The 288,358-nt window shown below is 43.4% G+C and overlaps 1 protein-coding gene across 1 annotated transcript; it reads right to left on the reverse strand.

Annotated features, from left to right (window-relative positions):
* Positions 1-72,920: 72,920 nt before the first annotated feature.
* On the reverse strand, positions 72,921-192,210 carry LOC146822020 (cysteine-rich secretory protein 2-like). The gene is made up of 8 exons (XM_085613121.1): positions 192,123-192,210; positions 187,212-187,273; positions 169,680-169,793; positions 149,272-149,362; positions 126,763-126,908; positions 95,670-95,755; positions 77,881-77,969; positions 72,921-73,954 (listed from the first exon to the last, which is right to left on the reverse strand). The coding sequence occupies exons 2-8, from the start codon at positions 187,269-187,271 to the stop codon at positions 73,944-73,946; spliced, it is 597 nt and encodes a 198-aa protein (XP_085469247.1). The 5' UTR covers positions 187,272-187,273; positions 192,123-192,210; the 3' UTR covers positions 72,921-73,943.
* Positions 192,211-288,358: the final 96,148 nt, after the last annotated feature.

A 288,358-nucleotide genomic window follows, 5' to 3' on the forward strand; every position in this document is an offset into this window, starting at 1 on the left:
CCAAGGACCGAACTCTGCAAACCAATATCAGGCACCAACGTAAAATCAGTCCTTCTGTATGGAGCAGAAACTTGGCAGACACCAGTGATGGCCACCAACAAAGTTCAGACCTTCACCAACACCTGTCTGAGGAAAACCCTCCAAATCCGCTGGCCAAACACCATCAGCTACAATGACCTTTGGCAACAGACTTTCCAATGCTGCTGTATTGGTCACACACTCCGCAAGCCCGCACCACAAATTATTATTATTATTATTTAAGGTTTTGTAGAGCGCGTAGTAACCCTAGAGCATCCCAGCGCTAGAACCTGAACTCAAGGGGGGTCAGCGGTGGAGGGGGTTAAGGGTCAGGGAAGAGAAGAGTCTTCAGTGCCTTCCTAAACTGAAGGAGATTGGGTTCAGTTCTCAGTCTCCGGGGGAGGTTGTTCCTGTGTTTGGCCGTGTGGACCGAGAAGCGGCGGCCTCCGGACGTGGCTTTATTAACTCTGGGGGCTGTGATGAGGTTCTCTCCGCTGGAATGGAGGGCCCTTTTCATTTTGTAGGGGATGATGAGTTCCTTGAGGAGGGGGGAGGGCCGTTGTTATAAAGAGTTTTGTGGGCCAGACAGAGGGCCTTGAAAGCAACCCTTTCTCTGACTGGGAGCCAATGGAAAAGCTTGAGGGCTGGCTTTGCCGATGATCTGGCTGGGGTGTCAGTGAGTAGGCGGGCCGCGGCGTTTTGAATTTTCTGCAGGGTGTTGAGAGTGGCTTCAGGAGCTCCCAGATAGATTGAGTTGCAGTAGTCAAGCCTTGCCAGGATAAGGCCCTGAATCAAAAGTTTCTTGGCAGTCGCGGGGAGCAGGGGGAAGATCTTTCTACAGGCCCTGAGAAGTCCGAAGCAGATTCCTGCCGTCTTTTTTGCCTGTGTTCTAAAGCTCAGATCGTTTTCGAGCCATACGCCCAGGCTCTTGACCTCTTCCTTGGGTGCAGGGGGGTCACCCAAGCAGTCAGGCCAGAGGTGAGGCGGCAGGGAGGGCCCTTTGTGTCCGAGCAGCAACATCTCGGTCTTGGAACCGTTTAATTTTAATGCTGAGGAGTTCATCCAGCTGTGGATTTCAGTGAGACAGCTGTGGAGGTCAGAGGGAGATTGGTGCGGGTGTGAGAGGGTTACCACCAGCTGGGTATCGTCGGCATAACTGATGATCGATACGCCGAACGGAATGACCAGTTTCTCCAGCGGGGACATATACACGTTGAATAACGTCGGGCTAAGAGATGAGCCCTGCGGTACTCCACAGCGGAGAGGGATTGCGGGTGAGTGGCTGCCGTTCTCCCAGACTTGAAAGGAGCGGTCATCAAGGAAAGATTTTAGCCACTTCAGGGCCGTGCCCCTTACTCCGATTTCTCCCAGTCGTTGGATTAGGGTATGATGGTTCACAGTGTCGAAGGCCGCACTGAGGTCCAGGAGGATCACTGCCACTGATCCTCCTGTATCCAGAATGCTTCTGGCCTTCTCCACAGCCGCCAGGAGGGCGATGTCGGTGCCCTGGCCTGGACGGAACCCTGTCTGGGAGACCCCGAGTAAGTTGTTGCTCTCCAGGAATAGTGAAAGTTGTTTGTTCACTAGCTTCTCCATGATCTTACTGTTTCCTGGGAGAAGGGAAATAGGTCTGTAGTTGGAAAGGTCCTGGGGGTCTAAAGAAGGTTTCTTTAGTAGGCCTTTGACCACTGCCGCTTTCCAGCTATGGGGGACTAGGCCCTGCGAGAGGGAGGAGTTGATAAGCGACGTGAGGGGGGGGATGATGGTGCTGGAAACTTTTTTCAGGAGACGGAGAGGGGCAGGATCGCGGGGGGACCCACTTTTGATTCAATTCAAATCAAGCTTTCACATGGAACACTCAAGGGAAAAGTAAAAGAGGAAGGCCAAAAAACACCTTGTGATGAGGCCTCAAGGCTGACTGCAAGGAGATGGGTTTTACCTCGAATCAGATTGAAAGCAAAGCCCAGGATGGAAATGGCTGGAGGGTCCTGGTTGATGGCCTATACCAGAGGAAGGGTAGTAGGCATAAGTAAGTAAGTAAGTGACACTAGCTCAGGACCTGATCCTAGTGCTAGGGGAGATGGTGTCACGGTTGTGCAGAGTTCTGCTACTATTGCAGTTGTACTGAGTGCACCGACAGAGAGTGTGAGGTCAGCCGTGCCTAGCATAAGTGGAAATACACCTTTGGGTGTATAGGTTCAGGTTTCGCAGCTGTAAGGACAGTGGTAGTTGAAGAAGCTCATAAAGAAATTTATATGAGCATTTTAAAAAAAAAATTCTGTGAAATGTTGCGGAGAAATGTTGATTTGAACAGGCTGTTGACTTATAATGCAGATGTAATGAGATATTTGATCAAAGAAGCAGCCTGAAAAAGCTTTGGCCAGCTATTTAGAGAAAAAAATATTTTGCACCCCTCCCTAAACTAGCATCAGAGCAGGAAACTGTACTGAAACAGCACTTCTTGCTGCCTCTGAAGACCTAAGAGTCTTCATAGATAATGGAGGATCTGGGGCATTAATTCTCCTGGATCCGAGTGCCGCCTTTAATACGTTTTCTCATCTTACACTTCTTAACAGAATGGCACAAGCAGGAATCTCTGGAAAAGTGCTAAATTTATTAGCAGTCTTTCTTCAAAAAAAACCTTTCAAGTTCAAACAGCCAGTCACTTTTAAACATTGACGTAAGTCCTTTGGCTGACATTATCAAAAAATATGGCTTTACTGCTATTTCTTATGCAGACAACACCCAAATCATTATAAGTCCTTTGCATCAAATGGACACTGCCTTTACTCTCCTTGAAAAATGTATGAATCATGTAGTGAACTGGATGGCTGCCAGCAGCCTCAAATTATATGGAGGTAAAACAGAGGTGCTGGTAGCAGAAAAAACTCCAGACCAGTGGTAAGACCTAAACTGGCCAATCTGTATGGGCAGCAAACCCACCCCTAAGGAAGAGGTGAAAAGACTTGGGGTCTGGATCGAAGAGGGACTCACTAGGGCAACCCAAGTGAAGAAATTAACAGCCACTTGTTTGGCCTTCTTCGCACTCTTGGGAGATTACTGAGTTTGCTGCCCGATTCCAGATGTAGAATCGTAGGTGAGTCCTTGCCGCAAACTCTGCTATGACCTGGAATAGGGAGCACCCATTGCTGCTGGGCCTTCAGAACAGCTACCGCCTTAACCGCCATAGCCGCCATTGAGACGCGGCTCCACCTCCTGTGACAAGGGGGCTCTGAGTGTGCTGGACCGTGTTGGACTTCACTTCCCAGCATTCTTTGGGGGCAAGCGCCCCGGAACCGGAAGCTGCAGTGCCAAGGAGGTGCATAAAACCCTGACAGCGCTCCCGCAGCATGAGACGCGCACTGACGCACCCGGGCACAGCCCGGGCCAAGGGTGGGCCTATCCGTGCCCGTCAGTCACCGTCAGAGGCCAGGCATGCCTGTATCGGAGGGTTACTGTTTGCGGGACAGGGGCCCTTACCGACACAGCTAATTAACTGGTCTGACTAGTAGACTACCCTCTGCCACAGGCTTTCACATCTTCTCATTTTGCAGAGCCACACCAACAAGATGAGCAAAACAAAATTCCTTACAGGAAAGGGAGTGGTGGGTACTCTTGATGCCTTCTTGCTTCGAGCCGAGTCAGCTCTCATCCACGAAATCGCCCTAACAGAGTTTAGACTGTCCCTGGAACCTAAACCATTCCAGAGCCAGCCTGACCTGATGGATGCCTCTAGCAATACCAATCACCAAGAATGTCCTCCCTCGGCGAGGACAGAGAGAAGCCTTACCACAGAAGCAAATGATAGAATTACACCGAGGGTTGATAATGCTAAATCCAGAATAAACACCAAGGGCCAGAAAAGCAAGACCAATCAGGGGAATATCCCCCACACAACCCAGAAAATGAAAGATGCAGGGTCCAAACAAGCTTGCACATCCAGTTTCAAAGAGAGGACGCAAAAACAAAACCACGAGGGAGGAGCTGGAGGAGGTTGTTGAGGGGCACTCGTCCGCACCCAAACCCATTACCATAGTGCCCCCCATAAACCCCCTAACTACTCCACAAGGCACTGACAATCCAGAGTTCTGGGCAAAAATCGGGGGGCTGATTACAACTCTCCTAGAACCCCTACTCCAAAAATGAAATCGTATTGAAGCGAGCATAGAAAAACTTGAGCGGCTGCAACAGCCCTTGCCGGGTCACTCAGGTCCGCACATAAACCAGCCCCCATTGATCAACCCTTCCAACTATCAGTGTCCCATCAAGAACATTCAAACACTACGAGACGATAGGCCCTGCCCCACACAAGCAGGATCTTTAAATCCCGGCCCGGCGGCAGTACCGCACACAGGTCAACTTGCTCCCCAAACCAGGAGTCAGAAGAAGGCAGGTGCGTCCACTGTACATGACAAGCTACATGCCCCAAGTTCCGTTCAGGACCGCCTATTAAGAATTCAAAATGAACCCCTATTAGGTAGAGCAGGACATAACATGCCAAGAAATCCATCAATGAGAAACACACATTATATAGCTCCCCACACACCCAGAAGAACATTCGATTCTAACACCCTACACCTTCCGCCGGAAGCAACACCTTATACAATAGTGGTGGCCAATGTTCCCCCGTTGCAGGATGGCACCAGAGAGCATTGATCCTCACTAAAAAACAAGGCACTGTCTCTGCTAAGCATGAGGTCTGGAATATCCCACCCACTCTTCTCAGAATTTAAAATGGTTAGACGGTTGGGTTGGATAGGCAGATCAAAAAAGCTATTTGGGGCTTTCCTTTGGGTCGCCCAAGCTAGTTCAAGCAATCCTCGATGGGGCAGGAAACTGGTCAGTTGAGCAAGTAGGGATTCACATTCTACCCTTGGGGTTTTTCTATAAGCTGCCTAGCCTCGAGTAGTCGTCAACTGGGATGGTTGATGGTGGGGGATGGACACAACAGAGATACTACATCCCAGTGAACAACCATTACGTAGTCCTCGGTAACATAGAGGATAATGATTGACTGGAGACACTCAATGTTGAGCTATTTGATAGAAGGGCAGTAGTAAGAGGCCCACGGCAACTCTAATCAAATCTGCCAATCCTAAATGTGCCCGCTTTGAATCCTAATGAATCAAAACAACCCTGCTCACAGCTATTAAATCCAACAGCAAGCTGGAAATTAAGGAAAGTAGGTTACTGTATAAACACGCAATTGGGCATGCCAAAAAGGAGTGGCAAATGGATAAATGGGACGTTTGAAAGATGCCCTAAATAGAAGAGACATGAGGACCTTTTGGAAACTGATAAGCACTGACTTAAAAGAGGACAAACGAGGTATTGAACCTAACCTGGGTGCTGAGGTCTGGAGGGTCCACTTCCAGTCACTTTACACCAGGCCAGAGGTCATTCATGAGCAATTTGAAAGTTACATTCCTCCTTTACACTCAGTCTGTCCGGAAACTCCCTCAATAACTTTAAAAGAGGTAATGGCTGCCATTGCTTGAGTAATTCCTGCAAAGGCACCAGGGCTAGACAAGATCCCCGGAGACCTCTATGGCACCGAACCTAATGCTTGGGCTCCTTACCTATGGTGTATTTTCAATGCTATTCTGCAGGGAATGGAGATCCCCACAGCATGGCTAGGAGCAGAAATCAACCCTATTTTTAAGAAAGGTTCACACCTCCATCCTGCTAACTGTCGGCCCATTAGCCTCATTGATGTTGCACTAAGCATCTTTGCCCGTGTGCTTCTGGACCGTTTACAGAACTGGATGGAGGAGTTCTCCATTCTTAGTCCCTATCAGGCCGGATTCCGAACAAAAACGTCCACAATTGATCAAATTTTCAGGCTGCAATTACTACACTGGAAAACTGTGATAGAGGGCAGTCTCTACATGATCTTTGTGGACCTAAAACCAGCCTTCAATCTAGTTCAAAGGGAAAAACTATGGGTTATCCTATCTGATTTGGGGGTGCCCGCGTATCTATGTGAGATCTTGAAAAGATTACATGCGAACAACTATGCCCAAGTCAGATACGGGAAGAACAGAGACCTCACTGACCACATACCCATAGAAAGAGGTGTGGGACAGGGGTGTGTTCTGGCCCCCACCCTCTTTTGCATTTTTATCAATAGCTTAATAGGACCTTTATCAGCGGTAGGGGACCTAGACGCTCCAAAGTTAGCGGGCAATAAGGTATCTGTCTTAATGTTCGCAGATGATACCCTACTGCTGTCGGAATCACCGATGGGAATTCAACGGGTCCTGGATATCTTCCATCTATTTTGTAAGGATAGGGGCCTGGTAATCAATACCCAGAAAACCAAATACATGGTGTTTAACGCAGGGCACTCCAAATTACCTAACCTGCATCTAGCAGGAGAATTCTTAGAGAGAGTCTCGTGGTGTGAGTATTTAGGCCTTTCAATTTATGAGAAAATGTAAATGTAAATGTAAATTTGATACTTGTATAGCGCACTACTCACCCGCAAGGGTCTCATGGCGCTTGTACGAACACCGCTGTGGAACCCATCCTGGCTTTCCCTTTGAGGCGTCCACTCCTGGGCACCCCCAAGGTGGAGGCCAGGCATCCTTAGCGTTGTGGGGATTAAGCAAGCTATTGCCCAGAGTTGCAGAGTGGGACTCCATGATTGGAATAGGCACCGAGGCAAGAATTATCAGGTCCGTGGAATTTTTGAGGCCAAGACCCGCCGAGGCAGGGAATTGAACCCTGGTCCCAGGCTAGACCTCTGCATCAGGGTCTGCTGCTCTAATCATTGAGCCACAGCTGGCCCCTTCTCCAAATGGACTGGGATGACCAAATAAAGAAGGCCGTACTAAAGCTGACGTAAATGTCTGGGGGCCTTGCTCAACAACAGAGGAAGTGTGCACACAAGATGCTGGGGCCGGTGCTAGAAATATACAAGGCGCAAGCCACAGGGGCGACCCTGTATGGAGCGGAGTTATGGGGCCACAGGCCGTCCAAACAACTTTCTATGATTGAAAATGTATTTCTCAGACAGCTGATGGGACTTCCTAGTAGTACCCCTCTAACCCCACTCTAAATGGATTTAGGTGTTAGCCCATTGTCCTTGGAAATCGCACTCAGGCCTCTTCTCTACTGACGTTGCCTATGGAGCACCCCAGAATTATCTTTGCACAGGGAGGAACTTAGGGAAGTGATAAACCTCAGAGGAGCCTGTAAAATACCTTGGCTCACCTTTATTAAGAAATCGTTTTCATCCATCGGAAAGGGTGATTTATGGGTTAGTCCGGAAGAGAGTTCCTTAGCTACACCAAGAAAAGCCTTGATAAAAATCTTCAAAGACCATCACCTTAACTTATTGCTAAGGTGCGCCAGGTCAGGCATACTCACTACATCTTTCCTAGAAGTCAAACTGCAATATACCATAGAACTAACATAGACGACATACAGCCTTTACTTGCTAAAAAACGTTATATGCAGTTTAGGCATGGTGTACTCCCCCTACGTGCTGCTACATATAAATGGAGGGGAATTCTACAAAAGACTGCCCGTCATGTAACAACTGCATGGAGACTGTGTTTTTGCCCCACCTACAAGGCAATAAGAATTTGTTGGATACGACAGCTTTGCAGGAATCTTGGAACCCCTCACTTCTCACATGCTTATAGGATCCTCAAATATGACACTAGTATGCCAATTGTTTACTCAGTTTCCCGCTACCTGTTCTCAATGTGGTGTGTTTGCTGTGCGGTCTTAAAGAAAGCTCAAGTTTAAATTACCCACCCTATGCATCTGACATGACCTGGACTTTGTATTTTTATTTTGATTCCAATATATATGAACTTTGTATCGTATGTTTGAGATACTATTGCCTATGAGCTTATTTAATAATTTTTTAACAAAATCAATGTTTTTACATTTTTAAGTGCCTATAAAAAAATGTTAACTGCTCATTTGTACTGAATTTTTTAAATGTTTATTTGTTCTTTTATGGCCTGTTTGGCTGAAATAAAGTATCACTTGACTTGAGAATCATAGTACAAGGCCTGTTTATGTCCTGCTTTAACTACAGAAATTCCTCATACCTGGGCAGCTCCAAATCAGTGATTAAAAGGCTGCACAAGATACAAAATGCAGCAGTATGTACATTGTGGAACATTCTTAAGTGTCAGCCAGTAACAGCTGCCAGAACATCCCTGCACTGTCTCCTTGTGCAAAAAAGAATTCACTTCAAAGTGATTTGTCTGGCACACAAATCAATACAGAACAAAGGATCACTCCTGATACTTCATCAGCCTTCAAGACATTTGCAATCTTTTACTGAGCAACTCCTTGTTGTTCCTAGATTTAATAAAGCCAGAGCTGGCGGCCACTCCTTTGCCATCATTGTTCCTAAGCTGTGGGATGCCCTCCATTTACAGATAAGTAAGACGGACTCCAAGCTTTCTTGTTTGAATAACATACATTTTTTCTCTTGCTCTCTGCTTAGCGTTGGGAAGCCCTGTTGGGCAGCCATGCGCTTTATAAATCCTGGAGACTAGACTAGACTAGATGGAAAAATGAAGTACTCAATTTAAAAGAGTTAGCCGATTAATTAAGGCTTGCCATGAGCAAGATGATAAATCCCAAACAAAATCACAAAATGGATTTGACTCATGATGAAATTAGAGAAATGGGTTGAATCAATTGAAAGCCCATAATAACGATTTGATTGAGAAAAACAGCGATTCAAAGAGATATCGAGAAAGATGGAAGAAAGGGACAGCAAATAAAAAAATGAAAGGGACTGCAGGTGGAACAAGAAATGTACACAGTGATTCATAAGCGGGGTCAGAGTCAGTTTTAGAGTTTCCCTTGAGAGAAGTTAATGTAGGGAATATTGTGGATGTGCCAAGGACCCTACCTGAACTAGAAGCATTTACTATTAACTTACAAAGTTGAGAGCAGATCCAGAAAAGTAGTTCCAAGAGGTACACAGGTTGATAAGTATTTTCTTCAGATGCTCTGGACTGATTTGAATTTGCTGTTTGAAATTGTAAATCCTAAATATTTGTGGACTTGGTGTAAGGATTTTGTTGGATGGCCTACATGAGTACTGGCTAGGATTACATCTAGTGGTGCTCCTTCTGAAGAGGTAGCTACAAAATACAAGAATGTGATTGAGTATTTACAAATATTAGATTGTGAAATGGCTATAAATCGATCTAATGAGATCGAACACCTTGAATTTACGGAGGGACTAACTCAGAACACTCCTGAGCTATCTGACATAATCGAGCATGATGCACTAAAATGCTATAACCGGATCAAAAATGTTACTGAGGAGCTGGCCCCCACCCTCGGGTACAGAGGATCATGAGACATTCCCTCTATACCCTGGTTCTCGGTCACTCTTGAATTGGAAAATGCTGTGACATTAGAACACAAGTTGAGGAGGGAATATAATTCAGTGGATAAAGATGCCTTCAAAAGAGAACAAAAGAACTATTATGTTGCCATACTAAAAGCGAAAAGTTTGTATTACGAGGAGAGTTTTACGATAGTCAAGAGTTTTAGGACCCCATCGGCATGTACTCACTCCAAGTAAGCCTCTAACGAATGGTGTGAATAATTGGCTGGTTTCTTTGCATCCAAGGTCCAATGTATTCAGGCAAGCCTAGGAGCTGGTAGAAGACCGGCTACTGAAGTTGAAACTCCAAAACTTAAGCTATCTGCAAGAAATCCTAAATTGAGCTCCTTCAAACCCATCTCTTGGAGGGTTTCCTAACTGCTCTCAAAACACTAAAATCAGGTTCCCCGATTGACCTTTGCCCCCCTAATCTGTTAGCTGCCGGGGCGGAGGTTATCAACCCAATGGTCAATAAGATTCTTAATTTATCCCTAGAAACAGACACGGTTCCTAGAGTTTGGAAACAGGCTTTAGGGCCCTGCACAGCACTGAAATGGCTCTAATATAGGTAGAAGAATCTATTAGGGATACCCTGGACACAGGAGGTATAGCGGCACTGGTAGTATTGGATCTGTCTGCAGCGTTCAACATGCTCTTCTTTTAGATTGTCTGCAGGAGATAGGACAGGAGACAGAGTTACATGGAGCTGGTTAAAATCCTTCATGGAAAACAGAAGCCAATAAATCTGGATCATCCCCTGCTCAGCAGGTCCTTAAATGGTGGACACTGCGGTCCCTCAGGGTTTGGCGTTGAGCCCTAGTCTTTTTAACATTATCTTATCCCTCTAATCAAGTTAGCAGATAAATTAGGGGTACAAATGATTTCCTATGAGGATGACACACACTTGCTCTTTTCCTGGAATAAGGGAAAAGAGCTGGAAATTTCTCATGTAAAAACCTGTCTTACCTCAGTCTTTCACTGGCTAGCAAAAGCACAATTGAAATGCAATGAGAATAAAACTGAAATACTCCTCATCTGGGAATTTTCGCCACAGTTCTGGCTAACCTTTTGGCAAGAAGATGGTCCCCCACCGGATCCCCATGGAGAGCCGGTAAAATATTTGGGGATTTGGTTTGATGACAGACTGTAATTTGGGCACCAAATCAAAGGCTGGTGGGAAATTGTTTCGAGATCATGAGATCTCTTAACCCCTTCCCTGGGGGGGTATTTCCCCCATGGTGCGGGGGGGGGGGGCCGCGGCGCCGCTGTGTTCGTGACAAGCTCAGCTCGTCATGACTCACAGTGGAGCTGTGCTCATGATGAGCTGAGCTCGTCACGGACCCGCACACTGATTAATTCTCCCGCACAGGCAGGGAATTTATTGCGCCTGGGCGGGCCGCGGCCGTTATGACGAGCTCAGCACCACTGTGACTCATGACGAGCTGAGCTCATCATGAGCATGGAAGGAGTTAAAGAAATTTCTGCCTGTCCTATGCTAAGAAAACAGTCATTCAAGCACTAATCACATCCTGTATCGACCATGGCAATGCTCTGTATGCATGCCTTCCAGAATAACTCCTGGACAAACTTTAGGTAATCCGTAATGCTGCAGTTTGACTCCTGCTTAATCTTCCAAGGACGGCGCGCATTAGGCTGCATCTTCGGGATCTCCATAGGCTGCCTATTAGGGAGAGAGTGAAATTCAAGTCTTTGGTGCTAGTTCATGCCGTCCTTTTTATGGCAAAGGTCCTACCTACTTGAGTCCCAGATTTAGCTTCTACAACCCGCCAAGACTACTTCAAACTTCTAATAAATTCCTGGTACTCACCGCCAGGAATCGTAGACAGAGAGCTGGAGATTCATCACTGACTTTGCTGGGGGTGGCAGCATGGAATCAGGTCCCCCTGGAATTATGCTCCTTAAGCGATCCAATGTTGTTTAAAATAAAAGCTGAAAACCAGTTTTTTCCTCTATAAACTGACCGTGCTCTCTTCCCGACCTTCCAGTTGTTACTGCGCCAGGACACTCCTTGGAGCAGCTGCGCGTACTGAATCATATCATATCATATAAAATTATGAGAACATGCCAAGAGACAAAACAGTCAATGCATGCTTTTTATGAGAGGCTTATGCAGATTTTCCAGAAGCATAGCGGAACCTACGCCCCCGAAAAAGATGGTATTTGTCTGTTTTCGTGTCTCCTTTTGTGATGGTTTTGAGGCTAGATATAAGCAATTACATTCAGCAGAATGATTTGTGTTAGCTGACAAAGAGTTTTGATGATATTTTGAAGCTGGCAAAATACATTTGTGAATATACTGATGCAAAGCAGAAAAGAATTAAGGAGAAGTTGGTGATTGCCCAGACAATACAATTGGAAAATGGGTCTTGAAATCAAATGGGTTCAAACATGAGATTCAGGCTGGTGTGAATGGAGTGAATCAACTGCAGATGCATGGTGGTGGTAGAGGTGATGGTATGAATGTGAATGTTGAAATGATGTAAAATAGTATAGCTTGTTGCTTCTGCGGGAAGAACAGTCACTGGAAGAGATTATTGTCAGAATCCCAACAGGGAAATGTGAAATAACTTCCACAGATGCAAAGAAATAACATGATGTCTATAAAATGCAGGAGTCTGAACAGGGTATAAAGAGTCAGAAATGAATTTCTACTGATGACGCCTTCAGACCTAGCGATAGAGCAAATTATGAGAAACATAATGACCCATAGTGTAGGTTAAAAGCAGAAACCATTGATTCTAAGTGATGGGTTGGCAAGGAGCAGTTCACAATGGCGGTGCCAGAGGGGGGAGGAGGATTGCTTACATGGAGAAGTCTCAGAGGTAGACCAAAATGAGCCTTATGATGATAGAGAAGTCAATGGTCATCCATTTTCATTTTTGATTGCTACAGGGGCTAGCTGTTCTACAGTTCATTCTGCGAAGTCCCAAACCTACCACTCTCGGGAAGAGAAGTCCAAGGTGAATGAATCAGTAATATATATAAATTGTTAATAGGACTACAGCAGAGGTTCCAATTAAAACTGGGCAGATTGAGAACAAGCAACAATTAATTTTGTATGATTCAAGTCCTGTGAACTAGCTGAAAAGGGGCTTGTTCTGCAGAATGAATTGAGCTATAAATTGCATACTGCATCTTGTTGTGATTGAAACACAAGATTATGATTAAATGTTCACAATAAATTTACAAGTTTCTAGAGTTCGACATAGGGCCTGATTACAATCTTGGCAGATGGGTACTCCGTCACAAACATGACAGATATTCCATCCACGCATATAAGTTCCATAGGATATAATGAAATTCTAATTAGTCAGACAGAATATCCGTCACTTTTGTGACAGAATGATCCTGTCCACCAAGATCGTAATCAGGTCCATACTTTCAAAGATGAGGTATGGGATTTTACTGGAAAAGAGTTTCGATTTATTAAAACAGCATAACAATATTTTCTAGAACTAGACAATGCAGACTCAAATAATAGGCAGAAGAAGGAATTAAGTCAATGATTGAAAAGATGATTGAGCGGGAATCCTCTTGGATGTGCTTGGTATTCCCTGTGGTGGGAATTAAAACAAGCATTTGTAATGCAATAGGTCTCACATTTGCAAGAGTTTGAGCTATTGGCACTGTAATGACAGTGCCTTTTATTTATGTTTTGAAAACCTACAAGCGGTGCCTAAACACGCACTTTGTACTTTTAGTTGTTGCTTACGAGAAGCAAGGCTGGCAGTAACTTCACCTCTTTCACTGCCAGCCTTACATCTTGTAAGCAACAATAATAAGTAACAAGTGTGTGTTTAGGCATCACTTGCAGGCTTTCAAAACATAAATAAAAGGCACTGTCATATACAATGCCAATAGCTCAAACTCTCGCAAATGTGAGACCTATTGCATTGCAAATGCTTGTTTGCACATACTGACAACTGCCCATAGTCAAAGGACTTGAAATTCTTAAGGCTTAAAGAATTCCCCGAATTGAGATATTTATATAAGAAGCAAGTCAACTTCCTCTGCAATCCTATTTAATAGGAGTGAAATACTGAAAACACACATTTATACCTGATTGATTAGGTCTATATATAAAATGATCAGTCTCACAGGTCCTATTAAAAGGGACAGAGATCCTGCATGTTAGTTTTTTTTTGTTTTGTTTTTTTACAACTCCATCTACCTTCTAAGAGACATGAACCACATTGGGAAAGTAATAATTCAACAAGAAGAGACACTGAAAAATGACATTGTTGCGCTCTATATATGATTTCTTATACGTTTATGATACGAATCAAGCACCATCATCGCATACACCCTCTCCACAACTACAAAATGCATTTCACTATATGCATATAAGAATAATTCTACAGATCACAATTAGGTTTCTGCACCAGAGAAATGGGACTGATATTATATTAACATTTGCTCTCAAACATTCAGATAAAAAAAAAAAGGTAACATATTAAGGTATAACTAATAATTTACATTAGGTAGCTGTGGCCAAGCAACAACAAACAGCACCTCCCATGATCACATCCCAAAAAGTAGATTAGGAATCGAGGAAAGAAGGGACAGGTGCACGAGTAAAAGGGAACAGCCATTACCCACCTACCCAATATCCGGGAGTGATTCCCTGATATTAATAGAATAGTGTTACTCAGCACTATGTTTTACTTTAGTCCATCAATGGTCGCTAAGTATTGAACGTATCTGTTGCAAAGAGCGGTTTTAAGCATAGTTCACATTAAACTCTTTGCTTGGGCCATTCTTCAAGTAAACTTGTATTGATTGCAGCCAAAGCTACAGGCCCATCTTAAGCAGTTACATTGGCTGCCTATTCAGGCGAGAGTAAAGTTCAAGGAACTGGTGCTGGCCCACAGTGCTTTCCATTGACGAGTTCCTACATATTATCCAAGTGACTTTCACATCCTGCCCTCCTGAACCCTGCGTTCGACTGACGCATTACTGGCTGTGGGGCCCAAGACTAGGAGGAAGAAATGGGGAGGATCCTTCCTTTTCTGCACTAGCCGCTGCTAGCTTGAATGCTCTCCCTGGCATCTGAGGGCTATTAAGGATGCAGGCTCTTTTAAACGTAGCCTGGAAACCTAGCTTTTTAAATGTAGTCTTTTAGTTTGAGTCTCCTCACATGTACTTTTAGATTCGAAGGTCCACACACCTGCAGCGTGAAGACACTCCTTGAAGTATCCGTGCGCTTTATAAGGTCGACTTTGATTTCACTAGTTTGAAAGCTAGCACCTATCAAAATAGTCAACGTTTTTATTGCTCTTTGAGCTTCCTCTGAGCTTATATATTAAAATCTTTCTCCATACTTAATCAATTGGTTTTCCTGCACCTACAACTACCCAGTGCTACATATAGGACTAGCCTATACCCATTCAGTACAAGAGGATGTACAACACTACATAAAAAGCACCGACAAAGCAAATAGGTCCGGATTTTGGCTGCCGGACATTTGGTTTTGTCGATGCTTTTGTTTTGTCATGGTTTTTAGGAAGCTGTTTGGGATCTGTGGGGCCCCACCAATATCAAACACTGGCTAAAAGCTACAAAAAAAGTGGGCCTCAAAAAGCAGTGTTGTAGTTCATGAAACTGTATGGAAGTTCTTTGTATGTGCATATGCTCCTTGTGAAAGAACAGAATGTCATCACTCACAGTGAAGTTATCTAACCTATTTCCCTATGATTTAGTGGATGGAAACAATGCTAATGACACCAACCACTGGATCTACAAGGTTTGCTAAAAGCCCCTATATGTAAGTAGATTTTACAAATAATTTGAGAAAAAATCCAAAAGACTTAGCTAACGACAGACCTGAAAACCAACTTCTGAAGGCGTCAGTCTGCACATTAACCATTCAGTCCTAGAAAAGAAAAAATATCAGACACATTCTGTAGGTTCTTGTTTAGGCGGTGTATGCCGAGAAGGTATTCATGCAAACAGTCCATCCTACATAAAGAAAGAGGAACCCGTACAGAGACCAAAATGAACTTATGCACGCAGCGCAAAAAAAATGAAAAACAGGCACGCCTAAAACAGGCTTTCAAAGAGCCCAGTCCAGTCAGAAACCCACACACAAAGGCCAGCAAGGCACGGACAACACATACAGATAACTAGGACAAAAGGATGGACAAGCACTGGGCGAGTTCATAGATTGGGCTAGTGTCCTGTAGACCAACTGATTGTGTCCTAGTAGTGTGTGTTTTGGCATGAGGTGTATATTTCGTTTTTTGATGGTCAGCAATAACTTGCTTGCTCTGCTCCCATTGAGATATGTTGATTATTTTTTGTTATTTGGAGTACTCAATGTGTGCCTCCAGACATGAAGTACATCAGCATTGCTTATGTTTGTGTGGGTCTGCATGCACATGTGTGCAATGGGTAGTGTGTGCTGTTCAGCTACTTTCAATTAATGTCTGACAGATGCTGTGCTTGTTATTTGTTTGGCTGCTTTGCACTTTTCAAAATCCTACACATATTCAGTTTATTTCTATGTAACCTTTCTAAAAACACATCTGACAATTCTTTGAGCCAGTCCTTCTCTGATTGTCAGTGCATGTGGTAGTTGTTTTGTTGCGCCACTGGCTTGGATTTTTTTGTTACACTGATGGTGTCATTTGTATCCTGTGTGTTACGTTTCGGTTGGTGCATATTTTTATATGTGATGGTATTGCGTATCAAGAAAAATGATGACATCACTTTCACTTTTGTGGTACTGACACGTGATCTAGTGTAGATCGTGTGCGTGTGTTGTTCAAATGTTGGTGGCGTTGAGTTGACATTATGGAATTTATAACACACATTTTAATGTGTGTTATGTGAAATGTGGACCTGTGACTTTGTTAAATACAGGTAAATGAAAACTACATTGTTTGTTTGCTGGCGATGCATTAATTCTGCATGGGTCACAATGGAGCCTTGGAGTGACGACACTCACCGGCAACGTCGTCTTCGATGGGCTCTTTTCTGGAGGTGATCAATGAGATAGAACAACGGCATTACAGGTAGAATGACCTTCATGTTGGCACAGGACCTGTTGATGTGTTTAGCGGTGAGTTCTGGCCTTATATCCCTCCCTTTCTGCCGCTTCTTGCCTGGAGTTGGGACCGCCGTACTTCCGTCGGTTGTGATGCAACTCATAATGGGGCAAGATGTTGGAGTGGCGTTCGGAGGCTCATTGGCCCTCACTGCCAGCCAGGAGGTCTGAGATAGGAGGTATTGCAAGTTGAGCTCATAATAGGGCGATCGGGACCAATGGCTAAATTGCCGTTGCCACGCCGCCACCCCCTGGGGGATCCACGGACCACCAACCTCGTAATCGGGCCCTGAGAGTAGAATATGCAACAAACAGTAACTTTGCATATCAAAATAGAAAATAATTAGCCCTTCTGCCTATCAAATTAAACAAAACTAACTCCCTTACAAGGCTATTTTGAAGATACATGGGTAAGGAGAATACACAGATCAGGACATAGAAGGCAACCCAAATTACAAACTCTCTGGAGGAATGTGACAGACAGTACTGCGCTCCAAAAAGTAAAAACCAACAATGAAGTGGAAGGATGGAATAATGCCTTCCAAGACACATTACGAAGAACCCAACCAAGTGGTCGATTACGAGTTTCCAGACAACATCGTAATCGACCACCAAACCACCCATCAAAAAAGAACAAAGCTACCAAGAACTAAGGGGCTCATTAGGCTGGCGGGTGGAGGCACAACCGCGGTGCTGGCAGTGACAGAAAATGTCCTTTTCCGCACTCCAGCATCGGTCCTCATCCCTTCCATATTACAATGGGCAAACATATTACAATGGGCAAACATGTCAGAAACTCACCCCTCTGCATTCGGGTCACCCATCAGCCGCGAAACAGTAGGGCAAATGTTAGATAGTGTAGGGGTAAAAATGTGGAAGTGTTGGATACTGTAGGTGCAAAAATAACTATTCCCACTCCATTGCGTGCAACAGTAGGGAAAGTGTTGGATAGTGTAGGGGCAAAAATTACTATTACCATCTACCCCAAAACTCATATCCACCCTAATACTAAAAAAATCTCCATTACTTACCTTATAATGCGTTGTAATGGCATGCGTTGTAATGGTATGCGTTGTAATGACATGCGTTGTTGTGACATGCGTAGTAATGGCATGCATTGTAATGGCATGTGATGTAAGGGCAGTTGCGTTGTAACAGTTGTGTTGTACAGGTAGGTTGTTGTAATTAATGTGTTGTAATTGATGTTTCCCCTCAGAAAGTACTACAAAATTGATGATGGGCAAGATGGCGACTGCATCAGATGGTCGAACAGCAGCTCCCTGACCTTTGGTGCAATGTAACAATGCAGGAAGGTGGCATGATGGAGTACATGCATAAGAACCCCTGGAAAAAGAATCTAAGTGTTGATGGGAACTGTATCGCCTTACTTACAGTTCTGTCCCGGATCCGGTTGGTGTGGGCCAGCCATCTACCACGCAGAGCTGGTATGGGTGTTACAGCATTGTGGAAGGCACTGGTAAGCAGCGAGGAGCATGGAGGCTGCATAGGCTGTCTGGGGTGACAGCAGCTCTATCTTCGTCAAGAGATGTGACCGAAGATCCTCGTCAGGGGAAACACAAAAGGGAAGTCAAGGAGTGGTGTGGCGGCGGCTCCATCTCAAAAACTGGGAATGCCGCTGGACCCTCACGGAAGCGCCGGAGCTGGAATGGGCACCACTAGCCAGGTGAAAGGAGAGGGCAGGAAGCATCCAGCAGGGAGCTCCTTGGCCCGGATGGAGACCAAGGAGGTGAGGAAGGGCAAAAGCGGGGCTCCACCCCAGCAACGTTCGATCGAGCCCTCCGTCTTGGAAATGCTGAGAGCTGCCACAGGATGGAGTCGAAATGCAGATCAGCAAGTGCAGCCACAAGATGAACAAGGATCACAGGAAAAAGGAAGCCAAGCGGAGAGCGGCAATATCAATGCAGGGGGCACTGCAATTGACCAGACGGAACCAGATACAAGGAAAGAGGTAACAGTACCCCTTCCTCATTCTATGGAAGCAATGTCTGGGGAAGACTGTGGGGAACAGGCTGATAGATCTGGGGACTATGTTCAAGGGCAGATAGGGGCAGTGGAGGAAGAAGCATCAAGAGGTATGGATATTGAGCGTAATGCCCTACATTCCCTGCAGGGAAGTGTGCAGTCAAAAAATCAGACTACTGCTTCAAACCATAGCGAACAGGACATAGTTGCCAATTACTGTTTCTTTTCCCTATCGGACGGGGTTTGGTCGGAGTCTTGATCGGACTCACTATGTGAATCTAGTGAGGATGGGAATATATCAGACACAGACAAAAATGACCCAATGGCCACGATGCGAAAATTTCTAAAGGGTCAGGTCGATCTAACCCACATAGAAAAGATTTAAAATGGGAGTATTCAGGGACAGAGTTGCTTTGTAGCATCACAACACCGCCCCCTCAAGACAATTCTGCCACCCCCGCAGTACCCTCAGCCCTAGATACTGTCCTACAATGTATTCTTTCCCACTGTGAGGAGACCCATCAGAACAGTAGGCAGGCACAGACAGCTATGCGGAAACGTCACTGGGCAGTAAGGAAAGTGGCAAAGACTTGCAGCATAATTGGAGAACACTTGACAATTCTTGAAACCAGACAGAGGCTCTGGAGAGTAACTTGGCTGATATGCGAATACGAACCACAGTGCATGAGGCACAACTGGTCGACATTCAATGGAATGTTGGAGAACCAGGAAAATCGGCAGCGCCGCAATAATCTGCGGGTTCTGGGAGTTCTGGAGGGCAAAGAAGGAGCGAATGTCCGGACATATATGGTAGAAATGCTGGCTAAAGAATTCCCTGACTTGGAAGGCTGGAACTGGTCACTGGAAGTACAGAGGGCATATCGGGTGCCATTTAACCTAAGGCAACCAGCTAGACCAGACACAAAACCCTGCGTCATTCTTGTTTACTTTGGCAATTTCCTTTTGTGGCGGACCATTTATGAGAAGGCTAGGTCAGAGCCAAAGCAGAAGGGGGAGATTTTTTCTTTTTTGTTAGACTGGATTTCTGCCATTTTGCGGTGGAGAGAGACGCTGATGTTTGCGCCAGATGATCAAACCTTTCCAAATTAAGGGGGGACAAGCTTGTTGTTAAATCCAACCCGCCTTAAAGTAATCAAGGATGACCAAACCCGGTTCTTTACCTCAGAGGTTAAGGCCAAGGAGTACCTAGAGGGATGGGGGACAAACCCTTAAACATGTTAAAGTAGTATAGGGGGCGAATGCAGATCACAAAACTACTAGGGAAGGGTAGGATATTTACTATTCACGCTTTGCAGGAAGTTAAACTTCTCCCATAGTTTCTCCTTGTCGTCTTTTTCTTGGCAGTACTATCTGGAGTGGGATTTCCTTTGTATTATGCTGCCACAAAATAATGTAGGGAGTATTGGTCAGGGAGCAGCATTCATCACTGACAACTGATTTTTATTATGTAAATGGGTACAATAAGTATATGTTCAATCAATGTGGGGGTCTAAATGATAAGATGAAACGTATTAGGGTCGCAGAAGCTTTAAGAATGTAGAGAACCGACATAGTATGCCAGCAAGAAACACATATTCCATGGCGGAGATGGGACACCTTAACGATTAAAGGGTACACTCTTGTAGCATGCTTTACACAAACTTTGACTGTAAGGGGGGTAACTATTCACATAAGGAAACAAATCGGCCCTGCTCATTGTGTGTTGGAGGATAAATGGGGAAAGTGGGCTATTGTGTAGCTACTCGTAGGACTGACAGTCTGTACTATATATGGGTCAACTCAAGATGATCTGAAAATATTTAAAAACCAAGAAATTGAGTTGGCATCATGGAAAGGCCCACCAGTAGTTTGCAGGGATATGAATATTAATTAGGAGGTGAGCAGAGACCAAACACAAAAATACTTGGGAAGAAAGCCACAAGTGTATAAGGCTCTGTCCGCCTTAATGGCTAGTCATGACCTGGCTGAGGTATGGGCCGCTAAATATCCTAGTGACCCAGGGTATACATATTTTTCATGCCCTCATAAAAAGAATGTAAGGTAGGACTACTCATGGAGGTAGGAATCCAGAAGCTACCTAAATTATTGTACGATCATAACCCGCTAATTATGGAGCTGGTGTCACAAGGGGGGGCTCAGGCCCAAAATAAATGGACATTTGACAGAAAACTACTTACTAATAAGTTATATGTGCAACATATTAGGCAATGGGTGGTACAATATTTTGAGTATAACTGGTATAGCTCATCACGTGGTATGGTTTGGGATAGCTTCAAGGCGGGACTGTGGGGAGAAACAATCAGTTTTGTAGGAAACGCCAGGAAACAAGAAAAAGAGGAACTCAATGGTCTGATTGAAATACGGGGGCGTTAGAAAGAGAGCACACCCTAGCCAGTAGGCAAAAACAATAAGCTGCTGAGTTAACTTTACTGCAGGGAAAAGTGGTCACAAAAGCTGAAATCAGCAGCTCTTATAGCAGAAAGGGGGCGGCAGGTTTTCAAACATATAAAAATGAGAGCTATGAATACGGGGAGTCGGTGGGCAAGCTGCTGGTGCTTCGTACTAAACAGAGGGCCACCAGGAATAATATCACTGGGGTCAAAGGACAGGATGGGCGGCAAGTCATAGATTTAAAAGATATCATCAAGGTTTTTGAGAGATTCTATCAGGACCTATATCGGCAGGACAACCTTGACCCTATAACTTCCGACGTCACTGAAAGAATTATGGGGATCAACGGAGGGTTGATGAGGAGACAAGGCAGGAGCTGGAAAAGGATGTAACAATCGAAGAGGCCCTACAGGCCCAACCCTCTCTGGCCTCAGAGAAAGCGTCAGGTCCTGATAGAATTCCTCTGGACCTCTACAAGGCAATTCAGGTAGAGATTGCACCCCTACTTTTGGATTTGTTTCTTGGAGTGCAATATAGAGGAGTCCCCCCAGAATCCTGGCAGGGAGCAGACATAGCTGTCTTTTAAAAAAAGGGGAAGCCTTCAGACAACCTTGCATCCTATCTGCCTATACCCCTCATGAATGTGGATGCCAAGCTTTATTCCAAAATCTTAGCCACTTGGTTAGGGAGGATCATAGCCCATCTTGTCTCACCATGGCAACATGGGTTTATAGGATGCAGAGGAGGCATTTAACTGAGTTTCTTGCCATTATTTATGGGGTATCCTGGCACAGAAAGAGTTTGTCCCAGGCTTCATACCGGCTATACGGGCAATGTATTGTAGAACTTATGCAAGATTACAAATTATGGGCCAGGAGTCAAGTCATATCGAGGTAGCCAGGGGGACAAGACAGGGCTGTCCCTGCTTTCCAATTTTATTTGTCCTATATATCGACCTATTCATCCAACTAATCCTCCAAGACCAGACAATTAAACCAATCTGCAGCAATGGCTTCTAATCCAAGATAATGGCCTATGCCAATGACATCGCTATAGTGACCACAGACCCCGAAACAGCGATAATACAAATACAAAAGTTGGCTGGGAAGTATGGCCGGAAATCAGGCTACCTATTGGATGCGGGGAAAACGCAGATAGTTTGTAATTTCAATGCCCCCGGTGAGGATCCCCGAACACAGGATGCAGCAGTTTACCTTGGGATCAAGGTTAGCAGTAGGGTTGGCTCCATTTGGAAAATAAATTTGGCCCCCATGATAAACAAGATTAGCAGGGACCTAAGGTACATGGATAGGCTCCATCTTTTAATAATTGGAAGGGGTAATGCACTTAAAATGGGAATCTTTTCCAAGATATTATATCTGTTTAGATCTATCCCTCTCGAAATCGAAGGCCAACTCCTAAAGAAACTGGGCTTGATTTTCAATAACTTCATCTGGAGATCTAAGAAAATTCAGTGATCCCTTAAATTTCTAACATTACCTCAAGAACGCAAAGGATTGGCGGCCCCTAATCTAGTACTTTATTATTACGCAGCTTTTTTGCAGCAGCTGACGGTACTAATTTATCACCAGGAAATGGCGATGCGACAACCAGGAATCAGTAGGTCAGCAGGGAAATCCCTCCATATATGGGCTGGCACGTGATATACTCCTTCTGCAAGTAGAGGCCAGTTATTACAAGAAGACACGGTTTATGGTGATAATAGTAATCTGAAAAATCTGGAGTAGAATGGTCGGACTGATGCAAATACACAAATATATTAGATACACACCCTTGTGGCGGTCCCCTTATTCCCCGAAACAATGTAAGACACTATGGGCAGGCAATGGGAGGAGGAAAGGGGTATTACAAAGGTATGGGATCTGTATTCAACCAATCAAAGGTCCTCAATTATAGATCTGCAACAGAAATATATAATAGTGCCAGGGACTCATTTCAATTAAAGGCAGAACACCAGTTTCTTAACCCGAATAGGGACTGAAAAGATTTCCACAAATAAAATTCCCCTAGTGGAAGTTATAACTTATCCTCAGACTAGAATCAAATATATATATGAAATATTAATGGATACAGTTCCTGACGACCTGGAAAAGGTAGAAACTAAATGGGCCAGGAAATTGGGATGCCCTGACGTGGATCTATATCAGTCAATTGCACTAGGGAAGGGAATATTTCTCCCAGCAAATTTAACAGCCCAACTTATCAAACTACTTTTGATCACTATTTTACTCTGTCCAAGCTTTTCTGCTGGGGCAAAAGAGGGGACGATAAATGTTCTTGGAGCGATCAAGGTAACCCTGGGTGTAGTTCGAGTAATAGCGCCACACGTAGCAACGCAAAGTGCACTTCGCACTACGCAAGCTACGCGCAGCTATGTGAACTGTGTAGTGCACTGTACAAAATGCTGTTCGCACTGATTGCACAGTGCCGGATGCTTATCCGCACTGTGCAATCATTGCAAACAGCATCTTGCACAGTGCAAGCGGTTGTTTTCTGCCGCTCAAGTAGATTTGTACTTGAGCGACAGCTTTCTCAACGCAGACTGGTAGTTTTGCGTGTAGTCGAAAGCATACGTGACCACTCGCAATGAGAAACCTGACCTCCCCGCGTTGAGAATGTCGCCGGGAGGTTTAATTACCACGCTCGCGATCGGCAACTTGATGTTGCTGATCGCGAACGAGGAAAATGTCTCACTGGGATGTTTTTTTGCTCATTCACGGTCGCCAACTTGACGTTGAGGGCCGTGAGCAAGCAAAAAATGCCCGCTACGCGTTGTTGCACTGTGCTACGTGCAATTCGCGTAGTACGAAGTTGCGCAAACTACGGAAACTAAGCAAGCGTAGTCCTACGCCCAGGGTTAGATCGGACCGACAGATATAATACATACGTTTTTCAGATGTGAGAAATTAGTGCTCCTAAAGGAGGGAATCGAGGAATTTTTGCTAGTGGCATTGGGTGACAGGGTTCGTATAACTCCATCACTGATACTATTGGGCTATGATGACGAGGAACAACGTGTTGCATGGCAGAACGACTTTGTTTTTATTGCGGTGGCCATAGCTCGGCTCCTTATTGCTAAACAATGGAGGGATGTTGAACCTCCCATGTATCACGCCTGGCTGGGTTGCTTGTTGGCCATATATAATGTTGAAAGATCCCTGTATAACTGTAAAGGCCCAGCACCAAAACAAGAGAACCCGTAAAATATGGGTGCCAATGAGCAAATGGGTTACAAGGCATAAAGATGGGAGGGATTGGCTGGCCTAAAATAGAGAAGGAAAGAACAGGTGGGATTATAGAATGATCCTCTAGGTATGTTGGCATAGGAGAAAATGGTATATGTATCGATCTCCCTCAATGGGGTAGCTAAGTGTTATGTATTATTATCTGTATTATGATCCCTTCCAATGTCTTTAAGTTATATTGTACCATTTTAGATTTTACCCATTTCTCTTCTTGTCTCTCATACCCCTCTCATTGTTCTTCATTGTCTTTTTCTGTTTATTTATGTGTTTTACGTGATGTATATATATGCAATCTTCTGAAAACTGATGGCCGAAAATGGCAATATTTGTATTTATGATTGTTTTTTTACTCTCTACAAATAAAATATATATATTTTTTTAAAAGGAAGTACTACAAAATTGAGTGCTGTGAGGATCATTTTTTTCTATTTTTTTACAAATGTATGCGAGTATTATGATAGATGTGCAATTTTGCACCCCTTTTCCAGCCTCCACGGACGTAACACAAAGGCTTTATAACAACCACCATGCATGCTAAACAGAAGAATACATGGTAGAGTTGTGCAGGAATCAATAAAATATTAAAGGATAAAGACATTTTTCACATTTCAGGCACAGATCAAGTGCATGAATTGAGTAAACATACTTACAGCAGCTGACATTGGTGAAATCTTGAATGTGAATACAGACCGGCAGTAAGATGAAAATAGGAACAGCAAAGTGTAACATATAGAGAGGTTTCCCAGTTTAGTCTCCTTTCCAGCAAATCCTTGATCAGAGATTGTCTTCGTGCCCAGAATTTTTTCTGCAGAGCAATCCCATGAGGGATTAGCTATCTTTCAATAAGACAGGTCAGTGTACACCTGACGCTTACAAAGAAAAATCACGCCTTGCACGATTCAATGTCCAGTTAAACGGCCGCGTGGCGAACTCTGAGTGCTGTGGAGCTGAGAGGAGGAGTCAGGAGTGGCAAGGACTGGTTGGTGGATCGTGCAGCCTGCTTCTGTTGCAGTCGTTCTTTAGGTTCCAGTGTATTACGGTGTAAAAGTGCAAAGGTTCAGAGCCCAGACGAGATGAAGAATTATAAAGATTCGTCTACAACGACTCATTGGAAGTTTATGGTCCAAGCTATTTTCTTTTTTTTGGTTTAACAGCAGTTTTAAAGGGGCAGATTCCCTATTAGTATATTACAAGTGCCAGTTCCGCTCTTTGCCTTTGGAGCCTACAAGCTCAATTACTACTATACCACCTACAGTCAGGGATGGTTCATGGTGCCCCCCTCCTTCACAGTCCTGAGGAAGACCCGGCCATAAGGGATTAAGCTACCTACATTTCTTCGGGGGTCGAAATGTCGACTTTGTAACTGTCACATGCCAGTTTGATCAACAGCAAATTCTCACTGTGATATAGAACTTTCTATCATGGCTATGCATTTTTCATCTTTTTAATTGTGAGGCTTAAGGATAAGCTGTTCTTCAATGTAAATAATTGTGTGATGAGTATAATGTCACTATCTTTTCTTTACACTTCTTCAACCCTCACTTGATGCACAATACCTCTCTTCCCCCAGTCTCCTTTTTCTCCCCATGTGGGACACTTGTTTTTGGCATATTCCTTGATTTCTTCGCTGACTTATAAGCAGTTGCAATGTTCAATGTGATTAAATAACATTGGCCTTAATATTTACAACGTATTGCTTTATTTATGCTTACTGTGTTCTCAACGGTGTGTTTTGTTGAGTATTGTTCTACTGGGACCAATTTTATATTGTACAGTTAAACATGCAGCACATGAAAACCTCCCGGCATTCTCCATGATTGCCGGGGCAAATACAAAAAATTGTGCTGTGAAGAAGCTGCCCAATGCATGGTGGTGTTATAAGCCTGGTGTGCTATTTTAAAATGTTTGCAACCATCTATTGTGTAATGTAAGTCCCTTTTAAGATATATTAAATACAATAGATTTCACAAGCACAGCACAAGCGCTGTGCAGGGGAAACATAATACGTCAAGAGTTGATGTATTTCAATATGTGGTTCACTTTTAATTTGATGCCCAGGGCCTGTTTTTGTGCCACAGTCCGAACCTGCTAACCTGTAAACTACATTCTTTAATCTCGGAGAGGAAATCAATGCATCCACGCATCTCTTGCTGATGTGTGCAGCCCCATAGGTCAATATAATAAGACAAGTTTTAATTTTTGATTCACAACATTTATACAGCCGTTCAGTTTTCAATGAGCACAGTATTGATTTTAAACTATTGGAAGAGCGCAGCCTGTCTTATACCAACACTTGTTGCTTAATGTTTAAAACTCGACCTGCGTAAACCAGATTTAAATAGATGAAAACCTTTATGGTTTTAGTCCCTGTACAATTGTTATCCTATAAGTGCTGCACTTGCAGCGCAACAGAGCCCTGTTCTAAACCGGAAAACAAACTGAAAGATTTATCCCTCAAGAACTTCCGACCCATCTCCCTGCTCCCGTTCCTGGTGAAAGTCATCGAGAAGGCCGTCAACAAATGACCAGCTTCCTCGAGGAGTACAGCATCCTAGACCCGTTCCAGTCATGGTTATGCAGCAACCACAGCACCAAAACTGCCCTCATCGCCGCCACCGACGACATCAGGACCCTGCTAGACAACGGAGAAACCGCGGCCCTCATCCTCTTGGACCTGTCAGCCGCCTTTGACACGGTCTGCCACCGCACACTACAAACACACCTCCACGATGCCGGGATCCAAGAGAAGACCCTGGACTGGACCACCTCCTTCGTCTCCGGCAGAACACAGAGCGTCCGCCTCCCCCCCTTGCGCTCCGAAGCCACCGAGATCATCTGTGTCGTCCCCCAGGGCTCATCCCTCAGCCCAACGCTGTTCAACATCTACATGGCACCGCTCGCCCACATTGCCCGACTGCACGAACTCAACATCATCTCTTACGCCGATGATGCCCAGCTGATCCTCTCCCTCACCAAGGACCCCCACACTGCCAAAACCAACCTCCACAAAGGAATGAAGGCCGTTGCCGACTGGATGAGAAACAGCCGACTGAAGCTGAACTCGGACAAGACGGAGGTCCTCATCCTCGGATCCACCCCCTCGGCCTGGGACGGCTCCTGGTGGCCGACCGCACTAGGAACAGCTCCAACGCCCACCGACCACACACGCAACCTAGGGTCACCCTCGACTCCACCCTCTCCATGATGAAGCAAGTCAACGCTCTTCCTCCCGCTTCAACACCCTCCGCATGCAAGTGGATCCCCATCGAAACACCCAAGCCCTCATCAGCAGCAGACTGGACTACGGAAACGCCATCTATGCAGGAGCCTCGGCCAAACTCCTGAAACGGCTCCAACGCATCCAGAACACCTCTGCACGCCTGATCCTCGACATCCCTCACCACAGCCACATCACACCCCAACTGAGAGACCTGCACTGGCTCCCCATCAACAAGAGGATAACCTTCAAGCTCCTCACCCACGCACACAAAGCACTCCACAACACCGGACCAGCATCCCTCAACAGCCAACTCAGCTTCTACACCCCCACCCACCAGCTCCACTGACCTCGCCCTCGCCACTGCCCCCAGCATCCGAAGAGTGACCGCCGGTGGCAGATCATTCTCCCACCTCGCCACCAAGACATGGAACACCCTCCCCATCCGCCTACGGCAGACCCAAGACCTACTGACCTTCAGAAGACTCCTCAAGACCTGAATTTTTGAACAGTAGCAGCATGCCCCATCCCTTAACGCCTTGAGACCCTCACGGGTAAGCAGTGAACTCTACAAATGCTTGATTGATTGATTGATCCCCATCCCCACCCTCCTTCCCACACACTCATCAGGCCTTGTTTTGATGTTGTTTATCGGGCAGTTTTCCTTAAAGCTGCAAATGGGGTTGGAGGAGGCAATGTGTATGGATAGGCATAGCGGGGAAGGGGATGACAGAATAGATACATAAGTAAATAATGTAAGAAGAGTACTAAGGGTGATAAAATGAAGAGGGTATGCAATAAAAGCCATAGATATAATGCAACAGCATTATGTGGAGAATAATTATGAGGGAAAGGGAACATAAGAGCGCAAGACAATGAGGAAAGGGAGATGGGGAGCAGAAAAGAAGAGGGTGGGTAACAGGGAGGGCATGGGAATGATAGGTATTAGGGCAGCATAGTAAAGCCGGCTTGGGAGGACAGCAAAGGCAAAGGGGCAGAAGAGGATGTGAACGTGCGACAGGGAACTCGGTTTGATACAATAAAGTTTGCAGCATGGAAATCTTTCAGAAAATGAACAGACAATCCTAAGGAAGTCTAAAAGGCTAACCCTTCCTTCCTCCAAATCTGGGTCAATCAGGGTCATTGAAAGTTTCCCGGTAGCCCCACCTCCACAGAATGCATAAGGTCACTGTTGTATTGGGTTGTAACATTTAGTGGATGGTTATGTTGCCATAGTGGAATAGTTAGAATGTTGTTTGGGCTATTTATATGGTGGGTTAGAATGTTAGTGTCAGATAGAAACCTGCACCAGAGGAGTATACAAATATATTTGTATTTGTTCCCCTTGTGGGCCTGATCACCTGAATTGTAATCTACAATGAATCAATCAATATAAATGAACTCTACTGCTCCTCTATTATGCGGTACACGACCTGAGGAAGAACCCGGAACCATCCAGGCCCACTGAAGAAGACTTGACTTGTGTTTCATTTGATGGAAACTAAAAACTGTATGTATGTTTATTTTTTAAATTTTTCCACTTTGTGTGGAGGCACAGGGAACACCGCTCAAGGATGTGGCGTAGGCATCAGTATAATTGGCTTTGGCACATTGACTGTAAAATTAACTTATTTAAAATTTCTATCTCTGTTATTTGGGAAACTGCTCATATGTACTTTCACCGTTTAAAGAGCTTGAGTTTCTGCTTCTGTGCAGTGGTTACAAAGTCGGATCCGACGTTACTGGGCATATCTTGATAAGTCTGTTGCTGCGTTTAAACGTAAAGTGCAATGCTTAAAAACTAAACGAAGAGTATCAGTATTAGCACGCAGCAAGCACGTGGCATTACCTTGACGGAGGGTGCATGTTTCCAGGCCATCATTGCTGAACGTGCTGTTCTCGAGCACACACGTCAGATCTTCATCCAACTGTGCTGGTGCACTAAAACTTCACTGACGGTGATCTCGTCATCGCGCATGTTTCACGTTGGGTTTACAAGATCCACTCTCCATAGAAAGCACACATGTTTGTGCGCTGGCGGCCCTCTTTTGTGATATTTTCCTTCTCTCTCTCTGGCGATAGGTACGCCGTCCGTGTCTCATTACATCGTGTGGGCTAGTTCCATGAATAAAGTTAAAATGGTGATTTGCACACCTATTCTCTATTTGCGGACACTGTTAATGAAAATATAACACAGTGATTGTCACACCATTGAAATTAACTTTATTTTATTCCTTTTCATTTATTCCAATAATATTTTGAAATAAATAGGTTTATGCTGCCATTTTATGGGTGGTAATTGTATTACATACTGGGTGCATTATCTCACTACATCATACATGTTTTGTAGGATCTCAACTAGCATACTGTTTAATTGTTTTATTATTTGTGCATTGTTCACTATGGCCAATACAAATATGTTTAATCTCTCACCACTTTTTTTTTTACAAACGCCAGGAAAACCAGTGATGAAATGGAAAAACTGGCACAAAGTTTTTGAAAGTTATTTAATTGCTATAGATGGTAAGCAATTTGATCCTGAAAGAAAGCTTGTATGAACGGTTTATTAGGTATTGCTGGTTAAGAAATCTTTGACAATTTACCTAAAGTTGAGGCAGCTCCAGGGCAATATGTACCTTTGATGAAGACCAGGAGGCTGCTAAAAGAATAGAAAAGCAATGTATTATTATTGATGCACCAAATGATGTAGTGGAAAGGCATGGCTTCAATATGAGAAAGCAACAGGAACATGAAAGCATTGAAGAGTATATTGCAAGTCTACAAATTTTGGAAGCTTCATGTGAATTTGGAGACATGATGGATATCTAGTTGCATGACCAATTTGTTTTTCATTGTCACTCCAAGAAAATACAAGATATCCTTTTGCCTTGTAGGAATCCTACTCTTAATGAAGTTACAGATATAGCCAAAGGAGTAGAAAGATCTTTAATGTGTGCAAAAATATTGTCTGCTGGAAACACTCAAAATCAATCAGTGTGCATGGTCCATGATAAGAAGTCAGATGTCAGAACTGGGATTAAAGCTTTGCATGGACAAGAAAACCATAAATTTGAAAGATATTTCCAGAGGAAAGTTTTATATTGTTACAGGTGTGGTTCAAAAAATCACCTGGGAATTCATTCAGGATATCCAGCGGTTGGGTGGAAATGTACTGAATGTAAAAAAATGGAATATTTTAGGGCTGTTTGTAGAAATACTAAAGCTCCTAGTAAACTAAAGCTTTTTTCTGTAGACAAATTAGATGAGGAAATGTGTGCTAACATTGTTCTTACCGTTGATACTAAACAAAGTAAATTTAAAGGACCATTAGGAATTGTACATATAGACACAGTGGAACTATCGGTAATGGCAGATTCAGGTTCTCCTGTAACAATTGTGGCGCATCACACCTTTAATCGGTTATGGAGGAATGTGCAATTAATAGACTCAGATGTCAACCTAAAAGCATTTGGGGAGTTCGACATTGAAATGTTAGACTATTTTAATGATGTTGAAGAGAATTTTGACCAGCTGCATCTTTACCGATGGTTGGAGGCTTTCCGACCACCATCGTAATTGGCCCCATAATGTTTTTATTCCACTTAAACGTTGAGAGAAAGGTAATTAAACTAGCACATGATAGACACCCAGGTGCTACAGCCACAAAATGGATGTATGATGTTACAACGCACACTTTTACAACGCATGCACTTACAACGCATTTTTTACAACGCATAATCCATTACAACGCATGACATTACAACGCATGACACTACAACGCATTTTTAAAAAATACCTTTACAACGCATTACCATTACAACGCATACTACCTTTACAACGCATACCATTACAACGCATAATATTAAATTACATTTAAGGTAAGTATTAGATAGTATAGGGGTAAAAATTACTATTCTAACTCCAGGGGGTGCAACAGTAGGGTAAGTGTTGGATAGTATAGGGGTAAAAATTACTATTCTAACTCCAGGGGGTGCAACAGTAGGGTAAGTGTTGGATAGTGTAGGGGTAAAAATTACTATTCTAACTCCAGGGGGTGCAACAGTAGGGTAAGTGTTGGATAGTGTAGGGGTAAAAATTACTATTCTAACTCCAGGGGGTGCAACAGTAGGGTAAGTGTTGGATAGTATAGGGGTAAAAATTACTATTCTAACTCCAGGGGGTGCAACAGTAGGGTAAGTGTTGGATAGTATAGGGGTAAAAATTACTATTCTAACTCCAGGGGGTGCAACAGTAGGGTAAGTGTTGGATAGTATAGGGGTAAAAATTACTATTCTAACTCCAGGGGGTGCAACAGTAGGGTAAGTTTTGGATAGTATAGGGGTAAAAATTACTATTCTAACTCCAGGGGGTGCATCAGTAGGGTAAGTGTTGGATAGTATAGGGGTAAAAATTACTATTCTAACTCCAGGGGGTGCATCAGTAGGGTAAGTGTTGGATAGTATAGGGGTAAAAATTACTATTCTAACTCCAGGGGGTGCATCAGTAGGGTAAGTGTTGGATAGTATAGGAGTAAAAATTACTATTCTAACTCCAGGGGGTGCATCAGTAGGGTAAGTGTTGGATAGTATAGGGGTTAAAAAATACTATTCTAACTGCAGGGGGTGCATCAGTAGGGTAAGTGTTGGATAGTATAGGGGTAAAAATTACTATTCTAACTCCAGGGGGTGCATCAGTAGGGTAAGTGTTGGATAGTATAGGGGTAAAAATTACTATTCTAACTCCAGGGGGTGCATCAGTAGGGTAAGTGTTGGATAGTATAGGGGTAAAAATTACTATTCTAACTCCAGGGGGTGCATCAGTAGGGTAAGTGTTGGATAGTATAGTGTAATATTATGCGTTGTAATGGTATGCGTTGTAATGGTAGTATGCGTTGTAATGGAATGCGTTGTAAAGGTAGTTTTTAAAAATGCGTTGTAGTGTCATGCGTTGTAATGTCATGCGTTGTAATGGATTATGCGTTGTAAAAAATGCGTTGTAATGGTAGTGTGTTGTAAAAGTTGCGTTGTAAAGGTTGTTCCCCCCACAAAATGATTACTGAGAAGATATTATTGGTGGGCAGGTATGGATACGGATGTTGAAGCACGCATTGACAAGTGTTTAGATGTGTGAGATCAGATAACCATTGGAGGACCTCTAAGTAGGAAATGCATTTGGTTGCCATTCCGAAAGGACCTTGGTTGAAATTAGGAATTGATTTTGCTGGCCCTTTTAATTCTTTAACTGAGGATATGCGTTTTTAAATAGTCTTAACAGACTATTATTCTAAGTGGGTGCATTATAATTTTAGCCCTAGTGTGACTACAGATATTGTCATTGCATTTTTACAAAGAGTCTTTGCCACAGAAGGCATTCCTGTTATTTTGGTATCAGATAAAGGCACTCAGTTAACTTCAAAGCATTTTTCAGACTTTCTTCATAAATATTGTCTTAAACAAGAAAAATACCCCAATATAGTCCTTCATCAAATGGTTTTGATCGAGGACGAGTTACCAGCTCTGGTCACACATACACCTAATGCTCACCTGGGCCCAACACACATTCATACAACCAGATAGTAAAACCCCACTGCCATCAATTTTGTGTAATAATACCTGTAATTTTATTATTCACCTTTACCAAGTCTTACCATTCAATAGATGTAATTTTCTTTTCCTCAATGAATCTAGTTGCTGAGTTAGTTTAAGGAAGAATGACATTAACTTTGTTTTTCTGAATAACCACAGACTCAAGAAGTTTTGAAAACCTTTATCTAAATTAAGTTTTGTGAGTCAAGAATCAATTACAGTAACCACCTTCAATTCAAGAGGCAGAATAAATCAATCATAACTATGTTATTAGAATGATCAATGAACCAGTACCTGGAAAGGAAGGAAAAGGTAAAGCAGGCGAAAAGACAGATTTGCATATTATATTCACCAATGGTCAAGGATGAACCCAACTCTGTAAATGGGGGTCAGATCGAAACCCAAGATGGGATACAGGTAGGAGATTAGGCAGATTCACATCTGAGAAGGAAACCTCTTCTAATGTGCAATGCCAGCATCGCACCCATCTCTGGTACTACTCTCCTCGGGTGTCCCTCTTCCGCAATCCCTCAGATGATCAGATTATCGATCGGTATCTCAACCTCTTGGGCCGAGTTTCCAGCAGCAGCAAAATCTGAGACAGCATCTCGGAAGGAATCTGGAGCAGCATACGCGTTGGGTCAGTGACGAGTCGGAATGACAGATCTGACAATTTCTCTCACTAACTTACCACTTTTATATTATTCTTTATTCATGTACCACCCCCATTGTATAAATCTTGTGTTTTCCCTTATTTTAATTGGTCAGGATGAGGAGATGAGTTCATCACACCATCTGAAAGTAATAATTTTCTCTATAGGCAATTGTCTACTTGCCCGCCCCTTTATCTCCTTTCCCATGGCTTTATTTCCCACCTGCATTTCACGTTATGCTCAATACAAAATAAATGTCCATGTCACAAATTGTTTCAAATCTTAGGTTAAAGAGTCAGCTTCCCATGCCATCATGCTCAAGGTGGCCTTGGATGAAGTTCATGTGATGTTGTCACAGAGTTCCAGCAGATTCTTGTACGCATGCGTTACTCGAATGAGCCGGGATTTCAGTCACCCTCCGAGGCCCAAATAAGAACTATTAATAAAGTCAGAAAAAGACACGATAGAACACGGAAACAAATGATTTCACTGTATACCACTTACTTCTACTCTATTCCCATGTATTTATTTAAATCTTTTGCATTAGTGTTTATTAGAACTTACAAGGTTTAGTTTAGCAGTAGCAGATGCATTAGCATGTGAATTCAAAGTGGCCATTTTTAATGCCATTGCGCAGCTGCAAAGTTTCCCACCAAAAGCGATAGTGTCATACTACGCAAATGCAGTAGACGCATGCGCAATAGAAATCCCGCGTATATATGTGAATGTGTTCCCCTTGTGGGCTTGATTACCTGGATAATAATCCACAATATGTCAATTAATATAAATGAACTCTACTGCTCCTCTATTATTCAGTACACTACAGTCACCCTATAAAACCTCTCTGCCCCAGGAGGCATCCCTAGCTCAGAGTTGTGGTGTGAAGTCTCTACCATCCCTAGATGGTTGCCTGCTTCCAGTGGACACATCGCAAAGTTGACCAGCAGCACGCAATCTTTCAGGTACACCCATGCAGGTTCCTAATTCTGTTACCAGCGGTGTCATGGCAACCAAAGCCAGAACTATGGCTGCTTCAAACACTAGACCACTCTCCTATGCAGCAGCCATGTTAGAAGCAGGAAAGCATGCCAGTACCAACGTTTGAGAGGTTTGAGCTGGTATCTGCCACCTACTCCCGCATTACTTTACACCTGCCCTGCAGCTTCGCTTGCACAGCAATAGAGTTCTATTGATGTGACCAAAAAATGTATAATTACTATGACAACTCCTTCAGCTGCTCGCAAGATAAGGAGTGCAGGTTCATGGAGCAGAATTTGAGGAGATGGTACTGCCCAGTGCACACAAAGATGCTGTATCAGAATTCATCGGCTTCGTCTATGTAATGAATATGTATGAATTCTATCAATGACTGTCTAGGAAAGGGAAGAGCTCCCTTACACATATTATGAGAGTGGAGAGGATGTGGCGCACAGGCCAGAGCTGCTAGCTCGGGATCCCTGTTCGAGTCTTGGTGGTGAAACATCCTGTAACTGTGGGCAAATCACTTAAGTTCTCCGGGTGACAAATTGTTCTATAAGTATGCTGCAAGAGTAAAAGGCAAAGCTTTATGAAAAAATAGTTCCACCAAGGCCGATGTTAACAGTATTTTAGCGACGGGAAACTGATAAGAGATGCAGAGGAGAAACAAGCATTGGTAATGTTAAAGTGGGAGATATGAATGCTCTCCCAAAACATATGATCAGGCACTTTTGAGGCGCGCTTGCCCACACATTTTGGGGTCTATTAGGTTGGCGGTCGGAAGGCCGCTGCTGGGCCAGCTGCGATCATTTGTCCGCGATCGCAAGTCCCTTTAGAATGGCGGTGATGACTGCGGCGGTGAGATTTTCTGCCCGCCACTTTTCCGCCGGTAGCAGTCCGCATGCTTGCCTGGTGGGCGGAGCTGGACTGCTGAAATGGGGCCGGTGCAGGGCCAGGCTCCGCTGGCATGATTATGATGCTGGCAGTAGCCAGCCTTTCCGCGTAGGTGGAACCGCCATGGAAAGACATGCAGAGAATGTCTCCGGGGGCCCATTGCGGACCCCCAATGTGTTGGGGGGTGTGGGTGCACTGGGGTGTACCATGTCCCTGTACCAGGTGGCAGGCACTGTGCAGTGCCTGCCACACAGTGCAGGGTTAGGCTGGACATGCTTTTTTGGACATTGCGGCGGTGCTGCTGGCAGCAGCAACCGCCGCAATGTTGAAAGCTGCCATCGTACCGGCGCAGTTGGATTTTGACTGTGGAGCATACTAATTGGACCGGTGGTTATGCCGTGGTCCTAGCGGGTGGTGTTTTCCCGCTACCATGGCGGTTGAAGTGATTTTCCGACCGTCATCCTAATACCCCCCTTAGTGTTCATTTTGATGGACCCATGGCAATATCTGATATAGCAATATCTCGACTGACTCTCTTTCAGCTCTAGCACACTTTCACAGCTATGCTTGACATGCCCTATTGGCCTCTCAGATGGCACCATCAAGTGGCTGACTATCGCGGCCAGTTGCTGACACAGTGCATTGTGTAAGAAGCGGCTGCTTTGGTGTGACAGGTGTGAGCTAACAGAAACTGTTTACATGGCTGCAGTGCTTTAAACTTGTCAACCTTCCCTGTCACCCCCCTCCACGAGCCCCAATGTCTGTGTAGCAGCACCAAGGATAATGTGCCGCATGGATAAATACTTATAAGTTCCCAAAATGCAAATGCTTGGTATTGAGCGCTGGTCTACATGCTATATGGCCCGCTAGTGAAGGTTACCTTATTAAAATAAAGCGTGCTAAGGACTGACTGTCTGTGGTTAAAGCAGTGGGACTTTAGCGCTTAATAGTGACCAGAATATCTCCAGCACGTGTTAAGGGAATAACGAGGAAGGTTATTCCACACGCTTTTCTCTTGGAAGGAGGCAATTGCCACAGAAGTGATTTCTTTCAGTTTTTTTAACAAACAGTGCTTCTTACTGTTCTGTTTTGTTCTGCATGCATCATTGTGTCAACCATAATAACAGCGATTGGCACTCTGACAGGCACAGCTTATCACCACTGAATCCACACAAAGAACGAGAAGCGTTATTCTCGGCTTCTGTGTCTTGCTCTACGAAGCCTGTCTTCGCTGACAGGCACTGCTGTTAATTTCCTGCTTCTTCTGAGTTCAAGTGGAGCATCCTCATACCTGCCAATTTAACAAGCAATCTCACAGTGTGAGGAGGAGGCGGGCTTTGAAGGGGGTGTGGCCTCATGCAGAGAGGTACCTACGAGGCACTTTTGAACTCCACCCTACCCAAAAATCTCTCCTCCCACAAAAAAAAGCTTGACACAGCTTGCTAGTTACAGTTCCCATATATATATATATATATTTTTGGTTCTGTGGTCTGTGCTGTTGCATCAAGAAGTTTTGTTTGCCTGTCACTCTGAAAGGCACAGCTGGCTAGTTATTATTGTTTCCACATTTTTGGTCTGTTTTGTTTTATCTGGCATAGAACATGGCAACAGCAAATATGGCTCTGTCCCACCATTATTGGAAGAGGCAGGTGACTCAATAATACCTTGGAAGGAATGGGAAAAAGTGTTCATTTCATATCTTATTGGAATTGGAGGGGAAAATTCTCTCCCTTAAGGAAACAGCATATATTCCTACACAATTTAGGCATTCAAGGGAAGAAAGTTTAGGAAACCTTACCAGATTCTGAGAGTGAAGAAGAAGGTGAAGAGAGCTGGTGTATGGATATCATAAAATGTTTCGCTAACTGGAGAAACATTTTTGGTCAAACAGTGAATATTGTGTTAGAAAGACAGAAGACTTTCTGTAGAGTACAAGGAAAGACTGAAAAGGTATCTAGCTATATTGCAGTATTGAGAGGGTTGGCTGGTTTTGTGATGTTGTATTGTTATATGATTTCCTGATTAGAGACCAATAAGTTTGTTGTACTAACAATCCCAAATTACAGAAAAAGCTATTGGATTGTAAATCAGACTTAAATGAGGCTGTGGAAACAGCTAAAAGTATATCACATACTGCAGAGTGCACTAGAGAAATGAAGGAAAGTGGCAATTAAGACAACATCAATGTAGTAAAAGACCGCTCCTGTGGGGAGGAGCAAGTGAAGGAAGCTGGGGATAAGGAAAAACATGTTGACCTTCAATTTAAGAAAAAAAGGGAGATAAAAAAAAGAGGCTAAAATGTTATCTCTGTGGAAACTATAACCATCTAGCTAATAATCCCAGGTGTCTTGCGCACTCTGTTGTATGTAGGAAATGTAACAAGAAGGTGCACTATGCAAGATTATGTAAAAGTTTAAAAGAAGAAAGAAAGAATGTGCTTGTGGTTGAAGAATTTGGAGAAGGTTTAAATAAATATGTCTTTCAAGTAGTATGCAAAATAACAGGTAATGGGTATAAATATCCTACATGTGTTATAACACTAGATGAAGAAACTTTTTAATGTTTCACTGATTCATGCTCCCTATACACTCTGATTGAGAAGAGAAATTCTAAGAAAAGAAGTATATTATCCTTCAAGCGGATATTGAACCTGGGGGATACAATGAAGATCCTATACCATTAGTAGGAATGGTGAACATGCAGATAATTTTTAAAGATCATTCTACTATGTGAAAAGTTTACTTAACAAAGAAGGGGGTCAGTTAATTAGGCTGGGCTCATCAAAAAGACTTGGGTATCAATATTGATACTAATAGTCACAAACGTTTATTAAACATAGATGAGGGAAAGGTGAATGGGAAACTGTGCGAAGAATTTCCAGAAGTGTTTACCAATGTGTTCCACCATTTTAAGAATTGTCAACCTAAAAATTGATTAAAAAACAATGCAGTACCAGTAATACACAGGGTGATACCAATTCTCCATTTAATGCGTGAACCTCTACAGGAGGAGTTAAATGATTTGGTAAATCAGGGAATCATCGAACCCATGGCAAGTTCCTTAAGGTTAGCCCCAATTGTGGTCCCCCGAAAATCAGAAGGTAGAGGACTTCGCCTTTGTGTTTACCTAAGAGTCTTTTTCCCAGAATAAATTAAATGATCAGTGTAATTGGAGAGGCCAAATGTCTCTTCAGAACACCACCAAATAGAGCTGCATCAAGATTCTAAATCCTTAACTTTATTTATAACTCCATTTGGAGCCTTCAGGTATTGCAGGATGCCATTTAACCTTGCTTCAGTGACAGCTGTATTTCAAAGAGTTATGTAACAAGTTTTAGAAAGGATAACAAATGTGTTATGCTGCCAAGATATAATACTCATTTATGGTGATTTGGCAGACAATCACGATAACTCTTTGAAGGAAGTTCTAACAGCACTCAAGAAAGCAGGATTAATCATAAAAAGAGTAGTGTTGCATCAGCGTGCAGGCAGTAGCTTATTTAGGTCATACTATCTCCAGGCGAGTGATTAAACCAAAACTAGACTTAATGAAGGCAGTAAAATTTGTAAGGAATTTCGCACACATCACTATACTATTGGAAGACTCTTAAAAAAGGGGGCTCACTTCATTTGGGATGTGGAATGGCAAGAATCATTTGAATCAGTCAAGAGAGCTATCACCAATGCCCCATTCTTGGGAAATTTTGACACCAGGCATAAAAGTATCCTAACCATTGATGCTAGTGGGAAGGGAATTGGAGCCTCTTTGACGCAATTGGTAGATGGTGAAGAGAAAATTATTGTGTTTGCTTGGAGGGCATTAAAAGATGCTGAATGCAACTATTCTACTATGGAGCGCAAAGCACTAATAATAATAATAATAAGACACTTATAAAGCGCATTGCTACCAAAGGCCTCGAAGCACTAGAAGACATACCTAAAACTGCAAGTGGAAAGGAGATCAGGAAAACAGAGGGTTTTAAGATGCTTGCGGAAAAGAAGATGATTGACCTCAAGACGAATAAAATCAGGCACCTGATTTCAGCTTTTAGCAGCAATGACAGAAAAGAGATGGCCCCCGCTCCGGACTCGATTGAATCTGTGGACAATAGCAAGATGTTTTGACTTAGAATGTAGAGGTCTTCTAGGGACATACAGAGAGATAATAGATTGAAGAATCGGAGGAGAACTAGCCACCAGTGATATATGGCAATACACAAGGCCTTAAATTGAATTCTTTTATCAACTGGCAGCCAGTGGAGTGCCTTAATGTGCGGTTTAGAGGATTCTCTATTGTGAGCCTGCATAAGAAGCTGTGCTGCACAATTTTTGACCGTTTGAAGTTTTTTTATTGTTGAAAAGGGGGAGCCAAAAGAGAGCACATTAGAGTAATCAAGTCTTGATAAAATCAGTGCTTGAGCCAGCAGTTTCCTAGCATTGAAAGGCAAGAGGGGCAAGATCCTTCTAATCATTTTAAGAATGGCGTAACAGGGGCCAGCAACCCTGGATGCCTGAGTCTTAAAACTTTGGGGGCAGGCATATCTCCCATACATTTCGGCCAGAGAGGACCAATCTCCAGGCTGGTAGTCTTTCCCAGAAACATCAATTCTGTTTTTGCTGCGTTCAGCTTAAGAAAAGAGGAGTCCATCCATGCCGAAACTTTTTCCAAACAATTAGCCAAGATGGACTTGTTATTGTCTAAAAGATTGAGGGACACAATAAGCTGAGTATCGTCAGCATACGTGATGATCTTAACCTCGAACAACTCGACAATCTCGGCCAATGGACGCATATAGACATTAAAAAGTGTGGGGCTAAGAGAAGAGCCCTGCGGCACCCCACACTGTAATGGCATTCAATTGGAGGCGGAATTGTTCTCAAATACTAAGAAGGAGTGATCCGAGAGGAAGGACTCAAGCCATTTGTATTAAATACCAGTCACCCCACTCTCTCTAAGTCTCACCAGTAGCAGTTGGTGATTTTCCGTGTCAAAGGCTGCACTGAGATCAAGTAGGATAATCACAGCGGAGCCTCTGGCATCTAAGATTATCCTGGACTCCTCAACAAACGCTAGCAAGGCAGTTTCAGTGCCCTGCTGGGGCCTGGCCTTAAGCCCGTTTGAGAGGGATGAAGGCATTGATTTCTTTCCAAAAAAGCAGAAAGAACAGAATTAACGTGCCTTTCGCATATTTTTGCCATCCCAGGAAGTAACGAAATAGGACGGTACACTAGCTTGTACTTAGGCCATTTTACATTTTAGATTTCTTCTTTGGGGTTTGCCTTTCACTGTGTGCACAGATCATAAGCCTTTGGTTTAGATATTGTCAACAAAAGCGAGGGAGAATACTACTCCTCACATAGCTAAATGGCTTATTGAACTGGAGGGATACAATTTCAAAATAGAGTATGTCCCAGGTACAAAGAACTCCTTAGCTGATTGCTTATCTTGGTTACCATTCAAGGGGGAAGAAATAGATGGAAACAAGACAGTAGAATATATACTTATGATTAATATTCCTTACATCCCAAAAGAGGAGTGGGATTCTTGCACGGAGAATAGTTTAACCCTCTTAAGTGTTAAGGAGAATATTTTTCACGGATGGCCTTTGAACCCAAGTAATTTAGATCAATTTCTCAAGGAGTATTGAGTTGTACGACATGAATTGAGCATCATTGATAGCAAAGTCATGCGAGGGGACAGGATGGTCCCACCCAAGGACTTGTGGGATAGGTTAGCCAATTAGCTCATGAAGGTCATTTGGGTAGGAGTCTAACTAAATCTAAAGTCAGAACCATGTACTGGTTTCCCAGTATGAAAAGGATTATAGAAAATAAAAAGCAGGAATGTCTTATTTGTGCTTTGAGCGATAAAAGCAAGATCACCAGATGTGCATGGTTATCTCCTGTGAGTGTGCCATCAAAGCCATGGAACAAACTTGGTCTTGATATCATTGGTCCATTAAAATTCTCAATGTGGGCTGGTAAATTTATGCTAGTACTAGTAGACTCTCATTTCCATTAAATTATCACCAAAGTGGTTAGTAGCATCAACACTCAAGCTCTCATGACATTTTTAACTGATGCTTTTATGACAGAGGGTGTACCAAATTCCATTGTAACACACAATGGCATTTACTTCAGAAGAAATACAAGAATTTGTTTAAAGATTTCCTATAGAATACCATAAAACAGCTTTGCATTGTCCGAGAGGAAATGGATTGGTGGAACGTGTTATTCAAATGATTAAAGGGTGCATTCAACTTGCACACATGTCAGGAAGTCCTGCAGACAAAGCACTTCCAAAAATGATTTGATCCTATCACACTATGCTGAATTCAGTCACTAATGTATCACCATTTGCAGCACTCAAGGATAGAATACCACGCACAAAGCTGACCCCAAACTGGCTAGGTGGTGCAAAACCTAGATGGGTACATAGAGACAAAATGATTGATAAAATCAAAAGGCATCAGGAAGGGTACAGGAAAAGGTCTGATCTTAAACAGGGACCCAAGACAGGTAATTGGAAAGTGGGGGGGGGTGGTAATAATCAAACTGCCTGATACTTGACAAAGATGTGGTATCAAGTTTGCTAAACCAGTGAAAATAGTAGACGTGATAAAAAATTTAGCAACTTTGGAGGATGGTAGAACATGGAGCATGGACAGATTAACACCTTATTATCAGTCTCAAGAAATTATGTGCAACGATGTAAGGTCCCAAGGTGGGCCAAGTGGTAATGGACATGGCCTCACTGTCAGAGCTTATGCAGTTCCTGTTTGACATAAGTGTTAGATTTTTCCCTAAAATTCTGAAAGGTGTAATATTATTAGTTACGCTACCAGAGTCATATCTTCTTTTATTTAATGGGCAGGAGAAGTGTTGTAATTTATTCACAGCTTACCTGCCTAACATATTAATATTATACAATTGTGTCAACATTCTTAGTTTGTATTTGAGATGTTATATCTATCTGTTTAGTTATATGCTAATGTACTATTCCTCCCCCCCACATTCCCCTTGTCCTCTTATGGCCCGATTTCAATATTTGACAGACCTGATCAATTCAGTACTGGGACCGATCCACCTCCTGTCTGCGGTCCCACCCGGCATTTAGAATGTGACCGAACACTGTTCAGTTGCACTCCTATTCTTTACAATAGGGGAATACATTCTGACCGGAATGCATGCTCTCATTGTAAAGAGAAGAGGTGCAGTTTATCCCTGCACCCCATGGCAGGCACCTCAAGTGCCTGCCATGAGGTGCAGGGATCAACAGGGGGGCACGTGGTGCCCCCTCGGCCTCCAACCAGAGGCTGTACACTGATGGGGGCCCCCAAAGTTGACTTGCGACAGCCTTTCTCTGTCAGAAAGGCCGGCACAGAAAAGCTGTGGGAATCCAACATCGTAATCCCTCGGGCTGAAAGAGCCACCCTTGGGATTACTGGAGGCTTTCCGAAAGGCGTGGAAGCCATTCTGAAATCCTGATCGGATTCCTTTCCTCCCGACTCCATCCAAATGGATAGGTTGGAAATAAATTCGAACTACAGATTACGATGTTGTAGGAACCGCTCCAACCGAGGGTCTAAGTCATTTACTACAGCATCGTAATCTGCCCCTTAGTTTGTACTTACAAACATTCCATCATCAGTTGATTGTGTCAGTAGACTTTGTTCTGCGGTAATGTCATCAAGAGCTGATGTGGCTGAGAGGCTACCATTGCTTTTGTCAATAAACACTCTTTTCAATACTTCATTGGAGTGTATCCAAATATTTTAAATAGTATTGATGCCGGCTGATGTCTTGGCTCGAGTAGCTCAACAGTTTTGGGAGTCTGGGGACCAGAGATACTTTTTAAGGTGCAAACGGTCACATTGGCAGATTTATAGTTCTTCTGTGCTGTTTAGAAGTTGTCAGATGACATTGGGATACCATGCTAGCACATGATTTTAGCATTATTCTCTCCACTCCGGCTTGTAGCCTATCCCAGGTGTCTGACTGTTCCGCGAGATTTATGTTAACCCCTTCGACGCGCATGACGGAGCGGTTCCGTCATGCACATCGGTTGCGCTGTGCTCATGACGGAACCGCTCCGTCATGGCCCCGCCCGCGCACAGAACCTTCAGCGTGGCGCGGAAATCCGCGCCGCGCTGCAGGGGTTAAAATCCAAGCCCCGGCTGAGCCTCAATGCACTCAATTGCTTGCAAAAATGGTATGTGGTAGTAGTGAACCCAACTGGGAGAATTATCACACCTCACACAAATACTTTATACAAATCAATATAGTTGATGAGAACCACTCACAGTGGAATTGTACACAGAGAGGTGCTATCGCAGTTCTGGCACCCTGCTACCAAAGGTGACTCCTGTACATTAGAAACTAATGTCAAACAAGTAAACATTCAATAGAACTGCATTCAGCACTCTCATAAACATTTGATATAGCCATAAGAGTCATGGAAATTTGTAAGCATGAATACAATTAGCGTTGTCGATCCTTGTAAAGGAACACACAAATACTTTTTTTTCCCTCTCTCATGAACGAAAGTAATGAAACCCAATTGTTTCTCCAAACTTTTCACTGTTGATTTATTCTGTACACTGACACTTCTATCAAAGATCAGTCAACACGTGTTTCGTCTTTTAGAGACTTTTTCAAGGCAGTTCAGTATTCCTGATCCTAATCATCTTCATGTGTTGTTGCAAATAGTCATGATTGCCCATATATAGCGGCTGGAACTATTCTGCTACTCCAAGTGTTCCCAAATAAATATAGTATGACAGTCTTGATTCCAAATTCAAATCCAGGTTTGAATCCAAGCAAAAAGTATGTACAGTGACAAGCTGTTATCCAATATATGAGTCGATTTTTAAATCATGGATGAATATAGAGAAAATCCATGATAAGCTCCCTTGCCGGTATCAACGCCAAGGTGTCCCAAACACAAATCTGTACACGGCAATGTGAAAACAGTGAAAAACTTGGAGGAACAATTGGATTTTGTTATTTTCATTCATGAGAAAGGGGAAAAAAAGGATGTGTGTGTTCCTTTACAAGGATCGACAACGCTGATTGAATATTGTATTCATGCTTACAAATATCGATGACTCTTATGGCTATATCAAATGTTTATCAGGGTGCTGAATGCAGTTCTGTTGAATGTGTACTCAAGTGCTTGTCTGGGTCATTTTTGTTCAAATTTGTTTCGGAATTTCATAGAGAGGCAGTTCAGAATAGGGTCATTGAGCTCCAAACCAGATATAATGCCTGCATGTGCCAAATCCCTTTATGTTTTAATAAAGGCTTGAGGAGGCACCTCCTCTCCACAGCCATCTTGGCGCATATGCAGGTTAAGTGCAAAAGGTCCACTTTATTTGAGCTGCATAAGCAACAACCTTTGTTGCTAGAGTACAGCCAAGCATGTTTTTCCACAAATATGGGTAGGCTTCCCAGGCGGCAGCACAGCAGCTTTAGTTTCAAGTGAAGCAGATATGTGTAGGCTAGATACAATGCCCACTCCAGCTTCACATAATTATTGATGACTATACAAGCCTGACCTCTTTTTGCCAGCTCCTCTTTGTCTTGTAGTAGAGAAATTGTGGCCATTGTGGAGTTAACTCGATTTTTGAAGGTTTTGTATCGCAGTGGTGGAGCCCAGAGGTTTCAAAGGTACAGGCTTACTAAAGATTGGTCCAAGTATTCTTTGAAACTGCTTCTGTCCTTACAAAAGTCCATGTTATTGATTGCAGACCACAGGATGTTGTTTAGAATGCTGGGCTCTGTGTGTATTAATTTAACGCAGAACTTGAAAAAGGGCCCAGGCCATCCAATTGATTGCCTCATTAGGCCAAGCTCTAGCCAAATTTTGAACTGGAGAAGAACTCTGGGCAAAGTTTAACACATAGCAATGACATTTTGTTCGGAGTTTGTACGGACGGGCAGAATCTCAAACAAACAGAGCCTCGCTACCATGTAAGGTTGGCAGGATTTTTGCTGCCATGACTTTCAGGAGAGGATCAAGTGTTGGGTCTTTCAATTTCTTGCTCAGGGTGTTGAAAGCGGAAATTAAGGTGTTATTCTTGTTTGTGATGGCTCGAAGCTGTTGTTTGGCTGTTCCCTTGTCAGTTAGCAGTACCCCATGGTAGTTTTATCCTTTTACTGCTTCTAGGCCATGTGTTCCGAGATGACAGGTTAAGTTTTTCTTGCATGCCCTGCTAACCATCATCACCTTGGTTTTGTTTCGACTGATGACCAAGTCATTTTGTGTAGCATGGAAATGCAGTGTGTTTATCAATCTCTACAAGCTTACTTTGATTAAACCGCACAGGGCCATGTCATCTGCATATATTAAATGGTTCAGTGCTACTGTGCTAAGACGCAGACCATGGTTGTTGGTTTTTATCAAGTACCTGTGGGAGGTTAGCAATAAAGAGGTTGAAAAGGCATGGGGCCAGCAAACACCCCTGCTGTTGGCCTAGTTGAGTGTAACTTTTCCGTGACGGTAGGGAGCCATTTCCAATTTTGATCTGCACTTTTATTTGAGTGTAAAGTGACTCGATGGCTCTAAGCATGTGTGAAGGGATGTTCCAGGCCCTAAGCTTCCTCCAGGGGGTTGCTTGATTTACACAGTCGAAAGCCAACCTATAATCAACAAAGCACAGGTAGATAGTGCAATTCTGCTTCCACATTTGGTCCAGTAAAATGGACAAGGCCAAAATGTTAGTGATTGTGCAGAAAGCCCTCGTGAAGCTAGATTGTGTTGTTGGCCCAGGCAGTCAGATCATCTAGGACAAGAGATGCAAAGTATTTTGCATCGTTTTCTAAGAGAGTGACTAGGCAGTAGTTTTCTGATGAGGTTTTATTTATTTATTTATGTTTTTTTATAGAGTGCGAACTTGAGGGGGGGGTCAGGATACATAAGAGCGAGACGGGCACGTATTTGCAGATTACATTTACAATTACTCAAGACGAGACAACATATTTACAGGTTACATTTACAATTACTCAAGACAAGTTCCCAAGGTTGATGGTGCGGTGAATAGGTAATCCGAAGGGAGGCAGTAGACAGCCATAGATCAGGGCCATAGTGGTGGTTGAGGCAGAGATTAAACAAGAAATTTACCCATAAGGAAGGTTTTGGCATCCCTTTTGAAGTGAGCCAGAGAGGGGATTCTTCTGATGACAGCTTGGAGAGAGTGCCATATTCTTGGAGCAGCCCCATAGAAGGCCAGATTGTAAGTTTATTTTCTCCGAAAGCATGCAGGTTGGAGCAAGAGGTCTCTAGCAGACCGGGAGTTTCTGATTCCTCCGGAAATCACAAGTTTCTGTGCAAGATATGCAGGGGAGTTATAATATAAAGCCTTGTGCATGATGCATGCTAGTTTGAGCTGTATTCTTGCCTCAAGGGGAAGCCAGTTCAGAGCTTTCAGGTGTGGGGAAATATGGTCGAATTTCCTTGTGCCGGTAAGTTGTCTGGGGGCCTCATTGAGGCAGGCTTTTAAAGGTGCAAGGGAGATCTTGGGTAAACCCGAGAGGGTAGAACAGCCGTGTTCCAGTCTAGAGATGACAAGTGCTTGGACTGCCGTTTTTAGGTCGGGAGCATCGAGGAAGCGTTTCAATTTCCTAAGGTAGCTCAGGTGGAATCTGACTGATTTGGCCATCAAATTGATGTGGTCCCGCATGTTCAGGTTGCAGTCAAGGGTAATTCCCAGGGATTTGGCCGAATCCACGATGGTCAGTGGGCAATTTAAGGCTGTGATAGCTTTACTCCATGATTGAATCTCAGGGTTGGTATTGGGAGGGGAGATAAGGAGAAATTCTGTTTTCTTTGCGTTGAGTTTGAGATGATTGGATGTGAGCCATTGGACAGTGAGTTTCAGAGCTTCATTCAGGGAGAGAATCTCTTTGAGAGATGAGGTTTTGATGTATATCTGAGTGTCATCAGCGTACATATGGTAGGAGATGTTAGCAGTGCGTAGTACTTCGGAAAGCAGTTCAAGGTAAAGGTTGAAGAGGGTGGGGGATAGGGTTGATCCTTGAGGGACTCCAACCGTGACTGGGGATGGTGCCGATAGGTTGCTGTTGATTAGGAATCTCTGTGATCAGTTTTAGAGGAAGGACCTAAACCATTCTAGAACAGTGCCCTCCAATCCCATCCTGAGTTTGAGGCATTCGAGTAGTTTTTCATGGTTGACCGTGTCGAAGGCCGAGGATAGGTCCAGGAGGATTAGGAGACAGGTTTTGCCTTGGTCAAAGGCTTGGAGGAGATCATCAATGATGTGGAGCATGGTGGTTTCAGTGCTGTTCCCAGGTCGAAATCCGGATTGGAAGTCATCGAGTAGGTGGAAGTTGTTGATGTGTTGCCTTAGCTGCTGTTGCACACACTGCTCCATAACTTTGGCTAAGAGGGGGATGTTGGATATGGGTCGGAAGTTGTCAGGGGAGGCTGGATCCAGCGACTGCTTTTTCAGAATGGGGAGAACATGGCCGGCTTTTAGAGAGTCAGGCATCATTCTCTGCCGGAGAGAGGCGTTAATTATTGCAGTCCATCTAGGAATAATGGATTGGGCAACTGCAGCAAGGCAGTTGGATGGGAGCTAGTCATTAAAATGGTTATTCGGGTTTAGGGTAGATAGGATTTTAGAGACTGAATCTTTGTCACAGACTTTGAAGTCAGTCCAGTGAGCAAGATTTTAGGGTGGAGCCTGTGGGGGCGTCGTGATAGGAGGAGGCGGGTCAGGAAGGGGTTGCGGGTATTTGATGGAGCCGAGTTTGTTTCCAAGGGCTGAGATTTTGGTTGCGAAGAAAGAGGAGAATTCCTCTGAGGATATAAGAGACTTGGGGGTTTCTTTCGATGTTTTGGCCAGTTTATTAGATTGGTGTTTGACCAGTTCGAAGAGCTTGTGGGGTCTGTTCTTGGCCTTCTCTAGTTCAGTTCTGAAGAATTCTTTTTTAGAATTGAGTATGTTCCTGTTGTAGACATTTCTGGCCTGGCGGAGGAGTTTTCGATGAGCGGCAGAGGGGTGCTGTCTCCAGGTTCTTTCAGCTTGCCGGAGGGCTCTCCTCTCATTGTTGAGGGATCCCGTGAACGAGGGGTTTCTGTCTTTGATTTGGGTTCTTTTCAGTTTTAGTGGGGCTAGATCATCCAGGATGTTCAATATAGTCGTAGAGTAGTGATCGTTGAGGCCACTGACTGCTGTGATATGTGAGGGGGAAGGTCGGATTTGCAGCGAGTCTCGAGTTCCCTGCGGTCCAGGTACTTGGTGTCTCTGATACAGCTTTTAAGAAACACTGGTTGTGGTGCCCTTGTCTTGTGGGTGCCGGGTAGAAGGAAGGTGATGGCATGGTGGTCAGACCAGTCGCATGGGTCTATGGAGATAAGCTTGACTGTTGATTCTTTGGAGATGATCCAGTCAAGATTGGCCCCTTTTGAATGAGTTGGGAGAGAGCAGGCTTAGGTCAGGGCTTGATCGGCCAAGAGGTCTTTGATGGCGTTGACATGTGGATCCTTGGGATCGTTCCAGTGCAAGTTAAAATCACCAAGGAAAATATCATTAGCGTTGGTGGAAATCTTAGCTGTGATGATTTCCATGAGGTGGTCGGTGAAGGAGTAGTTCATGCCTGGGGCGTGATAAAAGATGTGCAGGTTGCACAGTTGGGTGGAGTTGCTGCAGATAGCAAAGACGAGGTATTCGCAGGATTCAGAGGTATCCGCCAGAAGTTCAGTGACAAGAAGATTAGAGCGGTAAATGAGGCGATGCCTCCTCCTTTCTTGTTGGATTGCCTGTCCAGCCTTACGATGTTGTTGGGAGGGACTAGGAGGTCCAGGCATGGAGATGAGATTCATTGAGCAATATCAGCAGTGTGCTTAGCTGCCGATGGGAAGTTGATTAAGAGGCCAGACAGGGTAGATTAGGAGGGAGTTTCGGAAGTCTGGGCGGACAGGTGAACAGGAGCTAGATTACTTTTGACCACAATTCTGTTGCGAAGAGTAGCTGGTCTGTTGGGGTTGATAGTGACAGTGCGGATGGCATGTTCGGCATTCACGTCAAGAGGAAAAGGGGTAGCTGGGGCAGAGTTGTAGTCCCGGAGGATGGCAAGGATTTCCGTTTCAGTGAAGTCTAGTGGACTTGGAGTGGCAAGGGTAGAGTTGTAGGAGAGGACAAGAGCAAGGGTTTCTTCTTCTGAGAAGTGGCATGGTTGCTTGTGGGGGCGAAGATGTCTCAAGGATAGTGGAAGAGGTCGCTTTTTAGGGAACTCTGTGATAAGTGGGGGGTGGAGTTTGGCAGGGGCATAAGGTTGGCGAAGGAAAGTTCAGCGAGGTGAAGGAGGTTCATAAGATCCAGGATGGAAATATGAATGCTCTGGGTGCAGAGATTCGATGTCCATATGAGATGGAGGCGCTGGAGGGCAGGGAGGCAGTGGTTCAGGAGCAGTTCTAGCGGCATGTATATGTGAAAGGGTGGAAGGGCTAGTTTGACTGGTATTGTTGGTCATTGGAGGTGTATCATTCTCACAGTCAAGGTGGGGAGCTAGTGGGGGGGAGCCAAGGGTCTTGGGACGTTGCTGCTGGCCAGGCCGGGAGATGTGTTAGAGGGGTTAGGGTGATCTATGATGGTACCCCTTTGCGGGGTAGTCTTTGGGGACGTATCAGTGACAAAGTTGACTTGGGGAGCTAGTAGGGAGGAGAATAAAGGTCTAGGGGTGATTCTGTTGGCAAGGCCGGGAGATATGCTGGAGTGGTTAGGATGGTCTGTATTGGAAGATCATAGAGGGGTTACTGAGTGGTTAGACACGCTGGATGGGCTGGACAAAGGCTCATCGGGGTGGGAGTTAGTTATCCTGCTGTTCTGCTTGGGTTTTCGGATCAGATAGAACCCGCTCATCAGAGCCTCACTAACCCAGCCAGAATGTTACCCCCTCCCTAGAACCTATTTACAATCCTACACAACCACATATATCTATCACCTAAGGACAGGGGATTCCTACTATGCATACCAAGATCTCATAAGTCCCATACGAACCCAGACCTCTCTGCCCTATACGACAGTATCACAAGTGGCGGCCTCGCGGTCCCATACGAACCCAGACCTCTCTGCCCATACGACAGTATCAGCACAATCGGCGGCCTCGCGATCCCCTACGAATCCAGACCTCTCTGCCCTATACGACAGTATCACAAGTGGCGGCCTCGCGGTCCCATACGAACCCAGACCTCTCTGCCCATACGACAGTATCAGCACAATCGGCGGCCTCGCGATCCCCTACGAATCCAGACCTCTCTGCCCTATATGACAGTATCACAAGTGGCGGCCTCACAGTCCCATACGAACCCAGACCTCTCTGCCCATACGACAGTATCAGCACAATCGGCGGCCTCGCGATCCCCTACGAATCCAGACCTCTCTGCCCATACGACAGTATCACAAGTGGCGGCCTCGCGGTCCCATACGAACCCAGACCTCTCTGCCCATACGACAGTATCAGCACAATCGACGGCCTCGCGATCCCCTACGAATCCAGACCTCTCTGCCCATACGACAGTATCACAAGTGGCGGCCTCGCGGTCCCATACGAACCCAGACCTCTCTACCCAGACGGCAGTCTCAGCACAATTGGCGGCCTCGCGATCCCCTACGAATCCAGACCTCTCTACCTAGACGGCAGTCTCATACGACAGTTCATCCTATGATCACCATAACATACAAAAAGGGAATCAGTCTCACTATTCATCAGATCACACAAGGATTGCCAGTTCGGGCATAGCCTGTTCTCAGGTTTGAGGGGCTCCTCTTTCCCTTATTCAGTTACCACTTACCTGATCAGGGTTAACATCTGTTCATGTAGCCGCAGCTGACTAGAAGAATAGGCTACCCTCTTATACAAGAACACACAGCACATGTTGGTTCACTACAAACTGGATACTTTATTACTCATTGCACATACAATCACATAACATTACGATATAACACATAACCTGCAAAGAAAAGTGAAAGATTAAGTTGTACACTCTAATAAGAAAGGGTCGACATCACCTTAGTAGTATGTAGCCTGCACTCAGTGGTCATCTAGGCTCCCTTCTCGTCTGTGCCTCGGCTCGCCTGGAATCACCCTTCTCCGAGTCACTGGGACCTCTTCCTTATCGGCTACTCTCTCCTCTCTGGTTATTCTGTTAGGAAAGCATCTGTCTCTCAGTTCTTCTCCGCCTTCAAGATGGCGTCTGTCTTCCCTGGAATAAGTAGTAGCTTTACTGCTAACGGCTAGATGCCGCCTACGGACTGAACCTGTAACTGCCTCAGACTTTCACTAATATAGAGGTGCATTTCCTCATGGAAAATTCCGGCCCGTAACCTGCCGCCCACCAAATTCTTGTACCTCCCCGTACCAAGGACACGTTCCCAGCCGGCCGGCCTGATGTAGTGTCTTTGGCATGAAGAAAAATACAATCCTTCGATAAGGGCCGGCCTGAACCGGTTCTCTCCAAGCGAATAACACCTCATAACTAAAACACCACATTTGACCTAGAAGCATCCCAAGCTGCCGGAGCAGAAAGAAAGATGGAGTCTCTCCCGTTTGAGGCCTACCAGGCCTGCATTCAGCACGGCTCCATGAAATACCCTCACTACAGGACAGGTTATCCCTAATACTAACGAATCTATCCCCTAGGCTATATGTGCAAGCCCTGATCTATGGGGAAGAGCACAGAATCACGTCGAAGTGCCTAGTAAATAGGCTCCATCCACTACTCTAACCCTTAGGCTTGAATGGTAAGAGACTGAAGTCACATTCAATCACCTGTTAATACAAGAAGACCGGGAAAATCGAGCAGAACACCTGCCATTGTCGTGCACGTGGTTTCTGAGGAGGGTAAAGAGGTCTGCAAATGTATTCAGGTTATTTGTTGAGGCTTGGAATAAGACGATGCAGTTTTGTAAAGAGTGATGGTGAGGTCAGCTTGCAGGGTTGGGGAGGGTGCTATTGATAGCTTAGTGCTGTATGGAATGTTCTTTGTTGCACGAACATTGAGGAGGTGAGCAAAGGTTTTGTGCCAGTAAGAGGCTCTTCTAGAGTAGAAAATGAGGTCATTAATGACTGTGCCATTGTACGCACTGTAACGCAGGTCAGAGATCAGTGTCTCAGGGGGTCTTTTCAGGGTGAAGTGCTTGAAGGATTTTGCGGCGGTTTTGGAGAGGTTGGGGGGGTAAACCAGAGTGTAAGAATTTTCCCCAGTAGCAGCAGGCCAGGACTTGCCATGCTGGCTCGGGTGGGGTACTCAATGAACGATAGGGGACAGTTACGCAGCAGAATGGACTGCCCACCTTGTGAGAACCTGAATTGTAAAGTTGCCGTACCACAGGATAGTGCACTATTTGTGTAACAGCCTAGGTGGCAGTTCTCAAGAGGATAGCTGGTGGGGATGAGGATAATTGGTTGGCAGCTCTCGAGGAATAGCTAGTGAGGATGAGGGAAATCAGGTTGTCTTAGGAGCTCCGCCATTTTAAGGTCAGGCAATGAAAGGTGATCATAATGTCTTCATATCGTCGCCATTTTAGGGTCAAGCAATGAACAGTCTGCCATTTATATGGCTACTGTGAAAGATACCCACTGTATGGCACAATCTCAATCAGATAGAAATAGTATAGCTTTCCAAAAACACTAGCTAATCGTCTTGTAAGATGAATGCTCCCATAAACAATCAGGGAAGAACAAAGTTCTGCGTATTACCGAGGCGCTGCCATTTTAGGTCCAGGCAGCTGTCGCTGGCACGTTTCACACTCACAGAGGCGGCAGGGCAGGGCTCCCCGATCAGCTCCGAGGTGGTTCCTGACCAGATGGCAATGGCTTCTGCGAGTCACGATTTGCAGCCCCTCTGCGGGAGCAAGGCTGACAAGGCAGCAGAAGCCGATCTCCAGACCAGGTACAGGTCACAGGGCTCCAGCAGTTTACCCGGGACCAGGGACGGCTGCAGCAGGGGATCCACTTCTGAGCTCTTCAGGCCCGCAGGAGAGCTCCACCCAATGGCATCAGCACACAGGGCAAAACTCCCAGCGCCAGGGGATCTCAACTCACGAGAGGCAGGCACAGGGTTCCGCGGAGCCAACACTGTCCATCAAGAACTCACCGCCTTGGCATCCGTCCTCCCGCAGCAAACGAATCAGGGAGCTGGGCACCAGCCAAGCAGCATGCATATGAGCCTAGGAGCTGGACACCAGCTGAGCAGTGCTGGGGTCCGGGCAGCGTAGGCGCTGACCTGAGCTGCAGAGGTCGACAATCCGGGTAAGTTGGTTGCCGAAATCCGTTTTTGTGGGATGGTTAGAAGGGGACCACAGTCCGGTCCAGGGGGCAGGCGGGTGGAAGGCCGGTGAGGTGGTTTTTATGGGGATAATTACCAGCTGATAATCCCCAAACCAGGAGGTCTTCAGGAGGCTCCTACTAAGGTGGCCATTTTGCACCTCCTTTGTGAAGTAGGGTGATAACTGCACCTCGCCATGAATCAGATATGATGCCCATGTGTTCTATGTTGGAAAAGAGGGAAGTTAACTTTCAGGCCCAGTACTGTGGATCTTGTTTGTAAATCGTCTAAGGTTTTCAATTTAGCCCACGGAGCACCGTCCCCCTGCCTTTGATACTAACTTTAACTGTTTCTTGGTCAGACATTTGACCCCCTTCTGAATAGAGGAGAAAATGCGGATGTGTCTCTGGGAGCAGTTGAACTTGGGGGCGGTGGCCCCCGTGCCAAGTTTACCCGAGGTGTGCGCCTCCGTTAACATGATGATCTACTACCAAGCTGACCTCTTGAGAGGGATTTAGCGCTGATAAGAGGTCATTGCAGGGAGGGGCTGGGTTGTCAAATAGTTGTTGTGAGGGAAATACCTCTAAGAGGGCTGTGGGTGAGGAGTCACTTGCTGCCAAGAAGTGTTTTTTGAGGAAAGCAACCCAACACTCTTTCCTGATAGGAGTGTTCCCTAAGAGCTGCTGCTGTCAGTTTAGGTTAATCACAGTTGACCAGCAGTTTCTTGAGATAGATTACTTACTGTCATCGAACCGTTTGCCCAAAAGTCATCCGTGTCTTTTCTGATGTCAACCCAGACCGACTTGGAGTATTATTTCTTTGCTGCCCTTAGACTATCCATATTGATTGTTTTAGTACTACCCATTTGAGCCAACCTCAATGCCTGGTTTAGTTTTTTACTGAACAAACATGTAGGAACTGATGGTCTAAAGGAAAAAGGCTTGTAAGAAACTACACCACCTCTAGTGTATAAAGAGAAAAGTAACTATACATCTCCAAATAAACATTACCAAACAATGCCGAGAGTTGTCAGGATTTCCATCAACTGCCAAAGAGAGGCCAGTGTCATCATCTGGTCATCCTTCAATCATGGCCACTTTTCCTCAAAGCCTTGAGGGGAATCATGTGGCTACCAGATTGCAACTGATCCAACAAAGTATAGTCACAGAAGGAAAGAAACCAGAGGTAACTGTTGATTGTAATGTTGAGATATAGTATGTATTCTCTTATTTGGTGGAGATGATAATCGTGCAGTGCAAAAATAGTGAAAAATAAAAAGGAGTTGGAGAAGAGAGAAACAGCCTTTAATCACTATCTCTATACCACTCCTCTTAAAAACGTGCTAAAGCAACATGGAATAAATAAGTTGCTTCACAGTGGGTCAACTAGTTTCAGCCTAGATGGAACAGTGTCCGGCTTTCTTCAGGACCTATATAGCAAGGTGTGCTACTGCACCAGTGAATTTGTGATTTAAAATCCAAAAATTGTCAAAAAGTACAACCTTATATGATGAGATCTCAAAAAAGGACAGGGTGATCTTCACTCCTGGAACAATAAAATAGAGAAATCAGGATTGTCTTACATATAAGGGAATCAATACATCATTTACAAATCTCAGTAACACTTAAAGTGGTGCGGTGCTCATTTATACAAGCCAAAAAACCATTAGTGCACTCAAAAAATGAATAAATCATTGACCATGTGCACTCACCTGTACCTTTCTAGATACAGACCTCACCTCACCTGGTCACTAACTCAGGGATAGGGAGACCCCGCTCTATAATTATAAGAGAGTAGATCAATGTTAGTTTGGAAGATACTCATTATTCCTTCTAACATATATAAAAAACCTAGTGTAGTCCGTTTATCAACATTTTATCTACCAAAACAGTGTAGATACAGGGGGGAGGGGGGGGGGAAGAAGAAAAGAACTGTTTACCCTCACCATTGAGGTTATAACCTACTTGTATGTAGTCACCTAGATATCATGCTCGCTAGGTATTAAACCCGAGCGCCAGCAGATGCAGCAGTATCTGTCGGTGAATGTTACAACTAGGGCAACAGATACAAGTATACGCGGACGCCCGGCCTATCGAGGGTAATGGGGCGTGTCGTTTGTAGTGTCCTTTGTAAGTACTACGAAGGGTATTAAGAACAAACGCTATCTGATGAAAGTGTATCTAGCGTTAATATGACAACTATTGTTGTCGCTCACAAACTGGGTATGAAAGAAAAGAAAACGGGTGACGAGTGTTTTGCTACCCTGAAAGCGGGGCAACGCTAATGTTGCTAACGTTGATGCTGAAAGGCGGCTATTTCATACACATTGGACATTTTCAAAAAGACGATAAAGTTCGAAAAAGGCTCGAACAAAGCTCACCTGTCCGTCGGTGCCTCGGGCTCCCCTGTGTTTGTGGGAGGCGCCGAGGTTCCGATCAGGTGGTGTATTTACGTTTGCGCGTGACGTGCAACGCGTTGTCAATCAGAGCAAACTGTAAAGACTACAAGATGACCTCATCAACATAGGAAGTAGTAGTTTTGACGGTGTTCGTTGTGAACAATAAAGTTAACCAGACCTTCAGTGATTCCTCGACTGCATGAGTGTCAGCATGAGTGAGATGTAACAAAACTATTCATATTATAACAGCGCATAATGTTGGTATTGCATTCTAATGGTGCCGTATAGTTGGTGTACCTACGTGTGTGCGTTATAAACTGCGCATTGTCAAAAAAGTCTGTAAGAACTACATGATGACCTCATCTATGCAGGAGGTGGTAGTTTGAACAAGGTTAGTATTGGAATTACTGTGAATGATAAAGTTGAAGTTAAAGTTAACCAACAATCCAGTGATTCCTCGACTGCGTGAGTCTAAATATGAAACATAAAACATGTGGCCCTTGTAATTATGCACCAGGACTAGTTGTGACACAGAGTCTCTCAATAGGATATAGACATAACATCTCAAAGTCCTGACCAGTTAGACATTGGTATATAGGATATAGAATGTTAACAACGAGACACGCTGTTGTGAGTTGTTCTGATTAATGTTATAGTCCTCCCTTTAAAATAACTAGTACAAGTACTAGAGAGGAATAAACTCTAAAATCATACAACATTATTGTACTGGCTGTTCCCCAATGGACTATGATAAAGTGGTCCATGGTATCGCATCGTTGAGTCCGGTCTGGTCACTATGCAATTTAAAAACCCAACGCTGTTCTTTGTTGAACAAAAATTGGGTTTTGTTCGTGATGTGTGATGGTATGAATGGTTTTTCTAAAACCGTCCAAACAAAGTCTTCTGCTTTGTGGTTTTTTTCAACAAAATGTCGAGTCAACTTCGTGTTGGTCTTGATACATCTGAATGTACTTTTGTGTTCCTGCATTCGTATTTTAACTTTGCGAGTTGTCATGCCTACATACTGGTATTGACATGGGCACTTCAGAAGGTAAATGAGGTGGTCACTGTTACAGTTAGTAAATGATTTCTGTAACCAAGGTCTGTTCGTACCTATATCAATAGATTTGGAGTGTCTGGTTTGGGGACACACAGCGCACCCCCCACAAGGATAGTGACCTTGGATGGCTGGTAGGTTCCACAGAGTACCTTGTGTGGGTACTTCTCGTTCTCTTGGGCGGGTGTTGACCAATTTGTCTCGGAGATTCTGGCCCCGTTTAAATGCAAAAAGAGGCATGGGGATTTTTTGATTACTGGTATTCAAAATCTTCCAGTTCTTCCGGATACTTTTCTGAACGCCATTGGAAAGTGTGCTAAAGGTATGAACGAAAGTGAGGCGCTCGAGGGGTGGTTTTGTAGGTTGAGGTTCAAGTAATGCATCTCTGTGATTGTTCAATGCCCGTTTGCATGCATTTTTTATCAGTTTCTTAGGATACAGTTTCACTGATAGCTGATTTGAAAGGTCACTAGCATGCTGTTTGTACAAATCAACAGACGAACAATTCCGTCGGAGACGAAGAAATTGCCCGAACGGTAGATTATCCCTCAAAGATTTGGGGTGTTGGGAATCATATCTTAGAAGGGAGTTGCAGGCCATGGGTTTGCGATAGAGTTCGCTGGCTAAGCCGTTAGGTGTCACAAAAATAGACAGATCCAAGAAGGAGATTCTGTTTTTATGTGCTTCTAGCGTGAACTTCAAGAAAGCATTGCGGGTGTTCAGCCATTCTTGAAAGGATGTAACCGATTCTAGACTGCCTCTCCACACTACCAAGATATCGTCAATATACCTCTTCCATAGTCTAATAGACTGATGGAAGGGGTTAGTCTCATTGAGAACATGATCTTGTTCAAACCTATGAACGTACAGGTTCGCCAGACTAGGCGCAAAAACACTTCCCATGCTCGTACCCGAGACTTGGAGGTAGATCTTGTCTTCATACATGAAAAAATTCTCTTTCATAGCAAGCTGTGCTAGTGTCATGATAAAATTGACTGGTGTGATGGAATCCAAGTTCGCTGCATTGAGGATGGAAGCTATGGTATCCAATGTTTCATCTTGCGGAATGGATGTATAAAGCGATTCTACATCAAAAGAAACAAGCAGATCTTGTTCTAAATCAAAGTCCCACAGTAGACTTTGATTTAGAACAAGATCTGCTTGTTTCTTTTGATGTAGAATCGCTTTATACATCCATTCCGCAAGATGAAACATTGGATACCATAGCTTCCATCCTCAATGCAGCGAACTTGGATTCCATCACACCAGTCAATTTTATCATGACACTAGCACAGCTTGCTATGAAAGAGAATTTTTTCATGTATGAAGACAAGATCTACCTCCAAGTCTCGGGTACGAGCATGGGAAGTGTTTTTGCGCCTAGTCTGGCGAACCTGTACGTTCATAGGTTTGAACAAGATCATGTTCTCAATGAGACTAACCCCTTCCATCAGTCTATTAGACTATGGAAGAGGTATATTGACGATATCTTGGTAGTGTGGAGAGGCAGTCTAGAATCGGTTACATCCTTTCAAGAATGGCTGAACACCCGCAATGCTTTCTTGAAGTTCACGCTAGAAGCACATAAAAACAGAATCTCCTTCTTGGATCTGTCTATTTTTGTGACACCTAACGGCTTAGCCAGCGAACTCTATCGCAAACCCATGGCCTGCAACTCCCTTCTAAGATATGATTCCCAACACCCCAAATCTTTGAGGGATAATCTACCGTTCGGGCAATTTCTTCGTCTCCGACGGAATTGTTCGTCTGTTGATTTGTACAAACAGCATGCTAGTGACCTTTCAAATCAGCTATCAGTGAAACTGTATCCTAAGAAACTGATAAAAAATGCATGCAAACGGGCATTGAACAATCACAGAGATGCATTACTTGAACCTCAACCTACAAAACCACCCCTCGAGCGCCTCACTTTCGTTCATACCTTTAGCACACTTTCCAATGGCGTTCAGAAAAGTATCCGGAAGAACTGGAAGATTTTGAATACCAGTAATCAAAAAATCCCCATGCCTCTTTTTGCATTTAAACGGGGCCAGAATCTCCGAGACAAATTGGTCAACACCCGCCCAAGAGAACGAGAAGTACCCACACAAGGTACTCTGTGGAACCTACCAGCCATCCAAGGTCACTATCCTTGTGGGGGGTGCGCTGTGTGTCCCCAAACCAGACACTCCAAATCTATTGATATAGGTACGAACAGACCTTGGTTACAGAAATCATTTACTAACTGTAACAGTGACCACCTCATTTACCTTCTGAAGTGCCCATGTCAATACCAGTATGTAGGCATGACAACTCGCAAAGTTAAAATACGAATGCAGGAACACAAAAGTACATTCAGATGTATCAAGACCAACACGAAGTTGACTCGACATTTTGTTGAAAAAAACCACAAAGCAGAAGACTTTGTTTGGACGGTTTTAGAAAAACCATTCATACCATCACACATCACGAACAAAACCCAATTTTTGTTCAACAAAGAACAGCGTTGGGTTTTTAAATTGCATAGTGACCAGACCGGACTCAACGATGCGATACCATGGACCACTTTATCATAGTCCATTGGGGAACAGCCAGTACAATAATGTTGTATGATTTTAGAGTTTATTCCTCTCTAGTACTTGTACTAGTTATTTTAAAGGGAGGACTATAACATTAATCAGAACAACTCACAACAGCGTGTCTCGTTGTTAACATTCTATATCCTATATACCAATGTCTAACTGGTCAGGACTTTGAGATGTTATGTCTATATCCTATTGAGAGACTCTGTGTCACAACTAGTCCTGGTGCATAATTACAAGGGCCACATGTTTTATGTTTCATATTTAGACTCACGCAGTCGAGGAATCACTGGATTGTTGGTTAACTTTAACTTCAACTTTATCATTCACAGTAATTCCAATACTAACCTTGTTCAAACTACCACCTCCTGCATAGATGAGGTCATCATGTAGTTCTTACAGACTTTTTTGACAATGCGCAGTTTATAACGCACACACGTAGGTACACCAACTATACGGCACCATTAGAATGCAATACCAACATTATGCGCTGTTATAATATGAATAGTTTTGTTACATCTCACTCATGCTGACACTCATGCAGTCGAGGAATCACTGAAGGTCTGGTTAACTTTATTGTTCACAACGAACACCGTCAAAACTACTACTTCCTATGTTGATGAGGTCATCTTGTAGTCTTTACAGTTTGCTCTGATTGACAACGCGTTGCACGTCACGCGCAAACGTAAATACACCACCTGATCGGAACCTCGGCGCCTCCCACAAACACAGGGGAGCCCGAGGCACCGACGGACAGGTGAGCTTTGTTCGAGCCTTTTTCGAACTTTATCGTCTTTTTGAAAATGTCCAATGTGTATGAAATAGCCGCCTTTCAGCATCAACGTTAGCAACATTAGCGTTGCCCCGCTTTCAGGGTAGCAAAACACTCGTCACCCGTTTTCTTTTCTTTCATACCCAGTTTGTGAGCGACAACAATAGTTGTCATATTAACGCTAGATACACTTTCATCAGATAGCGTTTGTTCTTAATACCCTTCGTAGTACTTACAAAGGACACTACAAACGACACGCCCCATTACCCTCGATAGGCCGGGCGTCCGCGTATACTTGTATCTGTTGCCCTAGTTGTAACATTCACCGACAGATACTGCTGCATCTGCTGGCGCTCGGGTTTAATACCTAGCGAGCATGATATCTAGGTGACTACATACAAGTAGGTTATAACCTCAATGGTGAGGGTAAACAGTTCTTTTCTTCTTCCCCCCCCCCTCCCCCCTGTATCTACACTGTTTTGGTAGATAAAATGTTGATAAACGGACTACACTAGGTTTTTTATATATGTTAGAAGGAATAATGAGTATCTTCCAAACTAACATTGATCTACTCTCTTATAATTATAGAGCGGGGTCTCCCTATCCCTGAGTTAGTGACCAGGTGAGGTGAGGTCTGTATCTAGAAAGGTACAGGTGAGTGCACATGGTCAATGATTTATTCATTTTTTGAGTGCACTAATGGTTTTTTGGCTTGTATAAATGAGCACCGCACCACTTTAAGTGTTACTGAGATTTGTAAATGATGTATTGATTCCCTTATATGTAAGACAATCCTGATTTCTCTATTTTATTGTTCCAGGAGTGAAGATCACCCTGTCCTTTTTTGAGATCTCATCATATAAGGTTGTACTTTTTGACAATTTTTGGATTTTAAATCACAAATTCACTGGTGCAGTAGCACACCTTGCTATATAGGTCCTGAAGAAAGCCGGACACTGTTCCATCTAGGCTGAAACTAGTTGACCCACTGTGAAGCAACTTATTTATTCCATGTTGCTTTAGCACGTTTTTAAGAGGAGTGGTATAGAGATAGTGATTAAAGGCTGTTTCTCTCTTCTCCAACTCCTTTTTATTTTTCACTATTTTTGCACTGCACGATTATCATCTCCACCAAATAAGAGAATACATACTATATCTCAACATTACAATCAACAGTTACCTCTGGTTTCTTTCCTTCTGTGACTATACTTTGTTGGATCAGTTGCAATCTGGTAGCCACATGATTCCCCTCAAGGCTTTGAGGAAAAGTGGCCATGATTGAAGGATGACCAGATGATGACACTGGCCTCTCTTTGGCAGTTGATGGAAATCCTGACAACTCTCGGCATTGTTTGGTAATGTTTATTTGGAGATGTATAGTTACTTTTCTCTTTATACACTAGAGGTGGTGTAGTTTCTTACAAGCCTTTTTCCTTTAGACCATCAGTTCCTACATGTTTGTTTAGTATAAGTATTGGGGATTGGAACTAGATCAGGTCGGTAAATCTTCCCTCAGACCCTTTTGTCTCCTTCTCGGAGCAGTGTATAATGTTAGTTTTTTACTGGCCAGGCATCAGGCTCCTGATCTCTTTTTATATTTTTGGCAGGCACCTTGCAGTGCTGGACAGTGCATCCTGAGTGGGTCATTCCTATTGCATTTGCTATTTGCAAGTAAGTCAGTTACACATTTTTGCTGTGTTGCTAGTTGGGAAAGGTTTTGTCTTTCAATTTCCTCTAAGACTGTATTGGTTCTGTTGGTAATCTTCACTATTATTGAGTCTGACCTTTTAGGTTTCTTATAGTTGGTGGTAAATTGAGAGCCACATGCAACAGGTCCACCCTCACCAACCATTCGTCTTAGCCCTAAGGCCAATTTTGTCAGAGGTGGGCGCTCTCACAGTGCTCAACATACACCCATTGCATACATTTAACAGGCACACACTGTACAGCAGGACATCCGTCAGGTACTGTACCACTCAAAGGCACACATACACCCAGCATATGTATTCAACATGCATGCACCTCACAGTTCTGCATTATCCATGCACCCAGTGCAGATACTCCACTAATGCGCTGTCAGCACTACTCACAAAACCAATGTGGACCAAGGGGCTAGTTAAGCACATAGCAGCTCAACTTTAAAGTGAGTGAGCCTGTTTACCTCACTCCAGTGACTCATGCTAGAAAGTACCTGATCATTCCTACTGATCACTCTACAGTATGCTGCCACCACCACACTGGTGCTGTCTAACTTCAGTAAAAGTTCTAAGAAAGGGAGAGATAACATTCACAGTTGCATTCTCCAACATAATCTCTATCTCACATATGGGTAATTGGGAGGAGGAAAGGAGGAAAGGAGGAAAGGAGGAGGGGCGAGGTCCAAGAAAGACACCATCGGCTTTTCGATGGGGTTTCGAAAGATTTTGGAGTAGACTCTTCACTCACTTAATCATGACATGCTTCATCATCGGTGAATATCCACACCCTGGGAGGATGGTACCACAAGGGCGCACTCAATAAAAAGATTGGGAGTTATTAGATAATATGTTATTTGATAATGCAGGGATCCAGATGAAAAAGCAAGAAAGTTCATAAACACCTCACAGTAGACCCAAAAGGATTCTTTATTTGTAGGCTATTGGGGGTACGACTAAAATAAGTTACAGGGTTTAGATTGAGTTTCAATTACTCAAGTAACCTTAGTTTTAAAGTGCCCTTCTGGGTCTGGGGCCTTCATTAGGGCTTTGTGTGTATACCTGCTAAAAACTACACATGTGTTCCATGTGTATTCTTGAGATCTAATGCACTCACCTGGGCCAATGCTCCATCAGTAGAAGATACCCTATATCTGGGTTGTTCAAAGGTCATACGTATCTGGCGCCTTGTGCCATCCTATAGTCAAACTTGCATCAAGGTACTAACACTGCCTGCCCACCTACAGGTTGCTATTGCTCAAACCGCTGCCGAACCGAGGTTCCCAGATTTTTTCTAGTGCTTAAAAAAAAGCACCACCTTAAGACATCTGCTCGCACTTGAACAAGACAAAGTCAAATTTTGAGGCCGACCGTGATGGAGCGCAAGTTGGATACACTGAACTGTAGGCCTCGGTCAAGTTGTACCTTCGCACTAAGTCATTTTTCTTAAGCTTTTTCTCTCATCATCGAGCAAGGCACTTTGACAGGCTGGTTTTGCGTCGACATCGTGGGGTAAACCTGGGTATCACGCCAAATCACGGTTTGACATTGGTGGCTTGACTTGTTGACGGGTCGATCACCTTATGGAGCTTTTTCAAAATATTTCTCCAAACTTCTCCAAGCTTCTGGGACTTCTTCCAGAAGGTTCCTTTGTAGGTTTAAAGTATCCAAAATACCACTCCACGAGTCTAGAAGCTCTGAGATGGCCCTTGGGATGTTGGGACTACTTCCAGATTGGTCCTTCCGGGTGGAGATGATGCATGTGGACTCTTTTGATCTGTTTATTTCAGGGAGTCCACTCCTTCAGTTCTTGAAGTCAGGCAAAGTCCTTAGGGCTGTAGCTCCAGGTGTGCAGCAGGTACAGTCATTTAGAGTGCAATCCTTTTGGGTTGTAGGCCAGGGTTCCAGCAGGGCAGTCTTTCTTCTCCTTGTAGTATCAGGCAGGGATCTGAGTTTCTAGGCAGCTCTTCTATTTGTATCCAGTGTTCCCGGGCAACAAACAGGGGAGTACCCCTGAGCAATGGGGTACAGGGTGCCATCTGCAGGTATGACCACATCCTCCAAAGAGTGGCAAATTCGTGTCCCAGAGGTCAGATCCTCCTCAGGGTCAGATTCCTCCTGCACCTCTGGAGTTCTCTGGGCTGGCTTACCAGACCCAGGGCCCTTTCTCTTGTTATTGGCTGCTTGGCCCATTGATCCAGGGTCAGGATGTCCAACGTTTCCCTTCTGGGCAGCCTGTGACCTAGTCGCAGTACATACCAACTCAGGAAAAGCCTGCATTTTTGCATGGACAATTATCTCTACCCCTGATCACACAGATGCTTCAAGATCATTTCCCAGTGGACACTCTGAGGGATTTGAGTTGCTAGGCCACCTTCAGGTATGACCACTTCTTCCAGAGTGTGGCATATTCCTGTCCCAGAAAACACTATTCTTTCAAAATCCACAATGGAGAAACTTTGTCCTGGATGTTAAGATCTGGCTAAGCCATCTCACTGGTGTGGCTAAGTTTCCCTAACACTTCCCGTCCAGCCCCTGTTCTAATCTAATTACTGGGGCTCCTGGCTGGCTAGGGTGGCAGGATGTGGGGGTGAGCCTCTGGCCAGTCCCAACTTTCATTCCCCCTTTAAAGACCAGTTTGGCTACCCAGCCCCCTTCCAGTCTTTTGCTCTGCAGTTACAATATCCTCCCACCAGAAGCATCCTTTGTCTCAGGTCAGGCCACTTCACACCTCATTAAGACAGCTTGGCTCAGCCTAGCAGAGGCTGGCCAATCAGAGCTAGGCTGCTGGAAGGCTGAATTTTGGCTCATCAGAAAAGCAAGTTTAATAACTTCTTTTCTCTGATGATAAGTCTGATGGTGGCAAGTTGTTGGGCTTATTCTATCATTTTGATACTTTGAAGATTAATTTGAGCTTCTTTCTTTCAATAGTTATGATAGTTAAAGTATTCCAATGGTAGCATGTGGAGCCATTGTACTACAATGGGGAAAAGTTAAATTGACTTGTTTTCCCTCACCATGGCACATCAAACATCTTTTATAATGTCCCTGCTTATAGTTATAAGGCACCTTTCTCCCGAGACACCTAGGGGAGACCTTAGAGGTGAGTTATGTGTACAAATTAGGCAGTTAGATACTTTGGAAGTACCTTTAATTTCAAAGTCGAATTTGCATATCATTTGAATTCAAACATAGTCTGCAAGTCAAGGCTGGCTTTTAAAATGACAGCAGGCACCACAGTAGTGCACACACAAGTGCATTAAATCTACTGGGCCTCTAGACCTATATGCTCTACCATATACTAGGGCTTATGAGTAGGTTGTCATGCCAATTGTAGTCACACCTAATGACCACATACCTTTTAAACAGGGTACTAACCCTGGGTCTGGTTAGCAAAGCCAAGGGCACAATCAGAGTCAGAAACCATCAGTATCAGTCGAAAAATTGGGGTGATCAGAGCAAATAAGATGACTTCCTAACAATATATATATGAAAAGAAGGATTGTCAGGGTGGCATAATGTCTTGTGTAGTAAGAACAATGCAAGGACAAGGCAGTGGCCCTAGGAGGTAATCAGTAGACACCAATAATAATTTCCAAATGCAGTTTGACAAAAATCCAGTTTCCAGCTCATTATTTTCAAGAATAACACCTATGCAATCACTTGACTTCCACTGCGTGTAAATGTTCATTTAGAATTTCAATCAGGATTGCTAAAGAAACTGGACCCAGTTTGAATTTTTTTATAACACAGACCAATTTTGTTACTTAGAATTTTTGTAGTCCACTCGTTAGACATTTTCCAAAACAAAAAGCTATGAACTTCCAGGAGCATTCAGAAGCTATGCATCTGCGAAATTTAAAATTCAGCAGTAGTATGTAACTTGCATACATAGTAGACCATTTGTATTGTTTCCAATACCTGGCTGGACGAGAGGACCCTTCAGAGTGTTAATGGAATAGTCAACCTCCAACTAGGTTCTGAAGAGCTAGATAGCAAATAATTTCCATGAGCTAAACTGCTATTATGTCTGTGCACTCGTCAAAGCAATCAGATGTCATTGGCAGCTGCAACAAGGGGACGGCTGTGAATCACTGAGGGGCATATTTACAAGTCCCTATCGCCACCACAACGTCACTCAGTGACTTTGTAATGGCAATAGGGGCCTCGTCTTATTTACAAGGCAGCGTTAAGCCACTTAACGTGGCTTAATGCTGCCTTGTAAATAAGGCACCCTTTCACACCGCATTTAGCGTGAAATGGGAGGGCAATGGGTGTTGTAGTGGGCTTTCCACCGCAACACCCATTTATTTTGCCGCTGCCTCCTATTTACAATTGTAGCGTAAATAAGAGGCAGCGCCAAAACTAAGGCCAGGGAAAACCTGGTCTTAAACAGGCAAAAAGAGGAGAAATTTCGCCTAGTTTTTGCTGTTTCCTTGTATGCTGCCTTGTGCAGCACACAGAGAAAAAGCAAATTTGCCTATGATTGTTTATGTGCAGGAAGGTCCCCCTTCCTGCACATAAACAATCATTTAAAAAAGATGCAGTTTTGCAACTTCTATTTGTGCTGCATCTAACAGCACACATAGAAGTTACAATACAGCATTTAAATATTGTTCATGTGCAGGAAGGTGAACCTTCCTGCACATAAACAATCTTCCCCCTCAACAAAGGTACCCTTGCACTTTTGGTGTAAGGGTGCCTGTGTTGGCGCTAGGCAGGTAAATTTAGCGCCAGCGCAGGGGGAAACGCAAGGCTGCACCATATTCTATTAAATATGGACAGCCCTGCGTTTCTAAAGTGACGAAGCGTGTAGTTAGCCTTCTTGGCTTGACAGACTTTGCCACTTTATTGTAAATGTGCCCTTGAGTTTGCATCACATGGAGACATCTTACAGCTCTGGACCTGCATAATTCTCTGGAGCCGCGATTCTGACATGAAGTATACATTTCAAGTGTTTATGATAATTAATCCTAACTGGTAGCCATTAAACTGTTGTCCTTTCTTGTTTCATTGTCCAATCAGTGCTTTTTCTTTAGAAAATAAAAAGTTGATTTATTGCACACACTACTAAATACTACACATTAATTTACAAATATGTACAGATGGCAGATAGAAAAACCGTAGATTACATTATGAAATCAAATGTGAAAATTATTATATCAATAAAGCATTTTAAAATTACCATAATGTGTTTGTGTGCTTTTTATATACTTTCAGAACACATAAAATGCAACCATAAAAACAGCCCCTATTGGGCACTACACCTCCTAAAGAAGCTCTTCAAATGAAGTCAGAGCACTTCAGACACACCATTTATGGGAAGGGTGAAAGAAGGGAGCATGCTACTCCCAGCATTTACAGTGTTGTTCCTTGTTTGAATCTGTCAAAGGCACTCTCATTTATTTGACCAGTTTGCAATCATTTTAGTTCTGAACTACTGATACCTTTAGCTGTTTGTTAGCCAGACCTATTGTTTCCATTATGCACAGAGTAGGCTTTCATTCAGCCCTTTCACACAACTGGATGACCTCAAGTGACTGTCTCACTAGCCCCTCCTGATTCTCTGATGTTCTTTCCTCTTTTTTTGTCCCACCCAGAAACATTTAGGCCTCACATTGTTCTGATTGGTTATTCATATTATTCCACTTCTGATGTGGTGGGTATTCAATAAGAACATTTTGTTTACTTTAGCACTCCATGGAAGTGGATGTGTTTTATTTTTGCTTTATCTCTTCTACCTTCCCAGTCTGCTGCATCCCCCCGACGACTCGCACAAAGTGTTGCTTCCCTGCGCCTCACCTTGCTCTCCCTCATTGTCTTTGTTGCCTCTGCCCCCTAGCTCATCAATTGCTTTGCTCTCTCCATTCTTCTTGTTTTCAAAGATATATATTTATGGACCCCACCCCTGCTCTCCAGCCTCTACCTGCTTGTTGTTCCCTTCCCCTATGCAACATTGTACTTTTTACTTGCAGACCAGCATTGCAGCGCGTATGCGCTGCTAGCTATGCGAGGCATATTGAAGTAGTGTAGGTTTTAGAAGTGGGGTTGAAGCCCCGTCCATGTTTTTCATTGGCTGGTGTCATCGTTTATGGTAAAAGCCGGCCTCTGATTGAAAATGAGGCCTCTTAGTCCCTCCTTGTAACCTCCTTGTTAAGTAAAGGCGATCTCAGAGAAACCGGCGGGCAGCGATCATTTTCCTTTCCAAAAAGGAACAAGAGTTTGAACACTTACAGTAGAGATGATTAAAACACGCATTTCATTTATTTTTAAAAAAAGTATAGCGCCAGCAATACACTAATTAAGTTTCACGCTTTATTAAATGGAGAGTAGAATTAACGTTGGGACTTTTCAAATGAAAAAATACAGTAAAATAGAATTAGGGGGAAATGACAGGAGGTTCCATGGGACTACTGCTCCCCGCCCCCTTCCCCTCCCCCTTGCCTTCCCTGCACACAGTGATCCCTGTCTCGTGTTAGCTAAAGCCTTTTAACTAATCTAGCGAAGTATTTTTAGAAAAAGATCCTGGAAATTGTTGTTGTTCAGAGCGAGGGCTCTCTATCTGTACAGGGAGGTTTTGCACAACAAATGCAGTTCTGTTTTTATACGTATATTATTTTATTTCCCTCTGACCTCAGATATGAGCCAATTACCCAAGGGTGCTTCCTTGTTCAGTAACTGGAGGAGCTGCTTCTACATATCAGTCACGTAGGCATGGAAGGAGTGTTCGTGTTGGCGAAGGGGGGGGCACACATGACAGACCTGCCTTTATTGATGCCCTCGTTCATTGTTTGAACTGGGTGGCTGCAGAGGGAGCCGGTGTATGGATAATCAACATGCTACTCCCCAAGCAGTGCTTTCCCAGCCTGTGGTATTCTGGGGTCAACACAAGCCCTGTGTATTGTTTTACACTGTCTGTGGCACAACTCAGCATATAGTGCAGCGCAGGGCTCGCTGCTGCAGGCCTTCCACTCTAAAATGTGTTTATTTATAACAGTGGACGCCATGTATTGCTTGTGTGTTTGCTGCAGTTTCTGTTCTCTGTTTAAAATACACAAGACATGCCCTTGTATGTTTAACGTTATAAGGAGGCTTACAGGTAGTGCACATCTAATGACCAGGAACCATGCCTTTACGTGCCACGTTTATCGGTGTGCATTTAATAACGTGTGTATTACTGTTTGACAACTTGTGACGTCCTATTGTACGCTTCCTAGGCGAGCTGTTATAAAGTAGCATGTGCCAGATTAAGGAATTATGCTCTTAATATTTACAATGCACGCTTGGTAATTACCCTATTTTATACACAGTGCAATACCAGTATTTGGCCTTTCTCCAAAGGTGAGGAGAGGGGTAAAAAAGAGAGAGATTTAATATTGATCGCCCAAGATAACGACAGCATTGGTACCTGGGGGAGACTGTACCCAAGAGTATTACCAAGGGTGATGTATCTGCAGGTAGTTCTGAGAGCTACAGGCCCGGAATTGAAATCAGAATCAGCAATGGCAAAAATGTTGAAAGTAGCACAACACTGCAGGAGGCCGTGAATAGCACGAGTTTATGGGGCATTTTGTTTTTGAGTCATGGCGGCCCATCCTGCTCTGAATGCAACCCCCTAGCCTGCAGCCCACTAGGAAAATACCAGGAGTGGTAGAATGGCCAGTCCACTCTGTTAGTAGCTAATTGAGACATTCATACTTTTGAGATGCATGTAAAGATGAAGCAATAAACACTCAGGCCTATTTACGAAGTTGTCACACAGTGCAACGCATCAGGTCACTTTTCTGCGCTGCATGACAGAGAAACGGCAAGAATACGCTGTATTTTGCAATACGGTCATTCCTGCATTTTCCCAGCGCTGGTGCAGTTTTGGCAGCCTAGTGTCAACGCAGGCACCCTTGCACCATGGTGCAAGGATGCCTGCATTGCATGTTGGATTTTTTTTCTGCAAGAAGGAACACTTTCTTGCACAAAAACAATTCTGAGAGGCATTTTCCTCAATGTGTGCTGCAGAATATAAAAACACACAGAAAGACGAAGTAACAAGGAAAAATAAAGGTTCTTCTCCTTGTTACGCCTCACCTGAGAAGGCGTACTTTTTGCCACATTACCAGGTCTACCAGTTCTGATAAATCTGGGAATGAGTAAAAAACACATGGGAGTTGCGTGGGACCACCCACGCAACACCCATGGAAAGCCTTCCCAGGGCAGAGTAAGGCAATGCAGCAATTTGTGCTGCACTGCCTTATTCTAGATTTATGTAGCCATGAAGGACAATGTAAAGTGTTCTTGAATGGATAAACAAATCTGACTTAAGGTTTGTCACTCTTGCACCATGCCAGAGGGACGCAAAACCACCTCTTAAATAAGCCAATAAGTTTAAGGTGTTAAAATTCACTTAACTGGGGTACTCTGATGAATATCTGTGAGGAGTAAGAAAGCATTGGCTTACTACCAGGTAGTGCCAGGAGTAACAGAGAAAGAAACAAGGAAAAATATGAGATGTATGTTACCGTTTTTTGAACAGTAGATTAACCACTGAAAATGTAATCGAACAACCTGAATAAAACCCAACAAGACATGGGCACCAGGTCAATACAGCCCAAACACCTGCATTCTAAAAGATTGAATTATAGCTTCCACACCTGCATTCTAAAAGATTGAATTATAGCTCCCACACCCGCATTCTAAAAGATTGAATTATAGCTCCCACACCTGCATTCTAAAAGATTGAATTATAGCTCCCACACCTGCATTCTAAAAGATTGAATTATAGCTCCCACACCTGCATTCTAAAAGATTGAATTATAGCTCCCACACCTGCATTCTAAAAGATCGGATTGAACATGTAAAGAGCAGAGAACGTGGATGTCTTTCTTTGCATTCAACATTTCAATTACCATTGTAAGACATATGTAACACCGTGATTTTGAGAAACAGCTTGTCATATTTATTTTACTTCAGTTGTATAGCAGTACAAGCAGGTAGAGAAGTGATCTTGAATTGAAATTATTTTAATGGACAAATGTACAGTGTAATGTGCGTTTATTTTGACCCCTCGCCCTTTGTGCCCCTCATCACATCCTGGTTTCTGTAATAGGATTTCACAGAAACACAATTCAGTTCGGCATAGAACCTCATGATTTAAATGCTGTGAAGGTTTTTCCTTAAGCCTCCAGCTTATCCTTGGAGCTAGCTTCGAGCTACTTCAAATACCCAAAGGAAATTATTATGCCGCTTAAGGGCACTTGTTTTTAATTTCACTTTTATGCTTATTAAGACAGTTGTCTTTTACTGAACACAGAATAAACAAGCATTTGCAATGCAATATGTCTCGCATTTACACAAGTCTGAGCTATTGACATTGCAAATAACAATTTCTTTTTTTTTGTTTTCATTTTTAAAACATAAATAAAAGGCACTGTCATTTACAATGCCATTAGGTTAAACTTGCGTAAATGCGAGACCTATTGCATTGCAAATGCTTGTTTAATGTTTTTTCACCTGCTACAGTTTCAGCAGACGTCCCACTTAAAATGGATTATACATCTTTTAAGATGACCACCCACAAGTGTATGTGCACACACGTATGGTGGTCAAAGTAAAATGGGTATATAATATTTGAGCAAACTCTTTCAAAGATGGCTGCTGTAGATGCATGTGCATCCTCAATGGCGATGTTTGAATGGGTCTGGTCAAATATAAGGAACACATTCTAAGATGTTCTCCATAGATGTATTTCATCCACTGAAGAATGAACATATACCTTCTTTTTAATTCACTAGAATCTCACTAATACACCATAGCAGTAGACAAAATTCTATTAACTTGGGCTTGAAATAATTGATGCACTTCACTGTACACAATAGCCGTCCAGGAATTTTATATGACTTAAATATACATCTGAATATTCGCTCAACCTTAAGACCCCAGCCTTTATCAAATACTGTAAAGACTGTTGTTCATTACAACTGATTTCCAAGCACTCATCTGTTGATACTTTAGATGCACTTAGTTAGCTCTTTCCAACATGCTTCATACTCCACAGGCTATGCTTTTACTCTGGACAAATCATTTCTAAATCATCCTTGAGAGCACCATAATTGAATGAAAACTTCAAATTTGACGGTTATTTTATTATGAGGTGACATCCATTAGAGCTTGGAAAGTTGGAAAAGTTTGCTTGTGAATCTGTGTTCTTGGATCATGATAGTATTGCAAACATGGTCAAAGCCAGCCGGTCTGGGTTATAAATGAAAATGGAAACTGAACTATTGGCTTCGAAAAATACTTATTAAAACATAAAACTGAAACTCTGAGCACATGGTTTAATAAAGTTCTGTGTTTAAGCATTGATTGAGGAACAGGGAGGTACTGCAATTGGTACACCTACCAACATAAGAATGGTATAACTCAATTCTACCAAAATAAAAGACATAAAAGGGGAAGACAATGAATCTCTTAATACTGCCCTCACACACCCTACAGTATCATGCTTCATCATTGTTCGGTTTCCATTTTCATTTATAACCCACACCGGCTGGCTTTGACCATGTTTGCAATACTATCATGATCCAAGAACACAGATTCACAAGCAAACTTTTCCAACTTTCCAAGCTCTAATGGATGTCACCTCAAAATAAACTAACCGCAGATATTTTTAATGAATACACAAAATCAGGTGAAAATGCTGAACAATTTATTGGCTGAATCAGTGGAGAAACATTTTTAAACAGAACAATGAAATCAATAAGCTTCAGTTTATTAATTCATCGATGAAAAAGTAAAGTGGGGGACACAGATATGCCAATTAGTAAAAACCACAAAATTCTAATAATTTCGACTTTATCTCATTCTGATGGCAGATCAAGCACAAGTAGAAGAATGCTTAATTTGTTAAGCAGTGTATCAGCACAGTGAGCTTACATCAAACTTTGGTTGAAATACACAAAAACAAGAAGTGCCCTGAGTTTGGACACTTAATCTCAGTAGCTTGAGTCATTCTATATAATTAAATTTTCTTATAAGACAAGCATTGATTTATATTCAGACTAATAGCATAACATATCTGTGCAGTATGTAAAACATATTCCAGTGACAGAACTTAGTAACTTAAGCATGTATTGCAATGATCTCTGCTGGACCCAAAGACCACAGATTCAGTCTGAGACAACCACAGTTCTACCAAAGCTAACATGTTGAGTACTGTTAATTGTGTAGTAATAACAATACATATGTCATCTTCACCGTTAGGTGTGTATTTGCAACACATTTATATGCTTTTGCCACATTCACAGGTAACATTTTAAATAAGTGTTCACAATTCACTACGAATAAAATTTGACATAATAAATCACTACATATGCTTTACAGTGTAAAAGTACATTCTTCCAGGCCCTCTGAGGAAATTGTGATTCAAAGGCCTTTGACCTGAGACAACTACCAGGAAAATCAAATCTACAAATCAGGGTCCTGGCAACTAGGAGACTAATGTAGGAACAAATGCGTAATATTGAGGAACTAGATAATTCCCGTAACATATAACAGAACATCTCAAATGAGTGCAGGTTTGAAGAATTTAGGACATGACATCTGTGGTGAATATAAATAAATGCTGTAGCAGGTGGTTTCGCTCCATCAATCTGTTTGCCTTCATGCCCTGCCCATGAATGACATCCCCGCAGCTAGCAGCCTTGTTCTCCAGTGATCAGGAATTGGCTGCGGAAAGAACAAATCAAACATTTAGCAAGAGGAATGGGGGATGAACAGCACAATTATTTGTATACAGAAAAATATATGTCCATGTATTTGCAGCGTGTGAAGCAAATGATTATTGTGCACGTGAGCCTGCACCTAAATAGATGTTGGCGGTATTTGAGATTGCTGTCTGTAGATGCTGTCAGCAGCAGTGGCCTAGTAGTGTATCATGGGCTTTATGTATGCAACGGAAATGAGCCTCCACCCCCCGTTTGTTAGTAAAATGCAGTCATAACTGAGGTGCAGAGGGCCATTCACTGCACCTGCTGCACCAATGACAGATGCGCCTCTGGTCATCAGTAAAGTGGGTAATGATTGATGGTAACGCAATACTGCACCATTTATCTGTGTTTTTCCCTTCTGTTGGTATTTAAATAAACATTTAGGAGTTTTCGCATTAGACTTTAAAGCCCTGCTGACCATCTGTACTTCCAAGGATTAAAGCGATGAGCAGCGGTGGAGAGAGAGCCTTGCGTCAGGTGGTCCCTGGTTCGAGGAGCTTGTGACTGGAAGCATGGGGTGGCAACTTGTATTCTGTCCCTCTGGGCCTTTTCTGTTACTGTACACTCATCACTTTCTGTCCTGCAGAGGACAGCTCCGCTCTTTTTCTTTTCTCTGTCACTTAGCAGGAAATTCCCACACCATGGGCCTTGTTACATAATTTTGCCGTAGGGCAGTGCCCGAGGCCTACCTGCTGTGCTGCCCTATGGCTAAAAGAAAAGAACAGGAATGTGCTGTATCTATCAGATTCCTGACTTTTCCCAATGTGCTATTATGCGCCAATGCAGGCACTTTTTCATCATGGTGCAAGGGTACCAAAAGGCTCTTTTCTCTTTCTATGTGTGCTGCATTATGCAGCACACATAGAAATAGGAAACACAAGGATAAATAAAGGTATTTTTGGCACTGCCTCCGAGTTATGATTCCTTGTAAATCTGGGGCAGTGTCAAATCGCCATTGGTGTTGCCAGAAACACCCACAGCAACACCTAATGCACAGCCCTTTAAAGCAAAGTTTACTTTGGCCCAGGAGGCTGTGGTCCCAGCAATCCTGTACCAACTAAGGCAGACACGAGAAGACACTTACCCATTACCTAGGTAAAAGAGTACAACATGCTCCAATGGTAACACAAGAACTTGAAAGACAACTGCAGAAAGGAGTCGAAGCCAAGGCACTTCATTGGGTTCATGTGAACGAGTCCTGAGAAACCTACAGCTTGTACTCAGGATTTATTTTACATGTTTTCCTAAATTTGGATCTTGGAAATATTAGGACTCTGCCGTTGAGTTCGTTTTTGAGTCAAGCTGTGTCTGTTGAACTGGCATCAGGCCCATGCTTTAGAAAATTCTGCATTCAGTAAACAATTGCCATGCAGCATCACCTGAGCACCACGTCTGCAACTCTCTTTGTTTTTTCATTTCCCGCTGAGAAACTTGACACCCTCAAGTTGGCTGCAGGACTTTATAACCAAAACTCTAAGGCTCTAGTTGGTGTTTTTGAGCCATCATACCAATTAGCTGTGATTTGACATTGCTTCTTTTGGTGGCTCACCATGGCTTAGAGCAATACTTTAAGACCATTTAGTGACTTTGGATTATTTCTATTTCTATTTATTATTTTGCCGTTGTTTCTTTTTTGTTCATTAATATTCATCTTTCCTTCATGTTAGACTTATCGTATGTTGATAAATTGTTTACACTTTGACGTACCAGTACTGTTGTGTAACTAGCTGTTGTAGATATTTCGCGAGCTCTTTCTCTGAGGACACTGTGCTGCATAGGTCAAGCTACCGAGAATGAGCCAACATATTCCTTACAGAATCAGTTTAAGTGTGCAACAGAGTATTTGGACCTAATGATAGCTCATCAAGTTCGTTCTCTCTCTATCCAGGTTATCATGCCTATTTAGTTCAAGTTTAGCTTTAGCGCCAATAAATGTAATCATAGATCCTTTAACAGCAATTGTTACTTTTTATGGATATATTTCGCCAACATAGATTTAAACTTTGCAGTTATATGTAGTACAATTCAGGGCTATTCAATTCTCAACAAGCCTCGTTTTCTTTCTTTGTCACCTAAAATAAAGGTTACTCAAACTTTTGGGTATCAAGTTCTGCAATCCCACAGTGGCTGATAGATTGCAGCAGACATGTTTAAGAAATGATGGATAGTCCAAAATGAAGGATAGCATCCCATCACATCGGTTTGTGGGCTGAAAAAATGTAACTGGGATTATGAGGAGATGTCCCACAGACCGTTGTTAAAGACCTATAGCGCAATGATACCCTCCCAAGTATTGGACGGAGCAGAAGGTCTTTACCTAAGTGGTAAATATGGCTGGGACCTAGATGAAGAAAAGTGTTTCAAACACCTACTGTCGTTTCCAGGCTCAGCAATGATTCAGGCTATTAGGGCTAAGCTAGGAATAATATCATGGAGTATGCAAGCTCAAATGGCACTGATAAGGTTCTGGAAACCCCAGGATCCAGGAGCAGTACAAAAGGTCTCTCAATAGTGCAGAAATGAGATTCAGCTTAGTAGTTTAAAATGGGACACGGAGACAAGTAAGAAATTGCACACGGTGTGTGAGAACCTGAATGTGAGAATTTGTCCACACTCACTCCTGGTAGAAACTACTAAGTGTCTACTGAGATCCCAAGGGAAGGAATTGGCTAGGAGGTTAGATGTGGAATACCTGAGCAAGAACAAATCTGTACAATTTATGAGGATGACCTGGCAGAATGAAGCCTGGTGACCATATCTTGAAAAGTTACCTAATCATTGGCTAGGTGCGAAATTGTAAGATTAAGAATTGGCATTAACAAATGATAAAATAAGAGCAGTAATGATGCAGCCCGATGGTAATTATACATGTATGCTAGGAACAAAATGTGATATTTCGCACATATTAGTTGATTGTATTACAGTTTTAGCCCTTTGGATATTATTCTTGCGTCCCATTTTTTTAAAGTATGGTATTGAATCATGGGCCCACGCTATAGACCTCCTCACTGATATGCCTAAACTTGATATTGCCATTGCAATTGGAAGATATATGAAGGCTGTGAAACGCTTTTTTATGGAAAAAGAACTAGGGGCATAGGTGCTAATTGAACTGGGCTTATTGTGATTTTAAAGGTTGAAATCTACCATTTTGGACGTATTTATTAATATACATCTCTAAACCATTTTTTAACTTTTAATTTATTTTTAGTAGGGATGTGCTGATAATGTTTACATTATGAAATAATGCTACTGTGATATCCATTGTATGGACATTTGTGATGCTTCTACTTTTATTGTATAGAGGTACCTACTCAATGGAATTATTGATGGAATTGTGATGATTTTAGGCAATTTATAAAAGATGTTGATATGCTATTCATGCTGTTTGAAGGCCAACGGTCTAAATAAACGTTGCATTTTTACTTGACTTGGCTTGATAGATATTGCATTGCCTCCATAAAAAATTCATTAAAAAATCATTCAAGTAATACCTTGCTTTCTCTGGACTTTTTCTCTGTGCTAAAATAATTCTTAAGTTGTATTTTGGATAAAGCATGCATTTACACCATTTGACATAAATATACTCATGCCTAAAGATTCTTTCTGTTGAAAAACATTGGGATAAAAGCAATATCCTCAAATACCACATAGAGGGAATAGACACATTCTATACAAGTCTAAGGCTAATGAAGAGATAATAAACCAGATGTATTTTAAAATACAAAATAATGCAATTGGTAAAAAGATATATAAGCTTGACTTTATAATACAACATTCTGGTTACATCCTTGCTCGTATTTTGCGTTTATTGTGCGGATATGAAGCAGACTCATTGAAACTTAAAATCTTCAATGTAAATAAAAATACTTTTCATATACTTACTACAGAGTCCCTTTTCACAGTTGTCAGGGCATGTACTGCATGGGATACCTGTTGTGTATGGTGTATTAAGTCTATCTTCATAATTTCCCCTGCAACATTGAAAAGAAATATAAAAATTGAGGGGCATCTCCAGGTCAGGTTTCAGCATTGCCCATCCCATTTATAGAACTATTTCGGCTCGAGTCACAAAGTTGTTTTTAGAGCAGGTCTGACTTACCTGAAATATAGTTATCACATTTTGCAATTTTCTGTAAAACACATTTTTCTACTTGTGTCTGTACGCATTTGGCTCTGAGGTACTCTGGTTGATGGCATACTGGGTCGAAACTTTTCTTCTACAAGTGGTATGTGTATGGCTGGTGATGCTATATAAGTAGGGATTGAGCCTTGCAAATGAGGTGTGAGAATGGAGGGTTTATTCTCCATCAGTAGATGATGTAGAGGATGGGTGGTTGTATTAACGAGAGGAGGTGGACTTGATGGGGACATTTCAGGAGCTTATGCCTGGTGCGGGCAATACCATGGACATCTGAGTGGGAGAAAAGATGAAAAAGAAATGGGAGATAAAAGTTGGGTAAAAGTGGCGATGGAGTGATGGTGTCTTGCGTGGATTTAGGGAAGTAGGAAACTGCATGTGTGAGGATGGGAAAGTAAGCTGATAATGGAAAAGGTCTGTGTATGAGAGCCAGTGTCTTGAGGCCCCTTGTACTAATCTTTCCAAATAGTTATTAATGCTAGTTTTCCATGGGGCCTAATATTGCTATCAGATGACTGTAATGGTCTATATTGTGTCACGGATATTTCGGTAACGTCTCTTTGGTGCCTATTACTGTCTCTGTTTTACCTAAAACATTACTGTGCTGCATCCCATATTGAGGAATAAGTCCATAGCAATAACAACGAGTGTCATTTTCCTCCCTACTTGAATCACATAGACATGAAGAGGGGGAAGGATGCTCTAGCACTTATGGCCAAATAATGAGGACTTAGCCGAGAATCAATACTATGCCTCTTGGGCATCTTTTACAAGGGCCAATGACATACTCCAATCCATCAGTCCTAGTGGGACCCTCAAAGAAGAGAGCTTATGCACACACAAAGCATTCAATAGATTTGGACAATATTAACACCCGTATCCCCTATCTGTAAAGGACCACAACTTTAGTAAACAATGATATCATAATAGATCCGTGACCCAAACCAACTCAATAAATCAATAACTTTTAAAACCAAAGACAGAGCAGATGAAACACTTACAGGGACATGTATGACGGGTTTTAGCAGCCACTAACGGAGAATCAGGCCATTAGCGATTGCTAAAACTCCTTTTGGCATGCACCAATCCTATTTTGTGAGTCTGTAACCTATTACCAACTCGCAAAATAGGGTTTGTGAGTCTGTATTAGGAAGGGGCGTGCCAAGGGTGTCTCAGGGGGATGTAGGATTATTTTATGACCGGAATGCGGTCATAAAACAATCACTCTTTACCACCTACTTCAAGTAGGTGGTAAGTCAGTCGTAAACAGGAAGGGGTCCCCCGGGGATTGTGAATGGTAGCAAAATGTTTTTAAGGGCAGGCAGTGGTCACAAGGACCACTGCCTAATTTAAAAAAATGTAACAGAAGTGTTGATTTTTCTTTTTGAAATGCATCCCGTTTTCCGTTTAGGAAAACAGGCTGCATTTAACACAAAAAAAGCTTTATTTAAAAGGAAACAAAGACATGGTGGTCTGCTGTCCCCAGCAGGCCACCATCCCTGTGTTTTTAAGCAATTCTCAAAAGGTTGTAAATTGTGACCTACCTCATGAATATGAATGAGGTATTTCATTTAAGACCCTATTGTCTGAGACACATTAGTACATCGCATTTTGTGTCTTCCTAATTGTGAGTCACAAAAAGTTGCCAGAATGCTTCAGTTGTACATGTGGCCCTTAATTTCTCAACTGGTGAGAGTACATGTGTGATATAATCTATTTTAGTCACAGTCTTAGAACTGAAGCCCAACAACAATTGACCCCACAAATTCAAAATCTGAAACAAAACAGCAAAGACCCAAAACGGCAAAAGACCCTAACTCCATACACAATAGTAAGCAAATATCCGAGTTAGATAAATGAAGTTTGTTTATTTTTGTATTTTTTTGGGAGTTTCATAGAACACTGAGTTTCTTTCTTCAGTCACTTTAGGGCATTGAGACCTTTGATATATATATATATATATATATATATATATATATATATATATATATATATATATATATATATATATATTACCTACTGGCGGTCGCCAGTAGGTAGTTATAGTTAGGACCCTGTTTCCATAGGAAAACCGCAACATTCTATTTTGAATAACTTTGGCGCCGGTCGACGAATCCTCGCCAAATTTTCAAAATAGGTGGGGTGCTGCGCTCCGCTCCTACCCTGAAAGTCTTGGGGGGATTCGTCAAGCGGGAGCTGAGATAAAAGGGGGGTCCCAAAACGCGTTTTTCCCATGCATTTTTCCATAGGACCTTTAGACACAGCCACAGCCCGAACGGCTGAACAGAGTTCCTTGAAATTTGGCAGAGAGGTAGTCTACAGGTCAAGGAAGTGCCTTTTGTAGGTTTGGTGTAAATCTGTTCAGTAGATTCTGAGAAAATAGCCTTTAAATCAATATATATATCTGAGCCAGCTTACGGTGCGCTTACGGTGCGCTTACCGTATGCGTACGGTGACGTGCGCGAGCGCGATTCTGATTGGCTGTTTGATCTAAGTAAACATTCGAATCGGTCGAAACCAGGAAGCGGCGGCCGCCATTTTCTCTCTCGCACTCTGAGGGGGGCTGCAAAAACCAAGACAAAAAACATCTACAGGGGGAGTATATTCAGTTCTTAAACACCCAGCATCCATATATGTGTCCCCAAACAACCCCCAAGGCCAAAAAAACAAATTTTATTTTTTTCGAAAAATCGCCGATTACGCTTACCGTACGCGTACGATAAAAATATTTATAAAAAAAAAAATTTCCACACTTTCCCCACCCCGTGTGCAAATGGTGCCCGTAGGGCACCATTTGTGCATGACCTATATAATTAAATGGAAAGTACAAATGAATAACGTTCACAACGAAGTGCATAATATGTCCCCCATGTGCGCACGGTGCGCGAAGCGCATCGTGCGTACATGGCCCATCCCGCGTAACGTGGGCACGCGGTGCGCGCAGCGCACCGCGTGACCACCGTGCGTGCACGGCACTAACTGCGTAAAGTGGGCGCGCGGTGCGCGAAGCGCACCGCGTGCTCACTGTGCGCGCACGGTGCGCGAAGCGCACTGTGTGCGCACGGAACGAACTGCGTTAACTGGGCGCGCACGCCACGAATGGCGTAAAGTAACTTAGCATTTAAAAAAACGTACAAATTCACTGAAAAAAACATAGGTTTCACACACGTTATAGTTAGGAATTAGCATTTAAAAAACCTTGCAAATTCACTGAAAAAACCATAGGTTTCACACAAGTTATAGTTAGCTGTACATTTCACTCGTAAAAAACCAATGAAATTCCCCCGTTATAGTTAGTGCAGGCAACTATAACTCACGCGACCGCAATCCTCTGCTGATGACATATGTGTCTTTACGAAAAAAAAATATTTGTAATATATGTATAGCTAAAATTTAATGGAAGAAGACATGGGCAAATAAGTGTCTAAATACAGTATTAGCATCAGCAGAGGATTGCGGTCGCGTGAGTTATAGTTGCCTGCACTAACTATAACGGGGGAATTTCATTGGTTTTTTACGAGTGAAATGTACAGCTAACTATAACTTGTGTGAAACCTATGGTTTTTTCAGTGAATATATATATATATATATATATATATATATAAAGTTTCACAAGTTGCCTTTAGCAGAATGCACTCCCAACAAGTCTTTCAAAAGCGCAGGAACAACTTCAGAGAAAGACAGATAAAATAATCATTGCATGCCTTGCCTGACGCGTTTCAGAGTAAACCTCCTTCCTCAGAGGCAGCATGCCAAGCCATGTTCATTTCACGGTCACTCCAACTGAAATAACCCAATCAATTTGAAAACCTGCCCAGGTGGGTCTTGATAAGCATCATGGGAGTAGAAATCCCTGCTAAGAATCTTGGAAGTTGGAGTCCATATTAAACCCTCGTGGGTCCGGAAACAAAACAGGCTGAAATTTTAAACAGCATATTTTTCTTTTATTAGCATTACATGTGCAGTCTCTCAAAATTGTTCCCAAAAGTAAAGCGCAACTTGTTGCTCCCACATGGCACTTTGCATCTGCATGCCACAGGACTTGTACTGATTCCTACAATGGTGCAATCCCCGACCTGGCAGGCCGTATTAAACCTGGGCAGGTTTTCAAATTGAAGGGGTTATTTCAGTTGGAGTGACCGTGAAATGAACATGGCTTGGCATGCTGCCTCTGAGGAAGGAGGTTTACTCTGAAACGCGTCAGGCAAGGCATGCAATGATTATTTTATCCGTCTTTCTCTGAAGTTGTTCCTGCGCTTTTGAAAGACTTGTTGGGAGTGCATTCTGCTAAAGGCAACTTGTGAAACTTTATTAATACGGCCAGCCAGGTCGGGGATTGCACCATTGTAGGAATCAGTACAAGTCCTGTGGCATGCAGATGCAAAGTGCCATGTGGGAGCAACAAGTTGCGCTTTACTTTTGGGAACAATTTTGAGAGACTGCACATGTAATGCTAATAAAAGAAAAATATGCTGTTTAAAATTTCAGCCTGTTTTGTTTCCGGACCCACGAGGGTTTAATATGGACTCCAACTCCCAAGATTCTTAGCAGGGATTTCTACTCCAATGATGCTTATCAAGACCCACCTGGGCAGGTTTTCAAATTGATTGGGTTATTTCAGTTGGAGTGACCGTGAAATGAACATGGCTTGGCATGCTGCCTCTGAGGAAGGAGGTTTACTCTGAAACGCGTCAGGCAAGGCATGCAATGATTATTTTATCTGTCTTTCTCTGAAGTTGTTCCTGCGCTTTTGAAAGACTTGTTGGGAGTGCATTCTGCTAAAGGCAACTTGTGAAACTTTATTAATACGGCCAGCCAGGTCGGGGATTGCACCATTGTAGGAATCAGTACAAGTCCTGTGGCATGCAGATGCAAAGTGCCATGTGGGAGCAACAAGTTGCGCTTTACTTTTGGGAACAATTTTGAGAGACTGCACATGTAATGCTAATAAAAGAAAAATATGCTGTTTAAAATTTCAGCCTGTTTTGTTTCCGGACCCATGAGGGTTTAATATGGACTCCAACTCGCAAGATTCTTAGCAGGGATTTCTACTCCCATGATGCTTATCAAGACCCACCTGGGCAGGTTTTCAAATTGATTGGGTTATTTCAGTTGGAGTGACCGTGAAATGAACATGGCTTGGCATGCTGCCTCTGAGGAAGGAGGTTTACTCTGAAACGCGTCAGGCAAGGCATGCAATGATTATTTTATCTGTCTTTCTCTGAAGTTGTTCCTGCGCTTTTGAAAGACTTGTTGGGAGTGCATTCTGCTAAAGGCAACTTGTGAAACTTTATTAATACGGCCAGCCAGGTCGGGGATTGCACCATTGTAGGAATCAGTACAAGTCCTGTGGCATGCAGATGCAAAGTGCCATGTGGGAGCAACAAGTTGCGCTTTACTTTTGGGAACAATTTTGAGAGACTGCATATGTAATGCTAATAAAAGAAAAATATGCTGTTTAAAATTTCAGCCTGTTTTGTTTCCGGACCCACGAGGGTTTAATATGGACTCCAACTCCCAAGATTCTTAGCAGGGATTTCTACTCCCATGATGCTTATCAAGACCCACCTGGGCAGGTTTTCAAATTGATTGGGTTATTTCAGTTGGAGTGACCGTGAAATGAACATGGCTTGGCATGCTGCCTCTGAGGAAGGAGGTTTACTCTGAAACGCGTCAGGCAAGGCATGCAATGATTATTTTATCTGTCTTTCTCTGAAGTTGTTCCTGCGCTTTTGAAAGACTTGTTGGGAGTGCATTCTGCTAAAGGCAACTTGTGAAACTTTATTAATACGGCCAGCCAGGTCAGGGATTGCACCATTGTAGGAATCAGTACAAGTCCTGTTTCATGCAGATGCAAAGTGCCATGTGGGAGCAACAAGTTGCGCTTTACTTTTGGGAACAATTTTGAGAGACTGCACATGTAATGCTAATAAATGAAAAATATGCTGTTTAAAATTTCAGCCTGTTTTGTTTCCGGACCCATGAGGGTTTAATATGGACTCCAACTCCCAAGATTCTTAGCAGGGATTTCTACTCCCATGATGCTTATCAAGACCCACCTGGGCAGGTTTTCAAATTGATTGGGTTATTTCAGTTGGAGTGACCGTGAAATGAACATGGCTTGGCATGCTGCCTCTGAGGAAGGAGGTTTACTCTGAAACGTGTCAGGCAAGGCATGCAATGATTATTTTATCTGTCTTTCTCTGAAGTAGTTCCTGCGCTTTTGAAAGACTTGTTGGGAGTGCATTCTGCTAAAGGCAACTTGTGAAACTTTATTAATACGGCCAGCCAGGTCGGGGATTGCACCATTGTAGGAATCAGTACAAGTCCTGTGGCATGCAGATGCAAAGTGCCATGTGGGAGCAACAAGTTGCGCTTTACTTTTGGGAACAATTTTGAGAGACTGCACATGTAATGCTAATAAAAGAAAAATATGCTGTTTAAAATTTCAGCCTGTTTTGTTTCCGGACCCACGAGGGTTTAATATGGACTCCAACTCCCATGATTCTTAGCAGGGATTTCTACTCCCATGATGCTTATCAAGACCCACCTGGGCAGGTTTTCAAATTGATTGGGTTATTTCAGTTGGAGTGACCGTGAAATGAACATTGCTTGGCATGCTGCCTCTGAGGGAGGAGGTTTACTCTGAAACGCGTCAGGCAAGGCATGCAATGATTATTTTATCTGTCTTTCTCTGAAGTTGTTCCTGCGCTTTTGAAAGACTTGTTGGGAGTGCATTCTGCTAAAGGCAACTTGTGAAACCGCGCGCGCAAAAATTTAAAATAAATACGTAACTTAGCATTTAAAAAAACGTACAAATTTACTGAAAAAACAATAGGTTTCACACACGTTATAGTTAGGAATTAGCATTTAAAAAACCTTGCAAATTCACTGAAAAAACCATAGGTTTCACACATGTTATAGTTAGCTGTACATTTCACTCGTAAAAAACCAATGAAATTCCACGTTATAGTTAGTGCAGGCAACTATAACTCACGCGACCGCAATCCTCTGTTGATGCTAATACTGTATCTTTAGCTATACATATATTACAAATATTTATTTTTCATAAAGACACATATGTCATCAGTGATGTAATATCTGACATCATCAGCAGAGGATTGCGGTCGCGTGAGTTATAGTTGCCTGCACTAACTATAACGTGGAATTTCATTGGTTTTTTACAAGTGAAATGTACAGCTAACTATAACATGTGTGAAACCTATGGTTTTTTCAGTGAATATATATATATATATGGCTCATTAGAGTCTGACCATTAAAACATTGTCCTGTTGTGGGGGTTAAAGAAATACTACAAATATTTTTGCCCTTTCTACCAGTAACCTTAATGGAAAATTGAGATGAACGTCAACTCTTCTCAGCCACAATAAGTCAATGAAATCAGAGCTGGTTCCATGTGGCTTACAATGGTTCAGGACGTTCTGTAAAGATAGTTTCAGGGAGCCAGGGCTTCTAGCCACTGCAAATCTATTTAGTTATTGCCATAGGAATGTGGCAAGAAATTATATAGCTGTGAAGCATCAACAAATGGCGAATGCCAGCACAACACCCCTAGAACATAGGGGGCCTATTCCGATGCCACCACCGTACCGGGAAAACAGGACCTACCGCCATAGGTGTGGCGGTCCCGCCATGGAAATTAGGATGCCACCGCCATGGTGGCATCCCGCATATGTTGCATTGTGGCAGGCGGTGCTCTAAGCAGCACCCGCCACAATGCAAGTTATATGCATGTCGTGCATTTGCATGCACAATGTGGCAGGCACCGCGCGGTGCCTGCCACATTGTGCATGCAAATGGAGGGGAGTACCATGGGTGCACCCCAACTGCACCCCCAACCTCTGAGGGCCCTCAACGGGCCCCCGAAAGCAAACTCCGCCTGGCTTTCCATGGCGGATCTCCGCCATGGAAAGCCCTGCACTGCCGCCCATCCTAATATGGATGGTGGTGTCTTGCAGACAGCGCCACCATATTGATGCCCTTTTCTGCCATGTCGCCTGCCTGACCGGTGGAAAACCGGCGGACTGTCTTTCCGTCAGCTGGGGTCCCCACCGCCATCGTAATTTGGCAGGGGGAAATGGTAGGTGGGTGGTGGGAAATTGTGGACTGATCGTCACCACCAGACGGGCAGTGGTGATTCGCCCGTTATCATAATGGACTCCAGAGTTCTCCAATGAGTAGCTCTGCTGCTGCTGGTCCTTCTCTAACTAGCTGTGACTAGCTCCCCTAAGTGTAGTCACATGACGCGCTGGGCCTATCAGTGCATATATATGTAGTGTCAAAATTAAAGCACATGATACAAATATTCAAATTAGTTTAAGATAGAGTGAAAACATAGAAATAGGCCTGTTTTTTAAAATAAAGACCGAACCAATCATAATACATATTATGTGTTACTGATTGCGTTTTCTTGTTTGTTCTACTAACTGCAGAATGAAAGCATAGGGCTCAATTCATAGGCTCATAACTCACATACAGAAATCATCCAAATTTGTATACTTGGAATTAAAATATCTCGAAAATAAAACTTATAGCATAGTGCTAAATTTCGAGTTATACTAACTAATATGTATAAAATTCAGGCCTATTGACAACATTAGTTTTGCACTCCTAGAATTTGTCTGTTACATCACTAACTGATATGCGAAAATGTGCAAAATGTGCAAAAAAGTGCTAGCGTGAAAGTGCTTAGTTACATAAAAAATATATACAATTAAATACATAGCAGCTTCTAGCAGACGTCCCCTGTATCGTCTCATATTCCGATCTCTTGACATGCTTAGTAGTTGTATACAAACAAGTCCCAATATCCAGACTATACTATTTGTAGCATCTATTGAGAACAAATATGTGTTTTTGATATTAGCAGCCCATTAATTTTACATTTAGCAGAAAAAACTTGAGATATCATATATTTACAATTTAGAATTTTCATTGTGGACCAGTGTCCAAAATTCTTATGTAGAACTGGTGTTTATAATGTTTAAAAACCGGCAAGAGCCCCGTAAAACCCAGTAAAACCGAGGGAAACCCCAGATAAAACTAAGTAAAACCAAAACCCCGCCAGATAAAAACATCACCACACCAGTTCATATATATTGTTAAACCACAGTAAAAAACATAAATATAGCAGCCATTGGACTAAAGTCCATACAGTTCCATAAAATAAATAGATAAAATCCCAGAGCTTAAAAACCGGTAATATGCTCCACTAAAACCAGATAAAACCTAGGAAAACCCAGACTAAAACACGGCTGAAGCAGGAATAAAAACCAATTTAAAAGCAAACCTGAGATTCATCATTACATCCATTATTACTGTCCCCAACAACAACATTCATAAAAAATTGTGCAGATCATTACTATTGTTGAGGCCATTCGGCATTTGGTGTCAAGTAACACAATTAATTCTGATTCCACTTGTCTCAATCTTTTATCTCTATTACCCTCCCTGATGTTTTTGGGTACTGAGCTCATAACATATTATCTGAGGTCATTAAGATTGTTGTTATGTACTAGTTTGAGATGCCGAGTCACAGGATAATTGGGATCTGAATTAACCACCGCTCTAAGATGTTGCAGAATCCTTTTAAAAACTTGCAGTTTTGTGCTCTGTAGAAGCCCAGGTTAGATGTGCAGGACATCTAACCTGGGCTTCTATTGGAATTCTATAACGCATATTAGCAAGCCCATTATCGCCATTTTAGCGGCAGTTTCCTGCCGCTAAAACGGCGATAATGTTATCGCCGGTCTTTCTTATATGCCCCATAATGAGATTGTAAAGTGTCAATCTCAATATATTCATTATTAATGGAGTCGAAACTGGTAATGTAGCTTCCAATGTCTTTTTTCACACCTATGATTTCTTATTACCCTTCTGTTTTCGGAAAAGTAAAATATGTACTGATGTAGGCTACTGACTACCTTTATGCAAATTTCTTTCTTCTTGGGAATTTATCAAGAATTTTCTTGGAAATCCACAACTGCGACACATTCTCAGGAGGACACTGACATATGCACAGCTACATTTCTGCATGTAGAAATACAATGCCAAGGAGCTTTTTGATTTAGTTCCTCTTAGCCATATTGCTCCACCAACATTTTGCCAGGTGCTCCATTTCCATGCCCATTCTAAAGCAATATGTACTCCTTCCATCATCAGAATTAAAATTATGACAATTTTTAAACAAGCATTTGCAATGCAATAGGTCTCGCATTTACAAGAGTTTGAGCTATTGGCTTTGCAAATGCAAGGCCTGTTACATTGCAAATATGTTTTTTGTTGTCAAAGCCCCCATGCCGCACTTTCACGTGCATGAAGGCTGCGCCCCTTCTGTAACAAATCAGAATCTAACGAAAGGTGTGTGGAAGCTATTAAAGTGAAACCGCGGCATAGGGGGCTTTTCCAAAAAAAAACATCTGTTTGTCAAATCTTCTAAAGAAAGTGGCGCTGCCTTAATGCATGTGAAAGGGCGGCGTGGGGGGGTTTGACAACAAAAAAAATATTTGTTTCCACAACCTCTATGAAGCTGCCGATCAGTGTCAGCAAGCGCTATGAATAAGAAATAGGAGCAGATTTTTAAAGCAGCAATACTCCATGATGTACAGGGGACCCATCAGCAGAGATGTGTGTCCACAGCCTCCTTTAAACTACTGCAGCACTGCCATGGAGTCCTGATTCATTACAGTGCTGCAGTCCCTCTCTTATTACCTCTGACTGCGCATGATCTAGTGATTACATAAACCCTTGCACAGAGCTGCTCTATTAATCCAGGGCCCAAAACCCAAAGAAATTAGATAAAACATTGTCAGTTAGACCCTTGCCTACTAAAATAATCTGGGGAAATTTGTGCCAAACAATTCCTGACTACAGGCTGTAACTCAGTCTAAGGACAATACATCCAAAAGGGCCTACTGGCTTTAACATATGATTTTCACAATAAATAATTCAGATCAGAGCTATTGGATCTGGCATAACTCCCAATGAATCAATCAGTTTTACATTCTTAATGAATTTGCTTGTCACCATAACAGCCTCAGGCCTACTGTGACTTACAAGCACTCTTTCAGCGGGAAGCACATAAATCCAGCTCAATCAAATACAGTGAGAAGGAAGATTTACATGTGGGCAGAGCCAATGGCCCTCTGTGCAGTACTTTGTGAAGTTCTTTTTCTGTTGATTAAATCAAGTACAGCAACAGCCACACCGGTCAAGCGAGGCCTAAAAAGCATGTTGGGTGCAACTTCCCCTTTAAAGACAAGCACCACAAAACAGCCTCTGCTGCCCAGTAATGTGGCTGTTTATGAATCAAAGTTGACGGGTGGGTTGCTTTAATGGCCGCCTTAAGGTGTTTTCTCATCTTGGGCCCAAGGCAGACACTGTAGCTGCAGGGAGACAGAAGGGCTAGTCGCTTTGACCTCAGCCTTTTAACGTTCTGCAGTTCAGAGGTCACACAGCTGGTCCTTTTGGGAAAGCCGCTGAGCGGGCTTTTCTGCAGGTGCCACATACCTGTGCACCGTCTGACAAGTCCTGGCCCCAAGATACCTTAGCATTTCAATCCATGGCCATATAAACAACTGCAAGTGGCATCTCGCAGAATTCACAGCGGCTCTGCAAACTGCTTTATTGCTTTACCTATCTGCTAATAAAATCCAAAGCAAGTGCTCAAGTCCTGGAAAAAGCAGTAAGGAGAGATTAAGTAGTGTTCATTCAACAATAAGTAGAGTTAAATGGTTATATATGCTCTATTTAAAATGTAACCAGCCTATTTTACAAAAAACAACCATTGTGCACACTCACAAAGAAATGGGGAAAGGTCGTTTTTCGTTCACTTTTTTGTAAACCACATCCAGGTTTACCATTGATCAGTTTCAACGCAGCTCAGGAGTAGCGTAAAGGACACTGTTGTGAAAGAGACTTGAGAAACGTCTGGCATTAGATCTTCAAACTGCATCAAGAGAATAAACAAGACAAGCAGGGTGTTCATTAGGAAAAAAGGAGTTGCCCCCGCCCTCTTTCACTGGACCCCTCGCACATAAAGGGGGTTTTAAGACATGTATATTTGTACAGCGCATGTTCACCCAGAATGGTATCTTAGCGCTGAATAACAGATGTTTATTGTTTCCCACCTCTGTGGTACTCATGTTATTGACCTCAGAAGGATGAAAGACTGAGTGGACCTGCCAGGATTTGTACTTGTGACCATGAGGTCCAATACAGGCCCCTACATTGGACTCATTAGTCCACTAAGCCTCCAGACCCGGCGCCCTGTCCCGAGGCCACATTTCACAATATTAGTAAATGTAAACATCTGCAGTGCTGGGACCCGGGGTGATGCCTCTCAGTCTTGTATTTCATAAGCAATGGGGTGACCCTGTGTCCCTCAGAACCTGGGTATAAGTTATATAATAAACAGTGGTTCTGTCGGGTGAGATCAAACAATTACTTTGTTTGACAAATACTTTCAACAGAAAAAATACATATATAAATTTGACGAAAAAATAAATTACATTTGGACAGAACAAATACTAAACAAACAAAACCGCATAAACTTGTGTGGAGTCAAATATAACAGGTGGTGAAATATTCTTTATATATAAATTACATCATTTATATTCACACCCATATATTTCTTTTTTAGCAAAAGGAGGTTGCCAAAGTTGTGAACATAATAGTGAATTTGTGAAAAAGTGACATAGTGACATATGTGACAAGGATAGTGCGTAATATATACAGTGATTAAAGACATTATATATACATAGTAAAACCGTGGGCAGGATTCATTACTGTGCCCCCGTGCTGACCGTCATTCATTGCGGTTTCTATCCCTAAAAGACGCTGTCCAGAGGACCTAAACAAGATTCCTTAGAGTAAGCCTAACGCCGATGTATGGCGGCCATAATTCAAGACGTCCACAAGACGAGTCCCCGATAAATTCCGGATTGACGCTGACTCCACTTCTAACTGAGCTTTTTAGCCAGTCTTTGCCATTTACCTTCAAGATTTCGATTGGACGAGCGGTTTCCCCCGCACTGCACCACTCTAAAGTTGACCTAAACTGCCCGTTAGGTTGCCGTTGTGTATCGTTAGTCCTGATGAAGACCCGCATGATGATCTAGGATCGCTTTTATAGGGTTGAAACGTCGACACTCTTAAGGCCCAGTCTAAGACTTTGTTTCACAACGCCTTGAATTGATCTAAGGAAACACTGTCATTTGTTTATTCTTTTACTGGCCTGTTTTACTATGTATATATACTGTCTTTAATCACTGTATATATTATGCACTATCCTTGTCACATATGTCACTATGTCACTTTTTCACAAATTCACTATAATGTTCACAACTTTGGCAACCTCCTTTTGCTAAAAAAGAAATATATGGGTGTGAATATAAATGATGTAATTTATATATAAAGAATATTTCACCACCTGTTATATTTGACTCCACACAAGTTTATGTGGTTTTGTTTGCCTCTCAGTCTTGGGCAGAGAGAGTGGAGACCCCTCTGTAAAAGGGGTGGAGGTAGGGGGTGGAGACGGACTCAGTACACCCACATCCACACCTGACTTGTGTCCTACCCTAGGCACTGCAGTCAAATAAAACTCCTCTAGTTTTCTCATTGGCTTGCTGCAGCACTGCAGTGGTACAAATCTGAGCGATTTTGTCAGAATGTAGGAGAGAGAAAAAAGAGCTCTTTACGAGAGTTTTTTAATCTTGCAAGCAGTGGGTAAACATCCACTTTGTAGTTATAGTTGTTGCTTAGGAGAACAGAGCCTGTTTTACTGCCAGCTTTGCTTCTAGTAAGCAAGGAGTATACGTACAAAATGCGTGTTTACGCACTGCTTGCAGGTTTTCAAAACATATAATTAAAAGGTATTGTCATTTAGAATGACAATTGCTCAAACTGTCGCAAATGTGATACCTATTGCACTGTAAATGCTTGTTACCTTTGTCACTGATATCCTGTTTCAAATCCTTCCTTATTTTTCCCGTTTCTGTTTTTTTTGTCTTACTCCCAGGTAAATCTGTTGGTGAAACATAAGACCCGGTTCTCCCCAAAAAAGTGCTGGTGCCTGCCACCAGCAACCACTGGCACAAATTAAGTGCTGGTTATGTTTGAATTCAGAGTCAAAGCATTTGTAGTTGATGGAATGGAGCAGGGAGCAGGCTCTGTTTGATATGTTTTTCTTATGTGCAGATACTCCTGTTTCTGCAGCGTGTCAGGGGTGAGGATGGCTGCTTGTTGGGTCATTCACTGTCTTACATATTTTCACCAAACCAGCTGTTTAACATTAGTTTGTGTGGTACACTATGTCATGCAAGTGCAAGGTATTTTGTCCTAGTGTGCAGTGTGAAGGAGTCATGCTTGTGCATGTTTTTAATTGGTCTGTTTTTCTTAAGGGTGTAGTGGTTGGCGTGTCTTGCTGCCTGGATTACTTTTGATTCACTGAGTATACAGATGTGGTTCCTATAAGTGTGGTCAAGCTGCACAGACCAATTGCTCAATCGTGTTAGTATTCATTATAATGGAATTTGTACATGGTATGCTTTTATGGTGCTTTTCAGTGGGTTACTTCTTTCTTATTTGAGGACAACGGTTGTGAACACAAGGACACTCATCTCCTTGTTCAAGAACTAATGTCTTAATCAGGTGGACGCACCAGCATCTGCTGAGGTCTCCAATGTAAAGTTGTACCAGGTTTGAACAGTCACATGTTCATATTGCTACCATGATAATGAATTACAGCTCGGCATCTGTGCCTGTGCATTACTTTGATTTAGTTTGCCAGTTAGTAAGTTTATTCTCTTAATCGTGGACAAAAAAATAACAATGAAGCGGCTCAAACACGCCTAAAAAAGTACAGCTTGCAGTTAAAATGTATAATCTCTATATTGGCAGTTGTGCATGGCAATGACACCAGGAACAGACTGGAAGCCCCAAATACATCAAGAGCATTCTAGGGTAGGTGGGGTCCCAGAGTCGTACCAGCCGAACCCACGGAACGCGTGGTGAAGGGAGAATATTGACAACAAATGGAGTGTTTTATTTAGCCCTCTTGATGCCCACCTGAATGTCAATGTATATACAAAAGAAGTTTCAAACAAACACACAGAGTGTTTTATTTAGCGCTCTTGATGCCTACCTGGGTCTAGTCCGCTAGATACAAAAGAAGCCAATTAAAAGTGACACATGTTGAAATAATTGAGCACGCGGATTTGAGGTAAGGGGGCTACAGTAAGCGTTTTATTGACTGCACTGGCAGTGAGAGTGGTTCAGATGCGCTTATGTGAGGATGTCTAGGAGGGATGAAGAATATCCGGAGTTTTATCCTGTCATCGTGCATAGATATTTTCAAGGGGATGGGAAAGTTCAGCTCTAAAGCGAAAGGTTTTAGAAATTGGGAGTAGGAAGTAGGCAGTGGGCACAGACTGGGTGCGGCTCGCTCACCCTCCTCCCGCATGAGCAGGCGGGGGATATGAGTCCCGGAGGGCAGAGCAAGCAACGGTTCTGCTGCATGGCTGGTGTCTCAGTTCCCAGGCGACAAGCCAAGGCAGGATGGCCCCAGATAGCTGGCACCCCTCCTCCCTCCCCCGGGGGCTACCCACAGCTCTCACCTTCTCACACACGGAGATGGCATTTTTGAGTGAATTAAGAGACGCCGGCAACCAAGAAGATGGACTTTGTATGAGCTGGCGTGCTGGAACAAATTTACTGTGCTCTCATTAACCCTTCCAGTGCCTCACTAAACACGGCAGTTTCACGACGCATCGTTTACGGTATCATTTCAAACAGAGTCGCAATCTTCGAGTATCGGGGTTCGATGAAGGATAACACTTGTGTTAGGATGGTGGGGGGAGGCCTTATAACATGAAGCGGAAGGGAGAAGCAATAAAAACAAGTTGTGACATTCGGCAAGCACCAATAAAATAAACAAGCATTTGAAATGCAATTGGACTCGCATTTACGCAATACCTATTGCGTTGCAAACAGGAGTGCGTGTGGGTGGAGTACGAGAAGGCATGAACAACTGGAGTGGGGGGCAGGAGAGAAGGCACGAACAGCGGGAGGGGGACATGGGAAGAAAATAGTGCTCATGAATCACGAAGTAAAGGGGCCAGTAGCCATGGAAGGATACAAATGACGACATGGCCTTCATAAGGAGGGACTAGCAGCCTATTAAGCAATTGGAAGGCAGAATTTAGAAAGGACAAAGACACAAGCCAATAAAAAAGTGAGTGGGGGAGTGGGCGGGGTTTCCCTTACGTAGTCAACTGCCACAGATCAACCACAGAGCAGCGCTTGCGCACTGGCTCAGGGCTCGACCTGAAAATGAGAACTATCTGCAAAATACTTGTGAATCTTCACAAATTCTTCACCAGCTTTTCTAGGTGGACCTACCATGAATCATCTTCACACAGGCCTCTGTAAGCTAGTTTACTTGTGTGTTAAGTCCTCCACATAATTTCCTTGCGAGAAAGCGATATTTACACATTCAAAACTCCACCACGGCTGAATGGTTGAATCAGATTTTACCCTCACAAAAAGATGCATTTGCACAGCAAGGTTTAGTTTTATCTCAGTACATCAAGATCAGTACTATCCATCTACAATAATATTACATCCACTACATTAACCTAAGTACTTCATAGTAGGGTAGTAGCTTCACATCGACATAACTAGAAAAACCTTGGGATGTAGTGCTCATATTGATGTACTGAACATGACACTATTGTAAGGCAACATAACACATTTGATATACTGGTGACATGCTCTAGGTTTCACATAGGTGGGAATATCTGTTTGAGAACCAATCCTTAAGTGTTTATATATATCCAGTAACCAGAACAACCTATGTAATGGCTTTGATGACTGATGCTGAAAAATTCACTGTATGTTTAAATAGCTCAATTTAATATAATATAATTTATACTTGGTATGATAGTTTCTTAATCATTAGTCCTTATTTATTTAAATGTAATTAAAAATAGCTGCCCGTATGCTCACTATTAGGGAACTTGATTGGGTTATTGTTCATTTCTTGTAGATTATGCATTGAATTCTGTAATGAGTATCATTACATTTTGGAACTATTTGTTTTTCTTCTAATACAGTTTGTGATGCATGGTGTCTTTTTATTTCTTGACGTCTTCGGACACAAATGCATGTAAATCAATTAAAACAATTCAAATTGAAAACTGCAGGAATCGTTGTTAAGAATTATCAAAGTACTTAAAAAAAATACATAAGTGTATTAAAGATAGGTGTGTACCTCCAACATGGAGTTGGCACATTTGTGGCACAGTATAATACAAATATAAAAGCATACATCAGCAAAACAAAATAACAAAAAAAGATTCAGCCCTAGCTTTCAGGCTGATAAAACTGGTTATTCAGATTATCCTTATAAATTATAACATTCAATATCATGTTAAGATTCACTTATTACACTCATCAAAATGGCAATATTATAAAAACAAATCAATTTAGATTAAAAAAAAAAAATACTTACGCAGGGGCGTATTGGCAAACAGCCAGAAAAAAACCAGAACACTGCTGACTTGCGCATCCGACTTGGGAACTTTCATTCCAAACGACCTTTACAGTTAAATATAAATAATTATTATTGGAGCATTGGCATGTCCTCAAATGCAGGTTCATGTTTTAAAAATACAAATACTCAATACATGCATTTTAACATTTATATTTACTCTATGTTATGGATATACCTACTTGTTTTTTTCTTTCTAATCATTCCATCAGGTTTTATATTTATCCCAAAATGTAGTTAATTTTCTATTTATGACATTATTGTGCTAATAATTTCTTGTTTTTTAAGAGTGTTGGCATTTTTCCAGTTAATCTCTAATTTTTCACATCATAACACTACTTAGTCTTTCGAAATATTGTAAGTGACACTATTTTGTGGTCATCAAATTCCTCAAATTAAGCTCATCTTTAGCAGATTGTTTGTGACAATGCATTTTTTTCCCCGACTATCATGATATTTCACCGAATCAATTTACCACTGTTCAACAGAATACAGTCTTATGTGATGTATAAAGTAAAATCAGACGGATAGTGCCCTGTCAGAGCGACAGTGTAAATTTCTCCACCACCCTGAATGAGTAACAGTTTGCCAAAGTTAGAAATGTCTGGCAGTCCGATGGACATTTCTAAAATTCACAGGAACCACTGTCAAGTAGTACTACTAGTAAAATAAAGTTTATTAGGACAATTGTCAATAAATATTTGAAAACAATAGAATACCTGTACATTTTAATATCAACTAACACCCACAACCCCCCAAAACTGCACACCTTATTCAAATACATCCTCACAATTCTGGTTAGCAGTGAGAATAAAACGTGCAATTCCTACTGCCACATCCAAATAGTGTATTTCAGACAGCAGCTCCAGTGCCTCCAACCTTTGAAATGTTTGGTAATATAAAAATAAGGGTCTTAAACACTTAATACAAGCAGAAATATAAAAGACACAATCCATAAGTATATAAGACAAGGAGCATTTTGCATTCAGTGAGCATGTATCAAATCCATTACCATTCCAAATCACACAAGTGTTTTGTAGTCTAGGGTCAGGTATCTGGGGACTGTAGAGGAAAATCAGATCCTGGCCAACAGCTTTTAATGAGAAGCTGATGGAAAGCTTTTTCCTCAGATAGGCCACGTCCAGAGAGTTGTCAATCTTTCTCACAAGAGTCTTGCAAAGCCAGGTAACTGGGAAAGGGAGATCAGATTTCATTTGTACCCCAATGGGAATGCATTTTTTCAAGCTCCTTTATCATAATTCTTTCATCCCTGACCACCTTCTTTGGCTACCACAAATTTCTTCCCAGCACAATTTAGACACCTGTGGGACTTCGCTTTCCATAGTTAGCTTATTGGAAATTTTAAAAAAACAGGAGTTCGCCAATGAGTTCCAGGCAACAAGATTCAATTCTCTTCTTATAACGTGAACCATGCTTCCTAGTGGCAGTGCCAGACGTATCCTGAGAGCCACTATGACGGAGGTTCCTGTGAATGTATTGGAGCTTTGGTGAATAGCTCAGTCAAACATGAAGTCGAGTGGTAAAGTTTAAAAAGGTTTCTTTTTAAAAAAACAAATCTCCAAAGTGGGATTTTGTTTTTGAAAATAAAAAAAGCAATGCTCCTCTCATCAGTGTAGCCATCTCCCATTGTGAGGGGGTCATTTTTAGTTTTTTTCTTCCACTAACCACTAGGGTTTGCCTTGTGTCCCAGCCCCTTAGATCAGGGATCTGTTGCAACTCAGCTATTCTTCTACTGATCATTTTCTGCATTTTTGTTCATGAGGCACATTTCATTGGTAAAAACTTAGGTTGTTGACATTATAGGTTTTGCTCCTTTCTGACAATGAAGTCAATTGATTGGAGTGGTTTGATTATTTAGGACCGGCTCGATGCTGGACGTATCCATCACTGTCACCCATCTTATCCTCCTTTTCTTCCTTCTTGATGTTGTAATAAGTCACGGCATGGTATATGTCACAGCTAAACATGCCTTGGTTTCTTTCTGTTTCCTCAGTTGAGAAGATGTGTTTTTTGTACACCTCCTCTCTGTAGGGATGGAGTAGCGTCACGGACGCTTTATTCGTCCCCGACCCGGCCTTAACACAGAGGCTTCACTCCTCTGCCACGGCGACTGAAACCGTCTCCTGCCATCGCGCTACTCCGTCCCTGGATTACTTCCACACTTCAGCCCCAAATCCGTCATCCAAGACCAATTACCGGTGCGTCTAACTACATTGACACAGCTTTCCCTGGCTTCTCATGCATTGCTGACCACGCGCCTGGACCTTTCTCCTGGCACTTACGCGCTTCCCTGACGCTCCGCTGATCTTGACTAATCCTGGATCGCTCTTATCCTTACCATGGACTCTCTTTGCTAGAGCACTGCCCTTAAACTAAATGACCATTATCCTGATGATGACCTGCAATCATTCAGGTCGAAACGCCGTCGACTACCCAGTCTAGAACTCAGGCACTGTTGTGGTCAATCTATTTACCTGAATGTCTTGTACATAAACACTGTATAGAACTTGCAATTTTGACCACTTTATCCATACTTGTTATTGCCGTTCACGCTGTTCCCTGCACCTTTGTGTCACCGCGCTGCCCACTCTATCTAACACGCCCAGTGTCCACCCTGTGTGTTATGGTCACTATATAATCATGTACTGGAGTGCCTCTTAACTACTTACAAAATTATCAAGGCCTATGCAAGGAGAGGCGCCAGGGACTTGTGTGCTTGATTGGGCAGGGTGCTGCCTGGCGGCCCGTGCTCCTCTTACTCTAGACTGCACCATCGGATGATCGGGCAGCCTGACCCAGTGGGCGGAGGCCGTCTGACGCTCCCTGAATAAAGTCGACTGCTGCAGCGCTGCCTACCATCCGAGACAGTAACGTCTGTCCAGCCCGCTGCGGTGCAATAGTCTGGGATCAGGTGAGAGGACGAGATTGCGGTCAGTCGGCGTACGGACTGCTTAGGGCACGTGGCAGTGAGTCCCCAGAGCAGAGGGCTCTGTGAGTGCTACAGGGGAGCGAATTGAACCCCCGATAGGGGGGCCGATGCTGGACTGGGTTGCGGCCTGCGGTGGGATCCCCCCAGAGCCTGAGACAGTGTGGGAGGAGGCGGACCTCTGAGACAGTGTGGGAGGAGGCGGACCTCCTCTGGGGCCCGCACCTCTGAGCGTGCACAACAATAAGCGCTAGACAAACGGGACTGCATGCAGGCACAATGGCAATTAGAAACACCCGCACCCTGCCCTACCGCCATCAAAGAAGTATGCTGCATGAAGTCCTACCACCCGGCTCAGCCTGATCCCCAGTCCATGTGCAGGGGCAACCAGGGAGGCGGCAGGTGTGTGACTCCGCAGATAGGGGGGAGCCGGTGCCACACACAACGTGAGTACAACAGCACATCATACAAGACCCTTGGTGTGGACATCAAGCTTACTGCCTTCTGGTGGTGCATCCATCGTGGTGGGACTATCTGAGACCTCAAACGGTGTGGGGGTGCTGACCCCGTACTCCAGAGCGATCTACCCGTGGGCAAGACTGATACAGGAGGTCGTAGCATGATGGCGTTGTCACTGGGCAGCAAATCTGTGCAACAGAACAGACTGGACCGCTACACTCTCCCCAAAACTCCACTGCGTGCGCCTTGACCCATGGGCAAGAGTGGCGGAGCTATCGCTGGCATCAAGTCTTCACTGGAACACAAGATGGAGGCCCTCGCAGTGGAAGTCAACTTACTCCGAGCGGACCAAATCAAAAATAGCGAGAGAGTCAAGCAGATGGAGCTTACTACTGCAAGCCTTGTGGAAGATACCTCCCAGCTGCAGAGGGATGTGAAGGAACTCCAAACCTTTCGGACATTTGCAGAAACCAAGCTGGACGACTATGAAGGGCGTCTACAGTGCAACAACGTCCGTATCCTTGGGGTCCCGGAAAAATCAGAAGGGCAGGCCACTGATATTTTCTTAGAAGACCTCATCCTGAACCATCTACAACCTAAAGGACTCGGGAAATTCTTCATAATCAAAAGAGCCCACAGGGTCCCGGAAGGCCGTTCTTAACCGGGAGCCCCTCCGCGTCCAATCTTGTCTAGAGTCCTGAATTTCCGAGACCGAGATGTGATACTCCAACATACCAGGGCGGGTCCCCTGCTCAGATACGACAATGTAGAACTAACTTTCTTTCTGGACTTTACCCAGATGGTCCAGAGACAAAGACATTCATTCCTGGGGATAAAACGAACACTAAGAGACAAAGGATACAAATATGCCATGATGTTCCCAGCCAAGCTCCGTATGGAGGCGCATGGTCGTGCCTGGTTCTTCGAGCACCCGGAAGCTGCAGCAGACTGGTTGGAGAGCCGCTGAACACTGTGTTATTTCTTCATGGGGGTAATGTACGTAGTTGAGGTGAACTTGGGACAAGGACGCTATTAGACATGGATGTTGCTGGGTTGGTTGAAATGTTGTTGGTGGGGTCAAGGGCTTGGCATTGGGGCACCAATACTTCCTGGCCGACAAGATAACTCCTTCTTCATGCGGGTCCTGGACTGATAGGCACCTGAAGGCTCTCATCTTAGTATTAACAAGGGGGGGAGATACACTGCGCACCCTGCATCTTCATTTAGATAGTACATGTGGGCGACAGGCACTCTGCTAGTTGTATCATGGGCAGTTTAAAACCCAGAGGGCAGGGGTGCAGGGAGGGGGGGTAGTTGGGAAGGGGTGTTAATGGTTCAGAATTTTCAATTGTTTGAAGTCATTGTCTTGTCGACAGTGGAGTTATTTTTATGTTTTATGAATCACTGGGGCAACGTGGTCCAGCAGCACAGACATATAGGTGACACGTAAATGCCAATCAGTACGCAATGGGACAAAGGGTTTAAATTGATGAGCTGGAATGTTAACGGTCTGGGAGACAAAGTGAAGGGAACAGTAGTGCTGCAGTATATAAGGAGACATGCCCCTGACGTAGTGCTACTGCAGGAGACTCATTTGGTGGGGAACACTTGTAACGCCCTCAAAAGATGGGGATACACTCTCGCGGTGCATTCAGGCTTCACCTCGGGGTCGAGAGGAACTGGTATCTTACTGCGTAATTCCTTTCCCTTAACGGTCAAATCCACATGGGTGGACACGAGGGGGGAGATACGCGGGTATCACGGGACAGTGGGAGGGTGGTATGTTGACCCTCATGTCAGTCTATGTACCGCCGTGCCTCCAGGGACCCACCTTTAATGACCTGGGCTCCATTCTGCTGTTCGTACCAGAGGGAATCCTAGTAGTGGGAGGAGACTTCAATGCGGTGGTCAATGGCACCCAAGATATAAACCCTCCACGAGAGCTCCGATCTGCTAACCGCTGGTTACCAGACTTTCTGGAGGCACTGGGGTTGCAGGATACATGAAGATCATTTCACCATGACACCACCCAATACACCTACCACTCGGGCGCTCACAACAGCCAATCCAGAATAGACTACTTATTGGTTCCCCCAGACCAACTGTCACACATACGAGAAGTCAGACATATGGCGAGGGGTATATCCGATCAATCCCCGTTGTGGGTCCAACTAGTGGTTGGCCAACACAGAGTGGGAAGAGTAGGGCCCATCAACCCTTGGCATCTCCGCAATCCAGTAGTTTGAGAAGCGCTGAAAACAGTGATTGAACAATATTTCTAAGACAATGTAGGGTTGGTGGGCTCTCATCGCACACTGTGGGAAGCATTCAAGACAGTAGTCAGAGGCCAAGCCCTTTCCCTAATAGCGGGTGTGAGGAAAGAAAAGGTTAGGGAAGTGGAAGCTTTAGAGGCAGACATCTCCAGTTTGGAAGAGGAAACAGCTGAGTATTCCAAACCAGAGACCCTGCATGTCCTACAGTTGAAGAGGGATAGCTATACGGCATTAGTGACAGACAGGGCCAAGGAATTGGGTAGAGAGACGCTAGGTAGAATTTATGATCATAGGGATAAAGCCGGGAAATTTATAGCATGGTTGGACAAAAGACAGCTGGCAAGCAGATTGATGCCTGAATTAAAAGACAAGGCAGAATGCACAATTACAGACCCCCAAGAAATTATAAATACCTTTGCAGCCCACTTCGAACACATATATTGTTCACACAACCCTTAACCATTACATGACTCCCTGGACCTCCTATGCGATATAACACTACCAAGACTCTCAGAGTCGGAATTGGACTACTTGGAAGGGGCACTCACACCGGATGAGGTGGCACAGGCAATCAGGGGACTTAACTCTGGGAAGTCATCAGGACCTAACGGTTTGCTGATCGAACTATATCAACTTAAGCCGGAAATTCTTGCCCCTCATTTGTGTAAAATGTTTGAGGAGAGTAGAGAACGAGGGGTACTCCCTTGCGATCAAAGGATAGCGACGTTAGTGACAATTTACAAGGATGGGAAGATTCAGACAGATTGTTCCTCCTACAGGCCAATCTTCCTCCTGAATGCCGAGCCTAAGATCTTGGCTAAACTCCTCGCCACTCGACTGGTCAAGGTAATTAATAATTTAGCACATCCGGACCAATCCGGCTTTATACCCCAGCGTAACACCGGGTTGAATTTACGCAGAGTACACAGAGTAATAGGAAGGGCGACAACCATACAGGAGGGGACGATATTGGTATCACTGGAGGCTTCCATGGCATTTGACATGCTTGAATGGCCTTATCTATTTGCGGTTCTTGAGAAAATGGGATTTGGGCCCAGATTCATCCAGTGGGTGCAGTTCCTCTGTTCGAAACCACTAGCCCAGATAGCTGCAAACAACAAAAAGTCGGAGGTGTTCGGTCTTAGCAGAGGCACAAGGCAGGGGTGTGCTCTTTTTCCCCTCCTGTTTGCTTTGGCCTTAGAGCCCTTGGCCTCCTGGGTGAGGAGGGACCCGGGGATTCGAGGGCTTAAATGGGCAGACTCGTTGTATGCAGAAGACATACTACTCTTCCTGGCATCCCCGAAAGCCTCACTCGCAGCGGTATGGGACATCTTTGCCATCTTTGGCAGATACTCAGGCTATTCGATTAATTGGTAGGGGTGGGCGGATTTTGCGAAAGCGACTTTCACAAATTATCGCGAAAATGTTCAAAATTATCGCAAACAAGCGGAAATATTGCGAAAATGCGGAAGTTTTTTTCCTGCCTGTTCGGGGTATTTTCTGCGTGGTCGCGGCTCGCCAACTTACCCATGGGGTTGCTCGCGGGCGCGGCCATCTTGTTTTCACTCTTCACGTGGTGCATGATCGCGAGAAGAAAGACGTGATCGCGCGACTAATGACATTGCTGCGGGCGCGAACTGTCGCGAGACAGAGCAAATGGCTACCAAAATGGAGAACGCGACCGGATCGGCATTTTCGCGATATTTCCGCTTGTTTGCGATAATTTTGAACATTTTCGCGATAATGTTTTTTAAGTCGCTTTCGCAAATTTCGCCCACCCCTAGTTTGTTGAGAGATTCAACAAAACCCTCAAGGGCATGATAAAAGGTCTCCCTAAAAGGTTTAGGCGCAGCTGAGACATCCTTTTGCCCTGCCTTCTCTTTGCCTACAGAGAGGTTCCTCAGAAGGGGTTGGTTACAGCCCTTTTGAACTTCTGTTTGGGCATTCAGTTAGGGGTCCCTTATGTTTGGTTAAGGAGGGATAGGAGTTACCTCTCAAACCACCTAAACAGGACATAGTGGACTATGTACTTGGTCTCTGCTCCAGGATGGCTGAATACATGAAGAAGGCATACAAAAACCTTGAGGCTAGCCAGGAATTGCAAAAGGCCTGGCATGAGCAAAAGGCTGTTTTGACAGTATACCAGCCAGGACAGAAGGTATGGGTGTTGGAGCCTGTGCCCCCAGCAGCTCTCCAAGACAAGTGGGGTGTGCCCCATGCCATTCATGAGCAAAAGTGAGAGGTTACCTACCTGGTGGACATTGGAACTCCCAGGAGTCCCTACAGGGTGCTCCATGTGAACAGACTCAAGCCATATGTGGACAGGGCACTCATGGGCTTGCTCATGGCTACTGATGAGGAACAGGGGGAAGAGAGTGATCCACTCCCTGAGCTCCTCTCACAGAACCCTGATGATGACTCAGTTGATGAGTAGCCTAGGCAGGCAGCCTCACTGAACAGCAACAGACTGATTGTAGGAAAGTCCTCAATCAGTACAGACATATGTTTTCACTGACTCCAAGTCAGACTACCTGGTGTAAACATGAGGTGGACACAGGTGACAGTCTGCCTGTTAAAAATAAGATATACAGGCAACCTGATCATGTCAGGGACTGTATCGGGACTGAAGTCCAGAAAACGGTGGAAATGGGAGTGATTGAGCCCTCAGATAGCCCTTGGGTTAGTCCAGTAGTCTTAGTACCAAAACCTCACACCCAGGGTGGTAAGAGAGAGATGAGGTTCTGTGTTGACTACAGGGGACTCAATGCAGTCACTAGGATTGATGCTCATCCAATTCCAAGGGCAGCTAAACTAATTCATACTTTGACCTCAGCCACGTTCTTAAGTACATTTGACTTGACAGCTGGTTACTGGCAAATCAGATTAGCTGAGGATGCAAAACCAAAAACAGCATTTTCAACCCCTAGTGGGCACTACCAAGTTGTGTTGATGCCTTTTGGCTTGAAGAATGCACATACCACATGTCAAAGGCTGTTGAATAAGGTTCTCACTGGTGTGGGGGCCTATAGTGCAGCTTATCTAGATGCTATTGCTGTCTTTAGCTCCACCTGGGAGGATCACCTGGTCCACCTGAGTAATGTTTTGAAGGCCCTGCAGAAAAAAGGTCTCACTAGCAAGGCCACCAAGTGCCAGATAGGGCAGAGCAAGGTTGTATACCTAGGCCACCTAGTAGGTGGAGGACAGGTTCAACCATTGCAGAGCAAAATCCAAGCCATCATGGATTAGGCTGCTCCAACCACCCAGACTCAGGTCAGAGCTTTCTTGGGCCTGACTGTGTACTACAGGAGGTTTGTCAAAGGTTATGGCTCCATACTATAGTGACCCCTTTGAATGATCTAACTTCCAAAAGAATGCCTAAGAAAGTTCAGTGGAAAGTTAGCTGTTAAAAGGCATTTGATGACCTGAAGCAGGCAATGTGCACTGCTCCAAACAATTCATTGTTCAAACTGATGCATCTGAGTTAGGGGTAGGGTCTCTGTTATCACAACTGAATGAAGAGGGTCAGGATCAGCCCATAGCTTTTGTTAGCAGAAGGCTGACCGCCAGAGAGAAACATTGGTCAGCTATTGAGAGGGAAGCCTTTGCTGTGGTTTGGGCTCTGAAGAAGCTGAGGCCCTACTTGTTTGGCACTCACTTCATTGTTCAGACAGACCATAAGCCCCTCCTATGGATAAAACAGATGAAGGGTGAAAACTCCAAACGTTTGAGGTAGTCCATTTCCCTACAGGGGATGGACTATACAGTGGAACATAGACCTGGGAGTAACCATGCCAATGCAGATGGACTCTCCAGATAGTTCCACTTATAACATGACAACTCAACTGGTCAAGTTTAGTTTAATGTCCTTACATTTGGGGGGGTTGTGTAGGAAAGTAGTATCTGCTTCTTGTGTTTACTCCCACATTTTGTTGATGTCACACTGTTTTGGCCTGGTCTGACTGCTATCCAGGGCCCCAGTCTATCTGCTTTCTCCTGTAAATTGATATGCATGTACTTTGGATACACTCCAGATTGGATTCTGGTGTACCCTTATCAGTCCCTAGTATATGGTACACCATGTAGCCAGGGCATAGGTACCCAAGAGGCCTCCCATGGGCTGAAGCAGATATTATACCACCCGTGAGAGGCCATCCAGATTGACAAGACCAGCCTGCTACAGCAGACTTTGCAAGCTAGTGCTTGCACCACTTATTTAAGATATAGGTTCACTATATATATTTAAATCACTGCACTTAAATACCTATCAGTAACCCCTATGGCAGGCCTTAACAATCCTGAACGCAGGGTGGTAGGCTTTACGGGAGAGGGTGCCTATGCATGAGCAGAGCCCCTCTGCAGCCTTCAAAGACCATTCTCTGGGGTTGTCTGTGATGCAGCCAGACATATATGTTTAAGTGCATTTAAACCTTGCGGTACATGCTAACATTAAAATGGCTGCTTAGAAACATGTTGTCTTTAACCATGGGAGTAGTTTGAAAGTAGCGCTACACTTAGCTACGTGAAGTGAACTTCGCACTACGCGAGCTACACGTAGCTACACAAACTGCTTAGGGCACTGTGCAAAATGCTGTTCGCACTGATTGCACAGTATCGGATGCTTGTCCGCACTGTACAATCAGTGCAAACTGCATCTTGCACAGTGCAAGCGGTCGTTTTCTGCAGTTTTCTGCCACTTGAGTAGATTTCTACTCGGCAGCTTTCTCAATGAGGACTGGTAGTTTCTCATCGCGAGCGGACATGAGCATGAGCGACCACTCATTGAGAAACCTGACCTCCCCGCGTTGAGAAGCTCGCCAGGAGGTTTATTTTCCACGCTTACGATCGGCAACTTGATGTTGCTGATCGCGAACGAGGAAAAAGTCTCGCCGGGATGTCAATTTTCTTGCTCGCAGTCTCCAACTTGACGTTGAGGATAGCGAGCAAGCAAAAAATGACCACTACGCTAAGCGTGTTTGTACTATGCTACGTCCAATTCGCGTAGTGCGAAGTAGCGCAAACTTCACAAACTACGCGAGCGTAGCATAGTGCTTTGCCCAGGCTTAGTTGTGTTAGGTGTCAAACACCTTAGAATCATACCTCCAATAGTTCGCGAAGTAGCGCTACGTGTAGCTACGCAAAGTGCACTTCGCACTACGCGAGCTACGTGTAGCACTTCGCGAACTGCATAGTTCCCTGTTCGCACTGTGCAAGATGCCGTTTTCAATGATTGCACAGTGCGGACAAGCATCCGGCACTGTGCAATCATTGAAAACGGCATTTTCCACAGTGCGAGCTGTAGTTTTCTGCCGCTCGAGTAGATTTTTACTCGAGCACCAGCTTTCTCAACGCGGACTGGTAGTTTCTCATCGCGAGCGGTCGCGAGCGTACGCGACCACTCGCAATGAGAAACCTGACCTCTTGTAGATATCACTCAGACACATTTAGGAGGCGTTCCTGCGACGGAACGCCCCCCCTACACAGGAACGCCAACTTCTGGCGCAGGGTGCTGGTTTTGCGCCACCGCTGCGTCACAAAAGTGACGCAACGGCAGCGTAAAAGAGGCACAAGGGACTTGTAAATCTTCCCCAAGGTGTGTAAAAATATATTACATGAGGTCTTTAAGGTGAGTTAATAGGGTTTGGTAACCCACGTCAGCTAGACAAGAATGGAGGATCAAAATGTATGATCATTTCTCAAGTTCCTTAATTTGTTGTCAGTGGAGATTCTAGTTCCAGTGGGGTAGTGGGACCAACTTCCCCGGATGAGGGTTTCTGGTTTTTGAAGAGTTGAGCTTAAGCTGATTACACAACATCCATTGGTTCCCTGCTAAGAGTCAGGAGCCTAGGTCAGAGAAGTCCAGATTCATATTCTTTTCCAGTTTGAGGACACTCTAGATGTCGTGAGTGTGGTTGGAGCTGGTGAGATTGAAGGATTTGATGATGTCCTGTTGTGTGAGAGCAACTATCTATTATAATATTACTTGTCATAGCGCATGAAGAGCATGAACGGAGTGTGAAATGGTGAAACTAGCTACCTAAAGCAAATTTTATTTATAATCATTCCCATAGTGCACATGAGTCCATCATTGGAAAGTTATCCCACACAAACAAGAACATATGCAGACCTGCAAGCAGGACACAACTTGGTGCACAATGGTTCACTGAAGTATTGCACCAAGAAAAAACAATTGGTCTCAGTCACTGGTCAATCACAGATGTCCATGATTATTTCTGAATGTAGGAAAGGTCATATACTTTGGTTTATTTCAGTTACATTATAAATATAGATAAGTACATTTTAATAAATAGTGTCTGAAGTGTAAACTTGCGGATTGTCTAATAGATTGGAGTGATGCAAATTTTCAGGCAAGACTGGGGGACGTGTGAGCATGCTTTTCCTACATGTTTGATAATGTTACATGTGGACTTGATGCATGCCAACATAGTACAGTCCTGTGCTTCGAAAATGCTTGAATGCTTGACTTATGTTTCGGGCCAGGAATGGTCTCAAGTACTGTGAGTCTTGAGATCTGATTTTTAATTGAAGAAAATGTTTGTGTGTGCTTTGTTGTGTGAAGATTTAGATTCAGTACATAGTTTTCCCGATGTATGCCCTTATATAGGTACAATTCACATTGCCCTTATTTGGACATAGACTTCTGGCCCTTATTTAGACATTGTCCATACAAACCAAATACAGGCATGGCCACCTACATCCGTCCATCCACGTCACAACGAATTCTTGGGAAACTAGATCCTTAAGTCTTTCGGATTTTCCCTCAGCTTGAATATTGATTTCTCCAGGAACTCATTAAGTATGCATGAACATCTATTTCTTAGGGGTTCATTCATGACGTTCCTTTGCTCGACTTTTACGTCAATACTGGCATTCCTAGATACCTTCAAGGTATAAATATATCAGCACTTGCCCTAGAAAATTGCAGTTCCCGGAGGATTCGACTTAACCCAGACTACGCAGTTCACCACGGCAAGTTCAGAAGGAGATCGACTTCCAGCCTGATGCACTGACCTGACGCTGCCATCCTCCTCGCAGAGAATCCAGCTACAGTGCTCTCTGACTTCCCTTGTGGGGGGTTAGACTATCAAGTCCAGAAAAGAGATTCCAACCTCTCTCATTATAAGGTATGGAGCTGACTAGAACTTACAGAAACCTTTGACAACACTTGGCTAAACTAAACATATAGCTAGCTATACTTTAGAAATGGCACCTACTTCAAACCTGGTACTGCACTTAGGTTAGGTACACTGGGGTAGAACAAATTAGAAGCATCAGATGAGTATCACATTTTAGCTTATGTTATTTATGTATGTATTTTGATTAATAAATGTCATAGCTACAAACCATGCTATTCCAGTATTATTTTATCTTACTGCTAACCTCGTACATATTGTACTTCGTAGTCTGTCTTACGATTGTAGCAATTCATATCTCTTGCATGAGAAATAAGACTGTTCAATAAACTCTTTTATTGAAACGCTCGTCTCTCTATTTCTGTGCAACTCTGTAGAAACGAAGCATGCCCGAGTGAAACTGGTATCTATTGTTTCCACGATTCTGAGACTGTACCGATTCTAAAGGGAAACAAAGTTGGCATTTTTATGCGGTTGTCAGAGACTATTCCCTTCTTGTATATTCGAGAAGTTTCTAGTGACCTCTGAGTTAGCTGGCACACACAAGTAATTAAGATAAATATACTTGATAGAGACATACTGACCTTAGTCTTATGTCACATCTATAGTGTATGTTATTCCAATGCGCATAGCCTATCAGGGATATAGGAACTACACTACACTAATCGGTCACATATTTCATGTTACAGGTAATGAATATTTGTAGGAGGGTAGTGGTTATAATTAACATTAACTTCAGGCCATCCCAGATGGTGATCTAGGGTGGAGCATGGACCGTACCCAATCCTGGGACTGTCCAGATGCACAGCTTTGCCCACAGAAATGTTGTTCTACATATTAATCCTTAAATGTTGCTGGATATAATGGTCCTATACTGGTCCTGTACTGCTTCATCCTGGCTGAAACACATGAAACACATGATCCTTTTCCTCTTCTTTCAGTGTCTGTGATACAGTACACACTAGCTAGTGTTTCAAACATCTAGCACCCTTTTGAAAATAAATATGACCAATTAATAAAACTTATTTTTAGAACTTCAGTGCACCTTAGAAAAATGTATTCAGTTAATTGAAAATGATGCGACTATGTCTTTCCCATTAGATCAGAGGCCTGAGCAGAAATGGAATACACAACACGTGGTTCAGGCCACACACCTCTCCTAAGCCTAGGAGGTCCTTGCAGGTCACTCATCACCCAAATCCAGTCTGTTTTCCGTCTCCTTCTCCTATAATACCCCAACCTGTCCATTTCATTTAAACAACCAGAGTAGACAGACAATGGGTTTTATTATCCAGAGTAAAATTTGGATTAAAACAGATTAAGGTCGCAGCAAACATAAATGTTTTGGTGATCACTTATTCACTTTGATTTTTCTCTCCCTGATGAGCTATCAGTCTGAGTACCTAGAATTGTATGATAGTCTGGTAAGGCATGAACCAGCTGGGGAATCATTTTCTCCCAAACCCCAAATCCTGTTCTGCATGCACATCTATAAACACCAAACGTACACAATGCTCCTCTGTAACCTCCCATTTGTACGTATTTGCACACCAGGAGAGCAGTCTCTGTGATGCTGTCAAGAACCTGTGTATTGCCATCTGCCTTTTGGCTAATATTAATCCCGGGTGAGCATATCTATTTTAATTCAATGCCCTTTTGTCATGCTAGGTATTAATTAAAAAAAGGCAATGTTTAATCGCCTCCTCCACATGTACGGTTATCACTCCCCAATACACAATACCACTGTCGTTCAATATCCCTTTCATTTACCGGTCAAATGAGGAAAATACTTCAACCTGCACCACACCTTACACAAGCTGCTGACTTAGATGGGGATATTCTCTGTTGCCTCCATGATGTAAAGTATGTGTGATGTAAAACTGAGTCAGTTTAAGTTTGGAATTATTAGCCACATCTGCAACAAACTACACACATTGACCCATTCTCTATCAATCAGTGCCTTTTTTAAAGCTGCACATAGTTGCCAAATTATAGCTCCGCTGGACCATGCATCATGTATCAATTCCAAAGGATGTGTCGCTGGTGACTCCACAGCAAAGTCAGTCCAGATCTCTCATATTATACTAGAGAGCTTTGCAAGCTGGAGAAACTGCCTCAGCCCAAAAATGTGTGTCTCACATCTTCAAAAGTAATAAATGTGCCATCCAGGTCTCCCAGTGTCAGGCATCCCCCTCAGTTCATTGTCTCACACTCATCACATTCTGCATGTGAGGGATTGGTCATAGCCATGATATATTCAACAATCTGGCATAGGAAGAGTGCCACAGAACTGTTTAATAGCCACTTCCAAGGCTCACAAGACCTGTCACACCACAAATGGTCAGTCTTTCTTTATATAGGATCCACACAAAGGATACCTAGGGAGTAAACTCCCTTCTATCATTCCCTCTACTAGCTTTTGATCCCGCATGTGTCCCTCAGCACATCATTGTCTGTGTACTGCAGTAATCCAGCAATATAATGCTCTCTCAAGTCCGGTTGCCCAAAGCCTCCCTGCTCTCTATCCATTTGTAGGGTCTCCACACATGCCCTGTGTTTCCTGCCAGCCTACAACAAAGAGATAACGAGGTTGTTAAGCTCCGCAGCCGACAACAGTGGACTGTTACAGAATTTTAGGGATTCTCCCAGACCCTGAATTACCCTATTCATGTTGTATGCATACTGATATTCTGGGGTGTGCGCTACCTTAACGTCCAAGTATCCAAACACCCTTGACTCTCAGAATAAGCCTACATCAAGAAGTGGCAGGAGATCCCTGCCCACCAAACTGGCCAGTGGGAACAGCGCTGTTTTGTTTTTATTGGCATTGAGATCTGAGGCAGCAGAAAATGTGTCCAGTGCCTGCAGCAGGAGCATCGGTCACGTGGATGCTTCGAATACACTTGGGTGTCATTGGCATACATTGAAACAATGTGTATATTGTTTTCAATCTGTATTTCCCATTCTGTTAGCTGACTCTGAAAATATATTGCCAGTGACTCCATTGCCAAGGCAAAGAGCATAGGGGACAGGGGGCATCCCTGTCTTGGGCTTTTCATCTATCCCATTTCTCTAATACTAGTCCGCCAGTGTGAACTCTGGCCACAGGTTTAGTTTATAGTAGTCTCACCCGTACTAACAACTGTGGTCTAAATCCCAATCATCTCAGCACTGCCCAAAGATATTCGCAATTTAAAGTGTCAAATGCTTTCTCAATGTCCAGCTTGGCAACAGCACCTTCCATCTCTTCCTCCTGGGTCATGAGCAGGAAACAAGAAAGTCTCTGTAAATTCATCTGCATTCCCCTACCCAGTACAAACCCAAATTGATCATCACCAATCAACAGCATCATCACCCGTCTCAGGTGTGTTGCCAAGCCCTTTGACAAAACACTCACATCCATGGTCATCAATGACAGTGGTGTGTTAGAACCTTTGGGACCCACCTGGTTTGAGCACCATGGTAATTAGTGCTTTGCGCATGAATGGCGCAAATATGCCTACGCCCTTGACCTCAGTGAACCTTGCCAACAGTCTAGCAGTCTTGTAGGTCTGATACAATTCTGATGTTAAGCCATCAGTGTCCGGGGATATGCGTCAAGGCATACTTCTAATGGCCTCTGCCGATTCCTCTCCCTGCAGTTCAGACTCCAATTCAGCATTCTGCTCCCCACTGATCCTAGGAACATCTACAATGTCAAGAAAGTCATGCCACTCTTTACCAGTTTGAGTTGCTAGTTTCCTGCACAACACTGCCAGATGTTCATAGAGCATTATTTTGGTGCTCGACTCTTTGGACGTCACTGTGCCATCTGGCCACTTTAAGGCCACTATAGGGTACAAGGCTGCTCTTGCTTCAGGACCCGTGCTGTAAGTCAACCCGTCTTGTCTTCCTCCTTGTAAAGCTTAGGTGCATAATCACAGCAAGTGAATCATTTCAATCTCTCCTACAGGTCTCCCACCCTAGCCTAACAGCTAGTCTTTCCTCATCTACTGGTTAGGTGTTGGAATGCTGAAACAGAAAGCACACCAGATTCAGCCCAGTTTCCCGGCAACGTTTCCATGAATATAATGACATATCGTATATGATCTGTGTTTGTAACATCTTGCTGCAGCAAAGAAGGTTGAATTTCTGAATAAAAAGGTTGATTACTTGTATTTTCCTCTAGTTGACACCAGGCGCGGCCGGTACAGGTAGGAGCGGTGAGGTGGGGGCGGGGTGAAATCAACAGACAATGGAATATGGAAAATAAAATAAATAAATACATGAGTAAAAACCACTTAACTTGCGCTCGCCGCATAGCCGAGCTGGCAATGCTGCGAGGGCAAGGTAATTAGTTTATTTATTTATTTAGGTTTTTTTCCCTATTCTGTCATCTGTCGACTTCCCCACACCCCTGCCCCTCTCCAACTCTCTTACCTGTTTCAGCCGCGCCTGGTTGCCACTAGCGGAAGGTACAAGTCCTGACTGCTAATGGGAGTGGCTTATTATGGTCTGACTTCTTACACAGCTGCTAAAAGCTATCATGGTGACCCGATGTGTCTGTGTTTTGTGAAGTCATGTCAGAACCTTTGGCATGGCCCAGGAAAACAATCTGAGTTTCAGCCCTCACCAATGCAAAAAACTAAAAGCTAAAATCAACAATGTTTTATATATATATTTTGGGCTCTCAATTTTCTATAGTAGGCCATGGCTCACAAGGAAACTACTTTGTGTGTGGATGTGCTCTTTGGGAATGCCTTAATTCACAGTGAAGTTAGCCAATGGAAGAAGTGGATGCTGCTTCATGCTGTATGCTTTAGTAGGCGGAGGAAAATCTGAATGACACAGCAAAAGGCCAATGGATGAAGAGGGCAAGATGATAAGTTGTTACATTAGATATATAATGTTACTAAAATCAAAAGGTCTTGCCTAACGCCAGACCTAAATAAACAATAACTGGCAAAGTCAATAGGTCTGGTGTTAGGTGCCAGACTTTTGGCTTTGCAAATGTTTGTTTTGTTTTGCCATGGCTTTGCAAAACTTCATTTTTCAACTACCAGGCCCTTATGAAGCTAAAGAAAAAAAGACTAATCACAAAACAAATGGCTAAAGTACATTCCCTTGCACGTAAGGTAACTACTGTATGTGTGGATGTGCTGCTTGTGAAGGTCAGAATATTGCCACTCACAGTAAAGTTACCCCGTGGCTGAAGTGGGCTGAACCAGTGACCCATGATGTTTGCTCTAGTGGGTGGAAGAAAAATGAAAATGACATAATAGCTGATCAATGGATGAAGAGAGCTACCTGAAAGCCCCCGTAAGCATATTATACATATAAGTTTAGTAAAATCAAAGGGTCTTGGTTAAAGCCAGGCCTAAAATAAAACACGTATTGGCCAAGTCAATAGGTCTGGCATTGAATGCCACTCTTTTGGCTTTGTCAATGCATGCTTTGTTTTTTCATGGTTTTGCAAAATGTTATTGTTGGGGTAGCTGCTGGGACCTTATCAAGCTAAAAAAAAAACTGGCTGAAATAGAAATATGTTTTTATCTCGAAAAGCACATATGGCCAGAGTAGTCCCTGCACTGAAAGGAGCTTTTTTGTGAAAGAGAAGAATTCCGTCCTTCACTGTGAAGTTAGCCAATGGTTGAAGCGTGCTGACTCATTACCCCATGCTATATCCTGTAGCAGGCAGAAAAAAAATGTGAATGACCTAACAATAGACCAATGGATGAAGAAGGCTGACGGAAAGACCCTATAAGTAAGTACATTACACATGAAATGTTCGTAAAATCAAAAGGTATTTGCTAAAGACAAACCTATCAAGCATTGGCAAAGCTAATATATCTAGCCTATTCAAAATCTGTTGGCTTGTCAAAGTTTTTAGGCTATGTTGTACAGCATTGTGAATTCTGGCTACATGGCTGAAAGTAGAAACAAGCATTTGCAATGCAAAAGGTTTGAGCTATTGGCATTGTAAATGACAATTACTTTTATTTATGTGCTTTGAAAACCTGCAAGTGGTGCATAAACACGCACTTTGCACTTGTAGTACTTGCTTACAAGAAGCAAGGCTTCTCGGTTACAGCCTAGCTGTGCTTCCTGTTTCTCGAATTTGACGAGGAGAGCAGGAGCAGAGACGCGGGACCAGGCGGCAAGGGACATATATATATATATTTTTAAATATATTGCCCTCCGCACGACTCCCCCGTCTGACTCCTCCCCCGTACCCCCTTCATGCGCCCGCCCCGCCACCTGCGAGCCATGCCGACCACCACTGCACACCAGTAATGAAATGACATATTTGTCTATGCTAATTAGATCTCCTTATGGTTTGTAGGACATTGTGTAGCACCTTTGTGGCCCAAAAGAACTGGAGCACTTTACAACAGAAGCAGACTATGAGATATATGATGTTCCCCTTTTTTAGGCATAGGAGATGAAGTAAATTGCCTAGAATCACAAGATGTTGAGCCGAAGTCGCGATTCAAACGTGATTCCCAATGCCCAAACATGACATTTGTAGCCACTAGACCACTTCCCTGATAAAACACCACTTTCAATGACTTGTTTCCTACTTTCTGTGTTCAATGGGGTGCAGCTTAGGTGGTCAGAACTAGATGGTTGGTGCCATACAAAATTAATAAACAAGTGACGTATCCACAGTCTCGAAGTCTGCGTCATTCATTCAAAGGCTGGTTCCTAATCCAAAACGGACACAGGACTGAGGGCATCCCGTGGGTCACCTCGAAGGAACTGCCCATGTGACCCGGCTGGGCCCCACCAATAAGTCAGTGAATCCGTCTCCCATGAAATAGCTTTGAGAAGATTTCTGTCTTATGCCATCCTGTTGCTTGTTCTCATTTAAGACGGAACATAGAGAAAGGCTTAGAACGTTGTACCCTGTGGCACCAGCACGCAAAGCATAAGGATACGAGAAGTTCTTTGGGAAGGACATGACTTACACTTTTAAAATACACCCTTTTAGAGATAAAATTCTGCCCCTAATGACCCATGCGACAAGTTATAATCCTGGCTTACCCACTTGATCACAGGTTTGCTCCTCTTCAAGTTTACTTGTGCTAAGATTACTTTACCCTCTAAAACTGGGTGTGCTTGAAACAGGCTAAACACTATATAGAAACATGGACTGATATATTTACAAAGCATGTTTTCCCGTGCATTAAATAAAGCAGTTTTAGTTGCAAATTAAATAACTGTGTGGCTTACGAAATTCAGCCACGGAGCAGAGAAATCTGCAGCTATAGAACGTTCTAGGCGTATGCAAAAGGAAACAAGTTGTTGGTGCTATTCCAAATAGAATTACACAGTTGAATAATATAGATTTCGACATCTCCTGTCTGATGGTTCAGCACTCTGACATTCTGTGGGTTCCATAAGGGTCTGTGACAAAGAGGAAAAAATGTTGCTTTCATTTTTAGGTTGAACCTAGGCAGTGCATGCGCTGTCTGTAAGACCTGAAGTAAGCAGTATAGCGAGTGTAATCCCGCCTGCTGCTTGCCCATTGGTTAAGTCCTGAGCTACTCTTAATGCCTGGCTCCTTAATGGTTGTTGCTCCCAATGCATCCCTTCCGTTTTATCGGAAGCAGCACCGACCAACTACAGTCTAATTACGCTCTAAGCATTCATGGGTTATGTCAAGGGGCTACTTATTTTTTGTGTCACCATGGTGTCACCATTAATGTGCTTGGGCGCCGTGCTGCATAGCACGGCGCCCTGTTTAATATTTTTTTTATGTTTCCGTAACCTGGGACCCTCCTGCACCCTTAGATCCCCCGGGAAACCACATGACTCACCCTCTCCGGAGTGTGGACTGCACATGAGCAGGAGGGGTCTTTTTTCCCCTCAGAGTAGCTCCATTTCATCCTGCGCACAGTGATTTATTTATTTATGCAAAGTGGTCGAATGGGACGTGCTTTTGATTGCCTCGCTCCCTTCTCGAGCACACTGTTCCCGAAGCACCACTTATTGGCATCCCTCCTTTAATGTGACACTCGTCAGGGTTATTTATTGGAGCAGGAAACAATTGTAAACCCAGCAGTCGCACTCCTGTCCTGCAGGATGCTGTAAACTGACTAAGCAAACTATCGAGAAAAATTGACTGTAAACAGAAGCACCAAGTTGTGGGTCTGCAGTTTTCATTAGCAATAATTCAGTGGGAAGTTTCTAAGCAAAGTTTTGTTATTCATCACCAACTGCGTTTCCACGTCACAATACCCAGTTGGAGGGTATGCCCAGACGTGGGTCCCTTGCTCACTTTGCCACTGGATTCAAGCTAGCCTGGCTGATGAAGGTTGTTACCCAGAAACCGGTCCCAGGGAGCTTGTTTCCAGTTCAGGGAAGACCTGGCTTGGCAGTTCGGGCTGGACTGTTCCCATGAGGCACAGGGTCAAGACCGATTTGCATATAGCTGGGTCTGAACTCAGATCGTGACGTGAGCTAAAGAATGATGATGGAATCAACCCAGATCTGTGACTGGGGGTGAGTGTCTGAAAAGTTTCAGCGATCCGTTCATCATCCTCTTGTGTTTGCTTTGTTCGCCCTAAGTAGGCATGGTCTGCCCAGACGTGGGTCCCTTGCTCACTTTGACACTGGATTCAAGCTAGTCTGCCTGATGAAGGTTGTTACCCTGAAACTGGTCCCAGGATGCTTGTTTCCGGTTCAGTGAAGACCTTGCTTGGCAGTTCGGGCTGGACTGTTACCATGAGGCACAGGGTCAAGACTGATTTGCGTATAGCTGGGTCTGAACTGAGGTAGTGACGTGAGCTAAAGAATGATGATGAATTCAAGCCAGATCTGTGACTAGGGGTGAGTGTCTGAAAAGTTTCAGCAGTCGTTCATCATCCTCTTGTATTTGTTTTGTTCGCCCTAAGTTGGCACGGTATGCCCAGACGTGGGTCCCTTGCTCACTTTGCCACTGGATTCAAGTTAGCCTGGCTGATGAAGGGTGTTACCCAGAAACTGGTCCCAGGATGCTTGATTCCGGTCCAGGGAAGACGTGGCTTGGCAGTTCGGGCTGGACTGTTGCCATGAGGCACAGGGTCAAGACTGATTTGCATATGGCCATGTCTGAACTGGGATGGCGTGGTGAGCAAAATAACAATGTATTAAACCCAGATCTGTGACTGGGAGTGAATGTTTTGCCAATTTGCAACATTCCGTCCATCATCTTGTGTGTTTTGCTGTTCGCCCTATGTGGGAAGGGTATGCCCAGACGTGGGTCCCGTGCTCACTACGCCACTGGAGTCAAGCTATCCTGGCTGAAGAGGGGTGAAACCCCGAAACTGGTCCTAGGATGCTTGATTCCGGTCCAGGGAAGACATGGCTTGGCAGTTCGGGCTGGACTGTTCCCATGAGGCACAGGGTCAAGACTGATTTGCATATGGCCATGTCTGAACTGGGGTGGCGTGGTGAGCAAAATAACGATGGATTAAATCCAGATCTGTGACTGGGGTGAATGTTTTGCCAATGTGCAACATTCCGTCCATCATCTTGTGTGTTTTGCTGTTCGCCCTATGTGGGAAGGGTATCCCCAGACGTGGGTCCCGTGCTCACTACGCCACTGGAATCAAGCTACCCTGGCTGAAAAGGGGTGAAACCCCAAAACCGGTCCTAGGATGCTTGATTCCGGTCCAGGGAAGACATGGCTTGGCAGTTCGGGCTGGACTGTTCCCATGAGGCACAGGGTCAAGACTGATTTGCATATGGCCATGCCTGAACTGGGGTGGCGTGGTGAGCAAAATAACTATGGATTAAACCCAGATTTGTGGCTGGGGGTGAATGTTTTGCCAATGTGCAACATTCCGCCCATCATCTTGTGTGTTTTGCTTGTCATAGCCAAGACCTTAAGATGTCCGTCCTATAGGGAAAGAGAAAACATGGCAGATCAAGTAGCTAGTGGTATTAATGGTGTGAGCTGCCTTGTCGAAATCTCTAAATGAAAGTTGCAGAAGGAGCATAGGGCCCTTGTTGGACTTGGCCCTCTCTGCAGGGTCACCCTCAAACCTTTTCCCTTCACACTCCTGTTTTCTGATCCCATTTTGTTGGCTTTTAGGATTCTCTGCACTTTACCACTGCAAACCAGCGCTAAGGTGCTTGTGTTCTCTCCCTCAACCATGGAAACATTGGCTTCCACCCAGTTGGCACATTTAATTTACTTATAAGTCCCTAGGAAAGTGGTAGTACCTGTACCAGGGCCTGTTAATTAAATGCTGCAGGTAAGCCTGCAGCACTTATTGTGCCACCCGCTTAAGTAACCTTTTAAACATGTCTCAGGCTTGCCATGTGCATTTTTAAACTGCCATTTTGACCTGGCAAAATAAACCTTTTGCCAGGTCTAAACCTTCCTTTTAATACATATATGCCACCCTTAGGGCAGGACCTAAACAGCCCATAAGGCAGGCTGAAGTGTTTTAAAAAAGTCTAACTTTTACACAACGAGTAGTGAAAAATTCTTACGTTTTTTTTCCACTACTGCAATGCCTATCTCTCCCATAGGATAACATTGTTTTACCCTCTGTTATGTTATGAATGTTATGTTAAATAATCTTATAAGTCACTTGTTTACCCGGAGGTGTCTTGGTGCTATCTAAAAAAGCAACCTGATTTAGGCTCAATTAATGTAATGGCCATAGCTATAAGTTGTTAGATTCAAGCAGAGCTAAATAAATAGGTTATTTAGGCTTTCCTAAATGCCAAGATATTATTCATGTATTTTAGATGAGGTGGCAGAGCGTTCCAGGAACGTGATGTGCTGTTCACAAAACTTCTGCCTCCCCTAGAAAGAAGACTGAATTTGGGAGCAATTACATTGTTTGCTGCAGATGATCACAAGATTCTCGATGTCCTATACCAGGTAAATTTCTTCTTGAGGTAATGAGGTCCACTGACATGCAAGGCTTTAAAAACTATGTAGAGAACCTTAAACACCACTCTCTGTCTTATTGGCAGCCAATCTAGCTGCTTTAGTCCCCTGGCAACCAATTTGAATTTGGGAATGCCTAGGAGGAGGCATGCAGCTGGATTCTGCAAAATCTGTAGTTTGCTAAGATGTTGTTGTAGGTTAGAATATAGGCTGTTACAATAATCAAGTTTACAATATCATAGACGTGACAACAGTTTTTTGCAGGGAGTATGGAAGGAAAGGAAGTACCTTTTTTTTTGCATTTTTGTGGTAAAGAAGACGGATGAGGAGACGGCGTTTACATGATCACCTTCGGTAAGTTTCTAGTCCATGATCACTCCCAGATTGCTGGGGTGGGAAGGGTTCCAAGCTCAGGTGGCCACCGGGAATGGGACCAGAATGAAGATGATTTCACAAATATAATGACCTCACTTTTCCCTAAGTTTAGATTTAGGCAATTGTTGGCCATCCAGGTATTAATTGCCAGCATACCGTCCCAAAACCTAGAGTCAGCATCAACATCTTTTTCTGACAAGGAAACAACGATTTGAGTGTCATCAGTATAAGAAGTGAGTTGAAATTCGAACTGTCTGATCAGATCAGCCAGATTAGACACATAAACATTAAATAAAGTTGGGCTTAATGAAGAGCCCTACGGCATCCCACAAGGATGTGAGAAGGGATCCGAGTTGTTTTCATTTAGTGACACATATTGTTTACGCCTGACCAAGTAGGATTTTAACCATGTCAGAGCTTCCCCTTCAATTCCGATGTCAAATTGTCGACCGTCCAGCATCTCATGATTCACTGTATCAACATTGGCTGACAGGTCGTGTGGAATGAGGGCTGCTTTACCTCTCTGAACCAGAGTCTCTCTGATTTCTTCTGTCTCTTTGATCAAGCCATCTCCGTGCTATGCCCACTTCTGGATCCATATTGAGTGGGGTCCAACCAATTATTGTATGAATGTGGCAAGCGGAAAGTTCATTATTGTTTCCACAATTTTAGTGGGTAGAGGTATTCTTGAGATGGGCCGATAGTTGTAGGACTAAGCAAAGGTTTCTTTTGAACGGGCAATCTCGGCACCACCTTCCATTAGGAAGGAAACACACCACTGATAAACATATGGTGGAAGATAGTTGTGAGAGATTAGGCAATTATTTATGGTTCCTGCTTGGTCACCGAAGGTGGGTAGGGATCCAGGATAGAGCCGGATTTAGTGGATTCAAAATATAGGTAACCTGCTCTATGGTTGGATCATTGAATTTACAGAAGAAGGTGGTGTCAGCATGCTTAGGGAGAACTGGTAGTGCTGTCCGAGCAGGGACTTTGATGGAAGAAAACTTGTTGTATATTTCTTTAACTTTATTTTGAAAGAAGCCTGCCAAGTTGCTACAGAAGTCTTACTAAGATTGGCTGTCTCTGCTTCTATAGTTGCAAGTTTCTTTACCGTAAGCAAAGGTTCTTTAACTGAATTCTTGGCGGACTCGATTTTTGTGTAAAGTAGGAAGACTTCTCTCTCACTATCAATGCTTCGAAGGGCGCGTATTAATGCTTATATCTGATCTTTTCTAAATCAAGATACTCTTTCCTCTAGATACTTTCTTGCCTACTGCATTTTTGTTTTTGGTTTCTAAGGCCCTCGATAAACGAAGGAGCTAAGGGAAGGTGTCTCTTGCTAATGGAGGCCTTTGCTGGGGCTATAGACTTGACGGCTGAGGATAGCCACGAAACATAGTGGCCTATGTTGCATCGAGGTCCTCAGATATTAAGGGCAAGAAAGCTGTCAGTGCCTGATTCAATTGGTCGGGATGTATATTATGCCAAGGATGCCAAAGCAATTCCTTGGGAGTGTTCTACCATGTTGAAGGGGTTGCGCTAGAAACAGCTCAAATCTCACTGCTAGGTGGTCTGTCCAGAGTAATGGTAAAGTTGAGATAACTAATATAGAAGAATTGTTGATAAATATAGCATCAAGATAGTACCCAGCAGAAAGAGTGGATCTTAGAATTATCTGGGAAAGATCAAGACTGGCTGTCATTTCAAGAAAAATATTTGTGTCATTATCAGTAGGATCCACCAGAAAGAAATTAAAGTCTCCCAGCAAGGTAAGGTCTGATGTACTAGCAGAACATTCCAAGATAGTGCTGAGGTCCTGGAAAAAGATTTGCCTAGGGCCAGGTGACCCATTAAAGGAATTACAGTTAGTAAGCTCAATACTGAAGGAGTCTCACAATGTGTGAGTTGAACAGGAAGAAAAGCAGCTTTAATGTGGGATCGATAAATGATTGCTAGCTTGGGGGTGTCGTGGTGACAAAATCTGGGCCAGAAGACTGGTTGGCCCAGGTTACTGTTATGAACAAGATGTCTAGCGCTTGGGACTCAATCAAGGCAGCAACTTCGAGCTTATGCTTGATCAGGGATCCAGCATTAATTAAGGCCCAACACCATTTATTAGAACTAGAGGTCTGAGTAGTGCCAAGGGAGGAATTGTCCTGAAGGTACCTCTTCCTCCCACTCCCCTCCTTAGCTATAGGAAGCTTACAGTCCTTACAAGAGAACATGGAGCAAGCAGACCTAGAGTTTACGTCTAAGTGTATGCTGTCTGTGCCCTTACCTAAGACATTGTGGGCTAAAAGTTCATTTCTGGTATAAAAGAATCTGGGAGTACAATCTGAAACAGAACCAGCAGGGGGATGGACCTTAGGCACAATCCGGGCACGGATGGGCGAAGAAGGGCTTGCCTTTGGCGCTGTTTCTTTGTTAAAATATCCTGCCATGGAAGGGGGCGTAGCAGTAGTTCTGTATCGGCAAATAAACAGGTGGGTCAAAGGTATTACATTTAGTGATAACTTTCAATTTGGAGCAGGTAGTGGAGGGGAGTTGAATTTGGTCTATAGAAATTCTAATTTAAAACTCTCTTCAATGGTAAAGTTGGATTTTAAGTTGTAATTCTAAAAATTCCACTTTTAAAAAGTTGGCATTGTCATGTCCCAATCATTTGGTGCCTGCAGCCTGTATACTGGGTCACATGACTATGTGTAGCTGGCAGTTGGTCTTTGTGCATTACTCCCAGATAGCAAGAGAAAGGATGTTGTAAAGGTGGGCTATCTCTGTCAGGATGAGGGAAAGGATTGATATCCTACCACACTTGCACATCACAAAGACTCTGCCTTAGCACACCCACAAGGTATTTCACACTACTCTTCTGTGCCTCTAGACAAGCTGGGTCGAGGGTAGGGAGGATAGAAAATCCAGTCACCGGCGTAGGGGAGGACTCTAGAAGCGTCTCCACTTCAAAGTGGGCAACAGGTATAAGTAGTTGACCCTCAGACTCAATTCTTCAGTACACATCTGGAGCTGTGGAAGACTCAGGAGAAGGATAGCTGTGCTGTTCTGCTTCAAGAAGGATTGCCCTGATGCCCTGCAACTCAGTGGCCCTGCAGAAGGACTGGGCCAGTATTTTGAACCCAGGGCAACTAGCATGACTACAAGGGCTAGTTGGCTGGCCTCCTGATCAGAACCTCTGGTACAGAAAAGTCTCCATTCATCCAGACCCCTGCCCCTGGACCCAGCTGTGGTCTCTACCAGAATTGATGTAGTGTAACTCAAACCTGACGCAGCTCTTCGCAGCACCTCATCGGTACAGTTGCAGCTTGATGCAGCCATGATGCAAGCCTGTACTGCTGCTATCTGAGCTTATGGGAACTGCTGCTGCACTGTGCTTCCTCAACGTAGACCTCGCATTGCTCCTTTGGATTGCTGCTGTGCAGCACAATGCTCCATTACCAGAATTTAAGGTTCATTTCCCAGCTGGACTAACTTGGTCCCTGTATCTGGCCCGTGCTCCATTATGACCGGCCTGAATTTGCTTTGTGCTGCTAAGCACTATTTTTCCCTAAACCTCTAAAGTTGCATATCTCTGGTTCTTCTGATTGTATTTTTGTTCTGTTGCTGTCAAATTCTTTATTACATTTTAATCTATTTGTCTACATTAGTGTGAAATTAGTTTGTGTTGTGTTTTTACTTTATTACTGTTTGTGTGCTGCATAAATATTTTACACATTGCCTGTAAGTTAAGCCTGACTGCTTTTGTGCCAAGCTACGAGAGGATTAACACAGGTGAATTTACGGTTTGATTTAGGTGTGAAAGGTAAACTCCTCTCTGCAGCAGAGTTCATAGAGTTTTTGTTACTCTGCGCTGCGCTTGGAGTGTGAAGTGTGGCAAAAACTGTCCCACCGCTGCATAGCGGAGTTTACCGGCACAGGCTGGCCCTCACCCTTCACACTGACACAGACACCAGAAGTCCTGCTGTTCAGAAGAGCAAGACACACATGGCTGCAGGTGGCGTAGATCAACTTGACTTGGAGCTGTGCCACTACCATGAGCTGCACAGCCTCACACGTCACCCCAAGTACAAAATGGTGGAGGTGTGGCATTTTTTTGACACAGTGGGCTATGCCACTACAGGTCGTGCTGCCACTTCATCCACATTGCCGAGGAAAGGCACCAGGCCGAGCCAGCCTCTCCTTCTCGCGGAGACTTCAGCAGCACCCAGCAGAGGGGCTACGGCTAGCCTCTGTGCCTCCAGCCTCAGCTTCTACGGCTTCCCCACCATGGCCTGGGCTGGGTGCGAACCAGCCCAGCCTCACATGCTGCCGCCCCTGCTGTCGCAGCTCTATAGAAAGGAGCTGCAACTTCTCTCTGCCAACAATGCCTTCGGCTTCTTGGCAGGTCACCATGAGCTGGGCAACCTGATCACCCCGCTAGCCGTATTCCCAGCCTCAGCTTCTCCGGCTTCCCCACAGCAGCACAGGCAGGGCCCGAGCTGGCTTAGCCACACACACTGCTGCAGCTCTACTCAGAGGAGCTGCAGCTGCTCTCGGCAAACAATGCTTTTGGCTTCTCTGAGGTCCATCCAGAACCAGAAGCAGAACCTTTACAACCAGCAGTACCAGCACCAACAGGGCCCTGGGGGCATCCCTCCGCCGCAGGATGAACATAAATAAGTAAGTGCACCAGCTTTGAGTTCTACATTTTTCTAATTGCAATTATAACAGGAGAATGGCTACTCGTATTCCGCCCGCTGGCGGAACTCCGCTTAGCGTGGCGGAGATTTTGGGTCACTGGCAGAGTTCTGCATAGCAGAACTTCGCAAACTCCACCAAGGCCTAGTTTGCTCATGTTTCACCCTGAATAAAATCCCCCCCCCAACCAGTAACCCAATTTCCTAAGGCCCGTAAGGGCAGGCCGAGAGAACAATGAACCCCCCCGCCTCCCTTCCACATCACTATCTCCACAATAAATATGTATCAATTGAATAGATGTTTATTGGCAAATGTAATTGTCTTACCCAAGTTCAGATTGGAATTTATTATGCAGTGAGTCAACAAGATTTCTTGTTCTGATTATAAATCTAGTAATTCTTGTCAAAGAAGACTGCTTTTTACACGGGATTACAGTACTGGCTATCGGTTGCTCTATGATAATTTTCTTAGATTTAGAGGGGCAGATTTACAATGGAAGTGACTCAGTGCCAAACACAAGCCATTTGGCTGCACCGTCCTGAGTCACTTTCAAAACACAGGGATGCGACATATTTACTACAATCTCTGTGCTTCCCCCTGCGCTGGCGCACAAACTGCTGCCATGTGCCGGTGCAGGCATCCTTGCACATTGGGGCAAGGATGGCTGCGTCGTGGGGAGATTGCTTTTGTTCAGGAAGGGTTTCCTTCCTGCACAAAGACAATCTGAAATGCGGCTTTTCAACTTCTATGTGTGCTGCAATAGCACACATAAAAGTTGAAAAACGTCATTGTTTCAATGATTGTTTATGTGCAGGAAGGAAACCCTTCCTGAACAAAAAACAATCATTAGAGGCTCTGCAGCACACATAGAAAGAGGAAAAGAAAATGAGGAGAAATTACTACATTTCTCCTCATTGCGCCTCCCTAAGCCTCTCCTGCAGAGGCGTAGCATTCACACGCATTTCCAGATTTACGATTCCTCGTCATTCTGGAAATGTGTCTTGTTCCATGGGTGTTGCGTGGGAACATCCACAGCAACACCCATGGAACACCCCTTTCACGCAAAGTGCTGCGTGCAAAGGGGCCATATTTAGGACAAGAAAAGTCACGCAGGGTGGCTATTCCTGTCCTTGTAAATTTGGAGCAGGAAAATGCACCACCGGTACGACACAAAAGGTGACGTACCAGTGGCACAAGGGGCTTGTAAATCTGCACCAGAGTGCCAGTGGTGGAGCTCTTCTCTGCTCATAGGCCTGCAGCTGGTGCAATGAAACATCGGCAAACCTAATACCAAGTATGCAAGATTTCAATCCACTTCATGCCTCTTCAATCCACCACCAGACACTCCCTGTTCTTTTATCTCACTCTTGCAGAATCCTGCTTTCTACCTTTGCAAAGTTTTTTCCATCTTTCTCTTCTTGTGTCTTTCTGGCTTGCGTTTTTTTCCATCTACCGCTTTCAGTAAATGTTCGACACGGAAAAATAAGTGGCGGTGGCTCCCACCCCATCAACCTGCTCCAATTAAGCACTGGCACTGTCAAGCCAAATCTTGTGCACACTTTTTATTAGTCTGGTTCAACATACACCTCTTCCACAGACAACCCTCGAGTGGTTCTCTGTTAGGCTTTTAATGAATCAGAAACACCAATGATAAATGGTGTGCTGTTCCATAATAATATGCACTGACATACACAGAGTTCTCCCTGTGTTCTGAAACTGTGTGCCTTAAACACTATTATATGCAGTGCTTAATTTGAGCTAGTGGTTTCAGGTGCTCAGCACTGGCACTTAATTGTCAACATCTGCACTTATGACAGCCTGACACATGGTGGTGTTGTTTGTGTAATTTGGAGATGAGAACAACACCAGTAGTTTATTAATTCAAAATACAATAAAAAAGGACTAATACATGCTGCTCAAGCCCTTATTTTAGCTTTGGAGATCTGGAATAGTCTGAATTAGCACACCTGTAGGAGTGTGATGGTTAATAGTTGTGTTGTTACAGGCACTGGCGGCACTGGCGGGGACAGTGAGTGGTGCAAGCTGCAGTGGCATCTTGATGAGGTCCCTGGCAATTTTTTTTTAAAACAAATTAACTATATGTATTTTTGTATTGTATTATTGTGAGTTTTTAAAGCAATACAGAATATAGTGCCAATATTAACTGTTGAAAACATTGAAATACTAAGCACGCGTCCATAGTCAATCTGGCTTACATTTATTTCTGAGGAAAGAACAGATCAAAGTTACTCCAATAGAGAAGCAAATAAAGAGCACAAGGTCTGCATACCTGGGTGTAATGTCCAACCATCTTATCTGGGTTTATTGCACCAGTGCCATACTTGAAATTCTTGTTCTCGTTGAACCAGGCTTGAATAATATGCTCCCACGGCTGCGGTTTTGTTGACTTATATAAGTTCTCCCCACATGCGGTAGCTGAAACATGACACGTTAATAAAAACACGTACAGTTACCTCAACTACCACTACCAATGTACATTTTACATTCAAAATTTGATGTAATTGATGTAAACAATGCATTGCTCAATGTAGGTAGAAAAATAGATTTTCCAGCAAAATGGGGCCGGCCATATAGGGCTGAAACAGGAACCAGTAGGAATGGCATTCATACGTCACAGCCTGTGCCTTCTTACAATTACCTGAAAGCTTGGATTGTATTCATAGAATGGGTCTGAGTGGATTATACGATTTCTATCAACTTCAAAGGGTACTCGATAGGGCCTCTTTTAACAGTTTACAATTAATAAGTCAGGCCGTTACAGGGGCCCATGTTCACTGGTCACTTCGCTTTTTCAAGGCCCTGCTTTATTGCTGCAAGGTCTATTTATGGATACTGCCTCTTCCTAGCATTTAACATGGCTTAAAGCATTAGACACTGGCTTGTCAGCACAGAACGACATTTTTGACCCAGGCTCCACGGAGACATCTGACATACCTGTAATTAATGGAGTCAATTGAATTGCACATTTTCTCATCTTAGGTATTAAAATCCTCCAGTGCCTATATGCAGGCTGCTTCATCAGCCATTAGCATCTTTGGTGGGTGTGGTTCTTAGGGGACTTGTTACACATCAACACCCATGAGAATCAGCTGTGCAAAGGTTGCTTCTGCAACCATCTCTGTTTGTTGAAACCATTGACTTAGGTACAGAAGCAGAATTTGATGGAATACAGAGCAAAGTAGTTTCAAAAGTCAGCTCCGTGACCAATACAATATATTATTGCATCTTATTTTAAAGCTGACATTGCGCCATCTGGCTCAATAATACAGAAATATCCTCGTACCTCACGTGTGTATTTCCTCCTCAAATGTGGCGCTGTCTCTTTCTGCTGCAAATGAGCCTCCTCAGCCAGTGAAGTAATTATGGACCAGTGGACTTTTCTGATTTTGTGGGACCTACTTTGCCTAATAAAACAACTCCTCTTTATGATATCCAACATTTTCGGACTTCTTTGTCTTGCTACTTTTATGTTTCCCTGCTTTTTTGGGATCTCTCACTCGACATAAAAATATAAAAGATCCACCTATTTTCATTCGCTGTCCCCAGCATCCTGTGTGCACTTCACTGCAAGCATGAAGGGTCCGGTACATAAAACCACGGACATTTCCTAAAGGACAGTGTTAATATCAAGGAACTGTATATTTTCGATTTCTTGATTTCCCTGATTTAATTTTCTTTCTAACAGTGCATGAATGAAAACACCAGATGCTTGGTTTCTGGAGGATAGCAGGTCTCTCTCTCTCTCAACCAATTGTAGAGCCAGTAATTCAAGACAGTGTATCCATTCCTTAAATCTCTAGATGGATTTGACATAGCAGTGTTACAGGAATTCTCCATTTTAAGGATTTCTGATTCAGTTGTATATTTTAGCTCTTTTTTTCCCCAAGTGCCTAGGATATAGCTTGCCTTCCAACCACCTAGGCTTCCCACAGTGTTAACCCTTAATTAAATGTACCCAACTTTTCAGCAAAGTTCTGATCAGACCCCTTCTGTATTTTATTAAGTTATCCTCTTAATTTTGAGTTTATATGGATTTATAAAACACCTCTCCCTCAGGGCCCACCATAAACGGGGTGAAGTAAACCAGGCGGAGGTCAGAAGAGGAACTCAGGATGAAGGGGTTTGGCAAGTAATCAGGCCTACTCTCACCTGATGGAGCATGATTATTTGAGAATAATTCTTCTTGATCAAGTCTACTCATTAAGTGTGTTTTAATAAACATATCTAACAGTGTAGAAAATTATTAATGTGGGAGTTTCTAAAGTGCAACGTGAAAACGTGCAAGAAAAGACACGACACATTTAGTAATCAAACGCTGCAATGAAAAGCATGCAGAAGGGTTGAAAACTAGTGTTTTGAGAAATAATTATGAAACGAACGAGAAACTTAATGAATGTACTAAGTGTCTTACAAGTAGAATTGTTGAAAATCTGATAATGAAAAATGCTTAAAGTAAAAAGTTTTTGATTATGTTTTCTCTTGCATATTAAGAAAGTGAAAACCTATAATTCAAAAACTAGACTATACTTATGAGTTTAAATAAAATGATGATTTCAGTATATCGTTTTCTTGTGCATTTTCTCTATTTTCTTATACATTATTAATGAGAGTGTTTTTTATTCTTAGAAAAACTACGATATTATGATTTCTTTGCGAAGGTTAGTGTTATTTTCTTTTTGTAACGTAGGCCTCAGAAGGAATGTAGTTTGTCATTCATTATTTCCAAAAACTGTTGATTTATTAGCTTTAGTTGTGCACATCATATCCATAGAGTTTCCTTCCTATGGTTAGAGTATGTCTCTCTATGAATTAAAGCCAATGTGGAAGGGAGCGTGCGTATATTGAGACGTTTCAATTGTTTCCTACTTCCAAGGTGGCTTGACATCTTGCAGTTGAACAAAAGACTATTTTGTAGACGTTCAGGATGAATTAGGATGGGGGGCGTGGCTAGGCGCCCAGCGAACATGGCGGCGTTGGAGTGAAACTCCCCGGACTGGCGGGGCGGAAACACGCTCAGAAGGCATTACACGGGAAGCTGCTCAGAGAAATCCCTGTCAGAGAAGATACTTACAAGGATGTGAGCTTTTCTGCTGCTTTTTGGAACAATAGATGACCGCATTTCAAGGTATACGCCCAACTTCAAAACCGCGCTATTACGGCCGCCATTTTGTTTACCTGAAGTGCTTTGCGAGCGCTTACTTTTCATAACAAGTGGCGAAAATGGACTTCCTCTAAAGAGTGCCCCAGACATTATTGCACAGCATAGTATCAACACCTCCCTCCAGTAGGGATGCATAGCGATGCAGCAACCCAGTTTCACCTCCCCTTTTGACATGTTCTGAAGAGATGCGGTTGCGGTCGCCATTTTGTGGAATACCAATGCGCTTAATATGATGATCATCTGAGGACTTACAAAGAGCGCACCTGCTTCATGTGCTTTTCACTCTGCTTAAGGTTTCATTGAGGCACATCTTTTACATTCACTACTTCCCTGCCTCTGCGTCATGATTTAAGAGCTATATTACCTACTGGCGGTCGCCAGTAGGTAGTTATAGTTAGGACCTATTTTCCATAGGAAATCCGCAACATTCTATTCTATTCCCAATAAGTCTGGCGCCGGTTGACGAATCTTCTCGAAATTTTCCAAACTTTTGGCCAGCCCCAGTCCGCTCCTATCCTGAAAGTCTCAGGGTGATTCATCAAGCGGGGGCCGAGAAAAAAGGGGGGTCCCAAAACACATTTTCCCCATGCATTTTCCCATAGGACCTTTAGCCGCAGCTACAGCCCGAACTGCTGAACTGAATTACACCAAATTTGGCAGTTCAGACTCGTGCCTTTTGCTTAAATGGTGTCAATCTCTTGAGTAGTTCCTGAGAAAATTACAGTTAAAAGTACATATATCTCTATGGCCTCGGAGGATCCGCGCACCCTATGCGCACTGTGAGCGCACCCTCTGCGCACCCTGCATGCACCCTCCCGATCACGCGCTGAATGCTAATTGGCTGTCAAGTGGTTGTCAACATTTGAAACCAGGAACTGTTGGCAGCCATTTTGTGCCTCGGTTGAAGCGAGGCTGAAGAAGTCTGTGGAATAGGTGTTTAAAACATATAAAGGGGGCAGGGTAGAAATACTCTGACCGTCTAGACCTGCTTAGGGGGTCCCACGCTTGAGATGTTATCAGTGATGTCATGAGTGATGTCACTGACCATGTCATCAGTGATGTAATATGTGACGTCATCAGCAGTGGATTGCAGGCGCGCGAGTTTATAGTTAGCTGAACTAACTATAACGGGGGAATTTCAATGGTTGTGTATGAGGGAAATGTCCAGCTAACTATAACACCCCTGAAACCTATGGTTTTTTCAGTGAATATATATTTAATATGAGGATGAAGACGCACCAAGAAGTATAAAATTCCACTTTTCAAAAGCGGCTATTGTGGTTCTTGATGTAAAGAGTCTCCAATTACCTCCTGGACTGTAATATACCTAATAATTCATCTTGGAAACATTGTTTTGTCTTGTTGTGTTTACTTTTAAGCTGACCCTATTTCTTCAACTGCTAGCTCTTGCACCATTAAGTTTTGAACCCGCCTTCAAGTCTTTCTCTATTTCACTCACCCTATGAGTGGATGGACAGAACAAAGGGGTCTCTCTTTATTGCATCAAAGTCAAAATGCGTTTTTGTCAAGAACTCAACGGTTTTCTCAGAGCTCACCAAACTGGAAAATTCAGGATTTCTGGATATAGAAAGCAGCAACATAAGAATGGACTCCACACTACCAACACCAGGGAAGTCAAACGTTAAACGCTTGAAAAAGGATCCCCCTTCACCATCCAAACAGGCTTCTCCAGTTTCTTTGGAGCTCTTACTACAGGAAATAAGAGCCCTCAGACCCTTGGTTGAAGAAACCAACTCCAAACTGCAAATCCTTTCAGATAATTGGTCAAAGCTTGATACGAGACTCACAGTAGTAGAGCAAAATGTTTCCTCCTTTAATGACACCACCAAGAGTGTTACTTTCTTACACTCTCAAGTTTCCACACTCCATAAGCATGTCAAAGACCTTGAAAATTGTAATAGGAGATACAATATGCGCATTTCTGGCCTGGCAGAAGGGGCTGAAGGTACGGACTCCATTACTTTCTTCAAGTCCTTCCTTCCCAAGATTCTACATTTGCCGGAAGACACCACACTAAATATACAACGCGCCCACAGACTGGGTCGTGTTTCCACCAATGCTTCATTTCCACAATGACCAAGAGGAATCATCCTTTACTTTCTGGAGTGATTTGTTGAAAGTGCTGGCAGCCGCTAAAGCCATTCAACAAATATCTTGGTCTGATTCCACATTATTCTTTGCACAAGATTATTCAAAAGTTACTGCAGCCAGAAGTAAAGCCTTCCTCGACATGAGACCCGACCTCCGCTCCTGGGAGCCAGATACGGTCTTTTTCATCCATGTCTATTTAAAGTCACTTATAACAACAGAACAACAACATATGAAAGTCCAGTACGTTTGCAAAGTTTCATCAACTAGCAAAAGACGGATCAAATGGATTCTTTAAGATCTTCCTCTTCACACATTACTTGACTGTCCTAATCTTTATATATAAGATGCCATTTTGTCTTTGAATGCAGGTTTTATGCCGTTACTTACCTTTAATACATTTACAGTTCAGTGTTATCTTTGATAATCCTAGTTTATGTTACTTGGTGTTGTTCTTCTCATGTTCATCCCTTAATCTATAAACTAGTTTTAAATATTCTACTTTTTGCTTCCACAGTTTTGTTTACGTTATGGCATGATCCTCCCCCAGTTCAGTCCAGTCCTCATTAGACGTCTCGTCTGTTCCAAGTGGATCCACCCATCCCCACATCCATGTTCCCTTTTTGCAGGTATGTTATTCGTTTTGTCTTTTGTTTTTTTTTGCCTTGCATTTTCTTACTCTTCTCTATTTTGGTGTCTTCTTCATTTCTATCTCTTCTCACTCTCTCATTCTCACATCTCTACTTGTCACTCCAACTCTAAATATCATTATCTCTCTATCCTTTTACCAGTTCTCTACTTTACTTATCTTCTTTTGTACTGCTATACTCGACTTTCACTCCCGGCTTCAGCTATCTGATTTTTCCATTTTATTCTGTCATGGGATTGAATCAACCATTCACTTCCTTCTATTTTCCTTTTACATTATCTATTCTTGTGTTCATGAATTGGATTTTTGCTTGGTATTCCCAGATCAATTTGATTTTGATAATTTATGTCATTAAAACTGATTTCATGGAACGTTAGGGGATTAAACTCTCCCATCAAAAGACAGAGAGTTTTAACTCATTTAGGTAAATTACATGCGGAAATAGTATTTTTGCAAGAAACACATCTTACAGATGTCAAATCATTACAATTAAAGAGAGGTTGGGTAGGGGAAGTTTTCTTTTCTCAGGGAGATGGTAAATCACTTCCAATTACACTCATGTCGCAGGAGCCAGATGATGATGGTAGATGGCTCAATGTTAAATTGTCACTAAGGGGTGTTCCAGTCTCTTTCCTCAATGTCTATGCCCCTACGTGTGGCGAACCCTCTTTTTGGGTTACAATGGCCAAGCAAATTATCCATTGCATTGAAGATAATTTTATATTAGCTGGTGACTGTAATCAGATTTTTGACCCATTTATTGACAGGAATTCCAAATTTTCTTTTGTCCCCAATAAACCTCATAAATCTTTTGTTCATACTATAGTTCAGCATAAACTTCTTGATGTTTGGCGTCTATGCAATTCGTCCACTAGAGAGTACACTTTGGACTCCCCAGCCCACCAAACTCAGTCAAGAATTGATTATATTTTTGTCTCTCATAACATTTCGCAAACTCTCTCGTATGCAGAAATTGGTCCCATTTTACTTTCAGACCATTCCCCTGTCTCAATTCGCCTTGACATCTTACCTAAAATGACTGTTCCTAGAAAGTGGTGTTTTAATAATGCTCTCCTTTTAAATCCAGAATTTACAGCATCCTTCACCACTTTTTTTAATGAGTATTTTGAAATAAATCAAACAGAATCCATGCCGTTCTCAATTATATGGGATGTTTTTAAAGCCTCAGCAAGGGACTTCATTATTGGTTTTGTAGCCAAGAAATGAAAAAATGTGCGTAAACTTGCCAATGATCTTCTTCATGACATTAATAGACTGGAGCACTCTTATTACACCTCTCACTCGAAAGCTTGTTTAGCAGCTCTTATAAATGCCAAATTGCAATTCAACAAGAAATCGACAGATGATGCCTCATTATACTTGTTAAAACGTAGTGCAAAATTTTATGGGGGTAAAAATAAAGCAGAAAAAATACTGCCCAACTATTTAAAAGTTAGCCACAACAAATTAAAAATCTATCTATGATGAGAACTCCGATTTAAACTTTAAAGATACTGAAATTTTGAATGAATTCTCTCTCTTTTACAAATCATTATATAAATTCGAAACACAACCCACAGACCACTCCCTGTCGCATTTCTTTTCTAACATCCAAAAACCCCAACTTACTCCTCTGGATTTGTCTTCTTTGGAGTCAGACCTAACACAACAAGAACTCTTAAAGGCTCTTCAACACCTTAAAAAAGATAAAGCACCGGGCCCGAATGGTTTTACCGTCAAATTTTATCTCCATTTCTCCAAACTCTTATTGCCCAAAATACACTCCCTAATTGACTCCTTTTGCTCCTTAAATAGCTCCTCTGGCTCTTTTTCAGAAGCGCATCTTTGCCTTATTCCCAAGGAATGCAAAGATTCTAAATATTGTAAAAATTACAGGCCTATATCCCTGGTTAACATTGACTACAAAATCTTTTCCAATATGCTGGCTATACGATTAGATTCCTATTTTCCAAAATTGTTGGGAAAAGAACAATCTGGCTTTGTTAAGGGACGAGTCATAACAGATAATTCCCAACTTTTTTTAACGTTTTATCTAAATCTTCCCACCTAAAACAACCCCTTGCGGCAATACCATTAGACGCAGAAAAAGCATTTGATAGAGTTGAATGGACTTATTTGTTTCATACCCTCAGGTGGTTCAGTTTCGGCCCTAAATTTATATCCTTAATATCTCTCCTTTATTCTAACCCTCGCGCTGCAGTTTGCACCAATGGTTTGATCTCCGCACTATTCGATTTAGGCAGAGGTGTGCGTCAAGGATGCCCTTTTTCTTCCTTCCTATTCAATTTGGCTTTGGTACCTTTTCTTTCTAAATGATGTCAAAAACCAAATTTACATGGTTTCCAAACATTAAATTCCCATATTAAAATTACAGCATACGCCGATGATATTCTGCTTTTTATGCCAAAACCAGATGACTCAATTCCTGCCTTCTTAGCTGAAGTGAAGTCATACTCCCTTATTTCTGGCTACAAACTGAATAATGACAAATGTGAGATTTTGCCCTTACCCAAATACACTTTTAAATCCGATTTTAGCGCCTCCAATTTTACATGGAGTCCTAATCATATTAAATATCTAGGATTACACATCACTTCTTCAATCTCAGAAACAGTAGCATAATGCTTGAACAAATGCATTCAAAAGATCTCAGACCTAACCACTATATGGCATCCCCTTTACTTGTCCCGGTGGGGCCGTTTAGACACTATAAAAATGATGCTATCGCTCATAGTTTTATATACTATTTCTAATATTCTAGTCCCCATTCCCGCTAAATTATATAAGAAAGTTACCTCCATCCTTTCTTCTTTTCTATGGAACAATAAGAAGCCCCGAATGTCCATGCTAAAACTAACACGCCCTAAAACAGAAGGTGGAGTTAATTTTCCCAACTTTCAGGCATATCAGAAAGCATTTCTTTTGTGTCAGGCTTCTCTTTGGTTGCTTGATTCCAAAGTAGATTGCCCTTTATGGACCTCAATTGAGCATCTTTTTTTATCTCCCTTTTCCTTTCATGAGTATCTTTCCTTCTCACATAAACCACAGGCCCTCTCCATTCCCATAATTAAATTGACCTCCAAACTTCTTGAGTCAATTTATCCTTCTACTCACAATACTAAAAATTCCTTCCTTAATTCAACAATTTGGCACAATAAAAACTTGCTTATTCGGAATAAGCCCTTCTGCTGGAAGACCTGGAGACAAAAGGGAATACTATGGGTCCAGCAGTTATTCTCACAATCAGACTTTTTACCCTTTTCTTCACTCAGCCAATTATTTAATTTGCCCGCCTCATTTAATCATAAATATAATCTACTCAAGAAAGCTGTGATGGATACATACATCCAACTGCCTACTACACCTGATATTCCTATCACTTTGGACACCTCTTCACAACTTCACACTTTGTTAAAAAAACATATCCAAAGCTTCCACCATATACAGCTACTTACAAGGTAACGATATTGTCAGGCAGAAATCTAAAATAGAAGAGGCATGGGAACGTGATTTTATGACATCTTGGCCATTGTCTCAATGGAAGAACATATGGATCAAGATGCTTCCAGAGCAGCTAACATAACGCAAACATTGTTTTTCATATACAATAAACTTTTGCTAACACCGAGTGCTTTGAGTAAAAGGTTTACGACTGTACCAGATACTTGCTAGATGTGTTCATCCTCTAATGCTGATTTATTTCATATATTATTCTCCTGTCCATCTGTTCATAACTTCTGGAAACAAGTATGGTCCCAAATGAACCTGGTTTTTTAAACTAAATTTCCTCTTTGCTTTATTCTTATCTTCTTAGGAAGTCTCTCATCTATTTCGGAAAATGTTACGCTCAATGTCAAAATTATTGATTTGTTATTAGCGGTTGCTCTTCAGCAAATTACCATAAATTGGAAAGACTCCACAAAAATGTCTTATAAGGCCTGGTGGTATGCTGTTTGCCATAATCATAGGTTAGAAACCTCCTTTGTATACCCTATACACATGGCAACAAAATGTTTAGATTTGTGGTCGCCCGTTACAATATTTCTCGATGTAAGTGCCAAACGTTGTTCCCAGCTACAGCCATCTCAGCAAGAAGTTCTTAAACCTCCTTGACTCCCGCAAATGTTCCTAAGAATTTCTATAGTCTATTGATAATCATGTTTTACTTATATTGATTTGTTCTGTTTATTTTTGATTAGTAAGTCCGATTCATGTAAATTGATTGTAGCAGTCTTCTAATGTAATGATATGGGTTTAAGACTATGTACTATGTACAGACACCTTTACTCGTATCAATAAAAACATTCTTGAACTTAAGGATTATTTAGGCTGGAGAATGATCACTTCATGGATCCTAACCAATAGAATTGTGTAAACTGTGAAAAAAAAACTGTTGGAGATTGAAATTCTGAGCATCTTGGGGTGTAGATTATTCCGTGGGAAAAGCACAAGTGGGAGATCTTATTGCTGCTGCACTCTCAATGCTCCTCTGGCTGGCTATATCCTTGCAATCCTGTGCATGACATACTGTCAGTCCAAACTTTGAATTTCCCCTGAACTGAACTATCCTGATATGTTGCACTTCATTGGCTGGTGATGTTGCTCAAGCTATACCTTTTCGGCCGAAGGGTTGGCTTTTTCTGACTATTGCTCACTGTTCATTAGCTCATTGATCCTAGGTTCATATGAATCTTGAATTGCATATTGATAGTGCAATATATATATATTTTGTCTCTCTTTCTCTCCTCTCATGCTAGCTATTGATTTTATGATGTATTTACCAAGAACTGTATCTCTTATTGTGATTTTACCTGTAACATTTGAAATAACAAAAGAATTGACAATCTTACATTGTTTTGTGTATTGAGCATTCATATTTTGATGATTTAGATAAAAGTACCTAGATAAGTATACAGAGTTTGTCTTTATTTTGAAATGTACTATTGACATGATACATATTTTTGACTATTGTTGTTAGTTAGGCATTTTCTTCATTACAGGTACTCATGAAGGTAATAGCATCTGTCTCTAATTATCTGAGTCCCTATTACCTCATACAAGGATCTATCGGAGGACCTTATGTTTGTGAGTGGTTATAGACTTTCTATAGTCCCAAACTCTCTGGTATAGTAAATAATCTAAATTTAGTTTATGGTGTAATGAGGACATTGTGAATGAATGTAACATTTACACCACTTCTCCTGGATCACACCTAACAGCAGATTCAGTGTTGATATCAGTCTTTTCTTCATAAAAAGTGGGTTGGGCTGGACAGAGGCAACAGGTATCAAATAGGCAGCTTCCCTTTCCTGCATTTCCTTCTGCAGTTCTTTCTCCTGTGACCCCTCCCTGTATCAGCCATTGTATACCATTTTTGTGTCTGATAGGAACTCCCTTTCATTTCAGTAGATCAATATATAGACTCATGAACATAAAAATGTGGCAAAGGACAAGGCCACTGCAAAAAACGTTTTCAAAAAGGGTGTTCTGCCTGTTCACCTGCCTCTTCATATGTCCAGCTCTGACAAAAAAGGACACAGACTGCTTTGCAGATGTCCAGGCAGAAAAAGATTACAGGGGATAATATGGGATGCCTACGTTCACCAAGGACATCGGAGTGACTGCACATTTGAGGAAGCTGGCTTTGAATCTAGGGGGTTACTTGGTTGGTCCTTACCTGTCACTACTTCTAAACGTGAGCTGGCTGTCTGAAAACAGGCATAAGAATTCACCTTTTGACTTCAAGAAGTTATGTGCACCATCAAGAGGAAAGTACAGAAGCAGGCGCAGAAAGCTTGAATCTGTCCCCTGAAGGAGCAGGAAACATACTCCAAGACTGTAAACAAGATGTGGCCTGAATTTTTTTGTTATGACTTACAACTTCCTTTTATTTTAAATAGAGGTCTTATAATGCAAACCCTCCAAGGTGGAGCTAAGCAGTCACAATGGACTTAAATAAAGGAACAACAATCCCACCAACTTTGAAGATACTGTATCACAATGCTGATTATTCAGTTTGCGTTAGAAGCATAACTAGATTTGAGAAACTTCATTATTTTTTGTTATATCATTTGTCAAATGTTTTAACAAATTATCATCCAGATGTAGGTTGTTGTACTACCAGAATACTGAGTTATTCATATCACCCTACAAAAATGTCAACTACAGAATACCAGCTACCACTAAGTCGTTAATGCAATTAGTATTCTTAACTTCACATCTACATTCAATAAAGATATATGCATCTTTAAAGTAGATAGATGTGGAGTTAAGAATAGTAAATCTCTAATGATCTTTACATACCTACCTTAATGACAAAGTGGTAGTCAATATTCTACAGTTTGTAGGTCAGTATGTGTGACTATGAAATTCTGACATACAACCTCTTGTAGCACTGTTGAACCATCAGGCATATTTCCTGCAAAAGGCTTAGCTACATATTCAGCCCAGATACTTTCTGGGATATCAGAGTCAGGGGTGGGTAAAACATTCAAAGTACCTTGTGCAATCAGTAAACAAAAACCCTCAACAGGCTACTGAATCACATCCTCTATTAAATTCCAATGATATAATTAACATTATTTGTATTCCTACATTGAGGGATGCTTGTCAGAATGTTCTCTTTGCCAGTCATGAAGAGGTGTTTGCAGAAAGTGTTTACATTTCAGACAGTCTTCAACAAGCCTGGATGGATCAAAATGGCTTAGTTGACCAAAACATAATTCATCAATAATTAACACATTCAGAATTTAATCATCAGTTTTAAAATCAAAATTGTTATCAGGAGCAATCTGATGATTGTTGCTATAATTTTTGTCTGTACATTGTATCTTCCCTTCTTTGACAGCTGCTTATCTACAAAGCTGCTACTACTTAAGAGCAGTTTACTACCATCAAGCAATAAAGATGGTGAAATAGCCACTTGTGTCCATGGTAGGAGTTTACAATCCCTAAAGTTGATAAAGTCCTCATAGATATTAGCATGGAAATCAATTAGGCAGTAACTACTACATCTAAAAATATATGATCTGCTGGTCTATTAGATTCAAAGCAGCCATTAAAAACACAAAGATGAAACTCCTTCCACAACTGCATCAAAATGTATCCTATATAATATGATTTATATAAAAGCCAAAAAAGTGGAAGAAAAAAGGAATCCTTCATAGCCTCAACCCTAATATCTATTTCAGTTTACTCTATTAATCCTACATTCCAGTCCTTTCCTCCCCACCCCCAACAGCAACAGCATTGAAGGAAAAGAGAGCTTAATTTGTTGCCAGGTTGTCCTTCAAACTGTTTATTAAGCAATGCAGTTTTCCCCCTCAAAACAGGTGCGGGTAGATATTCATTCTAATCAACCCTCCACCCTTTTTTTTAATGTCTGGCAACCAGATAGCAACAGTGTTAGAGACCTTTATGTCAATCTCAGTCTGTTCAATTGCCATAATGAAACTAGGCTTTTCCAAGATTGCTGCCTCACCAAGGCGACATCCATTTTGATCTTTATGAGCACAATGTGTGTGCACCACTAATTAAATTGTTCATGTTATGGCAAAGCTTGCCCTATCACCAAACAAATACAATCTAAGTTTTAATCTTGTGCTAATGTGTGTGTGTGCGTGTGTGTGTGCGTGCGTGTATGTGTGTGTGTGTGTGTGTGTGTGTGTGTGTGTGAAGTGTGCTCTACTAACCTACGAAGAAGCGTGGTTAAAATAATAATGGAAGTGAATACTTAGAACAAGAAGTAGTTCAGAAATTAGAACCACACTTCATTGCTCCTCACACGCAGAAGTCAGATTAACTCAGCATGCATATGTCAAAGTCAAAGTCAAAGTCAAAGCTTTATTTCGATAAAAAGTCATTATCATAAAAGCAGCTCAGTGTATAAAAAGTTACAGTTAAGAACAACAGTAATAAATTAAAAAAGATTTTATATCTCTGTTCCAACATTTAGGAAGGGCAATAGTTTCAAAAAATGTTTGTTCAGTTAAACTAGCCAACTAGTTGATTAAATTTTAGAGGTTAAACAATTATGGCAGCATTTTCAGTATAAGAAATTTTTCTAACAAAGAATTAAACAGATTGTTTTAGCTTTTTGGCCCGGATAGCCCAAGCCCAGGATAGAAACTTGGCTAGGGCGCAAGCATAGGGTACGCTACTGTCCGAAATAAGTATCCTGATTGCCACATCATGACTCCTAGTCCCCAGCTGACGGCATAGGTTTTTGAGCCAGACCCTCCTTGGAGTAGCATATTCGCCGCACACAAACATAAAATGTGCTAATGTTTCCGGTTTAACAAGACACGATGGGCATAGCTCAGACATTTCCATACAGGATTTCCATCTTTTAGTAAAGGTATTAAGTGGTAAGGTTCCCATTCTAAATCCAAAATACAAGGCCCTATCAAAGGGTTTTCCAATTGCATCCAGGTACAGTTCCCGCCTGGGGCAGTCTTTGAACCTCAGAAAGTCCTCTGTTAGCCTGCCCAGGGAGGTGCTAGAGTTTCTTTGAGAACAAATCCAGTCCCAATAAAGCTTTTTAAGTGTTTGCTTTGGGGGTGAAGTTCTACTTAGCCATGATTCAAGTTGGCCCAACTTAATTAATAAGTTTTTCATGTCTTTTAGCCATTTGATTTTATACCAGCTTGGTGATGACATGATTTCCTTGAGGCCTCTGGCATATCCGCTTAGTTCTTCTACCCGCCAAATACGGGCCCATAATAATAAAGGGCGAAATTTCGCGATTTCGCCAATCTGGGTACAGCCAAGGTCCATGAATAAAGGAAGTGTCGGGGTGCCTTGTGGAAGGGACATTATTTCTCTGCAGAATTTGTTCTCAGATCTCTGCAGAGCGTCAGTGGACGAAAAGCCCCAGAGTTCCGCCCCATAAAGGGCAGAGCTAACTCCTTTAGCTGTGTAAATCTCAAGGACTGTTCCTATAGGCCTTGTTGTGCTGGAACGTTGCTCTCTTAATAGGGCACCTGTAATCCTTTTGTGGCTCAAAAGCATTTTATCTAGGTGTGGCGTCCAGTCCATTTTATCCGAAAGGCGTATCCCAAGGTAATCAAAGACCTTTACTCTTTCCAGAAGCTCAGCGTTTAGGGTGGGGGAACGCACATGTTGTTTCGGTGGATTGAGGACAAGGTACTTCGTTTTGTTAGTATTTATTACCAGACCTCGTTTGGTACAAAATGATTGGAAATTGTCCAAAAGTCTCTGGAGTCCCATTGGGGTTTTGGAGATTAAAAGCGTATCATCCGCGAAGAGGAGGGTCGGTATGCGTTCGCCAGCCAGGGATGGCTCATCAGATGGATGTTTGAGGAGATGCTCAACCACCCCATTGATGTAGAGAGAGAAAAGGGTGGGAGCCAGAACACATCCCTGGCGGACTCCTCTCTCGACCGGAATACTGCCCGTTTTCTCCCCTCCAGGGCCCCACCTGACCTGGGCAAAGCTGTCCTGGTGTAGTCTGACTAATAGGGATAGTAGATAATGTGGCAGCCCCATGTCAGCAAGTACTTTCCATAATAGGTCGCTAGGTACAAGGTCAAAGGCAGTCTTTAAATCGATAAACGCGAGATAAAGACTGCCCTTGCCTATAACCACAACCTTCCAATATACCATCATGAGCCTGAATGCCTGCTCAATCGTTCCAGTACCCACTCTAAAACCTGCCTGGAAGTCGGAAAGGATTTTATTTTCTTCTACCCAATTTAGGATTCTAAGTAACAGGACTTTGCCGACAACTTTTTGGCTGGTATCTAACAAGCTGATTGGCCTATAGTTAGATGGGTCATCCCTCGAACCTTTCTTATGGATGGGGACCACCTCCGCCCCTTTCCACGATGAGGGAATAGGGGCACCCCTACAGATGGCAACAAGAAGGGAGTGGATCAATTTGCCCCATTTGGTGCTATCGGATTTTAGCAGGTCCCCGGGAATCCCATCAGGTCCGGCCGCTTTTTGTGGAATGATAGAGCTTATTACATATTCCACTTCCTTTAGCGTAAAATCAAAGTCAGAGTGGCAGAGTGCATAGTTTGTGGTAGGCAGGGATATAGCAGACCCTCTCCCGTTGGAGCCGTCATGGCAGGAGTAAAGTTTGGAGAAGTGGTCCTCCCACACCTGGCTTGAGATGTTACAGGTTAGCAGATCACTGTCTGGTCTATTACGTGCCCTTATAGTGTCCCAAACATATTTAGAGTCTTTTTTCAGGCTGGCTTCTTTAAGGGTTAACCAGTAGGCATCTTCCCACTCCCTTTTGGCCAACCACAAGACCTTTTTATATTCCCTTCTAGCTATTTGAATTGATAAGGGGGACTTCCCTTTAACTGCCTCAATTAGACATGTCTTGGCCTTTCTGCATGATGCAGAATACCAGTCGTGTCTGCCTTTGGGTTTGGTTAGAGGTTTGGTTTTCCCTATAATCCCTTTTACCCAGAAAAGGTCCCCTATAGTTTTTATGGCTACTTCGTAGATAGTTGTTACCTTATCTGCTGCCATAAATAAATCTATGGAGCTGATTACATCTTGTGTGCCATTAATCACCTCTTCAATAGTGGACAATTTATTAGTATTACACAAGATCTTATTCCACTTAAGGCGTCTTCCACAAGAGGAGACAGTAATCTCCTGTGGACAGCTCGGTGGTGCTAGCGGCGCTCTGGTAGACCAAGAATTCATTAGGGTTAGGGAAAGTGAGTTATGATCACTCTCTATGGTAGGAATAACAACCATATCGATGACCGAACTCCAGAGCCCCCGGTCCAGCAGAATATAGTCTATCCTTGTGGAGTGACCAACTCTGTTGAACGTTGGGGCACCCATCTGATCAGAACATGTGCGGCCATTGGCTGCTCTTAATCCAAACTCTAATGTAAGTGCGTTAAGCTGTATTGCACTGCGAGTCCAGCGCTTAATGGGTGGGATAGAGAGGATGGGAATACCCCACCTACTATCCTCTTCTCCTAAATCGGGTATTCCTTCTAGGGGGAGTGGCTCGTATGTGCAGTTGAAATCTCCTGCTATTATGATATGGCCAGGTTCGTTATGGTCCCCTAATTGGGCCTCAAGTTCCGCTACTGTTGGTGAGATGCACCCATTTTTGGAGCCTCTAACGTAGACATCGTAGAGATCTACAAGTAGTCCCCCACGTTGGCCCGATAGAGAGATACCAAGGATGTCTGGGTTTCCTGCCTTTTTTATGGTTATCCGACAGTTAAGCGAAATGCTTACCCAGATGATAAGCCCCCCTGATGGCCGCCCCTTCCCTGCCTTAGGTTTTACAGCTGGTGTATAAAATGTGACAAACCCGACACGGTGCAGTGGCTCAGTGATCCAGGTCTCTTGGAATACACAAATCTTGTGGGCGTCAATCAGGACGTTCCACTCCGGGAGGCCTAATTTCCTAGAGATCCCCGCAAGGTTCCAACTAAGAATTTTTATCTCGCCATGTGTTGGATCACCGTCGGGGATGGTAATAATTTTAGAATTTGGTGGGTCTACACTGTCCCTAGTAAATATGTGGGCAAGTGGTATTAGGGGTGCCTCTGTTGGGGATTCGGAACATATAGGGAGAGATGTGGCTGGCGGAACATCCTCCATATCGTTATCGGTGATAGTGAGATTTATATCTGGACCTTCCATGAAGTTGAGTCAGTCTACCTCATCTAGCACACAGTATCTATTTGGATGAGCGAATTGTGAATACGAGGGGTCGAAAGAAGGGGGCAAGTCCTGCCATGGCTGTTGCAAATGATGGTTAGCGAATTGTGGAGGCTGAAGGGGTTGCTGCCACTGCTGAGCAGCCTGATATAGGGGTGGTAGATGTTGAAAAGGTTGTTGCCACTGAAGACTAGCATGATATGGGAATAAAGATGAGAATTGTGGTGATTGTTGCCAGTGTTTAGTGGTATGTTGCGGGGGATACACAGACCCTCTGTTAGTTGGAAAAGTAGGCCGATGGGGATTTAGTCTTGGCGGCATGGGAAGGAAATAAGACAAGGGGAGTGGATTGATTTGGGTAGCAGGACCACTATTGGGTGTATTGCATATGTAGCTGGCTGCCCCTATATCCCTAAAGTTAACTGTAATTACATCCCCTGCTACTGTTTTCTTACTCCTGCCCACCCAGTCCCCTCTACGCACTGTAAGAATTTCACCACTCATATTGCTAGGTAAAGGTTTGTGTAGTTGAAGCCACTGAGCACATTTGTTTTTTAGCTCTACAAAGGTTTCTTTTACTCCCTCCTTCAGTGGGGGAACGGCTGTCAGCACAACCACAAAAGGAGAGACTTCCGGTGGCAGGCTAATTGACTTGAAGCGCGCCTGCTTTGGCTTAGAGCCTTCGGGCTTGTTTGTAGAATGAGGAGCTGCAGGGTTAGTAGACTTTCCTGTGAGATCTTTTGCTTGTAAGTTGGTAGTTTTATTTCCACCAGCAGATTGTTGCAAAGCCGAAGTAGGACCCACCGCCTTCGGAGTAGATAGGGGTGGGGATTGAGCAGAAGTATTCCCTGTTTGGGACAGGTGTAATACAGCTGAATCCTTGGTAACTGATGGTATTTTTGCCTTGTTAGATGCATCTTTAGGGGGCTTGACGCAAGGTGAAGGTTTGGGAAGCGTTTCTTTAATCCCTTGTGACTGAATAGGCCCAGGCCCATTCATCTTATTAGGCCATTTCGAAGTTATTAGCGATGTGAGTCTGTCAAGTTTGGAGATTAAAGGCTTTATTTGCGCTGCTATTGTGGCCTCAAGGTCCAGTTTAAGATCTGTTACCATGTTTTCAACCCAGCAGGGTATGCCTGACGCCAGGTGCGGGGTAGGCGATATCAAGTTGTGATTCCTTGCTTTAGCTTTAGGTTTTTCCTTAGACTTGGTCTTGGACGCCACCTTTGTAGGAATAGTAACCCTGCCCCCAGTGTCGATAGGTACAGAAAGTGTTCCTTTGTCCATTTGCCCATCTAGGCTTGGCTTTGTCTTTTCAGATGTCTGGCAGACTTCTAGATCTGGGGTAGCCTCAAGATCAACATAAGACGGATCCGAGTCAGATTGGGTGACTGACAAATCGACAACGTTCGGAACTGTGAATTCGCCAGCGGTGGTCAAGGGTAGTGGTAAGGAACAATTAATCAAAGCTTGCTGGGAGGGTGAATTTGCGTTTGCAAGAGAGCCCAAGGAAGAGCGCTTAGCGTTCATGAGGTCCAAGGAAACTCTTTTTTCCAGCAATATAATACTTTTATCGATGGTCTCATTCACCCGTGAAATAAAAAGATCTATAGGTCCAGTCACTTGTGCTACCGCCATGGCTTTTTTAGTACAGCTTCTAGTTCTATTGCGCATGGTTGACATCTGTGGTGCTGGGTCAGATGCAAGAAGGGGCCTCTCAAAAGCGGTAGATGATAGGGCTAGGAGGCGGGCACTATGTGTTTATAGAAGAGATGGAAATCACAGTTCCGCCTACCTTGCCAACGGATGAAGGGCGAGGATACAGGGGTTCAGGGCCAGGGCCGTCCTCTGCCTTCCTTGAACGGCCTTAAACGGCCTTAAACGCCCCGGCCTTTGCCCCGCGCAAATAATAATATATTAACACCGTGCAATATTAAAACAATATTAAAACTAAAAATCAAATAAGATGGCCCAGCCCGGCCTGGGAACGTCCCGGTTCAGGTAGAGGTTAAGACGAGGGGATAGGGGCGGGAAGAGGACTAGCTGCAGTAAATCGAACACCGCACTGCACGCTGGTCCTCGCAGTCCCGCAAAGTCAGTCAGTCTCTCCCCCTTGCTCTACAGTGGCAGTCAGTTCTAGTGCTCAGTGAAGTGGGTTACAACCGCAGAGACTAGGAAAATGGACCGGGTGCAACAGGGGTTAAACTTCTGCACTAATGCGCCTTTACCATGCTCACAGTCAGGATACGGCAGCCAAAGGAGACAAACCGGCACCAGAATTAGTCCCGCTGTGTTTGAGCCAGAATGCAGCCGGGAAGGGAAGTCAAGGGAAGTCAAGTTCTTCTGGGCACACCCCCACTCCCTAGATGTTGCCCTATGCAGCCTCCGGCAGTCCCACCGAGGGTAGTCGGCCCAACAGCCTGCCCCACGCAACCCCTAGCTAGCCAGCTCAACCCACAGCGTTGGACTTTTTTACCTGGGGAGGAGGGCAAGGCGAGGGCGAGGTGAGCATCGGCCGAGAACACTCCAGTCCGGGGTGCTTCCTGCAGCGGTGCACGGAGGGCAGGCCAGCCCTTCCGGAGTTCTTCCACGGCCGGGCCTCAGGACGATAGGGATACTCTGTTCAAACGGGCTCTCCGTTACTAACAATCTCCAAACAAAGGTGCCCGGAGACAGCACGTGGACGGGATCCTGCAGCAGCAGAGGTGAACGAAGGAAGGCGTTCAACTCAGAGGCCCAGGAGCCGGCACGGTGTGGAGAACAAAGGGAAGCGGCTCCAACCGCAGCAGTGAAGTACTGGCAGCACCGCGCCAAAAAGGAAATGTTTTTGCGGCTCCAGCCGCAGCAGTGAGGCACTCGTGGCAGCGCCGTGCCAAAAGGAAATGTTTTGCGGCTCCGGCCACAGCAGTGAGGCACTCGTGACAACGCCGCGCCAAAACGAAATGTTTTGCGGCTCCGGCCACAGCAGTGAGGCACTCGCGGCAGCGCCGCGCCAAAAGGAGATGTTTTGCGGAGGATTAACTCAGCATGCATATGTTTCTTTCTGAGGTTTTACACTGGTACTTTGGCAACTGTTCAAGTTGCTTTGGCTGCTACTCAAGAAGCGTGGCTGCCTGCCAATCTGCATGAACAAGGACTTGTGCCTGAGGCATCTTCAGTATGAAAATATCCCAGCAGCCTCAGATATGTTGTAACGGTTGATACAACATAGCTGTGACTACGAGTTAAGGATATACACCAGGACTAAAGTTACATGCCAGTCCCTTTTCTATAATTTGAACTGCAATATGTCATACTGAGGTCTTTATCTGTCATTTAAGGTACTGAGTACACATGATCGCTCTGATATTCAAATTATATTATTGTAATTGGATCTGAACCAATCAGAGTTCCTGATCGGTGTTCGTCCATAACTGGAGAGAGTAGATAAATGCCTTATATAGACCTCTGTCTTTAGAGAATTAGGGTGCAAAAGTCTGGAGGTCAATGGAATGCTTCTTTATTGAAGCAATACATGTTGATAGAATGATGTCAGCAAGTTACACACAGCCTGGTGGTCCAACGTAAGACCACAGGGCTGTGTGTATACTAGCTCTCTTGTCGAATATGGAAAATTGGAGTGAAGACCTCTGCAGGGCATATTTGTACTGCTCCTCCTGTTGCTGATAGTTATGTCTGTGTGTGTCTATATGTATCCTGCCTTGCTTTAGCAAATTTACTAAACATTGATTAGGATAGCGTCTAGTTGGATCAGAATTTAGTGTCTGGGGACATGTTACCTCAGAGATAACCCGGCCAATGCAAATCAGCAGTCCAGCTGAACTTCCAAGCCAGGTACCCTCTGAATGTGACATAAGGAACCCCAGACCAGTTTTCACCTAATTTGGAGGAAAAAAGTAATGACTGGATTGTTCTTTAGGACATTACGGTTAAGGGACAGAACAACACCTTTCTATAATATGAGTTTAATTAACATCAACTTCAGTCTCAGAAGGCAGATACATCACCAAGCCGAAAATTCTTAGAGGAGCATGACCTTAGGATAACAGTTTTAGTCAGTTCTAGGTTAAAATGTACCTTTGTAGTTGAGGCGTTAACTGATTCCTTTATCTAAGGTAATAAAGCTATATCTAACAATTAGATAAATCATGTTGTGAATAATTCAAATAGATTATGTCTACTAAGGGGATATTTGCCTTTGCACATTTTTTATATAGCCGAAAACAGTTATGCAGTGAGAGATCCCCTTTTGAGGTCATCCAAACTGCAATTATCAAACTGTTACCCTTTTCTGGCACTTAATACAGAACATTAGTGAAAGAGAAACATTTCCTGGGAGTAGCTCATCGATTGAAACTCAAATTCATCCTTTTGAGATTGCTGTTACCATTTTTCATTTTCACAGATTTTATATAGTTTCTTTTTTTTGGTAAGCATAGGGAGTCTCCTTTTACATTCTTTACTTGTTCTATGAGTGGTGGATGAAACATATCAGTTATAGAGTGTAAAATAGGGTTCAGAATAACCCTTTCATCTGTCTCATTGAGGGATATTTTGAGTCTAGATCACCAGGTACTCCATCAAAACAGAGCTTCTTTATCAATTACTTTTCTTTAAAGTTTACAACTGGAACACTTCTTTCATGTACTATCCGAACTACACTGGCAATTTTTGAGGACTTTGAGAGTCTATACAATCCTTGCATAGGTAACTTTGAGACTTTCGGGATTTACTGTAGTCCCATTCACTATGTCACACCCCCATTTTCTACCGCCATTTTGGCTGATGACTCGTGTATTTTGAATCTGTAGGTGTAGCTGAACTGAGCCCAAAGGTACCTCCATCAAAGTTTGGTTAGGCCCATTGCATATCCACTCATTGTGTACATTGGGATCCCATACTATGGCCTTCTCTACTTTAACACTATATTTTCTGTGCTACTGGGCAGGTCAACATTGAAGAAAAACCTCAAAACAGAATCATCATCCCATAGGAAAATATATAACAACATGATTCTCTTTGTTTTCTCTTCTCTCCGGACCTCTTAGAAAACCTTGTGGCAGTAATTTTCCAAAGCGCTTAGAAGAAGCTACTATGGCGTGCAGAGTTCTGTTAAAATTTTAAGTGCAATAAAAATAAGAATATGCCGTACGGAGTAATAATTTAGGACTTACCGTCAATTATACGTTCCTCATCAGAACTGTGTTTGAAAATGCATTTCGCAGCAACATTTTTAGCATTCGCTGCAATTTCTTTGCTCCATACCTGCATTGAAATATAATGCACATTGTGTTTTATGCAGTTGGGTTATTGAAACTAAATGCCTCATAGTTTATAAATGATTAGCAAACAATTCATTTGAATCTCAAATATAGGTCACAATGGTGCTAAAACCAAAACTGAGTAATACCTTCCGTACAAACCACAAGAAGCTAAAGAAAGAAAGGGCAAGCACATATATGGCAGGAATCTTTATTCTGGTACAATTGTTATTCAACAGCAGTGCACATTTTTAGCTCTGCCTTAGACAGCTTAGCTATCAGGCTGACCTCATGTCATCACACAAAGCAGCACAGAACTAGGGTGACGAGACTTACAAAGCAGAGATCCATCCGGGACCGACAGATGTGGCGTATGCTATAAATGTACAGCATGTACTCTAATCATAACATATTACATAAATGTATTTTCAAAAGCTTTACTTCTATGGTAATTTATTCATGTTCTATTCAAAACACACAAAAGGTGAACGGAGGAATGCTGGCAAATTGTCTAACAATGGGCAATTGCTAGGGTAACTTTCCAACCAATCGTTCTTTTTCACACCAAACCATATGATCGCAGATAAAGAAATTGATCGACTTCTGACATAAACAGAACAGCATGGGATTTGGAATGTGGATTGAGTATTTGAGTAGTTAGTCTGGTGCAGTTTGCCTGAGATATAAAAGGCTTCCAGGCAGCCTGCTGATTCAGCCATCAAGGTAAACTTTATTCTGGGAACGCTCTCTGCCTAGAAAGGCTGGGCTAAACCTAGTAGGACACAAGGTCCTTCATGAGCTGCTGGAAGATGGTCACCTTATGTGACCTGATATGCTGATGCTCTTGTAGATTGATTCGGATCCTATTCCAGAATGGGGCATAACACATGTATTTGTAAAGCGCACATATCACCCAAGGGTATCAAGGCGCTGAATAACAGATGTTTATTGTTACCCAAAAGTACTCATTTTATCAACCTCACATGGACAATAGGCTGAGTGGATCCACTGGGATTTGAACCTGTGACCATGAGGTCGAACACAGGTCCCTACAGTGGATGCATCAGTCCACTGAGCCACCAGACCCAGTAGGAGAGCAAGACCTCTGGGTCATCAAGCAGAAATGCCAATGCTATGAGTGTGTGTGAGAACCTGGACAGTCCCCTACCTTTCTTGCATTTATAGATGTACCATTAGACCCTTTTTATAGACACAGCCAGAGTGGTAAGAGTTGCAGAGAAGAGGTCACAGCAGTCTGTTAAAAGTGTCTTATTCTAAAACATTAGAAGGGAAGACAGGGCATTCTCACAAAAGATTCATCAACACTGCAGTGAACTACAAAACACTGATCCATACGCTTCTACAGCCAGGAGAATCCACTTGTGATTCTCTAACTAGGGTATGAGTCACCTAGGTAAGTAGTGTGATCAAAAGTAGGATAGGGAAGCATGTATTGGCCCTCACTATGTTGATGCACTAATGGAAGGATGCTACAGGCCAGTGAGGCTGCTTCCCTCTGCGAGAGCAGACACATATTGGATAATAGAAGAAGAATGTTTATTGTACGGATAATAAAAACCTTAACAAGCAGACATTGAGATTAAACGCATTTTTCATGCTGAGTTAAAATGTCACTGTATCGAGCACAAAAAAGTACAATTGGACTGAACAGGTTCAACGAATTAATGACTATGTGAGACATACCTAAGTTAATTCATACCAGGACAAACCCCTGCTAAAAGAAACCAGCATATATTCAGATAATAATTTTCATGTTCATGTCACAGAAAAAGAACTTTCAAACAAATTCCCCCACCGTCTATGGAGATTCTATTATCCTCTAATGTCCAATAAAAGCTGCGGAAAGAGCCCAAATGGCTGCTCTGAAAATTTCAGTCAAGGATGTCCCCTCACCACTCGCCAGATATGCTGACATACCCAGGTTAATCTCTCCTGGGCTCCAAGTGGTAATGGAACACCTGATTCCTTGTATGCTAAGGAAATTAGAGGACAAATACACCAGCTGAAAGATAGAACAGAAGACTTTAACTGTCTTTCGGCTGGGCCAAAATTGATAAACAAATGATGAAGATAGCCTAAACTCTTCTACACTTTTGAGATAGGCAAGAACTGCTCTTTTTATGTGCAAGGAGTGAAGGCTAATTTCCTTTGGTGTTTCTGGAATGGGATATAACAGCAGGAGAATAAACTCCTGCTGAAGATGGAAAGAAGAGTTAATTTTAGGGATCAGTGACTGTCCAGGACAATGCAAAATATTGTTCTCGAATTTCCTAAAGGAGAAGGTTGATAAAAGAGTTAGCCTAGCTCACCTAATCTCTTTGCTTATATGATGACTACTCAAAAGAGCACCTTTAGGGTTGGGATTCTGATGTTGATAGACTGAAGGGGCACAACAGAAGGGCCTCTCAGGGGTGTAGAATAATTGAGAGCTTGCAAGTTGGAAAGAGAAGGGGTACTCAGAGACAGATGTTAAAAAAACCTTGAATAGCCTCTACATCAACCCCTGGTCATCCTTCAGATTACCCTGGGAAGCTCTGAAGGCCATTACTGCTTCCATATGTATATTTAAGATTGAAACTCTTTGCCCAAGTGAGACTCCACTCTGAAGAATGTTCAGAGTCTGTGCTACACCCATGGAGTGTGGAAGTAGCTGCCTAGCAGAGCACCGCTTCCTAAAAGTTGACCAGTGCTTAGAATAGAAGCACAAAGTTGAAGGTCTCCTCGAAGCCTGAACAGAACTATCTTCTGAATCAGACATCCTCTTTATGCTCGACCCTGCCATTTTATTCTCTTAGGCAATCACCCTGAAACTTTTTAATACTTCGGTCTGGAGAAGAGGGAGAACTAAAGGGGACAGCACAATCAGTGGAAGCCATTCTTGTTCTGTCTTCATTGTTATTGGTATATGAAACTAAGAAGAGTATGCCAAACTGAAGCAATCAAGATCACCCGAGCACCCTCTCTCCTCATTCTGACAAGATATCGGAGGATCAAAGGAAACAGAGGGAAGGTATAGAGGAGACTGGCTATGGGTGTAAGGGGGCATCAATGGTCAAAGACTTGGTCTCTTTTGCTTTTGAACAAAATCGATGAAGAAGAGAGTTTCAAACTGATGCAAACAAATCTATTGCTGGGAGACCTCATATCTGACAAATCTGAACAATTATTTGGGGAAAGAGACAGAACTTCCAAGAAGACGGAATCTCCATGCTCAATTTGTATGTCACTACATTGATGTATACAAACAATCCTTAGCACACGTCAATAATAAATAAAGTCCAGTTCAATCAGTAGAGTTCACAAGATAGAGTAAAGCCTGGCTTTCTCGCACTCAAGATTACCGGTCGTGCTGTGGCAGACTTTTGAATAGAAGAAAGGACTTACTTATCATGCTGAATACTTATTTTTGATCTGTACACGGACCCAGTGGCTACTTTTGAATTACTGTTCTGCTGCATTGCACACCTTGCTACCATTTTGGAACGTATTACTCTTGCCAACTTCATGACTTTGTATCTTTTCAGCCTTGAAAAAGTCACAAGTACTAAAAAGTAAAATCGACAAAACACGTGTTGGCTTTGGGCTTTGTACGTTGGAATTTTGGACCAGCTACGTGAAATAGTTACCAAAAATAATGAATCATCATATGGATTAAAGAGTGAAGAATATCAAGAAGAACCTGCTGTCTATTGTTGATTATGGACTTGTACTCTATCTTGTGAACTCTACTGATTGAACTGGACTTTATGTATTATTGACGTGTGCTAAGGATTGTTTGTATTGTTTCTGGTTGCAGCCTTGGCTGCAGATTAGGAGTAGTTGGTGGTTCTCTCCTCCTTATAGCACCGTCCCCAAATAGTGTGACTACTCTAACTGCTAGTGAATATTTTCTTTGCGCCTTTACTATGCCCAATACCACCTCCTTATCTCCTTATCACTATATTGATGTAACCTGTTGCTTGAGAGCTGATCTTGCCTTGGGCCCAGGCAGAAATCTGCTCTGTAATCTTTTATAATGAAAGTGCTTTTCTTTCCTACTTATGGTTGATATGTGATTTGGTCTTCATATTGTCTGTTCTGATTACCACCAGTTTCTCCCACAGCCGAAGACTGAATGCCAGGTGAGGCAGCCAGATCACGTCTGGCTCCTTCCTGTTGGATCACTGGCCTTACTGGGCATAGGCCATGCAGCACAGCCTCTTTCACTGGAATCAGTGGACATACAGAAATACTTTTTAATATGTGTTCTCGGAATTCATCCACCACAGAAGTTGCCGATTGACAAGTCCTGGGAAATAGGAGACCAGTGCTGAAGGATGTGTCTGATCGATTTGTTCAGATGGCATCTTGCCCACAGACTAATAACTCTCTTGTAGCTAAGTTCCCTTGAATTTATACCCAAGCTGCCACCTTTGGGTAGTCCATTGTCAACAGCTTCGAGAACTGGTCTTAATGTTCACTTTTTTCCTGTCTGATAGAGTCACTATTCCAGGATCTGTCAGAAATCTTGCTCCAATGAAGATCTGATCCCAAAAGGGGATCAATTGAGAGTTCATGAGATTTATTACACTCTGGGCACGGGTCGAGGTGGGGGAGCCACACAGGTGAAGGATAGCCCCTATAAACCTTTGGTACCTTAAAATCCACACAATCCACGAAAAGATTGTTAACAACTCGGAACACTACTTCCTTGAAAACAAACACTCAATAGATTAGTTACGGGTGCTATGGGAGGCCTATAAGGCGGTTATGAGAGGGACGGCTCTCCCAGATTGCCAACACTAAGAGAGAGAAAAAAAAGAGCTGCTGAGACTCAAAACCAACATCTTAGACCTGGAAGGGAAACTACAAGGGGCTAGCTCCGATGAGACAAGGCATGAACTTCGACTCGAAACAAAGGTTTATTTAATGGTAGCCATGGATGCTGCCAAGGCTCAACACAGGGCGACACTCAGCAGAGTGTACAAAGTGGGCGACAAAGCAGAGAAGCTGCTTGCCTGGCTCGATCGCAGAGAGCAGGCAAACAGAGTAGTGGTGGAACTCACAACGGGGTCTGGCCAAACTATTTCAGATCTGCAAGACATTGTGAATGAGTTCCATGATCACTACTGCAGGGTATAGATGTCGCAAACGACATACATTGAAACAGAAGCACTCTCGATGTTGCAAGATATCCCCTTGTCGAAGCTCTCTGATGACGTGCGCTTAGACCTAGAAAAAGACCTTGAAATCTTGGAATTAGAGAAAGCTATCCAAGACCTTCTTTCGGGCAAGGCATCAGGCCCGAATGGCCTGCCTATTGAACTGGGTAAGCTCACCCCCAGTAAACTTGCACCACATCTGATAAACATGTTCCACGGAAGTTGTGAGGCAGGATCGCACCCAGTAGATCTGAATCTGGCCACAATTGTGGTCATCCACAAGAGTAGTAAACCTAAACATCCCTGCCCCTCCTACAGACCGATCTCAGTGCTAAATGCAGAAGCCAAGATACTGGCCAAATTACTTGCCACCCGTTTGCTGCCTTTGATCACTAAGCTAGTATACCCCGATCAATCTGGCTTCATGCCAGCCAGGAATACCTCTCTTAACTTGCAAAGATTGCACGGGGTGCTCGCTCGGGCTGACACGATATGAGAAGATGCCGTTTTGGTGTCTCTTGACGCAGCCATTGTGTTCGACACAAACGAATGGCAGTACATGTTTGCTGTACTGAGGAAGATAGGGGTTGGTCCTGGCTTTCTACGCTGGATACACCTCCTGTACACGGCCTGGAGGCTCAAATTGTGGTTAACAACTGTGTATCCTCAACGTTCATGCTTGGAAGAGGCACTCAGCAGGGTTGTCCACTCTCCCCACTGCTTTTCGCCCTCATGTTAGAACCCCTGGAAATGTGGATACGGAAAGACCCGATTATTAGAGGGCTAAGATGGGCTGAGAATTGGGAGGACCACATATCGCAATATGTGGATGATATTTTATTATACCTGGCTTCGCCGGCGACCTCCCTAAAGAGAGTACTGCACATATTCATAGTCTTTGCAGAATTTTCCAGCTACACTATCAATCGGTCTAAATCGGTTCTCTATGTCCTTAGTGGCCAGTCAGCAATCTTACCCAAGGGGTTTACTATTTCCGAAGCCATAACGGGCTTCAAATACCTGGGGATCCACATGTCCAAAGACTCAACACTTTTTCACAATCAAAATATTCTCCCCCTCTGCAAAGACTCAGAAGCGACGTCACTCATTGGAAGAAGCTTCCACTGTCCCTGTTGGGGCATGCAGCCTTATTCAAAATGATGTCCCTTCCTTTTTTCTTTACGCCTTGCAGAATATGCCAGACTGGTGAAAGCGGATTATTTCAAATCTATTGACAATGCCCTGAGAGAGCTCCTATGGAAGGGAAAGCCACCTCGAATATCAATGGTATGATGGGGGTATAGCCCTCCCAGACATAAAAAAATATTACTGGGCAGCACAACTCACCGCAGTAAATCACTGTACATATGGCCCACAGACTGATATGGCATTCAACATGGATAGGTGGTTACTCCCTGGTGGGGGTTTTAAGGGTGTGCTGTACGCCAACCCCTCTAAATTGAAGCTGACGGTCCCACTTGACATACCGCATGGGGTGTGGCAGACTACCACGACTAGTATGGGTTGGAATGACAAAATTACATTGGCCACCTCACTCTGGGACACAGTGCAACTAGGTAGTCTCAGATTTACCAAAGGATTTGACCAGTGGGACGTATTAGGCTTATCAACATGCGCTACAGACGACAATACCTAGGGGAGAAACCCCACCAGAGTCATCCCCTCTAGAGGATAGGATTCTGGATGGACACCTTCCCGAAAAGGCAATATCACTAATCTACAAGAAGCTTCTTAACAACATGCCTGACTCCCTCCTCCGTCTCAGAACCAAGTGGGACCATGATGTAGAGGGCTGGATGATGGGGAATGGCTAGAGGCTCTTGCCTCTCTTAGAGAAACAGCTATTTCTTCCAGGCTCAGGCTCATTCAACTTCATAGAATATACCTCTCTGGCCGACCCTAGTGAAGATGGGCTATAGGACTGATGCAGACTGTACCAGGGGATGTGGGCAGAATGGCACATTCACACACATGCTCTGGGAATGTCAAGCAATCCAGAAATACTGGGCGAGGATGAAAAGGTGTATGACAGAAGTGATGGGCGTTACGACTGATTGCAATATAAAGCTGTGTCTTTTAAATAAATGGAACCCCACTGACTTAAATACCAAAGAGAAAATATGGGTGTCTTTGGGGATGATGATTGCAAAGAGTAATATCACAACAATGTGGGGGGCGCAGGAACTGCAGTTCTTGAGACTGTGGGAAAATGATATGGGTCAATGTATGTTCACTGAAAAAACAGTATATCTCAAGAGGCTGCCCCAACAAGTGAACTCAAGTGTGGAATAAGTGGAACAGCTACAGGGGAGAGATCTGTGACCGCCACTGTTTAGACATTGTCACGAGTCAGAATAGCATGCTACTAGCTTGTCAGGAGGTGCACTGTGGTCATCTTGTTAGCAAACTGTGTACTTAGTGGGAACACTGTTGATGGGTGAAATACAGATAGAAATGCTTGTGGAATGTATTTTGCCTGTGATACCTTGTCTTTAATAAATAAGAAATGTAAAAAAAAAAGTACTCCCCAAAATGAAAAAGACGTTGGGACAAATCCTCCCTCACAATATACTTCCCAGATCAGAAAGTACTCATCATGGGGCATATCAGCAACAACCGGCGATAATTATCGCTAAGCGCACTTAGTGCTAGGATAATTATCGCCGGCTAGCGTGGATTTTTATCGCTAAGATAGCGTGCTATTAGCAACGCTTATCTCAAAAGCGATTAAAATCCTAGCGCTAACTGCCAAAGTTTGGCGTTAGCTTGATGATAGGGCCTCACATACTTAGCCATGATATCCACCTTCCATAGGATATCATGGCTAAGTCAGTCCTGAAGCAGGCGTAAGGAAAGTAGAGATAACAGGGGTTATCACTACTTTTCCTGCCGCTATGCTTCATATTGTGGGGCTTGATGATAGGAGTTTCTCCAGTCATGTCTGGTCAGGAACGCCCACTTTGCATTTCATTAGAGATGCAAAGCTGGGTGTTAAGAATTTGTGCGCTAATGCAAGATTTCACGCGATAGCGTGACCTTGCTGATTAGGCGATAAAATTATCGTTGCTTTTCGGCTGAAAACGGCCGCAAAAGCGGTGATAATTTTCTATCGCCGCCTTGTAGATATGCCCCCATGTCTGTAGCAGATTCACTAGAAAAGTATGAGGATACTGACTTGTCTTTTTGTTTATAGGATTTTTCCTGCTTATTACGCTTGTAGTCAAAACCTTAGCTACCGCCTCTTCAATCATGGTTTAGACCTTTGCCGTAGACAGTCTTGCAGGACTAGTGCAGAATGGTATCTCAAATGCCTTGGTCCACATTCACAACATATCATAGCAGATACAAAGAAACAGGATATGTGTGGGGGTTCTTTTTACCTACTACATTAATGGGTGTGGCTAGCAGGCAATACGGCATCATATAGTAAATAATCCAAGCCAGAGGGATGAGAGGGCAATGGTTGAGGCTAGAGAAAGGAAGAGAGCATGGAGCCTAGAGACAGAAAGCATTACAGGGCTGCAGGGTAGAGTGCCTCACAAAAAAGTGGGGAAGGGCACTTTATTGAGCCAGGTAGGAAGCAGGGACTACTACAGGAGCAAACAACAAGGTGATGCTACAGGAGTCAGTCGGGATAGGGCCATATATGAGCTAGGACCAGGAGTGAGGGATGATCCTAATGACACTTATACTACAAGCAGCTGAACAGAGTAAGTAGAACGTAATAAAAGCCTAGGGTGGGTGGTTTTAGCAGAAGGCTGAGGGGAGGAAAAAGATGGAAAGTGTTACATGAGCCTGGAGCAAAAAAACACCTCATCCATCATAAGAACAGGGTTTTCAGCACTTTCATAGCAATGAGAAAGGCTGCACTGTGGCCAAGGGCATAATGCTGGTTCCTGCACCCTCTGCGGTGAACGGGACCACAACTCTTCAGATGAACTTGCTTCAAACAAATGTCTTGTATAACCGTAAGATATGGGAGTCTCAGGATGCCTTCACCACTTTCTGCATGGGAGCCCCATCATGCTTTGTAACATCACTGACTGTGGGTTATTGCTACTGGCACAATGCCTACTAGGCAGGTTATCAGCTGAGGCAACACCATCTATTTTTGGGGTCAGTTCTGCTTTGCATTGAAAGGCTACATTTGTTTAGCATAAGCTTGTTTCTTGTGGATTTATTGATTATACTGATGGGGCATTTGTTTTTAATATGGAAGGCAATTCCATTGCTGGGGCAATTTTGTGCCACTCAAGACTTCATATAAAAGAAAGGAAGCGTCAAACCTAGGCACACTGCAAACAAGGAGCACTCTGAAAACTTGCCAACCTGGTGCATTAATGTGGTAATTTCAGGGCAGGTCATATGTGAGCTGGTTTAAGCTCAGCTACAGTGAGCATGCTCATTTGGTCATGCATTTGTCCTGTCCTCTCTAATGAAATAACATTGCTGCAATAGCCCTTTAATCAATGGAATATCAGGGCATGCAGCAGGCCATTATTCGTTTTTCTAAATCCCAATGATCCTATTTGTAATAATTGAACAATTTTAACACATGCAGAAAAAAGACTGAACCCAATCACTGAAAGGCCCTGTTTATTCAGATATTAAAATCACAGAATAAAATATGTCATACATAGCATTCCACGATTTTTAAACCTTGTGAGTTTTATAAATTGAGTGAAAATGTGTTAACATATCATTTTTTAGAATTAGTATGGACTGTCATGCAAAGATTTTAATTATTTGTGCATGAATAAATACATTTCAAATTTGAATCATGCATGTGTGTTGATGTGCGTGAGTGCATGAGTAAGGTTCTAGGGTGAGCCTCTGTGAGTGGGAGGTTATTGAGAGTGAGTGAGTGCATGAGTGTCTTGCTGCAAGTGAGCATACTGAGTGAGCTGGTGTGAGACAGTGAGTGAATGTATGAGTTAGCCTTAGTGCAGGGCCTGAGTGAGCTATTGTGAGACGTTAGTTAGTGTGACAGTGAGTCAATGAGTGTGTGGTAATGGGTTAAAATGACTGGCAGCACAAACGCTAAGGAGGAACCAAATCCTTACATATATTAGTGGCAATGTGATTGTTTATTGGGCTGGTGTAATATTGGCAATAAAATTGCAATAGGATTATAGCACATGTATCCTGTGCTAGTTTGACAAATGCATTTCTAACAAGCATTGGATTGGCAGATCCAAAACATATGGCTTATACCTAGCTTTGCCAATGTTTTTCTCTTTGCAAAAAAGCTTTGAGACCGTCCATTTTCTCTATTTAGAAGTGTTGCAAGCATTCCGATTTTAAGCTTGTCTGTGCCATTATTTTCTGTGCCTTGCTAGGTAATTTCTATGATAGTCGCTATGGAGAATGTATGCATAATTTGTATCTGTAGGTTTACTTTTGCAGAGTTTCTTATATACAATGCAACATGAATACAGAATTGTCTGTGCTGGTTCTCCTTCTGCAACATCAGTTGTATAAAAAGTTTGTTTTTCATACAATTCTTGGTAAATCATAAAAGATTCTACCTTTTCAAAGTTGAAAAGTTTCCAGTAGAACTTAACAAAGCTTAACAAAGCTTGCAAGAAAAAGACATGGCAAAAGCCACAGAGTGCTATTTTATTGTTTGTGCTGCCAGTCATGGCCTATGATGAACAGTGGACTCAAATACATCTATGATGCATGGCAAGTCTCTGCTTTCAAACAGCTACTTGTTTTTCTATAGAGTCCTTGTCTTGCTGGCTACATTTCCTGTTGTCACACTTGGACTATTCAAATCAAATCAAAAATCAAAAGAAGGCTTTATTCGATTGTTATATCAGACAATCATAAAAGCAAGTTAAAAATAAAACATTTTTCACTACATACAATAATAGTTCAGTTAAGATATTAGTTAAAACACTATTAAACTAACATAGCCCTCTTTCATATAAAACAATTAGGCGGGAATATATTTCCTTTATCTCATCACTTTCCTCATACCTAACAGTCTTAAAAACACATTGCGGAAAGACAAAATGCATTTCTTCGTTACACTCAATTCAATAAGAATATTAATTAGGACGGGGTAAGCTAGCATAGGCCTCTTTCATATGGCATTAAATGAGCATACATTTCATTTGACTCAGCACTTTCCCACGAAAATTGCTATCCTAAAAACACTATGCTCGTTGTCCAAGTGTTGTGATGCCAAAAAAGCTTGTCGACACTGTCGAAGGCCGAACCACTTTAAGACAGGTTCTAAATAAATACTCCTCACGTAGGAATAAAATTTACAAAAAAGAACAACATGAATCGTGGATTGGACAGAAGTGTTATCGCAGGGACATGGTTGGAGGTCTTGAGCCCAATTGTTCATCTTAGGATAGGTGACTAATCTGTCAAAAAACCATCCTGAATCAGGTTAAAAGGAACCTGTCATGCGCTCCTGGTACAAAGGTTAAATAGGGTTGGATGTTAAAAGAAGTTAAAATCATTTGGTTGTGCAGGACTGTGGGTTTTAATATCTCAGCTGACATTCTAATGGGGTCCAACAGCAAAATACCCTCTTTTCTTAATTTCTTCCTGGTTATTGACCGAATGGTACTAGGGTTAGTAAAATACTGTAGATAGCCCAGATCTTAAAAAGAATTACGGACATATCTTATCCATGGGATCCTTGAAGCCCTTTCTAGTTTCAGGGTATCCAAAACGATATCTCTGTTCAGTTTTGCCTCTTCTTTGCTCCAGAGCCTATGCCATAATAGCACGGGCTCAAGTTTTATTAAATCAGAGATGAAGGGGAGCCCCAACTCCGCATGGCATATACACGCTGAAGTACCATTAGGGATGGTTAGAATGTATCGTAGGAAAGAATTTTCTGCGCGTTGGATAGAGAGCATGTCAGTAAACCCCCAGACTCCTGCCCCATAAACTACAGCTGAAACACACTTTGCCTCATACATAGCGATAAGCTCCACTGGTGGTCTTTTGCCCAGTTTCCTAGCAAGGGTAGTGAGGGCGGATGTTGTTCGTAGGAGTACTAATTTTTTAGCTGCAAATGTATGAGCCCAGTTATCGTTTGGGCAAACAAAATACCCAGATATGAAAAACTCTTGGCTACCCCAATCTTCTGTCCTGACACAAACATGTCTCTAGGTTTCTTGATGCCAGGGCCACAACGCATAATGAAAGTCTTGGAAGAATTTATGCTTAGACCAAGATCATTCATAAATATAGAAAAACTATCAAGCACTCTCTGGAGACCTACTTGTGTGCGGGACATCAGCACCGCGTCGTCCGCAAACAAGAGTGCAGGTATTGGGCATCTGGCCACTTGAGGGGAGCAGCGGTTATCTTTAAGAAGGGCCTCCCTGAATGCATTGATATAAAGGTTAAAAGGAACGGGGCCAGGACACAGCCTTGCCTGACTCCGCTCCTGATCGGGAAAGCAGCCGAGCACTCGCCCTTCAAACCACAATGCACGCGTGCCTTGGCATCGCAATAAAAACATTTAAAAAAATAAATAATCTGAACATCAACTCCAATATCTTCTAAAATTGACCAGAGCTTACTGTGAACCATGCAGTCAAACGCGGCTGTGAGGTCAACAAATGCTAAAAACAGGTTCACCTTCTTAGCCCTCGTGTATTTCCCCACCAGGATGGACACATTTAAACCCTGCTCCACCGTCCTCAATCCGGAACAAAAGCCGTATTGCAGGTCAGATAAAACAGAGTTCTCCTTGGCCTAATCCTGGACGCCTTCTAAAATTATTCTGCCCGCTACTTTGGTTATTGCATCTAGTAGGGATATTGGCCTGTAGCACCCTGGATCCTGTCTATCCCCCTTTTTAAAAATGGGCACAATCGTGGATTCAACCCAGGTAGGTAAAAAAGCAATGCTGCAGCTAGCAGTAAGCACCTGAACTATAGCAGAAAAGTATTTGCTTTAAACAAGTTTACAGGGATTCCATCTGGTCCAGGAGCCTTACCACTCTTTCTAACAGAAAGTGCCTGCCCCACCTCATCCAGAGAAAATAGTAGGTCGTGATGCTGGGGTAAGGCCTCCAAAATGTAATCCTCCCATACATATTTATCCATCTCAACCGAGTTTACCTCACTATTATATACTTGTGAGAAATGGTTAATCCATTGTTCCTCACTAATTGCAATTTCGAGGGAAGGGCCATTCTCACCATGCAGGAATGGTGCCTTGACTGCTCTCCCAAATGCTGCACTGTCTTTAGCCAAAGAGGCTGTGTGTAATGCCTCCCACGCCTCCTTTTTCAGAGTGCTTTATCTGTCCCTGATTTCTGTGGCCAACCTTATCATAGTCAGATTTCTCGGGATCTAATGCAGCTCTTTTTTTAGGTGCGAATAGGCTTGAGTACACCTAGAGTCAAACCATCCCTTTGGATTCCTATTATTACTTTTCCGTCTGAGGGGGGACTCTCTTACTGCATTGGAAATCATGGAGAACGAGGCTAAGATGTGGACTGGAGCGGCTGTTTCACTCAGGCATGTCTCTATAGCAAGCTTACACTTATTCACCACTGTCGTAATTAGTGATTCTTGATCTATCATATTCCAGCAAAGGGAAAACCCATTAACACTCCCAATGGCTAGATTTTCTAACAACTGATCCTTATTTTTAGACACGTTAATTTTGCTAGAAGGTAGTTTGATAGCCAAGCATAGAGGGAAATGGTCACGAAGAGAATTGTCTGAGACATAGAAGGAGTGTAACCAGTGTGCGTGACAACTAGATAGTAAAACATAATCAATAGTAGAAAAAAAAACCTCTACCATTAAATGTCCAGGGTATGGGGATGGGGGCTGGGCATAGTTCATTAACAAAGTTTAAGTCAAGGCTAAAGATTAATTCATTAAAATTCTCCACTAAAGTTGAATGCCGGAAGTGTGAAATGCATGCCCCTTCTTCACTTAGGGCTCCGCATAAATTCTTCCCAGCATTGGCACATAGCGCGCGATTAAAATCCCCTACTAATATTAACGTCATGTCTCTTACCAAATTCCTACACACAGATTTTAACAATTGCAACATGTTATGAACAACAGTTCCTATTTGCTCTGTAGGCATGTTAATATAAAAGTTAGTCAAGACAATAGAGTGTTTAGCGTCGATGTCCAAATTAACTAGTTGGAAATAATGTTCACTAGCAAGCATTGTTATGTTTTTTACATTCATAGTGCACGATATGTATGTGCTTAATCCAACCTTACCCTTACCAAACAGACCAACAAATGCTGGGGTGTGAAACATCCTGAACCCATTTAGATGAGTGGCCTCCTTGGTCAATGTTTCTTGGCAGCACATAACCTCATACCTTGAAAGAAAATCCCACCATTGGTGGCTGCCTAATTTGGAGGAGATACCCGCAATATTCCATGAAACGATATTACAAAGGGCGGGCTTACCAGCATTCAAGAGGTTAGTAGAAGATACGATCCCGGGTGGGTCCTCAATTACATTGCTACGTGGGGAGAAGCAATTAAAGGACCATCCCCAATTACATTACTATGTAAAGAAGCAGATTCAAACTGTGGGGCTAAGTCACAAACACATTTGGACACCTAAATTTAACTTAGGGGCACAAGTTCCTTGATTTACAACTTTAAAAGAACACACCCAAAAATGGGCTGGAAGTACGGAAAGAGGTTACTCCACATGGAAATATATTTTCAACATGAAGAAAAAAGACAAAGCTGTAAAGTTCAATTGAACTACAGTGTTGCATTTACGTATCAGTGCATGTAAAATATTTGCTTTTACATTGGCCTACATAGAATACACAAAACTATTTCCAAACAGCTACTGTGAATCAGTGACTGTCTGTTGCAGATTTAATGGCGTAGTCCTGAACTCCCCTTTTTTGGTAAATGGAGTCCAATGTTTACCTAGGCCTACCAACATTTCTGATCAAAGATTGGAAAGATTGACGCATGTGTTCTCAGATGTCTCCTTCCTGTCCAGCTACAGTGAATTCATGGAGTCATTGCTACAGTACCTCAATGAGTCATAACACAACTTCAGGTACATAATATACCATAAATCTTTTAGAACTCAGAGAGAAACAATTATGATGGTGCAATACATTACAAGGATCATTTTTCTACTAGACCTATAGATGGATTTAAATCTTGCTGCTCAAAACACTTGGGTACAGGGAAAGAGATATCTCCTTCTGCGACCATTTTAACATGCAGAGCTTACCATTCAATTGAGGGGTCTCTTCCAAAATATCCAAGTGAATCTCTAATGCCTTTCTCTTCCACTTAAAGAATGTCAGCCAGTGCTCTAGCTTCACTGACTTCTTAACATGATTATTGGAAATGTTTTAATAAATCTGAATTGCTGGCATTTTCTCGGATTGCATCCCACACATCCATGTTTCAGCTCATTGTTGCAGCTGCAGACAGGACTGGGGCTAAACGTATTAGTCCTGGACCCCCCCCAAAAGGAACAGTCGAGCCCAAAATGCAAGGTCTACAGGGACTTCTTGACATTGCACCAATGCCACCAGCACTGTTTCTTGTTGGGCTGTGGTAGAGCAGACAACTTGCTTATATATTTTGGTCTTTATTACTTTTGTGATCTGGCAGAGCAGACAACTATGACCTGGAATCACCTACCATGTCTCTAAGCTCAAAAAGGTGGAGAAATCACTCTGATTGTCATTAGCCATGCATCCGGCTCAGCAATTTCTGTCCTCAGGTCGAGGGTTGATGTATACAGAAAACTGATTGCTGCCTAGTGGGGATTTCCTGTGTGGAGAAGCTGCAAAACATTGCCCCACTGCCTACTAGATTGATGTCCAGAGATGAGCTTAGGCCTGTCAATGTGTGTTCCTCAAGAAGGGCCATATTGAAAGGGCCAGAGCTCAGAGAGTGATGCTCCCATAACTAAAACAATGTATTTTGAGTATTTTTGAATATTCCTTCACATTACATGTGCCACTTAAATCAGTGCTCATACCTACCCGCACCATACCAGCGTGTAGCATCTGACACCGTTTGATTCTCTCAAGTTGGATTACCCAATTCCCGACACCTGGCCAGCCTCAGAGCACAGAATTTGGCGTTTTGTTCCTTCTATTCCTTGTTGCGTCATAAGCCTCGAACTCGTGGTTTTATGGCCCGGATGTTGTAGAGGGTAATTTCAGTGCTCATGGAGCCTCCTATCCTACTACTTCTAGTAGCACGGTCTCCATTTAGCCTGCAGGAGGAAGGGACATCTGTGGACTATACTACAGCCACTGCCAAATTAATTAAGGATTCCTACACTTTCTGTTGAACCTAGTTGGACCTAGTATCACTCCCCTGAGCCTTAGTTACAACTTGGTCGCCACAGAGTCTGTCCTCCACTGGGAGCCTGGGGTGGGGAGGATGCATGGCATGACAACTGTGGTAGTAATATGGTTGTACAGGGGATTGAACTGAAGAAGTGCCCTAAAATGAGTAGATTGACTAGAGCGACTAAAGGAGCCCCCTTTTTGCCAATAAAGTAGACTTTCCTTGAGAAAAAGGCTTGAAAGCGTGATCACTGCTCTCGCAATGAGTGAGACAAGGAGTCTGCTTTGGCAGACTACATGGTCTAGTTTCCCACTCTGCCCCTAAGGAGTAGGGGCAAATGTCCTTGTAAAGTGTGGTCATCACTCCCAGATGCACGTGGGACATGCCAGTCTGAGGCTGAAAGAATCTGTTTTGGGCCCTCCCTCAGTACCGATCCTTAATATTCATAGAAAGCATGTGGGATTTTTGACATGGCACAAGAATGGGAAGAGGTAATCTACAAACATCCAAGGGGAAAGGAAAACCTACTAAGGCTTCAGCATCCATCAGCAGCTACCGCAGAAGCACCATGGGGGCAATTATTAGGGAGATTAGTGTGGCAGAAGAAAGGATGAACATGGTTTATCACCAGCAAAGGAAAGATGAAGGGGCAGAAATAAATTGCATACCGAACAAACGTTGGAGTAAAATAGCACTAACTCATCTACCTCTGGACCTGTTTCATTCAAATTCTAAAGCCTATGTTTCTTTTGTACACATCAGGGAAGAACCTGAAGGATTTTAAACTCGTTTGCATCCATATACACCTCCCTAACAAATTTGATGACATATAAGTACCGCACTTGGCCCAAAAACACCTCAGTGGTTTGATAGCTCATGTTTATCAGCTTACAAAACTGTAAAGGTAGCCCTAGAAAAGCTATGTGTGAGCAATGAAGCACGAGGTTTCAGGAGATTGCATAAGGAGGTACTGGATCGTAGAAAGAGTGATATCAACGAAAAAGCTTGCAATTATTTAATGACCGCAAGCAAAAGCAGGGATAGTGGGCATTCTGGAAGATTGTCAATCCCCTCCTTTTAAAGGACTGCAGTCATTAAATGTAGATGCTTAAAGTTATCTGGATGGACCATTTTATCAAGGTCTACGCTGCATCTCATGAAGATGGGTTTAAGGGTGCCCTGGAAGATACATCTTACAACCATTTTAAACCCTCTCATTGAGGTTTCTGTGATTGTTCTTACCGTAAAAAAAACCCCATTGGAATAGCTCCTGGAACAAATGCCTTCCCAAACATAACATTCCTTTGTGAGCCCTGATGTTAACAATTTTTGTTAGGGCTGCCATGGCAAATGGAATCCCCTCATTGTAGTCCAAGACCACAATTATCCCAATTTGTAAATAGAAAAGGTAACAGGGGCGCTCACACCTACTATTGGTCAATCTGCTAGCTTAAATGGACTATAATGAGTTTAGAGAGAGTATTCATAGCCAGACTGGAATCTTGAGACACAGACAATTTAATTCCTCCAGAGGTCCAGCTTGACTTTTGCCAGGGGATGCAGACTTTTGAACATTATCTCAATTTATAATTATACTCTGATTAGAAAATACACAAAAGCAGAGGGAGGTGGGGTATACTTGGCATTTATAGGTCTGAACTGCACCTTTGATACAGTCAGCAGATCAAAGATCTGATTCATCATGGAGGTGAAGGAGTATGACATTTTCCAACTTTGAGCCATGCACACTGATGTCACAGCATGGGACCTGTTAAATCTGAAAAAGGGGTGCGCTAAGGCTGTGTGCTGGCAGAACTTCTATTCACACTGTGAATTAACCAGCTTGAGAAATATCTGGTGAGCATTGGGAAAGTTGTACTCCAATCTCCCAATTCCTGTCCTAAAATATGTGGATGCTTCAGTCCTATTGACTAGAACTGCCAATGGTCTCCAGAGCTTTCAGGATGGTTTACAGGTTTTCCGAGGGACCAGGATTTAACCACTAATCTAACTAAGTCATGCACAATGATATGTGGAACAAAAAACGCAAGAAAGCGTGCCTGTTATATTGACAAGACTCATGTTAGGCAGGTGCAAATCTTCACTAATCTGGTAGTCCCATTCCATTCTTCTCTTAAATGGGGTAACTTTTACACCTTATGGCATCAGCAGTTTTGTAGATCGATTGCGTCCCTTTTTAGATTTGCTTTCAAAGTGAGGAACAAGCTGATAAAAGAAAAGCTACCCACTCATATTAGTAAATGTGAATCTCTGGTATTGTAAGGAGCAGGGTTCTGGGGCACTCAGGGATTGAGCTCCTGCAGAGAGCGGAAAACAATTTTTGGAAATGGTTGCTCTCGGTTCCTGGTGGGTGGTCCACCTTTGTCTACTACAGTGAGCAGGGTCTTCCTCATCTCATGGATTAAATTAAAATCCAATCTCTTTTATTGGAGATCTCTATATGTGCTATTCAGGGGACAAACTTTTCACAAGCTATGCTAATAGAATGTTTGTCCCTGTTGTTGGGTTGCATAAAATATTTTTTTTAGATCTTGGGAGTTCCAGTGCTCTTTTCAGACCCGGAATCTATGGGGCCTAAACCAAAGAGAAGGTTAAACAGCTGTATCTCAATCATAGTGAAAATGTTAGCCCGGGGCTGTGAAAAACATCTGAGCTCTCTAACAGTGATTTACTGACATTTAAGGGACGAGAAACCTATCTCCTTTTTGTAAAAAATCCTCAGCATAGGTTTTACATGACACGTCTCAGACTGAACAACATACACCACCTTGTTTTGTTTTCTTGTACTGTCCACACCTCTAGAAACCGCACTCTATGGCAATTCAATGACCCTTCAAAGCAAAGGACATTGCTCTGTTTTTTATTTTGGCACATTATTTTCTGCTGCTTGGAAACATAATCTATTTCTGACTTTGAAGATCATTTAACATTAAACAATGCCGGTCAGAGCTGAAGGCACTAAAGCAACTTCTATCAGAAAAGTGCTGTCTAGCTGCAATTAGTGTTATTCAAAGTGCTTTGGAGACAAGGAAGTTTCATGGCAAAGCAGACCACTAACAACAGGATGAACTATATTGAAACCTTAAGTTTTTTTCCAATTGTAATATATGGTGACAAGGTTTCTACTTGAAAAGGTTTATGAATTTTTTCCTTTTTTGCATACAATATGTCAAATGATACATATTCTAATGATGAATGTATTTAATTTTGAATCTGTACTTTTATAACTTTTTAGGTCAATTAAAATTAAGAGGAGTATTTTGGGGCATTCAGTGTCTGGCGTGGGGTCTGACGACACAGGGGTAAGTTGAAGTTTGGCTTATCTACCGACATATGTTTAACCCCTGGGAACTACTTTAATTGGATAAGAAGGGCCTGGATAAGAGAAGATTTTCATTTGATAGACAATATGCTAGAGCAAAGGTTTGGCATATTTAATTCCATGTGGTGGATTTTTCACTCAATGGGAATCTTCAGACATAGAATTTGTCACTTCCACCAAATTAAATGATTTTCCATTACCCAACCAGAAATCTTTCTCTACTGGTTATGGTGTAGCTAGAACAGGTTTTGGTGTTCTCAGAATATTAGATGAACAGGCATGCATGGGTATCCACGTTCAATGTGGGATTGTATAAATGTCTAACGCTTACAATAAATATATCAAACAGCCTCCTTTAGAGATATGCACTAGGGACATTAAGAATTTCATTTGCTATAAGGTTAGAAATACTGAAGGTGAATATATTTTCCTTTACATCCATGAAATTAACATTTCATCCCTATTTGTTAATTTAAATATTGAATGTAAAATGTATCTCACCATTTTTTGCATGTCGCTGGCAGGTGGGTCAACGCTTTGCCTCAATTCATTGTGTTTGTCGCAAATCGCCTTTTGAATGCCAGCATTATCAGTTTCCAGTCCAGGAACAAAGCTCTGAAAATATAATCAATGTAAATAATTGATCTTATGCTTCCAAATAGCATGCACTGTTGAAACATGCAGTGAGAACAGCATGCATACAGTTTAGAATGCTGAGATGAGGTTTTGTCAACCACATAAAGTGTACAGAAGAAATACAGTTCCCCTTATCCAGTCCTGCATTTGTGGATATCACCAACAATAGGCATTGCAGAATGTTCCTTTGTTTGATGATGTCTGTTTGGGCTTTGACATCTTTCACAGGTAAGCCCCTTTAAAGTTCACTCACAGGTTGTGAAGACATGAGGCTCAAAATCTGGTCCAATCAAAACAAGACAATGGTGGCTTTGTGGGCATCCACTCTGTCAGTGCTACAAATCCCTTATCACGGGCAGTATTTTTTACAAAGCCTTACGTACCACATAATATGAACAGTGGTTTGCAAGCCAGTTTATAATTGGCCATAGTCCCTCATGTGAAAGATGTCTATCGATGTATATATTCACTTAAAAAACCATAGGTTTCACACATGTTATAGTTAGCTGGACATTTCACTCGTGAAAAACCATTGAAATTCCCCCGTTATAGTTAGTGCAGGCAACTATAACTCACGCGACCGCAATCCTCTGCTGATGACGTCAGATATTACATCACTGATGACATATGTGTCTTTCTGAAAAAAAATATTTGTAATATATGTATAGCTAAAAATTAATGGAAGAAGACATGAGTAAATAAGTGTCTAAATACAGTGATGTAATATCTGACGTCATCAGCAGAGGATTGCGGTCGCGTGAGTTATAGTTGCCTGCACTAACTATAACGGGGGAATTTCAATGGTTTTTCACGAGTGAAATGTCCAGCTAACTATAACATGTGTGAAACCTATGGTTTTTTCAGTGAATATATATATATATATATATATATATATATATATATATATATATATTCACTGAAAAAACCATAGGTTTCAGGGGTGTTATAGTTAGCTGGACTTTTCACTTGTACAAAACCATTGAAATTCCCCCGTTATAGTTAGTTCAGCTAACTATAACTCGCGCGCCCGCAATGCACTGCTGATGACGTCACATATTACATCACTCATGACATGGTCAGTGACATCACTCATGACATCACTGATGACATCTCAAATGACATCACTGATGACATCATCCAGTGAATGTGTGTTTTTCTGAAAATTAAATATGTTTTATATATGTATATCTCAAGGTCCATGGAAGAATAAATGGGTATATAAGTGTCTAAATGGATGATTTGTTTTTGAAAAATTGATTGTGTAACTGACTGATTAAGTGTATCATAGTGAATACATGGCTTAGTGAGTAATGTTTAAATATGTAAATATCTGTATCAGTCTCTCACTTTGTGTATAAGTGGCTGCATGGGTTGGTGAGTAGCTACATGGGTGTCTATATAGGTTATTAGTTGGTTTTTTGAGTATCAGTCTGAGTGTCTGCATGGTTCGGTGGGGGGTATTACGTAGTGCATAGTTGCATGAATGAGTGACTCACTGTTTGTATGTGTTGAAGACAGCATGTGTGCAGGACTGTATGGGTGGATGAGTGTGTGTATGGGTGTGTTAGTGAGTGAATGACTGTCTCAATAGTGTGTTTATGAGTAACTACATATGTTTTAAACTAGTATATGTGACTATTGGTGTATATAAGTGAGTATATGTGAGAGTGAGAGATTGAAAGAGTTCCTTCATGAATAAGTATGTGTTTCTATAAGTGTTTGTTTAAAAGACTAAGTATGTGTAAGTTTCCGTAGAAGTAAGTGTGGTGGTGTGTGTATAACTGTATATGCAAATAAATGTATGTTTGATTCTTTATTAGCATGAGTGACTATGTGTGTGAGTAACTCTATGGATGAGTGACATTGTGTAACAGGATGTATAGGTGTATGAGTACATATGATGAGTGAATACATGTATGAGTTACTGTATAGGACTGTTGGTGAATGAGTGGATGTGTATGCGGATCTTAGAATTACTGAAGAGGTTGTTGTAACTGGTATTGGTATGTCCATTGTTTTGAAAAGTTTAGTCTCTATTTTTGAATGTGTGTATCAAAGGTTATATTAGGGTGAGAGGAGGTCTGCCACTCTATCACAAGGATGATGTCATCAGTGATGTCATCAGTGATGTCATTTGAGATGTCATCAGTGATGTCATGAGTGATGTTACTGACCATGTCATGAGTGATGTAATAAGTGACGTCATCAGCAGTGCATTGCGGGCGCGCGAGTTATAGTTAGCTGAACTAACTATAACGGGGGAATTTCAATGGTTTTGTACAAGTGAAAAGTCCAGCTAACTATAACACCCCTGAAACCTATGGTTTTTTCTGTGAATTTCAAAGGTTTTTTAAATGCTAATTTCTAACTATGCCTACAGAGATAGGACATGTGAAGAAAGAAGAAAAAATGCACAGAAAGAAAAAAAAGAAGTGCAGAAAGAAGCAACAGAAGTCCTCAAAGACGAAGAAAAGTGCAGGAAGAAAGATAACGTGCAGAAAGAACAAAAATAAGAGCAGAAAGAAGCCTTGTTGCAAAATCATCCTGTACCCTCAACTTTTTCAGATGGATACTGGTGGCTGGTAACTGAGTCTGACTAACCAGTCCTTGAGCCAGTGCTATGTTAAAAGACACTTAGAATACAGTGAAAACACCTACATACACTAGGGAACATTATGCATTGGGGTCCCCCTGTTATTACCTCCTCTGTAAGCCCCTAGTATATAATAGGGCAGGGGGATAAAACTACCTCTTAAAACAGGCCACAGGGCGTTTTTGCACACGTTAACTCAGGCCCCGTCCCCTCCCTTCACCACTGTGTAAACACGCCCTGTGTCCGTTTTTAGTTGGGAGATTAAGTTCATTTGAATCCTGAGGGTCCCTAGGGTCCAACCAGCCCACTAGGTACCTCCAGTAAGTGCCACAGAGCTGCGTTGCAGAGAGGTGTAAAAAGTGGCACGGCCTGGACCACCTCTCTGCAATGCAGCTCAGTGGCGCTTACTGGAAGCACTTGGTGGGCTAGTTAGCCCCCAGGGGCCCTCAGTATTGAAGAAAAATTATATCCCCAATTTAAAACGTGCCATAGTGCGTGTTTGCACACGTCACCTCAGGCCCCGTCCCCTCCCTTCACCACTGTGTAAACGCACCCTGTGGCTGTTCTAATTTGAGAGATTAAGTCCCCTTGAATCCTAAGGGTCCCTAGGGTCAAACTAGACCACTAGGTACCTCCAGTAAGCGCCACAGAGCTGCGTTGCAGAGAGGTGTAAAAAGGGGCTTGGCCTCAGAACACCTATCTGCAGCGCAGCTCCCTGGTGCATACTGGAGATGCCTGTTGGGCTAGTTGGCCCTCAGGGACCCTCAATATTGAAGAGGAATTAATTCCCCAACTTACAACTCGCCAGGGGGCGCGTTTGCAGAGTGCTGCAAGGAGGGGGCGTGGCCTCCGGCACGATGCCAGTCTTTTATTTATTTTTATTTTTTAAGAAGGGGGGCTGTGTGGTTCCCCTTCTTATTCTAATTTATTGGCCCTGATGACCCCATCCCCCAGGGCCTGTCTCCTAATTATATTTTTTTGACCCCAATCCCCAGGGCCGGCCACTGTTTTTTATTATTTTAAAAAAATATATATTTATAGACACACCTAGGACATGCTGGACAAACCGTACATACCTATCACCATGAAGATTTTCATGATATTCATTAAAAGGCGACTATGCATACAATGAATCCACGTGGAATGTATTTACACCACTAGTGAAGCTCTGACATGTCTGATGCCCTACCGTGCCTAATCCCGGTAGACACCCTTGTCGTTTATTTATACAAGCATGGGTAGCTATTGACGGGCACATTTAATACACATGCACACCAAGCCATTCAAAGGGGATTCGACAAAAATTCGACCAAAACTATGCAAGAAACCCCCCTCACGGTTAATAAAACACACATCCACTGCCGGATGTGTAATACTTTTTATTTTACTCTCTGGAAAGGGGACAAACATCACTTGAGAGTCACAGCGCGCTCCTGGCAGAGCCCAATGCTGTGTTACACCCACCATTGCCTGCTGAGTGCCACACACCTCTGTGTTGTATTCCACTAGCTAGTGCATATGCTATGACACTCTCTAGCCCATGTGCACTGTAACACCACCCCGTGAATATGTCATGCCACACTTGTCTTCGCACGGGTTATATTGCCCCATCTAACGTGCCTTCCTCGATGCCTATGTTATAACGCACAGTGCTATGCCATACATATTACAATCTGGGATCCATATCTTTGTCACAGTGCATATGCAACGTTACACTCCCCAGCACATATCTTATATTACAACTTTAGAGACTAGTTAGGTTACACAACACTGCCCTGTGCCTATTACACTCCAAGGCGCATATCGCATAGCACGCGCTAGTGCCTGTGCTATCTTGCGCTCTCCAATGAATCTGTCATTGCGCACAATGTATTGCATATTATATTTCACGCCCGGTTCATCTTATATCACACTTTTTGGTGCATAGTTTATACCATACACTATATCTAGTTTTCATTTTCAATCGTGCTCTCAGGACTATGTTCTATATAACACTGTGTTCACCTACCCTTTTCACGGGCATTACATTTTGCGATAGGGGGTGGAGGGTCAGGGGGTGTTTCTGCCAAGTGAGCCCGGAGTCACAGTCACAAACGTCCTCTTCTTTCTGAATAAAAGTGAGATTATGCTGCATACTTGTTCATATTTTAAGTAGTTCGCACAGACACACGTTTTAAAAACAATAAAGTTCCTAATGCCCGCCTTCTCTGAACAGTTAGCTTGCTGCCCCATCCCCCTCCTCCCTATCCTCTGTTGTGTGAATCCATGGACTAGCCTCCTCCCGCCTGCCATGCATGGTCTGATGTGCTGCCACTGCCCTCAATTTAGTATGATGTACCAGTCTACTCCTCCTGCCCTCCATTGCCCAATTCTATGCCCCATCATTGACCTCCTGCTTAAACTCTGTGCTTAGCTTGCTGCCCCTATTCTCCTTCCCCCTGCCCTCCGATGTCTTTGTGTATGCCCCTGCTCCATCCTTTTTGCCCACCATGTTCCATGGATCTGTTGAGCTGCCACTCCCCTCCCACCTGCCTAGCATTGTCAGATGACTGTAACCTGTCCCTGCCACCTCCACCCTGCCTGTCCACATGCCATACCCCTATCCTCTTCCTCCTGTCCTACATGGTCCATTGTACTGCCACACCCTTCTGCCCTCCCTGGTCTGTTGTGCTGCAACTGCTCCTCCTGCCTGCCCCGTGCGGTCTGTTGTGAGGCCCCTTCCCCTGAACTTTCTTGTCTGTGCACAGGTCCTGACCCTCCCCTCTATCCTCCATCGTCCTTTGTGCATGCCCCTGCACCCTCCTTCTTGCCGATCATAGCCATTGTGCTACCACTAACCCTCCCACTTGCCATGCATGGTCTTCTGTGCTGCCATGGCCCCTCCCACCTTCCCTGTGTGGTCAGTTAGCTGCCCCTGAACCCCTCCCACCTTCCCTCCATGGTCTGTGTGTATGCCATCACAGTCTCACTGTTGCTCTTCATGGTGTGTCTTGCTTCTAGTGCCCATCCTGCCTGACCTCCATGGCTATCTTGCTGCTCCAGCCCTGCCCCCTTGCCCCCAGCCCTCTGTTTACATGTGCAGACCCCTACTCCCTCCCTCCTGGCTTGTCTGTTCCAATGTAATGCCCCTGATCCATCCCTCCTGCCCTTTATGGTCTGTTATGCTGCAGCTTTCTCCCCTGTCTGTCCATTATGGTCCTGCCTCTTGCCCCTCTGTTCTCTGTTGTCCATGTGCATGGTCCTGTCCCCTCCCTCTTGCTTTCTATGGATTGTTGTGCTGCACTCCCGTCCCGCATGCCCTGTGTGGTGTATTGTGCTGCTGCAAACCCTGATGCCTGCCCTGCAAGGTCAGTTTGGTGCACCTCTCCATGTCCCTCCTGTCCTCTGTTATCCAAGTCCATGTCCCTACCCCATTTCCTTCCATGATCCAATGTACCATACTTGCGAACATTTTGAACTTGGTAAGAGGGAGATTTTGAAAAAAAACTGGGGTTTTGATTTTCCCCTTTGAGTTACATTGAAAAAGAGGAAATTGTAGACAGGAGACAGATAACATAAAGCCCATTTGAGCTTAAAAACATTGGACGTTTCCTGGCTGAATCGGGTCTGTTGGCATGTATGGTTGTACTACCATTGCCTCTTCCTTCTGCCCACAATGGTCTATTACATTGCCACAGCCTCTCTTGCAAGTCCTGTATTGTTGGTTTGTTACCCCTGCCCCCCTTTCCACTGCCCTCCATAGTCTGTTGTGCTGCCACGGCCCTTCCTGCCTGCTCAGTGTGGTTAAATTGTTGCCTTTGCACCCTCCTACCTGCCTTCAATTTTCAGAGTCCGTGCCCCTGGCCTCTGCCTCTCAACAGTATCCTAATGAACAACTAGATTGCTAACATTCTATATTTATTACAAAAGTGTGGAACGCCTGACGTCATCTTGATGTAATCAAAACTGTAATACCTAGAGCATTTCCTTTAGAAATTACATATATGAGAGGGTCTTATTGGCATCAAAATTATGGTTAGTGCTCTAAAAGACTAAAATAAGGACATATTTTCTGAGTTTTCAAATAGCAAGAAAGCACTTTTAAATTATTTGTTACCTTTATGTTTTTTTATCCAGTTGACCACTTGATTAAATGTTGCACTTAGGGGATAGGATGTGGTGTTACTTCCAGAACTGCAGACTTTGCAACTGGGGAACCAGGTTGGAGTTTCGGCTTCAGCTCGACATTCTGTGATTCTGGTCAAATCACTTAGTCTCCCCATGTCTACAACCAAAATGAATTTGTTCTTGTGTGATGTAACCAATGCTCATGTAAAGCACTCCAATACCTGACAAGTCTGCACGATATAACACTGCAAAAACACAAAATAATAAGTGTTTTGCACACTTCTGTCATTGGGCTATATTTGGGCTACATCTGGGTGATTTTGGGCTACATTTGGGCTCTTTTGTCTCCGGTGGCCATCTTGGGAGATTTATTTGTTATGAAGTTTCCTAATTTCCTCATGGACTGCAGTCTCGTCAGTAGGAAATGCTTTCAGTTTTTTACTTTGATTCCATCATGAAGGTATTCAGATATGTCACACATTTGCCATAAATTCTGAATGTTAGCACTCTAGTTGCTCATTAGATCACTGTAGTTAAACTACTGTTCACCATGGAAGTCTGCTCCTGGTAATAAAAGTGCATGTTTCAGTCTGCATGTCAGAATTTTTTAATGAAATAGAAGAGAATTTGAGAAGTCACTCAAAATGTGCCCTCATTTTCTTTCTTCAGCATTAACCATAATTTCTATGGCAAAATGAACCCCCTCATTGTGTTCCTTTTTAAATTAAATGTTTTAAGTGTTACCAGTTTATTCCAATCAAGATGGCTTCAGGTGTGCCATACTTTTGTCATAATGAAGACTGTATGCGCTCTAGTTGTTTTTAAGAACACTCTGGGACATTCTGTCATTGGGCTATACTTGGGCTACATCTGGGTGATATTTGGGCTACATTTGGGCTCTTTTGTCTCTGGTGGCCATCTTGGCAGACTTATTTGTTATGAAGTTTCCTAATTTCCTCATTTACTGCAGTCTCCTCAGTAGGAAATACTTTCAGTTTTTTACTTTGATTCCAAAGGCATTCAGATGTGTCACACATTTGCCATAAATTCAGAATGTTAGCACTCTTTTTGCTCATTAGATCACTGTAGTAAAGCTACTGCTCACCAGGGAAAACTGCTGCTGGTATTGAAAGTGCATGTTTCAGTCTGCATGTCAGAATTTTTTAATGAAATAGAAGAGGATTTGAGAAGTCACTCAAAATGTGCCCTAATTTTTCTTTCTGCAGCACTAATCATACTTTTTCTGGAAAAATGAACCCCCTCATTTTGTTCCTTTTTAATTTAAATGTTTTAAGAGTTACCACTTTAATCCAAGCAAGATGGCTTCAGGTGTGCCATACGTTTATCATAAGTAGGACTGTTAGCGCTCTAGTTGTTCTTTGGAACACTCTGGGAAGCTGCAGTAGAACACAAAGGAATCAACCGACAGTCTCTGCCCTTGTTGGATGTACATGTTTTACTGAGAATGTCAGACTTCATTCTCACATGACTGAGGAAGATAATGTGAATTTACAGAAAATAAGCTCTCAGTTTAGCTTATAGATCACCTTCCAAACCTCTGTGGGAAAAGCATGAGAAAATATTTTTCTCTCAATCATGATATCCCAGCAGAAGGCTTTTTCACATGGTGAAATCACCTTAGAACATACCACAATTCCTAAAATGAGTATGGTACCATCAACAAATGATTTATAATGTAACTAAAGTCTTAAAACCTTCTATTAACTGCAATGCTTTTTAATGAGGTGCTATCATGTATATTGGTCCCAAGATGGCTGCCAACACTTCTTGGATGAAGTGCTGACAGCCAATCAGATCTCAGGATGAGATGTGTGGTTAGGCTCCGCCCACATATATATATGATTTTACTTTTGTTTTTCTCAGGAACTACTGAACAGATTGACACCAGACCTGCAAAAGGCACATCCCTGACCTGAGGACTACCTCTCTGCCAAATTTCAAGTAATTCTGTTCAGCCGTTCGGGCTGTACCTTGGACTAAAGGTCCCTATGGAAAATTGCATGGGGAAAATGCGTTTTGGGACCCCCCTTTTTTCTCAGCCCCTGCTTGACGAATCACCCGAGACTCTCAGGGTAGGAGCGGAGCGGAGCGCCCCACCTATTTTGAAAATTTCGCGAGGATTCGTCAACCGGCGCCAAAGTTATTCTAAATAGAATGTTGCGGATTTCCTATGGAAACACGGTCCTAACTATAACTATCTACGGGCGACCGCCAGTAGATAATTTGGCTATTTGTACGTTTATTTCTTTATCTGGCAATGTTCTGTGGGTTTCCAAATGAAACATGACTAGCTGCATTGAGAAGCACGAGTGCAACTATCAAGCCGTTCTTGACTGTGCAGTTAATGGTAACAGGAGAATTTTAAGGTGGGGTTATCATTTGTAATTTATTGTACTGATGCTGTAAATATTGTGTTTACGCCAAGGACAGAGAGGTGTGTACTGCTTTCATTTTTGAGTGCTTAGCAGAGAGTGAGTAGGTATTGGTTTGTCTAAGTTACTCCCGGGGTCTTCACAGTATGCTTGCCTTGCCCACCTATTTCCTTTTCTCTATTCGTCCTGTTTGTCCATTCATCTAGGTTCCTGCCTACATTAGAACATTGGAATGTTGATCGCTTCTTCGAAGACAATGGAGTGCTCTGGGCTTCAAATGGCTCATAGAAGCCCGGAGCATCAACATTCCAATGTTGCTGCGAACAAAGGCCTCATGGAGCCTGAGGGGATTTCAACCCCCAAGGACTCTATGAGGCCTTTGTTTTACAAATTAAAACATTCTGCCCTCTAGGGGCAGAATGTTCTCATAGTTTTGGAGGCCTCCGTAGCGGGCTCTATCGGCCATTCAAGGCCCACTCCCTTGATAACGCTGGAGCACTCCTTCAATGGCAGGTAGAGACTGCTACATCAGCTTTAAGGTTATAATATGTTTTTGCTCATTTATTGCAGGTTGTTTTTAAATAGACGCAAACCGCCGAGTCCTGATTGTGCCTCTGAGGAAGAGGTCTCTCGTCTGCTCCATCATCAAGTGGCCTAAAAAGTGAGATGGACACACAATATTCAGGAAGGGGCAAGCTATATCTTTAACAGGTTTAATATAAAGAGGGAAAGGGGATTAATGCTGCAGCAATGAAATTAAGTACTGCCTGCAGGATACTCCAGGGTTGAACTTCATGCTACTACCGAAGTCTAGCACAGGGCTAGCGGTTAGGGTTCTAGGAATTGAATAGCTGATACCTCGGAGGGACCATACCCTAATGGCTATTGACCAGGATCCTTAAAAAGAAACCCTGGTAGCGTAATATTTAAAATATTGTTGCAAGGAATCCTTGGGTGTAGAGATGTTTGTTTACTTTGCCATGATCAGTTGGAACATTCCTTAAATAGATTCTGACTGTGACCACTTAATGAGGTTAAAGTCTGCATAACAATAGTAACCCTGACACAAGCACGCCTGTTTCTGTGTATGCGACTCCTAATTTGAGCTAGGCTTGATACATTTTACAGAGGCTCAGAGAATGCCAAGAGCAAGAAAGAAAACAACAAGGCAGAGAGGCCCAAAAAAGTATTACAGTTCAGCAGGATACATAGAGCCCACTTGCAGAAGCTGTAAAACTGTGTTGCTAGCATGTATGAGGCAGGCTAAGACCTACGGTTATTGCACCATTGGGAAAAGTGACTCAATGAACATAAAAACGACAAATCTAACATAAATTCATCTGCACAAATCCATCAAACAGAGAAAGTGCTGAGGGCTACAACTCACATTGGCACCCTCATTTTGTGCCTCAGATACTTTTGCATTATAGGAGGTTCCACAGACACTTGTTTTGCCCCTTCTATAATATGAATCACACTGGCACACATATTGAAAAAGAGTTACTACAATGGGGTGTTCCCCCATTTACTTTTTGCACCACAATTCAGACACGGAACCAGAGGCAAAGAAGGTGTTGGAAGGTGTGCTGACTGAGCGGCACTTAGGGTTGGCACACGATCAGTGGGCACCCGATGGACATCCTAAGGAAGGGATGGGCTGCCACCAGAGAGATTTTCAAATACCCTTCTAGATAGGTGGATACCGACCCCCTCTTCAAACAGGAGCTCATCTGTCTCCACTGAAAGTCAGAGTTCTGGTTTCAAACCAGACTCTGCCTCCCAAGAACAAGCTCACCTTAGCACAGGCACAAACTGTCAATGGTTGCACTAGCCCTGAGAACAATTTATTTTTTAGCGCAACAGAGCAAGCTGTTCTGGACTGCTCCAAGTGCATTGAGTTAGAGAGGCAATCCAATGCATACAGAGACAGTGCTCTGAATATGTAATCCGTGCCTGATCTTTTTTTATATGTATATCATCATCATGCCCTTGCAGGCACCACAATAGCAACCCTTAAAGACATTCTACAGAGCACAGAATGTCTCATCCAAGGCCTGGACAAATATAATCACGTCCTTCCCCATCCTGATGGAGCTCCAACTGCTTCCTATGTTGGCCTGCACCATCTTCAAAACTAGCTACATCATTTAAAAGGCCATCACGACTGGCACCACTGCTTATCTTGCAGACACGCTCACCATCTTTAGTGACTCTAGGCACAGGCACACCCACATCCAAGACACCATGAGATTGCAAATTATGAAGTGTAAAAAGAGAAAAAACAATCCAGAAGGCCTTTTCCATCTATGTACCCAGGATCAGTAACAACATCCCCATATCCAACTGGTCTGCCCCTAAGCTGCTCCAATTTTTGAAAGATTTGAAAGCTCAATTTTTTAAAGAACACTAAGGGCCTGATTACGAGTTTGGAGTGCGGGTTGCTCCATCACAAATGTGACAGATATTCTGTCCGCCGTATTACGAGTTCCATCATATCCAATGAAATATATTGGAACTCGTAATACGGCGGATGGGATATCTGTAATGTTTGTGATGGAGTAACCAGGCTGCCAAACTCGTAATCAGGCCCTTAATCACAATGCATTAACCATCCCCATGCTAGCTACTGATCCTGTAACTCGATTACTTTATACTTTTCTTTGATTCTGTACAGTGCTTCGTTGGCTTTTAGCCCAGTTTCTGGTAAAGAAATACTATATATATATTCATTGAAAAACCATGGGTTTCAGGCACGTTATAGTTAGAAATTAGCATTTAAAAAACCTTAGAAATTCACTGAAAAAACCATAGGTTTTAGGGAAAGTTATAGTTAGTTGCATATTTCACTCGTACAAAACCATAGAAATCCCCCCGTTATAGTTAGTTCAGGTAACTATAACTCGTGCCCCCGCAATGCACTGCTGATGACATCACATATTACATCACTCATGACATGGTCAGTGACATCACTGATGACATCTCAAATGACATCACTGATGACATCATCCAGTGATTGTGTCTTTCTGTAAAGTTTAGATATGTTTAATATATATAGGGAAAGGCGTATTGAAGAATGAGTGGGTGTATAAGTGTCTGAATGGATGATTTAGTAGGTGCGTGACTGACTCTATAAGTGAGTGATTAAACTTATCTTACTGAATGCATGGGTTAGTGAGTAAACTGTGTGAATGTCTGTATCCATCTGTCTGTTGGTGTGTAAGCGGCTGCATGGCTTTGCGAATAGCTACTTGAGTGTCGATATGGGTTATTGATTGGTTGTCTGAGTATCTCTATGGGTGCCTGAGTGTTTGTGTGGGTGGGGTGTGTGTGACTCTGTACATAGATGTGTGAGTGGGTGATTCACTGGGTGCATGGTTTCAAGAGTTTATCAGTGATGGACTGTATGGGTGGGTGAGTGTGTGTACGGGTGTGTTACTGAGTGAATGTATATCTCAGTTGTATATGTGTTAGTAACTACATATGTGAAAGTCAGTATATATGTGTGTTGGAGTATATAAATGGCTATAAGTGAGAGTGTGTGATTGTGAGAGTGGCTGTATGGATGAGTCTGTGCTTGTACCAGTGATTGTATAAGAGCGTAAGTATGTGCTAGTATTTGTATGAGTAAGTGAGCTGGTGTGTGTATACTGTATACGTGAGTAAATGGCAGTGTGATTAATTATTTGCATGACTGACTAGGTGTGTGAGTACCTCCATGGATGAATGGTGGTGTGTGAGTTTCTATATAGGTGTATTAGTGCATATGATAGTCGTGTACTGAGTGACCATAAGTATGAGTGATTGTATGGGTGAGTGAGTGGATGTGTGTGTAAACCTAAGAATCAGTGAGTGAGTATGTAGTTATTGGTGTTGGAGTGTCTATGGTTTTGAGAATGACAGTCTGTAATTTAGAGTGAGTATATCAAAGGTTATATTAGGGTGTGAGACGATGCATCAATTTATCACATGGATGATGTCATCAGTGCTGTTGTCAGTGAAGTCATTTGAGATGTCATCTGTGATGTCATCAGTGATGTAATATGTGATGTCATCAGCAGTGCATTGCGGGGGCGCGAGTTATAGTTAGCTGAACTAACTATAACTATAAGGCGGGAATTTCTATAGTTTTGTACAAGTGAAATGTCCAACTAACTATAACTTTCCCTAAAACCTATGTTTTTTTTAGTGAATTTCGACGTTTTTTTAAATGCTAATTTCTAACTATAACGTGCCTGAAACCTATGGTTTTTTCAGTGAATTTCATAGGTTTTCTAAATGCTAGTTTCTAACTATGCCTACAGAGGTAGGACATGTGAAGAAAGAAGAAAAAACGCATAGAAAGAAGCAAAAGAAATGCAGAAAGAGGCAACAGAAGTCCACAAAGACAAAGAAAATTGCAGGAAGAAGCAAGACGTGCAGAAAGAACCAACAGAGGAGCAGAGAGAGGCCTTGTTGCAAAATCATCCTGTGCCCACAACTTTTTCAAACGGGTACTGGTGGTAACTGACTGACTAGCCAGGCCTAGAGCCAGGGCTATGACACTTAGAATACAGTGAAAACACCTACATACTCTAGGGAACACTATGCGTTGGGGTACCCCTGTGATTAGCATGACCTCCTCTGTAAGACCCTAGTACATATTAGGGCAGGGGGATTAAAACTACCTATTAAAATGTGCCACAAGGTGGGTTTGCACAGTCGTGAAGGGGGGGCCTGAGGGGACATGTATGCAAACAAGCCGTGTGGCACGTTTTAAGTTGGGGGATGAAGTCCCCTTGAATCCTGAGGGTCCCTGAGGTCCAACTAGCCCACCAGGGGCCCTGAGGATTGAAGAGGAATTCATTCCCCATCTTAAAATGTGCCACATGGTGTCTTTACACACGTCAACTCAGGCCCCGCCCCTTCTCTTCACCACTGTGTAAACACACGCCATGGCACATTTTAAGTTGGGGGATTAAGTCCCCACGAATCCTGAGTGTCTTTGGGGTCCAACTAGCCCACCGGGTACCTCCAGTAAGCGCCACAGAGCTGCGTTGCAGAGAGGTGTAAAAAGGGGCCTTGCCTGGACCACCTCTCTGCAACGCAGGTCTGTGGCGCTTACTGGAGATACCTGGTGGGCTAGTTGGACCCAGGGACTCTCGGGATCAGAGGGGACTTAATTCCCCAACTTAAAACGCGCCACAGGGTGTGTTTGCACACGTCACCTCAGGCCCAGCCCCCTCCCTTCACCATTGTGTAAACACGCCCTGTGGCCATTTTAAGTTGGGAGATTAAGTCCCCTTGAATCCTGAGGGTCCCTAGGGTCCAACTAGCCCAGTAGGTACTTCCAGTAAGCGCCACAGAGCTGCGTTGCAGAGAGGTGTAAAAAGAGGCATGGCCTGGACCACCTCTCTACAACGCAGCGCAGTGGCGCTTACTGGAAGCACCTGATGGGCTAGTTGGCACCCAGGGACCCTCATGATTGAAGGGGAATTATTTCCCCAACTTAAAATGCGCCACAGGGCGTGTTTGCACACGTCACCTCAGGCCCGGTCCCCTCCCTTCGCCACTGTGTAAACAAGGCCTGTGGCCGTTTTAAGTTGGGAGATTAAGTCCCCTTGAATCCTGAGGGTCCCTAGGGTCCAACTAGCCCACAAGGAACCTCCAGTGAGCGCCACAGAGATGCATTGCAGAGAGGTGTAAAAAGGGGCACTGCCTGGACCACCTCTTTGCAACGCTTACTGGAAGCACATGGTGGGCTAGTTGGCCCCCAGGGGCCCTCAGGATTGAAGTGGAATTAATTCTCCGACTTACAACTCGCCAGGGGGCGGGTTTGCACAATGGTGAAGGAAGGGGGTGGGGCCTGAGGTGACATGTCTGCAAACACGCCCTGTGGCGCGTTTTAAGTTGGGGAATTAATTCCTCTTCAATGCTGAGGCTCCCTGGGAGCCAACTAGCCCACCAGGTACCTCCAGTATGTGCCAGGGAACTGCGTTGCAGAGAAGTGTTCAGAGGTAACGCCCCTTTTTACAACACTCTGCAACGCAGCTCCATGGCGCTTACTGGAAGTACCTGGTGGGCTTGTTGGCCCCCGCAACTCTGTAATCAAGCCCCGGGGGGTCACGGTCCCTGGGACTGCGGGGGCCCCCGCTAGCCCCTGCATAAATTTTTAGCAAATGCCCCTGGGACCTGTCCCACCCGGGGGCCTCAAATAAATGATGCTCCACGTATTTCCCCGAAATAAAAAAAAATGCTTTTTTGGGGGCTGGGTCCTTGTGGGACCCCCTGAGCAGGCCTAGGGGGTCAGGGTGTTTCTACTCTGTACCCTTTTTGTGTTTTGCGCATTTGTTTTTCTCTTTTCTTGTACCTTGGTTCTACCGAGGCACAAGATGGCTGCCAACACTTTCTGGTTTGGACTGTTTATAGCCAATTAGCATTAAGATCGTGATCGGGAGGGTGCGGGGATCCTCCGTGTCTCTAGATATCACTATATTTATTTCTTAATTTCTCAAAAACTGCTGAACGGATTTACACCATTTTTAAGAAGGTCGCTTTCTGAGCCAAGCAGTACCCTTTTGCCAAATTTGGTGTAATTCCGTTCAGCAGTTTTTGCTATAACATTGTCTAAAGTTTACTATGGGAAAATGATTTTTCACCACTCTTTTTTGAATTTCTCAGGAACTACTGAACAGGTTTACACCATTTAAAAAAAGGGCGCTTTCTGAACCAAGGGCTACCTTTTTGTAAAATTTGGTGTAATTCCATTCAGCAGTTCGGGCTGTAGCCGTGTCTAAACTTTCCTATGAGAAATAACATGGGGAAAATGTGTTTTGGGACCCCCTTTTTTCTCGTCCCCCGCTTGATGAATCACCCCCAAACTTTCTGGATAGGAGCTGACCGGAACGGGCCATTAGTTTTGAACATTTTTAAATAGATTTTTTCAGTGTTTATAAAGGATTTTGCCTCTATTTAATTTCTTCCCTCATTTATTCCTTTTGTCACTTCCTTTCAGCTTCTAACTCTGGTAACCTTTCATTATTTATTTCACCTCCCTGCCTGTCTCATTTCTCTTTTATTCAAGCTCATTTTCCCAGCTCCAACCCAATGTCAAGGATGTGCATGGATTGAGAAGTATTTGCACCTCATTAACATGTTATTGCTGCAGATACAATGTTATTGGTGGATATTTAACCATCTTCCTGCTGCTCTATTTTTCAGAAAAAAGGCAAAGTTTCTATCTTAAATATATATTGTGGGTGCTTAGTATTTTGTTATTGCAAGTCAGTGTCACACTGCCTTGTTTTTTATCTTGAGACACCAAGAAATGACAGTGGTAATAAATGTACTGTTCCTGCCGAATTCACCCTATTTCATTATTACAAACAGTTCTGGTGTATACAAAAGCAGTCAAGATGGAAACTTCATGGCGCTGCATAAGCTCAGAAGGTGCCTGTGCCATTGCTCTGGTTGAAATTATGGGGTCAGCAGCATGTACTCTAACTTGTGGATTTTCTGAGTAAATGTATTCACCAAATGCAGTGCATACATTTCAGTTAACTGGCATACAGAACCCTTTGAGGCATCCGCATGGGACACAGGAGATATTTTTGATAAGGTGCTTGACCCTCCAGTATGAAGCAAAGCATTGGCATGTGTTTAACACTAAAACAGTGTCAAACTAAGAACAGGTGTCTTTGGTGCAGCTCTTTATTGAAGGACATTGATTCTGAAGGCATCAATAAGCACAATGATGTTTGTTTTCCACAATCCTGATATCTGAGTTTCAGAAAGTAAAACTCTATGATAATGATAGTGCCCCTTGACTTAGATTGAGGGTTTGCTCTGAGTTCAGCTGTGAACAACTATCCAGAAACATGAAGTGAACAGCGAACTAAAGCCATATGAGGTGACCAAGACTTACAATTTGGAGAGGAAGTAGGGCATGGAGGTCCAGACACCTTGTGGATGGTCACAATGGCATTCTAAGTGATTTGCGATGGCCAAAGTAGATCATTGGAGCAGCATCCATCACAGAAAGATGCTTAGAAAAAGGCCTGCACTAATACTGTTTTGAAAACAGATAGTACCAAAGATTACAAATACAGTGAATGTCAGTGCTTTTCAGTTGTTCCTAAAAAGCTAAAAGAATCCTTTGGGGTTGTTTTATCTGAAATACCAGGTCTGAAAACTAGAAACACCAGATATATCCCTAAACAACGCAGGACTCTGCTTAGTTGTAGCTTTGTGATTAGTTCAGTGAGTTTATGTGCTCTGAAGTGTTTCCTTTTCTTTGATCACACCTTAAATAATATTTATTTTTCTTACCTCTGCAGTAGAGCAATGAAGTCCCAAAGCCAGAATCACTGCTAGCAGTAGCGTATTCATTTCTGAAAAGGAGATCAACAGTTTGTTTACTATTTGAAAATCATCAAGTTAAATTTTTTTATGTTTCTTCTGTTGGGCCATTAATGTGCATGGTTTCACCATTCTTTGAACTGGAATCACTAGCAATACCATAGACCTCCCCAAGGTGCAAACTCCTGACTGTGCACCTTAAGACATAAAACACATCCTAGTTGTGGCCATATAGACACACTATTTAAGTGAGCATGGGTGCTCCTGAGAATGCCCATAGGAAATTGTGGTTCAAATGCCACAACCTGACAGTGTGATGGAGCTCTTCCCTACATTCCGGCTGTGTATTGTGTCCGGGAGAACCAAGCAAGAGTGGGTTTATTCGTTGACTGCATTCAAACTGGTGAGGTCCTTCTTGCCCCTTGAGTGACTGGTATATTGCCATGCAGATCAAGGTGAAACCCCTAGGGGCATTACAATCTGAATCTGTGCTGGAGGCTCTAAGCCTGCTTATTTAAGGGCCAGTGTTTCCAACTAATAAAACAAATTTTGCAACTCTTTCAGAATTGCAAATAGTGTCAAGGAGGCATCTACCTCATATTTGAGAGTCACATAGGCCCCAGATATCTTTCCTGTCTGAAGTAATTGTTTTATTGAAAGCAGCTCATGTTCCTTGAAAGAGCAAAGGCTAATTTTCAAACAAAACAATGTGTTTCCAGACAGAGAATGTGAAGTCAGGGACAGAGGTATGCTGTCCCTTGCAAGACAACAGTTCTGCATTTGCAGCCACTCAGAGAGGACACAAGATGCATCTTGTCGATTCAATTTTCACAAGGCTTAAGGTTTTGCAAACGTCTACCCATATAGACTTTAGTGCTCCTGATTACTATATCAGCCCTGTTTGCAATTTAAATCTTCTGGTTTATAAACAGAGTTTCATATATCAGAGCGACAGTATCCTTAGGGCTCAGTGGCAGGAGGTGAAATCTTAAGTTTCCCCTCACAGACCCATTCTAAAGCCACTTCTAGGGAGACAAATTATGTCCAACCCAAAGTATTTTTTTCTTTCCTGGATAAATGTCACATGGTGAGGTTTGTGTCCGAGGAAGTGCATGTTTTGCATGAAGCTTGCCATCTTGTAAAACAGGAAACTCCCTTCAGTGAGTGAACCCCCATAGGATCCCCAGCGGTGAGCAGTGTTCCAGCAAATGCAAAGATACTTTTGTAACGTCAAAGTGTAAAGTTTATATGACAGTCCTGCAATACTTCTGTTGTGATGCCACATTCTGGGTACTAGACAGTATGTAATAGGGCCAACAATGTCATGTGTTGTAAGAGACTTTCAGGAACGTTTACAACTTATTTCAGGCTTGCATTTCTTTTACTACATGAGCAAAGCATTTATAGAACTGTTTGCTGTCACTGAGCCATGCAAAACCAGGTCTCGAATTATGGGCACTTTAAAAAGGACTAGGTTTCCAATCCACTAAGCAGCCCATTTTACCTATATTTTATCTGGGAGAATCCAGTTTACCTTGAAAGTGTAGGATGCACACAAATATTTACATTTATGTTCATTCTCAAACCCCAAACGGACTCCTTTCCATCTCAGTAATGGTTAAAGATTTACTCCTCTTATCACACAAAGTACGCCGGGCTATGCGTGAAAAAGAGAAGAAGAAGATAGAGGTAGTGTATTGTTTATGGAAAAGATGGAAGGAGAAATTTCCTTCAGGACAGGAACCTTCACTCACCGTTGGGTGACATGCTTCATCATATGGATTCCCTCCTCACAGCGTGGTGTGGGCTACGGCTCCCCGAGGGAAGGAGCTGAGGTGTTTTCTCAAAGTTGAGCGTATAAAAGTATAGGTGAACGAGGGGCAGAGTGCAAAGTAAAATTAGTGAGTGATTTAAAAGTGCCTCTCTGGATCAACAGAATTTTATTGGGTGGTCACAAGGACACGATAAAAAGGAAGAGTGCTAGGGATTAAACCGATAAATCCCTAGATCACATAAACATTACACTACCTCTATTTTCTTCTTCTCTTTTTCACGTATAGCCGGGAGTACTTTGTGTGATAAGAATTGTTCTTTTTGAGGGATTAGTACCCTCTGGCTTCCTCAGATCCCCTCTAATCCTAAATGTGTTTATGATCAAAGATTTACTCCAGAATAGGTTTGACATGATTCCCCTTCCAGGAAGGTATGGAGCACAGCTTATATCCGAATTTAGTGGAAGTGAAGGGAAAGAGCATTCTCCAAAGGGGAACTTTTTCCCTGCAGAGGACAACATGTGTGAGTTGTCCCACATGGCTGCATTCACTATTTGCATACTCCACTTCAATGGAGAATTCTACATAGGGGTAGCAGTCACTTGACATTCCTGGAATACATCTAGAAACATGCACATAGATCAGCTTTTGAGGACTACTTCTGTGAATATTTATAAAAAGGTAAAACATTGAAAAATACATTCAAACAGAGACCTGACTCTCCGTCCTTACTTTTCTATCTTTGCCTGTGAATAGGGCCCTATGCGTGCCCTTGGACTAATTATGCACTTGATTCAAATCACCCCCTAGGGTATAAATCACAATATTTCATAAACAAGTTAGCACCCTCTCGAAAATGTTTCCCAAAAGTTATTTTCATACCTTGCTGCAAAATTCACAATTCTTTTTAGTTTAGATAGTATCACTGAAGTATCTATAAAAGCTTAAGGACTTCAGTGCCTTTCATGGATTTGCCTTGAGTTCTGCTCCTGTTATAAAATGTTGTTTTTCAAAAGTCTCTTTATTATTGTTGTTATTAATATAATTAGTAAAAGTAGCAGTAGTAGTAATAGTATTAGGATCAATATTATTAGCATTATAGACATTGGAATTACTTTTACTATTATTGTTATTATTTATATGTTATGTATGACTTGGTTCTATGTGGTCTGTAATCACTTTACAGATCTCAACAAATACTGCTACACTTCAAGCCACAAGTAGGACATTTCTTAAAGTTCCAGTGACAAGCAACCATTTACCACTGTCTGAGTTGGTAAAATACCACTGTTCCAGGTCTCCAGCTATTAAAGATACCAGTCATCCCAAAACTGTGGCAGAAACATTTCTTAAATAATACTGCTGTGCCTGCTTCACTTTCACTATTTGACATCCCTTGTGGTAAGGTAAGGCAATGCTTGGTGTAAGCACCTTTTACCACTGTATTATGGAAGCAGATTTCCAGAGGTGATTGTGTGTGATAAGAATGTGGGTGCATACTCGTTGTGTGGTATTTTGCTGTGGTGGTTATGTGTAGTGTAGGTTTTTGTACTTTACCACCGTCCAAATTGGTAAAATAGCTCTGTTCCAGCTCCTCAAATATTTAAGACATCAGAAACCCTCAAACTGTTGGGGAGACTATGTCTTACATTAGAAGTTTGAGTGCTCACTCTGAGGACTACAGTCCTTGATAAATTAACGCTTGGCGATGCTAATGTTATGCCATAAATTGTTTTCTTTTACGGAGAAAAGGACTTTGTGAAGCGTACAACTACATTTGTAAATAGATGATTCTTTGAACAAATGCTCCTGCATTTGGCTCCTGCATTTGGCTAACGTGGTACATTTGACCTAAGCTTTGCAGGAAATTTCTAGCTTCTCTAAGTGACTAAGTTAAGCATTACATATACGTATCCCTTGAAACGTAATAACCTATAGGTTCTTACATTTATACTTAAGTGTTGATTTATGTTTTTGAATTAGATAGAGTGCAACCATCCAGAACATGTCTATGAGCCTGATTTTGATCCTGGGGGATGGGTTACTCCGTCACAACCGTGACGGATATCCCATCAGACAAAATAAAAATACCACACGATATAATGGGAGTTATATTTCGGCGGACGGGATATCCGTCACCGTTGTGACGAAGTAACCCGCACGCCAAGATCTAAATCAGGCCCTAAGTTCATGGAACTGATGTATTTAATCATGAGAGTGTTGATAAAAGCTTACATTGAGTAATAATTGCATGTACTGTATGTCCCCAGGCTCAAACATGGGAAATGGAGTAAAAAAGTATGTGCGCCATATGGTGCATTAATTAAAGGCAATTTAAAAAATAAAGAGAAATTAAACATTTTAAATGATGGATGGAATGCTTGAATTAATTTGTAATTAATTTGGGCAATATGCCAAGCCATCATTATTCTGCACACCATGCCACCTCAGTTTGGACTTGGTAATATGCAAATCAGTATTGACTCTGCTCCAGTGGGAACAGTCAAGCTTGAAAAGCCAGACCGGTCCTTCTTGAAATGGAACACAAGCAGCCCAGGACCGGTTTTGCCCTGATTAGGAATCATCATCTAGGTATAGCTTGGTTCCAGTGATACAGTGTGCACAGGAACCACGTCTGAGTATAGCCGTCCCACTTAGACTGACAAACTAAAGAATACAAATAAGTGATGAAATTCTTGAATTAATCTTAGCGACTATTGATCACTGGTACTAATTGGGTTGCTTGTGTTGCATTTCAGGGAGGACCTGACAGGGAGGACCTGGCAAAGGGTGTGCAAAATCAACGATGGACTGGGATACGGCTGAGTAATTACCAGGGGCTGAGATTAATTCAAGCATTCTATTCATCACTTTTATGTATACTTCATATTAAATCTGAGTATTGTTAAAAGTTTTAACACAATCTAAGAAATCTCCTATTTGGGCTATACATATTTTATTTAAAAAAACATTGAGCCCATCCACTTTCTCAAATGTTCTGAGTACTGAGCAGCATTAAAAAAATTCTGCCGAAAATCCAATTCATATATAATCCACAACATCCACACACCAGTATTTCACAAATAACTTTTTAAACGTTACTACTCACTGTTTGATAGCCGGGTTAGTGGTGAGATGTCTTGTTCCTTCAGAAAGATTCTGTTCTGATGGTTTGGTGCTTTTGGGTTACTGAAGGTTATATAGTTACCATAGATCCTGTTTGGTAATTTCCTGATTGTGCAAAGAAACCTTAAAACTTGCCCCAGGGATAGATCACAGGATGCCATTGAACAATATCATCAAATCCAGTTCTTAGAAGGAGTGTTGTTTTTGCATGAATTATGTTAACAGACTAGAGGGCTCTCAAAACAATATTTTGGCACCATTCTGAGAGCACCTGTTCATTCCAGGATGTGGCAGCTAAGGGTGGATTCAGATATTTCCATCTCAGTGATTCTAAAAGAAAACGTAGGAACAGGGTTTCCAGCTTTTCAATCAAAATAGAAGTTTCCTGTTGGAGCATGTATTCCGCTTACACTTAAAATAATATTTTTCAGTAATTTTGGAGTAACTTCTCATTGCCACCAGGTGGTGTCCTAAATTTGCTTGATGTCTTATCTGCAAAATGAATGTGTGTCATCTAATACAGTGGTTCTTAACATTTTGACTTCTGAGGACCCCACTTAATCATTACTGATACTCAGGCACCCCACTGTACCATTATAGGAATCCGGGAATCTCCACTAAGTTATTAAGTTATTACTGGAAGCCAGGGACTCCAGTCTAAGCGTTTTCTCTGATTTGAACCACAAAACAACGCACAAAAAATACAGAAATAAGCTTTTGTCACACAACATATTAATTATAATGCAATGATGGAATGTTTCTTAAATTCAATTAAAGCCACTCATTGTCCCCAATATATTCTGTTTGATATACTTGCACTGCTCCCAAAAATCAATCCTTCATTTTAAAATTCTTTCACCTTACAGAACATTTAAAAAATGTACTTTTCACATTATGCTTCTTTCTTTATCAATCTCTTAACCCCTTCACTGCTAGGACACCCCCCTTTTTGACCAGATATGGTATCCACGCCCAATGTGCGTCCTTTCCTTCCAACATCACAGGGATTCGGAAGGTACCCAGGGTTTGTGGATTCCCCTGGGGGGGACCCAGAAATTAGCCAAAATACAGCAAAAAAGTGCTACAGATGAAAGCGTCTGTTTTTTCCCTGCAAATGGTATCAACAAAGGGGTAGTGGTGCTGAGATCACAATCATCCTAGCTTTCAGGGACAAGCAGACATTTGTCAGAAAAACAACATTTGTTACACAGTTTTGCCATTTTTCTAGGACATAGCCTATTTTTTCAATTTTTTAACCTCCTTCTAGTTAATGGTAAAAATGGGTATGAAAGCAATGATGGATCCTGGAAAGCTATACATTTCTGAAAGGTAGACAACATTTTGAATTCAGCAAGGGGTCATTTGTGTATATCCTTCAAGGTTTTTGTATAGAAACTAACAGTTGATAGTAGAAAAAAATTGAAAATTAGTTACAAAAAACAGCCATTTGTGCCAACGTTTTCACCTGTCACTTCTACTAAGTATGACAGATGTTTAAAATCAATACACTGTTACATTTGTTGGGCCCTTCTGGTTGTGGGGATATATTGGACTTGTAGGTTCACCAAGAACCCGAGGAACCCAGAGCGAATAACTGAGCAGCGTCTTGCAATGTTTTTTCATTGTGTACCGGGTATATAGCAATTGATTTGGAAAAATATAAACAAAGAAAAATTGGTATGAAAGTCACCTATGTATTTCTGAAGTGAGAACAAAATATAAAGTTTAGAAACAGTAGCTATTTGCACATTTACAAATTTGTGGGTACCCATACCAGCATGTGAATTATAGGTAATTTTTCAAAGTGACTTCTTTTTTACACATTGTCTACCATTTTGAAGGCAGACATGCATTGAAAGTCAATAGGTAATAACAGCTGCTCCACAATTTTGTGTTCCCCTAAGTCTCCTGATAAAAATGATACCTCACTTGTGTGGTTAGGTGTAGTGGCCGCGACAGGAAAAAGCCCAAAACGCAAAGAGGACACACCACATTTTCACAGTGAAAACAGACCCTATTTTTGCAAAGTGCCTAGCTGTTGATTTTGAACCCTAGCTCGGCACCTTGGGAAACCTAGCAAACCTATACATTTTTGAAAACTAGACACAGGGGAATCCAGGATGGGGTGACTCACCAGGTTCTGTTATCCAGAATCCCTTGCAAACCTCAAACTTTGTCCAAAAAAACAAATTTTCCTCACATTTCTTTGGTGGAAAGTTCTGGAATCTGTGTGGATCCACAAAATTCCACCAACTCCTCATTCCCCAAAGTCTTCCAAGAGAAATGGAGCTCACTTATGTGGGTAGGCCTAGTGCCCGCGAAACGGAAACAGCCCAAAATGTAACGTGGACACACCACATTTCCACAGTGAAAACGGACCATTTTTTTTGCAAAGTGGCTAGCTTTAGATTTTGAACCCTAGCTCTATTGGCACCTAGGGAAACCTAGCAAACCTATACATTTTTAAAAACTAGACAACCAGGGAAATCTAGGATGGGGTGACTTGTCTGGCTCTCATCAGGTTCTGTTACCCAGAATCCCTTGCAAACCTCAGCATTTGTAAAAAAAAACACATTTCCCTCACATTTCTGTGGTGTAAAGTTCTGGAATCTGCGTGGATCCACAACATTCCACCCACCCAGCATTCCCCAAAGTCTTTCGAGAAAAATGGTACCTCACTTGTGTGGGTAGGCCTAGTGCACGCGACTGGAAACGGCCCAAAACGCAACATCGATACACCACATTTTCACAGTGAAAACTGACCCCTTTTTAGCAGAGTGCCTAGCTGTAGCTTGTGAACCCTAGCTCTGCCGCCACCTAGGCAAACTTAGCAAACCTATACATTTTTCAAAACTACACACCCAGGGGAATCCAGGATAGGGTGTCTTGTCTGCCTCTCGACAGGTTCTGTTACCCAGAATATCTTGCAAACCTCAAAATTGGTCAAAAAAGCACATTTTCCTCACATTTCTGTGGTGGAAAGTTCCGGAATCTGTGTGGATCCACAAAATTCCACCAACCTCGCATTCCTATAGCATTTAAAAAAAAATAGTACCTCACTTATGTGGGTAGGCCTAGTGCCCGGGACAGGAAATGGCCTTAACGCAATGTGGACACACCACATTTTCACATTGAAAATGGACCCTTTTTTGCAAGGTGCCTAGCTGTAAATTTTGAACCCTAGCTCTGCCGGCACCCAGGGAAACATAGCAAACCTATACATTTTTTAAAACTAGACACCAAGGGAAATCCAGGATGGGGTCACTTGTCTGGCTCTCACCAGGTTCTGTTACCCAGAATCCCTTGTGAACCTCAAAATCTGTAAAAAAAAAAAACACATTTGTCTCACATTTCATACGTCTCAAGCTCCAGGCCTGAGTCCCGCGACCTTTGCAACCTCCTCAGACCATCACGGCCTCCATGACACGGGCCCGCTTGAGTACATTTTCATTGACGTACACTACTGCCGCCTCAGGCCTACTCCTTGGCCCAGTAGGTCCCATGTGTGAAACTGTGTCCTGAGTCATGAATGGCAGTGACCCCAAATCCGGGCCACCAGTCTCCCTTTGATCAGTGAGGCATAGTTCCATATTGGCTTCTTGTGACACGTGGTGCCACTAACCCTATTCAACGCCAGCCAGCGACACATGGTGCCATTAACCCTGTTCAACGCCAGTCGGCGACACCTGGTGTCACTGAACCTGAACTACGCAGTCCGTGGGGCCATCCAAACTATGCTGGCGACACTCGGTGAATGGGCCGTGCTGACCGCTGCCTCAGGCCTACACCACGGTTGATGAGTACAGGCCCCAGCTAGGCCCGCAAAATACAAGGGTTCGCTCTCCTGTAACGAAAGCTAGAAGGAAGTTGGCACGGAAACTGCAAATACAAAGACAGAGTTTATTAACCCTTAAGGGTGGTCCTACAACCTACACAACACTCTTCAGTATTGCATAGAGTAGCACAAAGAACTTGCGTACGTGGTCCCCTTTTATACACAACAGAGGGGCTCATAAGTGGGTGGATACAACATAGAGCAAAATTAATTACAATTTATGGACATTTTCGATACAGGATCAATATATGGGCGGAGTCAACAATTTCCTGAGCCCGCGAAAACATGGTCAAACAAGGACTAACTGATAACAGATGTGGTCAAGTCTGGGCATGCGCCAGACGGACAAAGGAGCTATTTATAGACTGTTACTAGGCAGATTACAAGAGCAACTAGCGAAAAGGTAGGACTCTTCTCGTGCAAAGCACGTGGAGACATGACAATACAAAATGGAGTCCGGACATTAGTCAACATAAGACAAGAAACACGTGTTGACTAAAGAGAACTCATGTCTTCAGTGAATGCTTAATCATATCGCTGTTTTAGTTTTCAACAGACGACCCTTTCAGCATTTACTGAAGACATTCGGCTTATTAGGAAATCATCTTATATGTCAATTTTCATCATCTCTTCCACCTCCTTGTTTAAGTGTTTCTGATAGGTGACATTGGCAATAGCTTTCTTATCAGGAATACAAAATGACACACATAAAGAACAGAGTAAAGGACCACACTGAACACAGATGCAACAGGAAAACAGAACTGCTACAATAATACAGAGACCAGTTAAAACTTTCCATCCCCATGCAGTGATCAATGCCCAAAACCATCCAGAAAGGTTCCAAGTGCCATTTTCTGTATGAATCTCAGCTGCGATTTTATGCAACTTATTAATAGCGTTATAGACTGATGGCGTGTGGTCAGGAATAAATACACAACAACTACTTCCGATAATTCTACATGCTCCACCTCTGTCTGCTAACATAACATCTAATACCATACGATTCTGTAACGCAACAATTCTAGTGATTTGTAATTCTTCCGTAAGATTCCCAAGAGCAGCAGCAGCTTGATTTATTACAGCCTCTACAACTCTCGTTAATCGTCGAACTTTCCTACTATTTAGAGCAGCTCCAACAAAGAAAAACAATCCTAAATTAAAATCAACATACTGCTGTAAGCTAGTGTCAGTTTGGTCAACATCATCAATAGATAGAGTACGTTTATACCTATTTACAGTTACATTGTTCAATAACTTCAAGTCTTTATGATAGGATGCAGGCGCTAAGAATACAGGGGGTAATAAAAACGCTACATAACATACTCCGGACCAGCCGGCTGGTAAGCGATAATAACCCTTATTCCCACATACGAAGTACGTATTATGGGAAGCTAAGAAAGTACTATTATTTAATCCATCTATATTCAAAACAATAATACAGTCACTAACACCAACAGGAATATGACCCACACTCTGAACACACAGGTCCGCTTGAGCTTGTGCCACTTGAATTACAAATTTTTCATTTCCGACAATGTCTCTAGTGTTCGTGAAGATGTAGGGGATTGATTCATTATCTGGTCAATAATCTTCCCACTCCCATATTGTCCCATTCGCTTGTGGATAGCCTTCTTTATCTTGATGACATTCCCTATTAAGTCTAAAAAGTAGTCGTCCGACTGTAGGTTTCCATGTGGCAAAAAGCAAAGTGTACCATGCTCTACAAGAGCCATTATGAGAGAAAGGAAGAGGTATAAACGGCGTTCCTCCTTTCTTCTGATGAGCTGGCATCATACCACATATCCAACAGTTCGTAGCATTTGTAGCAACATGGGTATGATGCAACATCTGGATAAAAGTATTATTCAAATAAGACTGACGATGCTTCAATTCTTGATACGGAAGGGTGTAAAAGTAGTGCTCCTCAGGCACTGGAGTAGTCAAAACAAGCAACTCACGGGCAGGTGTCACATCCTCAACAAACCACGTGGTTATACCAACAATAGCTACAATGATAATAAAACTTGTCACACAAAGAATCTTCTTCTTCTCCATTTTGTAGTAAAAGTCAATATCTTCTTGAAACTAAAAGGTTGTCAGAACTCTTCCCCTTAGGCAGCCGTTGATTTCTTCACCAGCGGGCCAAGACGGGTGTCACTACACTAATGCAGGGCTGATCCCCCCCCTTGCCTCATTGGCTCTCCATTTCACTAACCTAAGGGCCGTTCTGACAATGTGTCCTGATACAAAAAGAAATCACTTCCTCGGTCTGAGATGATATCTTCTTCCTCCAGGAATCGCTTGGTCCGGAAAGAGCTCCTCAGTATCATTCGGGTCCACAGCACGGCCTTTCTCTGCAGTCAGGATTTCTCGATGGTCGGTCAATACAGCAGGCTCCACTAATCCAGGTGGCACTTTACGACAGTGCAAGGAGTGGATCCAGTTCTTCCGATTGGAGACTTGCACAGCTGTCCTCGTTGCGAGCAAGACTTGCTCAGGACCAACCCATCTCGGCTCCAGACTGTTCGTCCTTTCAAACACCTTGATCATAACATGGTCTCCAGGCCGGAGGTTATGTCCTTCACCTGTGGATCGATCAGGGAGCGCTTCTCGAACCTGTTGATGAATAGAAACCAAATTATCTGTTAACTGTGCCAGATAATCATTCATCATTACACAAGGTACATCATACACTGACTTCGGTTTCGGTGGACCCCAAATATTCATTGGGCGTCCAAACACGATCTCATATGGCGTGAGACCGGTCCGGGAATGCGGTATCGATCTAATTGACAATAATGCCAGCGGTAAAGCGTCTGGCCAAGTCAAAGAAGTCGAAGCTTGGATCTTAGTGATCTTAAGCTTCAAAGTACCGTTATATTACTCAACCAATCCCGCAGACTGAGGGTGAAACACTGCATGAAATTTCTGGGTAATTCCCAGTCCTTTCAGGACATACTTGATAACGTCTGCTATAAAATGAGGTCCGTTATCACTCCACAACAATCTACAAACACCATATCGAGGGAAGAACTCCTTCAATAGCATCTTGGCTGTAGTCATTGCAGTATTGTCTTTCGTAGGGTATGCCTCAACCCATTTACTGAAGGCACAAACCACTACTAGAACATACTTGAAATTGTTACAGCGCTCAAGCTGAATGTAATCCATCTGCAAAACCTCAAAGGGTGCAGTAGGTGTTGCAAACCCTCCTGCTGGAGTTCGTGTACCCTTTCCTGGGTTATACCTCAGGCAAATCATGCAAGTCTGCACTACCCTCTTTGCCGTACTAGCGATCTCCGGATGCTCCCAAACTCGTGTGAGTAATTTTACAATTGCGGAAGCTCCAACATGCGCTAGTCCATGTGCCATCTGAACCATAGGTTGTACGAAAGTTGTGGGTAACTTCCATGTATCCATCTGCTTATTTCTCCAACACCCTTCATCATCTAATTCTCCATCGTTGGACCATTGCTCCCGTTCCTTATCGGAAGCGGTCCTCTGTATCTCCAGCACTTCTCTCCTAGCATCGTGCCATCTTTCTGCCTGTGACTTCACAACATACATTGCAGTAGAGTCAGGCTGCATCGCAGTCTCTCATGCCACTAGGGTCTGCCAAAGCATTCCCTTCCCCAACTTTATCAACCACCTTTTTATGGGCACTACATTTAACTATAGCAATCTTCTTTGGATATGTTAATGCAGTCAAAAGGTTCTGAACTAACTCTTCATACATTATCTGTGCTCCATGTGACGTTAGAAACCCTCTCTCCTTCCAGAGTAGGCCAAAGTCGTGCGCTACTCCGAAGGCATAGCGGCTATCTGTATAAACATGCTCGTGTTAATGCTATCAGTTCCGCTGCTTGAGCTGATTTCTGCGGTATGCGTGCTGTCTCCACTATGGTTTGTAATGTGGTAATTGCATACGCTGCTGAAGTCGTACCATCTGGTAGCTTCAGGCATGATCCGTCCACCCATAGTTCTCCATCTACATCTGTAAAGGGCGTATCCTGGAGATCAATACGACCCTTTGTCTGTTCCTCAGTCACAAGAATACAGTCATGTGCTTTTTGTGCTTCAGACTGAGTTTCCGGGAATGGCAACAATGTGGCTGGATTTAACGTTGCACACCTCTTTAACGTAATATGAGGAGCCAAAAGCGTCAATTCATATCCCGTTAAACGAGCACTGGTCAAATGCTGCGTCTTTGTCTGATTAAGCAGGGCATCAACAGCATGGGGAACTAATACCAACAGCTTATGAGATAACACAATTCCCTCGCTTTGGCGTATTTACACAGCTGTCGCCGCAACCGAGCGAAAACAACCAGGCAATGCTCGGGCAACAGGATCAAGTTCGGCCGAAAAATATGCACAAGGGCGCTGCTTGTCGCCGTGCATCTGCACTAAAACTGATAATGCACATCCATCTTTCTCATGTACATACAATGTAAAAGGCTTCGTATAATCAGGGGTACCTAACACTGGTGCTGAGCAAAGGGCTTGTCGCAATTTCTGAAAGGCAATTTCACAACTATTTGACCAGGGAAGAGGAATTGGGGTATCGTTTGTCAAAAGTGCTAACAATGGCTTAGCTATGTGTGAAAACCCCAATATCCATTGCCTACAAAAAGAAGCAAGACCCAAAAATGCACGCACGTCCTTCTGTGTGGAAGGTACTGGCGTGTCCAAAATTGTTTGAATACGATCTGGTGTGAGTGCACGCCCCTCCTTAGACAAAAGGTGACCCAAGTAAGTCACCTTTGGTCTACAGAATTGCAACTTCTTCCTCAACACTTTGTGATTGTGCGATGCCAAAAAGGAAAGCAAGGATAACGTGCACTTTTCACATAGCTCAGGAGTGTCGGCCGCCAACAAGATGTCGTTGACATATTGTATAAGGGCTACACCATCAGGCAGAACAAAGGAATCCAATTGTCTTTTCAATGCTTGACTGTAAATACTAGGACTCTCTGTGTAACCCTGAGGGACTCTACAAAATCTATAAGACCGATTATTCAAAGTGAAGCCGAAGAGGTACCGGCTATCAGGATGAATAGGAATCGAAAAGAAAACATTTTTCAAATCGATAACCGGGAATGTGGTCGCCGTTGGCGGGACCAGAGTAAGCAACGTCGTGATATCTGAAACCACTGGATACTGAGGTATCACTATCTTATTCACCTCCCTTAAGTCAATAATAAAACGATAAACCCTAGTATCGGTATCTTTCTTCAAAATGGGTAAAATAGGACTGTTGCAGACGTTGTATGGAACTTCTTCCACTACTCCCACCTTGATCAAATCCTGCACAATCTGTATGAGTGCCTCCTCCCCCTCCTGGGAAATACGATACTGATACAGCACCCTCCTGGACACTAATGTGGACAGGCGGAATCACCATCTGTCCCACATCAGTATCCGAAGTGGCCCACAAAGTACGAGGGAGAGAAGCTAATACAGTATCCTCTGCAACCACACACATCCGTTCTGTCATAGGGTGATTATCGTTTAATATCACACGTACTCCAGCAGGGGAGCAGCGGATCGTAGCTCTGAAGTGCTTAAGCATATCAAGACCCATAATGTTGTCAGGCGTGTTCGGAGCAAGCAAAAACGGACAGGGTGCAGAAAATTGGTCAACATGAAATGCAAGGGGTTGGGATAGAGGGCTTCGAGAGAGTGTACCATCAAACCCTACCGATGTAACCATTAAGCCAGATGGGGGAGCCCTCGGAACCAATTGTTTGGACAGCGCACTGCGAGTAGCTCCTGTATCAACTAGGAACCGATCAGGAGAACCCAGAACATTTGCTGTAACATAAGGACCCTTCTGATCAACTGGCACTTCAACTGATTCCAACCCCCACCCAACGCAATCCTACGCATGCTGCGCATCATGGTACCCAGAGCGGTCATTCCCAGACATTTGATACTGATTTTGCCGATCAAACACATTAGGTCTATCTCGTTGCTGCACGTTAGGCTCAAAGCGAGCACGATCATTGAAATTCCCTCTGAAGTTCGAAAAGCCCCCTCTACCTCTCGGCGGTCCCTGACCATGTCCCTGGCGGGGTGCATATAATACCGGACAATCCCTGGCCCAATGACCCAACTGTTTGCAATACGCACATTGATTTCTATTAACATCCGACCGACCCGAAGGGGGACCATAAAATCCTCCTCTACCTCTCTCAACACCCCGACGAGGCGGACCATACACTTGTGCTAACATCACCTTAGTTTTCAAATCTTTCGATTTCTTCTCCTTATGCCCCTTCGCTTCTTGTTCCTGACGCTCATAATACTGAGCCATAGTCAGGAGGGATGCCGGAGACGAGGTGGACCAAGCACTTTCACTCGCTTTTAAACGAGCTGCTATTCCCGGTAATAAATTCGCCACATATTTATCAACAAAAAGATGTCGACCCGTATCATCCGTAAGTGACTGACCACTGAAATCATGAAATGTTTCCTCAAAACGCGTAAAGAAGTCTGAAACTGATTCATCAACCTTCTGTTTGCATGAGGCTAACATATTCCAGTCAATCTTTTTAGGGGGAATAATCATTTTCAACTTAGTCAAGATAGCAGCAGGAAGATCTAAAATAAGCTGGGGCGGTTTTTGGGCGGGCTTTCTTTCCCTATCCTCATCCTCAATCTCAGACCATTTGGCCTTAAAAACGGCTTGATCATCCACCTTCCGCACAGATCGCCACATATCCGGTGGTAGAATAAGCCCAAAGAACAAATCTATATCTGCTAAAGTCATAGTACAAGAATTCAAGGCCCCTTCGACCTCTTCATAAAAGGCCGCTGGATTCTTGCGGGGGTCAGGCAATGCATTCTTCAATGCCATAACATCAGTCCTTTGCCAGGGAGTATAAACCCAATTATACACAAAATATCCCCTAGCATCAGGGGAAGACATGTCTGAACTAGTTCCTGCTCCTTTAGGAGGAACATACAAAGGTGCCGCCTCTCGCATCGGTTTAGCATGCACTAGTTCACTCTTATCTGAATGGGAGGTAGACGACTGTTTCCCGCCGACATGTGGATTCGATTGCTCCTTCTCCCCTGTCTTTTGGCGTGCTTTCTCTTTGAGTTCAAACGCCGCGTCCCGCAATGCAAACAGCCGTCGGACCGCATCGGGTACCTTAGAGGGAGAAAAGACACCGTTACGTAATGCTTTAGAATCTAATACTATATCATCAGGCTCAAAAACATCAGAATATTTCCGAAAGGCAGTAACCACTTCATCAGAAAAAGTTTCAACAAAATATAACTTTTCTCTATCCTGCCAACTTTCCAAAAAGTCCAATAATTCAGGAAGAGATAGCTTGCCCTTAAGCGCACAAAGAGAAATTTTCCGGAGCTCACCCATTCGATCAGTTGATAACATGGACCGCGTGTCTACCTTATCCGAAACCGATCCAGAATCCTGTGACCTCGGGGAAGACGCGCCAACATAAGGGGGCGGAGAGCGATCTAATAAATGAAAATCATCTTCAAGATTAGTAAGGACAGGATAAAGTGGCTGGCGGACAGCATATTGACCCGATACTTGCAGCCTACGCTCTTTCTCTTGTCTCTCCGCCAGTTCTCTTTCCTCCCGACGCTTCGCTTCCTGCTCTCTCACATGATCATTTTTCCGTTGCTCTTTATCAATCAGCGCTTTCTCACGTTTCTCCCGCTCACGCACTTCCTTCACCCATAACCGTACACATTCAAACATCTCTTGCCGAGCACGCCGTTTACACATACACTGTTCCACATACTCAATCTTACGCATTTCAAACGATCCATACAAAGGCCATCGTAACTCAGGATCCTTTTTGGTGTATTTCCTCCACACTGTGCTGTACATTATAGAGGAAAGACCATGCTTCACATACATATCCCTATTAGGAGTCCCCTCTGGGGGGGCTGGAGCGGATTCCTCAAGATTTAACCGGTTTCCAAAGCAGCAGCACCACTTACGGAGTGCGCTAAAAGCAGGCATGCTCAAAAATAATGCAAAATATGCAGTATTATCAAAAATGGCACTTAAACGTTGCGCCGTTCAAATTGAAACAACTCCGGAGAAATATCTCCACATTACCTGCCTATATGTGTTGCAACGCATATATTCTCACGGTAATCAATACAAAATATGACCGGTCATCACAAATCAAACTCAAATAGCCAACCCAGGCTTCAAAACTCAGAGCAAGTACCGTACAACGGTTCTTACCAATCAAGAGCGTCCAGATTCCAACTGCCAAGTTCCAAAATTCGCCCAAACGGCTATCACATGGCAAACCGACAGAAGAGGTCTCAGTCGAGGACCGGCGCCACCCAGATGGTCAGCTCGGAAGGGAGGGAAGAAACCTTGGGATGCCAGGACTAAAAGACGCCGCTGGCAGTGATCACATCCCCGGCCAAAGTCCTCACCTTCGTCACGACCAGTCCTTCGAGCATCCGAGTCGCCGATGAGCCCCACGTGACGGGCGCCAATTGATGAGTACAGGCCCCAGCTAGGCCCGCAAAATACAAGGGTTCGCTCTCCTTTAACGAAAGCTAGAAGGAAGTTGGCACGGAAACTGCAAATACAAAGACAGAGTTTATTAACCCTTAAGGGTGGTCCTACAACCTACACAACACTCTTCAGTATTGCATAGAGTAGCACAAAGAACTTGCGTACGTGGTCCCCTTTTATACACAACAGAGGGGCTCATAAGTGGGTGGATACAACATAGAGCAAAATTCATTACCATTTATGGACATTTTCGATACAGGATCAATATATGGGCGGAGTCAACAATTTCCTGAGCCCGCGAAAACATGGTCAAACAAGGACTAACTGATAACAGATGTGGTCAAGTCTGGGCATGCTCCAGACGGACAAAGGAGCTATTTATAGACTGTTACTAAGCAGATTACAAGAGCAACTAGCGAAAAGGTAGGACTCTTCTCGTGCAAAGCACGTGGAGACATGACAATACAAAATGGAGTCCGGACATTAGTCAACATAAGACAAGAAACACGTGTTGACTAAAGAGAACTCATGTCTTCAGTGAATGCTTAATCATATCGCTGTTTTAGTTTTCAACACGGTCAGGTAGGTCACACACTTGAACTAAACATCGGTCACTTAAAAGGCAGAATACATGTCATCACACGCACGGAGAGGCGTAATAGGATGACGCATTGCAGTGCGGAGGGAACAAGATCATCGTTACAGAGGTGTTCGAACACTACCGACAACTGCCCTTGTGTCACTAACTCTGTGCCACGCCAGGCAACGACATGTGGCTGTGTGCCACTGCTGACAGCAACCTCGGGCCTACACTGCGGTTCAATCGTTCACAGAGTCTTCATTTTGCAATGGCTGAGTTTGTATCAGCATACTGGCATCATCACAGACAGCATCCCCTCTCAGCCCCGGTGCCACTAAGTCTGTTCCCCGACAATCATGGACACTCTCTGGTCGAACTTTGGTGGCATCTGAGCCTATGGACTAGGGGGCAGTTTTCATCCTCATGTAGCTGATACCTAATTGGTGGTGGCAACAAGGCTGTCGTATTCCACTCCTCCATTTGCTGCTTCTGGATAAAATCAAACCTTTCGGCGTCATGCCCTGGAGGACACCTTCCACTGTCCCCCGATACCCTCCACAACATACACCATGGACATTGATGGTGACCCGCTTAGGTCGCATGGCCCATCTGACTGCACCGCAAGTCACCGTCCTGTGGCTGGGTGCCTGTGCCGGCCACTGTGCATCCGGTGCCCCTAACTCTGTGCTAGTCAGGTCCGGGACCCTTTCTACTGAGATATTGGATGGTCCCTGAAACGTTAGCCTTGGGGTAATCAACACCATGTCTCTGTGGCCCTGTGCTATACACAGCCTCCTGGCCCAACAGCGACCCACCGGGGCTCACACACCAAATTGAGTCCTGACCAGCCCGGACGTGGCATCACCGCAGGAGGCACATGCCACCACCGCAAGGACCACCTCCAAAAGCCATCTGCCAGAGTCGAAACGGTGGTCCTGACAGACTTGCAGAGTTGCTCACACCGGTCGTGGATGCCGTCATCGGCCTGATACCCTGTTCAGCAGCACTGCAGGTGCCCGTGACTCAGTGTACCGCAAGTCATTGTCTGTTACTGATTGAGTAATGAGCTGTGGAGAGGTTGTGCAGCTATGTCACCTCAAACAGTGTGGGGGCCCTGAGATGTTGATGGAGAAGATGATGCAGGTATGACACACCCCACTGCATCTGCATCAGGTGTCTGTCTGGGGGACACCATCCAAAACATTTTCTTCACATGGGTGTGCTCATCTCTAGTGTCCCATCCCCAGTGCACTGCAACTCATGGACACTTCTGTTTGCATGTTGGCTGTCCTCTGGACTTTCTCCGGCTTCCACCATGTTGCTCAGCAGTTGACTCTTTTATGCATGTGTTTTCTGTTTCCACTGCACTGGTGTCTAATGTTCAAGTGGCTGACAGCACCACCCACCCCGCACACATCCAGCACAGGCGTCACTGTACATGTGGTCCTGCCAATAAAGGGGCCGGGGGCATGTGCCCGTAGCCAGTTCAACATGGTATCTGCATGTGTTCCTTTGGTCTTGTTGTATGCCTGACGGCCCTGGGCCTGACGCCATTACATTGTGCTGTGTACATCGGATGTAAACGTGTCACCGCAGGCAGCGGGTTGGAGCTTGGACATGTAGCTTTGTCGTCACCCACTCAATTTGTAATGTAAGTGGCCATGGCCTTCTTATGCAGAGCCAAAATGGGTGTGTGACTAGAATTTGAGAGCCCCTGCCCATGGTTCTGTACTGTGAATGTGCAAATGCATGTGTCTCTATGGCAGTTTGTGTCTCCTTAGTGGGGTGTTGGTGGCCCCTGAAGGGTGATGGACACCTACGTATGTGTCCTGGTTTGTATTGCATGGGTTCGGCCCCCACCCACACCTGTTGGGCCACCTCCTTTTGGCATGTAGGAACATGGCATTGGGGTGCGATGTGTGGGTGGGTGAAGTGTCGTGAGCCAGCTGTGCTTGCGGGTGCCATCGGTGTCGACGGTGTTGTGGTCCTCTCCGGCATTACTGATGTGTTGTATTCTGTTCTCTGCTGAAGGTGTTTTGTGCCCCTCTGCGAACTGAAGGGGAGGTGCGTATTGTCTTTGCGTTGACATATATGTTGGCGCATTGTACAGGTTTGCATGCAGACTGTATGGCAATGTACATTGTGACTGTTTGGGGGTTGCTGGATTCTTCTGTGGGACAGTGTACATTTAGTCTACATGACAAATGTGATTTTGTCTGCGTACATTTCCATTTCACAGTTTCCGGCTCCGTCGAATGTAGTATGCATGTTTCTGTGCATGTGCAGAGCCAGTTGTGTCCTCTGTTCTACAGTGTTGGCTAGGTGCATTGTTCCTCGTTGTCATCAATGTGGGTGTGCTGTTCGTGCTATGTGTGTGTGCTGCAGTGTGCCAAGGGGATCGGGCACATGGACCTGGGTGATTGTGGGTGTGCAGTGTGCTACACCTCATTGTGACTGTATGCCATTGTGCCCACTCCCCTGTCCCCCCATTCACTGTTGCTGTTGTGTCAGATCCTCTCGAGCTGTGTCCCTACTCCCTACTCCTTGCACCATTTCTACACTGATGACTGTGGCCTGGGGTCCTTCAGCTCCTCCGGTGGCGCTGGACTGCCACGTCCTGTCGCCATTGCTGCCTTCCTGTTGGCAGCTGGTTTGTGCCTGGTTTAGGTAATCACGTCATGCTGGTGCCTATTGGCCTCCTGGATTGGCCTCCTGGGCACTCCGACTGCAATCCAGGTGGTCTGCTAGTCGGTCAGTTGCAGGTAGTGTTCTGTTACCTCAGTGGCGCTGGTCTACTTTTCCTGTGGTCTACACCCCGTCTTCCTCTCCCTTTTCTCCTTGGTCTTCCCCGACCCCGTTGTTCCTTGCTGGTAGTCTGTGGGGGTTGTGGGGTTTGGGTTGGCCCCTGAGCTGTGTCAGGGTGCATCCATGTTGCTATGCACTTTGGATTGTTTTTGGTGTATTTTTCTGTGGTTTTTATAGGGCATAGATCCACCAGACGCGTGGGATTTGCAGACCTGTGGCTGGTTTTCGCTACTTTTTGTACCGCGGTTGGCCTCATCGCATGTTTTTTTGCGTTAGAGTATCGCATTTATGCTGCGTGTCATTGATTTTGACGCAGACATTTGGAGCGTTTTCTGGTGACTATCGCATGCTACCACCTTGTTTTGAATTCCACGTTGGCACAGGGTTATTTTCCCGTGATAGGCTGCAATATTGAAAGTTACTTTATACTACTCTTGTGGTAGTTGAATGCAAAAACAACAGTTGATGGACAGAATGCAGAACAATGTCATACATTCACCCCAGTACAGACATCTGAGCCTAAAACCATAGTTTTTTTGCTCACCATGTCATTCCAGTTTGAACCCAGCCATATGTAAATCCGTCTTGACCCTGTGCCTCATGGGAACAGTCCAGCACAAACTGCCAAGCCAGGTCCTGGTGTAGTGGGCAAAAGAAGGATGGATTTAACCCAGATCTTTCGACCGGGGGAGAATGTTTGCATTGTCAGCATTCCGTCCATCATTTGTTTGCTGTAACACTTTTCGCCCTAAGTGGGATGGGTATGCCCAAACGTGGGTCCCTTGCTCACTGCCCCACTGGATTCAAGCTAGCCTAGCTGAAGAAGGGTGATATATCCTGAAACCGGTCCCAGGATGCTTGTTTCCAGTCCAGGGAGGACATGGCCTGGCAGTTCGGTCTGGACTCTTCCCATGGGGCACAGGGTCAAGACTAATCTGCATATGTCTGGGTCCAAACTGGGGTATGGCGGGCCATCCCACTCTGGTCACGCTTTGGAGAGGCGTAACAGGGAAGATTTCCTTGAGGTCCCGCACTGGCTGCAGTGACATGGTTGCGTCCACTGTCCACTACAGTCCATACACCAGACGTGTATGTCGCCATAGATATGGGTGTGTGCTGCATACTACAGTCTGTCCAGCACATCTACGCCACTCTTGGCATTGTGTACTTTCCCAATCATGGTACTACTGCATCCTTTACCCATGCCTGTTTGCCACCTCTCCCCACATTCAGCTGTTGTGAGTTGTTCTGTCGTGTCTGGTAGGTGGGCATGTTGTTGTGCATGTTGGTTGTGATTTTGTGACATGTGCATTGCCCGAGTTGTGATTTGCATAGTTGTGGAGTAGAGGTGAGTTGGGTGTTCATTTGGAACTTGCCAAGGGGCTGTGCCTTTCCCTTTGTGCCATCCTGGGGACGCTGGTTGCTGATGTACTGTCAGAGGGTGGAGGAATCATGCACACTGGCTGTGTATTTGAAGGCGACATTATTGGAGGTTCCACGGTGTTCTGTTGTTGCCTGCACATTGGGTTGAGACGTGTGCTTTCTGTAGCGGTGATTGTGTGCTGTGTCACTAGGGGGCACAGGTGGGACATGTGTGCTGTGGATTGCTCCCAGCATGTGCGTGCATCTTGCTATGGCGTTTGATCCTTGCTTGGTCTCCAGCGTGACCTGCGCATTGTGTTTTACGTATGGGGACCGAGGTACCAGGGTGATGGTGATGTCCAGGACAGGTGTGAAGGACTTGAATGTGGCTGGCAGTGAGACTCCTCCGACTCTGGCTGGTGTTGGTTGGGGTGCCAGGGGCTAACAGGTGCAGCCAAGCCCGCAGCTTGGTGTGGGGTGGGATGTTGGTTGTCCACTGTGTTGGTGCTGTAGGCCTGTTGGGAGATGATTGTCGGGATGCATGGGATAGTTGTCCCTTTCAGCCTGCGGTGGACGGTGACATTGTCAGAGGTTGGGTCTGGGCAGCTGGTATGCTTCCTGGGGTTCTGCTGTCTTGGTCTGCGCTGCCTCTGTGGTTGTCCGGGGGTTGGGGGGTGTTCCGGGTGTGCGGTGGGGTCCTGGTGTGGTGTTGGTGGGTATTGTGGCCCTCTTGGGTGTCCGAGCCGCATGATGGGTGGCTCCTTGACATCTGTTGCACTTCTGATGTGGCCCTGGGATGGTCTCCCTTTTGTGGTGCTGGCTGCCGTCCGACTTAACACCAGGTCAGAGCAGGTGTAGACCTCCTGCAGCTAACGCCTCTTATTGCCTATTTTGTGTTTTTATCACCGATCTGTCTGGTCGTTGAGAATGGTGAGGAGTGGTGTGGTCGCGGCTTTTGGCACGGGAATGCCCACTCTTTACTCATTAGCGATAGATGCGAGGGTCCTCAGTGGTGATGTTTTTTGCGGCTGCTATCGCGGCGCTGCTGCTGTGGGCTGTTAGCACAAGCTTGTGAATGGGGAAACAAGCATTCTAGCACTGGTTTTTCGGATTCACCCCTCTTCAGCCATGATAGCTTGATTCCAGTGGCATGTAGAGCACGGGATCCACGTCTGGGTATACCCATCCAACTCGGGGTGACAAATGCAAAAACAACAGTTGATGGACAGAATGCAGAACAATGCCATACATTCTCCCCAGTACAGAGATCTGGGCCTAAAGCCATCGTTCTTTTGCTCACAATGCCATTCCAGTTTGAACCCAGCCATATGTATATCCGTCTTGACCCTGTGCCTCATGGGAACAGTCCAGCCCAAACTGCCAAGCCAGGTCCTGGTGTAGTGGGCAAAAGAAGGATGGATTTAACCCAGATCTTTTGACTGGGGGAGAATGTTTGCATTGTCATCATTCCGCCCATCATTTGTTTGCTGTAACACTTTTAGCCCTAAGTGGGATGGGTATGCCCAAACGTGGGTCCCTTGCTCACTGCCCCACTGGATTCAAGCTAGCCTGGCTGAAGAAGGGTGACATATCCTGAAACCGGTCCCAGGATGCTTGTTTCCAGTCCAGGGAGGACATGGCCTGGCAGTTCGGTCTGGACTCTTCCCATGGGGCACAGGGTCAAGACTAATCTGCATATGTCTGGGTCCAAACTGGGGTATGGGGTATTATCACAACTTTGGCTGCGATAAAGTGCAGTTAATTCGGCGATAGCTCCTTTTGAATATGGCACACATTTTCTTCACATTTCTGTGATGGAAAATTCTGGAATCTGCATGGATCCACAAAATTCCACCCACTCCACATTCCCCAAAGTATTCCAAGAAGAATGATACCTCACTTGTGTGAGTAGGCCTAGTGCTAGGGACAAGAAATGGCCCAAAATGTAACATGGACACACCACATTTTCACAGTGAGAACGAACCCTTTTTTTGCAAAGTACCTAGCTGTAGATTTTGAACCCTAGCTTTGCCGGCACCTAGGGAAACCTAGCAACCCTATACATTTTTGAAAACTAGACACCCAGGGAAATCCAGAATGGGGTGACTTGTCTGGCTCTCACCAGGTTCTGTTAGCCAGAATCACTTGCAAACCTCAAAGCTTGTCAAAAGAATCTCATTTTTCTCACATTTCTGTGGTGGAAAGTTCTGGAATCTGTGTGGATCCACAGAATTCCACCCACCCAGCATTCCCCAAAGTCTTCTGAGAAAAATGGTACCTCACTTGTGTGGGTAGGCCTGCGAGAGACTTTGGGGAATGTGTGGTGGGTGGAATTTTGTGGATCCTAAGTTTGAGGTTTGCAAGGGATTCTTGGTAACAGAACATGAAGAGAGGCACACAAGTCACCCCATCCTGTATTCCTCTTGCTATCTAGTTTTAAAAAATGTACAGGTTTGCTAGGTTGGCTAAAAACAAGGCTGTGCCAAATGGGCCTTCGGCCGCCTTGGGGGTGAAAACGGGGGCTGACGAGTGTGCCCCGATATGCCCCCAAAGGGGGCAGAAAGACTGTGGCTATTAGTTTGGGAATTGGGGGCATCCCACACCCCTAAATTAAAAAAATATATATTCCCTGATGCCTAATGGTCTTTCTGCCCCCCCCCTGGGACGCAGATAAGGAGTTTTTGCCCTTATCTGCCTCCTGGGGGGCAGAAAGACTGTGACAATTGTTTGGGGGGGGGGCAGGGACATTGGCATAACCATTCTGGGCAGCCCCTACCCCAACATATATGAAAAGAAAATCCCTGATGCCTTGTGGGCTTTCTGCATCCCTGTGGGCAGATAATGGGCTACTGCCCCCATCTGCCTCCTGGGGAGCGGAAAGACTGTGGCATATTTGGGGGGTTGTGGGTGCATTGGAATGCCCATTCTGGGCAGCCCCCACCCCAAACTTTGAGAAAAATAATCCCTGGTGCCTAGTGGGCTTTCTGCCCCCCAGGGGGGCAGATAAGGGGCTATTGCCCCATCTGCCTCCCAGGGCTGGTAGAAAGACTGTACTATTTTTATTGGGTGGGGGCATTGGTATGCTCATTCTGGGCAGCCCCCATCCCTCCATACAAAAATACCCCCAAAAACCCTAGTGCCTAGTGGGCTTTCGGCCCCCCTGGGAGACAGATCAGGGGCTATTGCCCCATCTGCCCCCTGAGAGGGGCAGAGAGTCTATTACCTTCTTGGGGGGGGGTAGGGTGGGGGCATTGGGATGCCCATTCTGGGCAGCCCCCACCCCTGGTCTATAGAAGAAAATCCCTGGTCTAGGGTGCTTTTTGCCCCCCGGGAGGCAAATTGGGGGCTACAGCCCCCATCTGCTCCCCGGGGGAAAAGAAAGACTGCTTGTGTCCAAAATGTATGGGGGGAGCAAAGGCCTCGCCCAAGGGGCCGCTCCCCCCTCCCTGGTGCTAGCGGGTAGATCTCTGCTTGGGGGTCGCCCTCCTGGGAGGATCGCCAAGCAGGATCCACTATGGAAGAAAACCATTGGAAAGGGGAGATTCTTTCCTTTCCAACGATATCTCGCCCATCTGTTTTGGTAATCGGGAGGCTGAGATAGCCCCACAAGCACCGAAACTGTGAAACTCAAACTAAGTTTCAGTTTTGTTTTTGTTGCAATGATGATAGCGCACCATGTGCGCGATCATCATTGCAAGAAAATTACAAAATAGGCCTGGGGAGTTTGGGAAAGCTCTTCCCCACCTCCCTAGGCAAAAACAAAAAGGGAAATCCCTCTGCTGTCTGCAGCAGAGGGATTTTTTGAGCATGTGCTCATGACGGAATGGTTTCACCATGAGCACAGGAGCAAGGGTTAATATTATTTAATTTGCTAAGCAGCCGCGTGTAGAGTCTTGTGAGTTAGCAATGAGGGGACCCTTTTGGTTCCTGATGGACTCCGTGGAACTGTGGTCCTGTTTGGTGATATGAGTTAATGTTTAGAATGTTGGGTTCACAGTTACACACAAAGCAATAAAGACGTGCACAACTAAGCTCCATTTGTGGCATATTCCTTTATGAGTACCCAGGATGGCTAGGATGCTACAACTGGTGACTTTAACCTGAGGATAAACAGTGCTTTTCCAGAGAGTTTGCCATGGTTCAGCAAACTGATCATGCGTGCCACACATACCTCGGTCTTAATGAAGATTGACTTTGGCATATGTGGAGTCAAAGCGCCACTCCAACCAGCTTGTAGCTTTTGAAGATATTGAAAGCCTCACTGAGAAGTTTCCTCATTGCTGGCCAGATACCTGCTCGTCGTAAGGCCATGAAGAAAGTACTGCGCTACAATTCAACACTGAGCTATAAGTCATACAAAATGATAACAATAAAGGCAAAAACAATCAGGTACAGGGAATCCCTAAAGGCAACAATAACCAAATACGGAAAGTGCAACGAGTGGCGATAGCCAGGTGCAAGAGAACGTTTTGGTTAGAAGGAGAAAAACGCAAAAAAAAAGGTCCAGTACTAAAACGTGAGAGTGGTGAAGACTCTGTGCAAGAAACAAAGCCGCCACTCACTGCCAAAGAGAAAGACAGTGCCACACAAACAGAGAGTGGGCAAAATGACCCAAATGTTAGCACATGGTTAGTGCTCAACGAAGGTGCAGATCCAAGTTGGTAGCCAACAATGCTGGAGTGGGCTCCACTCTCGTCATTAAGTAACACAGCTGGTTATGACACTGCTGCCATCATGAAACCACCACTTCCATTCTATACTGCCAAGATTGGTGACAGATGGATTGCCTAGATAGAAACATTCAATGATTCATTGATGCACTGGAAGAAACAGAAAACAAAATATTTGTCAAATACCTCAAAATTCTTGCCAGTGAAGGAGTAAAAGAGGTAATAAAGAAACTGCTGCAAACTGATGAAGTCACATACTGTCAAGTTCAAGAAGCATTCGATTTCAAGTTCAATCCAATACTGAATGTCGATCACGAACACTATATTTTCAGTCAGGAATAACAGAAAACTTGTGAAAAAATTGACACATTTATTGAGAGACTTGATAGCTCATCAAACACTGTGTGTTCAAAGAATTCAATAATAAAGAAGGTATACATCTCTGAGTTATCGACAGATATCTGTCAAGTTAATTGAAATGACGAATGCTGAGAGAAACCCTCAGTTTGGAGTGAGCTCTCATGGCTGCCAAAGCTGAGGAACGTGCTGCTCAACAAGCCGCTGACATGGAGTCCAGAGGTGCACTGAGTGAGTAAGCAGAAATACAAATCTATAGGATACAAAGTGACGTCTTTGAGGATAAAGAAGCTGTGCTTTAGATGTGAATTTTCGTTTCCACAAGAGGGTACCTGCCCTGCGTTTGGACAAGTATGCAAAAGCTGTGGGAAAGAGAACCATTTTGGTTTGCAAGGTGAAGGAAAAGCTAAGTGCGCCACAACGAGAAAACAAAATGGACACCAAAACGTTCCAGAAGTGATGTTCTGTGCATGCCCACAAGGCCACGAGGCAACATCAGTTGAGGCAAATCGACACTAAAAGAAGTTGATAGTCATCTAAATCTTTGTCCAAGAGTTCTTCAGTTTCATTGTCAAGAGACAGTGAGGAACACAGATGAATGATGTCTACCTCAGAAAAATGTGTGCATGCCGGACTCACCTCATGCAAAGAAGAATACGAGTCAAAGAAAAGGTGACAAGTAAAATCGCAAACATTTTTCAAATACTGTCTGAAAATTACTCTAAAAGTAAATGGTTGCTCTATACCTTTTAGTATTGACAGTGGTGCATCGATAAACATTATGCCGGAGGAGAAATACAAGGAATTTGTCTCCATTTCCTCGTCTCGCTCCACTAAAGTTTGTGCATGGGCTGCATCAACGCCATTAAAGATTCAAGGTTCATTTGTAGCAACCATGAGACACAAAAAGACAAAAGTACAGCACCCTTTCACTTACTTCAAGGTACTGCGTCAAGTGCCTGTTTGCCCCAGGGATAGATCACAGGATGCCACGGAAAATATTCATGAAATCCAGTTCTTAGAAGGAGTGTTGTTTTTGCATGAATTATGTTAACAGACTGGAGGGCTCTCAAAACAATATTTTGGCACCAATCTGAGAGCACCTGTTCATTCCTAAAAGATGTGGCAGCTAAGGGTGGATTCAGATCTTTCCATCTCAGTGATTCTAAAAGAATACGTAGGAACAGGGTTTTGAGCTTTTCATTCAAAATAGAAGCTTCCTGTTGGACCATTCATACTGCTTACACCTAAAATAATATTTTTCAGTTAATTTGGAGAAAACGTCTCATTGCCACCAGATGGTGTCCTAAATTTGCTTGAAGTTTTATCTCCAAAATGAATGTGTGTCATCTAATACAGTGGCTCTTAACCTTTTGACTTCTGAGGACCCCCACTTAATCATTACTGATACTCAGACACACCCACTGTATCATTATAGGAATCCGGGAACCCCCACTAAGTTATTACTGGAAGCCAGGGACTCCAGTCCAAACATATTCTCTGATTTGAACCACATATCAACACATAAAAAATACAGAAACAAGCATTTGTCACACAACATATTAATTATAATGCAACGATGGAATGTTTCCAAATTCAATTTAAGCGACTCATTGTCTCTACTATAATCTGTTTGATGTACTTGCACTGCTCTCACAAATCAATCTGAAGATACAGATTTTTTTTCCTTCAATTTAACATTCTTTCACCTTACAGAACATTTAAAAAATGTATTTTCTACATTTAGTTTTTTTATTTATATGCACTTTATCAATCTCTTAATATTGTTTAATTTTCTAAGCTGCCGCGTCTAGTGTCTAGTGAGTTAGCGCTGACGGGACCTTTTTGGTTCCTGATGGACTCCGTGAAACTCTGTTCTTGTTTGGTGAATAGAGTTAATGTTTAGAATGTTGGGTTCACAGTTACACACAAAGCAATAAAGACTTGCACAACTAAGCTCCATTTGTGGCATATTCATTTATGAGAACCCTGACTGGCTAGGATGCTACAACAGGTGACTTTAACCCGAAGATCGACAGTGCTCTTCCAGAGAGTTTGCCGTGGTTCAGCAAACTGATCATGCGTGCCACACATATCTCAGTCGTAATGAAGATTGACGTTTGGCGTACATGGAGTCAAAGTGCCACTCTATCCAGCTTGAAGCTTTTGAAGATAACGAAAGCCTCATTGAGAGGTTCACTCATTGCTGGCCAGATACCTGCTCGTAAGGCCGTGAAGAAAGTACTGCACCACAATTCAACACTGAGCTATAAGTCATACAAAATGATAACCCTAAAGTTGAAAACAATCAGGTACAGGGAAACCCTAAAGGCAGCGACAAGCAAGTACGGAAAGTGCAACGAGTGGCGACAGCCAGGTGCAAGAGAACGCTGTGGTCAGAAGCAGAAAAATGCAAAAAAACAGGTACAGTACTAAAAGGTGAGAGTGGTGAAGACTCTGTGCAAGAAACAAAGCCGCCACTCACAGCCAAAGGGAAAGACAGTGCCACACAAACAGAGAGCGGGTGAAATGACACAAATGTTAGCACGCGGCTAGTGCTCAACAAAGGTGCAGATCCAAGTGGGTAGCCAACAATGCTGGAGTGGGCTCCACTCTCATCATTAAGTAACACAGCTGGTTATAACACTGCTGCCATCATGAAATCACCTCTTCCATTATATACGGCCAAGATTGGTGAAAGATGGACTGCCTGGATAGAAACATTCAATGATTTCATTGATGCACTGGAAGAAACAGATAACAAAAACTTTGTCAAATACCTCTAAATTTTGGCCGGTGAAGGAGTAAAAGAGGTAATAAAGAAACTACTGCAAACTGATGAAGTCACATTCTGTCAAGTTAAAGAAGCATTACATTTCAAGTTCAATCCAATACTGAATGTTGATTACAAAATATACATTTTCAGTCAGGAATAACAGAAAGCGGGTGAAACAATTGACAGATGTATTGAGAGACTTGATACGCTCATTAAACACTGTAAGTTCAATGAATTCAATGATGGAGAAGCTATAGGTCTCCAGGGTTTTGACAAATGTCTGTCAAGTTAATTAAGATGACGAATGCTGAGAGAAAACCTTAGACTGGAGTGAGTTCTCATGGCTGCCAGAGCTGAGGAACGTGCTGCTTGACAAGCCACTGACATGGAAGCCAGAGGTGCCCTGAGTGAGTAAGCAGAAATACAAGTATAAAGGATACAAAGTGATGTCTTTGAGGAAAAAGAAGCAGCACTTTAGATGTGAATTTTCGTTTCCACAAGAAGGTAAATGCCCTGCTTTTGGACAAGTATGCAAAGGGTGTAGGAAAGAGAACCATTTCGGTTTGCAAGGTGAAGGAAAAGCTAAGTGCGCCACAACGAGAAAACAAAATGGACACCCAAATGTTCCTGAAGCGACGTTCTATGCATGCCCACAAGGCCAAGAGGCAACATCAGTTGAGGCAAATCGACACTAAAAGAAATTGATCATCATCTAAATCTTTGTCCAAGAGTTCTTCACTTTGATTGTCAAGTGACTGTGAGGAAGACGGATGAATGATGTCTACCTCAGAAAAATGTGTGTATGCCAGACTGACCTCATGCAAAGAAGAATATGAGTCAAAGAAAAGGCGACATGGAGAATCACAGACATTTTTTAAACACTGTCCGAAAATTACACTAAAAGTAGATGGTTGCTCCATACCTTTAAACAATATGCCTGAGGAGAAATACAATGAATTTGTCTCCATTGCCTCGTCTCACTCCACTAAAGTGTATGCATGGGCTGCATCAACGCTATTAAATGTTCAAGGTTCATTTGTAGCAACCATGAGACACAAAAATACAAAAGTACAAGCACCCATTCACTTACTTCAAGGTACTGCGTTAAGTGCCTGTTTGTTCTGTTTCAATAGTGCTGAGGATATGGGCCTGAAATCTGAAAACTAAATGTTAAGGCTCATCAAGAAATAGTGATTCAGTTCCTGTCGTTTCATGGATTAGTAAAACTCAAGACCATGAAAGTACAACAATATATCGATGAGGAAGCTCGTCCTGTTGCTCAAAGAGATAGACGTTTAGCATGTCATCTACAAGAAGCTGTTAAGAAAGAGATTAAGACATCACTAAAGCATGATATCATTGAACGATCTACTGGTCCAACTCCATGGGTTTCACCCATAGTGGTAGTGCCCAAAAAGGAACGTGAGGTACCATCTGTGTTAATATGTGTCAAGTTAACAACGCAGTTGAAAGAGATAAACATCCTGCTTCGTACATTGCCGACATGATCATACACTTAAATGGCCCTAACGTCTTTTATCGCCTTGATCTGAACAAAGAATAGCATCAATTGCAATTCAAAGAAAATTGCAGGTACATTGCCACCTTTTTTACACATATTGGTTTGTTCAGATATAAATGATTAGGTGTCTTTGTGTCATCAGTTGCAGAACCTTTTCAAGATGACATTTGACGCACAATACAACCTGTCGTGAATGCTTTCAATTACATTGATGAGATATTGGTTTTTGGAGCTTCCCAAAAGGAACACGATAACGCTCTTACACAAGTGTGTCATTTCAACGCTGATGCATGTTTAACTTTGAATGCTGGGAAATGTGATTTTCACAAAACAAAACTCAAATTCTTTGGCAATATCTTTTCTGACAGGGCATGGCGCCAGATCCAGGTAAAGTGCAAGTTTTGTTAGCCACCGATCCCCCAAAAGATGTTACCATGTTATGTTCATTCCTTAGCATGGACAATTACTGTTCCGGATAAATGGGTAGTGACCTTTATTTCGCGGTCATCACACCGCGATGCCATTACAACGCAGTTGTCACAAAGACTGCGTTGTTACCATGCAATGCCATTACTACACAAGTCATTACATCGACTTGCAGTAGATGGCGCGCTAACATTAGGAATAGTATAGTTTACTATTCCAACACCTTCCCTACTGTTGCGTAGGCTGGAGTTGGAACAGTAAATTATAAATTTCTAATGTCAGCGCGCCTTCTACTGCAAGTCGATGTAATGACTTGAGTAGTAATGGCATTGCATGGTAACAACGTGGTCGTTGTAACAACCGCATTGTAATGCCACGCGATGTAATGACTCGCGCCGTAACCAGTCACATTCCAGATCCATATGTGACTTTGCCACTGTAACTGCTTCCTTAAGAGACTTAACAAAAATAAATGCTTCATCTTACTGGTCACACGAATATGAGCAAAGATTTAAGAAAATCAAGCATGTAACTGCAAATGCCACTCAAATGGCCTACTTTTATCAAAAGCGTCATACAGAGGTTGTTGTTGACTCAAGCCCGGTCGAGATGGGCGCAATCCTTGCCCAACACAGTGGACACCCAAATGCTTGATGGCATATTGTGACATATTCAAGGAGACGTGTGTCACAATGTGAACGTGCCTGTTTGCAACCTGAGAAAGAAAGTTAAGCAGTGGTGTAGGCTTGTGAACATTTCCACGGATTCCTATAGGGAAAACCTTTCACTATTGTAACCGAACATCAAGCATTGATTACTATCTTTGGCAATTCAAAAAGCCAAGACGCCTCCTAGAATTGAACGTTGGGGTTTGAAACTACAGGAATATGACTACACTATAGTGGGAAAAAGGGAAAGATCAAAGCCCGGTTAAGTACATTTGCACGAGTGTCAGTACAGTGACATGATACCCCTTCCAAAGTGGCTGAAGCGTACATTATCTTCATCGGAATGTCCAGTACATATGCCACTTATTCATTGGAACAAATAACTACTGCAAAAGACATTATTGCACTTCAATCCTGGAAACTGCATTCTTGACCTCTCACACGTGGCAGCGAATATCCGAAGTTTAAAAATTTGAAAGATGAACTGTCTGTTACTAAACGAGCTCTTCTAGACCGAGCTTGGTTTCCTCGTCGTGATGACAGAGCTGAAAGAGAGTGGAAAGCATGTTATTTATGCAATGGCTTATCCAAAATCACTCAACGTACCTTAAACATGTCAGATTTATCAAAACATGAATGGGAGAGAATCGCTGTTGATTTCTTCGGTCCTCTTGACTCCTGTTGGTGGTTATCGATGAATACTCCCATTTTCCATTAGTAGAAGATCTCTCATCAATTACTCAAGATAGACTCATTGAGAGGTTAAATGCCATTTTTACAACATGGGGTGTTATTTCAAGTTTCAAGTTTTTATTATTATGATTTGAAACTCAAAGCGGTCCATTTAAATATAAAAAAGATTTTAAAAATGCAATTCATACAACAAAATATACAGAACTATAAAAAGCCAGAAGAAGCAATTCAGCGTACAGCCATACTCAATTTTAGATGAAAGGCCCCTCAAACAAAAAAGTGCAAATGTGCAATCAAATCATTTAAGCATTATAATACAATTCCTAGAGAATGTGGGAAACTATGCATGCTTTATATAATACAACACATGAATGGTGCAAAATTATGCTATACAGAATCTTTAAGGCCTAGAATGCCGAATATCACAAGGCGAAGCCATATACAATAAATATGGCAATACAACGTACAAGCATATCTAAAAAAAAAAAAAAAATTGAAAAATTTAAAAACGTTTGAGCAAACTATTTCTGATGGAGGTGCAAAGAAGAATTATCGAGCCTCCGATACCAAAGTTATGTTGTACTTTATGAACAGTGGTCTAAACAATTGATGTTGCAATTAGTGCAGGAGAAGACAAACAAATAGCACATGATTTAAATCTTGAACATAATTCCAACAAAGATCACAACGCCTCACTTCCCTGGCTAATCCTTCCCAGGATCCAGTGATAATTCCCAACAGAAGCAAGTTCAACCTTAATACAAAATAGTTCTACACACACCATGGAGTAGATTCCATAGAACATACAGTTGTGCTTTTTTTTACAAATGCTACTCTCCGCTTCTATTTCATTCTAAGAGTACTGAACACAAAGTACAATGTCCTTTTTCCAACTCACTTCATAGATTGATTTTTTTATCACATTTTTCAGAATAAACTTTTGTGAAGGGGTGTCACCACACTCAGACCAATTTCAAATATATCCAGAGCTTTCACATAATTTGAAAAGACAGCACTTTAATCTATAAAAAATTTCAGATTTTAATGCAGCCCGAATAGAATGCTGGTCACTATTCAGTATATTATTCTCCCACCTTAGGACAGCTGACAAGGCAAACACATTTATAGAAAGGAGCCCAAACTCAAGTCCGAAGGCCAAAGGTACAGCTGAGCAATTCAAATTACAGATCTGGTGCCAAATACGCCACTCAACCTTCTCGAAAAAGGACCAATACCGCTCTTCCATTACTTCACAGGCATTGCTCAGTGAAAGCGCAATTCTAACTTATAAATCCGCCAAACCATGGGCAAAATACCTTTGACCACAACACTTGTATAGTCTGCAAATGGCTGAAGCTTAAGATAATTACTTAGTTCTACACTGACTGATCCTCATATAAGCAATTACTAGAGAAGATTCTACCAAGATATGGGTACAACTTCACCACTTCCAACTTATCATTCTTGAGGAACCAGTGCAAATTGTTCCTAACTCTGCACCTTTAGAACCTAAAAACCATACCTTTACTCTTGGAAATGTTTATTTCTAAAAGGTGTTCATCAACATAGTTTACAAGCTCAGAAAGGTACCTCTGTAGTCCAATCCAACAGAACGGCATGATCTGCAAAGAGTAAAAAACCAACACTCATTGATCCTAGTTTAGGTGGGTCCCCCTTAGCCTATCTGACTCTGCATGTTAAATCATGGATGTAAAGGGAGAAAAGAAGGGGTGCAAGTAAGCACCTTTAATTGAAACCATTATGTGTTTCCACTCTGCTGGATAGACCCTGGTTCCCTCCCATCAGAACCTGAGTTCAAGTTAAACAGTGCAGAGCAATGATCAATCTTAGCAGGTGAGCAGGTATCCTCAGTGCAACCAATTTCCCCCACAAGGTCCCACGGTCAACCCCATCGAACGCTGTTGAGAAATCGATAAAGGCAGAATATAAAGCCATGCCCTTACCCACAGCATAGTTCTCAATCAGTGTTTGAAAGGCAGGTATATTATCTAAGGTTGCACAGTTCTTACGGAAACCAGCCTGCTGAACAGGAATAAAGTTATTACAAAATGCCCAACCCTGCAGGTGAAGAAGAATGCTCTTGGCAAACAATTTCCCAATTGCATGAAAAAAGCAATCTGACTGAAGCTAGAAGGAGAGGTTTTAGGACCCTTTTTATAAAGAGTCACAACAACACTTTCTTTCCAGGATGAAGGTATGACCCCATACAGACGACAGTGTTGAAACACCGGACACAAAAAAGAGAGCCCATGCAGAAATTCCTTGTTTGATAGATATCGGGCGTTTCCCGGGCCCAGCACCCCAGAGTACCTTACACCCTTAATAAAACTCTCTATCTCCTAACCAGAAGGTGGGCTGAATATGCTCAATACGGGGGGCTCATCATTCAACTCCAATAGAATCCTACAACTGGAATTGGTGGCATATACCTTTGATATAGATAGTGCCCACTCTGTTTCGGATATTGGAATGGCCTCAGCCTAAATTCTTGAATCACAGTATTCGGCTATTAAAGTCCAATATTTTCACGAGTCACCAAAAAGAGTGACTTCTCTCAACTCAATCCAACTTAATCCATTTCTGGTCCTCCTCACTCCTTCGTTCAGACACCTTCAGTATAGTTTGCACCTGCTTCAGCCGATTGATATCCCTGTGCCTCAAATACAACAGGTCTTTCAATTGTTTCTTATCTAGGGAATACATCACAGTTTCCCATGTTTACCTCCCAATAAATAACCATGAATGATTTAACACTAGTTATTCTATTTTTACTCTCACATGATTGAAACAGAGACAGCTGCTTTTGAAACCAGGCAATAGGGTTCTCTAGTGCAGTAGCAGAAGAGCGTAAACTCGCTGGTTACAAATGAGTGTCCAAATTCATCATGTTATTATTTGACCAAAAAGTATGTTCATTTGTTTTATTGTAAACAATGGTGTCATTTCTGGAGTTCCAGGACTCAAGCGCCTTGAACTCTAAATCAGCTGCCACCAAGTGAATACTGTGATCACTTAAATCCATCCTCAGTACTTCAAATTGGGAACAGGCAACAAACATTTAGTAAGATACTCCCAATGTTGTAGGTACTCATTGTACGACTGTACGCAATAAAAAGAATCACACACGATTAATGTGGGGAATTCGAGATCCGTATTTTTTAGTGCAAGTATCAGTGCTTTTAATTCTGCCAACTGAGCCGGGCAGTCTCTTAGAGATTGCGTTTGTGTGCAACTAGGATGGAACTTGCCATCATGCATGCGACCTTTTACAATTGCACACGCTGAAAAATATTGTTGTTTACTGCCTATGGCCGGTTGCGCAGATCCGTCAGTGTATATAATATATTCATATTGATCAAGAGGCAAGATTTCATTTGGTAGAGGATATTCTTGTTCATATTGCAGGAATGCCTGAGTTTTTAAACTGGGATCAAATCTGTATTCAACGTCTTTTGCAGTTAGAGAATTTGCCCATTGTATCCACCTGGGATGTAACGCTTTCACATTTGGGACACTGGCCTTAGTAACAACTTCTAAAGCTGGTACTGGAGTTACGACAATAATGCGTTTCCCCTGAGCCAGTGCTTTCTCTTGCTACGGCAATCTGAACGACTCTCAGTTTTTTTTCTGTTGAAGTAAAACTCATTTCTGCATTTGTGTACAGGTGTGATTTGTAAGCGATTGGTACAGTTTCTCCCTCATTAAAGGTCAAATATGTGTACCCACATTGACCCGCAATTATTTGGATCACTAAATGGCGTACGTTTACGCGTGTTTGTAAGTGTTTTGAAGTAATCATGTCTTCCTGGATTAAACTAAGAATATTAATATGTTCTTGTGTACAATCTTTTGCTGAAAAGTCAGGTTTAATTAATTCATAGAAAGGTTTTACCCTTTGTACGTAATCTAAAATGTGTGTTCTACCGAAATTTAGGAACCCCAGTATTGATTGTTAATGTTGTAATGATTTTGGAGGCTGGAGCAGCGCACACTTTTCTAAAAAGTTAGCTGCCAGACTTTTGCCTTCATTTGACAGCTCATATCCCAAAAATAGGACATTGAGTTGGGCTATTTGCGACTTTTAAAGGGGAACATATAAAGCTCTGCGGCAAATCCCATAATTATGGTACTTACCCTGGTCAAGTGCCTCATCAAGTCGTCATCAGTCAGATAAATATCATCCACATATGACAACGCTTCTTCATCAAATTTGTGAAGTAATTCTGTTACTCTTGCTGAAAATACACCTGGGCTGTTTTTATACCCTTGTGCCAAACGACAAAATTGTCGCTGGGACCCTAATGCACTGAAGGCGGTCAGATACCTGCTTTCAGGCTCTATATTTTGGCAGAAAAATCCATTTGAGATATCAAGTGTGGTTTTGTATTTTTTGCGCACAATGTTATTCATTAATGCGGCACTGTGTGCATTTTGGACAGCAAATGTACATGAGTTTAAATGTCTGTAATCTAAAACTAGATGATATGTATTGTCAGGTCTAGAGATGGGAAACAAAGGATTGGTGATTTGAGAGGTTCCTTTTTTCAATGACCCCCTGGTATTCAAGTTGATCTAAGATCTCCCTGACCTGTTTTTTAGCTTCTTGCTTTATTGGGTATTGTCTATGAGCAGTAGGTGAAATTTTTAACGGAATCACATGGTAGGTTGAGTTCTCATCCCACCCTGCGTCATTTTTGTACAGTGCTGGAGCTTGGGCTACTGCCCACTCCTGTGCATAAGCATGTTTAAGTGAGCGGGAACGTAGTTGGAAAATGCAGGAAAATTGAACTTTCTCCCCTGTGGCACTCCATAACGAATGCAGGCCGCCAATCTTGTTCTGCTAACAGGATGTCATATCCAGATGAAAAGTTCTTCCAAAAAAGAGCTTTCACTTTCCTGGGCTTGTCCCCCTCCAGCCAGAGTGTTACTTCATATAACCTATGTGGGACGCTCACCCTGGTGTCTGGTGTTTCTACCGTGATGTAATCATTCAACTCAGCTGTCACCAGAAATTCCTTCAGGTTCAGGCGAGCTATTGTTACTTCTGCCGCGCTGTCTAGCATCGCCGGAGCCCATTCCTCGTTCAGAAGTTGTGTCCTCAGAATTCTGGGCATGTCTGATTTTCTCACCAGCAACTTTCTTTTTCTTGAATTGAGGTTTTGGATTTTGCTTCTCTTCTTATTTAGAAGTAAAGTCTTGAGCGCACTGCTTGTCTCTGGACTGTGTGCGCTCCTCTCTGTGTTCTGACCATCCTTCTCTTTCTGAGCCTTTCTTCGAGCCCTGAAAGGAACAAGAGGAACGTGTATCAGTATCCTGATACCTGTCAGGTTTTCTAATATTATCCCTGTTTCTAAGGTAGTACCTCTTTTCAGAGGGCTCCTGTTGAAGAGACCTACCTCGGGACTGAGATCTTTTCTCTTTAGAGTTGTCTTTTTTGTTATCCCACTTCTTTTTAGAAGATGTAGGTGTCTGTTTAAAAGTGTCCTTTTCAGGACTGCTCTGTAGTTGAGGTTTTAAAGCTTTTCCCCCCAAACTCTCCCTGCCTAATTCTGCGTATGCAGTTTCAATTATTTTGCGTAGTTTATTCTCCTGTTCTCCCTTAGGTGTTGGCGGATTGCCACGGATGCTGCTTCCCCTTTAATATTAGCTAGTAATATGGCTGATACCTGGGTGTAGTTATTTAATAACTTCACCCCTAAGTTCAGGGCAGGTTCTGCTCCATAGTCGTTTTGTATTTGTCTTAATACATCTGTCACTACTGCTAGTGAAGGAATAGCATGAGTTCTGGTATATATGGTAGCAAAGACTGTACCCCAAGAGGGGCAATCCTCTAACTGTAGTGTAATCCCCATGGGCAAACAGATTGTTAACATTCTGTGTTTTTCAAATGGTGTTGTAATTGGAAAAAACTGCTTCTAACTGGGTTATTTTTTGAGCTACCCAGAAATGAATTTGTTCACGTTTTGTGGGCACTTTGCCCATTACCGCGTGTAATGTTTGTGGAGTAACTTTTGTACCTGAGCTCTGTGTAGGAGCTGCAGCCGGTGTAATTACTGTAGGTTGGACCGTCAGTGTCCTCAAGCCAACGTGTCTCATGTTTCTGTAGAGTTTTATCAACTCTTTGTGTTGAACAAGTAGTTCATCGTGTGGCATTGTGTAAATGTCTGGATGTGGTGATTAGGTCGCTAATATCGGCCATGTTGCTCCTAGAATCCCTAAAGGACCAAGCCTTTCTCTTGTTCTTATGTGGGGTAGGACGCCATTAAACCAGAAAATATGTTCCTGGAAAGTAAGCGGAATTTCAGTCTCCTCAAAAGGAGTGTAGACCGCTGGAATGTCATCATGTAAGTAATAATGAAAAGTTTTTGTTATAGCATTTGCTGCTTGAAATATAACCCATGAGTAGAATACCTTTGTTTTGAAATCTTTGTGTGCCTCTATCACGAATATTACTGCACCTCCTCTGGGTGGTAACCCATGTTTGAGTAGTTTAACTGTTAAGGTTTGTCTTACTTTGGGTGCAATTTGTATTGCTTTTGCATCTTCCTCACCAGACTGATTGAGTCCTTGGGCTAGAAATCTCCTTCTTCAACCATTGTGTTTTGAACACAGGCCAATTATCTAAGGAAGCTATGGAAAAGGTTCTACACAAAGGCTTTATGCACAATTTTGGGACATTTTCCTTTCAAGCTTGATTTAACCTACAGCCAATACATAGGATATCTCGCCTACTCAGCTGTGACAGAGTTTTTCCCACTTGTTTAAGACGTCTCTGGGTTTTGTAAGTAGGGTCTCTGAGAATAAGAAGAAGCACGACCGGGCTACTCAGATTCTACTGTTGAGTAAGTGCGCCTTCAATATACCTCGTTGGGCGCCATGTAGGGTAGTTGCAAAAGTACCCTGTCATGCAGGACCTAAGACGTTTACGGATAACATATACTGTGGGTCTGGTGGCAGGCTGACTCTGTACACCCCCGCTCCATATATTAGCCTATGGTTTGCATTAGCTAGCTCACAGTGCCACTAGAATCTCCTGCTCTCAGAGAGATTCGTTTTTGGCAACCTTAGAACACAATAATCTCAGACTCGTGGAAACATTATATTACTTTTCACCTAGTCACTCGTGCTTGCTTGTTTTTGCTCTCAGAGAGATACAGAGAAGAAACAGTTGAACGTGCTTACAATAAGAATTTATTGTACAGTAGTTCTTCTCATGTAGAATATGTGCGCTGTTACAACTGTAACACAGTAGCAAAGAAACAGAACCAGCAGTACAGGGAATAAAAAGAAATAGTATTGTTCTACCATTTTTCAATAGTCATGAACATATACATGAATAAGAAAATGCATTTATAAAATGAAGTATGTACTCCTAAGATGCCTGACTAGATGTACCTAAGTGTACCTAGCATGTAAGTAAGTGCTATATAGCCTAAGCCTAAGAGCCTATGAGCCAAGAATCCAACTAGGCTTTAGTCAAACCCCCATACCTGAATAGTGAGAGTGTGGGAGTTTGTCCTGGACTTGAGCTCGACAACCCGCAAGGGATTGTCAGACCACTGTCAGCTGGAGAGATGGCATGACGGAGCTACAGCGTCTCTGGTCAGTGTGTCGGCCATGATATCTCCGGTCCCTCCTGCCTTTTGATAGCAAAAGGTGCTGTATTTATATAGTCTTTGTACGTGTGTTACCCATTGTTCAGTATGAGGATGACGTTGGGGATTAAATCTTTTTCGTTGATTGGAGAGGTGAAGTATACCCCCTGGAGCGTGTACTCATCAATTATTCATATGTGCTAAGGATGACGCTTTAGCAAGCAACATCAATTGGGAAAAACCCACCCTCGGCATGGAACTAGGTTAAAGGTTTAGTCCATAAAAGGCTGCAGCCCTTATAAGATGTGATGTCCGTATAAGGCATTCTGTCCTTATTTGGCATTATGTCTGTGTTATAATCTTCCTTCAGTTTCCTTTTTCTCCCAAGATGGTACCTCCCGTTTCCCCCCCCCCTTTTTCTTCCTCCCTTGGTATATTCGGATAAGGCAGAGAGTGCACATTAGAATGTTGGCGAGAGAACCTGAGGAGCGCCAGGCTAGGCACTTTGAGATTTGAATAAACCTATCTTTACTTAAGGTTTATGTATTTTCTTTATAACAATTTTGGCGACGAGTTTTAAACGTGCTGTGCAGGGGACAGCTTCAAATCTCACCTCTGATTTGCTTGCCAGCCATCCTTTTTGGCGTCCTATTTGAGATCTTCCACTAGTCCGCGATATTTCAGCTGTGGAAGCTCCCACTTTTCAGTGACTGTGCACTCCATAACAGTCAATAGCTGTTGGTACCGGCTTTCATCTCCACCGGCTGCTGCATGCTCTGCACTGCCTGGGGGTAGTGTCTGCCTTCGGAGCGTTTGCACTGTTCTCCGAACATCGTGACCAGCGTCTTTTTGGTGGTGCAGCGTCTCCTGTCATCGCGGGAAGAAGGATCGGCTGTTTCTCACGTCGCACTTCCTGAGGCAGTGTCTTTCTTCTGAGCGGTCGCATTTTTTTTCCTTGGTGGATCAGCGTCGGATGGTGTTGTTTCTCCCTGTCATCGCGATTGGGAGAAGTGTTTCCAGTCATCGACGGAACGTTGTCCTCACGCAACCACCCATGAAGGTGTTGTTCCTGGCCATCGCGTGATTTTTTCTTCTTCATAGTCCTTTGGAGCTGAGTTTAATCTTTCTTCACCATCTTCCACTCTGCTAAAGCTCCGTGTTCAGTCATCAGAATACCAGTAGCACCTCCATTTGCTGCTGTCATAATACTGGGTGAGCAGTGTTGTATGATTTTTTTTTTTAGGAGCGCCTTGTCACATTTTGCTTGCAAGTATGTTCACACCGTTTTCCAAAAGATAGTGTGTATATTGGAAGATTTTGTTTATTCACGCTGATATACACAGCTTGCTTGCAGTAACTTTTCAATAGAAGGAAAAAAAAACAAAAAAACAACAAAAAAAAACTAAAACTCCTTTTGGACTATTTTTCTCTGATGCATTTTTCCTCATGTTTTTGACTTTAATGTTCAGTAAGATTTAATAGCATTTTTCTATATTTTTTTTTAATTTATTTATTGAACTTGTTGTTCTAAGGGCTCCCTATTTTTTCCTTTCGGTCCTATATTTTCCTAGGTGTGCAAATGTCTATTACTAATATGAATCAAACGCCTCCTTTCCTGAACGATGAAGGGGAACCAGAAATCCCATGGGATAGGTGGGTTAAAATGCTTCATTCATATTTAATTGCAATAGGAGGTGAAATATTTTCCCCAGTCAGGAAACAACACATATTATTGCATAATTTGGGCAAGCAAGGAAGAAAAGTTTATGGGGACCCGGCTGATACTGATGATAATGGAGATGGTGATGTGGATGTGTTTACTACTACTCTAAGGAGATTAGGTGCGCATTTCAAAGATAAAGTAAATGTTGTTCTAGAACGTCACGAAGAGCACAAGGTTAGGTAAGGTAACATCATACATTGCCACTTTGAGGGGACTTTCAGCCACTTTTGAATTTGGCGCACTAACCCACTCACTCATTAGAGATCAGTTGGTTCGGTGTACCAACGACAACAAGGTGCAAGAAAGGTTGTTAACCCTTAGTCCAGAGTTAGATGAAGCTGTGACCATAGCGAAAAGTATTGAGCATACTGCCTATTGCGTCAAAGAGATGAAGAGTAGTAAAGAGTTAGCACCTGGAGAGAAACAAATTAATGAGGTTAAAGAGGAAGGCGAAATTTTAAAAGTTGAGTATAAAACTAATGTGGCTAACACTAAAATTAAGAAAGAAAACTTCAAATGCTACAGATGTGGCAATACTAATCATCTTGCCAACTCTCCAAGGTGTCCTGCAAGAGGAGTTCAGTGCAGGAAATGTAACAGAGTGGGACATTTTTCTAAAGTCTGCAACTCCAAAGAAGTAGGAAGAAGTGTACATGTTGTTTACGATCAGGTCCAAGAACAAGGAGAAAACAAGTATATTTTTCAGGTACATAGTGATGATGAGACTATAAGTTATCCTATGTGTGAGATACAACTGGATGGTAAAGTGGTTAAGGCTTTTGCTGATTCTTGTTCTCCGTATACCCTTATAGAGGAAAAAATGTTTCATAGTATGTTCAAGGATGGTGAATTTATTTTAGAAGACCCTGATGTACATCCAGGAGGGTACAACAAAGACCCCATTCCCTTGGTAGGAATGGTGAAAATGCGTATATCTTTTAAAGACAGACATACTTGTGGAAAAATTTACATTACCAAAAAAGGCAGTAACCTATTGGGGTGGAAACATCAGAAAGAGTTAGGAATCAGGCTCGATCCCAACAATCCAGAACAAGTAATGTTGATTGATAGGTCCTTAACAGGAAAAGAAGTATGTAATGAATTTCCAGAAGTGTTTACAGAAAGAGTGGGATTGTTAAAAAATTATATGCATAGAATCCAACTCAAGAAAAATGCCGTCCCTGTTACACACGAAACCAGGTCTATTCCTTTGATAATGCGGGAACCATTAAAAAAAGAGTTGGAGAAATTAGAAGGTTTGGGCATTATTCAGGCAGTTGAATGTTCAGAATGGTTGGCCCCCATTGTCATCATTTCAAAAAAAGAGAGTAATGAGATTTGCATGTGTGTGGATCTTAGGAGTCTCAATGCCAATATTTGGGTAGACAGGTACCCACTTCCCAAAATAAACGAAATGTTGGCTGTGATAAATAATGCCAAGTTTTTTTCGGTGCTAGACCTCACATCGGCATACCAGCAGGTAGCTTTACATCCAGAATCCCAAATTCTCACAGCATTCACCACACCTTTTGGTACTTACAAATTTTTAAGAATGCCCTTTGGGTTAGCTTCAGCCGCAGCTACCTTCCAGAGAATAATGCAGCATATTCTTAAAGATTTAGAGAAGTCCATCTGCTTCCAAGATGACATCTTAGTGTATGGAGCAAACGAAGAAGAACATAACCACAATCTAAGGAGGGTATGCACCAAACTTAGTGAGGCAGGGTTCACCATTAAAAAAGACAAGTGCAAGATTGGAGTTGCTTCAGTCGATTTCCTAGGGCATACTTTATCCAATGAAGGCATGAAGCCCAAAATGAATCTCATAGAAGCTGTAATTGACGCTCCAGTTCTTGTCAAGAAGGAAGAGATAAAATCCTTCTTAGGGTTGGCAGAGTAATTGTCCAAATTTATAAAAAATTTCTCCCAACTAGTACAACCCATCAGAGACCTTTTGAAAAAAGAAATTAAATTTGAATGGATGCCATGTCACAATAATGCATTCATGGAAGTAAAAAAAGCTATTGTCACAGCACCTTGCATAGGAAATTTTGATTCCTCCAAAGATACTTTTCTCACTACTGATGCCAGCAACAGAGGTATTGGTGCCACTCTTTCCCAAATGCAAGCTGGGAGGGAGAAAATAATAGCTTTTGCTTCTAGAACGCTTAAAGATGCAGAAGTTAATTATTCTACAATAGAGAAAGAGGCTTTAGCTTGTTTTTGGGCCACAAATCACTTCAAATACTTTCTTTGGGGTATACCGTTTGTGCTCAGAACGGATCACAAACCCCTGGTGTCAATATTTTCTTCTAAAGACATTGAAAAAACCACACCTCGCATTGGTAAATGGTTAATGTCTGTACAAAATTTCAATTTCAAAATTGAATACGTTCCAGGCGACAAGAATCAAGTTGCTGACTGTCTTTCACGGTTACCTTTAGATAAACATTTTGGAGACAGTGCAGAAGATTTTGACATTTTACAAGCAAACATTCCAGCCATCTTAGAAGAAGATTGGAACATGCTCATGTCGGAAGATGTCACCCTAAAAAGGGTAAAAGAAAAGATCATTAAGGGTTGGCCCAAGAGATGCGGTGAGCTTCCCATGGAGCTACAACCATTCTGGAACGTAAGGGATGAGCTTTCAATTTCTGGCATCAATGTTTACAAAGCAGACAAAATAGTTCCACCAGGACAACTCAGAGAACGAATTAGTAAGATAGCTCAAAGGGCCACCTGGGCAGAAGCCTTACCAAAAGCAAACTTCGTTCAGGATATTGGTTTCCTGGTATGGACAACTGCGTTCAGAGTTTGGTCAAGGGGTGCCATGCTTGTGGTCTCAGTGATAAAACCAAGAGCACAAGGAAAACTCCCCTGGAACCAGTTCAGGTACCCATAAAAGCATGGGAAAAAGTAGGAATGGACATTATTGGCCCTCTTCAAATTCAAGGGTTGCAAGAAAGATTCATTATTGTGTTAGTGGACTACTTCTCAAAATGGATCAGTCTTAAATTTGTAAACAAAGTAGACACTAAATCTATCATTTGTTTTATGACGGATGTATTTGCTAATGAAGGAATACCCCATACTCTCATCACGGATAATGGGGTACAGTTGGTTTCAGAAGATATGAAACAATTTATTTCCAGTCTGGCGATAAAACACATTTGCACACCATTATACTGCCCTCGTGCTAATGGGTTGGTGGAACGATGCAATAGAATGATCAAAGAGTCCATACAATTAGCCATGACTGCGTGTAAACCCATTGTTCAGTCAGTCAAAGATACTATCTGGTCATACCACATCACTCCCAATAGTGTGACAGGGTACTCTCCTTTTTGCCTTCTAAGGGGACGGAAACCAGTATCAAAACTTACTCCCAACTGGTTATTTGAAGACAACTCGTTTGTAAAAGATGACATATCAACCAAAGAAAAAATTGTGTGTAACCAAGATAAGTATAAAAGTGCTTATGATCGTAGATGGAGAACCAAGTCACGTGATTGGGAAAAAGTACAATTGGTTTATGTTAAAAGACCACCAGTAGGTGACTACAGGTACAATAAATGTTATGGGCCGACCAGTATAAGGGATGTCAAGAAAAATGTTGTCACCATGTCTGATGGTAAATTGTGGAGTAAGGACAGATTAGTTCCATATTCAGAGCAGAGTAATGACTACAAGACAGAGGTAAAGAACAATATACAGGACAGAAATCCTGTAGTTAAACACAGTGACAGGAACGTGAGACCGCCCAGATGGCATGGAGACTATGGGCCTCATGTAGGTAGCCAAATACCGGTCGGTAACGGCCGATTTTCGGTAAATATGCCGTTACCGACCGGTATTCAGACAAGTGAGATGTAGGAGTCCAAAAACCACTTTTCGGTAAATATGAGGCGGTAAATACCGATTCATATTTACCGAATTCCAAAATACCGAATCAGATTTACCGAATACATAATTAACGATTCGGTAAACATGAAGTGGTAAATATGAAGTGGTAAAATTTAAAATGACATGTAGGAGCACTCGGTAATTAAGAAATCCAGGAAAATCGGTAAATAAGAGTCGGTAATTAACACGGATTGAAAGCAGGTGGTAACCATCAACAATGCATATAGGCAAACCCAAAATGCAACAGCGTGGACAACATGGCCGCCATGTACGTCATTGCAAGGCGCCTACGTCTACAGGCAGCAGGACTGAGGGTGTGGCGACGGGAGGAACAAATCTACAGACAGCGCATCACACTATTCCAGCTGACTGATGCAGAGATACATGAGAGGTACAGGCTACACCCCGAAACCATCATGGACTTAATCAGGGACCTTCACCCACTCCTGGACCAGCCAATAAGAAGGGCGCACGCCATACCCCCACATGTGCAGGTGCTCTGCAGCCTACATCTGTTGGCATCCGGCAGTTATCAGGTGGTGATAGCTGCGGTGGGTGGGGTATCCCAGAGTTGCCTGTCACGTTTCTTCAGGAAGTTCCTGGATGCCATGATGCAGAGAATGCACCACTACATAAGCTTCCCAAACACACAGGCTGCACTGCAGAAAACAAAAACAGACTTTTATCACATGGCACAGTTCCCCCATGTCATCGGCTGTATTGATGGTACACACATCCCAATCTGTCCACCAGCTGATACAGAGCACATCTACAGGAACAGGAAGTCCACCCACTCCATCAATGTGCAGGTGATCTGTGATGCAGGGAACATCATCACAGATATTGTTGCAAAGTTTCCTGGGAGCACCCACGACTCTTACATCTTCCAGAATAGTGGGATCTACACACGACTGAGTGCCGGAGAATTCGGAGAGGGATACCTGCTGGGTAAGTAACAGTGACGCCCCTTGAAACCTGCAAATCATAGTGTATAGAGGCATGTTACTGATGGTTCCCTTTTACTCATCCAGGCGACAGTGCATATGCATGCCGGTCATTCATCCTCACTCCCTACCTACACCCAGCAACCCAGAGTGAGAGACGATACAACGTGGCACATAAAACAACACGCAATGTGGTGGAGCGCACGTTTGGACTACTGAAGAGCAGGTTCCGCTGCCTGCACAAGAGCGGAGGCGCACGCCAGTACAAACCCATCACCTGCTGCAAGATTATTGCCACTTGTGCAATGCTGCACAACCTTGCCACGAAAAAAGGTACAGATGTGGAACTAACATATTTTGAGGACAACGAGGATGAGTCAGGCCAGCCAGAGGGCAACGCAGCTAGAGTGCCAACTGCAATCGATGGGAGAGAGAGACGGGCAGAGATCACATGCAACTATTTCTGAGTAAGTGAGGGGACACAGCGAGTTGTGAGAAGTCCTGACGTAGTTTTAATGTGGCACCACACCATGAACACATGAACAGGCCAATCAGGCAATATACCATCTATACAAGGAGTATGTCCAGGGTTACGTCACCCAATGGGAAGTGGCTTAGCAGGGCTACATCAATGTTTGCGCATACGCGCTGCAGTGGTGGATTGCACGGCCTGTGCATCCTCACTAGAGCCAACCCCAAGCCGCCTGCTGCTCCTGCGTGCTTCTGGGACGGGGGGTGTGATGCTGCTGCTGGTGTCGATGCTCTCCGCAGCATCCCCTGCAGCAGTTGTCGACGCCTGACTAGTCAATAGCACCCCTAGTGCACTTGTCACCTGCACCATCCCCCGAGACAGGTCGCTGCAGCACTGTGTTAGGCCCTCCTGCATCGTCACAGAGCGCCGGCACAGTAGAGAAGTCGCAGTTGCCAGACGGTTGAGTGCCCTGCTGGTAGTGTCCCTTCTCTGGCGTTCCCGGCGCCGTGCTTCGATGTCAGCATCTAATTTGCTGCACAACTGCTGGATTGACTGGGACATGTCCCGAATGCCCGCAGCCATGCCGCTAATGTTACTGTCCATGTTGACTAATGTTGTCCTCATCACCCGCATGTGCCTCTGGACTGACATGACTGCCTTTGATTGCAGGCGCTGTTGCTTCAACATTTGGCCCTCGAGACCCAAGAAGACACCATGGCCGTCAGTGGGTGCTGGTGGACTCTGGACACGCGACCTGCGGCGCCCTCTTGCTCCCGTCTGTGCTGCCTGTGAGGTGTGGGGCACAGTGGCATGGCTCCCTTCCTGGGGCCCGGTGCGGTCTTCTGGGCCCATGCTGTCGTCTGACGAGGTGTCTAAGGCTCGTAGCCTGGCTGCTGGACGCCTCCTCATTCTCACACCTGCAAGCGGAGATGTGGCCGGTGATTCGAACATGAGTGGCGATGCTGGCTCTGGTTGTGGTGATGCTGGCTCTGGTTGTGGTGATGCTGGCTCTCGGTGAGGTGATGCTGGCTCTGGGTGCGGCGAGGCTGGCTGTGTTGGTGGTGCGGCTGCCAGTGGGCCTGCTCCCTGGTCTGAACTTGTGCTGGCTAGAGGTGATACTTGTGGCCGGTGTGCCGTCTCTCCTGCAGCATGCCCTGTCCTGCATGATGTCACATCTGTGGACAGAAATACAACATTGGCTCAGTGTCCCCGAAGGGCTGCATTGCAAGCGTCACAATAAAACATTTCACATTCCAATATGTCCTCTGTCTCCTTGTGCCTCGAGTGCGTGACATGCCTTGTTGCCCTGTAACATTTACGTCATGGTTAGTGTTGCCCTGACTACATCTCCCGGAATGCATTGCCTGTCTGCACTGACACGTGTGGACTGCAGTGTGATTCTCGTTTCACAATGGGGGATGTGGGATAGGGGTAGGGGGGGCTACATTGCTGTGCTTTCGTCTTACCTTGGTGTGTTGCGGCTCTGGCAGAGCTGTCGGCGTCCCCAAGACCCACGACGCTCTCCTGCTGGATTGTGGCCGCCACCAGCTCCTCCAGTTCGGTGAGGGCAGGTGCCCTGTTGGTTCCACCTCCGGTCTGGCTGGCCTCCTTCTGGATGTCGCCCATCTTCCTCTTGGTTACAATCCTCAGGTCATACCAGCGCTTTTTGAGGACCTCAATGTCCCTGTGGGTCACTCCCACAGCATTGACCTGCGCCTGGATGGCCAGCCATATGTTGCGCTTTTCCGCCTCAGGCACTTGCAGGGATTGCCTTCCAAACAGCTTCTGGTGCTGCTTCACCACCTCCTCCACCAGCACCTGGAGTTCCTTGGGGCTAAATTTCAGCTTCCTCCTCCTTTCCCCTCCGTCTTTCTGTGTTCTCTGGCTGGACATGCTGTTCGTTTACCCGCTCGCACATGCAACGGCTCCCTGCCTCTCCTCTGCACTCCAAGCCTCTCCAGGGTCGGCTAATTATGTACACCTGCCTGGGTGTGGCCACTTCGGCTAATTATGTACACCTGCCTGGGTGTGGGCACTTCCTGGTTGGGTGGGCTGTCGTTGCACAGGATTAGCTGTTTCGTCAAGTCATGTGATTTTATTTACCGAATCCGTACATACCGATTCGGTATTTTCCGATTCGGTAAATACCACCTCGGTATTTTCCGATTCGGTAAATACCGCCTCGGTATTTTCCGATTCGGTAAATACCACCTCGGTATTTACCGATTCGGTGAATTCCGATTCGTGATTACCGAATGTTACCGAATCGGTAACTGTTACCGAATTTTTACCTACATATAACTTACCGATTCTAATTTACCGATTCGGTACGGCTCGGTATTTAAGAACCGGTAAAATTTATTTACCTACATGAGGCCCTATGTCATGAAATAATCCTAAGAACCTGTGCGGGGCTTTCTAAGTCTGGTTCTCCAATGTAATGTATAAATCCACTGTGAGCGTTTAAAGTATTTGATTTCAAATGCATTGCAAAATATGTTGGAATTTGTCATGTACCCCTTCCATCCCTGTGTTAGCATTACATAGTCGGGTTATATTTTGTAATATCTATGCGGTCTATTGCATCTTCTTTTTCCTCTTTTGTCTTTCCTTGGGAAGGGAGGTGTGTTATAATCTTCCTTCAGTTTACTTTTTCTCCCAAGATGGTACCTCCCGTTTCCCCCCCCCCCTTTTTCTTCCTCCCTTGGTATATGTATATTCGGATAAGGCAGAGAGTGCACATTAGAATGTTGGCGAGAGAACCTGAGGAGCGCCAGGCTAGGCACTTTGAGATTTGAATAAACCTATCTTTACTTAAGGTTTATGTATTTTATTTATAACAGTCCTTATAAGGCTCGTTCATATGAAATAACGGGAGCTGATGTAGGGACAGTGTATGATGTTCCCTGGACCTATATTAGAGTACCGATATGACATATAACAGGAAAAACAGGAAGAGGTTTCTCAATTACAGTCATATTTGCACTATGGGCTACATAACATCGTTCTTCAGATAAATGATTTAAAAAGGAAGAATAGGACTTGGTATCAGTCTCCTTAGTGGCCTCAGGATTACCATTAGACTGTCCATGAAGAGTGGACCCAAGTTCACAATAGTCTCCTAACTGAATTCTAATTTTTGCCACCCCATTTCCTGTCTCTAAGTTAGTCTGGGAGGCCTGAGATTTCCTTTCAGTACCCCTATCCTAATTCCTTGACCACAAGCCAGAGGCGATGAGGTGCTGCATGCCCGTTAGAATTGGGGACAACACACCCAGCACAAGATCAGAATTTCCAACTGAACTATCAGCAAAGCCAAAATTGAGGATAGGGGGCCTTCATCACACATAATAAAATATTAGAGTGGGTCCTTTCCCCACTAGACCACTCCCCTTCCAGATTAAATTGCTATGCAAGTACTTGAGCAATTGTGGACACAGATAAATCACAATTCAAAGAGTCCATTGAGCCCAATAAAGAAACCCTCAAAGATGGCGAACTACTATATAACACCTGTAATGATGAACAGCTAAGTAAGCAATCCAGAGGCAGGCTCACAACCAGGTCCGGGTCAATGACTGATTTTACGTTAGCCTTCCTAGTCTGATTCTTCTCTGGTAGAGCGGCGATATCTGCCGGGGAATAGTCCTCCACTACACCAGGGTCACCATTACATGAATCAACGAGTCCACCATGAGCCTCTCGGGAAGTCTCTTCAGAGGGCATCATTTACGTCTCAGAGGCAGCATCTTGACCACCAAATGGAGGAATGGAACTCGTAGGACTGGACTCGGACTCTAATTTGTTGCCAACAGTATTCATCTTAAGAGCGGCCTCTCTGTCCATTTCTTCCACTATTTCGTCTCGACAACAACATGTATTGGGCTGACACAGAAGATCAGCCAGAACTGGGCTGTGAACAAATCGACTGGCCTTATTTAAGGCAGTTCCCTGGAACAAAATAGTAACTAAACTTACATCATCTTCTTTATTTGTGCCTAACATCATCTTCAGTTCCTGAATTCCTGCCCCGCTCCCCCTCTTTGAGAACAGGGACAGCACAGAGGGATGAGACTTCAGTAGAGACAAATGGGACTGAGGCTTCTTTCGCCTAATAATTGTTTTAGTTTTTAAAAGTTTGGGGTAACTAATAGCGGATGGACCAGAAGTAGAGATTGAAAGACCTGAGCACAAACACCGAGATGTCATCTTGTAAAAGTACCCAACCTCAGATGCTTCAGTTGCCCCAGATGCCTGTTCTTCAACTCCTTCCCATTCTCCTGCAACTCTGCAACTGGCGTCAACTCCCTTCTAGTTTTCTAGTTAGCCTGGTGATTCCCAATGTGCCCAAATATGCCCAATATGCCTTGTATTACCTTAAAAATGTCTTAAAATGGTATTCAGACAAAATATCGAAACCAAAATATTGTCATACCAAAATATCATGTCTAAAATATTGTGATATGAAAATATCATACGTAAGAATTTCATAGTCAAAAATATCGGTTTTAAGGTAAGTAATATCATTTTTGAAAATATCGAAATCATTAATATCATTTAAAAAATACAGCTTTTGAAAATGATTTGCTATGTATTTTAGTTTATATTTTAAATGTATATGTAATAAATGTTTTGAATAATTATAGTTTATGTCAATTAATATAGTTGTTACATTTTTAGATAATATTACATTTAGTTGAATTCATTTTTGAGATTTTTAGTACCTTAGCAGGTTGTGGGGTTTATAGGGGTACAGGATTGGAATTGATAATTAATTATGTTAATTGTGCAATTCATTTTTTTAATGTTACATTTCATGTGCAGGGTGTGGGTTTTGTAGGGGTAGAGGGTGGGGATATTATAATTAACATTTAAAATTAGTTTTAATTAATAAAAATTATTTAATAGATAATTAACTATGTTGATTGTGTAATGATTTTTTTTTACTTTAAATTTTAGTTGTGTGTTTTGGGTTTGTAGGGGTATAGGGTGGGAAGTAAATCAATTATAATTAATCAATATTTTTTTATTATACATTTTTTAATTGATAATTAATCATGTTAATTGAGCAATACATTTTTTCACATTAAATTTGAGGTGCAGGTTGTGGGTTTTGTAAGGGTATATGGTGGGAAGGGAATCAATTGTAATTGATTAACCCCTTCGCTGCTAGGCCTTTTCTCCCCTGTGCTAAGCCTTTTTTGGGCTATTTGGGGTAGTGCGCGCTTAGGCCCCTGTAACTTTTTGACCACATAAGGTATCAACGCCAAATTTGCATCCTTTACCTCCAACATTATGGGGATTCTAAAGGTACCTAGGGTTTGTGGATTCCCCTCTTGGGGTCCCAGAAATTAGCCAAAATACAGCAATTTGTTTTTTCTTTGTGGGAAAAATGGGAAAACCGGCTGCAAATGAAAGTGTCTGGGTTTTTATCTGCAAATGGTATCAAAAAAGGGTTTGTGGGGCTGAAATCACCGTTTTCTCAGGTTTTAGGGAATACCAGACTTTTGTCAGAAAACCAACATTTTTTACACAGTTTTGGCATTTTTCTGGGACATAGCCTTTTTTGCTATTTTTTGTGCTTTCAACCTCCTTCCAGTTAATGGTAGAAATGGGTATGAAAGCAATAATGGATCCTGGAAAGCTATACATTTTAGAAAAGTAGATACAATTCTGAATTCAACAAGAGGTCATTTGTGCAGATCCATCAAGGTTTCTTTATAGAAACTAACAGTTAAATATAGTAAAAATTGAAAATTAGTTGAAAAAAACAGCCTTTTGTGTCAATGTTTTTACCTGTAACTTCTTCTAATTATGACAGCTCTTTGAAAGCAATATACCGTTACATTTGCTGGACTTTCCTGGTTGTGGGGATATATAGGACTTGTAGGTTCACCAAGAACCCGACAAACTCAAAAACTGAGCAGCAATTTGCAATGGTTTTTTATTATATATATAAGGTATATAGCAATTATTGTGGGAAAATGTATACATGGAAAAATCGGTATGTATTTCTGAAATGAGAAAGTATTATAGAGTTTAGAAAAAGTACATATTTGTACATTTTCGAATTTGGAAATACTCATACTAGCATGAGAATGATCGGTCATTTTTCAAAATGACTTCTTTTTTACACAATGTCTTTCATTTGGAAGGCAGAAATGCATCAACAATCAATAGGTAATAACAGTTGCTTTACAATCTGAATTACCCTAAGTCTCCCGATCAAAAAAATAGTGCCCAAGACAGGAAATGGCTCAAAACCCAACGTGAACACACCACATTTTCACAATGAAAATGTACCCTTTTTTTGCGAAGTGTCTAGCTGTAGTTTTTGAAAACTAGCTCTGCCGGCACCTAGGGAAACATAGCAAACCTAAACATTTTTTAAAACTAGACACCCAGGGGAATCCAGGATGGGGTGACTTAGCTGCCTCCCACCAGGTTCTGTTACCCAGAATCCCTTGCGAACCAAAACAACTGTAAAAAAAAACTCATTTTCCCCATATTTCTGTGCTGGAAAGTTCTGGAATCTGCGTGGATCCACAATTTTCCACCCACCCAGCGTTCTCCAAAGTCTTACAAGAAAAATGGTACCTCACTAGTGCGGGTCAACCTAGTGCCGGCGACAGGAAACGGCGCAAAACACAACGTAGTCACAACTCAATTTCGCATTGAAAAATGACCCTTTTTTGGCAAAGTGCCTAGATGTAGTTTTTTAACCCTAGCTCTGCGGGCACCTTGGGAAACCTAGCAAACCTGTACATTTTTTAAAACTAGATACCCAGGGGAATCCAGGATGGGGTGACTTGACTGTCTCCCACCAGGGTCTGTTTCCCAGAATCCCTTACAAACCTAAAAAATTGTCAAAAAAAACACATTTTCCCCACATTTCTGTGGTGGAAAGTTCTGGAATCTGCGTGGATCCACAATTTTCCACCCACCCCGCGTTCCCCAAAGTCTAACAAAAAAAATGGTACCTCACTTGTGCGGGTCGGCCTATTGCCCGCGACAGGAAACGGCGCAAAACTCAACATGGTCACACCTCAATTTCGCAGTGAAAAATGACCCTTTTTTGGCAAAGTGCCTAGCTGTAGTTTTTGAACCCTAGCTCTGCGAGCACCTTGGGAAACCTAGCAAACCTATACATTTTTGAAAACTAGACACCCAGGGGAATCCAGGATGTGGTGACTTGACTGCCTCCCAACAGGGTCTGTAACCTAGAATCCCTTGCAAACCTACAAAATTGTCAAATAAAACACATTTTCCCCACATTTCTGTGGAGGAAAGTTCTGGAATCTGCGTGGATCCACAAATTTCTACCCCCCCACGTTCCCCAAAGGCTTAAAAAAAAATGGTACGTCACTTGTGCAGGTCCGCCTAGTGCCCGCGACAGGAAACGGCGCAAAACGCAACGTGGTCACACCTCAATTTTACAGTGAAAAATTACCCTTTATTGGCAAAGTGCCTAGCCGTAGTCTTTGAACCCTAGCTCTGCGGGCACCTTGGGAAACCTAGTAAACCTATACATTTTTGAAAGCTAGACACCCAGGGGAATCCAGGATGGGGTGACTTGACTGCCTCTCACCAGGTTCTGTTACCCAGAATCCCTTGCACACCTAAAACTAAAAAATTGTCCAAAAAAACTAATTTTCCCCACATTTCTGTGGTTGAAAGTTCTGGAATCTGCCTGGATCCACAATTTTCCACACACCCCGCGTTCCCCAAAGTCTTAAAAAAAAAACTGGTACCTCACTTGTGCGGGTCGGCTTAGTGCCCACGACAGAAAACGGCGCAAAACACAACGTCGTCACACCTCAACTTTGCATTGAAAAATGACCCTTTTTTGGCAAAGTGCTTAGCTGTAGTTTTTGAACACTAGCTCTGCGGGCACTTTGGGAAACCTAGCAAACCTGTACATTTTTGAAAACTAGACACCCAGGGGAATCCAAGATGGGGTGACTTGACTGTCTCCCACCAGGGTCTGTTTCCCAGAATCCCTCGCAAACCTAAAAAATTGTAAAAAAAACAAATTTTTGACACATTTCTGTGTTGGAAAGTTCTGGAATCTGCGTGGATCCACAATTTTCCACCCACCCCGCGTTCCCCAAAGTCTTATCAAAAAAATGATACCTCACTTGTGCGGGTCGGCCTAGTGCCCGTGACAGGACCCGGCGCAAAACACAACGTGGTCACACCTCAATTTCGCATTGAAAAATGACCCTTTTTTGGCAAAGTGCCTAGCTGTAGTTTTTGAACCCTAGCTCTGCGGGCACCTTGGGAAACATAGCAAACCTATACATTTTTGAAAACTAGACACCCAGGGAAATCCAGGATGGGGTGACTTGACTGCCTCCCACCAGGGTCTGTTACCCAGAATCCCTTGCAAAACAAAAAAATTGTAAAAAAAACCTAATTTCCCCCATATTTCTGTGGTGTAAAGTTCTGGAATCTGCGTGGATCCCCAATTTTTCACCCACCCCGCGTTCTCCAAAGTCTTTCAAGAAAAATGGTACCTCACTTGTGCAGGTCAGCCTAGTGCCCGCGACAGGAAACGGAGCAAAACACAACGTGGTCACACCTCAATTTCGCAGTGAAAAATGATCCTTTTTTGGCAACGTTCCTAGCTGTAGTTTTTTAACCCTAGCTCTGCGGGCACCTTGGGAAACCTAGCAAACCAATAAATCTTTTACAACTAGACACCCAGGGGAATCCAGGATGGGGTGACTTGACTGTCTCCCACCAGGGTCTGTTTCCCATAATCCCTTGCAAACCTAAAAAATTGTCAAATAAAACACCTTTTCCCCACATTTCTGTGGAGGAAAGTTCTGTGATCTGCGTGGATCCACAATTTTCTACCCCCCCCACGTTCCCCAAAGTCTTACTAGAAAAATGGTACCTCACTTGTGCAGGTCCGATTAGTGCCCGCGACAGGAAACGGCGCAAAACGCAACGTGGTCACACCTCAATTTCACAGTGACAAATGCCCCTTTTTTGGCAAAGTGCCTAGCTGTAGTTTTTGAACCCTAGCTCTGCGGGCACCTTGGGAAACCTAGCAAACCTATACATTTTTTAAAACTAGACACCCAGGGAAATCCAGGATGGGGTGTCACGACTGCCTTCCACCAGGGTCTGTCACCCAGAATCCCTTGCAAACCTAAAAAACTGTAAAAAAAAACACATTTTCCCCACATTTCTGTGGTGGAAAGTTCTGGAGTCTGCGTGGATCCACAATTTTCCACTCACCCCGCGTTCCCCAGAGTCTTACAAAAAAAATGGTACCTCATTTGTGCGGGTCGGCTTAGTGTCCGCGACAGGAAACGGCACAAAACGCAACATGGTCACATCTCAAATTCGCAGTGAAAAATGACCCTTTATTGGCAAAGTGCCTAGCCGTAGTCTTTGAGCCCTAGCTCTGCGGGCACCTTGGGAAACCTAGCAAACCTATACATTTTTGAAAACTAGACACGGGAATCCAGGATGGGGTGACTTAACTGCCTCCCACTAGGGTGTGTTACCCAGACTCCCTTGCAAAACTAAAGAATTGTCAAAAAAAACAAATTTTCCCCACATTTCTGTGGTGTAAAGTTCTGGAATCTGCGTGGATCCACAATTTTCCACCCACCCCGCGTTCCCCAAAGTCGTACAAAAAAAGGTACGTCACTTGTGCGGGTCGGCCTAGTGCCCGCGACAGGAAATGGCGCAAAATGCAACATGGTCACACCTCAATTTCGCAGTGAAAAATGACCCTTTTTTGACAAAGTGCCTAGCTGTAGTTTTTGAACCCTAGCTCTGCGGGCACTTTTGGAAACCTAGCAAACCTGTACATTTTTGAAAACTAGACACCCAGGGGAATCCAGGATGGGGTGACTTGACTGTCTCCCACCAGGGTCTGTTTCCCAGAATCCCTTGCAAACCTAAAAAATTGTCAAAAAAAACAAATTTTTGACACATTTCTGTGTTGGAAAATTTTCCACCCACCCCGCGTTCCCCAAAGTCTTATCAAAAAAATGGTACCTCACTTGTGCGGGTCGGCCTAGTGCCCGTGAGAGGACCCGGCGCAAAACACAACGTGGTCACACCTCAATTTCGCATTGAAAAATGACCCTTTTTTGGCAAAGTGCCTAGCTGTAGTTTTTGAACCCTAGCTCTGCGGGCACCTTGGGAAACATAGCAAACCTATACATTTTTGAAAACTAGACACCCAGGGGAATCCAGGATGGGGTGACTTGACTGCCTCCCACCAGGGTCTGTTACCCAGAATCCCTTGCAAAACTAAAAAATTGTAAAAAAAAACTAATTTTCCCCATATTTCTGTGGTGTAAAGTTCTGGAATCTGCGTGGATCCCCAATTTTTCACCCACCCCGCGTTCTCCAAAGTCTTACAAGAAAAATGGTACCTCACTTGTGCAGGTCAGCCTAGTGCCCGCGACAGGAAACGGAGCAAAACACAACGTGGTCACACCTCAATTTCGCAGTGAAAAATGATCCTTTTTTGGCAACGTGCCTAGCTGTAGTTTTTTAACCCTAGCTCTGTGGGCACCTTGGGAAACCTAGCAAACCAATAAATTTTTTACAACTAGACACCCAGGGGAATCCAGGATGGGGTGACTTGACTGTCTCCCACCAGGGTCTGTTTCCCATAATCCCTTGCAAACCTAAAAAATTGTCAAATAAAACACCTTTTCCCCACATTTCTGTGGAGGAAAGTTCTGTAATCTGCGTGGATCCACAATTTTCTACCCCCCCACGTTCCCCAAAGTCTTACTAGAAAAATGGTACCTCACTTGTGCAGGTCCGGTTAGTTCCCGCGACAGGAAACGGCGCAAAACGCAACGTGGTCACACCTCAATTTCACAGTGACAAATGACCCTTTTTTGGCAAAGTGCCTAGCTGTAGTTTTTGAACCCTAGCTCTGCGGGCACCTTGGGAAACCTAGCAAACCTATACATTTTTTAAAACTAGACACCCAGGGAAATCCAGGATGGGGTGTCACGACTGCCTAACACCAGGGTCTGTCACCCAGAATCCCTTGCAAACCTAAAAAACTGTCAAAAAAAACACATTTTCCCCACATTTCTGTGGTGGAAAGTTCTGGAGTCTGCGTGGATCCACAATTTTCCACTCACCCCGCGTTCCCCAGAGTCTTACAAAAAAAATGGTACCTCATTTGTGCGGGTCGGCTTAGTGCCCGCGACAGGAAACGGCACAAAACGCAACGTGGTCACATCTCAAATTCGCAGTGAAAAATGACCCTTTATTGGCAAAGTGCCTAGCCGTAGTCTTTGAGCCCTAGCTCTGCGGGCACCTTGGGAAACCTAGCAAACCTATACATTTTTGAAAACTAGACACGGGAATCCAGGATGGGGTGACTTAACTGCCTCCCACTAGGGTCTGTCACCCAGAATCCCTTGCAAACCTAAAAAACTGTCAAAAAAAACACATTTTCCCCACATTTCTGTGGTGTAAAGTTCTGGAATCTGCGTGGATCCACAATTTTCCACCCACCCCGCGTTCCCCAAAGTCGTACAAAATAAATGGTACGTCACTTGTGCGGGTCGGCCTAGTGCCCGCGACAGGAAATGGCGCAAAATGCAACGTGGTCACACCTCAATTTCGCAGTGAAAAATGACCCTTTTTTGACAAAGTGCCTAGCTGTAGTTTTTGAACCCTAGCTCTGCGGGCTCCATGGGAAACCTAGTAAACCTATACATTTTTGAAAACTAGACACACAGGGGAATACAGGATGGGGTGACTTGACTGCCTCTCACCAGGGTCTGTTATCCAGAATCCCTTGTAAAGCTTAAAAATTGTCAAAAAACCACATTTTCCCCACATTTCTGTGGTGGAAAGTTCTGGAATCTGCATGGATCCTCAATTTTCCACCCACCCCGCATTCCCAAAAGTCTTACAAAAAAAATGGTACCTCACTTGTGTGGGTCGGCCTAATGCCTGCGACTGGAAACTGAGCAAAACGCAACGTGGTCACACCTCAATTTTGCAGTGAAAAATGACCCTTTTTTGGCAAAGTGCCTAGCCATAGTTTTTGAACGCTAGCTCAGCGGGCACCTTGGGGAGCCTACCAAACCTGTACATTTTTGAAAACTAGACACCCAGGGGAATCCAGGATGGGGTGACCTGACTGCCTCCCACCAGGGTCTGTCACCCAGAATCCCTTGCAAATCTAAAAAATTGTCAAAAAAAACAAATTTTCGCCACATTTCTGTGGTGGAAAGTTCTGGAATCTGCGTGGATCCACAATTTCCCCCCCCCCCCCCCCCCCCGCATTCCCCGAAGTGCCTAGCTGCAGTTTTTGAACCCTAGCTCTGCCGGCACCTAGGGAAACCTACCAAACCCACACATTTCTGAAAACTACATACCCGGGGGCTTCCAGGGAGATATGGCTTGCGTGGATCCCCCAACATTTCCTTACCCAGAATCCCCTGCAAACCTCAATTTTAGCTTCAAAAAATCACTTTTTTCACACATTTTTGAGTGGGAAAGTTGTGGCATCACCGGGCTCACTCACATTTCCCACCACCCAGAGTTCCCCCAGGTCTCCCGGTAAAAATGGTGCCTCACTTGTGTGGGAGGCCCAAGTACCCGTGACAGACAAGGGCCCAAAATGTGGTGAGGCGACATCAAAATTGCCTATCTCAAAACCACCTGGTTTTGCAAGGGGGGTCACCTGGGTTTTTGGCCCCGTGCTCGGTGGCCATCTAGGGAAACCTACCAAACCCACACATTTCTGAAAACTAGATACCCGGGGGCTTCCAGGGAGATATGGCTTGCGTGGATCCCCCAACATTTCCTTACCCAGAATCCCCTGCAAACCTCAATTTTAGCTTAAAAAAATAACCTTTTTCACTCATTTTTGAGTGGGAAAGTTGTGGCATCACCGGGCTCATTCAAATTTACCACCACCCAGCGTTCCCCCAGGTCTCCCGGTGAAAATGGTGCCTCACTTGTGTGGGAGGCCCAGGTACACTGTGACAGGCAATGCCCCCATCTGCCCCCCAGTGGGGGCAGAAAGCCCACTAGATGCCAGGGATTTTTTTTAGGAAATTTTCATTTAAGTGGGGGTTGCCAAAAACGGGCATCCCAATGGCCCTACCCTAATAAATATTTTCTCCATAAAATCCCTGGTCTCTAGTGGAGTTTTTGCCCCCCCGTGGGGGCAGATTGGTCGCTACTGCCCCATCTGTCCCGTGGGGGGGCAGGAAGGCTGTAATCTTTGCAGGGGAGGGGGTGGGGGCATGGGCATGCCCATTTTGGGCTGCCCCACTCTAATTAAAAATTGCCCAAAATACCCTGGCGTCTACTGGGCTTTTTGCCCCCCAGGGGGCATATTGGGGGCTAATGCCCCAATCTGCCCCCCAGGGGGGCAGGAAGGCTGTAATTTTTGTGGGGGAGGGGGTGGGGGCATCGGCATGCCTGTTTTGGGCAGCACCCACCCTAATAAAATTTTGCCTAAAAAAAATCCCCAACTAGTGGGCTTTTTGACCCCCCCGGGGGTGCAGATTGGGGCAAATGCCGCCATGTGCCCCCCGGGGGGGGCAGAAAATCTACTAGGCACCAGGGATTTTTTGGGCAAATTTTACTTAGGGTGGAGGTTGCCAAAAACGGGCATGTCAATGCCCCCACCCTAATAAAAATTTAACCAGATCATCAGGGAATTTCTTTTGTTTCCCAATAACCTTTGTATGTGTGTAAACAGACAAGGCACACCTCAATGTGGAGCACAGGTTTATACTACTGATACAACCTTTCACCTTAACCTGAACCCAAACTCAAAACACATCACACAGTAACAAAATGCCCACAAGTAAAAATAAATGACCATCAGTTCTGAATGAAGTGTGTTCCAGGGATTTCCACAAATGTTCAGTTTGAGTATGGCACAGTATCATGGGTGTTTTGAGGTCACAACTCTGCAGTCCACATGGCAAAGTACCCTGGTTAGGAGAAACATAGAATAGAGTCAGGAACCAAGGAATGATGCTGCTCAGTGTTGCTAACAGTCTCAGCTAAAGCATACAAATGTCACTGTGAACACAAGCTAGTATTGTGTGTATCATTGTAAATGTCACCTGTAAAATTTGTTTTTAGAAAACCAGTACAATCCTCATTTTAATTGAGATACACTCAGCAGCATACATACACATTGGACAAAAGCAACACACAAACAAAGATTTTGGAGTTGACACCTCTCATTTGAAACTTACAGTCAGGTGAAGAAGTTGAGGATAAGTTCTTGCCAAAAATCCCCAACATCATCTTCATCATCACTGCCATCATGTCCCAAGCCGGGATCCTCCTGTGTTGGTGGCTGCTGGTCTCCGTCATTAAGTATCAGTGACATTTCCTGCCGGATTGCAAGCTTGTGGAGCACGCATGTGGCTGTGACACTTTTTCACATCTTTAAGAGCCATATTGTAGTGCTCCTCCTGTCCGATCCTGACACCGGAGACCAAGTGTCTTTTCAGGAGACCAAATATACGCTCAACCACTCACCTGGTATGACCCTGTGCCTCATTGAACCGCACTTCTGCAGGGATGACTGGGTTGCGAAGAGGGGTCAGCAACCATGGAAGATTGGGGTATCCAGAGTCACCTATATAGAACACAGAAAAATGTTCAGTTGTCTGATAACAGAGCACAATCTGACATGCAATCAACACACACTACAGCATACACATGAAACATCACCTACTGACAATCCAGGCACGGTCACGTTGCAGCTGAGACATCAACTGGGGGACGATGCTGTTCCTCAGGATGTGTGCATCATGTGCAGAGCCAGAGAAACGTGCACAGATGTGGGAGATCAACATTTCCGCCAAACACACCACCTGGAAATGCTTTCTGTTACAGTAAACCTGTTCATTAGCCTGTGGTGCTACCAAAGCAACATGGGTTCCATCAATTGCTCGTGGTGTATACATCCCAAGGCGTAGAATATGCCCTTGATGTCAGATAAGTATCCTGGTGTGGGGAACTTGATGTACTGGTCGAGGCGATGTAGCAATGCCTCTAATACGTCACGCAGAACATGGCTGAACATCGTCTGTGACATTCCACCAGATGTTGCCACAGTATACCGGAAAGAACCAGTGGCAAAGAAATGAAGGACAGCCATAACCTTCACCTTGTGGGTCAGTGCAGTCAGATTTGTGCGACCAGGCTTCAAATCTGGTGTCAACTGATCAGCCAACTGTTCAATTATTGTCCTGGTGAAACGGAATTTACAAATCTGGTCAGGTTCCTCCATGGTCTGCAGGTCTGGGAAGGGTGTGTAGACTGGTGGTCGTCTGCGATACCTATGTGTAGAGTGAAAACACAATTGTCAAATATAAATATACATGATAACTTGCATCACATCAAACAGAACAAGAAAAATGAGCACTAAATATAGTATGGAGCATTTGTAACACATGCATAAATTAGTATGGTTCATCTTAGATACATATCACAGCATTATGACCCTTGCCAGGTCTGTTACCACGGTATGGTCAAACAGCAATTTGAGTGCCATCATGACAAATTCACTACTGTCTGCCACCATTCATGTTAATCAAGCATCAAATACTAAACAAATCAACACAAAATAAGCTGAGATATAGGTGTGTGAGAACAATTACATGCTTGAAATGTACCCACTTAAGGATCAAGATTTGACAGATATGGGGGACACGCCATACATACAGCATCCAACCCCGGAAATTAGGCACACTACTGTCCAGGATGGACACTGTCATGTTGTTAGCTCAGCATCACACATACAAGTACATACAAAAACCTTTAAGTATGTTGGAGTTGCATATATGATGCTTTCGTACACATGAGTCTGGAACAAATAAGATACACTGGTGAAACATACTACAAATACATCATTTGTGTGGGTGCATATTGTCAAGGTCTGATCATTCAAATGTAAATGCTTGAACCATGAAGCACACACAAATTCTTTATATTCAGACATCACACTGATTGCACACTGGATCACAGACTCACCTAATGCCATGATAATGTAAAAAAATGGACAAGTACATCCTAATGAAGTCATTCGCACTGTGACCAACCCTAGAAGGGTAATTGGAAAACTTATGAAAATTGTTGGTATTAGCCACAATTTCAGTGTATCATGTGCCCCTCAAAGTTAGTTACTTATGGGTGTGTGAGCTATGCACATAAAGGTGCATTTCAGCTTCAAAAATCTAATCACACACATGTAATGCTCAAAATATACATTAATCACAGAAGTGTCTGCCCTGCAGAATGATCATTCAAAGGACGTGGTAGCTGCATCTGAAACGACTCGCCACAGCCATTGGCTGAAAGCTATTATGGTGACAGACCCGGGTAAGTATTCAAAAGACGCAGAAACACCATGCGAACCGAATTGTTCACAGACGATGGCTCAAAGTTATTATGGTGACCGATGTGGGTGAGTATTCAAAAGACGCAGTAGCCATACCGAACCGAATAGGTCACAGACATTGGATGTTGGTTGTTATGGTGACTGCCGCGGGAGAATATTCAAAAGACACGGTAGCCGCATCCAAACTGTTTCAGACACAGACATTGGATGTTGGTTGTTATGGTGACCGACGCGGGTGTGTATTCAAAAGACAAGGTAGCTGCATCGGAACCTATTCGGTCACAGACATTGAACGTTGGTTGTTATGGTGACCAACGCGTGTTTCGATTCCTATCGTCATCGAATGGTAACCGACTCAGTAACCTCCGATCAACAATGTATCAAGGTCCCTTGTAGTCCGATGAAGAGTTTTTGAGCGTCGTGGTAGGCGTGTCGTTTGCTAGCAATGTAATGCATTGGACTGATTCGGATAATGCAACCAACGCGAACCTATCACTTTGGCAGCATGGCATTTAGATCGCCTCTGCTGTTTAGATATAAGTCGGTCTGTTCCCCTGAGACTTCACTTGCCTGCACTATCTGCATCATTCCTGCACCTCCCCATCTCTTTGCTGCTGTTATCACATCCTCTGAGAGCTACTATTGCAGGTACAGTGGACATGGCCCCAGGATTCAGCAAGTAGGAGAACCAGGCACTGTTGGACACCCTCCTGCCACTGTACAGCCAGCTGTATGGAAATCCAGAGGAGCAGGTGAGTGATTATCACAGAGCATTTTCATTGGACTTTATACTACCATTAGGAATCTCATTGGCATGCATGTAAAATGTTATCTGTAACTTTGATAGTGTTTGGATACATGTTCTTCTGGGCAGGTACACTGCTTTAGGAGAATGTGTTCTGGGGTGAACATCTTATCCCTGTTCTCATGGGATGGAGTCATCATTGAACCCAGGACAATTGCACAGAATGCTAGATGCTTAGCCCTTAGTCGTTTTTGCCAAACTGAGCATTAACAGTGTGTACAAGGTGGGACTCAGAAACATGTTGCATAGGCACTAAGGTTCTGTCACCATGTCATCCTGACAGATTAAAACCCATGAAAAGGCCAAGATTTGGAGGACCATCGCCAAGAAGGTGTGCTCCATGGGATTGGAGCTTTGGCGTGTCCGTCATTGCCGCAAGAGGTGGCAGGACCTTTGCGGATGGGCAAAGAGGATTGCTGAAGTCCAGCTGAACCTGTATCATCCTGGCAAGAGGGGGGCAGTGAACACTGGCCCCCCACATGCTCCGCATCCTAGCAGTGGTCTTCCCTGATCTGGATGGGCAGTTGAAAGTCAGACAGCAGCAAGGAGGGGGGGTATGTGCCTTGTCGCACAGCTTTGTTAGACATGCATGTTACAGTACCTTAGCCTGCTGCCCCTTTTCCATGTTGTAAGTCAGCCAAACCCACTAATCAGTTTTGTAAGATGCATATGCTCGTGGATAATCTGATGCCCAGTTATGTCCCTATCATCTGGGAAATGTGAGTCAGTTATGTTCAGGGACGTGACCATAGTGCCATGATCATGTGATCACCACAAATTACAGAAACATTTGCATGGAGGTAAATTCTGGAGTAATGCAAATGCCCAATATGTGCCAGAACATTGACTGATGTATGACCTTTTCTCATTTTAGTTTCCATAAATGTGTGAGGCATGTTGTCATTGGATCAAAAAAATTTGAATAGGCTATGCTATACATCTCTGCAGCAGGTGACATCAAGATTGAGACATTGGTGAGTTTTGCGTGCTCATTGCGCCACTATTAGGTACCAGCTGTGCTGCTCAGTGTTATGAAAAGTATCCCATGGGCCAATTACAGGTATGTTAACTCTGGTCACCTGTCACAATGGCCTGTCAAATGATTGTGTGGAAGATTCCATTCTCTTCATTCAAAGGAGTGATTCCATGTGTCTGACTCTGTAACAGTGACAACATATGTCATTCACTGACAAACACAGCTGGTTGAAAAATGGCTGAAAATGTGAGGTCTGATGGTAGATACACATTCACAACAGTTACCATGTGTGTAAATGCCATTGACTATACATACTTGGGGCTTTGTAAACCATGTACATTATGCATCACTGTCAGCCTGAGAGGTGTCAAATATGCATCATCTCGAAGTGAATCAACAAACTGAGATGGGAAAGAAGAGCAATCTAAGCTGTCAGAAGTGTGCAATACGGGTAATGGAAGTGAGGGACATTCCGACTTGGGCCCGACAAATGGGGACCTCTGCCATATGGACAGGTTTGGTACACAGTGTTGACTGGACCCATGAAGAATGGAGGTTCTGTACTGATAGTCTGTACAGACAGTGCACCCAGACGGGCCATTGGCATGGTGTTCCACCAGAAGCATTGTGAAGATGCAGTCATTGGACTTGGAAGTGTGTTGACCATTGTTCACATCTGAAAATGGTGAACTATTTACAATGTGCACAACATTCTGATTCATCCTCATGACACTGTGCATAGATGACACAAAACAGTGGGCCACATGCCTCTCACCCTAGCTATGCCTACTGCCTTGCTGACTTCTCAATCTGACTCAGATGTGTGACCTGACAGTAGAGAACCTAAGTTACAGGAAAAATTAGCACAATCAATGTTATCTGTGTGACAAGACGCATGCAAATAGTATGCAAGCTTTAAGTTGAACAAGGATGTAATTTGACCTGTGACATTAGAACCAATTTTTCCCAATTTGATTACAAGGGATTGCAGTATGTATACCATGTCTCAATTCAATTGTGTGAATCCTCTTCCCATTGTGAGCTCTATACTCCTTTGCAGGAGATAAGACATAGTATTTCAGGACACAAGACCGTCGGGTGCAAAACACGATACATCAACTACTACATAGTGAAGTAGTCAACATTGTGGTTTGGGTGATTGAAGTTGATACACCTAATCTTGCAGATAACCACATGTGTGAGGGAGCAATGGTTAACTTGCAGAATGACAAGTGCCATGTATGTAAATGTATGTAAAGGCAATAGCATTAATAAAAATGATGTAGATGTTTGAACTGTGAGGATTTGTGATGTCACCTATGTGTCAAGTACATACATTTGACTTATGTGAATCTTTTAAATTTCATTCACAGTATCATCACTGGCCACCGGCGGAGACAGTGCCACAGAAGTAGGGGGAGCAGTTTGCCAGTCTGGGCCCAGTGCTGAATCTGACGTGGGGGCATCCAATGGTGGTGAGGATGAGAGGAGCGACACTGAGGGCAGGTCTACAACTCCAACAGCAACATCTGAGGACCAGTCAAGCTCCAGTGATGACTCCCTGGTGGTGGTTGAGGAGACAGGAAATGATTCCTCAGCATTGGAGTCCACCACCACCACTCCCATCTCCATCCTCCCAGCTGGCCCCCGCCCATTGTCTGTGACCACTCCCGTGGCAGTGGAACCGTCTCCTTTGGGCCAGGCACCTCACACCCTGCACCTGTCTCCCCTGCTACCCTCAGTGTGGAGGCGCTAGACATCCTGAAGCAGATCTCTGTGGGGCACACATCAGTGCTGAATGTCCTTCATGCACGTACAATTCTTTTGACACAAATGTTGTCATTCATGGAGGGCATTCACTCTGAGATGTCTGCCCTACACAGATCCAATCAGGCACTGGCCTCCACACTGACCGCAGCAGTGTCACAGCTTCAGCAGTCCCTCCCACTCCTAACTCTTCTATATTTACAGTCCCAACTACCCTACCCTACCTGACCCAAGCACATGCAAACATACACATGCACACACCTCAAAAGCCACCCGCAGCACACAAACACACAGACACGAAGGCAAACCAACACCCACGCACAATCAGGAGACAGACAGCACACTCACCACCAGGGACATACCACCAGACAACACACATGCATCCACAGACACTCTGCAGACTTCAGAACACTCTGCCTCCACAACACCTGCCCTTGACTCTCCTGTTCCCCCCCTCTGCCCAGAAAGTCTTTCTCTTTGACCTTGGCCTCTTCCCTGCCGACCCACCCACACCCCATTCCAAAAAGAAGAAGCAACCCGCCCCAGACATCTAAATCTGCCCCCCCCCCCCCCTTTGGAGAAGATGAGGGAACCCCCCGCAGATCCCACCGGTCTTCCAAGCCCAGCAGACTCACCACTAGGGACATACCACCAGACAACACACATACATCCACAGACACCCCGCAGACTTCAGAACCCTCTGCCTCCACAACACCTGCCCTTGACTCTCCTGTTCCTCCCCTATGCCCATAAAGTCTTTCTCTTTGACCTTGGCCTCTTCCCTACTGAACCATCCACATTCCATACCAAAAAAGAAGAAGCAACCCACCCCCCAGCCCAGACATCTAAATCTACCCCCGTTGGAGAAGAAAAGGGACCCCCCTGCAGATACCACCGGTCTTCTAAACTCAAAACCCATCCACCAACCCGGACTGCTTCTCCCAAGCCCTCTATCTCCCACCAAAAAAAAGAAGTCCCTCCCCATCCATGTATATACAATCCGTGATTATACCATCCCCAAGATGATTAAACCAAGCCCCCTCCCACCTCCATCGAGCACTCCCACTAAAGCTGCCCTCACCTCACTCTGAGCCTACCACGGCAGTGGACCCAACGCCCCCTCAATATGACACACCTCCTAATCTCATTAATTCCAAAACCCAACCAAGTCCTCCCTAGTTTTGTCCCTTTGATGCCTGGCATGCCGCCTAGATGCCCCCCCAAGGGAGGTGACCCCTTGCAGTATTTGTGCAGGCAAGACTCGATGGGAAAGATGTGTGGGCCCCTAAAGCCTATGGACATATTTGGACTGTCCATTGGCCTTGTGTTATTCATCTGCTTATTCATACAGAATAAATCATGTTCACAGTTTTTTATTTCAGATTTCTGTGTCCCCCAAATAGTTTTTTAGTTAACTGTAAATCATGTACAATTAGTAGAGTAAGTATACAATGTTAGTATGGCACGGATTGCATTTGGTTCATGGAGTAGGTTCCCTTTGACAGTTTGTTGTCGAGATTTTGGTTTCTACATTTGCTGGGTGTCATCATCCACATCAGTTTGGGCTATGAGTGTGAAATGAAGTCCCAAACCTTTTTCTTTTTTACATCACAATTGCACGTAGGTCATACATTCATATGTCAACATAGAGCAAGTGTCTCAAAATGCAACAGTTTAGGAGAAGCATGCTGCATATGCTTGTGATGTGCAGCAAGACACCTGTCTCATCAATACTCCTGGTTACATCTGGAGTTTGACTACATGCTGGAGACTTTGAACACACATATGCCCAAAAGTAATGGTACAATACTTGTATGTGACTTGATAGTGGTTAACCCATGTCTGTGTATTGTTTAGATCTGGTAGACTAGTGGAAATGGCTACCTTGCCACAGGTGGCATGCCCCTGTGGGCAGTTCCCCTTCATGGATGTGTACACATCTTATACATTGCCTGAGCCCATGGTGAGTGTAAGGTGAGGAGTATTCTCACAGTCTTCAAAACCTGTTGCCTCCTAGGACTTAACTTTCAATTCCAGTTATGCAAGGTTTCTGTGGTCTTAATAGTCCAGTGGTTTCTTATTCATATGTGAGTCAGGCCATCCTACTTTGGTCTGGCTACATCATGTTGATGTTGTGTTTTGTCTATCAAAAATTGACTTTCCTATTTACTGCCACATATCCTTCTTAGTTGAGTATATGATTTGGGTGTAGGTTGTCATTTGCACATGGCTGACAATGGTGTCCTTTTGAGGTATGCTTCATGCTGTTCCAGATCACACAGAGCTGAACAAGGGGTGCGGTGATGTCTGTTGCATTGCGCTGTGCTACATGTGATAAGCCGAGTGGACAGTAAGTGCACAGGAGTTTTGTGGGTGCGTCTGCCGTGCAGATGCCACTGGAGCCAGTGTCCCATCCATGCTCTAAGTTACCACACAGGGGAGGAGGTGGAATTTAGGTTGTGTGGCATAGCTGCAGGTGTGTTTAGCAAGGTTAATGTTGCATGTGCTTAGCTGGATCAAACAAATATAGAGGTGAGAGTGACTGGTGTTTCCAACTTTGATGTGGAGTGGAGAATCCTACAAAATGGAGTGTCATGAGATGCCACCTTGACCGAATGGAAAAAGGAGGAGAGGAAAATGAACCAATAACTCCTTTCGTTTCTCCCTTGCAGCCTATGAGTCCTCTGCCACATGCTGATACCAATGAGAGTTACACTCCCCGAGGCGAGACCGCCGTGTCGTGGACCAGAACGGATGACGTAGATCCTCCAACAGAACCTAGTGGAGAGAACACGGGCCCTTTAAGAAGAGACCCAGAAGTGGAAACGCCGCCACGTAACCTGACTGTCGAAAGAGGTCCTGAGTTAAGACACCGAGGAGGAGAAGAAGAACGAAAAGGACCTGGTAGCTGAGGCACTGCCATCGGGAGATCATCTGCTGCAGTGACCCCCAGAGCGAGAAGCTGAAGAGAAGAGGAAACAAGAGCGAGCAGCAACCCGCCACGCCCCAGGAGGGACGCGGCTATCCCACGGTTACGATCTTACTTGAATTAAAGGCAAACTAAAGAAGAGTCTGGGAGGGTGGGAGATTGGCGGGGCAAGAGAGCCGTTAAAGAAGGATTTTTGTTTATTTAATCACTTTGTGTGACTTCAGTGAGCACTGGTGGCGGTCGGGTGTGGAAATTGCTCAATCCTCTCACTTCCAGATCCTAATAATCGCTGACTGAGAGAAAAGAAAAGGGGGTGATATACTTACCATAGTCCCATCCTCTTTCCGAGGGGCAACATCGGGAAGCCAGTCCTATGAAGGAGAACCTGAAGAGTCTGAGAAAGAAAAGACAACAAAAGCAAGCTCATTCATCCTGGCATCATATAGGCATGTAAAGAAGGAATAAGAAAAGCAATTGTGAAAAGAAACTGCTGAGTTTAGACTCTTTACCTACCTAGCCAAAAGCCGCAATTTCATATGGAGCCAGGACACATTTAGATATGGTCAGAGAGTCTTCGGTATGGGTTAAGTTCATGGGATGTTCTTGTGTAGGAGAGTGGTGGTACATGGGGGGTGTGAATCAGAGTATGCAAGCTTGTTACACTGGTTTAATCCTGCACAAGGTATTGTAGGAATAAGTAGAGGTGAGAGGGGTATATCCAGCTAGACATGGTTGGATTATGGCAGGTGATGAGAGCTGTAGTCTGTTGCACTATTGTGAGATATGACTGGAACAGTGCATTGATAATGTGTGAGGTTAGTTGTTAATGTGCATAAGTCAATGGGGTTATTGCGCATGGAAGTCATATATGGATGTGACAGTGTAGTGAGGGCTGCAATTTACATACATACATTGCTAAGTTAGCATAACCGCGTTAGATGCTAGAACGCCATTGTGCCACTTTTACTGCATTTGCACACGACACTGCAGTTACATGTTATTATTTGAAAACTGCTTGCTCGCCTTTTCTTCACATGAGCACTGTCCGTTGTTCACATCCCTAGCCGTGAGCTGCGACCTTGGTCTGAACATTGTGTAAGGAAACAGTCTGGGTCGCTAGACAATGCATGTTTTTGAGTTCAGGTTGATCGGCCCACTATTTAGCCATAACATGCATGCAGCTGTGAATACCTGAAGGTCGAGTGCTTTCAATATTGCAGGCTGCATGCATTACACACATTCTGAAGAAGAGCTTTCCCAGGAGAAGAGCACACCTGATCCTGCGATGTGATCCAACTAAGCTGATCTTTACGGTATGGGGTTCCCCATTTAAGCCTAGAGACCTTCTATTAGTCTAATAATACTAGTTTACTAGTGAAGGGAAGGTGGTTGTAATCCACTGTCATTTATATTATGATTTCTCCCTTTATTTTCTATGGTATTGTAACAATGCTGATGGTTTTGATTTTAATCGTTTGCCTGCTTATGTTAGCCAAAGTACTGCATCTTAGGACACAAGGTTTATAAAATAAACTCTTTAAACTTTACCGTGTCTCTGTTGTGGACTGATATGAGAATAATAACGAACAGGTATTTCTGATTCCCACCATTCCTGAGAGTACTCTAAGTCGCTTGTTCTGGGTTGTCTATACATTGGGACCGCCGTGATAATACGGATAACGAATGGGACACTGATGCTGGTCGGATAAGGGGTTCTGGGTTCTGAGGTGAGGTTTTGGTACACCACAATTCACTGAGGTCCTGGTTTCCTGCGCATAGTTCTGTGCAAGAGCAGAATCCCTGCAACAACAGGGCCACAGTGAAACAAGGTTAAACTAGTCATATGTGACAAAGTGGATAAGTGTATGTAAAGGGTATACACCAGTTGTGTAATTTAGTATGCTGAACAGTTAAATGTGAGGTGTTGTATAGTTGATGTATTTTGTTTTTGCATCTGTGAATGCATGTGTTTTAGAAATGACAATCTGTAGAACGTAAGCAGAGTAGGGTGGGTGTGTGGCGATATGTGAAAGACTGGGGACATATCCATTGAGCAATGTGTCTTGTTGTGAGATGTGGTGATTTGTAAAGTGTGTATGTCAGAGTGGGCGCTGATGCTGCACGTTGTGATATGAGTGCAGCCCAAGACATGACTGAGGGTGCAACTGGTGATGAGCGTGGTCCTTTTGACATGTTACGTTTGATGTCTGCTGAAGAGGTGCTGAATACAGAACATTGTGTGAATGTCATGTATGTGAGAGTTGTGGTGTACATAGTGACGAAGAGTGGTGCTGTGCATGTAGGTGTGAATGTGAGAAGGGCAGCACCTGTGTGAGATTGTTGGAAGAGTTTGAGTACAAGGCTGTAGCTTGCGTGGCAGACGTTTTTAAGTCTAGCTGCACCAGAGGGGGTTTATGACGTGCTTGTGTGTATGCTAGTTTGGAAAGTTGAGCATTTCCTTTGATGTGGATGTGAGAGGGGTCATATCTGCGCAAGTAGAGTTCAGGCAAGCCATGAGGTAATGTTGCTTTGTCCATATGTGTAGATTTTGTGTATGTAAGTGTTAGATTTAAAATTCCCTTTCCCATGATGCCTCTGCCATGCTGTTTTAGGTTAGCAGTGTGTGTCTAAACTACATGCATTGATGCTTGCATCCTGTAACCTGCTAAGTTATCCCTGCAGTATGAAGGCCTTGTTAGCTAGTGCGACTCCACTTTGTATTTCCCAATCACTAGAACTGCTTTGGCTGTGTTTGCCTCGGGTCTATTTCCTAACCTGCTTGCCTCAGCAGAACACTGTACTTTGTGATTATTTTCCTTCTGTCGCAGGCTGCAACTCGACCTGCTAACAGGACAGTTATTCTGTTTTGCATTCCATTGTATACATGTAGCTCTGCTCCCAAATTTGGAGATGCTGAGACTCGGAGCAGTGGCCATTGGGTCACTGATATTGCACCCATCTGGCAGGGGTTAGCTAATCTTTCTGTGCCTCCATTGTTCGTGCCCGGCTCTGGCCTGTAACTTTCCATGGGAGGCATGAGGGGGAAGTCTCCCAGTATTGTAGAAAGCTGGGGAGTCAGTCCCCCTCAGCAGACATCTTCTGGTGCTATCCTGGCTAGGCTCCTCCACAGAGTATATGCATTGAATAAAGTGTAAGTTTCATTCTCTTCTGTCTGACCGACTCTTCATTCTTGGGAAGGCATAGCAGGTGGTTGTACATAACCCGCGTGGCCCTAGAGGGACACGTCCTTCAGATGACGCACAAACAGGAACCCCGCGAAAGGGTCCCCTCACCTGTAATCAGGTCGAAGGGGCCGGGGTAGTATCTGCTTGGTCGAGAGGATGTGGCCTCTCACATACAAGACTGAGCTTGGTTCTCGCATCTGCTCCGCCCTCCCGATTAGACGGATCCTCGGCTAGTGGTCCTTGGCTGGGGTCCTGAAGGCGAAACCTTGGAGCTGACCATTTGGTCTGGAGAGTCGGCAGTGGAGAATAACTTGCTTGACCTGTGTGCACCAGGTGAGTGATTTGGTTCTTGGGAAAATGGTGCCATTCTTGGTTGGCACGAGCCTGTGGGCTGTGTCTGGTACAGTCTCTGGACTGTCTTGGGTGCAGTTTCTGAACTGCCTTGCTTGAACGACATAAGTCAATGGGCTATGTCTTGGTACGGTGTGAATACCGTCTTGGTTTGTACTTTGCGGGTTTGTGGACCCTTGGAAAAGACACAGAGTGTTCGTGAACAGCCCGCCAAGCCAAGTGGCAATTTGGCCCGCACTCGAAAAGGTCTGGGACTGTTTGCAAACAATCTGCCAGGCCAAATAGAAATTTGGACTGTGCTTGAAGAGGTCTGGGGCTAGTGCCTATCTTATTGAACTTGGTACAGTCTCTGGACTGTAGGGAGCGCTTTTCGGATTGCTTTTGTTCCTTGGAAAGCTTTTTATTCTTATTGTTTATTATTTTCTTTTCCTACTGCTGGTGGTGTTATATTTGTTAGTTAGGGACAGTTCCTGTGTCTCACATTGAGATGCCCTGTCTAAGTAAACTGGAGTGTTTTGGATGCCGGTGTTGCTCTGTTTGTTTGATGTACACCAATTGAATTTCTTGCAAGACAAATTGTTCTTCAAAATGAGCAGGCAGTCGATGATTGACTCTTTAAGAGTATGGCCTATAGAAGAAAAAATAGGTAGTTGGATGCAGTCTCCTGGCTGACTTGTGGTTTGATTGTGGTGTTTGAGTGCTATGAGGTGTGTGGACCTCGTGGAGGGTTGTTAGGGAGGCATCGCCCCCCATAGATATAGAATCTGGAAGGTTGGGAATGTAGCACATAGCAATGTACTTGACAGATGTCCTCCAAGCTATCTTATGTCAGACTCTGGGTGTATTGACGACTATGCTGCACCAGTGACAAGATTACACAAGTTGCCTGAATTATATCCTATGACTTATTTATATTAAATGTGATTAATGCAGTATGCAACTCATTGCTCCTTCCCATGTCAAAATTGAATAAAATTTTGTTAAAAAAAAAAAAATGAGGTGTGTGGACCGACGTCGGTGGTGGTGCTTGTGAAATGCTTGTTTGGGTGAGTAGCAACTGTGCTCTTCGTGTGGAGGTAAGGATGCCGTGCCTCAGCAAGCTGTTTTGTGTGGGTTTTTGTTTTACACCATGTAAGGACCGACCGTCTTTGGGAATGTACTTGCAAATTCCTTTGCCAGGCAAAATGATGTGTGGTCGCTTCTTGACAATGTCTGTAATGAGCTTAATTTGGTCTCTTGTTGTCATTGTGTTCTGCAGATGCCCATTGGAAGGATGACACTTTAAATTTGGAAGAATAAATAATAATACATAAATAGAAATATGATATGATCAGAAATACTAGCAAGAATGTACATTTGTTTTGACATAGGAAAAGTACATCATGAGAAAAATGTAATTGAGGGTTGAGCATTGTGCTCAACAGACACGTATTCTAAAGGTGCAGTAAGGAGAGGCGAAATACACGGTCGTAGTTCAGCAGTGCTGAATGTGCTCTGTATTCTCTCTCTGAAAAAAAGGGGGGAGGCAGGAGTTCTGGAAAGGGAGCTGTGGGTTTGTATTTAGAGCTTTCCAGCTTCAGACATGGATTGCTAAGTGAGTGTGTTGCCCACAATGGAATGTGCATTTAATTTAGAAAAAGGTGTTTCAAGCTCTTTGGGCTGTGAGTGTTTAGCTGAATAAAAAGGATTTTCAAAGTTGAAAGACATAGCATGTGAATTCAGTTTGTGACCGGCTTGCCATGACCTTCGGTGTGATAAGGGAGGCATTCCCAAGCAGGAGGCTCATCGGGCTCATCGGGCAGGAGGACTGAAAGCAGCAGACAGGACAGCAGAGATGCTGAGAAGAGTGTTCTTGTGAAGGGAGGGCTCATTCAAGGAGCAGCTTCTATGTCAGACACAGACAGGCTGAGCTGCATACCGCAGAGCCAGGTTTGTTTGTTTGTTTGAAAGGCAGAATGCCAGGAACAGATGTTAATTGGGAACGGACTAAAAGAATAGCACAGGAGCTGAAATAATAGGTTCATGAGTTTTGGGACTGTGTATCTAGAATTCTACAACACTGTGGGATAGAATGCCCTGGAGCTGGTGACATGAGATTTTGGGACCCAGTTGGTAATGTTCTCTGTTCAGACTAGTGTGCACGTACAGTAAATATTGGTTTGTTTTCAAGGAAAGGTGATAGATTGTATTCTGAAGGCTGAAGGGTACTATAGTGCTGAACAAGGAATGAAGAAGAAAAGGTTTGAGGAAAAAGATATGATGGTACAGAGAAGGTTTGCACAGAAAGGTTTTCAGAATCAGTTGTTTGCCGAGAAAGAAAGTGAGTTACAAGGTGCTGTTTCACAGGATGGAAGTAAAGGTGTTTTGGTTTGTGTAAATTCAGGTATGGTTGTTGCACTGCTGGAAAAAGTGTCCTTTTTACAATCTTTATAGCAGATTTGAGCATTGGAAGAAGAAATGTAAATTTAAAAGTGATGCAGCAAATGGAAATGCTCAAACACAGCGAGAATGCAGGTACAAAATGTGCCAGTTCAGCAAATGCAAATGCCATTTCAGAAAAAGGTACAATTGACAGGAGTCTTTCAAGAGCAGATGCTCCCACAACATTTAGAAAATACTAAAATTAATTGAAATTAGTTGTCCGGAGCAAATGTGGATTATTTCCAGAAAGAAAATGAGAACACATTTCAACAGGTTACTGTATTTGAAAATGGGAGTTTTAACACTAACAATTCTGTATTTACCAAGTCCATTGTGAAAAGAGTGAAAGGTCCAGACTCAGTTGTAGGAGTTTTAAAAAGAGAAATTAGAAACACATTTTCAGAGAAGGTAACAGCAGAAATAGGCCCATTTGAGAAAAGTTGCTAACTTGTTGTTTGTGATACAGGCCTAGCAGCAAAATAATTGTGTTGCAAAGTAAAAAGAACAGATTACTGTACACCTGATGATGTTAATTATCAGATTTCTGATTAAGATACACATTTTAAAATGGCCCAGCCGGAGACAGCTGTAGCATTGTTATCAGAAAAGTCGATTTTACTTTTGACTGACTCACTGACAGGGGAGGTTTTTTCTAGGGGTGGGCGGAATTTGCGGAATTGCGTTACGCAAATCTCCGCGAAACGGTAAAAAATCTCCGCGAACACGCAGAAATTCCGCGAACACGCGGAATTGCTTGTTCGCGATGCTTTTTTCCTGTTCGCAATTGCTGTTTGTGTGCTCGAGGAGAAATATCTCGCGAACATGCATTTTAAGAACGCGAACAAGCAAAAATTTCGCGAAATCGCGGAAAGCAGACTTTTGAGCATTTTCGCGTTCTCCGCGGAACGCGAAATTACGCAAATTACGCAAATTCCGTGAGCGGAACGGAATTTGCCGCCCAGGCCTAGTTTTTTCCCATACATGGGGTAAGTATTTTCAACAGGAGGACACTTACTTAGGTCACCTGCTGTCGAAAGTGGGTGGGAGAATAGCACCTGGGCAAATTAAGCGTAAGCAAATTAACAATGCATGAGGTGCATGAAACTACCACACTGCGTTTTTCTTTGTCTTCTGTGCTTGGTACATGTATTGTTGTGTCCTGTTTTGTGTTGTGTTTACACAAGACGGCTGTGCGTTTTATGTTTTTCTTGGCTTATGTGCTTACTATGTGTATTGTTGTGTGCTGTTTTGCGTGGTAAGTACGCAAGACAGTTTGTTGCTGTGCGCTTTCTCTCTCTTTTTGAGCCTACCTAAGCTGTCTAGGAACGGCCATGAGACAATCAGTCGGGCTCGCTTTAGCCATTCATTTCACAGGATGCTGTGAATATGCTTTTGAATAGACAGAGAGACACGTCTAATTGGCTATAAAATAACACTGTTTGAAAAAATTGTCAGGATCAAAAAAATAAATAAATAAGTACGCCATGTTACTGCTCCTCCTTTCTGTAAATTGATGGAATCTGAATTGGATGAAGATGAAAGGATGGGTAGAATAGACTGATGCTCCCTTATTCAATCCTTAAGGGGAGCTATATGTCGGTGGTTTTTCTTTAAAATCCCCAGGTGGCAACACCATTATTGTTCATGTTATTGCAACACTACATATGATCGCAGAGGCATCACGAGCCCCTTATCAGTAGCCTGTGTAATTGAGCTGACAGCCCTTACTAGAGCTGGTAAAAAGGTTGCTGAAGAATTCATGTACTTACTACGTTATGCCTAATTTGTCGGTTATTCATCCAATAAGGATCTCTGTTAAATTCACAGTTTTAGAGTTTCCTGCTACGCCTATAACATGAGAGTATGGTCATAAGCGCAAAATATAGTTGTTCTTACTCGAGAAAAAAAATTCTAGAAGTGTCTGCAGTCTTGCACAGTAACGAAGGTTCACAAGTAGAAGTGCTGTGAACTCTATGACTTATTGAACACAAGCTTGCTAAGATAAGAAAGACAAAGGAGCCATTGCTTTGAAATTTTCCCTTTTTGAGGTTCTTTAAATGAATAATATTGGAATGCACAGACGCAATGATTCAAAACATGTCTGAATTATTCTTTCAGAGTTTAGTAACTGAATTTAGGCTTACCCTACTGCTTGGCATTGGGAGTAAAAAATTAAAATGTATAACGTTTTACCCTTGTCAGTTCACTAAAAGTTTGTTTTATACTCGCTAATAGGTCCGGGATGCCCTTCAGTCATTGGGGGAGAGAGGGGTCCGACGGGATGCACAGCCTGGCTGCTCGTTATGGAACACCTATGATCATGACTAAGCCGAAGCTGCAGAGCAAAGACATGCTGAATGAGGCGCTACCACCATTAAAATAAAAAGGAGAAGGGCTATTCAGGAGCCCCAGCCTGTTGGTCTACTTGTGCCTGAGTCCCATCTCATCGAGCCTAGTCGGTAGGCTCATCTGTGTTTGAGTCTCTGCCCCTTGGTCTATCTTGAGTCTGACCCCCCTTCTTCATTTGACCCCCTTTTGCGTAGGGTGTAATATCTGCTCAATGGAGGAACAGTGCACAAGGTAGAATAGGGTTAGTAGGGATGGACTTCATGGATGAAGAATAGGGTGTGGGTATCCTGCCTAAGGTGCATACGATAGAGTAGAGGAAGAGAGTTTGGTGCATTGTTTGGACAGTCAATGCACGGGCCAAAGGGACTGTGATTCCAGAGAGATAAATACCTTGTCTTTCAACGTGGGATCTGGATCCGAGCTAGACACACAGCTCCACCGCCGGTGCTCAATAGCGCCTACGCTAGATGAACAATAGGAGCCTACCAGTGATGGCTCTCTGAAAAAGACAATGGAAAGAAGAGTTTTGCCCATCCTCTCGTTCCCTTGCCACCAATCCCCTTGTGTCGTATTTTTCTCCCAATCACCATGTATTCGTTTTGCCCCCAATTGACAAGGAAACAGCTTTCCTTTGCATCTCCCTGTTCAGAGCAAAGTTAGTACATAGAAATATCAGTTGCATCCATAGTTGTTATTGTGTTAATCATACCGCAGGAATATCCTACCCCATGGACGAAAAGTATCCTGTGTATTCCAAGGATTATACAAAGCCAGTTGCCCTTGTGAACATGCCTATTACTTTGGCCCCTCACACAGGAGAGCATCGGAGGACACAATATGATAATATAGTTGCTCAGATTGGTGTACCTTCGATTCAGTTCTCCAGTCTGCAATAATGTATTTAGTGATTCTTATCCCACAAAAGAATATGTATATTAGGCTGAGACCTTCCATGATAGTGAATATGATAAGTAGTTTTGTATCCCCACTGTATTTGCTGCCTCATCTACAAATTTTGCCCATCCTCAGTTATAATATGTGGTACGACAAATAGACCCTTGAATACACTATCTCTCAGTTTGTTGCATTTACTGCTTAGGTACATTAACTGCTAAGGAAAGGACATATATACAGTACAAGTGCGGAGGTTATGTTTCTGAAGGAGATAGAAGAGTTGTTGAGTGTTGATGTAGATCTATTTTAGGTCAATATGTCTTTGATAGTTTCCCTGCCCCATAATAATGAACATTTGTGTATTTTGATATAGTCTGACTATGACACAGTTGAAGAACACAGTGACACCCCAAGGGTATATGTCTAGACCAGCTGAAAAAAATGTGTGCCTTTCATCCAGAAGATCATATGCACGTTGATATACTTGTACTGTCTCGTTTCCCTTTGCGATTTGAGTGACCATGCATTCCCTTTCTCCCCACTTAGAATTATAAAGACCCTACCGAATAGCAATTAAGGCTTTTTTTAGCCACAACTGCTAAAAGGAGGGTCTGTTAGATATAAATTCCCTTTCCCATGATGCCTCTGCCATGCTGTCTTAGGTTAGCAGTGTGTGGGTAAACTACATGCATTGCTGTTCGCATCCTGTCCCCTGTTAAGTTATCCCTGCAGTATGAAGGCCTTGTTAGCTAGTGCGATTCCATTTTCTATTTCGGAATCACTAGAACTGCTTTGGCTGTGTTTACCTTAGGCCTATTTCCTAACCTACTTGTCTCAGTAGAACACTGTACTTCATGATTATTTTCCTTTGGTCCAAGGCTGCAACTCGACCTGCTAATAGGACAGTTATTCTGTTTTGCATGCCATTGTATACATGTAGCTCTGCTCCCATGTTAGGAGATGCTGAGACTCTGCCCAGTGACCTTGGGTCACTGATAGTGCACCCATCTGGCAGGGGTTAGCTCATCTTTCTGTGCCTTCTTTGTTTGTGCCTGGCTCTGGCCGGTAACTTTCCATGGGAGGCGTGGTCGAAGTCTCCCAGTAGGGTTTATCTTGTTTTGTAGAAAGCTGGGGAGTCAGTCCCCCTCAGCAGACATCTTCTGGTGCTGGCCTGACTGGGCTCCTCTGCAGAGTATATGCATAGAATAAAGTGTAAATTTTATTCTCTACTGTGTGACCGACTCTTCATTCTTGGGAAGGCATAGACAGCGGTTGTATATAACCCGCGTGGCCCTAGAGGGCCACGTCCTTCATAAGTAGTCAAAAACAGTTGCCTGAGTAAATATGAAGATTTGGAATGCGTTGTCTGGATGTTCATGACTGATTGTTTTAATGGCCACTTTGAGTGCACTGTCATATGCAAGACCTATTGACATCATCATAAAAGATGGCTCCACCTAGCCTTAACTTGTCTGAGTTGCGTGTTGGCATATGTGGCATTTCACCCTTAGTGGGTAGTTGTACTCAGTTATTGGTTATTCTTGCCCTTGGAAACTTCCCTGTGATGGATGTAGTGATTGCTAAATTTGAAATGTCATGATTCCTGAAGATTGTATGGCAGTCCATTCCTTAGAGTGGTACGGCCCCATCAATGTTCAAGTCATGTATGTGTGTTGTTGTGTCACATGGGGTCAGACTACTCCAAAACACATCGCCACACTTCCCAGTACACTACACATGCATGGGTATTGCTGGCATTTTGACTTTGAATGTCCGAGGTATGGGGACACCAAGGGAGATGGAGTGATTGTGATGATATCTCTGATTGTCTTGAGGAAAACATATTGCACTGTAAGCAAACACATGTAACATTGGAACAGTACACACAGTTCCATAAGTGTTTGCATTCTCTACATTTTGGTACCTCTGATCTTGTTTTGTAATGGTAGCTCTTGTATCTATCGATGATGGCTCCGATTGTGCCAATTAAATACTGCAGTAGGAACTGATGGTAATATGTGTTTGTTGAAGGTCTCCTTCATCTTTCCATAGATTTTTGGACAGTGCATCAGTGCCAAATGTGGACAGAGTAGACTTCATTCTGCGCATGTCTTTCATCCTCACAAGATGTACCCATATACCCTGGCTTGAGGATGACTATGTCAAAAGTGATGGTGATCCACAGATTGAGCCCCAACCCAGCATCCTTACCCATGCTGGCAGCCTATTTTACACAATGAGCATTTTGTGATTCCGACATCCTGAGACTCCTGCATACTCCTACTGCTGTGCAGGACACAATCTGCACAATCAAAATGGGATTATTGTTTTGCAGCACACACTACAGTCTGACGAGCTAGATGATGACTTGCTGCAAATGACATTCTACAAAGATGACCGTAGATGCATACAGATTGGGAATTGTGTGCAGTGGCACCAGTCCTCACATGGTGACTGTATCCTACATTGTTGTTGGCCCATGCTTCTTCCAAAACTAGATGGATTTGGTCTACAAATATTTCCCTGACGACTGTGACACAACCCCTTCTGTGTTGTATTTGGAGACACTGAAATCAGCACTGAGTGGCTGAGTCTGTGGGCATGTGTGTTGTCTAGGCCAATATCCTCTGTTCTTTACTGTACACAGATGCATCTCAATGCCATACTATTGTTAGTACATTATAGTTCTGTTGCCCTGCGATGTTTCAGTGTGTGTTGTTGTGGAGTCATACATTCACTTAGTGATACATACATATGTGTGGTTATGCCAATTCCTGTTCCACTGTAAAATGTGAGTTTCCCCTAGTATTTAGCATGCTGAGTGTACCTACCTGATGATGACATTCCCTCATTGTACATACAGAACATGCTATGGACCCATGTTCTGATTGGGATTACAACGATGCTCAGGCCCTCAGAAAGTAATTGGCACACAATCTGTGATCATCTCTTTAATTCTGCCTTCTGTGCTTTTACTTATCAAGTGTTTTTTTTTTAAATAAGGCACACTGCTGCTGATCAAGGGGGTATTGTGTAGGTCATACTGTCCAGATGTGATTTGCCTCCCTGCAAGGCCCCTACATACAACGCAAACTCCCTGCCATGACCTGAAAGTGATGGTTGTCTGGGGGAGATTACACTACCTCTGTCAAGGCATGTAAGGCAGTGCACCAAGGTGAGTATGCTCCAAAGGCAGAACCCCTGCCTCAATATACAGCACAGCTGGTGACCAGAGAAAATCCTGGCACCACATTGCAGTGTTGTGGTGGGAACTGTGTAAGTGAGTCAGTCTCATGGTGTGGTTCACGAAGGACCCAATAACGTGGCCCACAGGTGACCTAGGTGCACCAGCCCATCAACCAATGCCCAATTGCCAGCATGGCCAATCCAAGGGTATGCTGAACTCTTTCTGGTTGGACTCAATGCACAGAGACCTCTATGGTCTTCGGCCCCCCATCTTGTGGGTCAGCCCAGGCTGAGACAGCTTCTCCACACACACATACTGTCCTTGAGCTGTAGGTGGCTGGTCTGTCTTGTTTGCGCATCAGCCCCCCAGAATTTCGCAGCTTTTTAAGGGACCATGTAGTAGATGATGAGGCCTTGTTTGTTTTCTAATGACTTCTAGAGCACTTGCATCTCCACTCTGCTCATTCATCAAAGTTACCAGTTGCTTTTGCTGCAACAGTATGGGAATGCATTTCGTGGGAAATTACTTTAGTGTTTGTTTATTTAGACATTCCTGTGGCATGTACTTCACCTGTAGGTATTGAGGCACTTTGCATGTGCACCAGTTACATTGTTCATGTACACATTGCTAGGGGTATTTTCTCCCAAACCCAAGATTCGCATCTACATTACTGGGGGTTTTGCCCCCCCAACCCCAGATTAGCATCTACATTACTGGTGGTTTTGCCCCCAAACCCCAGTTTTGCATCTACATTACTGGAGGTTTCCCCCCAACCCCAGATTTGCATCTATGTTACTGGGGGGTTTTCCCCCAATCCCCAGATCTGCATCTACATTACTGGGGGTTTTGCCCCCAAACCTCAGATTAGCATCTATATTACTGGGGGTTTGGCCCCAAAACCCCAGATTTGCATATACATTACTGGGGGTATTTGCCGCCCCCCAAGCCCCAGATTTGCATCTACATTATTGGGGGGTTTGCGCCAAACCTCAGATTACCATCTACAATACTGGGGGTTTTGCCCCCCCCAAACCCAAGATTTGCATATACATTACTCGGGGTATTTGCCCTCCAATCCTGATTTTTCCTACGTATTGCTGGGGGTATTTGCCCTCCAAAGCCCAGATTACCTCCACATTGCTGGGGGTATTTGCCCCCCATTCGGAATTTGACTTAAATTGCTGGGTGTATTTGCCACCCAAACCCCAGGTTGGCTCTACATTGCTGGGGGTATTTGCCCTCAATCCAGATTGTGCCTAAACATTGCTGGGGTAATTTGCCACCCAAACCCTAGATTGGCTCAACATTGCTGGGGGTATTTGCCACCCAAACCCCAGATTGGCTCCACATTGCAAGGGTATTTGCCCCACAATCTAGATTTTACCTAGACATTGCTGGGGGTATTTGCCCCCACCCCACTTTTAACTCTGCATTGCTGGGAGTGTTAGAACTCTACCTCCCAATTTTGGCTGGACATTGGTGGGAGTATTAGCCCCCTGCTCCCCATCTGTGTGTTGAATTGCTGGTACTATTGCCCCCACCCCAATTGCCTCTGCGTTGCTGCAAGTATCCCCCTCAGCAAAAAATGAACAGTAGTTTTGCACCTGCTTTCTCTTCTGTTGTCATTTACTGAGTAGTTACGTTTTTCTGTATGGATAGCTGGCGGACTTACCTTCTGTGACGACCGTGTCGGTTGGGGTTGTAGTAGTGCTCAAAGAAGTAGAGTATAGGGATGACATGCGCAATGGGATATATGCTGCACTGTCTCCTCCGTAGGATTCGTGTTGTGGTGCGTTTCGGAGTCAGACTGGGAAATGCCTCCGGACAACTTGATTCAGGGACTACGGAGGCTTTTCGTTCAGAAAATGAAGACGGATTTGGAGCGACCGAGTTGGTGGGTAAATAAGGTATTTTAGGCATCGTGCTTTGCTGTTTGTAGGAACCGGATCCGTGTACAAGTCGGTAGGAAGGTCCGACTCTGAAAGGCTCTTGGATGCTCCTCCGACAGACATCGTAATTGACCCCAAAGTTGTGACTAGTAAAGGGCTCATGGTGTCTGATCACTGTCCTTGAAAGTCCATTACGCAAGATTATTTGCACATCAGGCATCTGCCTCATTATTCGCCATTTCCTGATGTCAGAAATTAGAATGCTTCTGTCCCTAGAGCACCAGTGCTAGTCATGGACACTTCAATTCATTCTTCCCAGCCTTAGAGGACACGATCTTGGCAATTGTTCAGAGCTCCACAATGACTTATAAAGGAGTTGTATTGTGTGTATATGCATACAAATATATATATATATATATATATATATATATATATATATATATATATATATATATATATATATATACGCAAACAAAGTTATCCCCCAGGCGAGGCTGCACTTGAGAAAACAGGCGGATCCTGCGCTTTTAAACAGTTTCCTTTATTTCATTAAAACCGGACCTCACTGTGCTCAATCCAATTTGAAAAGCCCTACGCGTTTCGGAGCTCCTGCTCCTTGCTCACGGGCACCATGTGATGTCAAATAGGCAGAAACACAGGTATGAAACGAGCCACGCCTTTTAATCCTTCTGGTAGGTTACGCCCTCTGGTGTGGCTTTAATGATGACAGCATTCTGGGACTCGTAGTTTTCACACTTGTTAAATAAATATCCTCCGGTGGATTCCGCTGATTTCAACATCTGATTTGCATAAATCACGCTCTCCAGTGAGCGTCAAGCATAGGATTCCGGTTTGCTTTTTCGAACCTGTTTTAGCCTGCAAGTTCAGTCATAGTCAATCCATGTGAAGCAGCCCATCCTTTCAATTTGGTGGTAGTGCAAAGCCTCCCGGCCGGGACAGGCCGGATTAATTGTGCAAACAAAGTTATCCCCCAGGCGAGGCTGCACTTGAGAAAACAGGCGGATCCTGCGCTTTTAAACAGTTTCCTTTATTTCATTAAAACCGGACCTCACTGTGCTCAATCCAATTTGAAAAGCCCTACGCGTTTCGGAGCTCCTGCTCCTTGCTCATGGGCACCATGCGATGTCAAATAGGCAGAAACACAGGTATGAAACGAGCCACGCCTTTTAATCCTTCTGGTAGGTTGCGCCCTCTGGTGTGGCTTTAATGATGACAGCATTCTGGGACTCGTAGTTTTCACACTTGTTGTTGAGCGAATGCCTTTTGCGAGTGCTGGTCCACTTAGGGGCAACCTTTTCTTCCATATTAAGTGGCCTGCCCGGTCACGGACTAGCACCGCCGCGGAACTGCTGTGGGGCCGGTGCTGTTTGTAATGGACAGCATGTCCGGCGCAAGAGGTGCTTTGTGTGAAATTGCAGGGGTCTCTATGCGGCACTGAAAACTCCTTTGAAGTCGTGATGGTCCAATAATGGCAGCAACCCACAGGGGTAATGATGTTAACTACCAGTCCCATAATGCTAAGGGCGTTGTTATGCCGTGAAATGGAAATAAAGAGGGGACTTACTGGCAGTGTTGTGCTGTTCGTTACTGGACTCTGAAATGCTCATGAGGAAGGGCGACCAAGCCCGAAACGCGTCGAGCAGCGAAATATGAGGGGCTGTGAGCTGCGTGGACACTGCCTGCGTTGTTGAGCGAATGCCTTTTGCGAGTGCTGGTCCACCTAGGGGCAACCTTTTCTTCCATATTAAGTGGCCTGCCCGGTCACGGACTAGCACCACTGCGGAACTGCTGTGGGGCCGGTGCTGTTTGTAATGGACAGCATGTCCGGCGCAAGAGGTGCTTTGTGTGAAATTGCAGGGGTCTCTATGCGGCACTGAAAACTCCTTTGAAGTCGTGATGGTCCAATAATGGCAGCAACCCACAGGGGTAATGATGTTAACTACCAGTCCCATAATGCTAAGGGCGTTGTTATGCCGTGAAATGGAAATAAAGAGGGGACTTACTGGCAGTGTTGTGCTGTTTGTTACTGGACTCTGAAATGCTCATGAGGAAGGGCGACCAAGCCCGAAACGCGTCGAGCAGCGAAATATGAGGGGCTGTGAGCTGCGTGGACACTGCCTGCGTTGTTGAGCGAATGCCTTTTGCAAGTGCTGGTCCACCTAGGGGCAACCTTTTCTTCCATATATGTATATATATATATATAAAAAAAAATAAAAATATATATATATATATATATATATATATATATATATATATATATATATATATATATATATATATATATATATATATGTATAATACCTACTGGCAGTCGCCAGTAGGTAGTTATAGTTAGGGCCTATTTTCCATAGGAAATCCCCAACATTCTATCCCCAATAAGTCTGGTGCCGGTTGACGAATCCTGGCGAAATTTTCCAAACGTTTGGCCAGCTCCGCTCCGCTCCTACCCTGAAAGTTTTGTGGTGATCCGTCAAGTGGGGGCCATGGAAAAAGGGGGGTCCCAAAATGCGTTTTTTCCATGCAATTTCCCATAGGATCTGTTGTTGCAGCTACAGCCCGAACCGCTGAACGGAATGACACCAAATTTGGCAAAGAGGTAGTCCTCAGTTCGGACTCGTGCCTTTTGCATATATGGTGTGAATCTGTTCAGTAGTTCCTGAGAAAATTAGGGTAAAAAAGTTAGTGATATCTATGGCCGCTGAGGATCCGCGCACCCTACCCGCACCGTAAGCGCACCCTCCCGATCGCGCGCTGAATGCTAATTGGCTGTCGAGTGTCTCTCTACATTCGAAACCAGGAACTGTTGGCGGCCATTTTCTGCCTCGGTAGAAGCGAGGCTGAAGAAGCAAGGGGAAAAAGTGTGTAAAACATATAAAGGGGCAGAGTGGAAATACTCTGACCCTCTAGAGGTGCTTAGGGGGTCCCAGAAGGACCCTCTGGGGCACCCTTTTTAAAAAAAAAAAACAGCGAAATGCGCGCACGGTGCGCGCAACCTATCGCGTTGGATGCACGGATTCTCTTGCGGTGGGTACGCGGATCCAAGGGGAAAAAAAATGAAATTGTTGGGAGATAAAGATTAACCTTAAGTGTTTTGTTCTTGAGTGGCTCTAAAAAGAGCCGTTGTGTTCATTGTGAGTTTTTGGTACTTATAAGTAAGTACCTATACAGAGTCTAAAGTTGTTGAGGAAGACTCTGTTTCCTTCATCAGTAAAGTGTACTCCATCTCTCCTATACATCTCTTGCATATGAAAGCGCAGATTGTTATTGTAAATGGACCCCATTCTATAGTCTCGGAGAAAAGCAGACCCAGATTTATTCACATGTTTCCTAGCTTTCTCAATCTGTGGACAAAAATGATCGGACCATTTCCAGTTCCATTTCTGCCTTTGGCATATGTTAGAGTACACAAAGGCAGTTTTAGGGAAAAGTGAGATCAGTTCTGCAAAGGTGTTTTTCATAAGCATTTCCAGACCTACCCCAGTCAAAGTGCCTAGGTCATTGCCACCACAGTGCACTATTATGAGGTCAGGGTGTTGGATTTGCATGAAGGATTTCACCAATGGCATCAATTGGTGCCACTTTAACCCTCTCTGTCCAATCCATTTAATGTCTACATTTGGCAAACCTAGGTCTTTGTGAATGCCTTTGTTTTCTGCATACCTCTGGCTCCAGAAAATGTAGCTGTGTCCCACAATCCACACTGTAAGCATCTTGTAAGGAGGTCTGGATGCACTCAGATGGTCTCTGTAAATGAAATGGCAGTTTGGAAAGTAAGATGTTTCTAAAATGGTGGCTTAGATGCAATTTTGAAAAAAGACAAGAAATCATTGGTTGTTTGACAACCTTCTACACTGAAACGTGTCGCGTATAGGCTGGGAGTCGCGTACAGGTTGCATTGCGATTGCGCACTTACCACGTACCTGACGCATACCATGCGCGGATGCTATCGCGTAGGGATCGAGAACGGTGCGCTTAGGGTGCGCAGATCCAAAAGCATTGAAAACATATATATATAAAATCAAGTTTTGCACATATAGTTAAAAAAATATTTTGAAAAATATAAAAAAATATGTTTGAAAAACCCATTAAGTTCAAATAATATTTTTTAATTTTTAAAAGAATTAATTGAAAAAATAAGTTTAAAAAATGGTGATAAAAAAGTATTTAAAAAAAATGTAATTAATGAAATTGACACACTGAATTTGAAAAATATAGAAATCCAATTAAAATCATTATACATGATATCTTCAGAGATAAGTTATAGATTGGAATTAGCATTTAAAAAACCTTTGAAATTCACTGAAAAAACCATAGGTTTCATGCACGTTATAGTTAGGAATTAGCATTTAAAAAACCTTTGAAATTCACTGAAAAAAACAAAGGTTTCAGGGGTGTTATAGTTAGGAATTGGCATTTAAAAAACCTTAGAAATTCACTGAAAAAACCATAGGTTTCAGGGGTGTTATAGTTAGCTGGACATTTCCCTCGTACAAAACCCTAGAAATTCCCCTGTTATAGTTAGTTCAGCTAACTATAACTCGCGCCCCCGCAATGCACTGCTGATGACGTCACATATTACATCACTCATGACATGGTCAGTGACATCACTGATGACATCACTGATGACATATCAAATGACATCACTGATGACGTCATCCATGTGATAAATTAGTACATCTTCTCACACCCTAATATAACCTTTGATACACCGACTCACAATTTCAGACGGCCATTTTGACAACCATAGATACTCCAATACCAATAACTACTCACCCACTCATTGACTTTTAGGTCTACATACATCTCCACTCACTCACCTCTACAGTCACTCATACTTACAGTCATTCTGTGCATTTATATACCTATATAGACACTCACACACCGCCAATCATCCATTGAGGTACTGACACATATAGTCAGTCATGCAAATAATTAATCACAGTCCAATTTACTCACCTATACAGTTAAACACACTCAAGTTCACTTACTCATAAAAATACTAACAAATTCTGTGTCTTCCTGCAGAAAAAACAAACAGCACATGATACAGATATCCTTGCACTATGGCGCATACAGCCACTCCCAAAATCACACACTCTCATATATAGATAGTTATATACTCTTACACACATATACACTGCGTTCATATGTAGTTACTGACATGTACAACTGAGAAATACATTCAATCACTAACACACCCTTACATACAGTCACCCAACCATACAGTCCATCACAGATGCACGCTTAAAACCATGCACCCACTGAATCACCCACTCACACAACTATGCACAGAGTCACACACACCCTACCCACACAAACACTCAGGCACCCATACAGATACTCAGAAAACCAATCAATAACCCATATAGACACTCATATAGCTATTCACAAAACCATGCAGCCACTTATACACCAACACACAGACACATTCAGACATTCACACAGTTTAGTCACTAGTCTGCAGTAAGATACATTTAATGACTCACTTACAGAGTCAGTTACGCACCTAGAAAATCATCCATTCACACACTTATACACCCACTCATTCTTCCATAGGCCTTTCATTATAAATATATAAAACATATTAAAACTTTACAGAAACACATACTCACTGGATGACGTCATCAGTGATGTCATTTGAGATGTCATCAGTGATGTCACTGACCATGTCATGAGTGATGTAATATGTGACGTAATCAGCAGTGCATTGCGGGGGCGCGAGTTATAGTTAGCTGAACTAACTATAACAGGGGAATTTCTAGGGTTTTGGACGAGGGAAATGTCCAGCTAACTATAACACCCCTGAAACCTATGGTTTTTTCAGTGAATATATATATATATATATCGGTAAAACATTTCATTTAACAAGGGGGAGATGTAGTGTCTTTTGAGTTAGCAATGACGGGACCTTTCTGGTTCCTGATGAACTCCGTAGAACAGTGACATAATTGTTTGGGTGTAGTGAATAGAGTTCATGTTAAGAATGTTCGGTTCACAGTTACACTTAAAGCAATAAAGACGTGTATGGCCAAGCTCCGTGTGTGGTATATTGATTTTAGGAGTACCCAGGCTGAAGCGGTCGTAACACCACAGACCAACTTAGTAGGCTTTGCATCTCCCCACAAGTCCCCATACCACAGGTTACAACCGCTGATCTAATGTGTGTGAGTGCATGTATGTGGTATTTGTGTAGTGCAAACATAGCCGAAAGGTTGCGGAGTACTGTACAGAGTGTAAGCCAGATAGTGATTCTTAGGCAAAGGTGCTGGGTTCTGGGCGATGGTTGAACTAATATTGCTTCATGATTTAGGTCCAATCGGCATTGTTTCAGAAACAGGCCCGCCCAGCAAGGAGTCGGAGGTCCCTCTTTCTTAATTATGATGCAACCACCTTCACAGCAGTCAGAAGGTGTATTTTTCCTATTGCGGCTTGTGCTGCAGGCCACAGCACAAGCCGCAGTAGGAAAGATACACTTTTGAAACATCCATGCACTGTGTGGCAGGCACCATTCGGTGCCTGCCACACAATGAATGGATGTTTCAGGGGGCACCACAGGTGCCTGCCAGGGCCCGTAGCGTAGGCCCAGAGAGAACGGGCCCCTGATAAGATCCCCCAAAGTCCCTTTCCCTTCTGCCTTTCTATTTCAGTCAGTCCGCCTTAGAAAGGCAGAGGGAGAGGGACATCGTGATTCCTAGCCCCCACTGTAGGGATTACAGTCTGTTTGACAGGCTCCTTGAGCCCGTAGAAATGAGTCAGTCAGTCCCTCTGCCTGCTGCCTTTGAACGTACGCATCATAATGCGGTGGTCAGACCGCGGCAGCAGATGTAGTGTGGACCGCCACTGACTAGATGTCGGATGGCCTTCCGCCTGAAATCATAATAGGTGCCTCAGTGTTCTTTAAAGGCATGTGTCCTTGACAATAGTGCAGACCAACAACATCTAAAAACACCTGTGACAGATTCAGATACCTTACTTTGCCAAGCCACAAGACAAAATAAGGTATACTTTGTAAAGCACAAAATATTCATTATAGGGATCAAAATAAATACATCAAGAAAGTTGACAGCAAAGTAAAACATTTTGAAAAGAGTTCTTTGCACAATATATATATTTTAGAATTTAAATTCATCTTCCACCGGGATGGATTAGCTGCTCTAGATGCCACATAGTGCATTGTTCACATAAGGTGTGACTTATAATGAGGATTGTTTTACCATCGACAGGTGATGCTGTTGCAACATGTTGCTGGAGTTACCATCATGCTGCCCAGAGGTTGATGAATATGGCATTTGGTTCATCTTTGCCACTATAGTTGCAACATTTCATCAAGTCCACCTGCTTACTTGATGATCCAATTCCTATAAATACAGACATCCAGTGGTAAAAACAAATGAAAGTAGACAGCCTATTTTAGTGCTGTGGAACCCGTATAGTAGTTCAGATGAACTCTTCAGATGACAGGATCTCTTGTTTCAGCCTGGTATTTGTAGTCAGATTAAGGATTAATCTGTCGTCCAAACCAGCTACTAATTCAGTAACAGTCATAAATGGACGTTCCCCCCTAGGCAAATGGGCCTATGGTAGCACTAAAATGGGATGGCTTGATTCTTGGCATAATCCTCTTTGCTGACTTCCTGGGTCAAAACCTCCAAGGTTGTAAACATTCTGATCAGGCACTCTATAACCCCCTATTCATCTCCATCCAATATCAGGACTTTGACGGTAGCATTTCATCCGCTCGGAGCAAATACTATTTTGGAGGTTTGTACTGCCAAATTATGTGTTGCAACATGCATATAAGGTGGAGTTCCAGTGAATCAGAGCCTCCTCAATGATGGATTTCACAAAGACTTCAATTGCCTTCTGAATGATCCTCAATGACTTCTGGGCTTTACAGGAATGACTAAAACACGTCCAAATTCTCAGTCGAGTGACCAGTAAATTATTCCTTTTTGAGAAAGACCAGCATATTTAGGTTGATTCAATGGGCTAAACAGGGCACTTGTAAGTATCCCCCATAGACTCTGTCTTTGACATTGATACGTTCATTGTGACAAGGACTCCAATGCTGGGACCCCTGGCTTCAAGCCATTCTGCAGTTAGGAATAGAATGTTGTAGTCAGCTTCTACGGTGTAAGAAACTATATAACAATGACAAGGTTTTACAAGCTTTGCTACAATTTAGCATGAGGGACTATTCAGAGACTGTCTAATATGGACACTAGGTCAAGGGGCTCAGGTTTATATCACTGGACAAATGTGTCATAGAAAAAAAAATGTTATTTGGTAATCTGTTTGCTCTAGCTACTAGTGTTACGATATCTACAATGAATCTTTTTCCCTGCATAGAATCGCATTTCTAACATATGCAATATTGTAAAAAGAACATGTTTTCTAAACATGCAACCAGTCATTTTACCTATAAGGAATAACATGTTAGTCATGTGTGTTCCTAGCCTCTGCTGGGCCCTCATTAACTTAAGTTAAACTATTGGTTACTTTTACTAACATAAGTCAAGCATTTGGTACAGATCCCACCCTTCATCTGAAGGATTTTGTAATCAGGATGTCCCAACAAAGACTATTACCTGAGTTGTTGGAATCTTTCCTTCTCCTTCATCCTTGAAGATGCCTGGATTTCTCTCTCTACTCCTTCCAGATTCTCATTTCGGCTTCCGAATATTGGTTATTTCTTGTGAATACATTTATCATTCCAATAAATCACATCATTTTGTATGAATCTCTATTTATCACAATTTCCTTTACTAGATGGTTTATATTAAAGTCATTTATCATAAATTGATTGTAATCAATCTTAGCCCAACAAATAATCTAATTATGAATCCATGGATTTTTTTCTCTCATCAATAATGTCAATTATCCCCCCCCCTCGCCACCCATTACTGTTTTATCTATCGGAAACAGAATTGCTTCCTCTGCCTTAATTACAGTGACTTTTGGAACAGGTAGAAATGTTTGAGTTAGGGGTCAGTGGAGGGATGGAAGTACCCAGTGGCGGCTCCTCTGATAAGGTGGAGGAGCATTACCCCACTGCTTAAAAGGAAAAATAAAATAGTAATACTGTATTATTATTATTTTATTTTTTCTATTATAGTCAGTGGTGGGGAGGGGCTTGCCAGAGTAGTGGGAGGAGTGGTTTGCACTCCCTAAGTGTGCATGACTGTTTGGCAAGCCCTATAGGGCCGGCCAAACAGTCATGCGCACTTTGCATGTTCCCCATGAGGCTGCATTACACAGCCGGGTGAGGAACATGCATAAGCTCACTCTTCCCGTCCGAGCACTGAACTACCGTGGTCAGACCAATCACAACGCTGTCCGGTAGCAGCCGCTACGGGAAGTGCCACGACCTAAATAGGCAACAGTGGCATTTTTCAAATGTGTACTACTCAGCCATCGATCCATCAACAATGAAAGTACACTGTCCACTTCATGGGCCTGAAGATTTTCAGTTATTTCACAGCTTTCTGCACCCCGTTGGTTCAGCCGAATGCCACTTAGGTTTTGTTTTGCTGTCCGGCATGAAGAGTTTGCCTTGGCTCAAATAGTTCAGGTCCTTAAAGGAAAGGAAAGTTACAGTTCAAACTCCTAGTGTGGAAATGACACAAATGTCAGGCTTTGCAGTTTATTGATTTTCACCTCTTTCCAAGTAATGACATTATATACCTTCCCGAGTTGACAAATAACAATTGTACTTGATTATCTTCCAGGTTTTATCTCGATATTTTTCTGAGAATTGTATGAATCATTTCTTCTGACACAAAATATAACAATATCTTCCTTTGAGTGAGTGTATGTAACCCATCCTGGATTTTCCACAAAATGCTTTTATTGACAACGCAGATGTTTCTTTGTACGATCCAGCCTCAATCATCCTCACTTTCCTTTAGGAGTGGTGGTTAATACATTTCAAAATCATTTTGGACTGAACATTGTCCGTGTCCATGTTTTAGTTCACAAAACCCACTATGTTCGCCATATTGTTTTCGTGTATCACTCACCACTTGCTCTTGAGGATTTTCTCAGCTCTTATTTTTTTTCTTTTCAACATACCTACTGATATATTGATGGCAACTGAAACGTCGGTTCCCACCACCGTGCTGATCTTGGTTGTGAGAATTCCAGCTGTGATGATACCAGTCTATTTATCATGACTATGAAGTGTTGCTGCATTCTTGACACTAAACATCTTCCCAAGGCAATAAACACATTCTTCACTTCAACTGCAGCTGCATTCATGTGGAGATTGTACCTCCTTGCTATACTATTTGAAGTAATACTAGATATATTGACTTTTTTTTGGATTGTATCCTTAGGAATGCAGGATGAGGAATACTGTTTGCTGCATCATTTATCAATGAGTCAGTATAAAATGCTATTGAAGCTCAGGTCCCGAGGGCTGGGCAAGGTTCAAAGATAATGTATTTGCATTGTAGACAGAGCAGACGCAGGACCCACAAGCAAGTGGCACATTAGCAATTACGAAGTCCGGTGGTGTCTTTTTCACCCATTTCTGTTTCCATCCAGGGATTACCAACATGGGGTGACTGTATCCAAGCTGGATGTCTCCGACTATATAGTTGTTGGCTAGTTCAGGCTCCTCATATTGGGTCACTCCTGGGTCTCCCTCTTTTGAAATCATTCTGGCACAGGCAGCTGACCTTTGATATTATGCCATTTTGGTCCTAACAGTTTTCATCTTTCATGTTCGCACTGGAACCATTGAAGGTATTGAAGTTCCCTATCTTACCCATGACTAAGTGGTTGCTGCACCAGCTGAAAGAGTTTTCTTAATATTAACTATTTAATTGCATATTTATCTTATTCATTATTTAATTTTTAGTCTAATCTATCACATTATCCATTCATTTTCTGGTTATCTTGCCATCATAGAGTACCACTGCTGAGCAGATCTGTCTCCTCTGTATTTGTGCTCTAGGTTCTTATCAAGGAGTCCCCTAGAAAACACACCACATCATCTGTGTGGTGAAGCAATATAGTTTGACTGTAAACAGCCTGCTTGGAAACGTAGGCAAAGAAGATAACTAATAACTGAAGTTTTCACCATTTGTAAGTTGCAATCCATTTTGATTGCGACTTCTACCTGTAGATTCCTCAGCTTTTGAATATTACCAAGGCAGAAGACTGGATCAGGAAGCTTTTCAGTGGTACCTCTGCATGCTGGAAGGTGGCAGCACGTGGGTCTGTACTGCACCATTTTGCTCCAGAGATGACGTGTGAGGCTTGCATAGGCGTCACTCCTGCAGCCTGATATCTTTCTGTGCCAGCAGATGTAGTTCTAGAGCTTCTTCTCGCCTCTCAGAGACTGTTGCCTCAGTTTTGTCACAAGAGATGTCAACCCTAAAACCACATATTTTAAACCCTGTACGGTCACAAGCAGATGTCTGTGACAGATCCACACTAGGGGCCCGATTCTGATGCGGTTTGGAAAGCTTCCCAACCGAATGGGTTTGGAAATGGTTTCCAACCAAATCACATCAGGAGAGATTAACCGACGAGTACGTTGCATCCGGATGCTTCCAGATATTATTTGGTTGGACTCTCATTGACTTCAATGGGAGCCTTTGTTCCGACCGAATGCATGGGCTCCCATTGAAGAAAGGGGTGGCTGGGGAAAATCGGGCACCCTGTGGTGGGCTCCACCTGGTGCCTGTCACACTGTGCATGGCTCGTAAGGGAAGACCCAGGGGTACCCCCACAGGCCCAATTAGGAAGGATCCAGGTACAGGGGGTCCCACTACGGGCCCCCCAAGTCTGATTGCGGCTGCCGATTCGAGTCAGACGGCACAATTCGGATAGGCTGCCCAAATCCAGAATTGTACTCGGTCGTTTGGAAATGGGGCCTGTAGAGACGTAGAATTCTGTCCCGTACGGCTCGGTCATTCCAAATGCCATCGGGTTTGGATTGGGATATTCCTAACGCCTAACTTGCATCGTGCTCGGTTGGTTTGAAACCTTTACGAGTCGGTTGGAAAGACAAATTCCCAATCCGATATGGATGGAGCAACTGCCGTTAGGAGGCCCTCCTAACCGCATCAGAATCAGGCCCTAGGTAAGTGTCTGGCGACAGGCCACTACTCCAAGACCTGCACAGACCATCAGAGAACTCGAGGGAAAACTTTACATTGACAAGCACAAGAAGAAGCAGCCCTGGGTCCGTGCCGAGTCAAAGACTGGATTGGTCCAATTCTAGTTTACAGAGTCAATGAAGTCGGTCTGGAGGCCAGTATTTTTCACACTCCAAGTCGGCACAAGATATATAAAAAGTCAGAGCCGAGTTTTCTTCTTTCGTGTTACTCCCACTTCCCCGACAAAGCACGTGGGCGGCACCAACCGTCTCGCTCCCCCTCTCGCAGTGGGGTACTTATGAGCCTACCTTTCAGCTGGTTCCTGCGCAACTTGGGTTTCTATGGCATTCAGCCTTGCCGTGCCTGATCGAAGAGTTCTGTGTAGCTATGCTCCAGCTCTTCAGATCCCTGCCAACTCCCTCTGACATGCCTTCAGGCACCATGGAGCTAGGAAGCCCTCTACCTGGTATTCCGCTGGCAGGTTCCCCTCATCGCCAGCTGGACCCTCTGAGCCACTTCTGCCCTCAGCTCCAACCCAATGTCACTTCCTGTGCCTAAGTCTACTTTCAGGCCTGGGTAAGTTGATGCCGAGACTGACCACAACCCAAAGGAGGGAGTCCTGATTGTCCTCTCTGACACGAATCAATGTTGGTTTGAATTCAAATGACACTTGAATCCCACTGAGGCACCGACGCCTGTCCTCACCCCTTTACAAGGCAAGCACCATTCCTTATATTATCTATTCAGCACTGATTCAGATAATGAATATGATCTGGGTGATGACTTTACTCAGCCCTAAACTGAGGACAATTGGTAAGGGAACTTGCAGCAAGCTAGCGTGCTTGAGACATCAACGGACACAGCCCTTTTCTCTTTCCCTTCATCCATCAGAGAAGAGCATGCTTCCTAAACTATGGTTATGTGTAGGGTAAATAGGCCAACAAGGGAGTCATTCTTTGACATTCTTTGCATTTAAAGCAGATTGTCCATCCCTAAGGTTACAGTGAGAGTTAAATATAAGGCACATGTCCACAATCAATTGTCATGAGGTTTAATCTGAAGGAAAGAGGCATACACAAAAATCTATTTATCGGAAAGATGTTTGTGTTCTTTAAATATAATGAAGGGCACAAAACAGAAAAATCCCTTCATACATTAACCTTGTGCATCTGCATACAATCATGAGTAAATATCACAAATCCATAGGTCAATGTATGTCCAGTCTCTTCTTTGTTTGAATATTATCAGTCCAGTATAGATTAATTGATTCACGGACGAAAATCAGAGACAAAAAAGTGGACTTTCCGTTGACCTTTCGGTCTCCAATTTCAGTAGTATGCATGACCATCCTCAGGATTGTGACAGTTAATGGAATATAAAGATGTCCCCATATCAACCAAGAAAAATGTTACAAATATGAAACAATGATTCACAAAAGTATGCGTGTACAATTAAAGGTGACTGTGACATGGCACTGTGCGCAGCCGACACGTGTTACACTGCAAACTAGCAAAGTGCAATTGGGCTTTTTAAGTGAAAAACTAAAAGTAAAATATACAATCCTGATTTTTTTCTTTTAGCTGAAGCTAAAAGCAACAAGTTAAGAAACACAACAGGGTGCCATGATGGACTTGATAGTTTATAATAAGATATATGAAGGCTAGGAACAGGGATGGATAAAAAAGGTTTGACTGGTGTCTGTTCAAAGTTGGAACTGAGGACTTGAGTAATGAACTCACCTCATTTATAAATAAATCATGGATTTAATTTGCTGATCCACATGTAGCTGATTAATGGGGTAAGTCTTACAACAAGCTGCCTTGTTGCACACCATGCACAAGGCCAGGTATATGTAAACAGACAACCAATAGTACAGCCGTAACCTTTTTTCATGTCAGTCAAACCCACTGGTCCCAAATGTGCCGAAATGATCAGCCATGTTCTTAGAGCAACCAGTAAAATAAACTAAATGTTCCACCCTAACTACCAACTCCTGATCTAAAATTAATTTATCTTGCGCCTTATGTCATGTCATGTCAATGAGAATTTATAGAGCGCATGTACACTGGGGAGGTTTCATGGCACTAGTTTGGCAGAAGTCCGGTCCAGAGGAAGAGTTAGAAGGCCTGTCGGAAAAGCCAGGTCTTTAAAAGACTACTGAAGGCGAGGAGAGTGGTGGAGAGACGGATTTCAGATGGGAGAGAGTTCCAAAACGGGGGGGCCAAGGTTGAGAACCTGACTCCGCCGGTGCGTTTGAGCCTGAAAGAAAGGGGGTCAAGAGAAGACTTTTGCGAGCTCAGCGAAGATGACGGATGTGGGCATATTTTTTGATCATGTTATTGACAAATTTCGGACTAGAGCCATTGAGTGATTTAAAAATGAGACATCCGATTTTGAAGGCACACCGCTGAGCGACTGGCAGCCAATAGAGTTCCTTCTGACCTCCTTTGAACACAACCTTCTCTGGGCAACCCTTTAACTATGTATCCCATAACAAACATGAGGATGCATTCAATTGTTTCACTATTTCATCCAACTCACAAAAGCTTCTTGCATCCTCAGCTATCACAACCCTATCAACCAGTCCAAGACATATTCAATGTCATTATTGTAATCTTCCCCCGATCACTTTTAATGAGACATCTGGCCAACAAATCCATCATGGAATTTTTGCCTTTTGCAATATGTTTTATTTCAAAAGTAAACTCTTGCATCTTTGAAAGCTGTCTAACTAGCCTTGAAATAGCCCTGCCCATAACAGTGTCACTCAGAAGCTACATCAGAAGCGTGTGGTCAATGAGTGACATAAATGATATCCCGCCTATTTACACACTAGCCCCTCAATCATGCTGTAGAATGTTCAGACCCCATCAAATACTGGGATGAAAAGAACACTGTCTTTTATTTACCATCTCTGATCTAGCTCAAGCCTGCCCAATCCTATCATGCTAGCACCTACAATGACAATGCCCTTGAACATCATACCTAAACAGCTATTGCAGGAGCTTCAACAATTACTATTTTTATTTTAATAAGGCCCTTGTTCCATTGTGTGCTATACATACTTCATTCATATTCTCAACAATTTTGTGAGTGGTTCAATGTGAAGTATAAAGCTGTCAATGAAAAATTCATAATAATTGAACAAACCCCAAAACTACCTAAATTGAGCTGTATCAGCGGTGCACGGTGCCTAAGTCATAGCCTCAATTAGATCGTTTTGGTATCTTATACCAGTACTAACATGTGATGTCCTAAACACTCTCCACTTTCAATCATGAACTGACACTTTTCTATTTTTACCATCATTCTGTTTTCTCTGTAGAGGTAACAAATATTTTTCCTTGGTTTTTGTAAATACCTGAATATTGGGGCACATGCATTAATGTAAATACCGATCGCAAACGGGCCGATTTGCAGAATCGGCCCCTTTTGACCGGTATTTTTGCATTTGGGATGCAACAACCGAAATACAAATTTGCAATTTAGGTAATCACAAATTTTGTGATTGCTTAAATTGTAAATGCATTCTTTTTTGGAATGCAGTAAGCATTTCCTATATGCGACTTCACATTTAGAAAACGCAAATCACCATCAACTGTAAGTTGATGGTAATTCGCAAAAACTTTGAAAAATGTACAAAAGTTCATTTTTGTGGGTGCGATGTTTGTGGTGTTGTGCCAGCTGCCCTATTAGAGGTTATTGAGAATTATTTTTAAAAGGCCTCCTAAAAGTCCCTCAGGGCACACCTAACAAGAGACAGGGCTGGGGTACATCTCGGACTTCATTGGGTTACAACCCCTGATTTTATGGTTTTTGACTAAAGGAGTAATTGAATCTTAATAGATCTATAGTGCAAGATTGTTTGGGCCTGGATCATGTGTCCCGTATTCCATGGTTCTCATATATCAAACAAACTCTTATTTTATTGGGCCGCCCGGAGCTTTTTTCATAACCTGAGCGCATTGTGAAGGCGGATATTCCTTGGACAAAGCAGGCCTTTCTCTCCAGTGTGGCAGCAGAGAGGCCTCGACCCTGCAGAAGAGCTCTTTGCACCAATTTAATATGGTCAAAACAGTCTTGGGGAT

The sequence above is a fragment of the Triturus cristatus genome, chromosome 6 (assembly GCF_964204655.1).
Source record: "Triturus cristatus chromosome 6, aTriCri1.1, whole genome shotgun sequence".
Classification (NCBI taxonomy): domain Eukaryota; kingdom Metazoa; phylum Chordata; class Amphibia; order Caudata; family Salamandridae; genus Triturus; species Triturus cristatus.

Excerpts from the sequence above, each read along its gene's own strand:
- LOC146822020 (XM_085613121.1), bottom strand. The coding sequence starts at position 187,271 with ATGAATACGCTACTGCTAGCAGTGATTCTGGCTTTGGGACTTCATTGC. Across the intron at positions 95,756-126,762 it reads TGGTTGGACATTACACCCAG|GTCGTTTGGAATGAAAGTTC; the intron begins GTATGCAGACCT and ends TTAACTGTAAAG. Across the intron at positions 77,970-95,669 it reads GTTTGCCAATACGCCCCTGC|GGGAAATTATGAAGATAGAC; the intron begins GTAAGTATTTTT and ends TCAATGTTGCAG.